At 39.8% G+C, this 288,358-nt stretch overlaps 3 protein-coding genes across 5 annotated transcripts; 2 read left to right on the plus strand and 1 right to left on the minus strand.

The window, feature by feature from the left end:
- Nucleotides 13,460–14,205, plus strand: C5H12orf74 (chromosome 5 C12orf74 homolog). The gene has a single exon (XM_005680073.2). It carries the CDS (start codon nucleotides 13,636–13,638, stop codon nucleotides 14,203–14,205), a length of 570 nt encoding a protein of 189 aa, XP_005680130.2. The 5' UTR covers nucleotides 13,460–13,635.
- On the plus strand, nucleotides 23,899–92,661 carry PLEKHG7 (pleckstrin homology and RhoGEF domain containing G7). The gene is made up of 13 exons (XM_018049016.1): nucleotides 23,899–24,029; nucleotides 46,503–46,629; nucleotides 48,659–48,754; nucleotides 54,451–54,546; nucleotides 55,397–55,498; nucleotides 58,790–58,903; nucleotides 74,319–74,493; nucleotides 76,066–76,181; nucleotides 76,530–76,623; nucleotides 81,247–81,326; nucleotides 83,672–83,825; nucleotides 91,101–91,198; nucleotides 92,130–92,661. The coding sequence occupies exons 1-13, from the start codon at nucleotides 23,899–23,901 to the stop codon at nucleotides 92,235–92,237; spliced, it is 1,491 nt and encodes a 496-aa protein (XP_017904505.1). The 3' UTR covers nucleotides 92,238–92,661.
- Nucleotides 96,778–221,304, minus strand: EEA1 (early endosome antigen 1). 3 transcript variants are annotated; one of them, XM_018047620.1, is made up of 31 exons: nucleotides 221,022–221,304; nucleotides 185,670–185,762; nucleotides 178,219–178,344; nucleotides 174,683–174,807; nucleotides 170,125–170,179; nucleotides 169,966–170,031; nucleotides 168,204–168,243; nucleotides 166,538–166,651; nucleotides 165,777–165,898; nucleotides 164,222–164,377; nucleotides 158,330–158,446; nucleotides 148,313–148,651; nucleotides 141,984–142,133; nucleotides 140,414–140,533; nucleotides 131,820–132,023; nucleotides 128,657–128,857; nucleotides 127,105–127,218; nucleotides 124,641–124,796; nucleotides 121,242–121,381; nucleotides 117,474–117,804; nucleotides 116,305–116,406; nucleotides 114,542–114,736; nucleotides 111,716–111,898; nucleotides 106,703–106,888; nucleotides 105,293–105,424; nucleotides 103,230–103,415; nucleotides 101,864–102,102; nucleotides 101,486–101,606; nucleotides 100,826–100,924; nucleotides 100,060–100,202; nucleotides 96,778–99,164 (listed from the first exon to the last, which is right to left on the minus strand). In XM_018047620.1, exons 1-30 carry the CDS (start codon nucleotides 221,043–221,045, stop codon nucleotides 100,080–100,082), a joined length of 4,359 nt encoding a protein of 1,452 aa, XP_017903109.1. In that variant the 5' UTR covers nucleotides 221,046–221,304; the 3' UTR covers nucleotides 96,778–99,164; nucleotides 100,060–100,079. The 3 variants fall into 3 exon arrangements, with proteins under 3 accessions (XP_017903109.1, XP_017903108.1, XP_017903110.1); XM_018047619.1 differs by having other exon boundaries at nucleotides 96,778–100,202; nucleotides 221,022–221,303; XM_018047621.1 differs by lacking the exons at nucleotides 96,778–99,164; nucleotides 178,219–178,344 and having other exon boundaries at nucleotides 99,638–100,202; nucleotides 221,022–221,291.

Below are 288,358 nucleotides of genomic sequence, written 5' to 3' on the forward strand. Positions count from 1 at the left end.
TGCTAAGTCCAGCCCCAGGACCCTCTCACCTCAGCTGATAATGAACAGCTGTGCACTGGGAGGCCTCAGACTTCCTTCCCAGGAAAGAGTCTCAGCAAGCGGAAGACTAAGCATGACGGGGTGCTGTTCTGCCCTGCATGTGTGCAATGGCACAGAAAGCTAGCTGTGACTGCAGCTGTGGCTCTAGATCCTTCTCCATGCCTCTTAGTCTTAAAAATCATTGAGCAAGCCATCTAATGATATAATTATATTTTTCTCATTTCTTCCTTCAAACAAATTCTATTTGAGATAGCTTGTCATAAATCCACACATTATCAGAACCCAAACCAATGCTTACTGGAGACCAAACAAGCAAATGCTTCCTTTTACAATAATAGTAAACAGAATACAGAGCCCATTAAAAGAGTCTACACAACATGGGAATAAAATAAAAGATTCTGAGATGGCTAGTAGAGCTGTCTTTCTTTGAAATCAAGTTATTTCAAGAAACACAAAAATCAAAAATAATCTGATTAATCTGATTCAGGATTCTTTGACTTCAATTTTTAGATCACAAGTGTATAGCAGAATGTAGCATATACCTCCATTTATAATACACTAAATAATTCATATTTGAACATGAGTCAAGAACCTAGAGTGTACCATCATGGAAAAGGACACATCTGCAATAAAAAGAAGAGTGACCATGGAATAGTCCTCTTTTATCTTAAAAGTAAAATGGATGTTAAAATCATTATGTTATTGTTGTTTAGGTGCTAAATCATGTACAACTCTTTTGCAACCCCATGGACACGCAGCTCCTCCATTCATGGGATTTCCCAAACAAAAAATACTGGAGTGGGTTGTCATTTCTTCCTGCAGGAGATCTTCCCTACTCAGGATCAAACCTACATCTCTTGCACTGGCAGACAAATTCTTGACCACTGAGACATCTGGGAAACAAAGTTATTACAGAAGCAGTTAAAATCCAGTTTGGACTGTGAAGAAAATGGAACAAGCAAAATAGTGAATGATGTCAGGAAATTATCCCCAACTACAAAGGAGAAGGTAAAACCAATAAAAATAACGTAGAGAAGACATAAAATATCAGAGTCAGGTGATAACAGCAGATGTCCCCCAAAGAAAGAGAACAAAAGAGAGAGCTGGAAGAAGCACAAGCTGGAATCAAGATGGCCGGGAGAAATATCAAGTGAAAGAAAGTGAAGAGGAACTAAAACACCTCTTGATGAAAGTAAAGAGGAGAGTGAAAAAGTTGGCTTAAAGCTCAACATTCAGAAAACTAAAATCATGGCATCTGGTCCCATCACTTCATGGCAAATAGATGGGGAAACAGTGGAAACAGTGTCAGACTTTATTTTGGGGGGCTGCAAAATCACTGCAGATGGTGACTGCAGCCATGAAATTAAAAGACGCTTACTCCTTGGAAGGAGAGTTATGATCAACCTAGATAGCATATTCAAAAGCAGAGACATTACTTTGCCAAGAAAGGCCTGTCTAGTCAGGGCTATGGTTTCTCCTGTGGTCATGTATGGATGTGAGAGTTGGACTGTGAAGAAAGCTGAGCGCCGAAGAATTGATGCTTTTGAACTGTGGTGTTGGAGAAGACTCTTGAGAGTCCCTTGGACTGCAAGGAGATCCAACCAGTCCATTCTAAAGGAGATCAGTCCTGGGTGTTCATTGGAAGGAATGATGCTATAGCTGAAACTCCAGTACTTTGGCCACCTCATGCAAAGAGTTGACTCATTGGAAAAGACTCTGATGCTGGGAGGGATTAGGGGCAGGAGGAGAAGGGGATGATAGAAGATGAGATGGCTGGATGGCATCACCAACTCGATGGACATGAGTTTGAGTAAACTCCAGGAGTTGGTGAGACAGGGAGGTCTGGGGTGCTGCAATTCATGGGGTCGCAAAGAGTCGGACACGACTGAGCAACTGAGCTGAACTGAACTGATAATTAAGTAATTGATAGTACACACCAAATCCTAGGCAAAATTAAACCCACTCTTACATATTAAACCCACTCTTACATATCCTGACTGAACACTTCTAATTTCATGTATAAAGAAACAATTTTTTTTTAAAGACAAAAATACAGGAACAAATTTAATAGTTAATATATACATCACAATGAAAAGTCTGTGAAGTTTAAAGTACCCACCGAAGAGCAACAAGTCTATTGACTTCCTATCATGAATACTTTTTTAATTTTTATTTTTACTTTATTTTACTTTACAATACTGTATTGGTTTTGCCATATATTGACATGAATCCACCACGGGTGTACATGCGTTCCCAAACATGAACCCCCCTCCCACCTCCCTCCCCATAACATCTCTCTGGATCATCCCTGTGCACCAGCCCCAAGCATGCTGTATCCTGCATTATCACGAATACTACTGACTGAAAATCTTATAAAAACATCTACAGATTTCTAGAAGAAAATATTTTAGTTCAAGAATTCTACATCCAGCATTCATATGCTATAGCAGATATGCAATGGCTCAGAATATGTACTGCCTAGAAAAACTTTCTTGAACAAACAACTCAAAGATGTTGAGATGTATCTGTAGACATTGAAATTAATCATTTTAAACATGGCTGCACTGGACTTTTATAACCCTAAAACCTAAAAAATAGCTCAAATAAAAATTATACCTCTTTTCAAGCAAAAATATACAATGGGGCAAAGACAGCCTCTTCAATAAGTGGTGCTGGGAAAGCTGGACAGCCACATGTGAAAAGAATGAAATTAGGACATTTCTAATAACAAATAAACAAAGGATAAAGACTAATGTAAGACAGAATAAACTCTGCCGCGGCCAGCACAAGCAAGAGTCACACCTGCACAGGGAGAGAACGGAGCGTCCCGCTAAGAAAATAAGAGAGAGACGAAAGATGGGTTGAGAGGATCAGACCAAAATGGCTGATGCCTTCCTTTATTGTGCTGCAGTATATATAGGATAAAGTACGTGACTTCTGACATTCACAAGATTGTTCTTAATCTCCAAATACAATCACAAGACCCTTACCGTTGTGTACATCACAAATAGATAATCTATCTTCTATCAATAAGCTAATCTATCTTCTATGAAATGTTGCAAGAACCAACGTCCTGGAGCCTTAAGGGTAATAAATTCTTCAGGGGGGCGGGACAGGGAGCTTAGGAACATGTCCTAGGCTCTGCATAACGCCGAGCAGCTCCCAAGACTTAACCTTCACGGCAGTCCCCGCACTTAGAGGAAAACATATGCAAAACACTCAATGACATAAATTTTAAAAAGCAAGATCCTCTGTGACCCACCTCCTAGAGTAATGCAAATAAAAACAAAACTAAACAAGTGGACTTAATTAAGCTTAAAATCTTTTGCACAGCAAAGGAAACTACAAAAAAGGGGAAAAGAAAACCCTCAGAACTGGAGAGAATAACAGCAAATGAAACAACTGACAAAGGATTAATTTCCAAAATGTACAAGCAGCTCATACAACTCAATAGCAGGAAAACAAACCACCCAATCAAAAAGTGGGGAAAAGACCTAAACAGACATTTCTCCAAAGAAGACATACAGATGGCTAACAAACACATGAAAAGATGCTCAGCATTGTTCATTATTAGACAAATGTATATCAAAACTACAATGAGATAACTCCTCACACCAGTCAGAATGGCCATAATCAAAAATTCTACAAACAATAAATGCTGGAGACGGTGTGGACAAAAGGGAAGCCTGTTGCACTTTTGGTGGGAATGTAAATTGACAGTCACTATGGAAGACAGTATGGAGATTCCTTAAAAAACTAGGAATAAAACAAGCATATGACCCAGCAATCCCACTCCTAGACATATATCCTGAGGAAAGCAAAATCGAAGAAGACACACGTACTCCACTGTTCACTGCAGCACTATCTACAATAGCTAGAACATGGAAGCAGCCAGGATGTCCACTGAGAGATGAAAGGCTAAAGAAGCAGTGGTACATACACACAACACTATCACTCAGCCATAAAAAGGAACGCATTTGAGTCAGTTCTAACGAGGCGGATGAACTAGCGCCTATTATACAGAGTGAAGTAAGTCAGAAAGAGAAAGATAAATATAGAATACTGATGCAGTACTCTTGCCTGGAGAATCCCATGGACGGAGAAGCCTGGCAGGCTGCAGTCCATGGGGTCGCTAAGAGTCGGACACAACTGAGCGACTTCACTTTCACTTTCATGCATTGGAGAAGGAAATGGCAACCCACTCCAGTATTCTTGCCTGGAGAGTCCCAGAGAGGGAGAAGCCTGGTGGGCTGCTGTCTATGGGGTTGCACAGAGTCAGCCACGACTGAAGCGACTCAGCAGCAGAGGCATATATGCGGAATCTAGAAAGATGGCACTGATGACTTTATTTACAGGGCAGCAATGGAGAAACAGACATAGAGAATAGACTTATGGACACAGGGAGAAGGGAGGAGACGGTCAGACGTATGGAGAGAGTAACATGGAAACTTACATTACCATATGTAAAATAGATAGCCAGTGGGAATTTGCTCTATGTCTCAGGGAACTCAAACGGAGGCTCTCTATCAACCTAGAGTGGTGGGATGGGCAGAGAGATGGGAGCAGGGTTCAAGAGAGAGGGGTCATATGTATACCTATGGCTGATTCATGTTGATGACTGACAGAAAACAACAAAATTCTGTAAAAATTATCCTTCAATTACAAAATATATTTTTTAATTTTTTAAATAGAAAAGAAATCATACCTCTTCTCAAACACTAGAAAACCAATCTTTTAAAGAAATTTTTCAATTGAAGACCCATACTGGCCTGGAAGTCAGTGTAAACAAGAAAGCAAACCAGGATACAATGTTAGCACAGACACGCTGTTTCACCTGTACTCAAGCAAAGCAAATGCAGACAGAGAAGTGCACACAGCGTAAGTGACCAGTGAATGAATTGCCACAAAGACAACATCCAGATGCCAGCACAGTCAGGAGACTGAACATATAGGGATCCCAGGAGTCCCACTCTTGACTCATAGTCACTGTCCCTTCCCAAGACAAAAATCTCAATTCCAACTTCTAATACTGTAGCTTAACTTGGCCCATTCTTGTTGTTATTATAAATACAAACATAGAGTCTGGCTTCTTTCTCTGAATTTCATGTTTGGGACTAGAGCAACTGTTCCTTCACCCTGAGAGTTTAATATACCAATGTATTTGTTGATGATGGACATTCTATTAAAATGGACATTGGGATTGTTTCCAGTCTAGGGCCACTCTCTGGTTTTGTTAGAAGAAATAAAACTCTATCAACACAAAGATCAATGAGAGCCAGCACCAGCCTGAGTCCGGGAGCCTGGGAGTACAGTGAACTGGACCCTGCTTGTCCTCCCTAAAACAGGGAGCCTGTTCTCAGGTCTAGTCCTTTTATACGGATACGAAGTGTGGGAATAGGAATGTGGTGTTGCCAGAATGGTTCATTGAAAAATAAAACTTGCGATCAAAACAAAAAAACAAACAAAAACTTGCAATCCAAACTTTTCTATAAAAATGTTTAACTTTTAATGCGGGATTTTTTTTTTTTAACTGGAAGGTCACACAGATATAGAAAACAAACTTATGGTTACTAAGGGGGAAAGGTGGGGAGGGATAAATTGATAGATTGGGATTGACACACATACACAGTAATATATATAAAACAGATAGCTAATAAGAAAGCTACTGTATAGCACAAGAAACTCTACTCAATACTCTAATGACTTCTATGAGAACCGGATCTAAGGAAGAGTGGATATATGTACATGTTTAACTGAATCACTTTGCTGTACAGTAAAAACTAACACAAAATCGTAAATCGACTATTCTCCAATTTTTTTTTGTAAAACTAATGAAAAAAAAAAAAAAAAGGCCAGTCAGAATTCTACAGCTTGAAGCCTCAGATCCAGGTATTCATGATACAAAAAGGGCTTATCAGGATTTAGACTTTGTAAAGGGGCTCATCCCAAGCGGCTTTCTCCCCAGTCAAGACTTATCCTGATCAAGCGAGGAGGAGGGAAAAGCATGAAGAGAGCTGCCCCCTCCACAGTGTTGTGTCACAATGAGAGATAAAGGCCCACCTTTGTTTCAAGAAGGTTGCCCCAGGTCCTGAGGGAGAAGCTGGCCCTCAGGAACCCCTCTGCACCATGGTAACCCTTCCCCAATCAAAACGCCTCCCTGTCCCTTTTATTCTTTAGAGGTTAAATTATCTTTTTTCCCCCTGATAATCCTTTGTGACCTTTCTGTAGACTCTTAGTTTTCTTATTTAAGATACAAGCAGAGGTTGAAAATTTCTGGATGGGTGTCAAATATCCCATTATCATCATCCCCCAGGAGACACAGTTTTACAATCAGGCTCACGTGACGGGACTTGCCGATGAAGTTCAACCTTCATTTCCACAAACCAAAAGCTAAAACACTTGATTCATTTCTCTTTCTTCCTCAACTGAAACAATTCATTGCTAGATAGCCCTGGCAGGAGCTCAGACTATTTATGCTGGCTCCACGCTGGCAAAATTAAAAAATGCCCTTGATACTGCATTTGGGGTTTGACAGTGGCAGTAGTAAAGTGAGAAGGTCAAGTCATTTTTAAAAGTTCTAAGTAAATGATGTTCTAAAGAGACCAATATGAAAGGATTAAGGAATAATGCAAAGGTTATCACAAGGCCAACATCTATAAATTAGATCTTTTTTCCCCCTAAGGCAGCAGCTCTCAAATCTTTAATCTGTAAAAAATCACTGGGAGACTGTGGGCCCCACCCCTAGATATTCTGACTCAGGAGGTGGGGAGGGGCAAGAATTCGCCCTTCAAACTAAGTCTCAAGTGATACTGATGCTTTTGACCCAGACAGCCCACTGTGAGAATCACTGACCTAAAGAAACCTTCACAGTAAGTATCTGTAATGATTCTGAACAATGAAAACCAGTAAATTAGACCGAATTAGAATTTGTTTGAATTTGCTTTTGTAAAGAGTCTGAAGAAATATTTTTTAAGATGGTGTACATTCCTAGGACTGTATGCCGTATCTCCATCTAGACACCAAAGTTTTTCTGGGGTACTCTCAAATGAGTAGATACAAATGTTTTCCATTTGCATTTTAATTACTTGAAAATTAACGCTTACAAATGTGTTCCCAAATACAATGATCGTCTCCTCTATTATTCAATGCTTATCCAAACATTCCACTGAAGTGAACTGAACTGCTAGTTGCTCAGTTGTGTCCAACTCTCTGCAACCCCGTGGACTATAGCCCACAAGGCTCCCCTGTCCATGAGATTTCCCAGGCAAGAATAATGGAGTGGGTTGCCATTTCCTTCTCCAGAGAATCTTCCCCATCCAGAGACCAAACCCAGGTCTCCTGCTTTGGAGGCAGATTCTTTACTATTTGAGCCATGAGGGAAGCCAATGCTTATTAAAACATTCCACTAAATAAATACAAAATGTTTTAGGATGCAAGCACTGTGAGGTTGAAAGGAATGTTTTCTCACAATTTTGGAAAAGCAAACAGATAAGATACCTAAAACTGTCTCACTAAGCTATCAATGGTGCTCACTGAGCACCGAAGGGGAAGTAAAAAGCCACATTTGCATCCTCCCTTTATTGGATCAGTCACTGTTCAGTAGAAACAAATCACCTGACCTGGGCGGTCTTAGATTCTGAACTTGCTTCCCCTTAGACCTTTTCATAAACAAATAACTAGAAATTTCTCTAAGAAGGGGAGAGGCCAGTTCCTCCTTTCAGCTCCTGTCAAGTGTGCCTATGCTCAGCCAGGAGGGTTCATTGTTAAGGAGTGGAACCTGTTCCGAAACCTCGCCTGGCAGCTTGCTCTGAGGTCTGCGGGCTCCCCTGTCAGGACCCACCTGGACAGTGTCACCTTCAGAGGCAGACCATCCCACAGGTATCAGAGGTGACGTTCAGCTGCTGCTGGGTTCCCTTCTCGCATTTTTCATTTGTTCAGATCCTGTTGCTACCAGCTTCTCTTGGTCCTGTCTTGCTGGTCTCGCAGGTTTAAGCATAATGGGTGAATCATTAATCTGTGCGGTTTAATTTCAAGTACACTGAGATTGCTTTCCCCAACAGTGTGGGTGGTAGTTGCTGGCTTCTTAAAGCTTGGGTGATCAAAGCCTGGTGAATTCACTTTATAATACAGTGATCATTTATTGATCCAGTCTTCTAGGGAAATGAAGGAGAAGAGATAGCCTGAACTTTTTGGTTAACTTTTGGCTTCTTATCAGATCCATGGGGATAATCACTTAGAGAGGGTCTCCCAGGAGCCTCACCTATTATCCCTGCAAGGAGCTTGTGAGGGAGGGACTTTATTATCCTTTCATAAATGCGGCCTGGAGGCTGACCCAGGCGGAGAGGCTTGTCCCAAGTCACAGGGCTAGCTGCTGCTTAGGCAGAGAGAGCAAGCAGATGGTTAACTCTAGAGCCTGGGCTCCTCTCCTCAGCAATCTTCCAAAGCTCTCCTGTAGCTAAAGTTTCTTCAGTTCTACAGTGAGGGATGTCAGCAGTTACTACTGTCTTGGTTCCAATATTTGAGACATGCTACATCGCTTCAGTCATGTCTGACTCTGTATGACTCCATGGACAGCAGCCCACCAGGCTCCTCCGTCCACAGGATTCTCCAGGCAAGAATACTGGAGTGGGGTGCCATTTCCTTCTTCATACTTACTATAGGGTTGGCCCCAAAGTTCATTTGGGTTTTTTGTAACATTTCATGAAAAAACCCCAACAAACTTTGGGGCCAACCAATATATTTCCAGGAAGTGACATGCTATTCACAAAATGACTTGAATCAGCTGGGAAGAATTCACCTTCTCTCATTGCCAGAGTTACTTTTCACAGGAGCTAAATACATCCCATTTAGCACCTCTTTCATACCATAGAGCAGTTTGCAGAAAGGAAGTCCTCACTCTTTTTCTCAGGAACCTGTCAGGTTGCATTAGCGACCATGTCCCTTACTATGACTGCCATCTGAATACATCCGATTGGCAGTTGAGCAGAGTCATTGGCTGAGTCTTCCTAGAGACTGCCTCCCAAACCAGCTTCCATCCCACCATGGAAAGCATCTCATCTTTGCTTAGTTCAAATACTGCAAATATTAAAGATGGGAGTAGATGTGCTGGAGAATATTTCACACTGGCCAGTAAATAATACTTAATGACCCTTGGAAACAATGGAAACATTGAGAGACTTTATTTTCCTGGGCTCCAAAATCACTGCAGATGGTGACTACAGCCAAGAAATTAAAAGACGCTTGCTCCTTGGAAGAAAAGCTATGACAAACTTAGACAGCCCATTAAAAAGCAGAGGCATTACTTTGCCAACAAAGGTCCGTCTAGTCAAATCCATGGTTTTTCCAGTAGTCATGAATGGATGTGAGAGTTGGACTATAAAGAAAGCTAAGCACTGAAGAAATGATGCTTTTGAATTGTGGTGCTTGAGAAGACTCTTGAGAGTCCCTTGGACAGCAGAGAGATCAAACCAGTCAATCCTAAAGGAAATCAGTCCTGAATATTCAAAGGAAGGACTGATGCTGAAGCTGAAGCTCCAATACTTTGGCCACCTGATGCAAAAATCTGACTCACTGGAAAAGACCTTAATGCTGGGAAAGATTGAAGGCAAGAGGAGATGACAGGATGAGATGGCTGGATGGCATTACTGACTCAAGGAACATGAGTTTGAGCAAGCTCCGGAAGTTGGTGATGGACAGGGAAGCCTGGCGTGCTGCAGTCCATGGGGTCGCAAAGAGTCAGACACGACTGAGCAACTGAACTGAACTGAATGACTCTTGGGTATAATAACCATGTACTAACTGCCACACCCTAAGTCAGGACAATTAGAAGGAAATCTGAAGCAATGTCCTAACCCCTCTAAGGAGAAGAAAGAAGGTACAAGAAACCCAAGGACTAAGAATTCTGAGAGAAATATTATGCAAGCACCTATGTAAACATTCTGAACTCCTATCGCCATGTTGCTTGCTGCCTGGAATTACAACAATGCTTTGCTGAGAAACACAATATAATCCCCCAGTTGTGTACCTGTAACTCCAGCCCTCAGCTCAGCCATTTGTCAGGAGAATGAGGAATGAGGTCCTCCAGTAAAGGACTTGAAAAGAGACCTAATATACCTGTTTTCATTAGTAATGATTCTTCTCCTGTGACGAAGATGGTATCAGCCAGAAATAACCTAAAATCTAAAATCAAAACCAGTTCAACCTCACCATAACTAAAATGTTAAGTTTCCTAGCAGGTATTACTCTCTCCCTTTGCCCCCCAGATAAGGGTACTGCGTGCATTTTTGTTCTATGTGTGAAGCTCTGTTAACATTTGAGACTTGGCTCAAAATATTAAAGCAAACCCAGCGCTGGTTAAGAATCTCAGGTTTCTTTTGTAGATAAGAGTCTGTTAATGAGAGTCAGTTGGTATCTAAGTAGTTCCTTAAACAACTCTCCAGTCTAAAATCCAGTATCTGGTAGTTTCACTTGGCTTTAAACCAGAGGAGAGCCAGGGAATAAATGTAAGAGAATAGAGTCCCCCTAAATCAATGTCACAGCACTATCATGACAATATCATGATGTCAGGCTCCTCCCGTTTACTGATAAGAGTAAATCTAAGAGCCTATTAATTCTCTTGACACAGGATTATTGGACTTCTATGCCTGAAACAGATTAGAAGAAACAAAGGAATGAAAGAACCTGCCATAGGCAAGTACAAAACTAGAATTAATGACGAAACATTTGGGAGTACATCAGTGAGAGGCCATTTCATATGCAGTACACAATCATCTGCTACAAAAACCTCATGAGTGACAATCCACATAGGACAGGTCATCAAGAATTTATGGGTGTCCAGTATTCTCTATTATCAAACGGAGGAGGTAAATATTACACAGTGGAAAAAGTTCTACTAAAAAGTATTGTCAATGCAATTAAAATTACACAGCACTAAAAGAACAAATTAGCTATCCTTAAAACTGGGCTGTCCATTCCTGAAGGGTTACAGATTGCTTTAGAATTATAGACTTGCTGGGAGATCCCTGATGGCCTAGTGGTTAGGATTCTGTGCTTTCACTGCCGTGACCTGGATTCAATCCTTGGTCTGGGAGCTGAGATACCACAAGCCACGTGGTGCAACCACAAGCCACATGGTGCAACCAACAAAATAAAGGATTATAGATTTGCTGAAGTTATTGTTGGAAATCTCAGAATATGTGGTCAACTACTGATGTTCCTCAACCAACAAGCCATGTATCATCTAAAACCATTTCCCACGTTGCCCAAGGCAAGAGAAGATGGTTACATTATCTGTTTCACAGTCCCACATCAGACGTGTAAATAATCAGGAGGTGACCCTTAAGTAATACTTGATAGATGGGTAAGGCTTGATGCTTTTCCACAGGAAACTACTTTCTTTATATGGAAAACTACAAAATAATGAAATAGCAGTAAATTATTTGCATGTCACCATGAATCAAGTTGGCAAATGAAAGAATAAGATTTGCTTGAACACAAAAACAGATAGGAGGTAATTTTGCATTAGTGAATCATAGAAAGCACCTCTAATCATGAGAAGCAGGGCATCTAAGTGACATCTGGGTTTTTCTTTTCAAATTGGCAAGTTATTTTTCCAAAACATGGGGATGGATAAAATCTAAAATGTGTTTTGCCAAATACTTTGCATCACTATCTTTGAAATCATGTCTCATTTTGTAGTTCAAACCTTGAGGGAAAGGGCCTTGTTTTTCTTATTCTTACATCCCCGATATTTGCCACAGCACATACATATATACATCATACATACATAAATGCAGAATGTAAGGAAAACTGAACATATATTTGATTCTCTTAAAATGGAAATAAAAGGTGATGAGCTTTGTAGCTTCCAAGAAATCTCTTAATCTTTTAGATCACCAAAGTTTTGAAAAGTTTTCTTGTTTCAATCTAGAAGGGATATTAAGTAAAACGTGCATGCATGCTAAGTCACCTCAGTCCTGTTCCACTCTTCATATCCCTATGGCCTATAGCCTGCCAGGCTCATGAGTTCATGGGATTCTCCAGGCAAGAGTACTGGAGTGGGTTGCCATGCCCTTCTCCAAGGATCTTCCTGACCCAGGGATAGTACCAGAGGCTCCTGAAGTTCCCGCACTGCAGGCGAATTCTTTACTGAAAAATAAATATTGCCAAAGCTGCTCCAAGTCTTTGCTCAAAACCCATGCCCAATAAATAAATAACAAAATTAAATAAATTAGGAGAGCCTGACATTATGACCCCCTAAACAACTGATAGGGGTTTCCCTGGTGGCTCACTGGTAACACCTGAAATGCAGGAGATTCAGGTTTGATCCCTGCATCTGGAAGATCCCTGGAGGAGGAAATGGCAACCCACTGCAGTATTCTTGCTTGGGAAATCCCATGGACAGAGAAGCCTGGTGGTATAGTCCATAGAGTCGCAAAGAGTTGGACACAACTTAGGGACTAAACCACTACCACCACCACATCAGTGGCCATTGTACAGCAAGAGTGTCCTTGCTCAAAGCCTGCCAAACTCACTCCACATCGCTTTTAGCAGGAGTGAACACACAGGTTTAAGTTAAAGGGTCCAGAGATAAGAAAGGAGGATACAAACGAGAAAGCAGATGGAACCAGCTGGGACTAAGATGACATGAATCTGACCTCCAACAGATCTTGAGTCTCATATGTTGATTTTACAATATTAGCATAGTATATGACACACCTACTGGCTGCTAGGACCAGACATTAAAGACCAAAAAAGGATAAAAATCAGGTGGCACCCCACTCCCTTGGAAAAAGGCCTGACCCTTCAGGGTAAACTAATGCATGCTGCTGCTGCTGCTGCTAAGTCACTTCAGTTGTGTCTGACTCTGTTGCTACTTAGGCAGCCCAGCAGGCTCCCCTGTCCCTGGGATTCTCCAGGCCAAGAATATTGGAGTGGGTTGCCATTTCCTTCTCCAAACTAATGCACAGGCGTCCCTTTTATTAGCTTCACTCCTCCTCCCTTTGTTTTTATTCTTTAAATCCCTGTCGGCCACCTCCAGGGCGAGAAATTGATTTGTGAACACAATTTCTGCTTAGTCATTCTTTGGCCACTGAGTAAAGCTTGCACTTTGTCCATCCCAGCTTGAGTTTCTTATTCACCTAGTGGAACCCCAATGGAAAAAAAAAAAAAAAAAAAGAACCCTCCCTTAAGGAGGCAGGGAGCAGGATCCAAACGACTTAATTTGGTAACAAATTTCAAAACATACACAATTTAGATTAGAAGGCTGGACTCACTTATCTTAATTACCTACAAAACAGACACTAATGTTAACTAGGCATTCGTCAGCTCCTCTGACTAACTAGAAGCTTCTGTGTGAAATTTCAGACACCTTTTTTCTCACCTGCATCTCCTTGTTTGCAACAGATTCCGCAGTCTGCTCTCTCTTAATGATCAGCCACTTGCTTGCAATTTTCCTCTGGAAAAGGATGGAAACACACTGAGGAACAGAGGCATCTGAAGAGGAAACGGAACCACCCCAGTGTGGTCAGAACAGCAACTCTGACGACATCGCCTGGAAGTTTCCAGCAACAGGGGCCTCTCAGTGGCGTGTAGAAGATGGAGCCATCCCGCCAAGAGGTGCAGCCTGCAGGCTGCGAGGCCTCTCTTCCGTACTCCCTGGAAAGCCTGTCGAAGAAGCACTGTCAGAACCAGGGGAATCTTCTCCACTTTGACCGGCAAGCCCCTGGCCGCTTGTCCACGTCGCCCACTTTGCGGAGGTTAAGAAGCCGCGGTTGCGGGAGTGTGCGCGGAGGTGCGCGCGGCACTGCCACTGCGCATGCGCCGCCTCAGCACGTGGCCTTGGAAGTGCGCGCCTGGGGCGGCTTGCCGGAGTCCCCTGGCTCCGCAAGTCCCCTTTCCGACAAGGTATGTGAAAGTACAGAGGAGTCTTCTCACTCCCTGTGGCCCCTGAGACTCCACTCAAGATTGCCTCTGGACTCGGAAAGGGCCCTCGACACAGCCGAGTCGGTTGAGCTACAAATGGGGCCAGATGAAGAGCGTGCCCTTCCCGGGCCTCAGCACCTGGAGGAGGGGTCGCTTCCTCAGGCCTCCTTTCCCCGGAGAGGAGACCACCCAGCACCCAGCCACACCCCAGGACCTCCCAGGCCTCAGGTAACACAGCTCTAAGCCTCTTGCCTCTCATTTGGTGAATGCAAAGCATAATAGGTCTTCAGGTTGTCAAGTTGGCGAGGATGGGGGGCAAGGCAGCGGCGCCTCCTTGAGGGAGCCAACGCAGGAAGTCACCGAGCTGGGGGAACACGTAGTCTTTAGGACAGCTGGCTGTCAAGTAAAAGGAGTGCAGCAGTTTGGGGAAGGAGAGGGAGGTCGAGCCCGCTTTCTTCTTCAGTATCCTTGAAGGCACTTTAAGGACGGACCCGAGTTAGAAGTGGTCTCTCAGGCATTAGAGAGTAAAGGTGGCTGTCTTGCAAATCCAGGCTGTGTGAAGACCACCAGGCATGGCTGCTTTAAAAGGGCAGAAAGAACAAATTATTCAAATGTCTAATGTTCTAACCTTCTTCCCAAAAAAGAAAACTCCAAAACGTTAATAACTGGGGAAGTTAATAACCTCTTCCTTCAAGATATCTGCTTTGGAATTTTGAATGGGTTTGAGCAAGACTAAAACGTGTATTTTTCCAATTTATTTCAGAGAGAAGAATTGCATCAGAACAGGTATGTCTTTACTTTCTCCAGTGCTATGAAAGCTGTTGACTTTTTGTATTTACATCTTCTGTTCTGACATAGCAGACCCAATAGTGTGTTAACCAGGGTACTTTGTTTTACAGCCCCCAAGTCACTTCATATTATGGGTGAAACTATTAATTTCCAGTCTCCTTTAAGAGCCCAGCATTTTACTATGGCTGGAGTATTTGTGGGTAGGGTATGACAGCCACAGGTGGCCATGGTTTTCATTTTGAATTGTCAATGACTTGGCCTTGTGGTGTAATTAACATCCACTTAGTTAAAGCTCTTGTCAGGTAGAGAAGATGTAAAGGCCAGAAACATTCAACAGTTTTTCAAAGAGAAATTCAGAGGACAGGGATAAAAGGAACAAGACGTGCTGTTTCAATCTAGGGCAACCTTTAATATGCCTGTAACAACAGACTATGCTTTTATCTAGAATGCAGGTAGGTTGTGTCGCTTCAGAAACCAACTCTGACTTTCAGCTTGGTCGCCCAGCTGTGCCAGTGGATTTGCCATTTCTTTCAGGGATGAAGAGCTTCTGTGGCAGAAAAGGAAAAATCCAAGCCCGGTTTCATCCACCCAATTTGTAGGATTGGTGGGAAAGCCTTCATTTCATTTAGAAAGTCACCCTCAGGAAATTAGCCATTGTTTTATTACTGGCCCTCAATCCTCAAGCAAGAGTTTGCTGTTAATAGCAGGAAGGATGAGAGCCATCTGTGCAATCTTTGTTAATTTTAACTCTTGTAGATTTTAACGCTAGTTGGCCTAAATGGTTCTTAGGTAGAGAATATTTACAAAGCCATAGGCAAATGCAAAGTATTATGTTAATGTCAACTAGTTATTGCTATGTAACAAACCAGCTGGAACTTCAGTGCCTTAAAACAGCAACTGGTTATTGTTTCTTATAAATCTATGTGTTAATATAGGGTCAGTTGATCTAGCCTAAGCTCAGCTGGGTAGTTCATATGTCCCTCATCAATTTGTCCTCGTCATGTGTCCCTTCGTCTTTTTCATGGGACCAAATTGCTGCCCTGGGCATGTTCTTACGTTGAAGGGAGAGGTTCAAGGGGATAAGTTTAAATATGCAAGGCCTCTTGGACCCTGAGCTCTGTACCTTGTCTAATTCTACTGATCAAAGCAAGTCACATGCCTGAACTCAAGGGCAAGAAATTGTGTCACCAGTATTATGTGGCAAACTATATGGATACAAGGGCTGGTGAAGAATGGGGCCATTAATGGAAATCTTCTACAGGTGCAGACCAGAATTAAGCTCTAAAATGATACGTAATTCAGACGTGTCAAAGAAAGTGAAAAGAGAATAGTTTCAGGGAAAGATGATGTTGATTAGAGTCAATCATGCAGAGTCTAATAGGGTATTTAGGGAATTTGTTCCTTACCCTAAGAACATTGTGATCAGATGGATATAGTAGACATGAGATTTAGATGAGAGTGGACTCTAGAAGAACAGTTAGAATATTCAGATATGAGAGGTTGGAGGGTTAGGCTTTGGTGAAGGCAGTAGAGTTAGAAAGAAATATCTCAGTTCCGGAGATTGTTAGGAGATACTACCACCTACCATTTGTGAACAGTAGACCACAAGGGGTGTGGAGATTGTTAGGAGATACCACCACCTACTGTTTGTGAATTCTGGACCACAAGGGGTGAGGGCGAGGAAGTTGTCAAGAATGACTTCCAAGCTTCTGGCTTGCACTGTTGGGTGGCAGATGGCTCCATTCACTGATATAGGCAACCTTGAAGGGGAGAAAGGGATGTGGGTAGGTGGGATGAAAGTTTGAACATGTTGAATTTGAGGACCTGCGGAACATCTGAGTAGAGACTGTGAGTGGGTAGTTAACTGGAAAAGACATTATGGATGGAGATCTATATCTGAGAGTCTTTAATCAAGGAATGCTTCCTAGACCATGTAAAGTCTGTCCAACTTTGCATGTAACACGGAGTTAGTAGACCCAAAGGCTAATTGCTGGGGTGCACCGAACCATTTGCAAAAGATGATGTGCAGGTAACTATTATTGACTAGCAGAATCTTTGTGAGGCAATAACAGGAATAGTCTTCAGTGATTCAAAGGGAAAACTTGGTCAGAGGGCTTGAGGCCTTATAAAGCTGGATAAGTTTCAGTATGTCACCATCGCATACAAAATAGTGAAAAGTTACAGAAAGTCACCACAGGGAATCAAAGATGAAGTATTTTGGACACCTTGGTATATGGTGATGACCCAGAATTATTCAACATTGTTTCTTCAGGACTTAGTACAGTACTTGGCATGTAGTAGGCAATGTTTGAATGAATAAATGAAAGAGTAAGTTACTATAAACTATTCATATGCTGAATAAATATTCAAGCATTACTACTAAAATAATTTTGCATCAGCCACAGACCACTCAATCAGTACCTTGTTAAACCAAAAAATTCACTGAAAGCATGAGTTTTTGGTAAATAGCTAGCCACTTTTGGCACAAAGATCCTCTGCCTGCCTGTCTTTTGTGCTCTCTCTCTCTCCTCTTCCTGTCATTTGTTCCAAGGGCTACTTCCCAGGCTATGCAGTCAGACAGTGTAAGGTAAAGGGCTCTTTACATGAGGCCCTGCTGTCCATTGAGGGAACTGAGGGGCCCTCACCTCTAAAAACTTATTAAAACTTTATTTAAAACATACTTGGGCTTTTACTATGCCTTTGAAATTATATAAACCAAGGTCTAGCAAACTATGGCAGAAATTCAACCCACCACCTGTTTTTGTAAATAAAGTTGTATTGGAGCACAGCCACATATATTCATTTAAATACTGTCCATGACTTCTTTCACACTGTAGCCACAGAATTGAGTAGCCACTACAGGGAACATATGGCTCACAAAACCTAAAATATTTACCATCTAGCACTTTATAATGGAGAAGGAAATGGCAGCCCACTCCAGGGTTTTTGCCTGGAGAATCCCAGGGACGGGGGAGCCTGGTGGGCTGCCGTCTATGGGGTCGCAGGGAGTCGGACACGACTGAAGCGACTTAGCAACAGCAGCAGCAGCACTTTATAAAGGTTTGCTGACCCTGGTATATTCAGTTAAAAAATGCTTGCTTCTGTGGCCATCAGGCAATCACAGCAATGTTTTCTTTCCTTGTAGCCCTTTTGAAAAACTGATTTTTCTTTTATTACAAATTCTTAACACATAGCCTGACAATTTGGCAGGCTATGTAAGTGAGAAGGGCCCGATCTACTGTCAGTTCTGAAATAAGCTCAATGTTAGGACTTGGATTCCAAGTTTTTCTTTATGGAATTTCTTTCTCACTGTTGTTTCCTCTGTGTGTAACATTCCAGTGAATTCACAATCACTTCAAATTCTTCCTCCTGTCACCAAAATACGCCTCCTGGAAAACAGTCTTTACAATGTATTCTTACTAAAGTGTGAGGGACTTCAAGCTTAAGGCATAGCTACACTCATCTTTCCAAGTAGAGCAGTATATTTATCCCCTTTTGGGTTTCCCTATACCTCATAAATGCCTCAATCATAGTATCTAAAACAAATGTGCTTCTCTGACATCCATCTCCTCTCAGAAACAAGACCTTTCTGAGGGCAGAGACCACTTACTTTATACTTCATCTCAACAGCCATTACTCAGCTAGAGTCTGTCTCCAAAATATTTATTGAAGAAAAGGATGGATGGAAAGATTACAGGCAGGGTGGCAGGCTGCTTGACTTAGAGTGTTACTTACCTGTCCCTGGTATATTTGAATTTTGACAGAGGACATGACTTGAAGCCAAGCAATAAAGCCATGTTACTGGAATTTTAAACATCATGAAACAAGGAGGGCACATTTTGTGGGCAGGCACACTTTCCTCATACCGCTTTTATTAAAATCAATCTTCCCAGAAAACTGTCTGTCCCACCTAATTTTTCAATGGGCCTTGAAACTGAGAAGGAAAATGAACATACTACATTTATGAGAACAGACTAACCTTCCAGTGCCCAAAAGTAATCAGAAAAAGCTAAATATAGCCGAAACATGAAAACCAAATGACAAGGAAGAGACCAGACAAAAACACTGATTGCCAGTAAATTATCTGGAGAGTCATCTAAAGCCAGTTTCATCTGGAATAGCCCTTAGCAGAGGCAGTACAACATAATATTAAGAGTTATTGGAATCAAACTCCCTGGGTTTGAATCCTGTATTTACTTCTCTCTGGCAGCATGACCTTGGACAAGGCTCTGAACAACTCAAAAACTCAAAAGTATTCATCTGTTGAAAGTTGCTCAGTAGTGTCCAACTTTTTGCGACCCCATGGACTGTAGCCCACCTGGCTCTTCCCAACCCAGGGATCCAACCCAGGTCTCCTGCATTGCAGGCAGATTTTTTTACCATCTGAGCCACCAGGGAAGCCTGTGTCTTCCCTTGTCTGTTGAGTGGAGATGCAAATACAACTGATGCTTCTAAGGGGTTCAGGACACTGTCCGAAATCCACATATAACTTTACAGTTAGCCCTCCTTATCTGAGGTTCAGTAGTCAGCAGATTCAACCAAGAACAGATGGTGTAAGTACTGTAGTATTTCATGAAAAAAAAATCTGCCTTTTAAGTGGACCTGCTCAGTTCAAACCTGTGTTGTTCAAGGGTTAACTATAGTACCCATCTAATAAGCTTTTGATACAATATAGCATAACTCAAATTTATCTTTTTTAAAAAGCTGGGTCATTCATTCATTCATTTGGCACTTCCTGTATGCAGATCACTGACTTACTCTTTCTGAAATATTCTGACCCCAGAGTGAAATGATAAATCACAGGAAGTTCATTTGATGTGTCTAAACATTAAATTCAATATAATGTTAAATCCTCCCCAGACTTTTACTTAAAACCTGTTGTATAGCTAGCACTGTCCCAGCCGTTAAGTGTGAAATCTTGGTAGAAAGTTAGTAACTACCAATGATTAGATGGCATGTTGGTTTTTCAATCACTGTTCACATTTGTTTGTTTTGTTTTGTTTACACGTACAGGCTGCTTTGTTTTTGGCTGCGCTGGGTGTTCGTTGCTGCGCACAGGCTTTCTCTAGTTGCAGTGTGCAGGTTTCTCATTGTGGTGGCTTCTTTTGTTGCGGAGCACAGGCTCCAGGTACGCAGGCTTTAGTAGTTGCTGTGAACCTCAGCCCTCCATAACATATTTTGTTGTTTTCTTTTTCCCTCCAATTATATTGCAGTATAATTGACATAGAACATTATATAAGTTTAAGCTGTATAGCATAATGATCTGAAATATGTACATGTTGCAAAATGATTACCACAGTATGTTTAGTTAACATCCATCACCACGTGTAGTTACATTTTTTTTTCCTCCTTGTGATGAGATATGTGAATACTGTTAATTAGTTAGAGGCCTCAGGGTATCATGGAGATCTTCTTGATCTGGGCCTGGCTGGAGGCTGGAGTGGGAACTGGAGGCTTCCTTTCACATCAGGAGCCTTGTGTCATTCTTGCACTGGCATCGGCTCCCCCAGAGTGTAAACTCCATCACAGCAGGAGTGGTGCCTATTGCTCATTGCTACATCCCTAGTGTCTCGAACACCACCTGGCACATAGTAGATGTTCAGTGAAACTTTAAGGAAGGAAAAAAGGAAGTGCGTTGGTTGATTAGTTAGGTTAGGTCAAGCCTGGTAGGGGGAATTGTATCATCCCTTTTTGGAAGTTTTCTCCTCTAGCAATGTATCTCCCTCTAGCTCCTTTCAACCTCCGCCACCTTCCTAATCAGTTCTGTGTTCATCTTTTGAGTGTTCACTGGATTATTGGGGATTTGTATGACTATGGTTTGATCATACTGGGTGGTATTTTTTTTAACAGACTAGTATTTTTTAAATTTAAGTATTTACTTATTTTTGGCTGTCCTTGTCTTCATTGCTGCACTGGGGCTTTCTCAAGTTGTAGAGGAGGGCTACTCTTCACCGTGGTGCACGGGCTTTTCGCTGTGCTGGCTTCTCTTGTTGCCGAGCACAGGCTCTTGAGTGAGCAGGCTCCAGCAGCTGAGCCATGTGGGCTTAGTTGTGTGCGTGGCATGTGGAATCTTCCTGCACCAGGGTTTGAACCCATGTCCCCTGCATTGGCAGATGGATTTCTGTCCACTGTACCATCAGGAAAATCCCATACTGGGAATTATTTTGACTCTTGTCCAGAAAAGGCAGTAGTCTCAAAAGACAGAGTTCTAGGCAGTTACCGATACCAGCAGCTACTCTTCTGCTATGAACACATGTGGATTTAATAACTGTCACTGATTGAGCCCAAGATGTCAGAGCATGGTGTGTTTTCCGTGCTGTTGGAGCTCCAAAGCTTGTCTTTGTTGGGTTCAAAGTGACATGTTGGGATGAGTCCCATTTGTTCACCCCACATTCATGGAGTGGCCACTCTGTGCCAGGCCCTGGAGAGTAAGCTAGAGGCTCCCCATACAGTCTCCCATCTCACATGGATTTTGGTAACGTTCTGGTAGAAAATGGAATGTTTTGGTGGAAAACTGGAAATTATGTAAAGAATTATGTCAAACATATAAAGAAAAGTTTCTAACAATCTTGACAGACTCATAATGGAAAAAAATATTTCGCAGACCTTAACCAAGAGAGCTATAGTTCCATAAGTGACAATTGAATTGTCATTTCTCTATTGATTATTTTTTAAAGGGATTTTTTAAAGATTGTTACTGATTCTAATTGGTTGTTCCTGTGTAATCAACTCACAATTATTAACAAGCATTCCAATTTGTACTATATGTCTTATATAAGGTAGAATACTGTGGTTCTTAAAATAGAACACTCCAAGGAGATCCAACCAGTCAATCCTAAAGGAAATTGGTCCTGAATATTCATTGGAAGGTCTGATGCTAAAGCTGAAGCTTCAATACTTTGGCCACCTGATGCGAAGAACTGACTCATTGGAAAAGACCCTGATGCTGGAGATGATTGAAGGCGGGGGAGGAGAAGGGGACAACAGAGGGTGAGAAGTTTGGATGGCATCACCATTGTGATGATCATGAGTCTGAGTAAGCTCCGGGAGTTGGTGATGGACAGGGAAGCCTGGCATGCTGCAGTCCATGGGGTCGTGAAGAGTCAGACATGACTGAGTGACTGAACTGAAACTTTTTCCAGTCACACAGTTGTTGGAAAACCACCTGCTGGAAAATGTACATTTATCATGAATTTTAGTATCAGACAAAACAAGGCCTAATAAACCTGCCTGATAAAAGAAAAGCAACAACAACATTGTATTATCTTACTAAACTTCAAAAGATTTTTATTCCATTAATACACACATATCACTATAGGACAGTTGCTACCCTCAGTTGCTACCCACTCATATTCTCTAGGGTCTTTTGTTTTTCTTTAAAATTGGCACCTGGCAATTAGAGGCCAGTAGTCCTTGGTTTAAGCCCACTGTACAGAAGGAATCTTTTTTTTTTTCACTGCAATTTAAAAAAAAATTACTGGAGTATACTTGACTTACAATGTTGTATTAGTTTCAGGTATACAGCGTAGTGATTCAGTTATACATACATTCATTCTTTCTCAGTTTCGTTTCTCATATAGATTATCACAAAATACTGAATATAGTTCCCTGGGCTGTACAGTAGGTTCTTCCTGTTATCTGTCTTATATACAGTGGTGTCTGTATGTTAATCCCATGGAATCTTTTCTTAAGAATGCCAAAGATGTCTTTGTCCTGTTTTTAAAGGAGGAGCTTTAATTAACTTTAAACATTTCTGCCAAGGTAAAGGTCATCACATAATTACTGCCCCACCCACTGGCCACTCGTGGGGAGAATAGCAAACCTAAACCCTTGGTTCACAGATCACGAGGAGTAGAAAGGGTCTCACTCACAGCTCCACATAAGGAAGCTGAGGCCTTGGGAAGCAACATGCCAGGGTCACACATAATGAACGTCAGGGTTAGGAATCGCAGTCCTGAGTCGGGTAATTTGCCGCTCAGCTGTATTGCCCCCTTCATTTGTCTCCTGTGGCTCATACTAAAGTACCACTAACTAGTGACTTAAATCAAAAGACATTTTACACTCCGAGTGTTCTGGGAGCCACAGTTCCAAAGCCAAGGTGTCAGCAGAGCCACACTTGCTTTGGAAGCTGTCGGGGAGGACTGTTCCTTGATTCCTCATGCAGGCAATTCCTTGGTTGTGGCTGTATCTCTTTAATCATCTGCCTCTGTTTTCACTTGGCCTTCTCTCTTCTCTGTCTTTTCTCTGGGTATCTCTTATAAGTACACATGTCATGGGATTTAGAGCCCATTCAGATAATCTAGAAAAATCTTATCTCAAAATCTTTTAATTATATCTGCAAAAACCCCTTTTACAAATAACACATTCACAGGTTCCAGGGCTGAAGAGATGGACATGTGTTTGGGGGGCAGGGGAGTTTCCATTAGTCGCTAAGTCATGTCCGACACTTTGTGACCCCCTGGACTGTGCAGTTCCATAAACAGAGTAACCCCAGGCTCCTCCTCCATGGAGTTTTCCAGGCAAAAATACTGGAGTGAGTTGCCATTTCCTTCTCAAGAGGATCTTCCCAACCCATGGATTGAACCTGCATCTCCCTTCATTGCAGGTGGGTTCTTATCTAAAATAGTAACCATCATTATATATCAATTAAAAAGAAAACAATATCTTAAATGGTTCATAGTACCGTTTTCTCTTCTTTGTATTTCCAAGTCTTTTTGGAGTCTGACTTAGGTATTTAAATTGAATTCTTGCTCTGTTGTTCACTAACAGTGAGACCTTAAGTGAATGCCTATCTGTCCTAAGCTTCAGTTTTCCTCAGCTCTATAATGAGAACAGTAATTTCCACTTCATTGAAAATTAATGTTAGTGCATGTAAAGCTCTTAACAAAGTGTCCAGTAAGAGCTGATGCTCAGGAAGTGCCCGCTGACTTTAAGTCAGAATAATATGCACCATGAACAATCCAGTCTTTACAAAATTTATGTATTTGAGGTCCACTAGGGGACACATTTCCACCAGCCAGAAACTTTTCTGGCACTGACATGTGATCACAGGCTCATTGCTGAATGTGATGCCTGGGTGTGTGGCTTGCTCAACTGTGGGAGAGAATTCTCTGGATTCTCTACATTGTTGCCACCCCAGCCCACACCATGGACCTTCAGATCTTCAGCAGAAGACAGAATAAGGAGAATTTCTGGTACCAGAAAGGAGACAAGATTATTCCAGCAACCATGGGACTAGTTCCTTCAGATCTGACCGGCCTGGGGCATCACAACTCAGGGTTAGTGAAAGTGTGGTTTTGTCTGGGTTCGGGCGCAGGGGAGGCGGGGTTCTGGCAAGCCAAAGAGGACTGTGAAGTCTGGGTCAGACACCCAATTAGTTTTACAACCTCCTGGGTCCAGAATTTTATCCTAAAACAAAGAACCAGAATAGCCAAGCATAGAACCAAAAAACCAAAAAAATAAAAATAAAAAAAGTGCTTCTCATAGTTGTTTGTTTAGTGTGCTTCTCCGCACTACTAAAGGGCAGCAAGAAAGTTTACAGCACCTCACCGTGACAGTGGCATGCCAGCCACACCCCAGACACTCTGCAGTTGCTCTCAGCTCATTCCTCAGTTTAATCTTCCTCTGAGGAAGTTCTCTTCCGCACCCTCTTCACACAGGATGCCATGACCCCCTGTACATACCATTTCATTCGGGGAAGGGAGGTCAGTCTGAATTTTTTACAGTGATTGCGTCCAGTGAATAATCCGTTTAGAACTGGACACAGTGACCCTGTGTGCATGCTATGTCTTAAAAGACGCAGTCCCATTTAGAATAGCAAAAATAAGACACACAATCCTGATATAGCTATCAGAATTACTTACAGAGATACTTTTAAAACATTCTAGGCCTGCCATTACACTTTCAGATTCTTATTCAGTTAGTCTGGGCTGCCTCTGTGGTCAGCCCCATTGCAGGGACAGCTATTATAAGGCCAGTGATGAGTTCTCTATCAGTTACTGAAAGCAGTAGGTGGGGCTTGCTTGGTGGCTCAGTTGTAAAGAATCTGCCTGCAGTGCAGGAGACCCAGGTTCGATCCTTGGGTCAGGAAGATCCCCTTGGGAAGGGAATGGCTACCCACTCCAATATTATTGCCTGGATAATTCCATGGGCTGAGGAGCCTGGTGGGCTGTAGTCCTTGGGGTCACAAGAGTTGGACATGACTAAGTGAGTAACACTCAGACTTTGGAACCCCCAGCACCTCTCCCCTCATGAGACCTAAATGCAAAGTCATTCTGAATTCATTGCAGCTGCATTAACATCACTAATCCAATAATCTGAGCATCTCTGGCTGATACGGGCATGGGTTCCTGTGCAGAGTGCCCAGAAATCTAGTCTGCTGTCAGGCACAGGTGATGCAGAGGCAGGTTTTCTGCACCAGGTCACGTCTCTTCATTTATTATGTGCAAATGTTCTTTCTTATTGTTTTCCTAGGTCTCCATATGGTTGCAGCTGTTTTTTATTAACCCATTCCTCTTCTGATGAACACAAGAGTGTCATCAGAGCTTCTGTTACACCATTCCATGGGCATGCCTACCTTTCTAGAATGAGCATCCCTGGGTTGTAGACATCAAGGCAACAAGGCCAAGGTCATGACTCGAGCCTAGTACAAGGCAGTTGTTTTCCCTCTGTTCCATGTGTGCACGCTGAGTGCCGAAACCTGCCCTGATGTGCTCCCTAAAGGATGCCTCATGTCAGCAGGTATCCCAGACAAGGAAGAAATGGATAGGGGTAACTGAATCACCTTTAAAGGTGGAAGAACTCAAATTGCACTCTGTGTATTGTGTATGCGTACAATTATTCTTTTGTGATCCAGAATGGAAGAGCAAATTCAACCTATCTGTGTATCATCCTATAGATCAACATGGCTGTTTAGTTTGTCGAGTTCTATACTTGGTGCTTAAATTCTATGATAATAAGACACAGCATGAGCCTTAAATGAAATCATTGTAGAGGCAAAATGGAAAGAAGTGGGAGGAAGTAGGGCAAGGTGGCTGGCTCTCTTTGGATAGATTAGAAAAGATTTCTGGAAGGAGACCATCTAAGCTAGAATTTAGAGATGCCTATGAGTGTGTGTGCCGGGCAAAGTGGAGATAGGCAGATGGGAACTACCTGAGCCAAGTCATGGAGGCGTGATGTGCAGGGTAAGTTTAAACAGTGAGTAGCTAGCTGTTACTGGAATACACATTCTGCAGAAGATTGTGTCAGAAGGGGAGAGCGATGACTCAGTGTGCATAGGTTTGATTATTATTCAGTTAGTCAAGAAATATTTATTGATCCCTTACTGAACACAGGGATTTAGACCAGGAGGTAGGAACTTAGGGTAAGAGGGGAGTTGATAAGACATGAATGTGTGTAACTACCTTGTAAAGACTTCCCTGGTGGCTCAGATGGTAAAGCGTCTCCCTACCATGTGGGAGACCTGGGTTCGATTCCTGGGTCAGGAAGATCTCCTGGAGAAGGAAATGGCAACCCACTCCAGTACTCTTGCCTGGAAAATCCAATGGACAGAGGAGCCTGGTAGGCTGCAGTCCATGGAGTCGCAAAGAGTCTGACACGACTGAGTGACTTCACTCACTCACCTTGTAAAGTAAGATACTTTCCATGAGGGAGGACAACCTCAGAAGAGTCTTTTATTCATTCATGTTCATCAGTAACCATGAATTCAGTACTAAAGGATCACCCACCGACACAAATGATAAGACATGTTTCTTAAATAGAAGGAGATGGCATTCTAGTAGGATAAACAGACACATAAATAGAACATGATGTTATAGTATATTCAACAACCAACGTAATCACATTACTGGCAGCTTACTAAGTTCCCGTCACGGATCTAAGTGCTGTATGTTGATCGGTTGATCTTCACACAAAAAGTAGGTATGCTTATTGTCTACGTTTCACAAATGGCGATCAGGACCAGAGAGGTTACTTAGTCAAGATCACTCAGCTAAGATTAAAATCCAGGCAATTTGGCTCCACATTCTTGCCCATTGTTGTAGAGAACTGTAGAAGCATGGAAGAGAAATCCATAAGCCAGCTTAAACGAGGCCAGGGAAGACTGATACTTCTATTCCGCCATTCATTATGTCCTCTCAAAGTCCCAAGGGAACATAAAGAGAGCTTATAGAATCTTTTGCCAAATTCATAGTACTTACCAGATTATATACCATCTAGAGTTTAAGCTAAAAAGAGTAAACTTTTCCCCAAAGTTTACATAGCTTACATTTCCTATTTAAATTACTGTATTTTTTCCAATCCCCTCTATTCCCATAAATACCAAACCTCATTATATGCTTCCAGGGCCTTTATCAGCAACAGTATCAAGTTTACAGGGAAGCTTCTAATGCTTGTTTTGGGGGTACCTCTTGGGGCTCCCAGAGGTTTATGCTACCTAATACCTTTTGGGCAGTACCGTGAAAATTCCTGACTGGATTTATGTACAGCTGCTAATTTGGAGGGACTGATGCTAAAGCTGAAACTCCAGTACTTTGGCCACCTCATGCGAAGAGTTGATTCATTGGAAAAAACCCTGATGCTGGGAGGGATTAGGGGCAGGAGGAGAAGGGGACAACCGAGGATGAGATGGCTGGATGGCATCACGGACTTGATGGACATGAGTCTGGGTGAACTCGGGGAGATGGTGATGGACAGGGAGGCCTGGCGTGCTGCGATTCATGGGGTCGCAAAGAGTCGGACATGACTGAGCAACTGAACTGAACTGAATTCATTATATATAAGTTCCAGTGTTCTGTTTGCAAAGTGAAGAAAGTAGAGTTGTATTTCTCATTCAAATTACTGTAAGTTTTCCAGCTTCCACTTAACTCAGACCCCTCCATCCTCATAACCATCATGGACATTAGATTGGCAAATAACAAAAATGGGAGAGTTGTGAAAAATTGTAACTCTAGTGATTTTGTTAAAAACCTTATCAAAAATAGGTGGTGAGAAAGTCAAATGAGAGTGCAGAATTCTTGGAGAAGGAAGTCCAGGATGAGGAGATGTGTGTCAGTTAAGACAGCCTTTGTCTGCCTGTCAGAACCCAACTAGAACAACATAAGCAAATAAAGGATATTCTCTTGTAACATAACCAGTCCTGTCAGGCTGCTCCTTTTCTCCTGTTCTGCTGTTCCACTTGCAAGATTACTGGTATGCTTGCAGGTATCAAGCCATGTTCATGACAACAATAAGGGAAAAGGGTGAATGTAGCCACCTCAGTACCCTTTGAAAATTTTTCCTGAGAGCCACACTCTGAAACTCCGGTTTAAATCTCATTGGCCAAATTTGTCTCGCATAGCCTCTGCTAGCTGCAAGGGAATCAGGGCTTGTCAGTGCATTAACTCAGCACATGGTACCCCTGACAAGCAGTGTTTTGACGAGGGCGTGCATATTGGCTTGATATGAAATTTTCCAGTTTAAAAAAAAGGAACAGAGACCAGTCAAAAGAAAATTTTAAACCCTAGGAAATACAGCTAATTGAACAAATCTGAGCCTGATTTTATCTAAGTAATTTCCTTTCAAGTCCCTTAGATAATCCATGGCCCTAAATCTCATGAGATGAATAGGAGTTAGACAGGTTTGGAGAGGGCAGAGAGAGTACAAAGCATTCCCAGTTAAGTCACTGACATGTGATACATTTTGTGTGGGAAATTAAAATCCATTCCCAGAGAATAAATGGCAAAGGAAAGAGTATTAGAAAGGTTACTGGGCCAATTCATGGAAGGCTTGTATGGATGCTTTAAAAACCTGTTCATCTGAGGCTAGGAGGGACTAGGGCCAGACTTACATTTTGGATAACTTATATTTAGTGACTGGGTGTGGGATGGGACCAAAATGATGGAGCAGAAGGTGAAGATAAAAGTGATGAGACAACTGTGTTAATACAGATGGAAGCCGTTGAGGACCTGGCCTAGGGGATACCAGACAGCACACAAATACGAAGAAATATTTCTTTGAGCGTCAGGTGAGACTTCTTAGGGGAAGCAGGTTTCTATAACTGACAGTTAGCTTTCTTTTATGCCTCTGTCATCTGTCTGCAGAGTCTGAGGCATTCTTACCTCATAGATTTTGTAGGAATTTATGAGACATAGGTTATTCACTAATTATGCATGCCCATACAACTTGTCCTACTGTTCGTATGTAAAATGATTTAAAATGTTTTTAGCAAAAGGCTGAAGATTTGAAATATATTTTAAAGGTAGGAAAGACCTCTGTCAAGGTACTTGCATTCTCAAAATCAGTTGTTCTCCAGCTCTGAGTGTCTAGGGAGCTGGGTGAAACCGCAGATGCGGAGGTCCACCTTCAGACCTACCAGATCAGAAGCCAGGAGTTAGGACTTGGGGATGGGTAAGGAAATAAATTCTGCCAGCTATTCTAATACCAGGCTTTGGTCAACAGCATGTTGGGCCTGATAGGACATGAGCAGTATCCCAGCAGCAGATGCACTGATAGGAAGAAGGGCATGAGAGCCAAGAATATTCAGTTATGAGACGAGAGACGAAAGCACAGGCAGAAAGGGCATCGATCCTGCAAAAAAAGTCAGCAGCATGGTACTTGGCTACAAGGCATGGAGGACTCATGCTGTAGGCAGGTGGGAAAGTGGAAGGGTCAGAGGAAGGACTGGCCCAGGGAGCCTCACAGGGCTCCAGGCAAGGCCTCTTTGTTGGAGGAGGAAAGCTACATGGCAGTGACCCAAATCATAATATCCAAAGGAAAATGACTCCAAACTTTCAAGGCAAATTCATAGCTAGACTTTTTGTTGGAAACAAGATTCCTCTGTATATAAGGTAAATGATATGCTAAGCTATTTGATTAAAAAGGGAATTTAGAGATTACATAGGTTGGTAAGTAGAGGGAATTGCATTCCCTCACCCTCAAAATAGACTAAAGGAATATCTGAACAGCTCTGATGGGGGAACTGTGAAAATCCCTGCAATTGAATGCTCTCATTCCTTACTCATTTTGTTTCTTAGAAATCACTGATCACATGCCTGTTGGTTTTGTGGCTACTCTGCACTGTGTCTGATCTCAACCATTTATTTTGTACACATCTGAGAGGAAGTTTCATGAAATAGGGTAGAAGAAAGAAGTTAGATAGGCCTGTTAGCTAAGCTTTTCCAACAGCAGTTGCCATTTTTCCCTGGGAAAAATAAAAGTGTTGCCTTTAAACAACCAGCCTCCGATTAGGGGTGTGTGTGGTGGCCGTGCACATGCGTCCTGTCCCCCCTGAGGCCATATGAGTAACTTGCAAAGACTCTTGTGTTTAAAGGCTTTCTCCTAGTGTCCTGAGTCAGAACACATCTAATATGTTTGTGTTGACACTTCCAGGTGAACTCTTCTGCTTTGGATTAGTCAAAAACCATAAATAGTCAATAAGGCTCAGAAAGGTGTCAAACATGGGGTGTGTGGGTCATCGCAGCCCTCCATGCCTGGAGTGGCCTCCTAAGAAAGCCAGCATTAATCGAGCTCCCAGCAGTCACTTCTGAGGACCCAGGGGTGGTCTGAGTGATACCCCTCCCTGCATGTCAGCTGTAAGGACTCTCCTTCCATCTCCTGAACACAGATTCTACGAGCACAGGAGGAGTTCTGTGGTGCTCAACTTACCTGGCCTTGAGGTGTTCCCCGGGGACCTTCTGGTATCAGCTGGAGCTGCGGACTACCTGTGCCATCCACTTCTGCTGCTGAATTCAGGTCCTGTCTGTTCAACTTTTATTACATGCCTGCTATGAGATGGATGTTACGATAAGCAGAGGATATTTACAGAACATTTAATGACTACGAGAACATGGGCACTACCAAGTTAGATATCTCAGCAACTAGGACAAGCATCAGCCGTGAATTATGGGAACCATCTGAATCAGGCATCCCACTTACAGAGATGGATAAGTTATGGACCTTCCTCAAAAGGTCCTCTTGTCAAATAATATACCCCATGTCCAGGACCTGGAACAGGTACACCAAGTGACGGTCAGCCTCCGGGAGCAAAGTGCCCTCTCTGGGCTGCTGGGCAGCGTCCCTGCCATTGCTGTAACCCACCCCCTGCTCCTGGCTGCCAGCCTCACACCAGTGTCTCCAACGAGGGTGGCACTATGTGGAGACAAAGGACCTGGTAACAGCAGATTACCGTTAGAGCAGATTAGAGAGAGGCGGCCTTAAGGGTGAATCTTCTGCATTTGAAGTCAGTTGTGGAAAAAAAAAACAGTTGCGGTGTTCAGGACACACTCCCATGGTCCCGATGGTAGCCATTCGGAGCTAAAAGGAGACTTGAAGATTATCGTTCACCCTGGTAGTTTTTAAACTGGCTTTGTTCTGAGCAGAACCCTTTTTTACAGAAGAATAATTCCTTGGAAATCCAGTCTGCAAAACAGACCCAGATGGAATTTCAGTGCTTGAAAATGGGGTGAGTTCCAAAGACTCACCTCCAAGGCATTCCCCTGAAGCCAGGGGCCACCTGTGGCAGCATACTTGGAAACCACCCAGCTCTTTCCTCATTCCCATGTGTGCCTAGTGAGACCCAGCAAGGAAAGGTGACCTAGTCGTGGTGTCTGCTGGTCTGTGTCAGGAATGGGATTCAGACTCCTAACTGAATGCCCTCTACTAGCCTGCACCAACCACCTATTGTACAGGCAGCCTTACGTGTGGAACTCAGCCATAAGTGAATAATGTACAAATAACATTCGTATAGCCCTTCAATCTTTATAGAGCCCTTTCACATCTACTGTCTTAGAAGACAACAATCCAAGTGACCATCTGTCTCATAGGATACGGCCACCCAAATGAACACACAAAAAGGGATTCAGTGGACCCAAGGGACTCAAGGCCAGGCCCCTTGACGTTAAAACTAGTTTTAACCATAGTGTAGCCTTAGGAGTTAGACCATGTTCTGTAATGCTTTGCAAATGCTCTAAACTGGGTAACAGCTAAAGCAGTACTGCCCAGATGAAGAGCTTCAGCGTTGTCTGAAAAATTCTGGGGTCCCATGTCAGACTTTCTGAACTAGAAACTCTGGGAATGGGGCCCAGCAGTATGCTTCTTAATAAGCCCCCCAGGTGATTCTTTTGCCAGCTAAAGGTTGAGATCCACTATGCTGAGGAACAAAGTCACAATTGCTGCCTGATATTCTTTGTTCTTTGCTAGGCAGGTGTGCCTAGCATCCCAGTAGATGCCACATAATGAAAGATACACAGCATTCTTCACCATATCCCTCCATGCCCTCATCTCCAGGAGTTTAGAATGGAGTCCTCATGTTCCCAAACCATGGTCTCATGTGGTGCTTCTCCAGAGACCCCAATTATCAAAGTTCAATTTGGACGTCATAATTTACCACCAGACGTTTGAAGGCTGAGAGTGGTAAAGCAGATTGGTTTCTAAGGGAGGTTCCACCTAATCTCCCCTCTAAAAAGATCGATAAGTCCTGGGTATTCTTTGGAAGGAGTGATGCTAAAGCTGAAACTCCAGTACTTTGGCCACCTCATGCGAAGAGTTGACTTATTGGAAAAGACTCTGATGCTGGGAGGGATTGGGAGCAGGAGGAAAAGGGGACGACAGAGGATGAGATGGCTGGATGGCATCACCGACTTGATGGACGTGAGTCTGAGTGAACTCCGGGAGTTGGTGATGGACAGGGAGGCCTGACGTGCTGCAATTCATGGGGTCGCAAAGAGTCGGACACGACTGAGCGACTGAACTGAAGGTAGTCAGAATGAGCAAAATAATTGGTTGGATTCCAGGGTTCCAGTGGGAAAAGTCCCTCAAGCACACTCTTGGTAAATGCTTTCATCTGATGGAAGTGTTAATATCATGCAGAATCTCCTGATGAATTAGTAGAAACAGAGACAAACCTTTCAGACATCCATTTTGTGTGTGGAATTATCAGAACATCTCACCTAAACTTGAGAGATGACTCCCAGCTTTTTCTGGGTTGCATTAAAAATTAATGAAAATGACATAAAAATCAAGAATCCACAATCTAATGTCTTTATTTCCTGATCATCAAAAGAATATATTACTGAATGACTTCTCAATTTGAGGCGACTCCTAAGGACTATGTGGATGATGTCCAGTAGAGACAGTAAGCCCCTGATCTAAAGATTGATAATATGTTGATGTCCCCCTATTTCAGGAGTCTGCATTCATCCACACCTGGGGATTATATGCTAGGGTGGTTTCCAGTGTTAAAATGAAGCCCTTTCAGCCCCAGAGTCGTATAACTCTGTCTAAAATTAAGTATGCAGCATTTTATTGCATTTTATAGATTTCTCCTTGAACAGTAGGGGGAAAAGAGGCTGAAATAGGACAGTATCACCAGAAGGTAGAACACCAGCCTTTCAGTTGTAGCATCATTTCATTCACTCAGCTGCATAAATATAAATATTCATTCTGTGCATTCTCAAGGAGAATTAAAGCAGGAAAAATTCTGTTTGGCTCCTTTGGAAAAGCAGGTTTTGTGAAGCACTGCCTTGATCTGTCACTAGTTCTTCAAAGTACTAACATATCTTCTCTAATTTCTTCACCCACCAGAATCCAAAAAGCCAAGATGGCCTTTCTCCAAGAGAGGAGTGGTGAGTATTGAGCAATTGTCAGTTTTGCTTTAATTAAGCCTCCAGTAGCTGGGAAATGAAGGAAAGTCTGAAAAGCCTCTTCATCATACTTTATCTTCTTGTGACAGCAGATGGCACATGAAGTTTAAATTATATCATCACATTTGTAGTAGTGGATACAAAACTTGCCAAATGATGCCACTTGGTGCAGTGATACAGTGCTAATTGCCAGTGGTTAATGAGCTCTGCAAGAAAACAAAGCAGTCCTAATATCGTGCGTGATGCCTTACAGCTCCAAATTTATAACTTGACACAGCGTAGGAAACAGCTCACTTGACGGAGAAAACTTGCACAAGCGTATGCCCCAGTTTGCAGTCAGTGTCGAGCATATTGGGAACATTGAAAAATTAATGAGATATTACAGAAACAGATTCTACAGACACATTCTATTTCTGGGAAAGCCAGTTGGATTAATCCTAGTGGGTTTTCTTTAATTCCTGGTGCCCTCAATTATTGAAGAGTTATAAATAGAGAATCAGCGGTGCCTGATTTTTTCCTGCCTAGGACGTGAGCTGGCCACAGTGAAACCTTCCCTGCCAACTTGCTAAGGGCAGAGGGAAGGAGGGTTCCTCACTCCTGGAGTGAGGAGGAGGGAAAGGAATTGACTGTGTTCACCCCACAACACCTACACACCACAGCCAGCAGCACCAGGAGGGCCTTACGAGTAGTTACTGCACCTCTTTGTGTTAAAAAGCAAAAAAACGTCTGCTCACGTGGCCTCTCCAGTCAGTTTGCCATCAGTTGCTGACATCTAACTTGGAGGTTCTATGGATGCATATACCTTGCTATTTTTTTTAAGTACCATAGCTAAGTTAAAGGCTCTCTGAGATTTCAATCCCAGCTGCTCCACTTACTGCTCTGTGACCTTGGCCAAATGAATTCATTTCCCTCAGCTCCAAGTCCTTCCCTGTTTAAGAAAGAAAAAAAAAAAAAGGCAGATGATAATAGTACCGGCCTCATAGGGTGGTTGTGACAAATAAATAATGCATCTGAAGTATATCCCGGCACTGGGTGCATCTGCAAAAAATGAGCATTGGCCATATTTTTGAGAGTATCATTTGTAACCAGGGTTTGGAACACTACTTGTTCTCATAATCAAGTATATGAGTGACTTTCACATTATTTTTTCAAGGGGAAAAAGTTTGTGTGAGGGTCCTAATCACTTTGGGCCGCTGTTAAATACCACAGGCCAGGTAGCTGAAACTGCTAATATTTCTTTCTCACATCTCTGGAGGCTGGGAAGTCCCAGATCGGAGTGCCACATGGTTAGGTTCTGGTGGGAGTTCTTTTCCCGGCTTCCAGATGGCCTGCTGCACTGTGTCTTCACATGTGGAGAGAGAGCTCTGGTGTCTCCTCCTCTTCTTATAAAGATACTAATGTCATCGTGAGGGCCCTACCCTCATGGCTTCATCTAAACCTAATTACCTCCCAACAGATACCTGCAGATACCCCTGAGGGATTTGGGCTTTAAATATATGAATATTAGGGGAACAGAAACATTCAGTCCATGGGGACACAGTTTAAACATCACAAGTTGAAAATCATAAACTATTAGTAAAACCGTAATTTGTCACCAGGGCTGTTGCTCACCAGTCATTCTCATTTTGCCCCTCTTTAGGGATGCGATATGACTGTTTTCCTGGCAGGTCTGAGGCAGGGCCTGTGGTGCTCCCTCTCCTGGGATCCTTGCTTCTTTAAATGAAAACAGAGTCAGTTGTCAGTCAGGTCTGGAGTCCCAGCATGCATGCATGCAGTCGTGTCTGACTCTTTGCGATCCCCTGGACTGGAGCCCACCAGACTCCTCTGTCTATAGGATTCTCTGGGCAAGGATTCTGGAGTGGGTTACCATTTCCTTCTCTAAGGTGAGAGGAAGGGCCATCTCCCATCAGCTCTCTTGAGGGCTCCTCCAGAGCAGGAAGCTAGATTGTGCTTTTAGAAGGAAAGACTTAACTAAGGAAGGGATATACCTACAAGTTTTTATGATACATCTGTTTTTTTCTCATAAAGTAATTTGTTCCACATGTACTGGATAGCTGTATGTGCCAAATGCTGGACTAGGTATATATGATGCCAAGATGCTCATTCTCAGCTTACAATTGAGAAGGTCAGACTGACATGTAAATTTGCAAAAAATTAGATAAATGGCTTGCACAGTGTTGGAGGTGGGTAGGCAGAGGTGGAGATACACGAAGAACAATCAGTGAAATGACAAAATGTTTCAGCAAATGTTCTCAGTCAGTAATGGACGGAAATTCATTTCTTAAAGGCCCACTTTTAAAGAGACACAATATCTGGTCTCCTTAAAAATTAGTGTTTACTCCTCCATCTTTTTAGCCTTTTTTATTGAGCAATTCATATCTATATAAATGATAATCCACATCAATATCACACGCTACCATATTGTAATGTATTTCCCCAATCTATCACAGGTATTTCCTTTCATTACCTTTCTTTCTTCTCTCCTTCCTTTCTTCCCAACCATCAGTAACAGCATTTGTAATAAAAGCAAGCACATATATAATTTTTACCATGTTATAAGGTAGTGTTTCTGTTTACATATTCCTGTTTAGGTGTTTCATAGTTTACATATGTTAGCTCATTAATTCTCACAACAAACCAACAAGGTAGATAACATTATCACCCCCATTTTGCAAATGGGGAAACTGAGATTCAGAGAGGTTTGAATAGCTTGCCTGAGATCACACAGCTCGTAAGTGACAGTGGGGATGTGTCTGAGCAGCCCCAGGCAGTATGCCTCTGAATCCGTTTTAGCCCCAGTACCAAACTGCTGCTCCAGCTGTGGGGTCCATGACCAGACCTGGGTACCCCTCCCTCCTCCTCCTCATCACAGCTCTCAAAGATCTCTTCTCTCCTCACCAATTCAAGTCAACGACTAAACAATCCACATATTCACATACAGTCACCCCTCTGTGTCTGTAGGTTCTGTATTCTTGAATTCAACCAACTGCAAATAAAAAATATTTGAAAAAAAAATACTCCAGAAATTTCCGAAAAGCAAAACTTGAATTTTCCATGCAGAAACAACAGTATACATACTATTTACATTGTGTTAGGTATAAGTAGTCTAGTGGGCTTCCCTTGTGGCTCAGTTGGTAAAGAATCTGCCTGCAATGAGGAAGATCTGGGTTCAATCCCTGGGCTGGGAAGATCCCCTGGAGAAGGGAAAGGCTACCCACTCCAGTATTCTGGCCTGGAGAATTCCATGGACTGTATAGTCCATGGGGTCAGAATGAGTCAGACACGACTGAGCAACTTTCACTTTAGAGATGATTTAAAGTATATGAGAGGATATGTGTAGACTGTATGAAAATACATTTTATATAAGGGACTTTAGCATCTGTGCATTTTGGTATCTGAAGAGGTCCTAGAACCATTCCCCCTAGGGACTGAGGGCTGATTGTATACCAGTTTATTCCAGTTCCATATCACCAGTGTTTACTACAAACTTTCATTCCACCTACCTCTTAGTTATTTTTTAACTGGAGGAAAATTGCTTTACGATGTTGTGATGGTTTCTGTAGTACAAGGCTAATCAGCTATAATTGTGCTTATACCTCCTCCCTCCTGAGCCTCCCTCCCCTCCCCTGGCCCCACCCCTCTAGATCACTGCAGACCGCCTGCCTGGGTTACCTGTGTTATGTGGCAGCCTCTCACCAGATACCGATTTTAAACATGGTAGTCTGTATGTGTCTGAGCTGCTTTCCCCATTTGTTCTGCTCTCTCCTTCCCCCACTGTGTCCGCAAGTCAATTATCTGTATCTGCATCTCCATTCTTGCCTGCCAGTAGGTTCATCAATACCATTTTTCTAGATTCCATGTATATGTGTTAATATACGATATTTTTTTCTTCTCTTTCTGACTTGACTCTGTATAACAGGCTCTAGGTTCATCCATCTCACTAAAACTGACCCAGATTTGTTTCCTTTTTATGACTGAGTAATACTCCATTGTGCATATGTACCGTATCTTCTTTATCCATCATCTGTCAGTGGACACCTAGGTTGCTTCTCTGCCCTACCTATTATAAATAGTGCTGCTGTGAACTTTGGGGTACATGTCTTTTTCAGTTATGGTTTTCTCAGAGTATATGCCCAGTAGTGGGATTGCTGGCTCATATAGTAGTTTTATTCCTAGTTTTTTAAGAAATTTCTATGCTGTTCTCCATACGTCAGTATGAAATCTCCCATACTGTTACATATAGTGGCTGTATCAATTTACTTTCCCACCAACAGTGCAAGAGGGTTCCTCTTCTTGCACATCCTTTCTAGCATTTACTGTTTGTAGATTTTTGGATGATGGCCGTTCTGATTGGTGTGAGGTAGTTTTTATTTGCATTTCTATAGTAATTAGTGATATTCAGTGTCTTCATGTGTCTATTGGCCATCTGTATGTCTTCTTTGGAGAGATGTCTGTTAAGGTCTTCTGCCTGTTTTTGATGGGGCTGGTTTTTTTTTTTTTTTTCTGATATTGCGCTTTATGAGCTGCTTATATATTTTGGAGATTAATCCTTTGTAAGTTGTTTCATATACCATTATTTTCTCCCATTCTGAATTCTCTAGCGCTCAGTCTTGTCCGAATCTTGGTGACCCCATTGATCGGAGCCTGCCAAGCTCTTCTGTCTGTGGAATTCCCCAAACAAGAATACTGGAGTGGATTGCCATTTCCTTCTTTCATCTTGAGGGTTGTCTTTTAATCTTGTCTATTGTTTCCCTTGCTGTGCAAAAGCTTTTAAGTTTCATTAGGTTCCATTTGTTTTTGTTTTTATTTCCGTTACTCAAGGAGGTAGGTCAAAGGGAATCTTCCTGTGATTTATGTCAAAGAGTGTACTGCCTGTGTTTTCCTCTAAGAGCATTATAGTTTCTGGCCTTACATTTAAGTCCTTAATCCATTTCCAGTTTATTTTTGTGTAAGGTGTTAGGAAGTGTTCTATTTTCATTCTTTTACATATATCTGTCCAGTCTTGCCAACACCACTTACTGAAGAGGCTGTCTTTCCCCCATTATATATTCTTACCTCTTTAGTCAAAGATAAGGTGCCCATAGGTGCATGGGTTTACCTCTGGGGTGTCTGTCTTGTTCCGTTGATCTATATTTATGTTTTTGTGCCAGTACCATACTGTCTTGATGACTGTAGCTTCATAGTATCATCTGAAGCCAGGAAGATTGATTCCTCTAGTTTTATTTTTTCTTAAGATTGCTTTAGCTATTCAGGGTCTTTCATGTTTCCTCACAGACTGAAATTTATTGTTCTAGTTCTGTGAAAAATACCATTGGTTGTTTGAAAACAATTGCATTGAATCTGTACATTGTTTTGGATAGTATAATCATTTTTGCAATATTGATTCTTCCAATCCAAGAGCACGATGTATCTCTCCATCTGTGTCATGTTTAATTTCTTTCATCAGTGTATTATAGTTCTCTGCGACAGAGGTCTTTTGTCTCTTTAGATAGGTTTATTCCTAGATATTTTACTCTTTTTGTTATAAAGTTGAATGGGATTGTTTCCTTAATTTCTCTTTCCGATTTTTCATCGTTAGTGTATAGGAATACAAAAGATTTCTGTGTATTAATTATATCCTGCAGCTTTAATGTATTCATTGATTAGCTCTAATAATTTTCTCATGGCATCTTTAGGGCTTTCTATGTATAGTATCATGTTATCTGAAAACAGTCAGAGTTTTACTTTTTCTTTTCCAGTCTACATTTCTTTTCTTTGGTTGCTGTGGCTAGGACTTCCAAAACTATGTTGAGTAGTAATGGTTAGAGTGGGCGCCCTTGTCTTGTTCCTGTTCTTAGAGTTAATGCTTTCAGTTTTTCACCACTGAGAATAATGTTTTCTGTGAGTTTGTTGTTCATGGCCTTTATTATGCTGAGGTATGTTCCTTCTGTGCCTACTTTCTGGAGAGTTTTTATGATAAATGATAAAATTTTGAATTTTGAATGATAAAAAGTGTTGAATTTTATCAAAAGCTTTCTCTGCATCTATTGAGATGATCATATGGTTTTTATCTTTCAGTTTGTTAATATGGTGTATCACATTGACTGATTTGCCTTTTTTTGTTTCCAGTTTTATTGATTTGAGTCTTTTTTTCTTGATGAGTCTGGCTAATAGTTTGTCGATTATTTTTGTCTTCGCAAAGAACCAGCTTTTAGTTTTATTGATCTTTGCTGTTATCTCTTTCTTTTTCACTTATTTCTGCTCTGATCTTTATGATGTCTTTCCTTCTACTACGTTTGGGAGCTTTGTTCTCTTTCTAGTTGCTTTAGCTGTAAGATTAGATTTTTTTTTTTTTTCGGTGTTTCTCTTGTTTCTTGAGGTAGGCTTGTATTGCTGTAAACTGCCCACTCAGCACTGCTTTTACTGCAACCCATAGGTTTTGAGCTGTCATGCTTTCCCTTTGTCATTCCTCTTTGATTTCTTCAGTGACCTCTTTGTTATTCAAAAGGGTATTGTTTAGCCTCCATGTGTTTGTGTTTTTTAGTTTGTTTGTTTTTCCCCCCTGTAGCTGATAAACACAGCCTCACAGCACTGTGGTCAGAAAAGATGCTTGAAATGATTCCAATTTTTTTTTTTTTTAATTTACCAAGGCTTTATTTATGACCCAAGATGTGATCTATCCTGGAGAATGTTCCATGTGCACTTGGGAAAAAAGTGAAATCTACTGTTTTGGATTGAAATGCCCTATAGATAGCAATTAGGTTCAACTGGTCCAATATATCATTTATAGCTTGTGTTTCCTTATTAATTTTCTCTCTGGATGATCTATTCATTTGGTGTGAGTGGGGTGTTAAAGTCCCCCACTACTATTGTGTTACTGTCGATTTTCCATAATTGTTAGCATTTGCCTTATGTATTGAGGTGCTCCTATGTTGGGTGCATATATATTTATAATTTTTATGTCTTATTCAATTGATCCCTTGATCATTATGTAGTATCCTTCTTATCTCTTGTAATGGTCTTTGTTTTGAAGTCTATTTTATCTGATATGAGTATTCCTACTCCCTCTTTCTTTCAATTTCTCTTTGCATGGAATACCTTTTTCCAGTCCCTCACTTTCAGTCTGTACATGTCCCTAGGTCTAAAGTGGGTCCCTTGTAGACAGAATATATAGGGGTCTAGTTTTTGTATCCGTTCAGCCAGTCTGTATGTTTTGGTTGAAGCATTTAGTCCATTTTCATTTAAGGTAATTATTGATATGTATGATCCTATTACCTTTTACTTTTCTGTTTTGGGTTTGTTTTTATAGACTTTTTGCTTCTCTTGTGTTTCCTGTCTAGAGAAGCTCCTTTAACATTTGTTGTAAAGCTAATTTGGTGGTGCTGAATTCTCTTAATTTTTGCTTATCTATGAAGCTTTTGATTTTTTCTTTAAAACTGAATGAGATCCTTGCTGGATACAGTAATCTTGGTTGTAAGTTTTTTCCTTTCATCATGTTCCAGTATATCCTGCCGTTCCCTTATGACCTGCAGAATTTCTGTTGCAAGATCAGCTGTTAGCCTTATGGGGATCCCCTTTTATATTATTTTTTGCTTTTACCTTGCTGCTTTTAATATTTTTTGTATTTAACTATCATTAGTTTGATTAATATGTCTTCAGTTCACTTCAGTCACTCAGTCGTGTCCGACTCTTTGCAACCCCATGAATTGCAGCACGCCAGACCTCCCTGTCCATCACCAGCTCCTGGAGTCTACCCAAACTCATGTCCATCAAGTCGGTGATGCCATCCAGCCATCTCATCCTCTGTCATCCCCTTCTCCTCCTGCCCCCAATCCCTCCCAGAATCAGGGTCTTTTCCAGTGAATCAACTCTTCACATGAGGTAGCCAAATATGTCTGAGCATATTTCTATTTGAATTCATTCTGTATGGGACTCTCTGGATTTACTGGACTTGGGTGGCTACTTCCTTTCCTGTGCTGGGGCAGTTTTCAACTATAGTCTCCTCAAATATTTTTTCAGACCCTTTGTTTTCCTCTTTTTCTTCTGTTGTTGTTGTTCATTTGCTCAGTCTTGTCTGACTCTCTGTGACCCCATGGACTGCAGCAGGCCAGGCTTCCCTGTCTTCCACCATCTCCCAGAGCTTGCTTAAACTCAATGTCCATTGAGTTAGTGGTGTCATCCAACCATCTCATCCTCTGTTGTTCCCTTCTCCTCCTGCCTTCAATCTTTCCCAGCATCAGGGTCTTTTCTAATGAGTCAGCTCTTCCCATCAGGTGGCAAAGTATTGGAACTTCAGCTTCAGCATTAGTCCTTCCAAGAACATTCAGGACTGAGTTCCTTTAGCATGGACTGGTTGGATCTCCTTGCAGTCTAAGGGACTCTGAAGAGTCTTCTGCAACACCACAATACAAAAGCATCAATTCTTCATCACTCAGCCTTCTTTATGGTCCAGCTCTCACATCCATACATGACTATTGGAAAAACCATAGCTTTGACCATACCAATCTTTGTTGGAAAAATAATGTCTCAGGTTTTTAATATGCTGTCTAGGAGTTCCTCTTCTCTTTTTACTTATTAGGGTAGTATCGTCTGCGTATCTGAGGTTGTTGATATTTCTCCCAGCAATCTTGGTTCCAACTTGAGCTTCATCCAGCTTGGCATTTTGCATGATGTACTCTGCATATAAGTTAAATAAGCAGGGTGACAGTATACAGCCTTGATGTACTCCTTTCCCAATTTGGAACCAGTCTGTTGTTCCATGTCCAGTTTTAATTGTTGCTTCTTGACCTGCATACAGATTTCTCAGGTGGCAGGTCAGGTGGTCTGGTAGTCTGATCTTTTGAAGAATTTCCACAGTTTGTTGTGATCCACATAGTCAAAGGCTATGATAGTTAATAAAGCAGAAGTATATGTTTTTCTGAAAGTCCCTTGCTTTTTCTGTAATCCAGTGGATGTTGGCAATTTGATACCTGATTCTTATGCCTTTTATAAATCCAGCCTGTGTATCTGGAAGTTCTCAGTTCACATACTATTGAAGCCTAGCTTGAAGGATTTTGAGCAGTACCTTACTAGTATGTGAAATAAGCACAATTGTGCAGTAGTTTGAATGTTCTTTGGCATTGTCCTTCTTTGGAATTGGAATGAACACTGACCTTTTCCAGCCCTATGGCCACTGCTGAGTTTTCCAAATTTGCTGGCGTATTGAGTGTAGCACTTTAATAGCATCATCATTTAGCATTTGAAATAACTCAGCTGGAATTCAGTTACCTCCACTAGTTTTGTTTCTAGTAAAGCTTCCTAAAGCCTACTTCACTTCACACTCTAGGATTGTGAGTGACCACACCGTCATGGTTATCTGGATCATTAAGACCTGTTTTGTATGGTTCTTCTGTGTATTCTTGGCCCTTCTTAATATCTTCTGCTTCTGTTAGTTCCATCCCGTTTCTGTCCTTTATTGTGCCCATCTTTGCATGAAATGTTCCCTTGGTATCTCTAATTTCTTGAGGAGATCTCTAGTCTTTCCCATTCTATTGTTTTCCTCTCTTTCTTTGCATTGTTCCCTTAAGAAGACTTTCTTGTTGTTCTTCTCATTGGAGGTCCTTGTTAAACATTTCTTATATCTTCTTGATCTGTGCCTTCATTCTATTTATCTGTGCCTCCATTTTATTTTCAAAATTTGGGGTCATCTTTACTATCATTACTCTGAATTCTTGTAGACTGCCTGTTTCCTCTTCATTTGTTTGGTCTTGTGGGTTTTTACCATGTCCCTTCATATGCTGCATCTTTCTCTGTCTTTTTATTTTGTGTAGTTTGCTGTGTTTGGAGTCTCCTTTCTGCAGGCTGGAAGGTCACAGTTCCTATTTGTGGAACCTGCCCCCAGTGGGTGGCATTGGACCAGGGCCTTGTGAAGGTTTCCTGATTGAGGGGACTTGTACCTGTGATCTGGTGGATGGAACTGAATCTTGTCTCTGAAGGGCAGTGTTTTGCCCAGCAGTGCGTTTGGGGTGTCTCTGGGCTTGGTGTGGCTTTTGGCAGCCTGTCTGCTAACGGGCAGGGTTATGTTCCTGTTTTGCTGAAGGGTTGGCTTGAGGCATCTGGCACTGAAGCTTACTGGCTTTTGGGTGGGACCTGGTCTTAGTGTTGAGATAAAGGCCTTTGGGAGAACTCTTGGCAAATAATGTCTCATGGAGTTGGGGATTCTCTGGTGGCCCAAAGTCCTGGACTCGGGTCTTCCAACTTGGAGATTCAAGCGTGACCCCTTACTGTAGCACGAAGACTTCACAGGCCACACAGAAGACAAAACTCCAAGACAGTTGGTGAAAGCAACACTCGCCAATCAAGAACACCCAAAGAAACTCACAGACTTATAAAGAGAAGAGAGAAAATAGAGAAAAAAGAATAAAAGCAGGAATCAAAAACAAAGAGAGCAGTCAAGCCAATAAAGAAATCTATAAATGAAAATGAATACTAAAAACTAGACTAGCAAAAAGACAAAATCAAAAATATGGGGGAAATGCAGTACAACTAAAGAGTCCTGTAAAAATAGGGGAAAAGTAAAGTAAGTTTATTTAAAAATAAGATGCTTTTTAAAAAGGAAAAGGTAAGTTAAAAAGTAAAAATTAATGGAATAATAAAGAACAACATTACCAAAGGAGAGAGTGGTATAGGAAGAATGTCCTCCGTTGTCCTCTCCACACAGTGTTTACCAGACAATCTGCCTACTCAGAAAGTCCTCCAGTATTTTTAGGAAAGTCTCTGAACCTGCTGTGGATGCTGTGAGGTCAGCTCAGATTCAGATCTGGCCTTATTCTCCCCTGTACTTGCTCCCCAAATCCACAATTGCCCCCAACGTCCAGAGTCTAAAGCTAATTGCAGAGATTTAATTTCCTGCACCTATGGCTACAGGAGGGAATCCCCCTCCTCTGTTTTATTCACACAGCCCCTGGTGCTCCACTTTGGTTTGGGGCCCACCTCTGTTTGTAGGCCACCCTCAAGTGTCTTCCCCACCTAGACCAGAGGGGACAGAAGTAGCAGCTCATTAAGACTCACTTGCTCAGTCGGGCTGGGAGGAAGAAGGCCTTTGGAAGCCTCAGACAGGGAGTGCCTACGGCAGCCTGTGGGAAGTTTCCACAGTCTGAGGTGGGCCGTGCCCTCTCCCAGAAGGATTGGCCCTGGGTCTCGTGTCTCTCCGCAGAGCTAAGTTGCATAGGCTCCCAGGAAGGTAGGGGTTGTAACCTGTGCAGGCTCACAGCCTGATGACAGCTGCTACCTCTAGCGTTGGGACCGCAGCAGCCGTATTTTGTCCCCTGCCTCAGGCCGCCTTCTTGGCTTTGGCAGTGGCCATTGGCTTGCCTTCCCCACTCTGGGATCATAAACTGCATTGCGTCTAGTTCTGCCGCTGGTGCTCACTGGCATAGGTGGTGGCTTTGGCCAGGCATATCTACCTCTTGTTCAGTCACTAAGTTGTGTCCGACTCTTTGCCACCCCATTAACTGCAGCACACAAGGCTTTCCTGTCCTTCACTGTCTCCCATAGTTTGCTCAAACTCATGTTCCTTGAGTCAGTAATGCCATCTAACCATCTCATCCTCTGTCACCCCCTTCTCCTCTTGGCCTCAATCTTTCCCAGCATCAGGGTCTTTTCCATTGAGACGGCTTTCCACATCAAGTAGCCAAAGTATTGGAGCTTCAGCATCAGTCCTTCCAATGAATATTCAGGGTTGGTTTTCTGTAGGATTGACTGGTTGGATCTCCTTGCTGTCCAAGGGACTCTCAAGTGTCTTCTCCAGCACCACAGTTCGAAAGCATCAGTTCTTGGGTGCTCAGCCTTCTTTATGGTCCAACTCTCACATCCATATATGAGTACTAGAAAAACCATAGCTTTGACCATATGGACTTGTGTCGGCCAAGTGATGTCTCTGCATTTGAATATGCTGTCTAGATTTGTCATAGCTTTTCTTCCAAGGAGCAACCATGTTTTAATTTCATGGTTGCAGTCACCATCTGCAATAATTTTGGAGCCCAAGCCCTGTCTGTCACTGTTTCCATTGTTTCCTCATCTATTTGCCATGAAGTGATGGGACCGGATGCCATTATCTTAGTTTTTTTGAATGTTAAATTTCAAGCCAGTTTTTCACTCTCCTCTTTAACCCTCATCAAGAGGTTCTTGAGTTCCTCTTCAGTTTCTGCCGTTAGAGTGGTATCATCTGCATATCTGAAGTTGTTGATTTTTCTCCCAGCAGTCTTTATACCAGTTTGAGCTTCATCCAGCCTGGCATTTTGCATGATGTACTCTGCGTATAAGCTAAATAACCATGTCCAATTCTAACTGTTGCTTCCTGTCCTGCATACAAGTTTCTCAGGAAGCAGATTAGATGGTCTGCTATTTCCATCTCTAAGACTTTTCCATGGTTTGTTGTAATCTACACAAGCAAAGGCTGTAGCATCGTCAATGAAGCGGAAGTAGATTTTTTTTTTTTTTTTGGAATTCCTTTGCTTTTTCTATGATCCAACAAATGTTGGTAAATTGATCTCTGATTCTTATGCCTTTTATAAATCCAGGTTGTACTTCAGGAAGGTCTTGGTTCATGTATTGTTGAAGTCTAGCCTGAAGGATTTTGAGCATTACTTTGCTAGCAAGTGAAATGAGTGCAATTGTATGGTAGTTTGAACATTCTTTGGTGTTGCCCTTCTTTGGGATTGGAATGAAGAGTGACCTTTTCCAGTCCTTTGGCCATTGCTGAGTTTCCCAAATTTGTGGCATACTGAGCACAGCACTTTAACAGCATCATCTTTTAGGATTTGAAACAGCCCAGTTGAAATTCCATCACCTCCACTGTCTTCGTTCGTAGTAATGCTTCCTAAGGCCCATTTGACTTCACACTCTAGGATATCTGGCTGTAGGGAAGTGATTATACCATCATGGTTATCTGGGTCATTAAGACCTTTTTTGCACAGTTCTTCTGTGTGTATCTCCCTCAGGGGTTGGGCATCTCACGGCTTTGCTCATCCCGCCTGTATCAGTTTTGAAGGTGGGTTCCTTCAGTCCACCAGCACACGGAGTTAGAGGCTCCCTGCCGCCACGATCTCTTGCCTCTCTTGAGAGTCGCAGTCTTTTACCTGGACTGCCTCAGCTGTGTCATACTGGCCTTCTCAGAATATCTTCAGAGCAGTCAACACTGGTGCTCTTCCTGGGGTCCTGCTCCTTAAGCCTGAGCACCCAGCCCCCACTAGCAGCAGTGGGCATGAGTGCAAGCTACTCCTCAGCTGGGAAGTGCTGTTTGGTAACGAACTCTGGTGAATTCTCTCTGTTTTGCCTTCTGAGCACCTGTTGCGTTATTCCCCTCTGAGGTTCCAAAACTCCCCCTTGTCCTCACCCATGAGGGGGTTTCTGAATGTGTTGGAACTTTTCCTCCTTCACAGCTCCCTCCCCAGGATGCTGGTCCCTGTCCCAAAATCCTTTTTTTTTTAATGTTTATCTTTTTCCCTACCTCATTCTGAGAAGATTGGCTTGCCTTTTTGGAAGTCAGGGATCTCCCGCCAGCATTCAGAATGTATTCTGTATGAGTTCATCTGCATGCAGATGTATTTTTGATGTATTTGTGGGGAGGAAGTTGATCTCCCTGTCCTATTCCTCCACCATCTTGAAAGTCCTCCCACCTCTTAGTTATTAAATTTGAGCCCTGAGAATTAGCCTTGACTTATTTTCTTTATCTTCTATATTCTCTCAAATCCCTTTGACATCTCATTGCCTCTCCACCAGAAGCCAGCGCCATCATAGAGGAAGGAGCACAGCTTCCAGCAGTGGATCAGTAACTCTGAATAGTTAATGTTTCCTTTGAGAGGACTGTCCCTTCCCTTCTCACTATCATATCCACCAAGCACTTTGGTCAGGAGGTTGGGCAGATCCTTGGAAAGCCACAGTGAGTGTTCTTCAAGGTAGACGGCTGGCGCCCACTTGCCCCATGTCTGATGCGTCTTCCATTGCCTCAGCTTCCTTATTTCCCAACTGACTGCTGATTTTTAATTTACACAACATCAGTCACTATGGTTTCAGACATCAACACAAGGCACATGTCCCAATTGCTGTAGGAGGTCCCCAACCAGCTCCAAGATTTCTCTGCTACTATGAAGTTAATAAGTCTCTAATAAGTTTCTTGTTTTGGTGCCATAACCCTAGCAGAGAATTAAGCCATGGTCCTTTAGCACTTTCTGAAATTATTTCAGGGCTGTCTTTCCGACACACAGGGAGCTGCATCCCCACAATAGCAGATAAGCTTTCCTTCTCTGGCTCCTTTACCTAAAGTTGAGTGATGTCCACCAAACTGCTTAGATCCACGCCAGCATCATGCACCCTGAAGCAATACAGCAAGTTAAAATGTTGTTTGTGATAAACATTTATCTAAAAGGCAGCCAAGTTGACGTTAGAGAGCCTCACATTGTTATTTGATAGCTTCTTCCTGGTGTAGTTGCTAAAATGAACTCTTAAAATGAGTAATTCATGATGTTGCAAGAGAATAGTGAATGAGTCAGAAAAATTAAAGTCACAATACAGTAAGTTTCAAAAGGATAGATGAATGTGATACCATTAAAAATTAATTATAAATACAATAAGAAAAGTGTTTTCAATAATTACCTGAGGGTAGGGGGAGCCAGTGGAGATTACAGGTAACTTTGCTTTTCTTTGTGGTTTTGTTTCTCAGGTTTTCTGCAACAAACACATATTACCTTTGAACCTGATTCTTTTAACTAATATTATTTAAAATAAAAATTATAACAAAAATAAGTAGGTGTTCCAATCTAAGGAAACTAGAGTTTCTAGCATATCCTAGTATTCTCCAGTTGAGAATTACTGTACTGAGAAGTTCCTTTAATACTCTGGACTTTACTTAGTCATCTGCTAAATGAGGGGTTGAACTAAGATCTCCAAGGCCGCTTCTGATGGTAAAGTCTATCAGAAAAGTTCGACTCTGAAGGACTAACTTTTGTAGGACGCACAGTAGACAGAAATCCATCTAATTGCTATATGGCAGTTCTGCTTATATGGCGCCAGCTTTTTTTTTTTAATTAGTAAAATGAGAGGTTTGAATCAGCCATGTTCACCAGCCTTTCTCCTCCATGTCTGATATTCTGAACTCCTGTGGGTCAGACTCTGGCTCAGAAATGGCTTTTCACCTGTTAGTGGTTCATAGACAAACTGCGCAGCCTGATCTCCTGCATGCGGGACCATGAAACAAAGATGCTGAGGCTACCAGAGGCGTATCACTAAACGAATTCAAATTTGAAAATCCTGTTCTTACAATCTCTTAGCAGGGCAAAGACAAGAACAAGCATATATCTGATCTGGAAGACTGCCTGTCCTCTTTGAAGATTACAGACTTCAGGGACTATGAGTTCCACACCCTGAAGGTATCTCCTGATTTGCTTTCTGTGTGGCTTCTTTTTTTATTTTTGTCAGTATTATAAGATATCAGATTATTGCATTGTTCATAATAATAGCAAAGTGCAGGAGAGAAGCCCAGACCGGGGTAGAAGGAGGTCTGCTCTCTGTAAAGCACATTGAAACCTCGGGGAAGTCATTTTATCTTAAATAAAGTAATGGACATGAGAGTCCTTTGTAGACCAAGAAGTCCTACACAAATGTTAATAGTTGTTACAGTTCTTCCCCTCACTGGGCCTTCATTTCCTCATTTGAAAAATAAGCTGGTTTTTATAAGACAATTTCTGATGGTCTCTTTAAACTCTCATTTCATGATTCTTCGGTAGTTAATTTCAGCAAGTGTTACTAGTGGAATCTGGATCAGATTTCCCAATTCTGGGTTTGGGATTCTTTTTAAACTGTAAATAACATGTCCATCCCATGCATGGGAGGAATTGATATCCCAAACTCGTGCAGAGAGGACTGTGGTTTGGGTAACTCTGCCCAGAGGGATGGGCTTCCTGGTGACTCAGACAGTAAAAAATCTGCCTGCAATGCAGGAGACCCGGGTTCAATCTCTGGGTCAGGAAGATCAATCCCTGAGTTGAAAAGATCGCCTGAGGAAGGGAATGTCTGCCCACTCCAATTGGAGAATTCCATGGTCCTAGGAACCTGGTAGACTGCAGTCCATGGGATCCCAAAAGGTCAGACAGGACTGAGCAACTAACACTTTCGCTTTTTCGCTTTCATCCAGAGGGGCGCTTGGGGCTTGAAATGGGAGATCATGATTTGGGAGATTGCTTGTTTCTGCTGCAGTACAAGTCCAAGAAAGGACAACAGGTCAGCCCATCAAGGTGGAAACGTTTGTTCTCTCTTTTTCCTCCCACATGCAGGATAAGACCTGGAGTGAAGTCATGGAAATGCATCAGAAACTTCCTACTAATCAATCAGACTTGAGAAAGCAGCAAGAGGCTGTGTGGGAACTCTTCACGAGTGAATGCACTTATTTTTTGGACCATTTATTAGTTCTTAAGATGGTAATGCTGGCTTTAATTTTTGTTAGATGGAAAACATTGGTTCTTTGGGGACTTGTTCCTTTTTTCCATGCTGAAGAAAGGTGGGTGGCTCCCCTCTTTCAGGGGATATTAAGGAAATTTTATTTATCTTTGGTTATCTGCAACTTGGGTTCTCTTCATTCTTTTCTTAAACATAGACTCTGAGGATTGGGTGAGACCTTCTCAGTAAACTAGTCCAGCTGCCCATGTGCTGTCTGAATCTCTTCTGCCTGATTCGCACCCTGTGTTTACACACTCGTCAAGTCAGGAAGCTCACAGCCACCCTCAAGGCAGCCATTCCATCTCTGGTCAGCTTGCTCTTCGGGCTCTTTTACTCCCTTATGATCGGTGCCAGGCATTTTGTCAGCTATGGAGCCACGGTCATAGATTTCCAGGACAACCATCCATATGTAACACAAGGGGCTTGGATTATACAGTGTGTTCATGATGTCTGTCATGAAAATGGTGCCCCTGAAGTTGTACAGTGCACTGGTCCTGATCTGGGGAGGCTCTAAGCAGAGAGCTCCTTGTAGAAGAACCACAGGGCAAGGGATAGGACGGGAGAAAATGCCTTCTAAGACCACAGGGGAGGATGGGCCACATTGCTCCCAAGGTTGCCTCTGCCCATCAGTTCAGTTCAGTTCAGTCGCTCAGTCGTGTCCGACTCTTTGCAACCCCATGAATCACAGCACACCAGGCCTCCCTGTCCATCACCATCTCCCGGAGTTCACTCAAACTCACCTCCATCGAGTCCAGATGCCATCCAACCATCTCATCCTCTGTCGTCCCCTTCTCCTCCTGCCCCCAGTCCCTCCCAGCATCAGAGTCTTTTCCAATGAGTCAACTCTTCGCATGAGGTGGCCAAAGTATTGGAGTTTCAGCTTTAGCATCATTCCTTCCAAAGAACACCCAAGGCTGATCTCCTTTATTATTATTTTTTCTTTTACTTTATTTTACAATACTGTATTGGTTTTGCCATACATCAACATGAATCCGCCACGGGTGTACATGAGTTCCCAATCCTGAACCCCTCTCCCACCTCCCTCCCCATACCATCTCTCTGGGTTATCCCAGTGCACCAGCCCCAAGCACCAGCCCTAGAATGGACTGGTTGGATCTCCTTGCAGTCCAAGTGACTCTCAAGAGTCTTCTCCAACACCACACTTCAAAAGCATCAATTCTTCAGCTCTCAGCTTTCTTCACAGTCCAACTCTCACATCCATACATAACCACTGGAAAAACCATAGCCTTGACTAGACGGACCTTTGTTGGCAAAGTAATGTCTCTGCTTTTCAATATGCTACCTAGGTTGGTCATAACTTTCCTTCCAAGGAGTAAGCATCTTTTAATTTCATGGCTGCAATCACCATCTGCAGTGATTTTGGAGCCCCCCAAAATAAAGTCTGACACTGTTTCTACTGTTTCCCCATCTATTTCCCATGACGTGATGGGGCCAGATGCCATGATCTTAGTTTTCTGAATGTTGAGCTTTAAGCCAACTTTTTCACTCTCCTCTTTCACTTTCATCAAGAGGCTTTTGAGTTCCTCTTCACTTTCTGCCATAAGGGTGGTATCATCTGCATATCTGAGGTTATTGATATTTCTCCTGGCCTCTGCCCATAAGCACTTTTAAATCCTGGCATCTCTCATACCCAGGAAAAGGCACTGTGTTGGGAGACATGAGTTCAAGTCGTAGGTCTGCCTCTGACTTGCCTTGTGCACTTAAGAAAGTCTAGTCTTCCATATCATAAAACTGAAGATTCTTTCTGTCAAGGTCCAGATAGTAAGTATTTGGGGCTTTGCCAACCTTGTGGTCTTTATTGCAACTACTCAGCTCTTCTGTTGCAGTACAAAAGAAGCTACAGATAATTTGTAAAGAAATGTGTGTGGCTGTGTTAAAATGATATCTTATTTACAAAAATGGGTAGCAGACCTGATTTATCCCACAGCATGTCTTTTGTTATTCCTGTTCTAAGCTACAAGAGGGATGACAGTGCCGTCAGATGTGATCACTGTGATGACCAGATTAATTTCCTTTGAGAAATCCCAAGTGCTATACAAATGATAGTTATTTACTGTAAGTAATGTTTATTGTGTCAGTCGTTGCTAAGCACTTTACCAGCAGAATATAAACAGCAAAGACACTTAGAAAGATAAAACTTGGAGATTGTTTCAGTTAGGATACAGAAAACTAGTTAAGTAAGACTGTATGTTATTGACCCATGTAACCATAAAGCCCAGAGTTGAGAGAGAATACAAGGTTGGCTTGATCAAGGGGCTCAAAATCAAGGACTCTTTTCGTCTCTCATCCCTGCCTTCCATGGTCTGAGCTTCATCCTATGGCCAGCTTCTGTTATAGTCACAGAGTGGCTGTTGTCCTTGAGGCTATGGAGAGAGTAAGAAATAGAAAGGGGAGGGAGGGGAGAGAAAGAGGCAGAAATCATTTCTTAACATTCACAGCCAGAGTCTTGATCTTCGTTCAGTTTAGACTGGTTTAAGTCACATGCACAGTGTTGAACCAGCTACCATGTTAAGGAGGGTGCTCATTGTCTTAAGGCGATCACATTCAAGGAGTGAGGAAGGGCAGATACTGAGGTGACAACTGGGATAATGTTAGGGAAAGGGGAGCACTGGGGCTGAGTGGGAACCAGTAGATGTTCACTGCAGAGCACTCACCTCATGAGCTCCACTGCCTTCCTCTGCCCTAGTAAACAAAACGGAACTTCCTGTCCCGCTGTCAACTACACAAGCTTTTTAAATTAGCATTTTATGTTGAAAAGAAGCTCAATTAGTGTTTATTTTCAACCCCTCTCCCTGGTATTTGGAGTTTATAAATACCTCCCTTTACACAATCCATATAAATTTCCCAAAGTTGCTTATAAATTGGAATTTTGTAACTCAAATTCACTGAAAGACTCAATATTTTTCTTAAATGGCAAAAAATTCTATAAAGCAAAGAATTTTTTAATTTATTTTAATTGGAGGCTAATTACTTTACAATATTGTGGTGGTTTTTGCCATACATTAACATGAATCAGCCATGGGTGTACATGTGTTCCCCATCCTGACCCTCCCTCCCCATCCCATCCCTCAGGGTCATCCCAGTGCACCAGCCTTGAGCACCCTGTCCCATGCATCAAACGTGGACTGGTGATCTATTTCACATATGATAATATACATGTTTCAGTGTTATTCTCTCAAATCATCCCGCCCTCGCCTTCTCCCAGAGTCCAAGAGTCTGTTCTTTACACCTGTGTCTCTGTTGCTGTCTTCCATATAGGGTCACCATTACCATCTTTCTAAATTCCATATATGTGCGTTAATATACTGTATTGGTATTTTTCTTTCTGACTTAATTCACTATGTATAATAGGCTCCAGTTTCATCCACCTCATTAGAACTGATTCAAAGGCATTCTTTTTAATAGCTGAGTAATATTCCATTGTGTATATGTATCACAGCTTTCTTACCCATTCGTCTGCCGATGGACATCTAGGTTGCTTCCATGTCTTGGCTGTGGTAAACAGTTAAAGCAAAGAATCTTATAGCACAAAGATGATTTCTTCTAAATGTCTCCAGTTTATCTGAAGTCATGGTTTCTGTTTCTTTCTGCTATGTTTTAAATGCTTAGATATTGACAGACTTCAGACAACTGGTGCTGCCTAGATTGTGGGAAGCTCTAAATCAGTGGTTCTCAAAACATAGTCCCTGAACCAGCAGCATCAGAATCACTTGGGAACTTGTTAGAAATCCATATTCTCATATCTCATCAGAGACCTACTGAATCAGAAAGGCTTAGCATAGGGCCTACTAATCTCTGGTTTAACAAGGCCTCTAAATGATTCTGATGCAAGTTCAAGAACCGTTTACTGCACTGATTAGGTAATATCGAAATAGGAATTGGAAAACGTTGGTGATCTAAAGCCCAGTCTTTTCATACCTGTAATTCTTAACTTATTTGGTCCCTCTGAATGCTTCATTATATTGATAGAGTATTCCTACTTCAATAAATTGATCTCTCTTGAGTTTATTGAATGAGGGACAGGTGATCTGTGAGGATTGTGGTTTTTTTCTTGATTTGCTATAGTTTTCCTATTGTAGGAAAACATCAAGTCAAGTAACAGTAACCTAAAGCCTCTCAATGTTTTCATTAATATTTAGTGGCTTTATACAAGTCTAAACATCTTACCAGTTATCAGGTATTCACTCATTAGTTCCCTTTTCAATTTCCTGAAAGTAAAGGACATTTAAGTATTTTGCAGAGAAAGGAATAAATAAAAACTGAGAATGAATGTTGTTTTGGTCTCAAGTAAGTGCTGCTGGCAAGAAGAGAACCTTGGAGATCTCTCTGGCGCTGGGAGGAGAGAAAGCCTGCTTGAACAAATTATGTTCTACAGGAATATTGGTAGGGCTCACGCAGCAACGACCACTTCATACAGAAAAGCACGTTTCCCATGTGTTCTGTGGAGCTTAAATGCCATCATTTGTGTTTAGCACAATTCCTAACCATTGAAAATACTGCTCTCTAAGTTGTTTAAAATTATACTCAGGAGGTTTATGTCTAATGTTCTTGCAAAGGGCAAATATCAAAATTGAAAAGCAGAAAGTGATGTGTGTTTTATTTCTTTAAGATCTTCATGAATACATTAAAATATCTGCAGACTCATGAATATCTCCTGGATGTGGATTTATGGAGACTTTTTGCAAACCTGGAGGAGCTAAGTCAGGTGAGCCAAAGTAGAAAGGTTCCAGTAGCCATGTTTTAAAAATCGCCAGAGGACTCTGAAAATTTATGCTTTTCTCTTTTTGTGGTTTGTATTCCATGTTGGCGTATGGAATATTGTTTCTTCCATATTCCTTCTCCATAATCTTACAGTCTGGAGTTCAGGTTAATAAGAAGGAAATCTTTCCAATAGATTGCAGCCATCAGTTAGTCTTCAATAACATTTCAAAAAATTCTTCTGTGGTTACTTAAGAAAATAATCATAATACTCAGTTCAGTAGCACATGTACTAAAATTGGAATGAGACAAAGATTAGCATGGATTCTGTCCAAGAATGACACACAAAGTCAGGAAATGTTCCATGTTTTTTCTAGAGTACAAGTTCTGGAACACCTTCTAGAAGTATATACTTTCTAGTGTGTACTCAGGAACCCATCTTGTTTACTGCTTTATCCAGAAGACCTCAGACAGTGCCTCGTGCATAGAAGGACTGAATAAGTAATGTTGGGTACATGAGTTTCCTCAGTAAATAATGTTGAATACAAAGAAAGAGAAAAACATATTCCTAAGTGCTCCATCATCATAAATGACTAGTCTCAAATGAATGTTCTTTAGCACATATATTATAAATAAAAGCTATCTTTCCTCTAAAAAGGAAGAGAAGAGAGATACTACAGGAATTCATTTGTAAGAAAATATATTAGAGAGTAGAGGAAAATAAATCTTTAAATTTTGCCAGGGAGATAACTTGGAAGTAGGAATCATCTGTAGGAACAAAATTCGAAGTTCACTGGATATTTATTTCTTAGCCCTGCAAGTGTGCCTACTGTGTTTTCCTTTCTCCCTGGCCCTAGACAAGCTTTGGTTTTGTGAACAGTCTTCTCCGTATCTTCAAGGACTACGTTGACATTTGTGAGACTTCACCATCGTTGGATTTTATTTCCGTGCTCACAAAGGTAAAATCCTCTTTGGGGTATCTCAGCTTCTGTGTGATAAATTCACCCACCTCTCAGGATGATTGTTTATATTTCCTCGACCATCATCATCATTGTTATTTCTGGGAAAGTTCTGCCAACACCCTCCCACAAGGGAAACATCCCTTTCTCCACCAATCAGCATTTTCAAAAATAAGTTGCAGATTCTGTTTTTCCATTGTTATCTCTCCTGTGTGAGCTTTATTAATACAAAATCTGCATGCATGGAAAAGCCATTTCCAAGTCTGTTTTTCAAATGACTTCGATTTAAAGCAATATTCACAGCAATAGTTTGTGCAGGCTAATTACATGGTTCAGTAGTCGTTCTAACAAAAGTGCCAGGCTTTCTGAAAGGAATAAAGTAAACCTTCAAATCCATCAGCACCCTTAATAAGACTTCTGTGTATTAGAGGAGGAGGAAGGAGGAAGACTTGTACCCCTGGTCTGATAAATGCTATTTTTTCCCTTGAGTAGATAATTTGAACTTTCTCCCCTGCTTTGAGCTTTTAATCCTGTTTCTATCTATCGTCATTTAGCAAGATTTAGGTTGTTATAATCCATTTTTTAAAATATAGAGTAAGATGCATTGACTTGTAAACATTATACTCAGGTTTATGTTTAATGTTCTTGCAAAGGGCAAGTACCAAATTGAAAAAGTAATGTGCATTACGAAGCACTTACGTGTGGGGCTGATAACGTGTACATGATAATGTGCAGAATTAGACACACCCCTTACTTTGGGGGAGTTTTCATTCTAGTGGGAAAGAAATTAATTGACTAATGACACCAATGATTATATAGTAAAATTGAGGTTAGTGCTGGGGAAAAAAGATACATAGATATTATGAAAGGAAACTTCTAGTTTGGGGCAGATGGTGAGGTAGCTACAGCTAGGAAATTCTTCCTGAGGCAGTGATGTTTGAAGTGAGATATGAACAAGGACTATTTAAGAAGGCAAAACAAGCAGAAAACTAGGCATAAGCTGGGGAAATCCTTCAGTGAATTTTGAAAGCACATCAGAATAAGAAAAGCTTTGAAAAACAGGAGAAAGAATATAAAGTGTTGGAAATAATTAGCTAAAATCTCAGGATCTCCCAATTCCTTTCGAGTCAGAAATTATTTCTTTAGGACCATTGCATGCTACACATTTTTTATTTTTGTTAAAGGGTAGAGCCCTTAGTAAGTTAGATAATGAGCATGATTGTTTGGATGTGTGTTGGTTCAGGGTCTGAAGTCCCCTTGGTTTTCTTGATAATTTCTGTACTCCATCAAGGGCTAGGACAACTGGCAGGCTCTCTCCACTTGGCTCCTTGGACTAACCTGGCCATCGTCCTCTAATGGTGATGGGAAGAAGCACAAAAGAGCATCAGCACCCATTATAGATCCAAGTATATCGTTCCTCTGCTGGTCTTGGAGAATCTCCAAGGGTGAGGGGTAGCTGTGGCTCTCTTGGGACATAGATGCTATGGCAGACATATCTGGAGTATTCATCTGAAGGCTGATGTTAGCAACAAGACCTGGCCCCCTAAAAATAATTTTTAATTCAGTTTTTAGTGAATAGTCTGAAGAAATAACAGCTTTTCATCAAAACACATAAGTAGTCTGCCTTAGTCTGCCCAGGCTCTGTGTAACAAAGTGCCACAAACTGGGTAGCTTGTAAACAACAGAAATCGATGTCTCACTGTTCTAGAGGGTGGACATCCAATACCAGGGTGGCAGCTGGGACATGTCAGGGCCCTCTTCTGATCACAGACTTCTCATTGTATTCTTCACATAGTGGAGAGGGCCGGAGAGCTCTCCAGAGTCTCTTGTGTAAGGGCATTCATTTCATTCATGGAGGCTTCACCTTTGGGACCTCATCGTCTCCGGAAGGGTCCACCCCCTCCAAAACCATCACCTTGGGGGTTAGGATTCAACATATGAGTTTGAGGGGGACACAGCTGTTCAGACCATAGCCTAGTAAAGCATGGACTCTTCACTGAAAGTCTATAATGATAGCCATATACGGATGCTTCCTGATATGTTACAGAGGCACAAAGGTGGGCTGCAGAAGTTTTTCCTAAATTTAAAAAGGCCTGCGTCAGGTTGGATTCGGTTGTGCCACGGAAAGAAACTCCAACTCTCGGTGGCTTGTTCACATCTCACTCACGCCGTGTTCCTGCTTTCTCATTGTTCTCACTGCGGGACCCCTGCTGAAGGAGCAGCCACCACCTGGAATGTCACCACCGCGCCTCCAGGGCAAGACGTAAAAGAGGCCGAACGCTCACTGACTCTTCACGTTTCTGGCATATCTGTTCACGTGCATCAGCCTCAGAAAGTCCCATGGCCAGGCCTACCCTCAGTGGTAATTTAGGTAGTGTAAATGTGTGTACTTGCACACTGGCCACCTGGCTTATTCTAATACAAATTTGATATGACTTAAGAATGTGTAGTCATTACAGCAAGTTTAAGACAGTACATAAGAATAGTGAAGAAAGGGAAAGGCAAGTGTCAGATAGGTAAAACAAGTACATAAAATGCTTGCTATGAAACAGTACATTTAAAGAGGTGCCCCAGATTTTACTGTTTTTTAGAAGCTGGCAGGGGAATTCAGTTTGTGGATATTTTTGTAGAAGATTTGATGAAAAGTTAGATGTTGTTACTTTAATCACATACTATGAGCACAGGCTTAGGCAGTGTCTGTTACCAGGTACCATGCAACCTGTGTGGGCCTCAACAAAGCATAAGTGCAAATAAAGGGTAAATTAAATCAAGATGTCCCAAATAGAATTTTTTTAAAAAATACAGGCAAGAAAAGGCAATTTATTGAGGATGAGGAGTTATTCAGTCACTAAGTTGTGTCCAACTCTTTGAGACCCCATGAACTGCAGCACACCAGGCTTCCCTGTCCTTCACTATGTTCTGAGTTTGCTCAAACTCATGTCTATTGAATCGGTGATGCCATCCAACCATGTCATCCTCTGTCACCCCCTTTCCTCCTGCCCTCAATCTTTCCCAGCATCAGGATCTTTCCCAGTGAGTTGGCTCTGTGCATCGGGTGGCCAGAGTATCGGAGCTTCGGCTCCAGCATCAAGCTTTCCAATATAGGAGTTAATGGTTTATTATGGGGATACCATTGTTTAATAGTGTTTGACGATCACCTGCTTCTCTCCATGCACACATGGTTGATAATGGTGTGTCCCCAGCTTCCCCTGCTTTGGTTACTGAAGTGAAGAGAAGGTCTCTCTGTACTTTTGCATCCTTTCACTCTCTCCTGCCCTTCTTCCCTTGCAGTATTTCCGGGGTAGCCTGTGTCAGAGCCACCAGACCTACTGCCTGAACTACTCGGCTGCTGTCTTTTATCTTGAGAGCCTGAAGCAGAGACATGACTTTGGAATATATTTAAAAGTAAAGTACCTTTTTCTTTTATATTTTTCCTGAGACTCTTTGGATATAACAGATACTAGGAACTATTAGACCCAAATTAAATGGAACAGGAGGAAAATAAATGATCAGGCATACATTTTAACTACAAACCTGCTTTCCTTAGGAACACATAATCCACTGTAGCATTAGGATTTTAAGTAGTGCTTATCTGGAAACATTGTATCACCTAATGTCCCTCCTGACATTTTAACTGGGGATTTAAAATGTTTTATTTGTCCACTGGTTTGTTTTTAGAAAAAATTGGTGAGAAAACTACAGTAAGGATTGAGGCTTTATTTGTGATACATGTCTGGCTCTTGTAGGATTTGGTCCCAGCAAGGTCCTACTGCGCAAAAGCTTGGTGTACCACCACCATTGTATTCTACTTGAGTGGCGCCTCCTAGAGAACATCATAGCCCACAGCGTAAAGGCTGCCCCTGAAGTTGTCCAGCATGGCGGCTGTGGCTCCCAAGCATTATTCAGTCGCTCAGTCGTGTCTGACTCTTTGCAACCCCTTAGACTGCAGCACGCTGGGCTTCCCTGTCCATCACCAACTCCCAGAGCTTACTCAAACTCATGTTCAACGCGTCAGTGGTGCCATCCAACCATCTCATCCTCTGTCGTCCCCCTCTCCTCCCGCCTTCAGTCTCTCCCAGCATCAGGGTCTTTTCCAATGAGTCGGTTCTTCGCATCAGGTGGCCAAAGTATTGGAGTTTCAACTGCAGCATCAGTCCTTCTAATGAATATTCAGGACTTATTTCCTTTAGGATTGACTGGTTGGATCTCCTTACAGTCCAAGGGACTCTCAAGAGTCTTCTCCAACACCACAGTTAAAGGCATCAATTCTTCAGCAGTCAGCTTTCTTTATAGTCCAACTCTCACATCCATACATGGCTACTGGAAAAACCATAGCCTTGACTAGACAGACCTAGTAATGTCTCTGCTTTTTAATATACTATCTAGGTTGGTCATAACTTTCCTTCCAAGGAGTAAGCGTCTTTTAATTTCATGGCTGCAGTCACCATCTGCAGTGATTTTGGAGCCCCTCCAAAATAATGTCTGTCACTGTTTCAACTGTTTCCCCATCTGTTTCCCATGAAGTGATGGGACAAAATGCCATGATCTTAGTTTTCTGAATGTTGAGCTGTAAGCCAACTTTTTCACTCTCCTCTTACTTGTATCAAGAAGCTTTTTAGTTCTTCTTTGCTTTCTGCCATGAGGGTGGTGTCATCTGCATATCTGAGGTTCTTGATATTTCTCCTGGCAGTCTTCATTCCAGCTTGTGCTTCTTCCAGCCCAGCATTTCTCATGATGTACTCTAAATATAAGTTAAATAAGCAGGTTGCCAATATACAGCCTTGACATATTCCTTTCCCGATTTGGAACCAGTCTGCTGTTCCATGTCCAGTTCTTTTTTTTTTTTAATTTTTTTAATTTTTTTTTTTATTTTTTTATTTTTTTAAATTTTAAAATCTTTAATTCTTACATGTGTTCCCAAACATCCATGTCCAGTTCTAACTGTTGCTTCCTGACCTGCATACAGATTTCTCAGGAGGCAGGTCAGGTGGTCTGGTATTCCCATCTCTTCCAGAATTTTCCACAGTTGGTTGTGATCCACACAGTCAAAGGCTTTGGCATAGTCAATAAAGCAGAAGGAGATGGTTTTCTGGAACTCTCTCACTTTTTCGATAATCCAGCGGATGTTGACAATTTGATCTCTGGTTCCTCTGCCTTTTCTAAAACCAGCTTGAACATCTGGAAGTTCATGGTTCAAGTACTGTTGAAGCCTGGCTTGGAGAATTTTGAGCATTACTTTACTAGTGTGTGAGATGAGTGCAATTGTGCAGTAGTTTGAGCATTCTTTGGATTGTCTTTCTTTGGGATTGGAATGAAAACTGACCTTTTTCAGTCCTATGGCCACTGCTGAGTTTTCCAAATTTGCTGGCATATTGAGTGCAGCATTTTCATAGCATCATCTTTTAGGATTTGAAATAGCTCAACTGGAATTCCATCACCTTCTCTAACTTTGTTTGTAGTGATGCTTCCTAAGGCCCGCTTGACTTTGCATTCCAGGATGCTCGTTTTGATTATCTGGGTCGTGAAGGTCTTTTTTGTACAGTTCTTCTGTGTATTCTTGCCACCTCTTCTTAATCTCTTCTGCTGCTGTTAGATCCAAACCATTTCTGTCCTTTATTGTACCCATCTTTGCATGAAATGTTCCCTTGGTATCTCTCATTTTCTTGAAGAGATCTCTAGTCTTTCCCATTCTGTTGTTTTCCTCTATTTCTTTGCATTGATCACTTATGAAGGCTTTCTTATCTCTCCTTCTATTCTTTAGAACTCTGCATTCAAATGGGTTTATCTTTCCTTTTCTCTTTTGCCTTTAGCTTCTCTTCTTTTCTCAGCTATTTGTAAGACCTCATCAGACAACCATTTTGCCTTTTTGCACTTTTTTCCCCCTTGGGGATGGTCTTGATCACTGCCTCCTGTACAGTGTCATGAACCTCTGTCCATGGTTCTTCAGGCACTCTGTCTATCAGATCTTATCACTTGAATTTATTTGTCACTTCCACTGTATAATTGTAAGGGATTTGATTTAGGTCATACTTGAATGGTATAGTGGTTTTCCCTGCTGCTGCTAAATTGCTTTAGTCATGTCTGACTCTGTGTGACCCCATAGACGGCAGCCCACCAGGCTCCCCAGTCCCTGGGATTCTCCAGGCAAGAACACTGGAGTGGGTTGCCATTTCCTTCTCCAAGTGGTTTCCCCTACTTTCTTGAATTTAAGTCTGAATTTGGCAGTAAGGAGTTCATGAACTGAGCCACAGTCAGCTACTAGTTTGTTTTTGCTGACTGTGTAGAGCTTCTCCATCTTTGGCTGCAAAGAATATAATCCGATTTCGGTATTGACCATTGGTGATGTCCATGTGTAGAATCTCCTCTTGTGTTGTTAGAAGAGGGTGTTTGCTATGACCAGTGTGTTCTCTTGGCAAAACTCTGTTAGCCTTTGCCCTGCTTCATTTTATACTCCAAGGCCAAATTTGCCTGTTACTCCAGGTGTTTCTTGACCCTACTTTTGCATTTCAGTCCCCTATAATGAAAAGGACATCTCTTTTGGATTTTAGTTCTGGAAGGTCTTGTAGGTCTTCACAGAACCATTCAACTTCAGCTTTTCAGCATTACTGGTCGGACATAGACTTGGATTACTGTGACACTGAATGGTTGGGCTTGGAAACGAACAGAAATCACTCTGTCATTTTTGAAATCGCATCCAGGTACTGCATTTTGGACTCTTTTGTTGACTATGATGGCTATTCCATTTCTTCTAAGGGATTCTTGCCCACAGTAGTAGACATAATGGTCATCTGAGTTAAATTCACCCATTTTGGAACAGGAGATTTGTGCTCAGGACCTTCAGTGTTTGCAAATAAGCAAAACTGGAAAAAAGTTTCCTTGACTTCTCTACTTCCTTTGACCACCACCCACTCCCCTGCCCCCGCCTGTTTTTGAGGGTTTTATTTTGACATATCTTTAGTCTGAAATGTACCTTTCAGTATTATGCCACAGCTCTTTTTATGACCCAAGAAAATGGTCCTTGCCTTTCTAGAAACCCATGCAGCTGCAAGAAGCACCTACCAGAGCATCACCTCAGAACCGTAGAAGGAACAGCCACCACACAGAGCTCCCAATAACTTTAAGCTGTGAATCAGAGCATCTTTGCCATGGCCAGAATGTGCCAGGAAACCTGGGCGTGACGTGAATGATGTTGGGAAGAGCCATGGCCCTATTTTAGTAGCTTTAGCCTTTCAGTGTTTCCTTTGCTACTCAAACCAAAACACGAAAGCTCATTAGATTTCATGAATAATCTTATTGCAGACCTTGTCCCTGGAAGCTGTTGGATGAGACTCCTTGGCAGAGTCTTCCAGACTCCTCCCCAGTCTGGGGAGAATCCAGGTTCATTCCTCTCCCTCCCAAGCTAGCACAAGGTTCAGACACCATTTTCAAATAACTGTGGAAAATCCCTTAACAATTGTGACACAGAAGTTTACATGTATGAGATATATATATGGCATCAAAAGATATTTAGGAAAAAGAATGGAGGATGCACTGTGGTACTGATAACATGTAATACTTTTATAAGCATCATGCTTTGCCAAGCACTTTCTCAAACATCCTTTTAAATCTTACCACAAATCTATGAAGTTGATTACATTGTGTCTCCACATGTCCCTGAGACTCAGAGAGGTTATGTGACCTTTGTAAGAGCACATGACCAATAGATGGCAATAAAAGAACCTGGATAAAGGTCTTCAGGCAAAATACTCCAATGCACTTTACACCCAGGACTATTTACAACTCCTCAGGGCTACTTCCTGTTGCAAAGGAACCGTTAGCATCATGAAACAAAGGTTGAAGGGTCAGGGAGAGGCTTTGGGAGGGCTTGGAGGTAAATCTGCCTTCCACAGCCCCAGCCCTTCCACAGCACAGAACAAAACTTCATCACAGATAATTAATAATAATAATGTATACTGATTATACATACAATAATAATGATACAAATACAAAAGTGATAATACTAAAAGTGACTGGTTCGCAAGCTTTGGCAATGGCCAGGCACTATGCTGCGTACTGATCATCTCTGATTTCTCGGTCTGCACAATAAACCCTGTAGGATTTGGTGTTATCCTCAGTTTTCAGGAGCTTAGAAGAATTCAGCAACTTGCTTAAAGTTTGTTCAGGGCACAAGCAGGATTCAAATCTGTCAAGCTGACAACCTTTCTCCTAAACTTTGACATAAACGTTGTTGGAAAACTTAATATCTTTGTGGTCTGGAGAAGGCGATGGCACCCCCACTCCAGTACTCTTGCCTGGAAAATCCCATGGATGGAGGAGCCTAGTAGGCTGCAGTCCATGGGGTCGCGAAGAGTCGGACACGACTGAGCGACTTCCCTTTCCCTTTTCACTTTCATGCATTGGAGAAGGAAATGGCAACCCATTCCAGTGTTCTTGCCTGGAGAATCCCAGGGACGGGAGAGCCCGGTGGGCTGCCGTCTATGGGGTCACACAGAGTCGGACACGACTGAAGTGACTTAGCAGTTAGCAGCTGGTGGCTCAGACAATAAAAAAATCTGCCTGCAGTGCAGGAGACCCAGGTTCATTCCCTGGGTCAGGAAGATCCTTGGAGAAGGGAATGGCCACTCACTCCAGTATTCTTGCCTGGAGAATTCCATGGACAGAGGAGCCTGGTGGGCTACAGTCCATCAGGTCACAGAGTCAGACACAATTGAGCAACTAACACACTTTCACTTAACATCTTTGTCATTTTATGGACTGCCTGGAATTGGGCTCTGATTGCACTGGGGTGAATTTACTCTCTACACCATGTGGGGCTGGTTTTTGTAAATACCTGTACATTATTTTTATGGGCATTGACAAGAGTAGAATTTCCCTCACTTTTTCAAAGTCAGTCAAAGTGATGCAGAGAAAGACACTGGGGGACTTCCCTGGTGGTCCAGCGGTTAAGAATCTGCCTGCCAATGCGGGGGACATAGGTTTGATTCCTGAAGTGGGAAGAGCCCACATGCCACAGGGCATCTAAGCCCAAGCTCCCTGGAGCCCGTGCTTCACAAGAGAAGCCACCCCAATGAGAAGCCCACACACAGCAACTAGGGACTGGCCCCTGCTTGCCGCAACCGGAGAAAGCCCACACAGTGTAAAGAAGACACCCAAAAAAGGCGCTCCAACACAGCCCCAAAAAGCCAGAAAGCAAGACCCTGGGAACTCGGTACCAGGGCTCTTAGTCTTTGCTTGGTTAGCAGTTGCTGACAAATCTGTGTGGACTGAATATTCAAGACATGTCAGGCATTGTTGTCAGCACTGTGTGGGATTATCTCCTTAAAATCTCTCATCACCCGGTTACGGCAACTCTTGTTATCCACATTTCACAGAAGAGGTTTAGAGGACCTAAGTAAATTTCCCAAGTTCCCAAGAATAATGGGTGTCCAAGACCGTGGTTGCATCCCACCAAGACAGGTTAATGAGGAGAACAAGGTTTTATTTGGGCCCCTCAATCCATTTCACTCTTCCCCTGAACACATTGGATTCTTGACAATTTATATATAAATCATATCAGTATAATTTTATAAATTATAAGATTTATGTGTAAATTTACTTTTTGCTTATTATATATAGTTAATTTGCAATGTATTTCTGGTGTGCAGCAGAGTGATTCAGTTTTACATATATATAATACTTTTTTATATTCTTTTCTATTATAATTTATTATGAGATATTGAATATAGTGTCCTGTGCTGCACAGTAGGACCTTGTTGGTTATCAGAGCTTATAAGTTTGATAAGGTCCCATTGGTTTATTTTTATTTTTATTTCTGTTGGTTTAGGAGACTTGTCCTAAGAAAACATTGTTACAGTTTATATCAGAGAATGTTTTTTCTGTGTTCCCTTTTAGGATTTTTATGGTGTCCTATCTTATATTTACTTTTTTTTTCTTATATTTAAGTCATTAAGCCATTTCAAGTTTATTTTTGTGTAGGGTGTAAGGGAGTGTGCTAACCTCATTGATTTACATGTAGCTGTCCAGCTTTCCCAACACCATTTGCTGAAGAGACTATATTTTCTCCATTGTATACTCTTGCCTCCTTTGTCAAAGAGTAATTGACCATAGTGCATGGGTTTATTTCTGCTTTCTATCATGCTCCATTAATCCGTGTATTTGTTTTTGTGCCAGCACCATACTGTTTTGATGACTGTAGCTTTGTAGTATAGTCTGCAGCCGGGGAGTCTGATTCTTCCAGTTTCATTTTTCTTTATCAAGATTGTTTTGGCCATTTGGGATCTTTTGTGTTCCATACAAATTATAAAATTTTTTGTTCTAGTTCTATAAAAAATGCCACTGGTAATTTGATAGTGATTGCACTCAATCTGTAGATTGCTTTGGGGTCATATAGTCATTTTGATAATATAGCTTCTTCCAGTCCAAGAACATACTGTATCTTTCCATCTGTTTATGTCATCTTTGATTTCTTATATCAGCATCTTATAGTTTTTAGAATACAGATCTTTTGGCTCTTTAGGTAGGTTTATTCCTAGGTATTTTATTCTTTTTGATGCAGTGGTAAATGAGATTGTTTCTCTAATTTGTCTTTCTGGTCTTTTGTTGTTAGTTTATAGAAATGCAACAGATTTCTGTGCGTAATTTTGTGTCCTGCAATTTTACCGAATTCATTGATAAACTCTAGCTTTTTTGTGGTAACATCTTTAGGATTTTCTATATATTGTATCCTGTCATCTGCAAACAGTGACATTTTTACTTCTTTTCCAATTTGAGTCCCTTTTTATTTCTGTTTCTTTTCTGATTACCATGGCTAGGACTTCTAAAACTAAAGTTGAATAAAAGTGACAAGAATGGACATCCTTGACTTGTTCCTAGTCTTAGAGGAAGTGTTTCAGCTTTCCACTTTTGCAAATGATGTTAGCTGTGGGTTTGTAATATATGGCCTTTACTATGTTGAGGTAGGTTTCCTCTGTGCCCACTTTCTAGAGAGTTTTTTTATATATAATAAGTGGATGTTACATTTTATCTAATGTTTTTTCTGCATCTGTTGAGATGATCATGGGGGTTTTTTGTCTTTTCTTTTGTTGATGTGGTGTATTGCTTGTGTTGAACTGTCCTTGTGACTCTAGGTTGAATCCAGCTTGATCATGTATTTTATTATCCTTTTTACTTGCTGTTGTGTTCGGTTTGCTGAATTTTGTTGAGAATTTTTATATGTGTATTCATCAAAGATAGTGACATATAATTTTCTTTTTTCGTAGTGTCTTTTTCTGGTTTTGGTATCAGAGTTACGGTAGCTTCATAGAATGACTTTGGGGTATCCCCTACTCTTCAGTCTTAAAGAAGACTTTGAAAAGGATTAGTATAAGTTCATTGTATGTTTGGCAGGATTCCCCAGCAAACTCATTGGATCCTACACTTTTGTTTGCAGGGGATTGTTTGTTTTTTTTTTTTTTTTAGTTTCAGCAAACACATGCTTGAGCTTAGTTGCCCTGAAGCATGTGGAATCTTCTCAGACCAGGTTTCAAATTCATGTCCCTACATTAGCAGGCAGATTGTTAACCACTGGACCATTAGGGAAGTCTGGGAGCTTTATTATTATTATTATTAGAGATTCTATTTCACTTCTGGTGATCAATCTGTTTAAATTATTTCTCTCTTCTTGATTCTGTTTCGGTGGGCTGTCTGTCCCTAAAAACTTATCCATTTCTTCTAGGTTGTCCAGTTTGTTGGCATATAATTCTTTGTAGTAGTCTCTCACAGATTTTTGTATTTCTGCAAAATCAGTTGTTATACTTCCTCTTTCATTTCTTGTTTTATTTGGGTCCTTTCATTTCTTCTTGGTGAACCTGGCCAGAGGTGTGTGAATTTTGCTTTGTTGCTGTTCTTTTAGTCATTAAACGTGTCTGACTCTTTTGTCACCCCATGGACTACAGCCTGCCAGGCTCCTCTGCCCATGGGATTTCCCAGGCAAGAAGACTGGAGTGGGTTGCCATTTCCTTCTCTAGGGGATTTTCCTGACCAGGGATCAGACCCACATCTTCTGCATTGCAGGCAGATTCTTTACCACTGAGCCTCCAGGGAAGCCCCAGTTTTGTTTCCCCTTTCAAAAAACCAGCTCTTGGTTTCACTGGTTTTGTTTTGTTTTCTATTTTTTGATCTCTATTCTATTTCTTCCTCTCTGACTTTTTATTATTTCCTTCCTTATGCTGACTTTAGGCTTTATTTGTTCTTTTTCTGTTTCTTTCCAGTGGTAGGTTAGATTGTAGATCAGCTCACTTTATATTATCCCATATCTCTCTCTTTTTTTTTTTTACTTTCTTTTTTTCTTTCATTTGACTTTCTTTCTACATTTCTGATTGATTTCCATTATTATTGTGTCTTCTAGATCAGTTATTTGACCTACATTGTTTCTTTAATACATTTATTTATTTGTTTACTTATGGCTGTGCTGAGTCTTTGTTGTTGCACAGGCTTTTGTCTAGTTGTGGTGACTGGGGGCTTCTCTCTAGTTGTGGTGCGCAGATTTCTCGTTGCCGTGGCTTCTCTCTTTGTGGAGCATGGGCTCTAGGGCATGCGGGCTTCCGTAGTAGAGGTGTGTGGGCTCAGCAGTTGTGATGTGCAGGCTCTAGAGCGCTGGCTCATTAGTTGTGGTACACAGGCTCGGCTGGTCCACAGCATGTGAAATCTTCCTGGATCAGGGATCAAACCCATGTCTCCTACATTAGCAGGCAGATTCTTTTACTGCTGAGCCATCAGGGAAACCCTGCAATGTTTAGTTTGTTATTTATTGCCTTTAGCTTGCCTTCATCTCAGCATATACATTTTCTCATTTAACTGGCTTCTCCTTATAGTTTCTATTAGTAGTTCCTTGCTAAAGTGATCTGCATTTCTCTCAGTGCCCTTTCTTAATTGTTAATTGTTACTTTCTTTTCATAATTTTACTGATTCTTGGCTCTGCTGAGCTCATTGCCATGACCAGAGGCTAGTGTCTAGTTGTGATGCGTGGGCTTCTCACTGTGGTGGCTTCTCTTGTTGCAGAACACAAGCTCTACCAAGGGCAAGTGGGTTTGGTAGTTGCAGCACAAGGGCTCGGCAGCATGTGGCACGTGGGCTCTGTAGTTGCTTCATGACTCCAGATCAGGGATCAAACCCATGTCTCCTGCATTGGCAGGTGAATTCTTCACCACTGAGCCACCCGGGAAGCCTTATCTTCTTCTTGAACTCAGAATCTGGTAGAGCATTCTGTTTTATTGGAGATTTCTCCTGTCCTGTTTTTGGAAATAGTTCCTCTGCTTCTTGGTTTCAGTTTTATTTCTTTGCCCCTGGATTTAGGAGAAACAGTAATTTCCTATGTTCTTGAAGAGTTGGTTTTATGTGGGAGCATCCTTGTGTAGTCTGAGTGAGTCTTAATATTTTGGGTGCAAGGGCTGCATCTAGAATGGGCACCTGCCGTTTCTTCCCTCCTTGTACGCTGGTTGTTATCCCCTTCATAGGGAGTGTGACTGTTTTTCTGGTGACTAGAACCTGCACTGGAAGTTGAGCAGAGCCTCCTATTTGGTCTGTGGTTGTCACAGCTTTGTTGGGAGCGCAGTCTGCTCCCCAGTTGGAGTAGAAGCCCCCCAGATTGTCTTGTTTCTAAGCTGCGGTGTGAGGTAGGCAGGCCTGGAGCTACTGGGGGAGGAGCCGTGAGTCTTCCTCATCAGAAGCCATCCACTGAAGTGCGCTCCATGGTGTCTGTCACGCACCGTGTGTGCTTCCAGAGTACACTGTTGTTGGCATGGGCCTCACCTCCTCCTCAGCCACGGGAATGCAGGCCGTTGACCTGGATGTCCCTCAGGTGCTGTGCTCGTAAAGCCACCAGCTTAGATCTGTAGGCACAGATTCCCTGAAGTCAAGCCCCAGGACCTTTCTTAGCTGCCCGAGGTCATGCTCCTCGACCCCCTCAGAGCTACGGGACGAGCACAGACCCTGGCCCCACCTCCACGTACGTGTACCCGTGTACCCGCAAAACTCGCAGCTGCTGACTCTGGACTTGCCCCAGCTATGGGAGCGTCAGTCCTCTGCTCGGATGTCCCACAGTCACTTAGCTTAGAAAGGCAGCGGCAGCGTAAATCCACTAAAGTCACAAGGTCTCCTGATACGGCTCAGATTTCAGCCCCACCTCTGTGTGGGGCAACAGCGGGCACTCAGGTGCTCGCAGAGCCCTGCCCGCTGTGAGCACTCTGTGGGGCTGCTCTGCTGGGGCCCCACCTCTCCCTTCAGGTGCTCCTTAACAAGAGGGCTTCTGAAGTAGACCCAAGTTTCATCCCGCACACAGCCCCAGTTGCCACCCAGTCTACACTCTGGCCCCTTCAGGCTCTCTCTGCATAGCCACCCCCAGTCCTCTCCCCAGAGCTGTGCGCTGAAACCCAAGATTCAGCACCCAGCCCCAACCTGTGCTCCCAGACACATGCATGGAGCTGGGGAGTGCAGCAAGGTGGCTGAGACCAGGCGTGCTGGTCTCTCTTTTCTACCTGCTTAAGCCAATCGCTGCATTCTTCTCTGAGCCTCTGAAGCTTCTGTTCTGTTCCGGCTGATCTAGGCAGCAAAGTTTGTTCCTAGGGCAAGGAATCTTTCCTCTTTCACAGCTCCCTCCCAGCAGTACAGGTCCCATCCCATCCTCCCTTGTTGCATGGTGATCTTCCTGGCAGTTTTGGTTGTATGAGCTCTTCTGCCAGCATTCAATAGGTATTCTGTGAGAACTGGTACACATGTAGATGTATTTTTTATGTACTTGTGGGAGTTGGTGAGGTCTATGTCCTTCTATTCCACTATCTTGATCTCCCAACTATATATAAATTTATTATCAAGCTGAAGCAGATTCCACTCATCTAGACCCATCCAGGAAAAGGACTTTTATATCCAGTTTCTCATGTCAGAGTTTCTTTTCTTTCCCTAATAGACATGAAAAGTAAAGCCAACAGATAAATGAAAGAAAAAGTTATAGTTTCACTTTTAGAATCATCAAATATCTTTTCTTTTTTTTTTTTTTTTCCTCTTCTGAGACCTTTCAAACACTATAAATATTTTGTGTATCTCTGCCTGGATCTTTGTCTAAATTATTTACCACTGGTATTTCTTTTCTGATTGGTGTCTAGGGGAGAGTCAGTGCTTTTATATTTACCCTGAACACCAGTGGATGCTGGCCTCCAGAGCTGTTGCCCACAGCATGGAAATTTGGAGCAGTGACCCAGGGCTGTGTGTTTTGAGGGAATCCCTCACTGCTGATAAGAAATGAATTACTGGAGCTCCCCAGCTTCCCATGAGGACCAGCAGGTAGCGCTGGAATGCTGCTGCCAGTGACTCAGCATGGAAATCAGCCACTAAATCTCTGGGAGTTGGTGATGGACAGGGAGGCCTGGCCTGCTGCAGTCAGTGGGGTCACAAAGAGTCGGACACAGTTGAGCGACTGAACTGACTGAACTAAACGGAAGGCCACAGAGCACGACGGCCTTCCCACACCTCTTCCCTCCACTCCTGCTCCTAGCCCTTTCATGGCTGCAGTCTCTGCTTCCCTTGGGGTTGCATCCCTTCAGCCCCAATGAGGATCACAACCATTTTGAGCTGGATGAGAACTAGGAAGTCATCTAATACCTGCTCCTATTTTATAGAAGAGGAGTCTGAGGTGCAGAGAGGGGAGGTGGTCCCTCAGCCTTAAAGCCTGGCCCCTAGAGCTCTATTCTCCATGCACCTCTGGGCTCACTTTTCTGACCTGCCGTCTGTAGGTGGGGAAGTGGGAAAGATCATGCATGGCAGAATTCCTATAAAGAAGAGTCCGGAAGTTTTTAGAAGAAATGTGATATAGCTGTTAGGGTAGGAGGGTATGGAAGACAAGGACAATTGCAAAGCTTGAGGCTAGGAGAGGAAAGGGGGAAAGCTGGAGAAGGGAAGAGAGGGGAAGAAAGAGAAGGAGCTCTCTTCTTCCAAAGAAGAGAATGGAGCCAGCAAAATGGGGTGGGTGGTGGCTGTGGCTTCCACGTGTATTCTTGTCACTAAGTTGTGTCCAGTTCTTCACAACCCCATGGACTGCAGCACGCCGGCTTCCCTGTCCTGCACTATCTCCCAGAGTTTGCTCAACTCGTGCATTGAGTCAATGATGCCATCCAACCATCTCATCCTCTGTCGCCTCCTCCTTCTCCTGCCTTCAGTCTTTCCCAGTATCAGGGTCTTTTTCAGTGAGTCAGCTCTTTGCATCAGGTGGCCAAAGTATTGGCGCTTCAGCATCAGCATCAGTCCTTCCAATGAATGTTCAGGGTTTATTTCTTTTAGGATTGACTGGTTGGATCCTCTTGGTGTCCAAGGGACTCTCAAGAGTCTTCTCCAACACCACAGCTCAAAAGCATCAGTTCTTGGGTGCTCAGCCTTCTGTATGGTCCAGCTCTCACATCTGTATGTGACTGCTGGAAAAACCACAGCTTTGACCATATGGACCTTTTTCAACAAAGTGATGTCTCTGCTTTTTAACACACTGTCTAGGTTTGTCATAGCTTTTTTCCCCTAGGAACAAGCATCTTTTAATTTCATGGCTGCAGTCACCATCACAATGACTTTGGAACCCAGGAAAATAAAGTCTGTCACTGTTTGCATTTTTTCCCCACCTGTTTGCCATGAAGTGATGGGACAGGATGCCATTGATCTTCGTTTTTTGAATGTTGAGTTTTAAGCCAACTTCTTCACTCTCCTCTTTCACTTTCACCAAAAAGCTCTTTAGTTCCTCTTCACTTTCTGCCATTAAGGTGGTGCCATCTGCATATCTGAGATTATTGATATTTCTCCTGGCAGTCTTGATTCCAGCTTGTGATTCATCCAGCCGAACATTTCTCATAATGTGCTCTGCATAAAAGTTAAACAAGCAGAGTGACAATATACAGCCTTGATGTACTCCTTTCCCAGTTTTGAACCAGTCCATTATTCCATGTCTGGTTCTGACTATTGCTTCTTGACCTGCATATAGCTTTCTCAGGAGGCAAGTAAGGTGGTCTGGTATTCCCATTTCTTTAAGAATTTTCCAGTTTGCTGTGATCAACACAGTCAAAGGCTTTAGTGTAGTCAATGAACCAGAAGTAGATGTTTTTCTGGAATTCCTTTGCTTTCTCTATGATCTAACAAATGTTGGCAATTTGATCTCCGGTTCCTCTGCCTTTTCTGAATCCAGCTTTAGCATCTGGAAGTTCTTGATTCATGTACTATTGAAGCCTAGCTAGAAGGATTTTGAGCATTACCTTATAGCATGTGAAATGAGTGCAATTGTGCAGTACTTTGAACATTCTTTGGCACTGCCTTTCTTTGGAATTGGAATAAAACACCTTTTCTAGTCATGCGGCCACTGCTGAGTTTTCCAAATTTGCTGTCATATTGAGTGCAGCACTTTAACAACATCATCTTTGGGGATTCTAAGTAGTTCAGCTGGAATTCTGTCACCTCCATGAGCTTTGTTCCTAGTAATGCTTCCTAAGGCCCACTTGACTTCACACTCCAGAATGTCTAGCTCTAGGTCAGTGATCACACCGTCTTGATTATTTGAGTCATTAAGACCTTTTTGGTACAGTTCTTCTGTGTATTCTTGCCACCTCTTACTATCTTCAGCTTCCATTAGGTCCCATACCATTTCTGTGCTTTATTGTTACCATCTTTGCATGAAATGTTCCCTTGGTATCTCTGGTTTTCTTGAAGAGATCTCTAGTCTGTTCCCATTTTGTTGTTTTCCTCTATTTCTTTTCACTGTTCACTTAGGAAGGCTTTGTTGTCTCTCCTTGCTGTTCTTTGGAACTCTGCATTCCTCTTCTCCTTTGCCTCACTTCTTGTCTCAGCCATTTGTAAGGCCTGACTTGTAGCAGTACTCACTAAAATTTCCTTTCATGTCTTCTCCATTGCATGTACACCTGGCAGCCGCCTTCTTGAACAAACTCTCCCTATTGACAACCGTCTGTGTCTTTTTTCTTCTCATCTCTCTTCTATATGATATAGCTCAGTTTAGCCTCTCCAACCTCATTTTCTCATTATCCTGATTCCCTCCAACAAAGGAGAGTTAAGGAACTCACCCAGCAAGCAAAACCCCTTCCTTTTCCCTTCTCCCCATCCGGTGTTGACTCTCAGTTTTCCTAACTGCACTGCAGCAAAGGAGGCAGCAGAGCTGGCAAACCCAGAAATCAACCCCGAGGGCCTGGGAGGAGGAGAAGGGAAAACTGCAGTCGGTCAGAAGGGTAAACAAGGCTGGAATATGGGCATAATACTTCTTAAGCATGTTGCCAAGAAAAAAAAAAACAACCCATTTGAGATCCTGATTTCAGTACTAGTAGATAAATGCTTGCTATGGAAGGAACGATGCTAAAGCTGAAGCTCCAGGACTTTGGCCACCTCATGCGAAGAGTTGACTCATTGGAAAAGACTCTGATGCTGGGAGGGATTGGGGGCAGGAGGAGAAGGGGACGACAGAGGATGAGATGGCTGGATGGCATCACTGACTCGATGGACGTTGAGTCTGAATGAACTGCGGGAGTTGGTGATGGAAAGGGAGGCCTGGCGTGCTGCGATTCATGGGGTCGCAAAGAGTTGGACACGACTGAGCGACTGAACTGAACTGAAGAGGATTTAATATGGGATTTTCAAAAGCAAGATCTAGTCCTTCCAATGAATATTCAGTCCTTATAATTTTTCCCAGCGGGCTCACAGGGGTATTATGTCATTACTGAGTGAGATCTCCTAAGGTTTTCTTGTGTCCAGATTCCTCAGTGCCCCGATAGAAGCAATGTTCTGATGGGCCTGGTTTTGCCTTCCCCAGTGGTGTGAGCAAAATGACCAGTGCAGACGCCTTCACCTACCTGAGCTGCTCGTGGCCCCGCTACACAGGCTGACTCGATACCCCTTGTTGCTGAAGAATATCTGGAAAAGGAGTACAGACTCTACGGAGAAAATCATGATCTACTCCATCAAGGAAAAGGTGGAAAAGTCAATTCGTAAGTCCCTGAGATGAGGGACCCAGAGCTCCAGTGTCAGCTTTAGTCAAAGAGTTGAGGGGCCCTGTGGCTCCTGGGAACTAGCTGGGCTTCCATCCTAGGAGGTAATTCCGTTGGCTTGAGGTCACTGACTCTCGGAAATGTGGATTTGACTTTGAGTTTGCAGTGTAATTCAGACACACTCAAGACAATGGGCTCCACTCACATCCTGGCCAACCCTGTGAGAACTCTTTTAACTCCTAAGGGTTCATGCAGGACGTGGCTCGTCTCCGAGGTTTTCAGATGTGAATTCAGGCAGGAAAACTTGTACTTCCCAGATGATGAAGGCACTTTGTTTTTAACATCCATACTGAACCCACACACAAAGCAAATGGAAGTAAACAGTATGAAAAGCCTTTCCGGAGGATAAATTACCACCGTCATTTTTTTTTAGGTCACTGAAATCAAGGGCCAATCTAAATACAATGCCAACTGCAATATTTAGAACTGGAATTAGGGGATAAAAGAACAAGCCCTGTAATAATTTAAGTCTGTTTGGGTAGCTATGTATAGTCAAATCCAAATAGAAGATATCCTAAGGAGCATCAAAAAGGAACAATTCAAATTGATAATTATCAGCTGTACAGAAATGATATTTTTTTCTTTTCATGGTTAAAAGTAAAATGACCACTCAATTAGTTTTTTCCCTTTTTTAAGTTTTTGTTCAAATTCTCTAATGACCGACACAAGGAACTAGAATTAAGCTTATCAAATTGATTGACAGAAAATTCAATTAAAGACAGATTTTTAAAATTTTAAAGTAATTTTGAAGATTATTACTCATTTTGATGGGTTTGTGAGGAAGATAATAACATCTCTTCCAGGAATTTCTCAATAAAATCTGAATTTTCATTGTTGAGGAAAGAGATCCCTGTGGCCTTCCTTTAAGTTTATGAGCTTAAAGATAGTGAATTTGCAAAGATTCCCCTAACCATCGATTCTGTGGGTCTATGACTTGCCCTCCACATTTTCAAAAATCATTTCAAAACCTCACTAGCAATATGTTATCAAAAATATTGGGAAACTAATATTTGAAGAACTTTAAAGAAAACTTTTCTTTGTTTTCAAAAGTTCTTTGAAGAGAACTTTTCTTCAAACTAAACTTTGAAGAAAAAATACGTTCTTACCAAAAGAAATAATCAACTTTATCATAAAGGAAATGTGTATTTTATGATTAAGACAAAAAGATATGCTTGTCCTTGTTAGTCTGATTTTTTTCCTTCCTGTAATACCCAGCTGTATGATGTAGGGAATATGAGAGAGCTACCAGGAGCATTATTAGTATTGTTGAAATAAAAATGCACGTTTACAATTTATTGAATTAGTTCAGCTTCATTTTCTCTGCAAGAGGCTGATTTCAAATTAGTGAGTTTTTCTAAGGTGTTCAAACAGCGAGAAATAATGTTAAATGAACCTCAGATATAGTCTGGCTCCAGGGGGTTCAGTGTCTGAATGAGATCTGTGGATCTTGGTTAAATTTTATGCTGTAATGTCTCATGCATTTAAAAATATTGGATGTGTCTTGTCTTTTAGGGGATCTTGAAGGAAAAGTGAAGTGGCTTGACAATTTTCAAAAGTTCAGACATCTACAGGAGATTGTAGTGTGGCCTCCACTTTGGGATCGAGATAAAAGGTTTTTCATTCCAGAGGTACAAAAGGGATCAGTTAGAACATACATCCCTTTCCAGAAGTTTGGCATTTGGGTGGAAATACACTAATCTTATTACATAGTGCCCAGCTGCCCACCAGAATTATAAATCTTGTAGATGTAAAGCCTTCATCCACGTGGCATTGTGTGTGGTGGGGCAGCTGGCCTCATCACGCTGTTCCTAGGCTGGTCCTCCTAAGAGGTTTGCGTATTCTTCCCCAGCCCCGTGTCCGCTTACTGGCATTTCCAAATGTCTCCAGCTTTGTAGACAGTTGCATTGCCCCAGCTCCTGGAACATGCTGTCTTCTAATCACTGACATCTCTTTGATTATCTCCCTTGTTTTCCCAGTGCCTGAAACACATTTTTAAAGAACACATGGCAGAAAACATCCTGTCACCAACCAACAGACACCTTCTCTATGAAGGAAAGCTAACTCTTGCAGGTAAATAACTGCTTCCTTTACAAACCCAACATCTTTGCTACCTTGTAACTTGTCCGACTGTGGCTAATAGAAGGGTGGCAGGAATTGCATTTGCTTGTGGCCAAGGTGACAGCAGATGTGAATCAGAGAGCATCCCGTGGAGTCACACAGACTCCAGCTTGATCAGACCACAGAGTGACTCTAAAATGGCATAACTATATGTATCTTATAAGACTGGACTCCAAGTGAAGAGCTTAGCTCAAGGTCTGGTGGCGGTGGTGGTGGTGGTGATTGCTAAGTTGTGTCCGACTCTTGCGACCCCATGGACTGTAGCCTGCCAGGCTCCTCTGTCAGTGGGATTTTCCAGGCAAGAACACTGGAGTGGACTGCCATTTCCTTCTCCAAGCTCAAGGTCTGGAATCTGGTAAACCCTCGACATCAGCTGTTCCCACCCTCACTGAGCTGGGCGGTCAGACTGTCAGTGTTGACTGAGAATCTGCTATGTAACACACTTTGTGCTGCACAGGACTGGAGGATAGAGAATCGCTATTCGAGATAAGCCTTTCCCTCGAGCTGAGAAGCTCCGCCACAGTAAGCAGACCTGCGGGCTGAATCCGAAAGTGAGCGCAGTGCTGGAGTATCCCGGAAGGGCTCCCTGTGGCCCGTGGCACTGGAGGGGGACTCTGGCGAATAGAAGGTTGTTAGGTCAGTGGAAGGACAGCCGGAGTGAAAAGCACAGCACGAGAAAAGGCCTGGAGGCAGAGGCTGCCTGGACGAGGAGGCTCCCCCATGGCTAGGAGGGTGTGCCCCCTTCCCCCTCCACCTCTGCCGCCTCTGCAACCTGGAGGCTTGGCCAGCAGTCTCCCCACGCTGCAGTTCCCCCTCTTTGTTGTGAGGAGTTCAGTGAGCTAATGGATGTTGGTAGCTCTTGAAAGAATAGTTGGTAGAGAGTCAGCGCTCAGTAAATATGATCAGAAAGGGCTGCCCAGCTGAAGTAAGATTTGCTTTCATTGCTTCACAAACCCTCACTTGAGCACCCACAGTGTGTGAAGCCCTGTGGGATGTGGGATTGCATGTTTATAGCCGTCTGAGATCTTGTCGGTAGGGGGTGCTGGGCAGTAAGTCCTTACTCAGTACACATCTGTTGAGAACCTGCTCTAGTTTCAAGATAGTGTTAGATGTCAGCTTGGGACATAACTCCTGCCCACTCAGGAAGATAGACACGCCTCATGTTTCACAGCAAAGGAGTTTTGCATGCATTTTCTCCTGCCAGTGAGTCGTGCGAGAAATTACATTTAATCCTGTATCACAGGACAAATACAGGGAAGTTCCATAACGCATTCAGGGCACTTGGTGAGTTAATGGCCGCATTCAGACCCAAGCCAACAGGCTGCCTCAGCCTAGCTGGCCTCCAGAATTTTAGCGACTGCCTTGGAAGCCAGAGGGACCCAGCCAGGAAACTGCAGAAAGCAGAAAGCCACTGAGTCCTCACGCAGGGACATAATAGGGTTGAAAGTTGTTGAAGAAGGAGGTCGGAAAAGCAGTGTGCAAAGTGGGTGGAGGAGACAAAGCAGAGAGACCAGCCTGAAGGCTCCGCAGCGAAGCAGGTGAGGTAGGAAGAGCCTGGGCCTTTGTTTTTCAACCATTCTCCACCTGCAGACGCCCCCTGCCCCCATTTGCCTCTGAGAAGATAACAGTTTTACACTTTCTTTAATGTTGTTTACAATTTCAGAAATAACATTGTGACAAAGCCAAATCCAACCAAAACCTAAAGTAAGGAGGCAAAACACAGTTCTGTGTACAGTCATATGACTTTCCCTCCAAAATTTGGCCTCCACCTGGAATTATCAGAGATTTTATTTCACCTCTTCCCTGTGTCCACCAACTTCCCCAACACAGTGAGTTGGACTAGCCTATCCTAAAATGTTAGAAATGGGTGTGGATCAAAAAGGAAGACCTGTGTAAATATTAGTAACACCAGGCTCCTGTCCAACAGTATATGCTGTTAGTCAGGTATCATCACAGGGAGAGGTGTCATCATACCAAGTTTAAAGTCACTGGGACTTTGACTCAGAGTTGGCATGGAAATGTGGTGGGGGTAATAATATTAGAAGAAATAGGATATTGTTTTGAATGGGAAAAGCACTGGACCAAGAATTAGGGGCTTTAGCACCAACGGTGGGCTTTGGGGAAATTGTTTAAATTTCCTTAATCTTTTCTGTAAATGTTGGTGATGACGATGGTAATAACAATGATAACAGTGATACCTACTACTAATGCGTTTCAGAATTTCTTCTAGCCTTAAAAATTGTGGTGTTAAGATTAAATAAGTGCATTTTCTCATTCCCAGAAGGTACAAGTTTTTATAACTTTGGAAGTTTAACCAGCTTCCCATCAGAATTCATGCTGGCACATAACCTTCACAAATGCACTGCTCCCCACAGATTGGTGTTTCTAAATAGAAAAATGAGTGAAGTTCAGGCCAGCGTGATGGCCAAGTAGCTAGCTGTGGCACCCAGAGAACAGCGTTCACGCTGCTGCAGAACTGGGCGAGCCAGTGGTGCTGCTCCGTCCCCTAGCGGTGCGAGGAAATGAAGTGAAAGCTGCTTGGTCGCTTCCGATTCTTTGCAACCCCATGGACTATACAGTCCATGGAATTCTCCAGACCAGAGCACTGGAGTGGTAGCCTTTACCTTCTCCCAGGTATCTTCCCAACCCAGGGATTGAACCCACGTCTCTCACATTGCAGGCGGATTCTTTACCAGCTGAGCCACCAGGGAAGGCGAGCAGTGCGATGAGAACCCCCAGTTCAGGCTCTGTGAGAGTTAGAACCGCACAAGTTAGTAAGCCTCAGAGCTAGTTGTGTGACCCATAGCTTCAGACTCCTGGGATAGTAAATATGAATACTCTAGCTTTAGGCCTACAGTGCCCCTCTTCAGTCATCCTTTTTCATAATCCCATATTTCCTTTAGCACTGTCAGTTCTTGAATTTATCTCAGATGTTGTCTGTGTTTATTATGTGTCTGCTTCTATTACAATTAAAGCTCTTAGAAGGCAAGATTCTGCCTTAATCATTGATGCATCGTGGTGCTCAACGTTTGTTGGCTGCTTGGAAATACAGGTGCCAGCTTTCCTTGTAGCTGAATGTGACCAAGTGACCAAATTCTGCCTGCATTCTAACTCATATCCCATTGGCCAGAATTTCGTCACTTGGTCACATTCAGCTACAAGGAAAGCTGGCACCTGTACTTGTTCACAAGTAAACAACTACCCACTAAAACTTGGAGATTTCATTACTACAAAATAACAATTGTTTTTGAGGGACCACCGGCAGTCTTTGCCGCAGCCCAGTTTGCCAAAAGGAGTTTCTAGTAGAGATGGAAAACACCTAAAAAATATTCAAGGATAATTCAAGATTAAATAATATATCTAATTTCTCTTCTGGGCAAATATAGGAAGTATCTTTCCTCTAAACTTAAAGAAGGGGAGTGTTAGATATTTTATCTATTAATTTAACCTTAGACATTGTATTTCCAGGGTATACAAGAAAGAACTTCTAGAATAATATAAACAAATAGAATAATAAAAAATATTTACTTGATTTTTCTTATATTTCCTTTAAGTGCCTATCACATCACCCTCTGAAAAGACTACCCTTTCCTCTAAAATCATTTAAATTTTAACCATTTCTTTTTCTAATTTCTAAGGGATAGAGTTAAATCCAGAAGGGGAGCGATCTCTCTAATACTTTTCCTTTCTACTGCTGTCTCCTTCTTAGGGAAAAGCAGAAAAGCCTATTTGCCTTCAGTTATCATCAAAAGTGATATTAAGAAAAGGTTGTAACTATAAAGCTACATGAAGACTTTAAACGTGTATAGGCACATTGGAAAACTTGGGAAAAAATTGCTTTAATGACTCTGTTCATCAGCTAGGGCTGCCATAAGAAAATGCAGCCAGCTGGGCGGCTTCAACAGGAGGCATTTATTTCTCACAGTGCTGGAGGCTGGAAGTCTAAGATCAGGTTGCCTACTGATGTGGTTCCTGGTGAGAGCTCTTTTTCCAGCTTTCTCAGCGTCATATGTGGCAGAGAGAGAGCGCGCATGCCTTGGTGTGTCTTGGATGATATTCACCCTGCCAGACCGGGATCCTCCCTTAAGCCTTCATCTAACCTTAATTACTTCCTTAGTCCATGTACACAATGGGGGTTGGGACTTCCACAAAGAATTGGGGGGCTATGCAGTTCAGTCCACGGCAATGACAAAGTGCCTTTTCTCTAGTAACGTATACCTTTGCCAGTGACACCCAGATGAGTCAGGAGGCAAAAATGCTGGTGTACTGTTGATCAACTGCTACAGATATCACCCAGGTTATCTCAGATCCACATGAAATGCGTCACTAATATCTTTAAAGTTGGAAGTGTGAGCTCACATCAGGTCTCTGCTTTAGGGAGAAATCAGCTCAGTTGTAATGCAGTTTTCTGACCCACATGATTGGAGCCCCCCGAGTCCTGAGCCTCCTGCACCCAGATACCTGTTCTGTGTTGTTTTCTAAAGGGTTTCTTTGATTTAAAAAGAAAAAAAAAAAAAAAAAAAAAACTTTTGCTTGCTACTTCCAGCCCCAATTTAATCTTCTTTCTTTCCTCAGAAAGCACAAGATTCCTAGATGTTTATCTGTTTCTCTTTGATGATTTCCTCTTAGTTACGAAAACTAAGCGCAACAAAAAGGTAAAAGTCTGTTGTTTCTAAATAAGTCTGTTGAATGAGTTTAGAGATATTTCTGAATAAGTTGTTAAAAAGAGAAAAAAATCATGTACTTCAAATCAGACTTTACCCTCCATAAAATGGAGGCATTTAAAAATATTGGCTTTTTCCATCATAGAGTTCTGAACTGAGAAACATCAGTAACAAAAGCGAGTCCCATTTCATAAGGATGCCAGAGGGTGTGTGTAGTTATAGAATGACTCAAGTCCATATACTTTTAGGTGAGTCCCAGAAGCCGCAGGACTTTATGCCTGGCCAGCCTTGACAAATGAAATGGAGATCCTTTTGTCCATGTCAGCCTTTTTCTCATCCACATTGTCCACCACAGTGAAAGCTGTCGGAGCCGGGCGCCTCTTGGAACCAAATGCTGCCAAATGCATTCTCGTTTGAAAGGGCACCTCCTTCCTGAGAAGTGATGATGTAGGGAGGTGCGGGTAGGGAGGGGCTCTGGTCTCTCAGAGTCTACCTGTAATTAACAACTGCAGATGCCAAATAGATGTACAGTTGGCATCACAGGAAAAAAGAGTCACCAAGGGCTAGAGCCACAAAATCTCTTCTAAGACTAGGGATTTTTCTCTTTAAGTATTAATTGTTAGTATTGTTGTCGTTACTCCCCATTAAGCCACGGGTCTCATGGTCCACCACTTTTCCCATTTCACGGTCTGTTCCCTGACTGATGCAAGGCTTTCAGGAAGGGGCCTTTTCTGCAGCCCTTAGAGGTGGGAAGAGCTGCAGTTTCTCCTTGGCCATCAGAGATACTTAATGTTCTAACCCACTCACTCTTTTACTCAATAGCTTGCCTGACACAGATGTTAAGATCATGAGACTAGATCTCTCGGTATTTTAATATTCTAAGCTTCTGGATGGCATGTTGGTTTCTGTTGTTTGTCGTCCTAGTCGATAAGTCATGTCCACCTCTTTTGCAACTCCATGGATTGTAGCCCACCAGGCTCCTCTGTCCCTGGGATTTCCCAAGCAAGAATACTGGAGTTGGGTTGCCATTTCCTTCTCCAGGGGATCTTCCTGACCCAGGGATCAAACCTGTGTCTCCTGCATTAGCAGGCAGATTCTTTACCACTGAGCCACCAGGAAAGTGGCCTGTTGGTTAGTTAAGCTAAATAATTTAAGGGCCTATATGCAATAAGAAAAAAATGGGCTTCCCACTTGGTGCTAGTGGTAAAGAACCTGCCTGCCAGTGTAGGAGACGTAAGAGATGCAGGTTCAAGGCCTGGGTCAGGAAGATCCCCTGGAGGAGGGCATGGCAACTCGCTCCAGTATCCTTGCCTGGAGAATCCTGTGGACAGAAGAGCGGTCCACAGGGTCATAGTCAGATACAACTGAAATGACTTAGCTCACAAGCAATAAAATAGATACCCATTAATCAATCTGTGAATAGTTGATTGGTTGGGGAGGGAGTGGCTGTTGGAGATACTAAGAGTCAGTTTCGAAACTTGGATGACCTCCTGTTTTTAGCTGCCAGACGAGCATGTCTGAACAGGTCAAGCCCTGAAAAAAAATCTCTGTCCCCTTCCAAAACCTGACATTAAGCACAGCTTACCTTCTCTTTACCTAATGGCACAGATCAGAGCCCGTGACTCATTACTGACCATGTTATAATATTCTGCTTCCATGCTTCACAACTTGATTCTAAAATAAGGAATGTTACCTGTTTTAAATTCCCCTTTAAATTATTCTGTCTGATAAATCTGAGAATTTTATTGACTTCACAGGAGCAGAAATAACCACCCAGAGAAGACATCAGGTGCCATTTATTTTTTTGGAAAAAGAAATAAAGAATGTTGTGTTTTCATTTCTCTTTGCTATTTAGTGCGCAAATTGCTTCATGTACATCACAATTTTTGACATCTGTTTTCTTTTAATTTAGCATATATATTCAAAACAATTTCAGTTATTTATAAATCATAGAGCATGCAATCTGTTTATTTAGATTTTAGTGTAAGATCCCATAGATAGAGTGGGCCCAGATGAGGCTCCTCTTTCTCATTCATTTAACTCAGTACTACAGAGGGATACTTGAAATAAAGATCTTTCTGGTGATGTGATGGTGATTTAATGTTTCCAAGTTATGGAATTGACCATTTATTTATTCAGGTGATTAAACTTGGGGCTCAGAAACACTGTGTTTTAAATCACTGTGTACTTTGGGAAATGCTTTTCAAGATCCTAAAAGAGTAGTAAGCTGGATTTCAAACAATTGTTTCTAAAAATCAGTTTGTTTAAGGATGTGCTGTAAGTATGTGTGTCAGTATTTATTTCCTGTTTTTGCATTATTTCCTCCTAAATTTCAGAAACTTGGAGGCTCAGACCCTGGTTTAATGTGCCCTTCACTTACTCCTGAGCTGCAAACAGTAATCAAAGAAGGTGGTTCGTGTACAGTAATTGATCAGCCCATTCCACTAGACAGATTGGTTGTCAGAGGTCTCGAGCCACTCCACGTGTCAGGTATGTGTCTTACATGCATCATTCAGCTCATCTCTTTGCCATCCCAGAGTTTTACGTTGGCCTTTTTTGATAGCAAGACATGAATCCAATTTAAATCTTCAACAAAGATAATACTGAGCTTCCATGTAGTTAAATATCACCCATTCTACAGGCTAGTTATGGAAGGAGTGCAGGACTTGCTTCCAACACTTGGATGACCCAGCTCTGCCCTTTGCTAACTGTGTGGTTCTGTGTGCAAGGTATTGGGTTGGCTAAAAAGTTCATTCTGGCTTTTCTGTAAGATCTTATGGGAAAACCTCTAAACATTTTGTCCAATTCAATATGTAAATTTTCTAAGCCACAGGTGTTGTTCAGTAGCTAAGTCATATCCAACTCTGCAATTCCATGGATGCAGCATGCCAGGGTTCCCTGTCCTTCACTATTCTGGAGTTTGCTCAAACTCATGTCTATTAAGTTGGTGATGCCATCCAACCATCTTATCCTCTGTTGCCCCCTTCTCCTCCTGCCCTCAGTCTTTCCCAGCATCAGGGTCTTTTCCAGTGAGTCAGCTCTTTGCATCAAATGGCCAAAATATTGGCGCTTCAACCTCAGTCCTTCCAATGAATATTCAGGGTTGATATCCTTTAGGATTGACTGGTTTGATCTCTCTGCTGTCCAAGGGACTCTCAAGAGTCTTCTCTAGCACTCCAGCCCTACAAATTGAAATTCTTCAGCACTCAGCTTTCTTTATGGTCCAACTCTCACATCCGTACATGACTACTGGAAAAACCATAGCTTTGACTGTATGGACCTTTGTTGGCAAAGTGATGTCTCTGCTTTTTAATACACTGTCTAGGTTTGTCATAGCTTTCCTTCCAAGGACCAAGTGTTTTAATTTCATGTTTGCAGTCACCAATCCATACTTATTTCTGAGCCCAAGAAAATAAAATCTAACCCTAACCCTAACCCCTAACCCTAATTTTTCCACTGTTTCCACTTTTTCCCCATCTGTTTGCCATGAAGTGATGGGACTGGATGCTATGATCTTAGTTGTTTGAATGTTGAGTTTTAAGCCAGCTTTTTCATTCTCCTCTTTCACCCTCATCTAGAAGCTCTTTAGTTCCTCTTCACTTTCTGCCATTAGAGTGGTTGTCATCTGCCTCTCTGAGGTTGTTGATACTTCTCCTGGCAATCTTGATTCCAGCTTGTGATTCATCCACCTGGCATTTTGCATGATGCACCCTGCATAGACATTAAGTAAACAGGGTGACAGTATACAGCCTTGTCATACTCCTTTCTGAAGTTTGAACCAGTCAGTTACTCCATGTCCAGTTCTAACTGTCGCTTCTTGACCTTCATACAGGTTTCTCAGGGGAAAGGTAAGGTGGTCTGGTATTCCCATCTCTTAAAGAATTTTCCACTGTTTGTTATGGTCCACACAGTCCAGGGCTTTAGTGTAGTCAATGAAGCAGAAGTAGGTGTGTTTCTGAAATTCCCTTGCTTTCTCTATGATCCAACGAATATTGGCAATTTGATCTCTAGTTCCTCTGCCTTTTTTAAACCCAGCTTGTACATCTAGAAGTTTCCCAGTTCACATACTGCTGAAGCCTAGTTTGAAAGATTTTGAGCATAACTTTGCTAGTGTGTGAAATGAGGGCAATTGTATGGTAGTTTGAGCATTCTTTGGCATTGCCCTTCTTTGGGACTGGAATGAAAACTGACCTTTTCCAGTCCTGCAGCCACTGCTGAGTTTTCCAAATTTGCTGTCATGTTGAGTGCAGCACTTTAACAGCATCCTCTTTTAGGATTTTTAATAGCTCAGCTGGAATTCCATCACCTCCACTAGCTTTGTTCATAATTCAGCTTGATAAAATCAAGATAATATCTTCCCCAGTTGGTTGTCATGAGAATTAAATAATGCAGGTAAAGCACTCAATAAATGATGGCTGATACTAGGTCTGTTAATCATTTTAGTACCAAAGCTATTGTTAAAGCGCTGGTAAACCAAGACATGCGAGGAAGGCCTGAGATATTTTACTGCAATTGCTCTATAGAAAAGTGCCAGAAATAAACATAAATATGTGTATGTACATACATACACACGTGTATAGATCAGAAATATATATTTTTGTTTTTCAAGCATTTCCTGAGAACCAGACACTCTGTAAGTGCCTTGGAGTCACAAAGATGGAGTCCTCAGAACAACGAAAGATCAATACATCCTATCAGGAAAGCCCTGGGTCTCCGAGGGACTTGAAGGATGTCTTGGCTGATGTAGTACTGTGTGGGAGGCAGCAGTGTTCGAAAGGAAGCAGGCCTCTTTCTGCCTTGGGTACAGGCTCATAGGAGACCAGCAAAGACAGCAGGAGGAGAGTGCCTTCTTGCCCCAAGGAGGGGAGGACAGGGAGGACAGGGCAAGCCCTGAAGCACCCAGCGCAGCAGCCCTGGGATGCGGCTGCTGCTGCTGCTGCTGCTGAGTCACTTCAGTCATGTCCGACTCTGTGCGACCCATAGACGGCAGCCCACCAGGCTCTCCCATCCCTGGGATTCTCCAGGCAAGAACACTGGAGTGGGTTTCCATTTCCTTCTCCAGTGCGTGAAAGTGAAAAGTGAAAGTGAAGTCGCTCAGTCGTGTCCAACCCTGCAGCCTTCCAGGCTCCTCCGTCCATGGGCTTTTCCAGGCAGGAGTACTGGAGTGGGGTGCCATTGCCTTCTCCGCAGCCCTGGGCTAGCTGGTCCCTACTCACTAGCAGGGGACCAGCCTATACATGGCACAGCAACACTGCACCCTGAAGACACCAACAGGTAATAATAATAGCCACCCTGTGCATCAGTATGTTATGTAACTAGGCTGTATATTTGAATGTTTAAATCCTGAATGTATCCAAACTCTCTCCAAGAGCAGCCGGGCTCCAGTGGGGTGGGAGGACCCTGCATCCAGACTAGAGCCTTCTGCTTCCCTTGTCTGTTCTACTTAGGAGAAATAGAGGCTTTGCTGAAAAACAACTAGGCGGGCCTTAAGGCCTCTTAGAGCAGAGGCCAAAATCTGCATAAACCAGAGAGCTTTCCTGAGCAAGCTTAGAAAGGGGCATCTCAGAGGGACACAGCCTTCTTACTGGAGTGGCCATAGTTAGAAGATTCTGCCGGGATGTATGGATGTGAGCGGAGGAAGATGTGTGATCCCCCAGCAGGAGAGGGAAGCAGCTTGGGCTCAAGTCAGCCGCAGCCACGCCAGACAGCTGGACTCTGGGAAACCTGGCATCCCAGGATTCCCTTGGGAGATGCATGTATTTTCTTTTGTATTCCTTTTTTTTTCTCCTTTCTTTTTTAAATAAAATCAATACCTTTTTAAAACCATACTTCACCATGTTTTGTTACTTTTTAATTTGTCACTACCATTTCGTTTTTAAATACTAACATTGGTCATTATTTTAACTGTCTGGATACAGTGCCTGAGTCAGAATAGCTGTAGGGTGAAACAGAATAAAGTCGGAAAAAAAAGGGACTGTGCTTTAAAGTGACAGAAACCTAGTTTCACATCCTGGCTATATCATTCACAAGCTGTGTGACTTTAGAAAAATACACCTAATCTGTGTCCTCATTTGGAATTAGTTGACTTTATTAATTGAAGTATAGTGGATTTACAGTGTTCCAAGTATACAGCAGTGATTCCATTTTATATACACACCTTTTTTTCAGATTCTTTTCCACTATAGGTTATTACAAGGTACCGAAGAATTTAGTTCCTGCACTGTGTAGTAGGTCCTGTTGCTTATGTCTTTTTAATTGTGTTTATCTTTGGCCGTGCTGGGTCTTCACTGTTGCGTGGCCTTTTCTCTAGCTGCAGCAAGTGAGCGCTGCTCTCTGCAGTGTGCAGGCTTCTCACTGCAGTGGCTGCTATTGTTGCGGAGCACAGGCCCTAGGGCAGCCGGCTTTGGCAGGCTGCAGCATGTGGGCTCTGGAGTTGCGGCTCCTGGACTCGAGGGCACAGGCCCACTCGGTGGCACTCAGGCTGAGCTGCCCGCAGCATGTGTGGTCTTCCTGGATCGGGATCGAACCCGGGTCTGCTGCACTGGCAGGTGGGTTCTTTACCACTGAGCCACCAGGGAAGGCCTCTTCATCTGTTTCATATGTTGATACAGTGGGGCTTCCCAGGTGGCACAAGGGTGACGGATTCACCTGTCAGTGCAGGAGACACAGGAGATGCAGGCTCCATCCCTGGGTCGGAAAGATCCCCTGGAGGAGGAAATGGCAACCCACTCCAGTGTTCTTGCTGGGAAAATTCCATGGACAGAGGAGCCTGGCAGGCTACAGATCATGGGGTTGCAGAGTCAGACACGATGTTGATATAGTAGTGTGTATCTGTTAATCTCAAATTCCTAATATATCCCTCCCTTACCTTTCCCCTTTGATAATTAAGATTTTTTTTTCTGAGTGTTTTGTAAATAAGCTCATTTGTATGCCTTTTTTAGATTCCATAAGAAACACTGTGTTTGTCTTTCTCTGTTAAGATGTCACTTTACACCTCTCTAGGTCCATCCATGTTGCTGGGAGTGACACTATTATTTTTTATGGCTGAGTAATATGTGTGTGTGGTCATCTGTTGATGGACATTTAGGATGTTTCCATGTCTTGGCTACTAGCATAGTGTTGCTATGAACATTAGGGTGCAGGTATCATTTCAAATTTTAGTTTTTGTCTTTCCAGATAGATACCCAGAAGCAGGAGTGCTGGGTCATAGGGTAGTTCTCAGTTTTTTGTAGAACCTCCATACTGTTTTCCGCAGGGGACGCAGCAGTTTACATTCCCACCAGTGGTGTAGGGGGGTTCCCATTTCTCTACACCCTCTGCAGCAGGTACTGTCTGTAGACTTTGATGCTGTCTGTAGACTTTGATGACGGACATTCCGCCCTTTGTGAGGTGGCACCTCATTGTAGCTGAGATCTGCATTTCTCTAATAATGAGTGATGTTGAGCATCTTGCCACGTGCCCGTAGGCCATCTGTATGTCTCCTTTGGAGAAATGCCTGTTTAGGTCTTTTGCCCATTTTTTATTAGGTTATTTGCTTTTTTGATGCTGAGTTGTATAAGCTGTTTATTTTGGAAATGAACCCCTTGTTAGCTGCATCATTTGCAAATATTTCCTCCTGTTCTGTAGGTTGTCTTTTTGTTTATGGTTTCCTTTGCTCTGCAAAAGCTTTTAAATTTAATTAGGTCCCGTTTGTTTGTTTTTCCTTTTGTTCCCATTATTCTAGGAGATAAATCCAAAGAAATACTGCTATTTTTGTCAAAGAGCATCCCACTTATGTTTTCCTCTAGGAGTTTTTTTTTTTTTTTTTCTTTTTTTGTAGTCGCTCAGTCGTGTCCGACTCTTTGCGACTCCATGGACTGTAGCCTACTAGGCTCCTCTGTCCATGGGATTTCCAGGCAATAGTACTGGAGTGGGCTGCCATTTCCTTCTCCTCCTCTAGGAGTTTTATAGTATCCAGTCTTACTTTTAAGTCTTTAACCCATTTTGAGATTGTGTTTTTTTGGTGTGTATATGGTGTTAGGTAGTGGTCTGATTTCATTCTTTTACAGATAGCTGTCCAGTTTTCCCAGCTCCTTTATTGGAGGGATTGTCTTTTCTCCATTATATATCTTTGCCTCTTTTGCTGCAGATTAAATGACCATAGGTGCATGGGTTTATTTCTGGGCTTTCGTCCTTTCATTGATCTTTGTGTCTGTTTTTGTGCTGGAACCATACATACTCTTTTGGTCACTGCAGTCTAGTCTGGGGTCGGGGAGCATTGATTCCTGCAGCACCAAGGTGGTTCTTCAAGATTGTTTTGGTGACTCGGGGTAAGTTGACCTCTTATAAAGTCGATCTGTGGTTTAAATGACAATAAGGAAAAAATACATAGCACTGTGCCTAGTGATAGTAAGTGCTTAATAAATGATGTCAGCTATTGTTAATCATTATATTAGAACATCAGGGAGAAAAGCGCTACTCCTTTTTTTATTTATTATCACCTTCTTTTATCTGATAAGCCTCACCATTCCAGGTACTTTTGCTTATGAAATCTTTAGTAGTCATATTACAAACCAAACAGATGAGGGATACTTTAAATAACTGAGAACTACAGATACAGTTATGAGGAAAATGGATTCTGAAATCCAGCCAAGAACCATCACCTGATCTTTAAAGCCTCACTTGCTGCAGGGAATTTATAAGGAGAAAAATCGGGCAGTTAAACAAACACAGCCAGATCTTTTTTCCAGAAAGTCATTTTAATAGGTTTAAGTTCTCTGACCCCAGAAAAGCTGGACAGAATTTCATGACCTTGTCAGGCTTTGTTGTGGTAGAATTTAGGAATTATGAGGGCTAGACTGTTATAGTTTGTAAGACTTAAGTAGTTCTTACAGTTAAAAAAATAAAAGTCTCGTATTTGCTTCAGTTCCGAAATGAGGCTCAACTTGCCTCAATGAGTATGAATTAAATCCACGAACTTCAAGGAATAGGAACAAGGACTGTGAACAAGCATCAGCTTAATAATGATCAGCCAGGAAGGGGCACCCTATCCTCCTCCTCTCTGTAGTACTTGGTATGACCTGGTTTGGCTTTGTTCCTAGACATAAATTGACTATAGAAAGAATATATAGGCTGCCGAACTGGTGCTGTATAAATAATTCAAGGACAAACTTTCATTTTAAGAGCTCCAGCTGTATTAATAAAAAGAAAGGAAATCTGCTTTCCCAGGGAAATCTGCTAGGAAACGACACAACAGACCATTTCTTTTCAAACACAGAAACCATGCCAACGTTTTTTTGTTTTTGCTTTACATTTCACGTAATTTTGGTGGATGTTGGATTTTATTTGAGTCCTTTTTTTTTGGGGGGGGGGCGCTTTTCTTGGACCATTGTGAAGCATTCAGGTGGTTTTCGTATGTTCGCCACATCTTAATTTGTTTAACCCTTCTCTTGATGTTTAACTTCCCTGTAAGTACAAGAAAAGGAGTGCCGGGGGTGGGGGTAGTGGTCAAAGAAACTGATTATTTTTCACAAAGTCTGTCTAATACGCTAAGCTTCTTCCTTCGGGAGGAACACATTTCCCATCACTTAAGCCACAAATGTATTTCATCAAGTCCCAGAAGTTGTTGGCTAAGGAAGAAAAGGTCTGCATAGTGAAGTGGGCTCTCTCATCGACATAGGACAGAAAACTCCCACACATTAATAAACAAAAATCCAGGTTCTTAGGCTGAGAAACTATGGATTTCATATTGAATGCTTTGTTGTTTTGTCCTTAATCTTTTTCTAGTCTTTGGGCTGAGAAATGCTTTCCTCATACAACATGAAAACAGATACCGACAATGTATAGCGGCATTCTTATTACAGGCCCAAACGGAAAACATCAAGGTATGTATTTCAGCTTTGTAGGTTATGATTCTTCAGACATAAGAGGGAAAAAAATCTCACTCCAAACTCACTAAGAAACAGTGAAAGGAAAGTTTTGTCAAGTTGGTAGGACAGGAAGGATATGACTGTCTAACCACATCAGGCTCAGAAACCTCAGCACTGACCGTTTTCTTACATCCCCAGTGTTGACACAGCCTCCCTTGTTTCTCCTGCAGCAGAAGCTGCCTCTGACTTCTGGGAGGTCTATAGGAAATGAGGGTAAAACTGCTTTGGATTGCATGCTTTTAAGTTGTAATCAATTTCAAAGCCCTGTATGCAAACAGTATGATGCCAGCTTAAGTGAGGGGCTCCTGCAGTAATGAACCACCGAGTCTCCTCTTTGAAAATAGGTCCCTGTTTTTACAGCTGTGGAGCTGCAGGGCAGCTGCCTACCTGGCTCTGGTGTCTCTGTCTTAGGAGTTTCCATTTTCGCCTCTCCCTGGTAGGCTTTCCTTAGGACAGCAGTGTGGCCAGTTCCTGGAATGCTGCATTGTGCTCAAGGACTCGACTTCTTCCCTCAGTCTGTTTTTCAAGTTATGCCAGTGGATTAAAAACTTCTATTTCCACACAAAGGGGACATTTAAGGAATTCAATTTTCAAACTACTTACATTCCCAGTACTCATCTTTGTAATGAGTCATCCTTAACTATTATGGTTTCTTGATTACTCACAACTGTTTATCCAAAATATCATACTCATCTAATCCATTTGCATTCATGTGAGTAGAGGTATTGATGATACATTCTAATCAAGACAGAAAATGGGAGACAGGCAAATGTTTCATCAGTCTTCAGTTTTAAAGAGCAAGTCAACGAATACAAAGGAAAATATTAATCCAAATATGTGAGAAATTGTTAGTTTAACATTCTTTTCTCACTATATTCTTTAACAGAGAACATGGATAGCACAAATAACAGCAGCAATCTCTTGCTTCACCAAGAGTCAAGAAACCAAGAAAATGTCCTCATTCACTTTGCCTGCAGAATCCTCGGAAATTTAGGGACCTAAATCAAGTGGCACACCTTTTTAGACATTAGGGATTAAGGTATTCTTTCATTCAAACTTGTAGCACTTAACCTAGGGATGATCTAGAATAAGCATTTTAAAGAAGTTTCAGAATTTGAGCTATAGGTACTCCTCAGGGTAGAGTAATAATGGCTTCAACAAATCTGAACCCTGAGGAATTTCTTCTTAAGTATGCACGTGTTGATATCCCAGAGCATCTCATAATGCTTCAGTCAGGCTTAAAAGTGGGGTGAGGGAAGTATGAGGCTGCTACAGTTCATAATGGATGACCAGGTGGATGCATGTCGTAAAACAATGCCCACTACTTGGGTCTGATATGAATTCTAGCATCTTATTTTATCTGTATCTGTAATGAAACCAAAATTCAGACTTAAATTGAAGAAAGTAGGGAAAACCACTAGACCATTCAGGTATGACCTAAATCAAATCCCTTATGATTATACAGTGGAAGTGAGAAATAGATTTAACGGACTAGACCTGATAGATAGAGTGCCTGATGAACTATGGACGGAGGTTCATGACATTGTACAGGAGACAGAGATCAAGACCATCCCCATGGAAAAGAAATGCAAAAAAGCAAAATGGCTGTCTGAGGAGGCCTTACAAATAGCTGTGAAAAGAAGAGAAGTGAAAGCCAAGGAGAAAAGGAAAGATACAAGCATCTGACTGCAGAGTCCCAAAGAATAGCAAGAAGAGATAAGAAAGCCTTCTTCAGCGATCAGTGCAAAGAAACAGAGGAAAACAATAGAATGAGAAAGACTATAGAGATCTCTTCAAGAAAATCAGAAATACCAAGGGAACATTTCATGCAAAGATGGGCTCAATAAAGGACAGAAATGGTATGGACCTAACAGAAGCAGAAGATATTAAGAAGAGGTGGCAAGAATACACAGAAGAACTGTACAAAAAAGATCTTCATGACCCAGATAATCAAAACGGTGTGATCACTCACCTAGAGCCAGACATCCTGGAATGTGAAGTCAAGTGGGCTTTAGAAAGCATCACTACTAACAAAGCTAGTGGAGGTGATGGAATTCCAGTTGAGCTATTTCAAATCCTGAAAGATGATGCCGTGAAAGTGCTGCACTCAATATGCCAGCAATTTTGGAAAACTCAGCAGTGGCCACAGGACTGGAAAAGATCAGTTTTCATTCCAATCCCAAAGAAAGGCAATGCCAAAGAATGCTCAAACTACCACATAATTGCACTCATCTCACACTCTAGTAAAGTAATGCTCAAAATTCTCCAAGCTAGGCTTCAGCAATATGTGACCTGTGAACTTCCAGATGTTCAAGTTGGATTTAGAAAGGCAGAGGAACCAGAAACCAAATTGCCAACATCCACAAAAGAGTTCCAGAAAAACATCTATTTCTGCTTTATTGACTATGCCAAAGCCTTCAACTGTGTGGATCACAATGAACTGTGGAAAATTCTGAAAGAGATGGGAATACCAGACCACTGGACCTGCCTCTTGAGAAATCTGTATGCAGGTCAGGAAGCAACAGTTAGAACTGGACATGGAACAACAACTGGTTCCAAATAGGAAAAGGAGTATATCAAGGTTGTATATTGTCACCGTGTTTATTTAACTTATATGCAGAGTACATCATGAGAAACTGGGCTGGAAGAAGCACAAGCTGGAATCAAGATTGCCGGGAGAAATATCAAGAACCTCAGATATGCAGATGACACCACCCTTATGGCAGAAAGTGAAGAGGAACTCAAAGCCTCTTGATGAAAGTGAAAGAGGAGAGTGAAAAAGTTGGCTTAAAGCTGAACATTCAGAAAACGAAAATCATGGCATCTGGTCCCATCACTTCATGGCAAATAGATGGGGAAACAGTGTCAGACTTTACTTTTGGGGCTCCAAAATCACTGCAGATGGTGAGTGCAGCCATGAAATTAAAAGACACCCCTTGGAAGGAAAGTTACAACCAACCTAGATAACATATTCAAAAGCCAGAGACATTACTTTGCCAACAAAGGTCCGTCTAGTCAAGGCTATGGTTTTTCCAGTGGTCACGTATGGATGTGAGAGTTGGACTGTGAAGAAAGCTGAGTGCCGAAGAATAGATGTTTTTGAACTGTGGTGTTGAAGATTCTTGAGAGTCCCTTGGACTGCAAGATCCAACCAGTCCATTCTAAAGGAGATAAGCCCTGAGTGTTCTTTGGAAGGACTGATGCTAAAGCTGAAACTCCAGTACTTTGGCCACCTCATGTAAAGAGTTGACTCATTGGAAAAGACTCTGATGCTGGGAGGGATTGGGGGCAGAAGGGGACGACAGAGGATGAGATGGCTGGATGGCATCACCAACTCTATGGATGCGAGTCTGAGTGAACTCCGGGAGTTGGTGATGGAAAGGGAGGCCTGGCGTGCTGTGATTCATGGGGTCGCAAAGAGTCGGGCATGACTGAGCGACTGTCTGAACTGAAACCAAGTCTCCTACCTGACTTATAAATCAGTTTTACTGCTCTACAATCCTACCTCATACAAAGTTGGATTGCTCTTTTAGCATATTAAGCAATGAATAATAATGATGTCTTCATCTTAGTAGCGGTTTTTAAATTCCTAGTCTCGAACAGTTTACTTATCTCAGGTATACTTTATAATACTCTTAACTTGGAGAAACTCCCAAAGACTAAATTCCATTGTTTTGAGAAAAAAGCAATTATCTGTTCTAATTTTACTTGTTTTACTTGGGAGGTTTCATAGAAATAGTAGCATATTCTCTAAATCTCACTTTTTGAATAATGGAGTTTGTCATAAAATTTTCTGGTTTTGAATATGTGTGAGTTAGCACAGTACTGCATCTTATTTGGCAGGACTTAAAACATCATTAGAATTCTTGCCAAGAAAGGCAGCTTGAATTATTATCATGGTGGAATATACTGTTAACTGCAGGTAAGGAATTAGTTCATATTCTCAGATTTAAATTTGTGATTTTCATTTTAGACAATTTCAGACATAGTACTTTTTGCAGTTTCCAGGATGGAAGTAGTATATTTATCAACTTGGACCACCAGACAAATGATACTTAAACTGATCTCTTTAAGCTGGAGAATGGGATAGAAGAGGATGACGCTTGAGGAAGTGTTGTGAACACTTAATTCTTTGAGAAGAATGCATGTTTCACCATGTAAACCAGGCAGTGTGGGCAAGTGTAGCATAACAGCGCTTTTAAAGGGCCAAGCACTATTAGAAGGGAGGGTCACAGCCTGTGTAATAATGTCATATTTATTAGGAGTAAGTAAAAATGAAAGAAAAACCAGTAACTACTGTCAGTGTCTAAGAAAGTACAGGAGAATTAAGTTCTTAGAGATGAAAACTAATTTATGTATTTTTTAGAAAAAAAACATCTTGCAAGGTTTTCTAGAGATTAGCCAACCTAGGGAAAGAGCAGGGGACTAGGACTAGGTGATCTCTCAAGATTCCTTTTCATTCCATGAGGCCAGTAAACACGTATGTATAAAAACTAATTTCTCCCTTAAATCTCATTAAACGGAGAAAAAAAGACTAACGTAAATTTAATTAGTTAAGATGTAAAACAGCTTTAGAATATACTATATACAAAGAAATATTAGCACTCCTGTGTTCATTGCAGCACTATTCACAATAGCCAAGATGCGGAAAACCCTCAATGTTCACCAGCAGATGAGTGGATGAAGAAACTGGTATGTACACACAGTGGAATTCTGCTCAGCCCTGAAAAAGAAGTAAATTCTGAAACAGGCAACAACATAGATGAAACCTAAGGACATTATGCTAAGGGAAATCAGTCAGTCGCAGAAAGACAAATACTGCATGATTCCACTTATATGAGGTTTCTAAAATACTCAAGTTCATAGAGTCAAAGAGTGGAGTGATAGTTGCCAAGGGGTAGAGGGAAACGGGGAGTTCCTAATCAATCAATGGGCATAAAGTCTCAGTTAAGCAATATGAGTGCGCTTGGGAGATCTGTTGTACTGTACACTTAAAAGAGGGTAGATCTCATATTAACTGTTCTTACCACAATAAAATTTAAATAAGATGCCATGTATTTGAAGTCGAATTCTATAAAGCTCACAAAAGAACACATCTAATAAGTGTTTGAGGATATATACGTTCACTTCAGACAATAACACATTAGTGTAAACTGAAAAATTGCTTCTAAAACTTTTCTTCCTGAGGGTGGGGGGACAGCAAAAAGCAACAGCACATTAAGCCATCAGAAAGTATCGTTAAGTGGTCGCCCAGCTATTAAAGGTACAGTGAAATGAGATTAATATTGTTTAATATTTAATATTGTTTAATATTTTTGTTTTGCTAATTCTCTGCAATAATGGAGTGAAAAGGTGATGTCTCAACCAAAATAGCACTAGTAATTTGTCTTGAAATTATGAACTTACTATTCTAAGTTGAACATTAAAGGACACCCACTGCCTAGCCTATATCCAACTGCAAAGTTCTAAGTCTGTAAATAAGATATCAGCCATTCTTTTAAAATTATTTGACAAAATAATTTAGTCACAGAATATACTAGAAAGAAATGATTTTTAATGTCTTTATCATTTTTTTTAAAAAGCAACAATTCAATAAAGGATCCTTCCATTGTTCTTTATACAGATTTAAATGTTATGTAATTTATCAGTTACATTTATAATCAATAATCTTCCACTCACTGAGTTTAGAAACCGCAGTATTTACTGAGCTAAACTCTCTCACAAATAAGGCACAACTACATGATCACAAATAGTAAACAATGCAATGAATCCAAAATCTAAAGGAGAAAATATTCATGCAAAAGTATCTACAGAAACTATGAATATGATCCAGTTCAGGAAGTACAGAATGTCATAGACATAACTGCATCATGTTACAATAAGTTCATTACTTCTACACAGAGAGAACCTAGCTATTTCCAATTCTATTTTATACAATTTTACATAAATTTAGTAAGTTTATACACAATATTCACATCTGCAACACTAACTGATCATTAAAATTCAGGCAAAGGGCAATTAAGACAATAATGTGTGGCACATTATATAATCACAGAATACCATTCATCAAGCTCATGTCTAGGCATACGAAATTGATGGCACATTTAAATCTTATGGATCAAATCATCCAGGGTTTCATAGCCAAAGTGCATTTAAAAAAAAACTAGTCAAATAGGTCATGAATAATATCAAAATATATGATCATAATTTGCTCTCCACTTAAAAGCTAAACATCTTTATGCAAATGCACAGTAAAAAAAAGAAGTGTCTTTAAAGATCTCCAAACTATAAAATAATCATAATTTTTTTCAACAGAGATGGGGAACTAACAAATTTGGCAGTTACTATTTAACATTACTGTGAGGAAACTATTAAACTAATTCCACATTAAGAGGTAGTTGAACAAAATTATACATTGCATTGAGGTTTTTGTGTTTGTTTCCCTCTTTTTTTCTTCAAAATAAATCCTATAACAGCAGCTTTGTCTTCTACTAAAAATTCCGTAGGTATAGTTTATTGTACACTAACCCAGCAAGACTTGATTATTAACTCACATTTCTGTGCTGGGGCTACGAATTTACTAACATGTGATGCCAATATGCTTTGCGTTAGAGCTGGGACTCCATATGTGCCAGCTCTAAATCACTGACAGTCCTAGCAGACATCTAAAATGTAGAACCAGTAAGCACTAAGAGGATGACTTTTTAATTAAAAAGAAAACCTTTTGTTTCCAAAACACCTTGTTGGTGAGACTAATGGCTAAATTTTAGGCTTCACTTAATATGCAGTCAAATTATTTGGGGCTTATAAAGTAAGATTAGCTAGATGAAAAGTAGAGAATACTCAAACACATATGTATTTGTTGTCCCCATAATTTTTTTATGAATATGTGGGCAGGGGGAACAAGGCAGGGAAAGGCCTTCAGTGTGCCCAATTAGGAGATGAAGTGAACAAATATTCCAGGAAATTTCTCATGAAGTTTCATTATCATTAAAAAGAACAACTGTGCTGTGAATGTTATTCCAACATGCTTATCAATTATAAGTATAGAATTAAAGAGTATTTGAATTGTAAATATATGAAAATGCATAATTTCTATTATCCAACTCATTTTTAATAAGGAACCATTATATTTCTTCAATATTTATGCTCAAGGATGTATGTTTATCTGAGTCCAGGGATTCAGTCAGGGTCCTTGATAGCTACTGACAACAGAGTTTACTTAAATCGATTTTTTAAATAATATATGGCAATCTCTTTTAGTTTGTGTACATTATAGGAAGAATATAACATGATCATTTCAGCATGATACTTGAAAGCACTTACTGCAAATGGATTACTAGGCCCCACCCTCCCCCATTACCAAATGACTGCACTGAGTGAATACGTAACTTTACATTTCTTCTTAGAGTAATAAATCAATATTAATGACTTTTCAGATGTTTTCCAATTTTCCAAATTAAGACTGTGATAAAGTTTAATTCCATTGTGTAGCATACAAATACACCAATTTTTAATTACCCTCAATTAGTCATTCTGTTTCAGTTCTGGTTTTAATATAGGGGTTGGTGATACTCTATTATCCAACTGTTATTTCAAGGTAATTTCATAGCAGTATTTTTGCAAAGTAAACAGATACAGAGTTGATATGAAACCCCAAATGTAGTTTAAAATGTAAGTCAAGTTCAAAACTTTAAAAAACTCTTCCCTGTTAGCTAAGTAGAAAATATAAAACAGGATATTTAATGTCTCCTTGCCATATTTGTTTTCACAGATAAGACTATAATACCAGTCACTAGCTTTAAGATGCAAAACTATAACACAATTACAGTGAAGCTGAGCTATACTTGAGAAGGTTAAACCAAATTACCTTCAAAAAAGAAGATCCATTAAAAAAAGCAAATTCAGATTCCTGAAGATGCTGGAGAGAGAAAATGAGAGGAAATGAGGATATAAAATGAAAGCTAATCTCAGAAGACTTCCTGCTTAAATAGTATAGGACCATTACACAATTTATGTTATTCACCTTCCAACTGGGGGTGAGGCTGGTAAGTTTTGTAGGATTTTTAATTAAGACTATGTGGGAGTTTAAAAATCAGTTAGACAAAAAAGAAAAATTAACCCTTATCTTTAAATACAACCCGAGAATAACCATAATACAGATAAAATATGGATAGTCATAAAATAAGCAAATTAATTTTAAAGAGATTGCCATAAAATTCACCCAAGAGAACTTAATATAATTAACATAAAAACCATGTTTGAATTCATGGTTAATACATATTTAAATACATAATCTGTATTTAGAACACTTGAGTAGTAAATTTGTAACAATGCAACTGAGCTATGGACCTATATATAAGAAAAAAAGAAAACTTTATAGTTCTGTGCATGACTTTATAATGAGAATATTTAATATAATCGATATGTTATTGTGCAATATATCTGATAGGGTAACATCACCCATGTATATTTCCATACACTAAATTTGGGAGAAAGAAGCAGCTATGGAAGTGTATTCATATCATTTCTGAACAATGAAATTATATTTAAAAAAATACATTGCTATTTTCCATCCAAAATTTATTTACATTTCATTGGCTACTTCTAAACTTGGCATGAAAGCTGTTCCAGGGTTAAATGGAGAAAGATGAACTCAAGTCTCACAAAAATAGAAGAATTTTACTTGATAACATTCCAAAATATACGAATTCTAATTTGGTTTAGTATTGCGACCACTGTCCAAATCAAATAGTAGTAGTCCAGGACCTCTATTAAGTGCATTTATTAAAAATCTAATGTTACTGTAATATTACTTTGAAGTTGTGATAACCCATTATCCTTGCAAGTCATTGAAACATCCATCACAGACACGAACAGGCTTCTTGGAAGAAGGAGTTAAGGCATTTTTGGCTGAACACTCAGCACAGAAGATATTTCCACATTGTCTGCAGTGATGCTGTAAATGACAAAAATTGAACATTTTCAAGCATAAAAACTATACCAAAAGTATTATGAGACCACAAGAAGAAAGCAAACTTCACTGTGAAAGTATATTAACTTTCAAGTGATTGATGTACTATTTAATAACATAAAATGTCAATATCGATTTAATCCCTTTCGTTAATTTGAATGCTTCCTATTCAGTCAAATACTAAACATTAAATATGGAATTTATCTTGGAATTCTCAGAAGAACCTTTGTAGGATTTTAATAAATGCCTTAATAAAGTACCTCTATCAAGTGAAAAACTATTCCTATTTGCAAAATGATTCAGGTGTAATTTCTTCTATAGGAATATAAATGTCTGACTAAAGCTTGAGTTGACCATGAATGCACTGGTTCAGAAAATGATTATTCCAGAGAGTCACTCAGTAGGAAGACAATGATTGAATATAAAACTAAAATTGAAACACATGGGCTAGAAAGAAATTAGAGTGCATGAAATTTAATTATTCTACGTAGTTATAAAGTTAATAAATGCCAAAACTTTAAAAGTCTGTCAAATGCAGGACAATTCTGATGGTTAAAACACCGTCACCAAGGAATAAAATCCAAAACTATAGTAATAAAACCATTTACCCGTCTCACTGTTACGGAAAAGCCTTTCCCACAGGCCATACAGTTTTGTACTTCACTGTCTTCAGCCCACTTTCTAGTCAACGCTTGTGTATGTTTGATCTATTAAAGAGAAAAAGTTTCAATAAATAGTACTCAAAACTATAAACAATGATTGATAATTTCTAACTTGGTGCCCAAGTTTTAGAACGGGTACATTTTTAAAAATCAGAAATACCTTGGTCAACTTCCATTATCAAAAGTTGCTACAAATGAATGACAATAAGTAAAGCAAATGTTATTTCTCAAAGGTGTTGGTAATTTCTAACCTTCGATGATTTCCAATGCATTCTAATCCTAAGGATCAAGCAATCCTTCCTTGGAACGCTGAGCATATAATGAGATCACTTCAACACACAGGGACTAGTTCGTTCCTTTGTGTTCTTGACTTTTCCCAGTAATGTCAATTCATGAATGACATGGCTCTCTAATTGTTGAGATCTCTCAGATAAATTCTTTAAATCTTATATTTAATGACCCATAACACCTACAGTACTGCTGCAACTCAGTAGCCATTTAAAAGTATTATTAAATATGAGGTTTTCTTTTTTAATGTGAAAAATATGCTTTTCACTAAGGGAAATTCTAGGCTAAACAACTGCCTCATATTAGCAGGTGACTTACCTGAAGGGACTGATTCTCTCTGCCTAGCTCCTGCACTGCTGCAGTTGTATTATCCAGCTTTCTTTGCAATTCTAGTACTTTGGTTTGAAGCTTTTCTATTTCACCTTCTCCTTTAAGACACCTAAAATGGAATGCAAAACATAATTTAAAAAGAAAAATCATTACAGACCTTCCCTGTATACAGATAACCACATCAGTGACTTTAAACATAATACATTACTTTTACCTATATGATTGTTGGAAGGGTTAGTTTTTAAACGGCTGCTTAAATAACCTGTAGGTGCACTTCTCTCAAAACTTCTATTTTTCTTTAATGTGAAATACAATCTTTTTATCACTTAGCATGGAAATAAGCTAATTTCACTAGACATCAACCACCTTTCCAGTAGTGCTCTCCTTTCATCTTGGTTATTCTGAACTGTTGCTTCCAGTACTGCAATTTCACCCCGTAAGTCGTCCGTCTGTTTCTCGAGTTCACTGACTCTCCGTTGACTGGACTGCCACTCTTTCTTTATGGTGCCCAAGTTCTCATTTAATGCTGTGATCTGCATGGTAAGTTTAGCCCCATTTTCTTCATGTTTCTTCATTCCTACTTCTTTTTCTTTTATTTCGGAATGCTGAGAAAAGGAACAACGGTAGGTAAAAAACCTACTACAAAGGTAGTGCAAAATAAACAAGTTGTTGAACTTTTAAACAGTGGCAGCATAAATAATATTCTAAAGGAAAGCAGGCACTAATAAAACTGATTCCACAAACATCTGCATAATTTGAACTGGTTTAAAAGTCTTAAGCCTGAAATGATAGGCAACAAGCCTCTTACAAAATCAAGCTAAAGTAAAGCAATTGGAGAGTTTCCTTTTTCCCACTAGAGCAGGGGAAGAACACATAGTTAGAGATATCAAGTGCCCTGGAGACAAAGCTGGCATTTTCTTATGTCTCAAATTCCAAATGTATCCTCCTGTCTCTCTCAAACTGCCAAAAACTAATAATAATACTTCAAATCACATGAACCTGAAACTGCAGTTCTTCAATGAAAGCATTTAGCAGTCCAATTATCTGGGGATATTTGGACTCAGTTCAACAGAGGAAAGCCAGATGCTTCCTATTTGGCACACACAAGTTAGGGAAGGAAAAGCAGACTCCAGTCAGCATGAGTCCAAGCTGCAGTTTCCGTTCGCCCATATGAACATTCACTTAACAAGTTTAACATGATTCGCACTCATGCCACCTACCTCAGTCTACATAGTTACAGGCTTGTTTTTCTGGCACTAAAAGTGTTTTTAAATTATGTTTTATTGAATTTTACTTATATAAACTAAAATATAATTACAGAATAAACATTTCCAATCACATGTCAGCGATTTAAATAAATCACATTTCCTATCTTAAATCAAAAATTAAAATGTAGTAGGAATGCCAGGTCATATGGTAGTTTTAGTCCTAGTTTTTAAGGACTCTCCATACTGTCTGTATCAGTTTACATTCCCACCAACAGTGTAAGAGGTTCCCTTTTCTCCACACCCTCTCCAGCATTGACTGTTTGTAGATTTTTTGATGATGGCCATTCTGACTCCTGTTGCTGTACTGGCAGAAGCCAACACAATACTGTAATTACCCTTCAATTAAAGATAAATTTTAAAAAAATGTTAGGTAAGCATTTGAATCAACTTTTATGTAGAAAAATCCTCTCAATGGATTAATTTACAAAATCAATTGCAAAACACACCTCCCACCATTAACTTACCAGTTTAGCTTCCTTTTCCATAAACTCTTTCTTCAGCTCATCTTCTTCCTTTTTCATCTGCTCTTTTATCATTTGCTGGGTTTTCTTCTCCTGTTCAAGGGTTGCCTTCAGGGAATCTACTTTCCCTTGAAGCTCTAATTTCTGCTGAATCAACAGCTGTTTGGCATCCTTGAGATCTGTTATTTCCTATGAAAAAGTAAGACCAAAATAAATAATCCTTTATGGTTAAAAAGCTGATATTTATACAGCTTATTACAATCAATCAGTTTTAGACTCTTATGAAATTCTTAAAGTTCAGTATTTCAAACAGTTAAAAAGGTGCAAGATTATGTATTTGCTGCTCAACAATCAAATTCAGCTGATGCGCTTGCAATGCATGTTTTGATTAAATGATATGAAAAATTTCTACCCCCTATTTTCTCTTTCTTCATTTCACAAGCATTTATTTGTCAACATTTAGGCATCACACACTGATAGGTTCTAGGGATATACATAAAAGATAAATTATATACCTTCCCTGATTTTAAGAAGTCAGTCTAGAAGAACATGATATAAAGAGATAATTATAAAGTAAAATGGCAAGTATATTGATAGACACAAGAGGTATTATGAGACACCTGAGAAAAATCTAACCCTTCTCTCTGAAAATGAGTAACATTTTAAAAGCAACTTATAAGCAATTCAGTTTCTTTAAGTGGCACGCCAGCCATGCTAATGCTAAGAAAAATGTTCTAAATAACAGATTAAAGGAGTTTAAGAAGAAAAACAATTTAAAAAACAGAATCCCTTAAAATCCTGATCCTGAACTCATATATTTTGAAGTTTTTATCTGTAGGCTTAAAGGATAGCTCTCTCGATTATCATCTCAACAAAATTTAAACTTTGGGGGTTACTTTGCTCTATTCAATAATCTGAAAGCAAAGTTAACACAGTTTCAACATGTGTATAGACACTACAACATAAAAACACTGAGAGCAGGAGTATTTGTCAAAAACAACATGTATGCCTGTGGCTGATTTATGTTGGTGTACGGCAGAAACCAGCACCATACCCTAGGGCAGTTATCTTCCAATTAAAAAAAAAACGTGCCTGGCACATATTATGTTCTACAAAAACATAAATATAGCCTGTATGTGTGTATATATGTATATAAGATATATTTCTACACACGTAAACACACACACACACACAAGTATCTCTTTAACAACACTCAGTTCAGTTCAGTCGCTCAGTCATGTCTCTTTGCGACCGCATTAACTGCAGCACACCAGGCCTCCCTGTCCATCACCAACTCCCAGAGTCCACCCAAACCCATGTCCATTGAGTCGGTGATGCCATCCAACCATCTCATCCTCTGTCGTCCCCTTCTCCTTCCGCCTTCAATCTTTCCCAGCATCAGGGTCTTTTCAAATGAGTCAGCCCTCCGCACCAGGTGGCCAAAGTATTGGAGTTTCAGCTTCAACATCACTCCCTCCAAAGAACACCAGGACTAATCTCCTTTAGGATGGACTGGTTGGATCTCCTTGCAGTCCAAGGGACTCTCAAGAGTATTCCCCAACACCACAGTTCAAAAGCATCAATTCTTCAGCGCTCAGCTTTCTTCACAGTCCCAACTCTGACATCCATACATGACCACTGGAAAAACCACAGCCTTAACTAGACGGACCTTTGTTGGTAAAGTAATGTCTCTGCTTTTTAATATATGCTGTCTAGGTTGGTCATAACTTTCCTTCCAAGGAGTAAGTGTCTTTTAATTTCCTGGCTGCAATCACTATCTGCAGTGATTTTGGAGCCCCCCAAAATAAAGTCTGACACTGTTTCCCCATCTATTTGCCAAGAAGTGATGGGACTGGATGCCATGATCTTAGTTTTCTGAATGCTGAGCTTTAGGCCAACTTTTTCACTCTCTTCTTTCACTTTCATCAAGAGGTTCTTTAGTTCTTCTTCATTTTCTGCCAAAAGGGTGGTGTCATCTGCACTTTATTAACAATACTAATATTAACATTAATTATTAACATTAACAACACTAATATAATACAAAAGGAAAAACAATCTTCACATACCTTTATGCTTTCCTGCTTGTGAGACTTGAGTTCTTCACTCAATTTAGCAATTTCTTTTTCTTGTCTACACTTAATTTCCTCTGTCTCTGCCAATTTAGATTTTTCATTTACTAGTTCTTTTTCTTTTAGTGACTATAGAAAAAATGATTTATAGAATTTTAAAGTAAATACTTAATGTAACAAAAATGATTGCTTCTATTTATGACTGTCATTGCCCCTTTCTACCTAAGTTGAGCAAATTACTTATGTCTCTGTGTCCTTATTTATACAACAATAAGACTGTTATAAAGGATTAAACAGTTAATACTGTAAGACTGTTTGGCTAAAGAGTAGCCAAAACTACCATCTTACCCTTATTATCTTTATATCACTGTCTTTATATAAGGCACCTAGGGAGGAATATTATACATCATCTAACTTAATCTCTATACCAGGTAGCTCTTTTTAATTCTCATTTTTTAGGCAAGGAACAAAGACTTAGAGAAGATATATAGAAGTAAAATAAAAAATTAAAACAAGATCTACCTGATTTAAAACGCTTGTAATTAAAGGCCTCTAAACTATACAGTTCTGTCAGAATTTTCTAACTTGAGGCATCAATTATAAATTTCATTCCAGCTTCAGCAGTGCCATCACCACAAAAATATTCCCCTATTTTTTCCCCTCCAATTTTTAAATTAAAGATAATTCAGAGGGAATTCCCTGGTGGCCCAGTGATTAGGACTCCACTCTCTCACTGTTGAGAGCCCAGGTTTTTTTTGGTATGGCCAAAAAAAAAAAAAAAAGGAACTGCATAATTAAGATATAGCAAGAACTTCAGGAATTGTACACTTCAGAATATATCAGTTGATGGAAATATATGATTTCAATTATGAAACCAAAAATAAAATGTTTCCTAGAATCTGAATTTCCCTTTCATATAAAATTTTAACTGCTCTTTAAATGTACTAGGTATATTACAGTCCTTTCAACTTCATAACCTAGCATCATTTATACAAAATACACCCCTACTTCCTCTTAGAAAAAATTGGTTCTTAATTTCAAGAATTTTTAACAAGCTTAAGAATTATTCCTAGACCTTTTATTACCTCTAATAAATCCAGAGGATAACATGTTACATGAGAAATAGTTGAGGGACTATAATATCTGTTGTTGAATAACCCAGGGCCTATCACGTAAGAAATCAGATTTGTTTGTAAAACTTAAAAAGCAGTAAGAAGATGGACAGAAATGACAAGGAACTTCCTAGCATTAGAATTCCAATCACCAAAGTCTTTTATAAGAAACTAGAAGTCCATCTGAGAGAGCTACTAAAAATAAAGGTGATGCCTCTATTGGGTGAGAGATGTGACTAGATCTCTATACCCACTGTAACTCTAAGATTCTAGGTTTAGTCAGAAAATAAAATACCTTTTCTTTTTGCATATCTTGGAGTGCTTTATTCTGTTCCTTCAACTGCTGTTCGTTCTTTGCTAAATCTTGCTCCAAAGCAGTCTTGGTGGTCTTCAGTTCTTGAATCAATTTATTTTGGTTTCCAATTTGATTTCTGTTTGATATCAAATCCTCCTGTGCTAGAGAAAGCTTCTCTTCTACAGACTTATAAAAACAATTTCACCAAATTATTATGTCATTTTTAGTAAATTTCAACAGAAACATAATGGTTAATATACATGACAGTTATACATAAACATAATGGAAAGAAATACTTTAAAAATGATATGTAAGTATTTACTGCCTAAGTGATACAAAGAATACCAAATAAGTAGGAACCATATCAAACACTCAGAGAACATAGTTAGATATATGGCGAGACATGAAAAAAAAAAAAAAGCTATTTAAAAAGAGTTACAAAGATTATATATACATACATATTTTGTAGGATCTATGATAACCCTTGGCATATTAAAAGCTTTATTTAATAGATAAGCTTTTTTATCTTGGGAGGAAAATGTATTTTAAATCGCCAATCTGATCAAGTGAACTAAAATAGGAAAGTCAACCAGACATCAGAGGCTCTACTTCTGACAAGGCCATCAGCCCATCCACTTAACTTCTCATCTGTGTGGTGTAAGTAGCACTGTCAGTTAACATAGTCCGTAGTTAGCAACTGTACAAAGGCCCAGATATTTCAAGAAGCTGAAGCTGGGGAAAAGAATAAGTTTTTTGACATCCTAGGTTTTGATTTGGGGGTAGTTGTGGTAACAGGTGGGGAATGGAAAATGGCAGGAACTTTGCCACTCTCAGCTGCTAAGGGTAATAATTCTAAGATGTTCTGCCATCTAGAAAAAACTTATCTTTCTTATCTTGGAGATATAGTTTCTTTGAAAAAAAGGCAGAAGATATTCAGGAGGAATCACTGTTGTCTAAGGTTGGCTATAGTAAGCATTCAATAGCCACCTGACGTGAAGAGTCGACTCACTAGAAAAGACCGTGATGCTGGGAAAGATTGAAGGCAGGAGGAGAAAGGGATGACAGAGGATGAGATGGTTGGATGGCATCACCGACTTGATGGACATGAGTTTGAACAAGCTCCGGGAGTTGGTGATGGACAGGGAGGCCTGACGTACTGCAGTCCATGGGGTCGCAAAGAGTCAGACACAACTGAACAACAATGGCTGGGTCACTTTGCTGTCCACCTGAAACTATCACGACATTATTAATTGGCTATTCTCCAAAACAAAATTAAAAGTTTTGGGAAAAAAGCATTCAATAAAGGATAGATGAAAAATGAATGAAAACCTTATTTAAAGGACTTAACCTTCCTGAAAGAGATTATTCCTTAGAAATAGTTCAGAAGTCTTTTCTAATTAAATTTCCATTTTCAATAGCTTCCAGTAGAACACTAAGAACCGTAACACTTCCTTTTGGGGAACGACCTAAAGTCACTAGTTCTTTACTAATCCAGCAGCTAAGCATTAATTGAATATACTACTAAGGTAGACAGGACAGTGAAAGATGGCCCTGAAAGAAGCTGACCATGTAGCCTGGAAAGCAGAGCCAGAGTGTAAAATCAAAGTTGTACAGGCATCTGCAGTGTGCCAGATGCACAGAAAAATGAATGTGAATGTTCTCTGTGGAATGTTTAAAGAAAGTTCCACGGGCATGTGGGCACTGACTTTAAGCATCACAAAGGGTAACAGTGTTTTCAGGGGAAAAAATAAAATTTGTCAAAGCCTAGCCAATAAAGTCTACACAATTATAATTAGGTCCTGATCTAGTGTTAAGGAATACCAATTCTTGCTAGAGCCTAAAAGCACAAGAATTCCAAAATGCCCGTGTTCTAAATAACAGCCTATAAAATTTGGAACTCACAGAATCCTAATGACTAAAGTCAAGCTAAAAATCTGCACTACTCTTTTCTGAGCCAAGACATACTGTTCTACTTGCCTCTGGATATTCATCTCTGACATTCAGCAGTATACTGCCATTTTAAACACTCCTTTTATCTCTTCTGCTGCAGACTACACTATTTTCATCTGCTTAGCCTCTCTTCCCTTGGAGAACTCCCTCTCACTATCATGGTTTACTGGGGTTATCTTTAACTCACCCACTGCCACTGGAAGAACCAAATCCCTAAGCAGATCAAGCACCACCCTGATCCTGAATACCCCCATTCAGTGCAGCAAAAAAACATTTTCTGCACTGTTCCATGGTAGGTGGTGTTTTTTCGGTCTGTTTAACAATTTTTCCCTTTTTTTCTTTCAACATAAACCTTTAAAAATTTTTAGTTATTACGTTTTCTTGACGCCTGGGTGAAATGACATGAGGAATAGTACTATGCTAAGAAGATTTATACTTAATTGTGAACTTTTTATCCTAGAGTTGTTCACTTCACTGAGGGTGCAAATTTTAGTTAAACTCCACTTCTACCTTTCCTGAACATCAAAGAATAGCACCCAGCAAAGCCAATTTAAAATATCCAGTCAACAAACTTTGGTACTTCATAAATAATCCAGCAGATGGGGCTAAAGGCATAGCTCAAGCCAGCTTGGCTTCCATTCTACTGGTGTCTTGGCGAACACCATCAGCCCACAGATGGCAGTCTTGATTAGGTGTCATGTTAGAAGGTTCTGACCCTCTCCCTTTCTCTCTTTTACACAAGATCATTTAATAATCACTGAAGCAAAAGAAAAAGAATGGTGGATCCCTTATTTTGGCCTGTAAATATCACTTGAACTTTCTGAGGATTTTTAATAGTTCAGATGTCATTTTGGAAGGATTAGCATAGAATCTGTCAATATCCTATCATATGAAAAAAATTTCTAGTGAAATGATGGTAAAAGAATAAAGGTCTGAAGAGCTGAGATCCAGTCACGGTTCTGTTACTGTGCAAACACTAGGCCTGTCACCAACCACGGGGGGACCTCAGTTTCATCTGCAAAAGACAGCTTTGGTACAGAGTGTCTATCCACAGCCTCTCAACAGTTGTTTAAACTCCACAGCAGCCTTACCCCTGTCTTTCTCTTACCCATGTTTACATTTGAAATTTTCTTTCATGTATAAAATTAGAACATGATTTTATAGCTTTCAAGCATAATAAAAATAATTGTTGGCTTAATGAAAAAATACTGATCTGAAAGATCTAAGTCTCTAAAGATTTTTAAATCAGTCATTAGGTTGCAACTTCTCTTTCACCTGAATGTCCATCCAATTCATTCACACTGTCCATCCTTACTCTACCAGCCCAAGCCAGCATCATCTGCACTTGGACTACTGCAGCCTCCTCTCTCATCCCCACATTCAGCCACACTGGCTTAAAATACAAATCCGAACAAATCTTTTCAGTGACTCCCTCCTGCCGACAGGATGAAGTCCAAACTTTTCAACAACCTTCCCTGACTTTCAATAGTATTGTAAAGGGAAAAAATAAATAAATAAATAAAGAGAATATAATAAGTAAGATGCTTTCTAAATGTCAGGTGGTATTAAAAAAAAACCTCTTTCTAATTTTGAACTTCATATAAAAATACAGACATATAAATATCTACTGTTTGGCCCTGTGGAAATTCTTCCCCCAATCTCCTGTTGCTTTGTAAGATCCTGCCTTGTGGCAAGTAGTTCAGATTCCTTCCCATAGAAATCAGACTGAGGCTTGCTACCACTGATTCCTCCACTCCCTTGCACTCTATATTATTCACCCCTTTTGTTTCATCTTCTCTCTCCAATTAATCTCTTCTGTTCCATCTTCTTTAACTCCAGTCCTAATCAGCTCACAGCTAGATTACTGGAGTTAGGAGGAAGAAAGGGAGACAGCCTCTTAATTAATCCTCCCAGCACTAGTTTACACCAGATCCAAACCAAGCTGTCTGTAAACCACTTCCAGGTTAAGTACATATCCACTTCCTTTTACTCCTCTGCTTAGACTCTTCATTCCCTGCTACCTCCAACCCAATATAAAGTCCAGTCAGCACCTTTGCTAGGCATCTAAGGTACCACACAATTTAATCCCAGTCCTTTTAATTTTAATTTCCAAACACAAGTCAATTATGGTGACTGCCTCCTGGCTTTGCTGGTTCCCCCCGCTACTCCCTTTCTCAGTGTCTCCGGAGTGAACTGGTCTTTCTCAGACCCTCTGTATTCAAGTTCTTATCTTTCAGGGTCAGGGCAAGTTCTCACTCCTTCATAAAGCCTTCCCTATAGTAGCCTATGAATAAAGTATCGACATCGTGTATTTATATATTATATATAAAAATATTCTGTGATTTTCAATAGAATTTTTCAATAAAGCATTTTAAATTAAGCAAAAAACAAAAATCCAGACACAGGAAAAGAATCAAAAGGCATACTAATTTCACTGTGGCAAAAAAAAGAGAACTGGTTAAACCTTCTGTGAGAGAATACAAATGTTCCATTTCCCTTAGACAACTGATAATGCTACATAAAAATTATTTACCCTTTTTGTATATCCGTCATTTTAGTAAAAATGATACTTCATCTAATCCAACAGTACTGCCAAGGCCAAAGTATCCATATATGTTTAGATAATTTATTTTGAGCTATAATCTCCTAATTTTAATATTATGCATTACAATAGTCTTGGGAAGTTGACAAAGTCAATATTGAATCTGCTTGCATTTTCACAAGTGGTTTACATTTAAAACTCAGATTTTCTAACAGCAGTTCATTTTGTTTTTGTTTTTATTTTAAATAAAGGCAGCAAAGTCCTTAGATAAGCTAATGTAGCAACCATATTTCCAAATTATTTCACTATTAAAGATGTTATTTTTAAAATCTATATATACTATAGATTTTATCATATAAAATAATTTTTTAAAAGCATGTTTCTCCAAAAATAATAATAATAAACAAGCATGATATTTCACAAATACTAAGACTTTTAATGCCCATTTGTGTTCAAATCAATCCTTTAATGAATGTGTCTATAAACAAGTTTATTGGTTTTTATGACATAATTCACTATACCTTAAGATCCTGCCTTGTGGCAAGTAGTTCAGATTCCTTCCCATAGAAATCAGACTGAAGCTGTTTCAGATCTTCCTGACTTTTCTCACAGGTGTTCTGTAACACTGATATTTTTTGTTTCTCTGCTGCAAGTTCCTGTGCCGCTTGCACTGACTGGTGCTGTAGTTTATTCTCAAGTTCTGTCTGAAACATACAACAGTTACTTAAACTAGTATGCGCGCCAAGAACAGGTTACAAAGACAGAATGGCTTCATCCAAGTCTACAGCCTTCTCTCCTCACTTCTCCACTTACCGTGTATTCCAACAGCAAATCTTCTATCATGACATTTAAGCTTTGTAAACTTTGCTAATATTGTTTACTCTCCTTTTAAATATCTAATTCCCTCCTTTTTTAACCTTTCAGCATTATAATAATCTTCAAAGACACAGTTCAAATGCTAGCTCCTCTAGAAAACAAGTCAAAATTCCCACGGAGTTCTAATTTTTCCTCACTCTCCTTTTTATTACAGTTTTCTTTAGGTATCTGCTTCCTCATTAAATTATATAGGCTGTGAGAACAGGGGCCATAGCCTATTCATGTGTTCCCACATCAGGTTTCCTAGCACAGGAACTGATGACTTACAGCCTTGCTGAATCCTTTATTTGCGACTCAATCACATTAAAAAATGTATGTATATGTATTCTTTTTCCTATTTCACTGTGGCCCGGGAAAAATTTCTATAGACCATCACTGCACAGTCAACCATGCACACTGACACTCCTCAATCAGAGTCAGCTATACTTATATGTAACACCAACAATTACTTAGCTTCTACCTGGCACTGGGCACACTACTGGGTACTTTAAATACATTGTCTCAGTCTTTACAACTCCATGACCTCGTTTTCTTTAAGCTCAAAAGATGGATCCCTTTCCTGTGACTATAAACCTGATGTGTGTTACATAGAATTTGAATTCAGATTTACCTGGCTCTAAAATGTATCTTCTTTCCCCACTACTCCTCAATAAAACCAAATTATTATTGCCTTTCAATGATTCTCTAGGTACTCCAAATTCCAAGTCTAATTTACAGAGACTGGCTATCCACTCAATACTCCCCCAAAATGCCTTCCCTGAGTTAAAGGTGTTCCTTTTTCTAGCATCTATATACTAATACAAAGTAACTACTGCTATGAATATTTGTGACTCCCCAAAATTCAAGCTGAAGCCTAGATCAAATGTGATGGCATTTGCATGTAGGGGTCTTTGGCAGTCATTAAGGTAGAGCCCTCATGAATGGGATTAGTGGGCTTACAAGAAGAAATACAATCTCTCAGTCATATAAGGATACAACAAGAAGACAGCTGTCCACAAGCCAGAAAGTGGGCCCTCACCAGACACTCAATATGCCAGGTGCCTTGATCTTCAACTTTCCAGTCTCCAGAACTATGAGAAATAGATGCTTATTATTTAAGCCATCTAGTCCATGGTATTTTCATTATAACAGTCCCACACAAGACAACTACCAATAAAAGCATTTCCTCTAAATCTCAAAATCCTTAAGATGTTATTTAATGTGCTGTCGCTCAGTTGTGTCCGACTTTGCGACCCCACTGACTGCAGCCCACCAGGCTCCTCCATCCACGAGGATTCTCCAGACAAGAATACTGGAGTGGGTTGCCATGTCCTCCCCTCCAGGGGATCTTTCCACCCACACTGCAGTTGCATTCTTTACTGACTGAACCACCATTTAATAAAGCCATGCACAGTATTGGCAAAATACATTAATTATAAATCTGGAAGCAATCTTACTATAATAATTAAATAAAAAAGAAAATGTACTAAAAATAGTTGTTGGCTTTTTTTTAATTTACTAAATCATGATAAAAAAATGAAGATCTAAGGAAAACTTGAATATGAGGCTACTAGATTTGGGGGGAAAAATGACCTCAAGATGTCAAATCATAGAACAAAATACACACTGTGATAATTACGTCCTGATGTATGATTATATATATGATAACACACATAAAAAAAGGGTAGACAAATTTGTCTACTCTTGTTTGTGTTATAAGAAAATTACTCTTTTGTAAAGTGGCCATAATAATCGTTATAAAAAGTGATCAACATAAAATATGTATTTGTGGGTTTCTTTTTTCCCTCTAGTAATGTGATAAGCCAACTGTTAATATCATGATATACTTTGTTTCACATGCTAGGGATATTATATCTTTCTTCTCCCTAGATGAATTAATATGCACATATCAACACTGGGAAAAACCTCCTTTTGTTCAAATATTAAGCTCAATCCACTTTTATCAACTCTTGTTCTGGACAAGTATTAAAACATACTTAAGAATGAAAGACAGATGTTTAATAATAAATTAGCATAGGTTTGGAAACAAACCATTATGATACAAGTTAAAAAAACTATATGAAACCTATACTACTGAATATTTAAGTATCTTTGTGATTTTTATTCTTGGTTATTTCCATTAATAAGAATAACATTTTTCAATTCCTTAAAACTTTCTAATACACTATAAATGGTGTATAAATTATTCTCAACGTTGTTAGTTACATGTTATTTTACAAAAAGGCAGTTTTAGGTCTATCAGACAAATGATTAGTGCTAAGATTTTAAATAAGTGTCTAACAACATGGTTATAGGGAATGGCAATCTAGACAGATATTTAATCATATAATTAAGTGCATTAAACTTTTAAAGAAAATTTGGGCATATATGTAAAATTTTCTTTGTTACAACTCATTTGTGTTAACTATCATATGGTTATTTTAGCTTCAAAGTTTTTCTTCCCATAAAATAAACAAATATCATATCATTACCTTCTGTGAAACAGCAATTTTAACTTCTCCTTGGAGTGTTTCAATTTGCTTTCTCTTCTGTTCAGTCAATTGCTTTAGCTCATTTATGTTACTCTGAAGCTGCTGTTCTTCTTTTTCCTTTTGTTTTAAGCTATTCTGGGCCTGTATGACTTGTCCCTGCATGGAACTGAGCTCCAACTTCAACTGATGAGAAGTCTAAAAGAAGATACAATCTGTTCAGCATTCATTTCTCCATTCAGCACACATTTATTGAGTATCTATTAAGCATTACTCTAAGCAGAAACTACTGAGTCTGTTGACACACATATTCAGTAGTAAACCAAAAAGAAAAATCCCTGCCCTCATGGAGCTTCCATAACTGACACTATTCACTACTGGATCAGACTATGGACTGATCGCTATTTGTTTAATCTTGCCTTCCTTTTCAACTTATACATTGAGATACAGCTTGCAAATGCACAGGACTGGTATTCTCATATCACAGAAAAGGGAAAATCAACAATCTTTAGATTGCTGAAATGTCTACTGTCTTGAATATTCTCAAAATGCTAACTGAATTCCCTTGTGGTCCAGTGGTCAGGACTCAGCACTTTCACTGCCAGGCCTGGGTTCAAGATCCCTGCAAGCAGCACACTGGGGCCAAAAAAGTAAAATAAAAATTTAAAAATGCTAACTGAGTCTGCTAGTCAAAGTGAATCAGAAAGGACAGCTTCATATTAACTATGATAAAACCAAAATAACTTTGGCAAACATCTTTAGTATCTGTCTAAACCACACAATCATGTCCTCATTTAGAGATCTGAGGCATATTTTGCTACCACCTGTTTTCGTAATTTATGAGGATACATTTCTGTTCAAAATTAATTATCATATAGAAGTCACACTGAGGTCCTTCTGTGGCCAAGGTGAACTAAACTACGTCTCATCCTTCCAACCAAAGTCATATTTTCATGACACAGATTCTACTATCAGCCCCATCTTACCGCTGAGGAAACTGGAGCACAGAGAGATGAGTCATCTGCCTGAGAGAAGTCAAGACAGCATAGCTAATAACTGGCACAGTTAGGATATAAATTTGGACAATCTGGATTTACAGCCTGGGCACTAAATCACCATAATTTTGCCACTGTGACTGGCATATAAAGCACAGATGTCTTCTTTCAATCAACAGCCAGAACATAAACCACACTGAAGACTTGCTGGGATGATGCTGTGCTGCTTTATCAAATCAGACCTCTAGAAAGCTACATGCCTAGACTCTAGCTGCTAGAGGTTATGTCTTCAGAGAATAATAATAACAATAATATATATTATATCCATTTATTTACTCATTTGTTTTGATAGAGAACAATAGAAGCATTAACCACAGAACAATCACTTGTGATTATTATATAACAATATAAACTTAATTGTGATTATATAATAATCACTTGTTATATAGCCATTATCAAATATTCCATTAACATAAATGTCAAATAAAGAGCACTTAAATGTCATTTCTATGGAAAATCTATGAAGACTGTTTTTTATCCATACTAATGCTCCTTAACTTTGATAATTAAATAACTCTAGTTATTTATTAAGTATAATTATTTTATTATTATAATCCTTTATTTGGGGCCTTTTATTATAATTTAGCTTAAATCTTTTTAGCAGTTGGTAGAACACAAAGGAAATAAACCCTTTAAGAATCTACTGTGAAAATATTTTGAAAATATAAAACCTTATTATGCTTTACATATTTCTGTTATAGAAAATCTTACCTCCTTTTCTTTTTCAAGTGACTTTTTCATTTCATTCTGTTCCTTATGCAGGCTTTCTGTCTGTACTTGAAGCTGATGTTTTAATTCTTTGCAAGTTTTCTCCTAAAAAAATGGAAACTACATTATGCAGAAAATATTTGTAGTAAATTTAAGAATTTAGGTTTATAAGCTTAGTAAGATCCACAAAAGGAAATAAACTAGAATCATTGATGATTTAAGATGGGATAGAATCATCATGTCAGCAATAAAAACAGGCAAATATTATAGCAGTAAATGGGGAGAGAGGCTAAGAGTTTCTATTATCAACCAAGTCACAATAAATACTTTCAATAATATTTAGACAAGATTTTAGAATACTTTTGGAAACCACATTTTTATGTTACACAATTAACTAACTTATGCTATTTTAAAAGTAGAATAATGGGCTTCAAAAAAATGGAGGGAAATTTTCTAAAGTATGGAAACAATAAAATAATCCCATATAACTTAAGAGGGAAGATATACAGATATTTTTTCCAAACAGAACATAAAAGTAACATATGAAAATCATGCTTTTTATGCTCAACACTTTCACTGACCTTCATACTAAGAACAAAAGAATTTTACTTTTGCTGTTATTCCATGTTATTCGGGGTTAAAATATTTCTGAAGATACATTGCCCTGTAAGTATTTCCTGAGACTCAAGATGTTTTTCTCTATAGTTTAAATATTGCTTACAATATCTCTAAGACATGGTATTATCTAGAGTTTTAGAAAATTGAATAAAGAATCAGAAAGTTTATAGCACCAGAGTTAGAAGTCATTAAGATCTTTCTGGTCTTCTTTCTTTTTTTTACAGTCAGGTGAAAAACATTTCAATTAGCAACTATATTCTCTGCAGACGTGTCCCAAAGGACAAACGTGCTGCAGTCCTCCCCAAATCTAGCATCGGGTCCTCAACAGAGAAAGAATATAGATTCAACTGAAAACTTTCTGGGCCACTGGAAAATTATACACACAAGCACCAATACCTTTTTCTCAGGTTAAGTAATCTCCACTCCTTTTCTCATAACAACACTTAAGATCATTTAAACGCAAGGTGACAAATCAACAGTGAATTAAGCAGAAAAGGCAGCATGTTTTAAATAAAAATCATTTCTACCTAAGAAAATAAACATAAACAACTAACCAAATCTAATATAACAGCTTTTCCCTTCTGATTTTCTTTTTCAAATTCACTTTTGGAGTTCTTCAAAGAATCAGAAACTTTTGATAATTTCTCCTTTGTTGCAGAAAGCTCTGCTACTAGAGATTCTTTCTCCATCTTCACTTGTTGTAGTTCTGTTACGGCTGTTTGAATCCTGTCATTCAGTTCCTTGTGCTGCATCTTTGCATCTTGATTTAAATTTTCAATTTCTTGTTTAAGGATTGTTTTTTCTTCTTCTTGCTTGGTAAGCATTTGCTTAGTATTTTCAAGCGCTTCAGATTTCTTCTGTAGATCCAACTTTGTATTATATACTCTAAATATTTAAGAAATAATTTCTTTAATAATGCATAATGTCATTTCTAATCTACCATTCACATTAATAAATTGAGTTTTAAAACTTTCTTCTGTAGCTAAGAAGTACAACTAATAATTTAATGTCATAAAGCCACACAAACAAAAAATGCCTTAGAACATCTGATCTGGTCATTTAAGAGATGAGGATGGTTTTCTTCAAGTCAAATAAATTAGTGGTAAAGCCAAGACCATCCAAACCCATGACTTAATCCAGTCTTGTCTAACCACAGTGTATCCCCAAAGAAATCTGGGCATACAGCAAACCATCTAGTCTTTGACAGCCGGAAATACTGTTCCATGTATCCTAAAGAACTGACTTATTATGTTGCCCCCAAGGACAAAGAAATTTGCCTCTTTACTTGAAAAAATAAAACACATTGGGTGTTTGACAGGTCCTAAACTTCAAAACACATAAGATAACCAGGAAAAATGAAAAGTGTCAGTCACTCAGTTCTGTCTGAGTCCTTGCAACCCCACGGACTGTAGCCTGCCAGGCTCCTCTGTCCATAGGATTTGCCAGACAAGAATTCTGGAATAGGTTGCCATTTTCTTCTCCAGGGGATCTTCCTGACCCAGGGATCGAATTTAGGTCTCCTGTATTGCAGGCAGATTTTTTTACTGTCTGAGCCTCCAAGGAAGCTCAATCAGGAAAATCTTTCCAACCCATTTCCTCAACTTTTCCATTTTTTTTTAAAAATTGAAGTATAGTTGATTTATAGTATCATGTTAGTTTCAGATTCTTAAAATTTCTTAATTCATTCAGGTGTAGAAAAATTATTTTAGGGAACAAATGATAACAAGTTTAAGCAAACATGGATGAAAGACAAAAGATTTACTTTAATCCTAGAGCCTAGCAGATTATGTTAAGAGACTTATCATTTGTCCTCTAACATAAATTTTCTACACCTGAATGAATTAAGAAGTTTCAAAAACCTGAAACTAACATGACACTACTATACTTCAATTTTTTATAAAACAGAAAAGTTGTAAGAATGAGGAAATGGGGGGAATGGATACATGTATATGTACAGCTGAGTCCCTTCACATTTTTTTGTTAATCCAGCTATACCCCAATATAAAATAAAAGGTTTTTAAAAAAACTAAAAAAAATAAAGAAATGAAGATATTGCTTAAGAAAGTTAGACTTTGTTTTCATAAAATGATAAAATTATGCATATTATATAGCAAAAGAAAAGCACACATTAGAGATTAATCATTTTTTAAAATGAAAATAAAACCAGGTACAAAGTAATATTTCTAGAATGTATACTATTTCCAATGTACTTTATTATAAATTCAATATATTAAGGAAAGGTTATTAAAAGATGTACCAGCCACATAACTGAAGTTGGGTATTAATATCAAAACTGCATATAAACCTTGAAATTTTCTAACTTTTAGCCCCAGAAACTTACTTTTACTTTCAAAAAAAGTAGCTAAAACATATGAAGTACATTCACAGGATCCTGTACCTCACTGATATTTAAAGGTCTAGACAGAAAAGCTGTTGTATGAATATTACTTGACCATTTTAATATAGTTAAAATCCCTGTCAAACAAGCCTAAAATTGGAACTTGATATATTTACTATGCTACTTAACTTTCCTGTAAATAATTATTATAAAATCATAAGACTATGAATCAAAGAAGGCCTAAAGAAATAAAGGTTTGCATAGTGATGGTAAAACAGTTTGTTTTTTTAAAAGGTCACTAAAGGAAATAATAAATTAATCCATAACCTGAAAAATCTTAACACTCCTTTCTCAAAAACTGATAGAAACAACCAGAGAAAACAGTGGCATAGATACAGAGGATCAGAACAATATCAACCACCTTAACCTAACTGATATTTACAGAACACTTTACCCAACAAAACACAGATGTGCACAAGGAAACTTAACCAAGATAAACCATACGCTGTGCCATAAATAAGAGAATTTGAAATGTCAGAATTTTACTGAGTATGTTCTATAACCACAATGGAATTAAATTAGAAACCAGTATCTAGAAAAACCCTGAATAGTTGAAAAGTAAACAGTATACTTCTAAGTAACCCACAGATCCAAAAAAAAAAAATCACAAAGGATATTTGAAAACACAAACTGCAGAGTAATGAAAATATATTATAAGATGGAAACTGGAGAGAAAGAGCTGCATGCAGTATAGGTGGTCCTTGGGAAAGGGGAGCCCTGTACCCCATTATCTGGGCTGAGTCCTGTGACCAGGGGTGGGGTGTAGTCAAACCTCAGATATGTTTGCCCAGTCCTCCTTTCTTAGTACTCTAAAAGTGCAGGACCCCGTATAAAAGATGTCTGCATAAAAGGTAAAGGCAAAATTTAAAAAAAAAAAAATCCTTACTAGAAACGGAAAGTTCCCACTGTAAAGAACTACTGGTCCCAAAGGGGCCTCAGAAAAGAGAACAAGTACCACCACCTCAAAGGTCATCTTTACAGTCACATGACTGGGTTTTTAGAGGTGACGAATCACTTAGTAGGTGATACAAAGGATCAGATGTGGCTTCCGTGGTAGCTCAGTGGTTAAAGAATCCGCCTGCTCGATTCTTGATCCAGGAAGATCCCACGTGCCCCTGAGCAGCTAAGCCTGTGTGCCACAAATGTTGCGCCAGTGCTCCAGAGCCCAGGAGCTGCAACCGCCAACTAACAAACCTGCGTGCAGCCTACAGTCCATGCTCCGCAACAAGACAAGCCACCGCAATTAGAAACTCGAGTACTGCAGCTAGAGAGTAACTCCCGCTCGCCGCTCGCCACAGCTAGAGAAAGCCCATGCAGCAATGAACACCCAACAGAGCCAAAATAAATGAATAAAATAAAATTATTTTTAAAGAAAAAAGCATCAGATGTACTCCCAAATACTTAGGCACTGGAAATTACATATGTTACAAGTCACAAGAAATGCCATTTGAGGCACAAAATGCATCTGGACATTCACAGTATCAGGACCCAATTTACTAGACATGAAAATAAAAATGTGTTGTCACCACTCCCAAAATAAAGATGAAACCATGAAGGTGCAAAACAACTTAATTATCATCAACTTTGATGGATTTTAATTTCATTTCCCTGAAAGGCACCTTTCCCAGGGTATCAACCTCCATCTTTACTACTGACAGTCAAAAACCCTCACCCTCTTGACAGAGATCTAGTCTGTCAACTCCATATTTGGCCTTTAAAGACAAAGTCTACTGAAATGTGACTGGATACAAGCCATCCAAATAGGATGGTTAAATAAACCAAACTGTGATGGCTTTATTTTTCATTCACATTAATATCAGCAATTTACAAGGTAAATCTTTAAGCACTGTAATAGAAAAATTGAAATCTTGTGAAAATTTTAATACTTAGTTTATAATCCTCTCCCATAAGTAGTTTAGCTTACGTTTCTTTCTCCATTTCAAGTTGTTTACTCAATTCTGTGGCTCGAAGCTCTAAATCTGTGTTCAGCTGTCTCTGTTGTTGTAGACCCTGCAAAGCTTGCTCCTTGCTTGCTTTAACTTCAAGCATATCAGCTTCTAGTTTCTATGTCAGAAATATAATATAAAACCATTTTAATGTCAACAATTATCTATTAAACATTATAACAGTTTATACTCAAACTAATGTTAACAAAGATACTTGTGTTAATAACAAAAAACACATTCTAAACTCATTGTTGAATAAAGGAGCCATTTACCTTGAAATCTTTCAGAAGATCTAGCAGCAGACTTTATGTATGAGAGACAGTCACTAAGTTTTAACTTTTAAAATGAACTGAATAAGAGAATAAACTTAATTATATTTATTACTTGAATAAGTTATTAACTCAAGTATGGAAAAACAAAGGCCCAATTAAACTTTATAATCTTTTATATTCAGTTAACAACACTGATATAACTATAAATATTCAAAACTAAAATGGAGTTGTCATGTCGTCCTTCTCATTAATACCTCTTGACCGTAAATATAAAGCCAATTAAACTCGGATTTGGCATCTATAACCTCTTTGTTTAGAGATTGTTATTCTTCACAGTGTGGCTTCTATCTCATATATATACATATAATTGTATTTTTATAAATTTACAAAATCAAATTCTTGAATATATACTTTGAACGTCTATAAGCAATGCATTTTCTTAATAACTATAACTGGGAAAGGAGTACCACAGGTTGTATATTGTCACTCTGTTTATTTAACTTATTTGCAGAATACATCATACAAAATGCCAGGCTAGATGAATCACAAGCTGCAATCAAGATTGCTGGGAGAAATATCAACAACCTCAGATATGAGGATGGTATCAGTCTAATTGCAGAAAGTGAAGAGGAACTAAATAGCCTCTTGATGAAGGTAAAAGAGAAGAGTGAAAAAGCTGGCTTAAAACTCAACATTCAAAAAATGAAGATCATGGCATCCAATCAGTCACTTCATGCAAACAGAAGGGGAAAAAGTAGAAACAGAGACAGACTTTATTTTCTTGGGCTCCAAAATCACTATGGACAGTGACTGCAGACACGAAATTCAAAGATGCGTGCCCCTTAGAAGGAAAGCTATGACAAACCTAGACACCATATTAAAAAACAGAGACATCACTTTGCTGACAAAGGTCTGTAGTCCATAAGTCCAAAGGTCCAGGACTGCAAAAGGCCAGTTTTCATTCCAATCCCAGAGAAGGGCAATGCCAAGGAATGTTCAAACTGCCATATAATTGTGCTCATTCACATGCTAGGAAGGTTATGCTCAAAATCCTTCAAGCTAGGCTTCAGTAGTTCATGAAACAAGAACTTCCAGATATTCAACCTGGGTTTAGAAAAGGCAAAGGAACCAGTCATCAAACTGCCAACATTTGTTGGATCTTAGAGAAAGCAAGGGAGGAGTTCCAGAAAAACATTATTACTGCTTCATTGACTATGCTAAAACCTTTGTGTGGACCACAACTGTGGAAAATTCTTAAAGAGATGGGAATACCGGACCACCTAACCTATCTCCTGAGAAACCTGTAAGTAGGTCAAGAAGCAACAGTAGGAACCTTATGTGGAACAACTGACAGTTCAAAATTGGGAAAGGAGTATACAAGGCTGTACGCTGTCACCCTGTTTGTTTAACGTATATGGAGAGCACATCATAAAAAATGCCAGGATGGATGAATCACAAGCTGGAATCAAGATTGCCAAAAGAAATATCAACAACCACAGATATGCAGATGATACCACTCTAATGGCAGAAAGTGAAGAGGAACTAAAGAGCCTCTTGATGAGGTGAAAGAGGAGTGAAAAAGCTGGCTTAAAACTCAACATTCAGAAAACCAAGATCGTGACATCTAGTTCCATCACTGCATGGCAAATAGAAGGGGTAAAAGTGGAAGCAGTGATAGATTTTATTTTCTTGGGCTCCAAAATCACTACAGACAAGGACTGCAGCCATGAAATTCAAAGATGCTTGCTCGTTGGAAGGAAAGCTATGACAAACCTAGACAGTGTAAAAAGCAGAGAAATCATTTGCTGACAAAGGTCCATATAGTCAAAGCTATGGTTTTTCCAGCAGTCACGTATGTATGTGAAAAGCTGGATGATGAAGAAGGCTGAGTGCCAGAGAATTGATGCTTTCAAATTATGGTGCTAGAGAAGACTCTTCAGAGCCCCTTGGACTGCAAGGAGATCAAACCAGGCAATCCTAAAGTAAATCAACCCTGAATATTCATTGGAAGGACTGATGCTGAAGTTCCAATACTTTAGCCACCTGATATGTAAAGCTGACTCACTGGAAAAGACCCTCATGCTGGAAAAGACTGTAGGCAAAAGGAGAAGGGGCAGCAGAGGATGAGATGGATAGATAGCACCAGATATCAATTTGAACAAACTCCAGGAGATAAGTGAAGGACAGAGGAGCCAGGTATGTTGCAGTCCCTGGGGTTGCAGAGAGTTGGACATGACTTAGCGACTAAACGACAACAACAAAAAGATACTCCAACAGAATTCTCATTACATGCCCTTCAACTAAAAACAAATAGACAAAAAAATCTTTCTGTTCTTTTCAACCATTACACCATGTAATTTGTCATACTATTATTACTGACCATAAAGAAAAGGGAACCCATAAACAGAACTGTAAATGTAATTTTCTTCTTCTATGCACATGTATACATACACACAGCCCATGATTCTACAATTGTACAGAAGTGCTTCATCTAACTGTGACGGTGCAAATTTCACATACAGTAACTTGAGAAGTTTGTTTAACTTATAGTAGTTCTAATTCAGAGAGCAAAGGACTCAGGTCAAATCCTTCTCTAATATATGTAGTTATTTAATTTCTTTAATATAAATCAACACTTTCACTTGAAGTTGAGTTAAAGAAAAACAGTTTACCATAGTGAAAATTTTAATAACATTAATCAGAAATAAAATCCAAAGGGTATAAATGTACCCTTTTGGAAGAAATATACCATAACTGAGTATTATACTGGTATAAGAAAGGAAGGAGATAGGAATTATAAGGTAGAAGAGACTTCACAACAACAAAAATAAGTTTCCTGTAATTACAGAGTAGATACGGCTGTCTCTCTGAAACATTTACACATTACAGTGGAACCAGTATGTGCTAAATGCTATTTGCAAAGCCATCCATTAATGAAGAAATTAAAAGTAAAGGTGGAATTCAAAATTTAGACATGAAAAATTACAAACAATTTCTATATCACAACCTGACCTTCACCTGCAGATTTAAAACCTTGGATTCCTTCTAGATCCTCGACTTTCATTGCTATAGCAATAGAGAATATGGCTAGTTTTTCATACAAACCTTGATTTGACCTTCCAATTCTTCAGTTTTCTGCTCTAAAGACAGATTCTTCTCTTTATATGCTTTAAGATGACTCTCCAGCTGACTGCAATGCTCTTGCTTCTCCTGCAACTTTGCAGTGACCTGATCCAACTGAGTAGTGATCTTATTTAACTCCTACAGAAAGTACAATTAAAGACAAGTTTGGTAAGGTTTACTTTGCTGTAGTGCCCAAATGTTTGCTCAAAGTAAAGCAGAAACTCTTTAAGTTTAATGAAGTATTTTGAGAAAGACCATAAATAAGCCTAATAATACATATGAGATTATATTTACCCATCAACATAAAGGACCTGAACTGAAATTGTACACACTCTGAGATACTACATTTATACACATAATAGCTCAATAACTTTTTCTAGGAAGACTTATTTTAGAAGCCAAAAGATACAACAGGATATTAAGTAGGCTAATAACAAAGTAACGCTTTTATACTGTAAATATTTTCAATGTTCAAGATACCATTTTTTTTTATATTTTTAATTACATTGATTACATTATAATACTTGTTCAACTGATTTGGAATATCTAATTGCAGAGCAAAAAAAAATAAAGATTATTAGGAAATCCACTGCCCATAGATACTATTAATGTTTTGATAACTTTGCTTCTAGACTTTTCTGTATGTTAGGTTCTATTTCTTTATTTCTATTTTTCAGATAAAGGATATCAGTTTACATACAGTGTTACTGTAACTTCCTTTGTTTTATAACAAAGCATCATAAAACTGTGACATTATCTTCCAAACTATCATTATACATGACTGCATAAATTTCTATTGTATTCATATAGATCATTATTTAGCCGAATAGCCTCGGCTGTATTCTTGGATTGCTATAAATCTTTCCAACAGATATGCAAACACCATCCTTAAAACTATGATTATTTCCCTAGGGTAAAGGACTAAAAGTGAGATTAAGAATATGAAAAATCTTAAAGGTCTTAAATATACTGCCAACCAGCTTTCCCTATTACCATCAAAAGGTTGAACTGCAAGCAACGCGTGGAAGTGACTTGTTCTTCTATACCATCTCTAGCCTTTCCAGTGTTAAACTCATGCACACAAACATTTTACCTTAATAAGGGTATATTACTGTCTTAATTTGCAATTAATTCTTAATGAATATGAAGATTTCCTAATATAGTTTTGATCTTTTACTTCTTTTGGTAGATTCATTTATTTCTTATGTAAAAATGTTTTAAACAAAAATATCAATCTTTCATCAGACATATTTCAGAAAATGTTCTATTATTTTGCTACTTACTTTAGAATTTTGCTAGTAATATTTTGGGCAAATAGAAATTTCAACTTTTATGTGGTTACTCTTATACATACTTTTTCCATTATACTTTCTGGCACTGACCTAGTACTTAGAAAATACATTATAGATGTGTTTAGCAATAATGTAAAGTAAAAACCTAGTTGTAGAACAACATACATAGTGATACCATCTGTACAAAAAGACCTGTATGTGTACACACACACACACATATTTTTTCTTCAATGTTTACAGAAGTCTGGAAGGATATACACCAAACATAAAAGCAAAATTTCCATGTAAGGAGAAAAATGGATTGCAATTAAAGGTAAATATAGAGAAAGGTTTTATTAACTTGATATATAATACTATATTATTAATAAAACTTTTTGGATCAACAACCAGTATTGCTTCTCAAGTAAAAAGTAAATTTTTAAAATTCCTACCTGGTCAAAGGTAAGAAAAATCTACCAGCATTTTCACCTTGGATTCTGAAGTAGGAAGCTTTTTCCTATCAGAAGTGTTGAGAAGAGTAACTCTGGTATTCTTCCTAGCCCCACTTTTACTCCTACCCCCAGGAAAAGAGTAGTAACTCTTACAATTGAAATGGAATACATGCTGCTCTTTTCCTGCCAAGAGGCAAGTATACCTGGGTCACCGCCTGACTGTCCACTTAAAACAGGTGTGAAGTCTCTCTTTCCCAGTCATTGCCACTTAATAGGATGAAGAAACAATTCAAAAATTAGGAGTAAATATTTCATCACACCAAGGTCTCTATTATGGGAGAAAGACAGTATTAAGAAGCTCAACCACAACTGCACAAGTTGAACTTTATCAAGAACATAAATAACATACTTCTCTTTTTTTGGCTGCACCTCACAGTTTGCAGGATTATGAGTTCCCCAAGCAGGGACTGAACCCAGGCCACCATAACGAAAGCACCAAGTCTTAACCACTCACTGCCAGGGAACTCCCAAAGATTATATTTTATCTCCATCTGTCTAACTCCTGCATATTCCACTCACTGGTTCTGAACTCAAGGAGAAATTAAGGAGAATAAGCAAGTCAATCACAATATTATATCAAAGTATAATTTTCACATATTTTTCCAGTTAATTTATCTACCAAAGCATTAGGTTATGACAGGAAACTGCATCAAGTTCTCCTACCTGCTGTTTATCTTGTAATGCATTTTGGGCTGTGTCCAAATGATTCTGAAGATCTGCTCTTTGAGCAGTTTTTGCTGCTTCTGCTGATAGCAATAATTCAGTTTTGGCTTTAACCTGTAACAAAATTTACAACTCATTTAATTTGTATTTAGTTCTTGGTTTCTGCTTGATGAGTGTAAAATACTTTTCTCATTAATTTTAAAATTTAAATATTTCAGCAGAAAACAAAAATTTAAACATTAAAAAATAAGTACGTGATAATCCCCCAAACAGGAATAAATAGGGGAGAATACTCCTAATAATGTTCTGCTGCTGCTAAGTCTCATCAGTCGTGCCCGACTCTGTGTGACCCCATAGACGGCACCCAACAGGCTCCTCTGTCCCTGGGATTCTCCAGGCAAGAACACTGGAGTGGGTTGCTAGTTCCTTCTCCAATGCATGAAAGTGAAAAGTGAAAGTGAAGTCGCTCAGTCGTGTCCGACTCTTAGCGACCCCATGGACTGCAGCCGACCAGGCTCCTCCGTCCCTGGGATTCTCCAGGCAAGAACACTGGAGTGGGCTGCCATTTCCTTCTCCAATGCATGAAAGTGAAAAGTGAAGTTGCTCAGTCGTGTCCGACTTTTAGCAACCCCATGCACCGCAGCCTACCATGCTCCTCCATCCATAGGATTCTCCAGGCAAGAGTACTGGAGTGGGTTGCCATTGCCTTCTCCAGTGTAAAAAAATGTCCCTATAGAACACCAAAACACTTTCTCTCTTAAATTGGACATCCACATATTGAATTATCTGTAACTCATCTAATAAGTTTTAAAAATAAAGGTGTATCCTCTTTTTTCCAAATTCTTATACTTGTTATTGTATTATTTCTGGTTTTAATGGAATTATTCTCCCAAAATAAAGAAAATTAAGGCTTAGAAATGTTTCTAAAACTTTCTCTACTATAGTCTAGAATAAAAAAACAATGACGAGAATGGAGAAAGAAATATATCTTAATTCCCACCCCGTGACTGACTCGCTGAGTAAGGCTTCCATATTGGCCTCTGAAAGAAGACATATTAAAATACATAATTGTACTATATATTTTTTGGCTGCACATGCAGCTTGAGGGATTTTAGTTTCCCAACTAGGGATTGAATATGGGCCTCAACAGTGAAAGCCAAGTCCTAACCACTGGACCACCAGAGAATCCCCTAAAGTTTTGAGTGTGTGTTTTTTTTTTTTTAATTAAATCAAGCATTTAAAGTAAAATTCAAAAATCAAATTCAAAATCAAACATCTGTAACAGAAATCTAATGGTATAATAACAAACTACTTTAAACTTCAAAAACAGTAGTAAGGGCCTCATGGAAAAAGAGAAAAGTAAAAAACTGGTAGGGAGAAAGGCAAACAGGAAAGCTCAACAAAGTGTCCGCATACAACTTTAATTCCTGTTTCTATTTTTCAGTTAATAAGTAAGGCAGGGGATGGAGAGGCAGAGAGAAAAACAATTTAAATGTGATAGCTTAAAACTGGTGTTTTATTCATACAAACAAGTTGCACAATGCAATATTACCTGTATATCAAGCTGGGAAACCTTCTCCTTGCTTTCATTTAACTGACTATTTAATTCACTGATGCTGGATTCTAGGGAAAGGACACGGTCTTGTGCAGCTCTAAGATGTGCCTTCTGCTCCTGCACCTGGTCATGCAAATTCTCCTGGGCTTGTTTATGGCTTTCTGACTGATTCTTCAGCTTCTCTGTTAGCTGAGTTACCTATCATACAAGCAAGGCTCTAATTATGAAGGTCACAAATGATACAACAAGAATGAAGAAGAAACCCAAATGTAAGCACCATAAGATGTTAAAATACTCTAGGATAAATTATCTCAACTTTTTTTTCCAAGAAAAATTATTCACATTTTTCCAAAAATAAGTAAATATAACCTCTCAGAATCATAACAACATCAGATTCAGAGATTCTTACCATTTTTAAAACCAACTCTACTGAACTATAATTTAAATACAATTTATGCAATTCAATTATACAGTTTGAGGGGAGTTGATCAATACATGCATTCATTTAACCATCACCACAAACAAGCAAGAAAACCTTATGACTACCCCCAAAAGCGTCTTCATGCACTCAATACCCTCCACTCATCTCCGGCCCCAGACAATCACTGAGCTAACTATTAAGAGTTCTTTATATATTCTGGATGTTTCTCAATTGTCAGATACATGTTCTATACCTGTTTTCTCCCAGTCTGTGTCTTAGCTTTTATTTTTGTAATGGTGCCTTTTGAAGAGCATCTGTTTTTAATTTAGGTGAAATCCAACTCATCTGATGTTTCTTTGGGGTCCTCTGGTTGAAATTTATGAGTTTCTTGAATCTGTGCTTTCATATATTTAATCAACTTTACAATTTTTCAGTCATTATTTCTATAAACATTTTTCTTTGACACAAATTATACACACACACACACGTATACACCATACACACACAAACATACCTATATCCTAGACTACATGTTGCTATCCTACAGGTCACTAAGGCACTCTTCATTTTTTACCCCAGTTTTTCTGTCTCTCTGGGCTTCATTGTGGACAGTTTCAATTACCTTGTCTTAATGGTCACTGATATTGTTTTTTCCACTTAATATATTCATTCAGTGAAATTTTCATTTTAGGTATTTTTTAACCTCTAAAAAGTTCTATTTTTTTGTTTCCACTTCTATTTGTTTTTTCTTTATATCTATATATTTTAAAAGCCATGTTAAAGTACTTATCTGATGACTCTATCCTCTATTTCAGGTTTTATTTCCATTGAATCGCTTTTCTCTTACTTATAGTTCGTATGTTTTCCACTTTGTGTTATCAAGTAATTTTTTTATATTTGTTATGACAAGTCTGAAATTTGTTGTCTTCTTTCAAAGAATATTGAATTTTGCTCCAGTAGGAAATTAATATACTTGTGGTTCAGCTGGATCCTTTTCAGGCTCATTCCCATGCTTATGTACACTAGCTTTTAATCTAGGGCTAATTCGGCTTTAATTCTAAAGTGTGACATGACTGGAGTTTCTACTGAATGCCCCCAAGCGTCCTTCTTCTCTTGACTGGTTAAGACCTGAATGTTTCCCAGCTCTCTGCTGCTGCTACTGTCGCTTCAGTCGTGTCCGACTCTGTGCGACCCCACAGACGGCAGCCCACCAGGCTCCCCCGTCCCTGGGATTCTCTAGGCAAGAACACTGGAGTGGGTTGCCATTTCCTTCTCCAATGCATGAAAGTGAAAAGTGAAAGTAAAGTCGCTTAGTCGTATCCAACTCTTGGTGACCCCATGAACTGCAGCCTTCCAGTCTCCTCCATCCATGAGATTTTCCAGGCAAGAGTACTGGAGTAGGGTGCCATTGCCTTCTCTGAAGCTCTCTAAGTTCTGATCATTTTTAAGTTGCAGCTCCTAACAACTGTTCATTGTCTGGCCCCATGGAATCTCTCCTTAAGAGTGTAAAGCTTAGCATTCAGCTAAAGGTTCAAGCAAATCCCTATGCAGATTTCTGGACCTTTATCTCTACATTGTTCCTTCCTCTCTGACATTCTGTCTGCAAATTTGAGTTCAATCTCCCTGAATTTCAAATCTCTTATGCTTTAGTTCAGTGAGACCACTGTGCTTTCCTTGGATTCCCTCACCCTGCACCAGTCTGAAAACTGTCTCCAGGTCAAAAGTTGGAATGGTCAAAAGGCTCACTTCACTTGCTTCTCTTCTCTCAGGGATGAAAACCCTGTGCATTTGCTGTACAATGTCTGAAAACTAGTTTTACACAGTTTTTTCCACTTTTCCAGTTGTTTATAGTGGGAGGACTAAAGAGTTATCAGTTACTCCAACGTGGCCAGAAGCAGAAGTACATTATTTATTCTTTCTTCAAAATTGTGTACATTTTTCTGATCATGTTTGTATAATAAGCAATGTTAATTTGTATGCAACTTTCAACCAAAAACTAAACTGGTAACTAAGGCTAACTTTGAAACCTGGAGGAAAAAACTTGTGCTATATTCTAATACTCGAATTAGAAAACTGAAATGACTTATTCTTTAATACTTTCTCATTTAGATAATTACAATTCCCTTATTGGACAATTCTTTCCAAAAAGTAACTATTTGGTAAGCGACTATTCTTTACAGCCTGAAAATGTATTAAGCTAAATTTTATAAGCTTCATTTAAACTAACATACAGATATTAGAATAAGGCAACTAGTTACCAAAATTATTATTAGCTATATATTCCAAAAACATACATCATTAAAATATAGGTAACCACTAAGCCTAGATATTAACCAGTAACACAGTAACAACTAACACTTGATTAGTAGTTCAGTTTATATTTTGTTACTCACCTTTTTCCAAAACATCACAAAATGCCATGAGATAACATATTATTAATAACTTTTCAATATGAGCTAACTATACTTTTCAAAGGGGCCAACAAAGTGAAATGATTTGCTCGTGGTCACACAGGTAATAAATTACATCCTGGGACATGAACTGAGAATTCTCATCAAATCATGCTAACTTAGTTTCACTATAATAGCAACCCACCTCGGAGGTAAAAGAAGTATTTGTCAGAAATACAAAATAAATTTCAAAGTACTAAAAATAATAGAATTATTTAGATAAAGCACTTAGTAAGATTTAGAGAGATAAAAGTAAATTTTAGAAACAGAATACACTTGACAAGCTTACTTGTTCTTGTAATGTATGGTTTTTTTCTTGTAATTGGTTAAGAACAGCAGTCTCTCCCTCACCAGCCTGAATTTTTGCATAAAGATCTTCTCTCTCCTTTTCTAGTAAAGAAATATTTTCTTTGCTCTTCTGTAATAAGGCTTCAAGGTTCTGGATCTTCTGGTCCTTATCACCAATTTGACGTAGTACTTGTTCCAAATCATTCTGTAAAGAATTAAAAACTACTGCCTTAAGGATAGAGAACTTAAAAGTTATTCCTCAAACAAAATGACTGATAATAAATTTGAAGACTCAAACTCTCAGTGTTACATTTTTTTTTTTTACTAATCATTACATTTTAACATGGCAAACTTACATAACTAGAACTACATATTTAACAATAAAACCTACATTACTGATAATAAACTAGAATTTAATAACCAATAAAAACCTTCTTACTACACATTTTTACTCTAATACTCTGGCTTCACCATCTACTACAATTCTTGTTTAATCCATTTTGAGACACATGGGACTCCTCATTATTCCTAATCACACCAAGCACACTTTCACCTTGGAACCTTTGCACTGATCATCTCTTCTACCTGGCACACTTCCCCCAGAAGTCAAATGGCTCATTCCCTCTTCTTCAATTGTTTGCTCAAATGCCACCTTCTCAATCATACCTACCATGATCATTACATTTTAAACTGCAGCCTTTCTCAATATTCCCTCTGGAGAAGGAAATGGCAACCCACTCCAGTATTCTTGCCTGGAGAATCCCATGGGCAGAGGAGCCTGGCGGGTTATAGACCATGGGGTCACAAGAGTCAGACACGACTTAGTGACTAAACCAACCAACCAACCAACACTCCCTCTAGTAAACAGTTTTTCTTTCCATAGCACTTATCTTATAACACACTAAATAATTCACTTATTTTTCGTGTTTATCTGCCTCTACCTTGTCACAAGAATGCAGACTCCAAGAGGGTGAAGATTTTTGTCTGTTTTATCATCAATGTATCCAAGACACACATATTCTAAGATATTTATGGCGTGAACAGGAAAATAAGTGATTGAATTTTAATGCATATACACTCATGAAGGCTCATTTCAACACCCAATTGGACTCTTCTATAGCTACATTAAGGGATCCCTCTTTTTCACTTTACCAAGGGCCTCCATGTTGTACCTACAGTAGCCCACCACACCCAGAACAACACTCATTCATGTTGAGAGCTATCTGAGTCACAGCCTTTGCCTCTGCCTTAATCATTCTAAGAGAGCCGAACGAGAGCCAGAGAGCCTCTACTCAGAAAAGGCCCTAATGAACCCTTCTGCAAACTTCACAGCAGCCCACACTACCTTGCTGACACAGAGCCAGCAGCCAGCTGGTACCCTCAACAATGTGTGCCAGCCAACAGTAAAACAGGTGAGATCAGTCACTCTCAAACACGCTTCTCATCCTCAAAGTTTCAATCACAAAACAATGAAAAGCAACCTCATCTCTGCTCTCATCCTCTGTTCCTGCCACTAAGACCCCTCTCTGCACAATCCACTAATCTTCTGGAACCGCAGCTCCAGGCCTAAGCTTTTTCTAGAACTAACTATTTCCAAACTGAAATTTGGTTCCCCCTGTACAGGTGCCAATTCCCTATCAGCCCTCTCTGATATGTAAGGACTGTTCTACTGGGCAAGCAGAAGAGGTTGACTTTTTCTAGATTTTTTTTTCCTCACTGCCATTAATCTCTCCCTCAAATAAAAATTTTAAGCTGCTCTAGGAATTATGTATTCATTTTCTATGTCTATGCTGTGTTGCCATCATCTAAAAATCCCTACCTCATTCACTGAAGACTTGAGACCTGATTTAGTCTTTTTCTCAATCCCAGTTTCTGCCAATTTCCTGGGAAATACAAAATACATAGAGAATTAAGAATACAGCTTCAACATTCACAGCATCTTAATTCCTGGACCTTTACTCATTCTACTCAAACACCCAAATGCAGGATCTTCTAAATCACCTGAAATTGTTCTAAATAAAAATATGTCAACTCTCCTACTCAGTGAGCACAACTTCCTGTCTTCCAGTTTCATGAACTCATTTTTGCTCTTCAAAGAGACATTAACCTCAATTTTCTTCTAGCTTATTTAGTATATACAGAGTTTTTCTTCCTGAACCTCACATATGGATATGAACTACCTTAACTATTCTTTCACCTACATTCTCCATTTCCTTTTACCCACAAATTGCCAAAACAGCCACCCCAAAAAAGCCCAATCCTTAGATCAGTGTTGCAATCTGCTTTCTTCATGCCTACATTTCTAAGTAGTATTAGAGCAAAATCACAAAGCTATATAGATTGATGCCACCACAGATTTCTAGACTCCAACCTCTATTACATACTCAGAATCATTTTTTCACTCCTGTCACTGAGTGGAATTTTCGTCCTCAATATACCCCTGAACATCAACTTAAAAGTTTAATCTCTAAAAATCTCAGCCTACCTGAAGTTCAACTATTAGCATTCCAACTTTATCCAAGGAGGGGAGGGATTATCTTCAGGAATGGTCTACCATGATTTTTCTTTCACCTATGAAATTACATATATAATATAATGAAATAATATATAATGCCAAAACGTGGTCCACTGGAGGGGGGATGGCAAACCACTCCAGTATTCTTGCCATGATAACCCCATGAACTGTATAAAAAAGCAAAAAGATATGATACCAAAAGATGAGTCTCCCTGGTCAGAAGGTGTCAAATATGCTACTGGGGAAGAGCAGAAGACAACTACTAATAGCTCCAGGAGAAAATGAAGCAGCTGGGCCAAAGCAGACATGATGCTCAGCTGCAGAGGTGTCTGGTGATGAAAGTAAAATGTGATGCTGCAAAGAACACTATTGCATAGGAAACTGGAATGTTAGGTCCATGAATCAAGGTAAATCGGACATGGACAAGGAGATGGGGAGATGGCAATAGAGTAAACATCAACATCTTAGGAGTAAGTGAACTAAAATGGATGGGAATGGGCAGATTTAATTCAGATGACCATTATTATCTACTACTGTGGGCAAGAATCCCATAGAAGAAATGGGGTAGTGTAGAAGAGTCAGACATGACTGAGCGACTTCACTTTCATTTTTCACTTTCATGCATTGGAGAAGGAAATGGCAATCACTCTAGTATTCTTGCCTGGAGAATCCCAGGGACAGAGGAACCTGCTGGGTACCATCTATGGGGTCACACAGAGTCAGACACGACTGACGTGACTTAGCAGTAGCAGCAGCAGCAGCAAAGGTCCATTAATGGACTGGAACTTGGCAGATCAGAGTTGACGATGAGAAAGAAAAATATATAGAGAGAAAGAGACCAGTATTCCCTGGGTTACGTGGAACTCCAATGAAGCCCTAGAACAGGGCTTGTGCCACTCATGAAGGAACAGGGCGCCCTCTTAGGGAGGTCTTGAAAGCCCGGGCAGGAAAGTGAGCTCGACAGGCTTCCACACTCCAGAGAACTAGCCAGAGAGAAAGACAGACACGGGGACCCAGGTTCTGGTGGAACAAGGGTGCTTTAATCATGTTTGTGTGAGTATATATACAGTTCTACAAAGACTCAAAAAAATAAAGAACAAAAACCAGATGTATATCAACCATCGCCAAGGTAACAACAAGGAACAACAATCGTCGTAAGGCCAGAAGACAATCCATATCTTGAGTAAGGGGGTCGTGACTAAAGCTTTTCCTTAGGGTGATAGGTTACTGAAGGAAATCCATGCATGCGTTCCATCCCATGACCTCAGTCCTAGGAACAGCATGCCGCTCTACTCATTCCTGTCTACCAGGAACTGATAAGGACAGAGGGTTCATGAGAAACAGAAAACAACATACAGGAATCCTAAAGTTAAACGTTCCCCAACAGGGTAGCCCTCATAATCAACAAGAGTCTGAAATGCAATACCTGGATGAAAACTCAAAAACAACAGAATGATCTCAGTTCATTTCCAAGGCAAATAATTCAACATCACAGTAATCTAGGTCTATGCCCCAACCACTGATGCCAAAGAAGCTGATCAGGTCTATGAAAACCTACAAGACAGCCTAGAACTACCACCAAAAGATGATGTCCTATTCATCATAGGGGACTGGAATGCAAAAGTAGAAATCAAGAGATACCTGGAGTAACAGGCAAGTTTGGCTTGGAGTACAAAATGAAGCAGGGCAAAGGCTAACAGAATTCTGCCAAGAGAACGTACTGGTGATACCAAATACCCTTTTTCAACAACACAAGAGATGAGTCTACGCATGGACATCACCAGATGGTCAATACCAAAATCAGACTGATTATATTCTTTGCTGCTGAAGATGAAGAAGCTCTATATAGTCAGCAAAAACAAGACCTGGAGCTGACTGTGGCTCAGATCATGAACTTCTTCTAGCAAAATTCAGTCTTAAACTAAAGAAAGCAGAGAAAACTACTAGGCACTAGGCCAGTCAGGGAAATCATCCCAAAGGAAAAGAAATGCAAGAAGTAAAGTGGTAGTCTGAGGAAGCTTTACAAATAGCTGAGGAAAGAAGAGAAGTGAAAAGCAAGTGAGAAAGGGAAAAGTATATCCAAATGAATGCAGAGTTCCAGAGAAAAGCAAGGAGAGACAAGGTGCCCTTCTTCAGTAAACAATGCTAAGAAATAGAGGAAAACAACAGAAGGCCAAAGACTGCAGATCTCTTCAAGAAAACTGGAGATATCAAAGCGACATTGCATGCAAAGATGGGTACCATAAAGGACAGGAACAGTAAAAACCAACAGAAGCAGAAGAGATCAAGAACAGATGGCAAGAATACACAGAAGAACTGTACAAAGAAGATTTAATGACCTGGATAACCAAGATGGTGTAAGAACTCACCTAGAGCCTGGAGTGTGAAGTCAAATGGGCCTTGGAAAGCAATACTGCCAATAAAGCTAGTGGAGGTGATGAAATGCTAGTAGGGCCATTTAAAATCCTAAAAGATGATATTATTAAAGTGTTGCACTCAATATGTCAGCAAATTTGGAAAACCCAGCAGTGGCCACAGGAATGGAAAAGGTCAATCTTCATCCTGATTCTCAAGTAGGGCAGTACTAAAAATGTTAAAAATACCAGGCAATTGTGCTCACTTGCCATGCTAGTAAAATTATGCTCAAAATCCTTCAAGCTAGGCTTCAGCAGTATGTAAACCAAGAACTTCCACATGTACAAGCTGGGTTCAGAAAAGGCAGAGGAATCAGAAATCAAACTGCCAACATTTGCTGGATCATAGAGAAAGCAAAGGAATTCCAAAAAATTACCATCTACTTCTGTTTCATTGACTATGCTATAAAGCCTGTGACTGTATGGATTATAACAAACTGTGGAAAACTCTTAAAGAGATGAGAATACCAGACCATCTTGCCTGTCTCCTGAGAAACCTGTACGTGGGTCAAGAAGCAAAAGGGGAAAAGGTGGAAGCAGTGACAAGTTTCCTCTTGTTGGGCTCTAAAAGTACTGTGGAGGTTGACTGCAGCCATAAAATTAAGAAGCTTCTTGGAAGGAGAGCTGTGACACACCTAGACAGCATATTAAATTTGCCAATAAAGGTCTGCATAATCAGGGCTACAGTCTTTCCAGTAGTCATGTATGGATGTGAGAGTTAAGACCATAAGTATGGTGCTGGAGAACACTCTTGAGAAGCCCTTGGACACCAAGGAGATCAAACCAGTCAATCCTAAAGGAAATCAATCCTGAATACTATTTGGAAAGACTGATGCTGAAGCTCCAATACTTTGGCCACCTGATGTGGACAGCTGACTCACTGGAAAAGACTCTACTGCTGGTTAAGATTGGAGGTAGAAGGAGAAGAGGGAGACAGAGGATGGATGGATGGCATCACCAATTCAACAGACATGAACTTGGGCAGATTCTGGGAGATGACAAGGGACAGAGAGGCCTGGCATGCTGAAATCCAATGGGTTGCTTGGCGACTGAACAACAACATAAATGAAACAGATAACCAACAAGAACCTACTTATAGCACAGGCAACTATACTCAACATTATGCAATAATCTATAAAGGAAAAGACCTTGATAAACCATATGTGTACATATATATAAACTATATGTGAAATCTATTATATGTTATAGATTTTATATATATGTATCTGTGTGTATATATACAGAGAGAGGGAGAGAGAAGGAGAGAACTGAATCACTTTGCTGTACATGTGAAACTAACACTAAGTCAATTATACTCAATAAATAAATGAATAAAACACACACACACGGGCTTCCCAGATAGCTCAGCAGGTAAAGAATCCACCTGCAATGCAGGAGACCCCAGTTCCATTCCTGGGTTGGGAAGATCCCCTCGAGGGCATGACAACCCACTCCGGTATTCTTGCCTGGAGAATCCCCCATGGACAGAGGAGCCTGGTGGGCTACAGTCATGGGGTTACAAAGAGTTGAACACAACTGAGTGCCCAAGCACAGCACATATATATGCACACACATATATACACACACACATATATACACCTTTCCTCAGTCTTCCCAAGATATCCTTTAGAGGCTAAGTGTGAATTTACCACCACCCACGGTTATCGGTGACATCACAATGTGTGAATGCCTTATTCCTTTAGTCACCTTCCATTCTCCAGTATCCTCAACTACCCCCAGTCTACTAGCCCCTTTGTCCTAGACTATAAACATATAAGTATCTCTGGTTTTTAAGGAAGAAACACTTCCTAGATGAAGTTCTACTCCAGTTTCTGCCCAGTCTTTATGTAACTCACATTTAAATTTCCTTCCTTCTTTTTACAAATTTCTCTTTATCAGCGTCACCAATGACCTCATGTTGCCAAATCCAAAGGATTCCCAGTCTTCATCTTGTTTGACCTCCCTCCTGCCAGCCAGCCAAGCCAAAATCCCTAGAATCCTCTTTGGTTTCTCTGTTGGTGCCCCGTATCAATCTATCAGTAAATCTGTCAGCCTCACCTTTAAAAGTATATCTAGAATCTGACTAATTTTCACTACTTACACTCTGTTCCAAGCCACACCATTTCTTAATTTTTAAAGTAGTCTTTTAGCTCATTTATTTGTTCCACTCATGTGTCCCTATGGTCTACTCTCAATACAGTAGTCAGAGTAATCCTGTGAAATTGTAAGTATCATCATGCTATTCCACTGCTCAGAACCCTCCAATGACTTCTCATCTCACTCATAATAAAATCCTTAAAATTACTAATGAAGCTCGACATGTTCTGATCCTTTATGATCTCTACGACTGTGCCCCCTTTATCTCTCTCATCACTCACACCACTCTACTCACTGGCTTCTTGACGTGCCTAAGAACAACTCCTGCCTCGGGGTCTTTTAAAGTATTGATGCTCTTCTCTCAGATATCCGCATGGCTCACACCCTCCCTTCCTTTAGATATTTCATCTTTCACAGAGGCCTTCCCTAGCAACCCTATGTAACCGCGCAGTTCACCTCCAGCTCCCCAGATATCTCCTACTCCGTATCCCTTTTTTCCATACCACTTACCCTTATCTCCATACCACTTACCACATCTAACACACTATATATATTTTGCCTATTTACCTTGGTTACTGTTTGTCTTCCTCACTAAGCTCCACAAGAACAGACATTTTTGTCTGTTTTCTCTGCCACCATATGCACAAAATCACTTCCATGGCTCAGAGGAGACATTAATATATATTTGTTGACTGAATGAATGAAAGAACAAATAAATGAATATAATATTTGGATCTCTATCCACCCAACTCCTTGCCACTATCCAAAGACAGACAAGAAAGACAGGCATATTACCTCCTGCCTCCTTTCAACTCCAGCATTATCTTGCATATCGTTAGATTGCCATTTCCCAGAAAGCAGGTACTGTGTCTGACTCTGCACTCTAATTTTAGCGCTTACCACCGTGCCTGACACATAGCACTCCATAATATTCAAGGAATTAATGAAGACTACAGAATAAATCAATGTCAAATTCACTTCAGACATTTGGGTACCATCTTCCTCTCCCCATATCAAAACAAAAATTTAATTATTTTAATTTTTTGAGCTATACTATAGAATCTGTACAAATTTAACTCAATCACTTACATTCCTATAACTACAATTCTAATGTTCATATGATAGTGCTGAAACAGGGAAAGACATGGCCAATAAATAGTAAGTTCCATCACAGGAAATACAGAATGTTATATTTTACTGAATTAATTAAACTAAGAAATTTATTTGTCATTTTTTAATTTTTCAGAAGTCATTTTTAATAAATAATAATGTATTATGCATAAATAATCTAAATAATATCTTAAATTTAGTGTCAGTTTCTTTTTTAAAAGAATTTTAGTAAATTTTAATTTTATATAAAATTTAATATATTTATAGTAAATTTTTTATATTTAGAGAATTTTTTCAACATAGCAATCAAAGGAAAAGAATTTTCCAATTATCCAGATACTAAAAATCATCAAAACTCTATATAATCAAGTGCTTTGCATTATCCAGCTTCACCACAACAAAAGAATAATGACTTGGTTCATCTTTGTTTAAAAGGCTAAAAATTCAAATACTGTTTACCTGAGCTTCTCGAAGTTTTGCCGTAGTACTTTGTTGAAGAGCTTGTTGTTCTTGATGCTGTTGCTTTGTTTTATCTAACTGATGCTGCAATTCTGTGGAATTGGTTACTTTTTCCTTCAACTTAAAAAAAAATTGTAGACTGTCAATTAAAATTTTAAGGGCATAATGCTATCATATAAACATCTGGTATTACTTCAAATCTCACAATTCTCAAGTTTGAATAGAAAATTAAATTATAACTTTAAAAGCAGTATCTCATTACTTACAGAATTTTAACCTCAAAATTTAAGAAACTGTTCCTTAAGAATAGATTCTTTTTTTTTTTTTTTTTAAGAATAGATTCTCATCCTGAAAAAAATAAAATTCCTTCTCCAGGTTGGCATTTAGTTTATTATTGTTTTCATATGCTAATATGATCAAGGAATTATATACAAATTTTTGTAATAATCTAAGTAACAGTATTAGCATCTGTTTTACTTTTTTTCATAATCATGCTGCTGCTGCTACTGCTGCTAAGTCACCTCAGTCGTGTCTGACTCTGTGCGACCCCACAGACGGCAGCCCACTAGGCTTCCCCTTCCCTGGGATTCTCCAGACAAGAACACTGGAGTGGGTTGCCATTTCCTTCTCCAATGCATGAAAGTGAAAAGTGAAAGTGAAGTCGCTCAGTTGTGTCCAACTCTTAGCGACCCCATGGACTGCAGCCTACCATGCTCCTCCATCCATGGGATTTTCATCATAATTGTCACTTATTAGGAAACAACAGCAAAATCTACACATTAATATTTGGGTCTAGAAGAAAATATTTTGATGCAGCTATAGATTTTAACTCTCAGTGTTTATTCAACTCTAATAAAAGACACGGTTTAATGATAACTTTTACTTGAACCAAATAATAGTTACCATTTTTGGCAACCACAGATTAAAATTAGGATAGCATTCAATGTTATGCTTAATTTTTAAAAGAAAATCCTTAAGTACAAACTCAGTTTATATGCACCAACTATGTGTCAATAATGCTATCAGCAGCTGTTCATTTTTCAGTTTCATTAGGAAATGGTCCTTCCTGGGTAGAAAGACTCCTCTTGAGCAGCCTGACAGGTTCCCCCCAAGGATTTAACCTGCCTAAAGCTGAAGATAGCCTTCTTTGTGCATTTTTGTTGAGAACTTTAGGGAATACAACCACAACAAAAATGACTTAATGTAGTTAATAATAGGATATTTTTACTGGAGATGTTTTAACTTTATCAAACTAAAAAAAAAATTCAATTAAAGCTCATGACCATAAAAAGGTTAAACACAACAACATTTAACATCCCTGGTGACTCAGAGGGTAAAGCGTCTGCCTGCAAAGCAGGAGACCTGGGTTCGATCCCTGGGTCAGGAAGATCCCCTGGAGAAGGAAATGGCAACCCACTCCAGTACTCTTGCCCGGAAAATCCCATGGACAGAGAAGCCTGGTAGACTACAGTCCATGGGATCACAAAAAGTCGGACAGGACTGAGCGACTTCACTCACTTCAAATCTATCAATAAAGGTTCTAAGAAACTCATCTGAAATGTGAGCTTACCTCTTCTTCTAAACGAGAAAGTTTGAGTTGTAGATCAGCCACTTGTTGTTCTTTATCCATCAGTTTTTCACTTGAAAGCTGTCTCTGTTCCTTCAGCCTTCCATGAGCTTCTCCTAGTTGGTGCTCTGTCTCCAGAAGTTTGCTATGTAACTTCAGAAAAGGAAAAAAAGTCCATATATATGTATAAACACATTGATCATCATTATCACTACCACCTACTTTCCAAACAATGTTTTATTTTTCACCAATATATTAATTTTCATGATACTTTAGAGGAACCTAATCACATAAATTATGATGACTCACATAAAACTGTAATCATATCAAAGGTTTCAGGTTTTTTACACTTTTAAAAACCGTACACACACACACACACAGTGAACCTAAGGCTCTTATTTAAAGATAACTCTTGCAATCACTTGAGGAGCTTGAAACAAAACTTAAAATTAAGACACTTGAGACACACTCAGACCTATTCCACTAGTATTTTAAAAATCCAAAATGATTCTTGTTGCTTTTCCATAGTCATGAACCACCACAATTGACTTCTTACATTTGGGTACTGAATAGAGCACACAGCATTCTCAAGTCCTCAAACTGGCATACAATCTCTAAATAAAACAGAGGAATGAACATTTATTAAAATATCAGGTGATTTCACTAACTTTAAAATTGCCACCTAGCTAAAACTAAAGAAGAAACTTGTCTGGGGGCTAAGAGCTGTCACTTTCTTGGATTCCTTATTTTCTCTAATTTTACCAGAAAGAATAGCTGGTTTCTCTTATAGGATTGGCTGGTGGGGTAGGTCCAGTTTAAAAAAAAAGGTTTGTATTAATTTTAGAAGAATTACTGCACAAGTGCTAGGCATGCAGAACAAAAAAAGAGTACCACGGAGATAAGGAAGCAAGACATTTGGCAAGGCTTACCCTGTAAGCGTACACCCCAGCTTCATAACACATCAAGTCAAACTGCAGCATGTGCCTCAGTAACGCTGAAGACTAATAACAAGCATTCTATACAACTGTTTTCAATCAAACCTGTTCACGTTGTATCTGAAAATATTAAAATCTATAGCCTTTATGTCAAATATACATTTATATGCTTTATACTTTCATATTTCTCCATAAAAAATTCATAGCTGCCAAAGAAAAAATAAAGTTCTATCAGAAAAGTGGACACCCACTATTTTCCTATGCTATGAAACAACGTGTGGCTGTCAAAACATATTCTACACTCAATAAAGAAAACTAAAGTTTCAGGTCCACCCAGGGACGCCAAAAAAATAGAAAACTGAAGTGAATTTCTAAAGTAAAACATATATTCCATTCCTATTTTAGTTATAAAACAGGAATCAGTAGCAGACATTTATCATATTCTTATCCTTAGGCTGACATTTTCTTCTTCCTCTGTCTCTTCTTAAAATGCAGTGAATTAGCACTGTAGTAACTACCCAAACCCTCTCCTTCTCACTACAAGAAGTAGGTCCAATCCCCGTAAGTGATCTCTTATGTATGATCTCTCCCCTACATCGAGTTTCTAACTTGCTGGATAAGAATTTTCCAATGTCATTATTAACACAGAGATAATGAGACTTCTCCCCTAAAATTTAGCTTTGGTACACTTGAGCTGAAGCCCAGAAATCTGTTTCCTAACAAAAGAATTAGAGAGTATTGAGTTTCAGGAAAGTTTAGGAATCATTTGCCAAAAAGCAACACTTTAAAAAGCAGCGGTTTTCAATCTCAACTACACAGTACAATAACAGGGAAAACCAATACCCGGGCCTATGCCAGAGATGATCATTTAACTGAGCCAAGGGTGAGGCTTTGATAATTTCTTAAATTTCCCCAGGTGATTTTGATGTGCAGAGTGAAGCGCCAAATTAAAGACAACTGTTGCTCTGAAGTGAAGATTTACTAAAGTGGTGAAAAAAAGAGATACTGTATATTATAATTAACAGTCATTCACTGCTTTACAATCTCTGATAGATCCCTGATCTTTAATAAAGAAATGAGTCACAAATCAAAGCTGCACAAGAGTGGAAGCAGGCCCAAATCCCTTAACCAATAATGCCTATATCATTTTAGAGTTAATATGTTACAGAGAAGAATAAGTTTAGAGTAAAAATAATACATGTTGGAATCATTAATAGAATGGTCTATCCTAAAGTTACATTTTGAGATATACATATATGTATATGTTTCTTAGAGAATATACATATACATATGTTCTCTAAGAAACTCAGTTTTGTAAACGCATATAAATAATTCTTTACTCATTATGCTCGTAAAGTTTATCAAGTGCCAGGCCTCATTTTAAAAGGTTCACAAATACTAACTCAATCCTTATAATAATCCTGTGAAGACGATTCTATCCTTATTCTTATTTGACAGATGAGCAAACTAAGGTACAATAAATAACTTGCCCAGGCTCACACAGTTTGTAGACCACAGAACTAGAACTCAGAGAGCCAGTTCTTAAATCCACACTCATAAACCACTGTGCTATTTGAGATGGCATATTCAATTAAAGGTGAAGTTGGATATACGGGTGGGGAAGTGGGAGACACAAACTGCTGGGTGTCACACAGGCTTAGGGTATTTCGCAGTAACTGTTAATGAAAAGGAACCTTTAAAAATTGTATAAAAATTTTTTTAATTAAAAAAAGTGAACTGATTATGTCCAATCTTTTAATTATGTAACATTATCTGTACTATTGGCTATTTTAAAAGTGCTCAAGATACAAATATAAAGAATGTGGGGTTCTTTGTTTTTAAGTCCTTTGTTGACAACTGCCAGCTATCTATTTTTGTCCACACTGAAAGGGGAGCTGAGGATGCAGAGGAGAGCAAAACAGAGCCAGTTCATCCCTACACTCTTTTAAGGACAATGAAAGAAGGCTTAAAGTGAGGTTCATTCCCATTCTTCCAACAAATATTTACTAAAAACTCTAAGCATAGAGACAGATGGAGTATAAAATAAACAAATTTCTCAAATTAAGGAGCTAACTGTACAAAGGGAATGGTATACGATATGCAAGGAAACAAAAAATTATACAATAAACAGTATTATTAAAAAGCAGCTTGCTGAAATAAAGGGTCCAGAATAAATGGAAAACCTCTGAGCCACCAAGGAAGCCCCAAAAGGAAAACAATCTATTTAAATAGAGAGGTCCTGTGTGCATGCACACTCAGTCCAACTCTTCACGACCCCATGGACTGCAGTCCGCCAGGCTCCTCTCTCCATGGGATTTCCCAGGCAAGAAGACTGGGGTGGGTTGCCACTGCCTTCTCTATGGGACCTTCCCAATCCAAGGATTGAACCTGCATTTTCTGCATCTCCTACATTGGCTGGTGGCTTCTTTACCACTGCACCACCTGAGAAATCTTTTAGAGAGGTCCAGAAAGGCTTTATTGAAGAAACAATGCTTAAGCAAGTCTTGTGAAAAGCTGAAATAAAGAACACTCTAAGGAAAAAACATGGGCAAAGGACCTAAGGCAGGAAAGCTCTCTGTTGAAGTGCTGGTGTGCTTGAGGAACTAAAAGGAGACCAGCATGGCTTCACTTGGTAGAAGATGAGCCTGAAGACATAGTGTGGACCATACTACACTCATATGCTTACATGACCAAGAGGACATCTGGATTCAAAATCTAATCAAAACCACTCAAGGTGGTTAAGAGAAATAGTTACATCCTACATACTTTAAAACAATGTCTCTGGCTTCTGGGTGGGGAATGGGCTATGGGCTTCCCTGGTAGCTCAGCTGGTAAAGAATCCACCTATAATGCAGGAGACTCCAGTTGGATTCCCGAGTCAGGAAGATCCGCTGGAAAAGGGAACTCTAGTATTCTGGCCTGGAGAATTCCATGGACTTGTATAGTCCATAGGGTCACGAACAGTCGGACATGACTGAGCAACTCACTTCCAGTTTTCACTTTTTCTGTATGGAGAATAGACAAAGAAGGTCCTCTGGAAGAAAGAAACTTATAAAAAGGCTAATACAGTAGACCAGGTGAGCAATGGCAGCAGCTGGGATTAGGGTAGTAGCAGTATAGATGAAGAGAATTAGACAGATTTGAGTCAGGCTTTGAGCTCCCCAGCGGCTCAGACGGTAAAGCATCTGTCTACAATGAGGGAGACCTGGGTTTGATCCCTGGATGGGGAAGATCCCCTGGAAAAGGAAATGGCAACCCACTCCAGTACTCTTGCCTAGAAAATCCCATGGACGGAGGAGCTTAGTGCAGGGACTGTCCATGGGGTCACAAAGAGTCGAGCACAACTGAGCGACTTCACTTTCTTTCACTTCTTCCTTTTGAAGGCAGGGACTTCCCTGGTGGCTCAGAGGGTAAAGAATCCACCTGCAATGAAGGAGACCTGAGTTCGATCCCTGGGTTAGGAAGATCCCCTTAAGAAGGGAATGACTACCGACTCCAGTATTCTGCCCTGGAGAATTCCTTGGATTTTATAGTCCATGGGGTCATAAAGAATTGGACATGACTGAGCAACTTTCACTTTCACTCTGAAGGTAGAATCCAGACAGCATACTGAAGGGAAGAAGATAAATCCTATCACTTCAAGGTCTTCAGCATGACCTCCTCATTTTGTACAGAAATGTGACTACTACTATCCACCATATCCTCAGAGCAAACGTCTGTTCACTGGTTCTTATAACACAGCCCTGCCTCTAGTCTGGGGCTTCCCAGGCCGTGCTAGTGGTAAAGAACCCGCCTGCCAATGCAGGAGATGTAAGAGATGTGGGTTCAACCCCTGGGTGGGAAGATCCCCTGGAGGAGGAAATGGCACCCACTCCAGTATTCTTGCCTGGAGAAGCCCATGGACAGAGGAGCCTGGCGGGCTATGGTCCATGGGCTCTCCCAGAGTCGGGCACAAATGGAGCAGCTTAGCGTACACACCTCTAGTTTATTTTTCTTCCTGGAAGACCCTCCTGCCTTCCAACTGCTACTTGTCAAAACCTATCCAATATTCACAATTTCAAGCACCACCTCTTTCTCACAACAAGCTTTTCTTGCTCACATTAACAGTTAAACAATTATACCATATTAAGTACTATAGGGGAAAGAAAGCAGGAGAAGAACTCTTCCTAATTCCCATTGTACATGGAATCATTTTAATTTTCACATTCACTGCAATAGGATAGTACTTGCCTTATACTTCAATGAGATTTACAAAATCATTTAAGGTAGGTCTGATTTCCTTTTCCATCTTTATATCTTCTAATAAACAAGGTATTATATCTTTTAGAAACCATAAATGCCCAATCTGTATATTTGAACTGAAAGGCAAATATCTAAGTCATATTTAATTTATTCATCGATATCCCCAAGCCTCTGTTTCCTTCTATTATGAATGCCTGCATTTATTCATTCACTTACTTGCTCATTAAACATCTGTTGATAAGCAATATGTCAGGTAGCTGGGATAAAAAATAAATAAAACATGGTCTTTGCACCCAAACAGTTTGAGAGTCTAGTGAAGATACCTGTTATGATAATATGCTACACTATGACAAGTAAAGTAATCGAGATATGTAGATGTTTAAGCCATCTCTGCAGTGGGGTGGTGGTGAGCAGTGGCAATATGTAGAAAAAGATTTATGAAAACATGACAAGTGAAGTAGTATTTATCAAGGAGAAGAGAAACAGGAAGAGTATCTCAGGCTAAGAAGACAAGATTAATGCCACAGAAGCAAATATCTCTGCCTTTTAAGTAAAAATCATTGAAAATTTTCAAAAAAGTGGCTGAGGACTTTAATCTCCCTCAAATATCCATTTGCCTACTAATTTTTAATGGTATCTGTAAGAAATAATTAGAATACAAAATTCATAAATTAATAGCAAAGTCAAAACTTCCATTAAATTTCATCTGATAGAGATTTTTTATATAAAAAAGTTAATAAGAATAGTTGTTGGAACTAATTTCTTTTAAAATATCTAATTTTTATATTATTGGCTCAACAGTGAGTATATTCTGAAAATTAGTAACAAGACAAAAAGACAAAAATTTTTTAATTTTTAATTTTAATTTTATGATCAACAATATGAATTATTACAATAACATACCTGCTGAGTACCTACCATGTGATAGGTACCATCTTAAGCAATTTGTTTGTATTAACCAATAAACAAGGCACAACAATACTTTATGATAGATACTATCGTTTTAGGGGAAACTGAAATAATCTGACTCAATATGACAGGACGTAAAAATTGAGATAATTTTTTAAATGACAATTTTTAAATGAACTATATTATGATCAAACACAAGAAGAAACCATAGGAGGAAGTACAGTAAATAAAAGTAACAGCTCTTACTTGATTGATTTCACTTTGCAGTTGTAACCCATGCTGATCCTTTTCTTCTCTCTGTTGTTGTAGCTGTTTAAACTCTGCCTTAAGATGCTGGTACTTGGTCTCCACTTCTGATAATTCTTCTTTGAGCTTTTGAGTAGCTTCTCCCTTTTCACCTAGTTCTGCCTGTATTCTCTGCAGTGAGGTTTCAGATGCAGATAACCTTGACTGAAGCTGTTGACAATCCAGGTCTTTTTGATGAAGGCTTGCTTGTATATTCTTTTTACTCAAACATTCTTCATTATGTTTCTCTTCTAACTGAGTATAGTCCATTTCTTTCTTCTGCAACTTTTCAGTCAAGTTCTGAAATATCAATTTAACATTTTTTTTCCTTTCCTAATATTTTTAATTGTTCCAATTATTCAATCTTCAGAGCAATATCATTCCCTACTAAATGTTTTAGTCAATAGTATAATATCAAAACAGTGAAAATATTTTAAACAAGAAGAATTAAATTGCTATATACTAACTTATGGTCTTACCATTGGTCCACTGCACTAAGCTCTACTAATATAAGAGTTACCAACAAAATTTTGGCACAAAATGAAAACACTAAAACCTACTAACTAGATTCTTTAGGGTATGTAACATATTTATAATCTCCCATTTGAGTTAAAAACTAAAACTATCCCTCTGCTATTAAAAATTATTTTAAATAACAGTATGGCAATTCTGATTTTTGGCTTTGCAATTTCATAGCTGGTAAGAGCTTTATCATAACAATACCATTTACTGCTCTAGTATTCTTAATTCTACTGATCTCTCATTTTTGTTCTTCTTGATGAACACCATTCTTAAGACGCACAAGTTCAAGACTTATTCAAATTTCTTTCCAGGTGTGTAAAAAACAGTGATCTAAAAAACATCACTTACTTACCTACCTTATATTTTGTTATTTTACTCAATACTATCAAGTATAAAATATACCTCCAATCAAAGATCTGGGTCAGTCAGCCTAATCAAATGTCAAAGCCTAGTCAAAGTGGAGTTTTTAGAATTAAAATATTGAGCATTTTTAGCTACGATATTTACACATGAGGCATGGATCAGAATTCTGACTCAATTCTATAAGAAAGACAACCAGGATAAGAAGCCACTATAAACGCCTGATGAGTCAGAGTCATTTGTGAACACTTATTATACTCACTTTTTATATGCAGAAGGGGATAATACAGAAATAGTAGAGGAAAAACACACATTTAAAAACCATTTTCTAAAAAAGTCGAAACATAATGCACAAGCAAACACAGATTAGTTACAAAAGCTGCATTAAATTTCTTGAGTGCACAATTTTTTTAAAAAAAATCAAGAAAGCAAAGTCAGGTGAGGCTAACTAGTTAAGTTACAGTCATCTGAAAACAAAGTCTGAACTTGGTAAAGTGGCAAAAGGAGTTAATAATAAGTATTCATGACTCGTGTACAAAAAGACAAAAAGAACAGACAAAGAAGTTGTGCAAGGGGACAGAGCAAATGTTATTACCTCGAGGGGAGTGGTAAGTTTAGGCACCAGAGTGAGAAAGACAGCAGGCATGGTTCTTGAACACTTGTCTAAGAAAAAGTTCATTATGTAAATTATCAAATAGAAATACAGTATAGAAAACAGTGTCAGAAAGGTGATGAAAGTATATGTAAGAAAAATAAGATGGGAGATAAAGTAAAAAGACCACCCAGAGGTTACAGCAATTAGCAGAGATGTGTCTTGACCAACCAATTGAAACAAACAAAAGGGTAAAGCCAAAAGACTAGCAAAAGAATAATAATAATTTTGAGTCAAACTGCTGGTTAGGAAAATTCTCTTTTTATAAGCATTTTTTGGTCTTACTCACTAGTAACTCCACATCTTTCTTAATTTTACACATTTTCTTTTAAGAAAATAATATTTTCAAATTCATAAGCTAAATTAAGCCTATTTGTTGATCATTACGAATGTCTTACACCTTTTTAAAGAAAATTCTAAGTTACTAAATTTTATGAAAGTAACCATACTCACAAATAAGAACCTGGAGAGGATATAACTATAAAACATGCTACAAAAATTAAGGTCAGTAATGAGGTAGTGTGTCTTCTTCCTCATCAGTTCAGTTCAGTCACTCAGTCGTGTCCGACTCTTTGCGACCCCATGAATCGCAGCACACCAGGCCTCCCTGTCCATCAACAACTCCTGGAGTTCACTCAAACTCATGTCCATTAAGTCGGTGATGCCATCCAGCCATCTCATCCTCTGTCGTCCCCTTCTCCTCCTGCCCCCAACCCCTCCCAGAGTCAAAGTCTTTTCCAATGAGTCAACTGTTCGCATGAGGTGGCCAAAGTACTGGAGTTTAAGTGATCAAGTAATCCTACCAGTTCTAATAACTAAATGACCCCTTAGACAGTTTCAATTTTTAAGAAGCAAAAATACTTAATCATTGTCTGTTTAAAATTCACTTATCCTAAAAAAGTAATCTTTCTGTTTAACTGCACAGAAAGATAATTGAACCTTATTTAAAAGGACCTAAACCACTGTCCTTTAAAAAGAACCCAATCCACTCATATTATATATTTTTATATATAAATTAAAAAGAGCACCCAGAGGTTATGGATGAGAGGTAGATTATAAAGAAAGCTGAGCACCAAAGAATTGATGCTTTTGAACTGTGGCGTTGGAGAAGACTCTGGAGAGTCCCTTGGACTGCAAGGAGATCCAACCAGTCCATTCTAAAGATCAGCCCTGGGTGTTCATTGGAAGGACTGATGTTGAAGCTGAAACTCCAATACTTTGACCACCTGATGCACAGAGCTGACTTATTTGAAACAGCTGACTCAATTGATGCTGGGAAAGATTGAGGGCGGGAAGAGAAGGGGACAACAGAGGATGAGATGGTTGGATGGCATCACCAACTCAATGAACATGGGTTTGGGTGGACTCCAGGAGTTGGTGATGGACAGGGAGGCCTGGCATGCTGCAATTCATGGGGTTGCAGAGTCGGACACAACTGAGAGACTGAACTGAACTGAGAGGTTATGGTACATTACATAACTATATTTAGTATCACAAACTTTTCATTCTTACTATGGCCTTCTCACAGAATCTGAGGCGGAGTCTAGTGAATACAAGGTTTTTGAAGATTGAGTTTTATAAGTACAGCAGAATCCCATTAAAGAAAATATAATTGCACATTCCCTATTAACCTTACAACAAAAGATGAAATAGATATTATCATCCCTATTCTGTGAATGAAGAAGTTAACATTAAAAGAATCTGATATGACTTGGCCAGGTGGCAGAGTCACACGTTATGATTAAGTCAAATATTTTTCACAACACAATTCAGACACACAGTGAATCAATTTGTGCTCCCCAAAACATACTATTCAAGTTTAAGTTATAAAACAAATGTTACGCTTAACTTAATTATTTGAGTACCCAAAATTCTTTCCATCTGAATGTCCAGTTCTCTTTTCACTTCCTCATCAACTACTCTTTCAACATGTTTTCTTGCGGGGCAATTTCCCTGTATTAGGCTGTGTTATTCACTTGTTCAGCTTCCCTGGTGGCTCAGCAGTAAGGAATCCACCTGCAATGCAGGCAATGCGGGTTCAATCCCTGGGATGGGAAGATCCTTTGGAGGAGGAAGAACTAGCAACCCATTCCAGCATTCTTGCCTGTAAAATCCCATGGACAGAGGAACCCAGCAGTCTGCATTTTGGGGGCGGTCACAAAAGAGTCAGACATGACTGAGCAACTAAACAATAACAATTCACATGTTTCTAACCCAGGGAACAAGAAGAAATGCAAAAAGAATGGCATTTTTAACTGCTTGATACCTTACAAAGTGGTTTCAAGGGCCTCCTCTGTTACTCAAAACAGCTTTGTGAGAAAGAACAAACTGATCCACCTGTAGCTCTCCAACATCTTGTATCTTGTGCTTCTGCATGTCCCCATACCTTCAGTATATGTAGCTCTCAAAATGAAATACTATTAACCCTCTGCCATGTGATATACTCCTAAGCGTTCTTAAAGACTAGGCTAAAAAGTTATTTCTATCTTCAACAGTCTTTCCTGATTTACTAGGCAATAAGTTAGGAAAACATCCACCTTGGTCTTGACTCAACTCTGCATCACAAAACTTACACGATAAATAAAAACAGTAACAACAAATATTCACTGAGGTGCTTACTGAAAGCCAGGCAGTGATCTAAGCACTTTAACAGAGATTAAGGTTTTTTTTTCAGTGCTCATATCACCCTAAGAGGCAAATAAGTATGACAGTACTTCTTAGCAAAAGAGGAATCGGACATTGGAGGCTGTGTGTCACAGCCAGTCAGTGGCATGCCTTTGACCACTGCATTATACTGTTTGTATCAATATACCACTTAGCAATACAGTGGTAATACAGAGCAATACAACCACTTGCCATAACTGACTTCTGCTTTGGCCTATGAGCACCTTAAACCTGAGACTATCAGGAAGCGGAGAAGGAGAGAAACAAAGGATGGAAAATGGGTAAGAGATAAGACCCAAAATACAACTCAGTCTCCGACACTTACCTATATTAATCATATTAGTAGCTTTAAATAAGCTATGATTTTGTTCAGAATTTATCTGGAAACAGTTAAACTGGGCTGCAGAATTTTGTTTAAATGTCAGATTACAATTCTTACTAGAAACCAAAAAGGAAATGTCTTCAAGATTTATGTCTTATTTTTTAAGGTTTCAAAGCCAGTAATTTAAAAACAAAGGTTTAATGCTAAAAATCTTGACATTAACTCAAAAGCAACTATTTTTCAATTCATTATATTTTATAATGTCATCTATCCACCTTGATGTTGCCTATGACCCACAAAACACATCCAAGGCATTTTATTAATAGCCTTCAAGAGACCAGGCACAAGATTCCAAATTCATAACACTTGGATATTACCCTTGTCAACAATTATGGTTTGCCAAAGACAAGGGTGAGGAGAGGTGGGGGAGACAATTAGCAAAGACAATAGAAAAAAAAATCAGATGCACCTCTGAACTTGCTGGTGAAAAAATTCTAAACAGGAAAACAACTCTGAAAAGAAAAAAATTGTGAAATCTCACTTATGTAAAGATTAGGAAGAGCAGCAGAAAATTCTTATTCCCTGATCAAAACTATTCCCATTTTATCATAGTAAATCATCTCAATTCCATGTATTATTCATAAGACACAGTACTTCCTTTAATACTGTGTATGTATGTATTTGTGAATATATATATATATACACATACACACAATCTGTGCCTCATTATCCTTTACTAACAGCTTAATGCTTCGGAAATACAAAATAAATTACACTGATCATAGACATCTATTGCGTGCACAACTCTGGCCAGTTTCCAAGAGGTAGAAGGTCAACTCTGATCTCAAAGAAATTAAAATCAAACTGAGAGATAAACATAAAATTAAAGTCTATGTGGATATTTTCTACACTTAGACAGGAGGAAAAAAAGGAAGTAGGAAAGGAGAGGGCAGGATGGATACAGAGAGTAGCATGGAAACACATACATCGCCATATGTAAACTAGATAGTCAATGGGAATTTGCTGTGTGCCACAGGGAGCTCAATCCAGTGCTCTGAGACAACCTAGCGGGGTGGATGGGGAGGGAGATGGGAGGGAGGTTCAAGAGGGAGGGGACATATATATACCTGTGGCTGATTCATGTTGACATATGGCAGAAACCAGCACAATGTTATAAAGCAATTATCCTCCAACAGAAAACATGTTTTTTAAAAAGAGGGAGGCAATGAGGCTTTTATAAGCCATAAAAAAGATTAAATTTTAAAAATCAGTCAGCACCAAGAGATGATGGAGAAATGGACAATGGCAGACTTGTATAGTTACTTTGGAAAACAGTTTGGGATAGCCTAGTAAATTTGAGCACATATATAGCTCATAGCCCAGCAATTTCACATGAAGGTATAAAACAGAAATTCTTACACAGATGCATGAGATTTTTATGTGAATGTTGTACCTGTAGTACTTGAAACAGCAAGAAAAAAGAAAAAACTGTGTGAATAAATAGCAAGTATAAATGCATCACTTCTGCTGCATACCAAATAATATATCTGTCAACATAGCTAGTTGCTTTTGTCTATGAAACACCATTTTTAATGCAAAGAATGTAACAACAAGAATGACCAACAAACTATGAGAAGGACAGAACTGACAGTGTTGGCTGCCAATGATAAAAGTCAAGCTTTCAAAGGAAGTTTAGAATTTTAGGAAACCTGCATCCATCACCACGAGCCTGACACTTCTTATACTTAGAGCATATTTTGAGATTCACGGTGATACTAACGAACGTGATTTGTTTTATATTATACAATGACATGGGCTTCCCTGGTGGCTCAGTTGGTAAAGAATCTGCCTGCCATGCAAGAGACCACCTGCAACACGAGAGACATACGTGTGCTTTCTGGGCCAGGAAGATCCCTGGGGAAGGAAACAGCTCCCCACTCCAGCATTCCTGCCTGGGAAATCCCACGGCCAGAGCAGTCGGGGGCTGCAGTCCATGGGGTTCCTAGAGTTGGACACGACCGAGCAACTACACCACCACGATACAATGAAATGTGTTAGTATTTGGAAAAAATTTGCATTATTCAGTGAACCAATATTTTCCACATGACTAATGCATATTACAAAATCATGCCCAGGAAAGATCCACTCAAAAGTCAAGACCGGGGAAAAAAAAAAAAAAAAAAGTCAAGACAGAAGAAAAAATTTTAATGCTACAAAGTACAAAAACTGCACTGATATGGTTTCAGATTCTACATTGAAATTAACTTTTGAGAAACTATACTTTATCTGGTTTCAGTGTATTATCAAACAATTACAGCTACAATTATCTGAAAAGGCTATTAAGATAGCCTTTTCCAACTATACTACATATCAGTTAAGACTAAATTTTAACACACTTCAAATATATCACAACAGATTAAATGTAAAAGAAGATATGAGAATCCATCTGTCCTGTTATTTAATTAAGCTGTTAAAGCAAAGCTAACAAATTTACAATACTTAAAATAAAAAGATTTAATAACTCCCCATTCCTCTGCCATCAAAAAGTAGAGACATGGGGGAAATAAATTAATACCAATACTTGCCCTACCTCAAAAACTATTATCTGTTGCTCATCTTTAAAGAAACAAGGTGGAAAATATTAACATTACAGAATACAGACTAAGAACAAAGATGGAGGTCTCAGCTCCTGACTTCAAAACTTACTGAAAAATATAGTAGTCAAAACAATGTGGTATTGACATAAAGAAAGATATATAGACCAAAAGAACAAAAATAAAGAGCCCAGAAATAAATATTCACATACATGGTCAAACAATTTTCAACGAGCTTGCCAAGACCATTCAGTAAGGGAAGGATACTTACTCCTTTCACTAAATGGTGCTAGGAAAACTGGATTTTCATATGCAAAAGAATAAAACTGGACCCTTTAAAAAAATAATTCAAAATAGATCAAAGACCTAAACCTAAGTTAAAACTATAAAACTATTAGAAGAAAACAGGTGAAAAGCTTCAAGACACTGAGTTTAGGAATGACTTCTTGGATATGAAACCAAAAGCTCAGCAATGAAAGTGAAAACAGATAAACTAGATTATATAAAATTTAAAACTTCTGTGTATCAAATGTGTGATATCATAAAACAGTCCTTTGGTCTTGGTCCCCATTTCTGGATCCAGGCTCTTAAACCTCAGGAATTCCCTATGATGTAAGAGCAAGAAAGGTATCCTTTGTTAGTCATAAGAACCCCCTTACAACCACCTCTGAGTTTGTATTAATGAGATTTTTTTTAGAAATCCCAAAGGACAGGGATTGGTTGGCAGGGGAACCAACCTTCAAGAAAGAGTTGGAAAAAAAAAAAAAAAAGTTGGAACTTTCAGTTCCACCCTGACCTCCAGGGAAGGAAGAGGGTCAAAAGGCTGAATTAATCACCAGTGGTCAAAGATTCCATCAATCACAGCCGCAAAGGGAAAGAAAGAGTTTTGAGACATTCCAAGTTGGTGAACACACGAAGAGCACCCAAAGAGAGCACGGAAGCTTCAAACACTTTCTCACATATCTTGCCCTACCCATCTCTTCCATCTCACTATTCTTAAGTTATAGTCAATTTATAATAAGCCAGTACTCTAGTAAGTAGCTCAGTAAGTACCATGGGAGCTCAGCTGGTAAAGAATCCACCTGCAATGCAGGAGACCCCGGTTCAATTTCTGGGTTGGGAAGATTCCCTGGAGAACGGATAGGCTATCCACTCTGGTATTCATGGGCTTCCCTGGTGGCTCAGACGTTAAAGAATCCGCATGCAACGCACAAGACCTGGGTTCAATCCCTGGGTTTGGAAGATCCCCTGGAGAAGGGCATGGCAACCCACTCCAGTCTTCTTGCCTGGAGAATCCCCATGAGCAGAGGAGCCTGGCAGCCTCCAGGCCATGGGATTGCAAAGAGTCAGACATGACTGAGGAACTAAGCACAGCACAGCACTAGTAAGTAAAATGTAAAAACTTTTCCCAAGTTTTGGGAGCTACTCTAGCAAATTAACTGAACAGGAGGCTGAGAATTGGGAACCTTCCATTTACAGCCAGTTGGTTAGAAGTACAAGTAACAAGCTGGACCTCAATTGGTGTCTGAACTGGGATGTGTTGGGGAGGGAGGTTTGGGGTGCTCAAGCACAATTCTGCAGGACTTCTCCCTTACTTTATCCATAGAATGTGATGCTAGCTCCAGGTAAACAGTGTAAGAATTGAGTTAAATGGTAGGACACACAGCTGGTGTTACAGAACTGTTGAAATACGGAACATCTAAACATCTGATGTCAGAAGTGAAGCTGTATGTAGTACCGTACTGAGAGTAGAGGAGACAAACAGGAGCGTTTTTTTGTAAAAAAACACAATCAACAGAGTGAAAAGGCAACGTAAAGAATGAGAAAATATTTGCAAATCATGTATCTGATTAAAGTGAGTGAAGTCGCTCAGTCGCGTCTGACTCTTTGCGACTCCATAGACTGTAGCCTACCAGGCTCCTCTGTCCATGGGATTTTCCAGGCAAGAGTACTGGAGTGGGTTGCCATTTCCTTCTCCAGAATCTGATTAAAGGGTTAATATCAAAAACATAAAAAAAAAACTCTTACAACTCAACATCAAGAACATGAACAACTCAATTAAAATCATATGAAAAGATGCTCAAGCATCCTAATCATTAGGGAAATGCAAATCAATCATGAAGAATATCACCTTAACACTCTGTCGATGGCTACTATTTAAAAAAAAAAAAGATAATAACAAATGTTGGCAAGGATGTGAAGAAACTGTTTAATTCTTGTGCACTGTTGATGGGAATTTAAAAGGATACAGCCACTATGGCAAACAGTATGATGATTTCTTCAAAAAATTGAAAACAGAATTACTAGTATGATCCAGCAATTCCACTTCTGGGTATCTACCCAAAAGAACTGAAAGCAGGATCTCAAATAGATATTTGTATACCCATGTTCAAAACAGCACTATCCACAAAAGAAAGAGCACAAAGAAGGAAGCAACAGATGGACAATATGATATATACATACAATGTAAGATAACCTTAAGAAGGTAGGAAATTCTGACACATGTTGTAACATGAATGAACCTTGAGAACAATATCCTACATGAAACAAGCCAAGCACAAAAAGACAAACACTGTATGATTTCACTCATATGAGTTATTCAGTATAGTAAATTCATATAGAAAGCAGAAGGGGTTTGGGGCAGAAGATTCAGTAAGTGGGGAGTTGTTCAATAATAACTGAGTTTAGTTTCAGAAGATGGAAAAAGTTGGTTGCATAACAATGTGAATGTAAATAATACAAAAAAATGAACAACACAAAATAAGCCATACTGTACTGTGCCAATATATAAATAACATACACAACATTAGAACTTAAAATTTATAAAATCAATTCACCATTATGTGTAGTTTTTAAATTCTCACCTGATTTTTTTGTGTTAATTCATTAACTGAACTTTTAAGTTTTTGTAGTTCCTGCACATACACAGCAACTTCCTGGGGGCCTTTGGCAAGTTCACTCCTCAGCTGGCTTATTATGGCCTAGAAAGGAAAAAAAAATTGAGAAAACTAAAATAAAAAAGGAAACAGAAGTATTCAAAGGTTTTAAGATTACATAGATTTTTGTCACTGTTGTCATTAAACTTTAATAGTTCTTAGAAATTTCAACTTGATTCTTTTTTTATTTTACTACCCCTACTGCTTCCCCACGTCTTTTTTGGGCTGAAAATTAGTTTTCAAAATGTATCCAAAACTTTACAACTTCATTATTTAATAATACATGAAATGAAAAGTTGGCATCCTATTTTATGCATCTGAAACAGCAAACTGCAAACTTGAACTTACTGGCTTTAAATTCTATAATTTAATCCTTCTGAATTTAAAAAGGATATGCAAGATACACCTACATTTTCTCTCAACTTCTATAGGACATTTCAAAATCATGTTAAATGCAAACAACCAACACAGACTTACCTTTAAAGATGACTGATCATTTTTTTACTTTTACTGTAATAGAAAGTATTTGGCCAAAAGGCTATCAAACAGAAGTTATATATAGTTTCATTAACCTAGATCTCTCTACAATCATGGATAATAGCTGGGCAATTTGCTTTAATGTGTTTAACATTTTTTAAATGAAAATTAATGTCTATTATTAAAACAATGGGTTAATCATCTAATAAGTAAGGTAAGAGAAAGATAACCTAAGAACCTGGAAATACAAACTTATTATATATGAAAGCTTCAACCACTAGAGAGCACACGACTTGGTTTCCTGAAAGAGATGTTAATAAGAGACCTCTGTATTTCTAATATAGCTTATCAGGTTTGCTTTTTACATTCCTAATGTTACAATGATCTTGTCTATATTCTTCATTAGTAAATACATTTTCTAATATGAATACAATAAATTTCATTTTTTTTAATAAACACATCAGCATTACCTATATTGTATATTACAAACGAGTACTTCTCAAGGAAAAAAATCTAAGAAAGCCACTAACTAATGTCAGGTGATCTTTTGCTCTAGAATTTGAGGCATATTTTTGTTGTTGTTTCAAGGATTCTCACTGTAATAAGATCAAATCCACTGTAAATGGGTGAAGGTATAAAGTTTTAGAAACAAAATTAGTAGACAAGGTAACCTAACTGAACAATCAAACATTTGGGCTTATTTTAATAACCATAAACAACTGAAATCAGTGTTTTGAGTGTTTTCCAAACTGGTTTGAGGTCAACAAAAAGATTTCAAAAATATTTTTGGTAATGGCAACACGTCTGAGATAAGTTCATGGACTGACCTTTTAAGGAAAACATGTATATAAAACATATTTCAAAGAAGGAAATGTTTAAATATTCATGTATTTTCAACTGTGTTCAACTTGAAGTGTATCTTAATGCTCTATCTTAAACTGGTTGTGTAACCCTGAAATGTATTAGCAGTTTACTTCAAATTGCTATGACTAACAACTTTGAATCTTATTCTCTATTAACTTCTTGGAAGGAAAGTTATGACCAACCTAGACAGAATATTAAAAAGCAGAGACATTACTTTGTCAACAAAGGTCCGTCTAGTCTATAGTTTTTCCAGTGGTCATGTATGGATGTGAGCTGGACTGTGAAGAAAGCTGAGCGCCAAAGAATTGATGCTTTTGAACTGTGGTGTTGGAGAAGACTCTTGAGAGTCCCTTGGACTGCAAGGAGATGCAACCAGTCCATCCTAAAGGAGATCAGTCCTGGGTGTTCATTGGAAGGACTGATGCTAAAGCTGAAATGCCAATACTTTGGCCACCTGATGCAAAGAGCTGACTCATTTGAAAAGACCCTGATGCTGGGAAAGATTGAGGGCAGGAGGAGAAGGGGACGACAGAGGATGAGATGGTTGAATGGCATCACCGACTCAACGGACATGGGTTTGGGTGAACCCCAGGAGTTGGTGATGGACAGGGAGGCCTGGCATGCTGCGGTTCATGGGGTCACGAACAGTTGGACACAACTGAGCAGCTGAACTGAACAACATTATGGATGTTAATTAAAATAACACGAACAATCCAGCTACTTTAAATTACTATGCTTTAATCATTTATCACAAGAAAAATTATATTTAAATCTCTCTTATCAAAGGAATTACTAGAGTTTTTTATACATAAGTATGCACTAAAATGCAAATTTTGAGTATATTTCATTAAAATACCATGAATCCACATTAAAGATTATAAGATTAACCATGTATAACATGTATCCAGTATCTATTCTGCTGATGAAGTCCAACATGCAAAAGAAACAAAGCAAATGTATCCACAATTATTTGTTATATCTTATAATGTATCTGTTGTACGCTAAATACGTATTTTTTTACTTGAATTTTTAAAAACATAAAAGCAAGCACTTAAAACTTTTTAGTTTACTCAAGGGAATAAAGATGTAGGAAGAGTATACACCTAAAGATAAATTTTAGTTACGGGGAAGAGGAGAAAGAGGAATGAATTACGGGAAGCTTTCCCTCTCTACTGTACATTGAGTCACTTTAACTTTTTGCAATGGTCATGTATTATAGCTCTATTTTTAAAAAATTAAGATTGAAGAAAGACAAAATTTCTAAGGAAATACACTCACTATCGAGATACCACTTTAGGTGAAATTCAAAAGGAAGGTTCTGCAAGCCACAGACAATCCTCACTAGCTAAAAGGACAAGCTCATCTGAGCCCAGAGGGCTTCTGCACTTGCCCTCCTCCCTGCTGGGAATGCTGCTCCCAGGTCTTTGCTCTTCTTGCTTACTTCATTCTCCCCTGTGTCCTCTTTGAGGATACCCTTCCATGATCATCCTATCTAAAATTGATCCACATTACTGCCAGCCCCACTACTGCCCACATCCTGCTTTGTTTCTCCTCACAGCACTTAGGATTAGCTGACGTCCTATTGTGAGTTGGTTTATTTCACATTGTTTGGCTTCCAAAAGGAATATAAGCTTTATGACAGCATGCACTGTATCTTATTCACTGTTCTATTCCCCACATATAAACTAGGTGCTTTCACTCAGGCATTCGAAAAATACTCACTTTAGAGAGGAATGATTCTCCTATTCTGCACATGGAAACAGATATATAAGCCCCTATAAAATAATGTGCATTTCAGAATTTCAAATTATAAAATAATTAAGGAAAGATATTTCAAACTTCCTGCTAGTGCTTTAGGATTATAATTATTGTCCTAATGGCCAAATACTTTTAGTAAATAATCATGTTAAAGATGGTTAAAATTTGGCTTGATTAATAAAACAAAAAGGAGCACATATTTGAAGTTTGAGATTGTCTTAAAACACAAAATTGCCATATGTTGCTAGAAGGTACTCTATTAAAAACAGTACTAATATTAAAAGCCTTCCAAAAAGACATTACCTCAAATTTAAGCATCTCCATTAGAAAGCAGAAAAAATAAAATAAAATGATGGATGAAACATGGAAAACAAAACTGACAAAAGTACACACTGAACATATAATAAAAAGTACAGACACACCTCTGAATCTAACCTCTTACACTAGCAAATCTTTAAAAGATATGTAAATGCTCTCCTTAAAAATTAGGATTCAAATGAAGATATTTGGAATATATATAAAATTCATCAAAAATCACTTCCATTAAAGACAACACCAAATATAAGTTAGTTACAGCTCTGACATTTCTCAATAATGCAGATTTATAGGAATAATACTTTTATTAACCTTAATTTCTGATCTAAAGAAAATTATTTAAAAATACTTTTAAATGTTTTAGAATGAGTTATTTTTCCATATGCTTTTAAAAACAGATTTTTTAAATGACAAGTTCATAGGTTATATTTTTAATGAAAGGAATGGAACATACTTAACAATGTATATCAGATTATGTATCTTGAACCTTGACTAGAAATACAAAACAAATCACTGCATTTTTAGCTTAATTCCTTTTACTGTCTTATTTCTGATGTCAATGTTTAGGTTCAGAAAAGCAGTAATGCATAAAATATTTTTTTATTATAGTTCTTTAGGTTATATAATTCACTAACACACATAACTGAGAATAAATAAAACTGAATTTCAATAAAATACACACCATATACTAAGGAGTAAGTAGAAGCTAAAAATACAGTAAAAAACAAATGAGATGGAATATTTAGACAGTCATTTTTTCATATGGAAATGGTATGGGACACCACTCAAAAGTATTTTAAGTTATACTCAACACAAATATACAATATGTCAAAATGCAAAAAGTAATAACAGTATTAGGTTATGATTAATAACACAAATTTACTTCTAACACAATCATCAGACCACCAAAAATGGGAAATGACATGATACAGAAAGACCTGAGCTTCAAGACAGATTTGAGTTCTAATCCTAACTTCTTTACATTAGGTGCATGAACTTGAACAAGTTATTTAATCTCACTGAAGCCCAGATTCCTTAAATATAAAACCACCTTAATGCTTAACTTACAGGGTTAAAAGAAATTTCTAACCTAGCATTTGAATGGGATTTTTTCCCATGAAACTTCTTTGATTCAGCCTCTCCTAGATTACACATTAGCAGATTTTTATTGGCTTTGATAATTTCATGAACTCCCTAAAATTACTTGAAAATCTATGGGACTTTTATTACTGGGCTACAAAGATCATGTCTGGGAAATCTGCCCCTGAAGTTCATCAACTTAAAAGTCTGAAATATTAACCATTACAAAGACTCACATGCCTATGTGTGTTATAACAAACTTTCACCAATCCTCCACTGATAAGACACAGGAGAAAGTAATAAAAGGAAGATATGGGTTATCTATAATATTTGTACTCCATAGTTCATTAATAATTAGGAATAGTGGCTTTTAGATAATCAGCTGAAAAAATCTGAGATGCAAGTTGAAATGTCACTATAACTTAGCTTTTTAAACCGGTAACATGAAAAACTCAGGTCTATATCATAAGGGAGCTTAAGAACTACACACAGTAGTAGTTATAATAAAAATACCTATGATACAGTAAGAAAGACAAATGCTAGCATTTTTAAGCAAATAGATTTACTACATATCCTAGAACTTGTCATATGCTGACCATTATATAAGGGATTGACAGACAAAAGTCTTGTAATAAACAGAAGAACTGAGAATGTTTATCCAAGAAGAAAATTCAGAGTAAATATGAATAGTCATCAAATATTTCATGTGGAAAAGAACAATTTATTCTGTGTCTGGAACCAGTACATGTAAATTATAGGGAAACAAATGCCAACTCAATGGAATGGCTGACTTAGGAAGAAATATACAACCCCTGCAGCACATAGCAAGAGTTACAGATCACTTATAAAGGGATTCCTGGATGGAGGGTTAGACTAGAAGATTTTTAAGACTTCCTTCAACCACATAACTTAATAATTGATAAGTGAAAACCAAGTCTAATAGATAATAAGTCTTAAATATTTTTTCTAAGCAACATAAGTAATCCAAATGAACAAAACGAAATCATACTTCCTTTACCCCTACCAAATTGAAATAAATTACTACTTATTAATCTGGAGCAAATTTAAATATAATTTTTCTACAGTATACATTATTTATTAACAGAGGAATACTCCTCTATGCAAACATTCTTCTCTAAGTGTCCAACTTCATTAAGCAAAGATAAAATACTATCAGCCCATATTGACAATATATAGATATTATTGAGACCAGATGAAAGAAAGGCAAGTAGTGTTTGAGTCACTCAGAAAAATGCTGGCTTCACTCAACAATGCACATTAAACAAGTTAACATCAGTCTTATTTAAGTACACTAAACTTCATTACCTCTGAGTTAGTATATTCTGTTTGTAACTTTTTGCACTCATCTTTGAGTTTTTCAGATTCTCTCTCACGTTCCAAGGTCATGTTATCCATTAGTGTTTGAACTTGGACCAGTTCTTTCTTTAACACAGCAACATCTTCTATTCCAGGTCTCTGAAGCTGTGAAGCAACATATTTTAATTTAAAAAAAAAACAAAAAACAAAAACAGTGAAACTATTTAGTGAACACACATTTTAAAATAACACATATTTTTAAAACAGTTTAACTACTAAGAAATAAAAACAATCTTTTAACATCAATTACTAGATTCCAAACATTGAACACAGAAGTTTTCCCCCAACAATCTTTATCCTTTTTTCATAGAGCTAAATGAGAGCTTTCTCTCATATTTAACAGTGTTACCACTCAAGGTACAAAATAGCAAATACACAATTATTCTTAGTGCTTTAATTACTTTCCTTTCCTTCACAAACTACACCCACTTATAATAACAATCTCTTGTTAATGCTAAATCCCTTCATTTTTTTATCCTATGAAACTGGTAATAAAATGAAGGAGCAGATATAAGCATAATTAGGGTTTGTTGCAGATTGAATCTAATTGATTCACATATTCATATGTTTACTGAGTGGTAAATAAAGGACAGAAAGTAAGCAAGGAGAGATCCAAGATTGTTAAGCCTGGGGAGAGGGTTAAAAACATATGGTATCAAAGACAGAAATATGACGACTTGATGCTATACTTGTTGAATTTGAAATGAAAGCTGGAAATGCAATTAGGAGTGTCCTTCTTGCTGTTGTTCAGTCAGTAAGTTGTGTTCAATTCTTTATGACCCCATGGGCAGCAGCCCGCCAGGTTTCCCTGTCCTTCACTATTTCCCAGAGTTTGCTCAGATTCATATCCAGTGAGTCGGTAATGCTACCTAACCATCTCACCCTCTGCTGCCCTCTTCTCCTTTTAAAAGTGTCCTAGATAGATTTACCGCAGAAGGCAATGGCACCCCACTCCAGTACTCTTGCCTAGAAAATCCCATGGATGGAGGAGCCTGGTGGGCTGCAGTCCACGGGGTCACGACTGAGTGACTTTACTTTCACTTTTCATTTTCATGCATTGGAGAAGGAAATGGCAACCCACTCCAGTGTTTTTGCCTGGAGAATCCCAGGGACGGGGGAGCCTGGTGGGCTGCCGTCTGTGGGGGTCGCACAGAGTCGGACACAACTGAAGCGACTTAGCACCAGCTGGATTTACAAAACTAAAGTTCAAGGAATGGTAAGATCAGAGATGCAGACATGGAAACTACCAAAAATGACAGGTGATACTAAAACAAAAACAATAAAAATGTTCATGCCATAAATAATGTATCACAAAATTCCATTCTTATTTTAAAAATCATAGTGTACACACACACATACATATATGTATGTAGGTGGTAAAACTACAGGGAATTTTTATTTCCTCCACTGTATTCAAAGTCTACTTTTAAAAATTTCATCAGCATATGTATTTCATTTATCAATTTCAACTAAGGTACACTCTAATAAATGGCTTCTACTTTACCAGTTCAGTCTTTAGATCTTGAATCACACCTGCTTCTTTGTTTAATTCTTCTGTTAGATGTGTCACTTGCTGTTCAGCAGCTGCTCTAAGACTCCTTTCTTCATCATATTTTGCCTTTATATCTAATTAAGAACAGTTACATAGATGACATGACATTAACTCAAGAGAAGATAAGTTATACATTCTTATATATCCAGTGCCTAATTAAATACCACTCTAATTCAAATTCACATTCCTTTGATAAGCATAAATGTACACAATAAAATTATACTTCTGATGATATTCAATGATAAACTTAAATGATCAAATATCTACATAAAATCCACTCGATTACTAAATTAGCATTTTAATGTATACTCAATCACATATGTTTACCTAAATTTTACCTAAAAGCATGTATGTAGTTGAAAAAAATTACATGCAATTGCTAGCATAACCAAATGTTAAATCTATACCACATTATTTAACTTCTTCAAAATGTTACTTGTCAATCATTAACCATACCTCAAAAGAAAATTCAACTTCTCTAAAATTCAAGAAGAATTTTACAGTGAAAATCAGTTCTTCAAAGGGAGGAGGTGGGAGAACAAATAAAATAACTTACACAGCAACTCTGTTATCATTAAATGTCAGCAATCACCACAACAGTCTGCAACAAATGCTTTATCACACTAAAATACACTGTTTCTCTATAGAATATACAATGGCAAAAAGGTAAAGAGACTGACTTATTGGATAAGAATAATCCTGATTTAATTTACCTGCAATTTCAGTGGCAAGTTGGGCTGCTTTCTGTTCAAACAAATCTTTCATTTGCTTAATATTAAAATTTTCTGTATGGGCTTCTTCTAATTGTTGTTCCAAAGACTGTAGTTCTACAGAAAAGTAGTTATTCAAATACAATGTGAATTACATTTCCTAAACTGTTATTACTTATAATCACTGTAGTAGTTAAAAACAATCAACATGATCTACTAGCCAATTACAAGCAGAGTATCTTCACATTTTAAGAATTAATCATATCTCAAAAAAAAAAAATTAATCACAGCCAACACATTTAAGGCCCAAATCAAAGTTAACGTACATGTAAAACAAATGAATATTTTGCAGTCATAGCTAAAATATTTATAAATATTTGTTTAAAGATTATTCTAATTTCACATTTCACAGTTATTTTTCTGTATCTGTCAACTGACCAAAAAAACAATATATTTTGTGCCTCTGATGAAATGTTTTGAAATTAGAAATGTTTTAAGAATAATCAAGGTCTTAAATAAAATAATCAATTAAAATATGCAGTCAATTCTTACTACTTCATTCTCATAAAGAAACTTCAAAGAGACATTAAATATAACAGCTAATCTCAAAATATAATTTTTATTATTCATTGAGCATTCCTCCAGTTAAAGTCCATTCAGTTCAGTTCACTTCAGTCGCTCAGTCGTGTCTGACTCTTTGCGACCCCATGAATTGCAGCACTCCAGGCCTCCCTGTCCATGACCAACTGCCGGAGTTCACTCAAACTCACATCCATCGAGTCGGTGATGCCATCCAGCCATCTCATCCTCTGTCGTCCCCTTTTCCTCCTGCCTCCAGTTCCTCCCAGCATCAGAGTCTTTTCCAATGAGTCAACTCTTTGCATGAGGTGGCCAAAGTACTGGAGTTTCAGCTTTAGCATCATTCCTTCCAAAGAAATCCCAGGGCTGATCTCCTTCAGAATGGACTGGTTGGATCTCCTTGCAGTCCAAGGGACTCTCAAGAGTCTTCTCCAACACCACAGTTCAAAAGCATCAATTCTTCGGCGCTCAGCTTTCTTCACAGTCCAACTCTCACATCCATACATGACCACTGGAAAAACCATAGCCTTGACTAGATGGACCTTTGTTGGCAAAGGAATGTCTCTGCTTTTGAATATGCTGTCTAGGTTGGTCATAACTTTCCTTCCAAGGAGTAAGCGTCTTTTAATTTCATGGCTGCAGTCACCATCTGCAGTGATTTTGGAGCCCCCCAAAATAAAGTCTGACACTGTTTCCACTGTTTCCCCATGTATTTCCCACGAAGTGATGGGACCAGATTACAAAGATGCTAATCTCATTTTTTAATTTCAAGAGGAAACAAAGTACATCACTATATTAATATAGATCTAAACTTTCATTAACCACCATATTAATGTATTATTTCAAAAGTGTGTAACTTCAGAATATAATGAACTATAATAAGATTAAGATTTCAATAACTGATTAAATTATAAAGTTCACAGGTAATAAACACTCTCAACCTAGAATATGACTGTTAACTTCACTGTTTCAGTGCCACGAAGTAAAACCATAAAACAAAATCCATGTAGCAGGCATCAGAGGAAAAGAAAAAAGAAAAAAAAAAGGGATAAGAAAGAAGGAAAATGAAAAAATAAAAGCTTTAAGTTACCTGCTGATGAATCAGCCACTAATCCATCAGGTTTGGACTCCTCAATGAAAACAAAAAACATAAACAAATGTATTAAAAGGAAAAGACTATATTATTACAATTGTCAACATGAAAAACAATCTCTGAAATAGATTCTGTCAGGTAAGTGGCAAGATTTCTATGAAAATCAAATCTTGGCCTGCTCACATCCTTCTAGATCTCTAAGATACCACTAGGCTGTCTGGCATAATGATTTAACTGTAGCTCACTGCCTCTAAGAATTTGTTCACATATTAAATTTTCATGAACTCTGCCAAAATGGCATCTTAAATTCCATAAATTCAGTAATAACATAAGTTAATATAATGCAATGGGTTGCCATGCCCTCTTACTGGGATCTTACCAACCCACATCTCTTATGTATCCTGCATATCCTCTACCACTGGTGCCATCTGGGAAGTCCCTATTATAAAGTTCAAATAGTCATCTCAAATGTAGTAAACAACTTCCTGTGTTTTCAAGTACAGAAAATAATATTAATAGAGCACATGTTTGACTGTTAATGGCATCTACCTAAAACATGAGTAAGTGAACTCTAAGTATTTTAGATTACTAAAACCCTCTTTAATGCATCCTCAATTATAGAAGCTGAGTAGTAATAAGACTGATATCTTGTTATCCATTTATTTTTCTTTTCTAGTCCAAGTGACAACTTTTGGGAAAAAGACAAAAAGGCGAAAACAACTGGGAGTCATGTGCTAAGATGTCACGTGCTATCTTAATGTGCTGAGATAATGTGCAGAGGGATCACTAATTATTTTATTAAAGTATTAAAGCTATTGCTAAAGGATGTCATTTTTATTCACAGAAATGAAAACCATATATATATTTGGTAAAATCATCATTCTATGATTTTTTATGTATATTCATATAAAAGTCAAAATAACTTTAGTATAAAAATCATAATTTGTTAAAATTTTTTTTAGAAAATACATTAAAGAACATTATATATAATGAATCTGAGATATCAAATGAAATCACTCAAAATAACCACTTTGGATACTACAGTGATTTTCTTGTTCTTTTCTGTATAATTTTTATGAAGTTAAAGTTGTATGGTAGGTATGCATCTGTGTACAAAGACACAATATTTGTTTTTTAAAATCTAACATGAATACAACAGTTTTTCCATGCTTTCAAACAATCACCACTAATATAAACTATAAGCAGTTAATAATAGTTCTTTCCCTACTAATAGACATTTTAGTGATTTCCAATTTGTCACAAACACAAGTGCTTTGAAGTGCTTCAGGATTGTTTGAACCTATATTTTTTAACCACTTACATATATTGTCAGAAAATAAGAATAATGTGGCCTGGTGTTGGAAAAAAAAAAAAATCCATAGGTAAATGACCCTTTTGGCCGCACTGGAGCAAGTGGGATCTTAGTTCCCTGACCACAAATCTAACCTGCGCCCTCTGCAGTGGAACCACAGAGTTTTTAATCACCGCAGAGTTTTTAATCACTTCGGGGAAGTCCCATAGGTAAATGATTCTTAATGGAGCACTTTTAAGGAGTTATATCTGAGCTTTCCATATACTGGTTATATTGGTTTGTATTCATTAGAATTTCAAAGGATACATATGTAGGCTAACAAGCACAGAGAAACAATTAGGAAGCTATTCATATCATGCCACTTGTTTACAAAAAAGTATTATACTTAATTTAAAACAATGAAAATGAACATCTATTAACACATTTTAAGTATTTAAAAGCAATTACTTGTTGCTGCAGCCCTTGAAATTTTTCTAATTCTTTCTTTAATTCTTCTGAGTACCATTTTTCTTCCTAAGGAAAGAAAAGGTTTTAATCAGAAAATTTTAAAAGGTTTTATTTATCGGATACACTGAAAATAAACAAGTAAAATCATTTTTATTTTACCTTAAGTGAAGCCTGTAGGTCTTGGACCTCTTGTCTGAGTAGTGTTATATCATCTCTAAACATAAATTGGAAAAAAGGAATTAATGGTTAATTGCTTTAACAAATCATGGCTAGTGAATATATATTAATATTCTAGTTTTCCCAATTCTTAAAAAAATTCTATAGATTTTATATATAGTGGCATATATACAGTCCTTGGGGAAATAATTTTATCCCTAAGAATACTGTCTGTCAATGGAAGAACACTTTTATCATGGAAAGAGTAAAACTGACTGTCAAGTACTGAGACAAAAGCAAAAGGTCTCTCATTAAGTTAACCAGCAATAAGCATCAACAGCTTCCTACTGCAGTTAGCATAAAATCTAAACTCATTAACAAGGACTACAAAAATCTGCACAATCTAGTTCCTACCTTACCACTCTCACCCTCATTCACTTGGCTGTAGCAATGCTGGCTCCTTGCTGTTTCCTGAGTCTGAAATGCTCTTTCCTGTCAAAACCTCACCTCTGTTCCCCTCATCTAATAGTCTGACAAACAATGGTTGAGCAGACAACTCGAAGCCCTTATGCAGAAGACATGCCATGAGAAAACACATTTGCAATTATTCTTCTAGATAGGAAGAACATATCTTATCCTCTTGGATTATAAACAGCAGGAAAAAGGACTCCCCTTGCTCCATGCCACTCCAATGACTGCCACGGTAGAAGACTGAAACGAGCTGACTGGGAATATTCATGCGCACTGATTCCAGTACAGAAGGAAAAGAACAGGATCAGCTCTACTGAAGCAGAAGACCAAGTCCACACCAGCACAAGCACATCAGAAAGTAAAACATAATGGGACATACTGGTAAGAAAATTATTCTCTAGGATGGGAGTGAAGATAGAGTCAAGGAACAAAGTCAGCTTCATCTGTGAAACATGGTTAACAGTAGAAAAGCCATTCATACATAAAGAATTCATTATTCAACAGAACTTGTCTATGCCAGACTCTCAAGTCATTCAGTTTAATGGGGGAAGAAAACACATAAAGAGTAACAGGCCATTGGTTCTATAGTAGAAACAAAAACAGAAGCATAAAGATAGTGATCACTTCTACCTAAAAGAAGCACTTCATGATGGAGATAAACTTAAAGGTGTCATCTTTAATCTCTGAATACAAAAGTAAAACTAGATAATATATTCCTGCTTATTTCTTGTCTCTTAAAATTTGCCTTTTTATGACACTTTCATTAGTTTTCATTTCTCTATTTTGTGTGTGTGTTCCCATCCTTACCTCTCCCCCCGCCATGTGGTCCTATGAACTTATCTGATTCGGAGAAACCACAGGCTAACTGGAGAAACCTTGGTCTTAATATGTGTATAAAAATGTGTGTATAGGTTTTAAGTTTTCCCTACTCTTTATTAATATTCCAACTCCATGCACAAAACAAAACAATGAAGAGATGAATTAATAACAATATATAGGAATGGCTCATATTAAATTGAATGAAACTGCAAGGAAGATAATTTTAATTCAACTTCTAATTGGGTGCACTCAGTTACTCCAATTAATCTTTCAAAAAGTGCCACTTAATAAATTTTTGAAAGTAACCTGTCTAGCAAAGAAAATCTTCTGAAACATTTAACTGATTGAACAGTCTAGGATATTGACAAAAGAAAATTAGGAAGCATCTATCAAAATTTTAAAGGGAAACTTTATCCAGAAATCCCATTTCTAGAAATATATCTTCCAGATATATTTCAACACATGCAAACAATATGTCCACAAAGACATATACCACCACAACATTTATATGTACAGAACACTGGAAATAGCCTGAATGCTTGTCAACAGGAGAATGGTAAAATTCCATGTGGTTATTAAAAAGAGTAAGATAACTATCTTCAATGATAAGAAACAATCCACAGATACAGACAGAAACAAAAGGTATAGGATAGTGTAGAACTCTTTTATGTAATTATATACATTTATACATTTCTCTATATGTACACAGATATAAGCATATTGTATATATGCAGAGACTATCTTTCTGCATAATTCTATACAAAATAGGTCTTAATGACCCAGATAACCATGATGGTGTGATCACTCACCTAGAGCCAGATACCCTGGAGTATGAAGTAAAGTGGGCCTTAGGAAGCATTACTATAAACAAAACTAGTGGAGGTGATGGAATTCCAGCTGAGCTATTTTAAATCCTAAAAGCTGATCATGTTAAAGCACTGTACTCAATATGCCAGCAAATTTGGAAAACTCAGCAGTGGCCACAGGACTGGAAAAGGTCAGTTATCACTCCAATCGAAAAGAAGGGCAATGCCAAAGATTGTTCAAACTATTGGTCAATTGCACTCATTTCACACGTCAGCAAAGAAATGCTCAAAATTCTCCAAGCTAGGCTTCAAAAGCATGTGAACCAAGAACTTCCAGATGTACAAGCTGGATTCAGATAAGGCAGAGGAATCAGAGTTCGTACTGCCAACATTCATTGGATCATGAGAAAGCAAGAGAATTTCAGAAAAACATCTGCCTCACTGACGATGCTAAAGCCTTTGTGCAAATCACAATAAACTGGCAAATTCTTAAGGAGATGGGAATACCAGACCACCTTACCCACCTGCTGAGAAACCTGTATGCAGGTCATGAAGCAACAGTTAGAACCAGACATGGGAAAAGGACTGGTTCAAAACTGAGAAAAGAGTATGTCAAGGTTGTACACTGTCACCCTGCTTACTTGACTTATATGCAGAGTACATCACGTATAATGCCAGGCAGGATCAACACAAGCTGGAATCAAGACTGCCAGGAGAAACATCAACAACCTCAGATATGCAGATGACACCACCCTAATGGCAGAAAGAGAAGAGAAACTAAACAGCCTCCTAATGAGGGCAAAAGAGGAGAGTGAAAAGGATGGCTTAAAACTGAACATTCAAAAAACAAAGATCACAGTATCTGGTCCCATCACTTTATGACAAATAGATGGGGAAAAAGTGGAAACACTGACACATTTTATTTTTGCGGGCTCCAAATCACTATGGACAGTAACTGCAGCCATGAAATTAAAAGACACTTGCTCCTTGGAAACAAAACCATGACAAACCTAGACAGCATATTTAAAAGCAGAGATATCACTTTGCTGACAAAGGTCCATGTAGACAAAGCTATGGTTTTTCCAGTAGTCATGTACAGATATGAGAGTTGGACCATAAAGAGGGCTGAGAGCTGAAGAATTGATGCTTTCTAATTGTAGTGCTGGAGATGACTCTTGAGAGTCCCTTGGACTGCAAGGAGATACAACCAGTCAATTCTAAAGTAATCAAACCTGAATATTCATTAGAAGGACTGATGCTAAAGCTCCAATACTTTGGCCACCTGATGCAACAAAGAGCCAACTCACTGGAAAAGACCCTGATACTAGGAAAGATGGGGCAGGAGGCTTGAAGGCAGAGGATGAGATGGTTAGACAGCATCACCAACTCAATAGACATGAGAATCTGGGAGATAGTGAGGTCCGTCTAGTCAAGGCGATGGTTTTTCCAGTAGTCATGTATGGATGTGAGAGGTGGACGGTGAAGAAGGCTGAGTGCCAAAGAAATGATGCTTTTGAACTGTGGTGTTGGAGAAGACTCTTGAGAGTCCCTTGGACTGCAAGGAGATCCAACCAGTCCTCTGAAGGAGATCAGCCCTGGGATTTCTTTGGAAGGAATGATGCTAAAGCTGAAACTCCAGTACTTTGGCCACCTCATGAGAAGAGTTGATTCATTGGAAAAGACTCTGATGCTGGGAGGGATTGGGAGCAGGAGGAGAAGGGGACAACCGAGGATGAGATGGCTGGATGGCATCACGGACTCGATGGACGTGAGTCTGAGTGAACTCCGGGAGTTGGTGATGGACAGGGGGACCTGGCGTGCTGTGATTCATGGGGTCGCGAAGAGTCGGACACGACTAAGCGACTGAACTGGACTGAACTGAAGGATAGGAAAGCCTAGAATGCTGCAGTCCACGCACTGGCAAAGTCAGGACACAACTCAGCGACAAATCAGCAACAGAACAGCAACAGAATAAAATCCAGCTTTCTTCCTTAGTGGGAATTTAAGACAAAAGCTCTCACCAACAGAAGAAAAGCAAAGTTAACTGTTGAATCCTATTCTAAGTAATTATATTTTAGTTTAATTGTTAAAATGGTTAGGTAAAATTGCTAAGAGGCAGAATATGTTTTGTTTGCTGTTGGTGAATACAAAAGACAAATTTTTAAAGAAAGCATATCATTCTTTAATAAGCAGAATATGCTAAATATACTCTAACCTTTTAAAAAAATCACAATCTTTATTAAAAATATAACCTCTGAAACATGCTATAGATGTTGGTATAGCTGGTTATTGATCAAGGATTGAATAAATTATAACAATAAAAGATCAAAACTATGCTAAATGAAGGTAGATTTAAATAAAAAAATATAAAAACAGTACTCTTCAAGAACTAAGTATTCATGATTAAAGAGTGATATCATACGCATTCATCTGTTACATTACATCTTAAAGCTATGATACTGTACCGCTTCAGAGCCAAAGCTTCTCCTCCGTGACTTGAGTCATTACCAGCATCATGGACTGCCTCATAGTGTTTGAAAAGTTCATCAGCAGATCCAAGAGATTTCATACACTGTGGACATATGAAACCCTACACAAAGAGGTAGAAAAAGGTTTCAAAATAGTATCTTGTATTGCAAAATAACCATTCCTATGTTATGAAAAATAGTCAAATGTAACATTCATACCAATAATGCCATTAAGTAAGTTGTAATTTATAGTGCAAAGCCTAAATTCTGGTATTGTACAAGGACACATCACTGCCTATCCTAGTTGCAGCTTACAAAATATTTTTTTTAAGACCCTTATAACCATCTTTTTGGTTGAATAAATTAATGGCTACAGTACAGAATTCTAATCTGAGAAGTTAGTTCTAATCTAGAAGTCTAGCTGAGAAGACGGCATGCCATTAGATCCTCCATCTCTCTAAATATCCCCCAGAGTAAAACAATATCTGCTACAATCTACTGCACAGGAATGATAAGCAAAAAACTAAGAACACGAAGCATTCTGATCATTGAGGAAAAAAGATAATATAAATTACCTGTAATTACCACAGAGTATGTGCAACAGTTGAGAAGTATTCTAATCAGTAAATCCCTTACTAACCCTAATTAACACTAAAAAAGCTTCAAGTTAATAAACAGTCCTATAAAATCTTAAAAACTTATTATATGGTTATGGCATACAAGGTCCTGCATTTGTAGTCCCCAGTGACCCATCCAGTGTAATCTCAGGACACTTTTACTCTATACAACATGCTTCAGCTATACTAAAGTACCTATGTTTCCCTGCACACACCATGGTGTCTCACGCTTTCACACCTCTGCATATATTGCTTTTTTTCCTCCAGCATTACCATCAGGCCTCCCACGTGACTGGCTCAATGATAAAGAATCTGAATGCTAATGCAGGAGATGCGGCTTTGACCCCTGTGTCAGGAAGATCCCTCTGGAGAAGGAAATGGCAACTCACTCCAGAATTCTTGCCTAGGAAATCCTATGGACAAAGGAGCCCAGCAGGCTGCAAACCATGGAGTTGCAAAACAGTGGGACACGACTTAAGAGACTAAACAACAACAACAAATAATATAACACAACAAAGCTAATCTATGTTTTCCTAGTGACTAGTACAGTACTTTGAACATAACCATATACTTTCTACTCTGTGTATCTATTTAATGAAATACAAATGAACCTGGCAGGGCATAACTTAGCAGGAAAGAAAACAAACAGAAAAGCTTAACAGCTTGCAGATTATAAAACCTTCCAAGGGATAGACTGAGCTAAGTAATAAATATTCCGGACACACAGAAACTAAAAATAAACATATTACTTCTGCTCCTTTGTGGGTGCTGTACAAATAACATACCCTCACATCACTTACTCACATTATATGGCAGATTCAAGGCTCAGTAAGGATGACATTATCAGGCAATGGTATAACAGACGTATATATAAAGAACTATAGGAATACAAGGTAAGTATCCAAATCTGCCTATTAAGCAGTTAATACTGCCCCCAAAATCCACAGACACACATACATATGTGTGTATGTGTATATGTTGACATATGTCTATATGAGTCGCTAGAAATAGATCTAAACAGGAATTTACTTGTCAGAAAATAAAGGCAAATAGAGAAGCATGAACAAAGGTACAGAAGAGGTATAAAACAGCCATGCTGTATTTGGAAAACAAAGGTATGTTCTGCTCACAAAGCCAGACTAGTAATCCTAGCCTGACATGGATGGGAAGGCTAGATTAAGAGGGAAAAGTTTATTAAAACCACATCACTCACTTTAAAGTACATAAAATAAACTCAGAATGAGTATCTGAAAGATGTCCTGTGAATAAAGTACATGATCTTTAGTTCATGGACTTTGTGATACTAATTCTGGATATTAAGAAACTCCTCTATTTATTTTTCCTAAACTTCATGGGAATTGAGGTTGCTAGATAACTTACAAACACTAAAACAGCAACAATAAAAAACTGAAATAGCCAGCTATATTTATTTCCCTTAATCATTCCAAACATCTCGCCAACTCTCTCCCTGTCTCTCTCCCTCACACACACACACACACACACACACACACACACACACACACACACACAGCTGACTTAAGATTAAAAGCATTAAATTCCTTACTCTTAGTTTCAGTTATCTCTAAATCCTTTCTCAAATCTACTGTAGCAAAGAACTTAGCTTAACTTGACATTTATGATACCCTATTGAATTAAGTATTCTTTCAGTTAAAAGGAAAGTTCTTATTTAAGTGACACATAGGTAAACAGTCACTTCTGATTCTGGCTAACCCATGAAGAAAAATTAACCCGTATGCTCTGGAAGAAAGACAACTGGTAAAATACTAGGCAGAGTTCCAAGAATCCTCCATGCCTCTCTGGCCGCTTTGCTTCTGCAGTTTAGCTGGTGTCTGCCTACGTGTACTCATTTTCCTACCACACTAGAGAGCGTCTGGCTCAGCTGCTCCCCCCTCAAGTTTTCCTGCGGTTCCCCTCAAGCTGAATCATACATTACACTCTTTTTGCAAATATCTACAATAAAAACTCTCTGGCATAGAGATCATATCTTCTTTACCTTTTTATCTCCTTTATCTACCAAAATACCTGGCACATTAGAGGTACCCCATTAATATGTTAAGTGAAGGTTTGGTGAGATCATTTTCTTATACATCACTACTTCATAGCAAAAAATCTTGATTTTTTTATCTTTCATGATAAATAAAGATTCCTTCTAAGATTTGTAAAAGAAATTTTTTAAAAGCTATGTTTCTTTGTTTTTAGAATACTGTCATGCTTTTCAAAGGAAGTACATCAAGGTCATCTGAAAAACTTTTTCCAGCCTAAAAATGGGCAACACTTCCCATCACTGGCTCCCACTCCCAGCCTTCGATTCGCACCAGCCTCACGCACTACAGGGAAACATCTGAGTGAGCCACTATTGATGACAAGCGTATACCATTCTGTAACTTCCAACAGGTCTGGGGAAAAGACTGAAACAGAGGTAGACCCAGAGTCTGGATCTGCTGTATATAATGCTGTGTATTTTCCCAAGTAAAGACAGTAACAGTTCACATGCAAGGTCCTCTTTTTCTTTAAGAGTAAAGCATCTTAACTGAAAGCACTTTAATACATTCATTAAGAAAACATTAACTATACAATAAAGATATAACTTACAAAAGTTGAAATAAAAAACATTCACTTTATATTTCAAATTTCACGGCAAAATTTATGCAAAAATAAGCTTAAACTTTTATGTATTTTACGGATTCACAGAAAGACAGCTGCAAACAGTCAGAACAGCCAAGCCAACTCCCCAAGAGCATCTTTTCCTTATTGAACCTTCTCAGAGCATGCATAATGAAAGCAATCCATACTCCCATGTAGCACAAAAAGTTAAGCAACACCGAGGCAAGGAAAAACAAAGCTGTTTTGAGCAACCCATAACCAAGCTGCTAAAACAAAATATTCAGGACCCACAGTAACACTGGAGTCATTAAGAAGTTCCTGTCCTCTTGTCTCATTTTCAGCGTGCACTTTCTGGTAATGCTCCGACAAATCAATAGCAGTTATACATCTTTTCATACATAACGGACAGATGAAACCCTGTGAAATAACAACTTTTAGGACGATATACACAAAAAGTTATTTATGAAACAAAACAGAGACAATGAAAATAGACAACCAGGAAAATAATTAGTATATCTCTTTTTAGTATATGGAAGGGAAACCTTCAAGTAGTAACTGTACAAAGGGTGAAAGACTGCTATCCAAAGTAGGACTCTGAAATTAGTTTCCATCCTTAATGCTATAAATTCCCATTGGTCAACTTTATTGTAGTAAACAGTTGCTTTTGTTGGAATCTTATTATTCATTTTGTTTATGATACTTTGTCCTTATTTATGTGAGAGAGCTAGTATTGGCAAACTAGCTGTTATTTGGATCAAGAAATGATTGGCATTTTTAACAAATATTTTTATGTAAGATAATGTTCTCAACAAAAAGTTCTTATAATGAAAGCAATTTTCAGTCTTGACCATATTCTACAAGCTAAAGATCCCATTCTTGCCCACACCCACAATTCCTAGCAGGTGACCCCCTCTTCTAATTTTATGAGCTAAGTAAAATCGTTTTAAAACACTCTCCCAAACTCCCCATACCTAACAATATCTGTCTTTTAAAATATGGGCTGTTACACTGATCTATGGTTTGCAGTTTTGTCAGAGAGGAACAATAAAAGGATAAGAGAATAAAGAATTTGAGAGCGTCAGGGAGAAAGTAAATTAAATGAAGACAGTGGTGAAGGACAACAGGCTACAAAAGTTATGTCATGAATTTTGGTGTCAAAACCAGATATGGGTTTCAGTCTCAACCAATACTGACTATGTGACTTTTTAAAAATCACTTTACTTTGCTAAATGTCAGTTTCCTCACCTATAAAATGGAGCTAATATTAGCATCTATTCATCTAGAGTGTATTCTACAGTGTATTCCTTGCCTGAGAAATTATACTGCTGCTGCTGCTGCTGCTGCTAAGTCACTTCAGTCGTGTCCAACTCTGTGAGACCCCATAGACGGCAGCCCACCAGGCTCCGCCGTCCCTGGGATTCTCCAGGCAAGAACACTGGAGTGGGTTGCCATTTCCTTCTCCAATGCAGGAAAATGAAAAGTGAAAGCGAGGTCGCTCAGTCGTGTCCGACTCTTCGCGACCCCATGGACTGTAGCCTACCAGGCTTTTCCGTCCATGAGATTCTCCAGGCAAAAACACTGGAGTGGGTTGCCATTTCCTTCTCTAGTGCATGAAAGTGAAAAGTGAAAGTGAAGTCGCTCCATCGTCTCCAACCCTCAGCGACCCCATGGACTGCAGCCCACCAGGCTCCTCCGCCCACAGGATTTAGTGCTCAACAAATATTAACTGTCGTTAGATGTATGGTTAGAGAGTAAATGAAATGAAGACAAGAAAGGATAATAGACTATAAGAAAAAAATAGAAATTAAAAATCTAAAATAATCAACAAGACCAGAGAAGTTAAGAAGTATGACTATGAGAAAGTTTTTGATAGGACAGGCAGTTGATGTAAGGTATGCAGAGATAGGATTTCAACATGCCAGATAAAACTGTTCTGTCTGATAAGAAAATTGGAGTCACTGCCATGGCCTTGAGGAACCAGAAAAGTAATAAATATCACTGGCATTGATAACATTAAGAACTGAGAGGCTAAGGTGTTCCCTGAGTCCTTAATGTCACTTAGGATCACAGCAAGGAAGAAAGACTACAAACAAGATTCCAAAGTGAGACACAAGACAGGTTAGCAGTTAAGAGCTGGTTTTGGGCTTGAATCCTTGAATCCTAAGCTACTACTCATAGTAGTTTATATGACCTTCAATTTCCTCATCCATTAAATGAGATAAATATAACACCTACTTCATATGGGAAATGTCAGGAGAATTAATAAGGTAATATATGCTAAGTCCTTATCACAGCATCTGATACAAAGAAAACCTTCAATGAATGATAGCTATTATTTAATATCATTGTTCCTTTTGTTGACAACCCTTAAAGGAGATCAGCCAGCAGATGAAAATAAGTAACATGAATTCACTTTTTTTTCTTTTTACTGATGAAAGGGATGTCTTCCTGGAAATCACCGTCCCAGGTACTAAAACTACAGAACAATCCTTTTTTTTAAAGAACAATGCAATGTGGGGATTTTTTAACCATAGTATCTTTATGCTGCCTGCCACACTTTACTTATTTCTTCACTGTAAGTTTCCACATATTGTCATTCAATCATTCATTCAAAAAGTATTTACTGGATGTGGTTACTACATCATTATGCTATGGTAGTGAGAACACAATGGTAAAATAAAGCAAAGACCTCATCCTTAATAAGCTTATAGACTTCTTAAAAAAGTTGCAAAAGAAAATACACTTCATACCTCACTAATCAGAAAATCCTATTAGAACTATTGGATTGGCTAAAAAGCTCATTCAGTTCTTATGGAAAACCTGAATGAACTTTTTGGCCAACACAATTCCTTCAAAATATATTGAGAACCTGAGGATCTCTCTCCATCGTTACTGCCCTGATCCAAACCACCCTCAAAGTGTATATGGATCACTGCAGAAGCCTTCCAACAGTCTCTGCTTCTATCCTTACCCCTGTGAAAATGTAGGTAACTTTTGTCATTTCCCTGATCCAAACCTTCCAACGACTTCTATTTCAGCAAGAGTAAAACACTAAAGTCTGTACAAAAGCCTCTATGGCCTAACATCAAGTGGGCCTCATTAACTCGCTAACCCAACCTCCCTCCACTCACTGTGCTGGAGCCACTAGCCTCTCGGCTGTTTTTCAGCATGGCAGGCATGCCCTCACCTCAAAAACCTGTTCCACATGCCTGCAACATGCTTGCTCCAGAAAGCCACATGATTCATCTCCTCACTTCATCCAGTTCTTTCTGAGCTATCCCCTTCTCAGAGATGTCTTCCCTGACAATTCTATTTGAAATTGCATCCACCCAAAACACTTTCTATTCCCTTTTCCTTGCTTTATTTTTCTCAGTAACACCAACTGTCTCCCTCTGTATGTTTTAGGTTTTGCCTGTTTCCACCCAGTGGAATCTAAATTCCATCAGGATAAAGGTTTTTTCACTCACACCATACTCCAGCATCAAGAACAGTGTCTGGCTTCGATAAATATTCGACAAATGAATCTCACAATAATAGTCATTACCAAAAGGATGGGTAGAGGACTTCCCTGGTGGCTCAGATGGTAAAGTGTCTGTCTACAATGCAGGAGAACCCAGGTTCGAGCCCTGGGTTGGGAAGAGCCCCTGGAGAAGGAAAAGACAATCCACTCCAGTACTCTTGCCTGGAAAATCCCATGGACAGAGGAGCCTGGCAGGCTACAGTGTATGGGGTCGTGAAGAGTCAGACACAACTGAGACTTCACTTTCACCAAAAGGATAGGCAATATTTTTCCACAAAAGCACATGGAAGAAGCATCTGTCTCACATCAGAGTCAAGGAAAGTTGACAGGAAAAAGCAATTATCTGCAATGAGACTTGAAGGATAATCAGATGTTAACCAAGAAAAAGCAAGACCAGTAAGGCATAGAGATTAGTACACACAAAAGTTCAAAGATAAGAAATAACTTGGCATACCTCAAAATCAGTTCATTATGCCTGGATCAGAGAGAATAACATAACCACACATATAAGGTCAACAGATTTTCCACAAAAGTGAAAATTCAATTCAAGTGGAAAAAGTAACATTTTCAGCAAATGGTTACTACAACAAGGATATAGAAACATGTGGTTTCCATATCCACATGGAAGGAATGAAGCTCAACCACAATTCAGACCATACACAATAATTTAAAATAAGTCAAAGACTGAAATGTACAAGCTAAAAGATTTTTTAATCTTTCAGTCTTTTTTAAAATGAAATGTAGTTGATATATAATATTGTAAGTTATAGGTTACAACATAGTGATTCACAATTTTTAAAAGTTATAGTCCATGTATAGTTATTATAAAATATTGACTATATTCCCTGTCTTGTACAATATCTCCAAGTAGCTTGATTTCTTTTTAACCAGAAGCCAGCACAGGATAGTTTTGCAACCTTGAAGTAGGCCAAAAATTCTGTAGTACCCAAAAAGCAAAAGCCATAAAAGAAAAGGCTGACAAAACTATTTCTCTTTGACAGACACCATTAACAAAATGAAAAACAAGCCACAGACTGAGAAGAAAATATACACATCACATATTTCTGATTGTGGTGTAAGGCCTAAAATTAAGGCCCAATGCACACTGCTTTGACAACTAGTCAAGCTAGAAGGGCTTCAGATGCCCTAAACTGCAAGTTCCCTCGCCACTCTGTTCCCACAGATAAGGTCCTCTATCCAAACAGCTTCTCCTCTTCACAAGGCCTGCTTATCCCTAAGCAGCAGGTTTCAGCTCCCTGCCAGCCCCTGGAATTACTCAAATAAGCCAATCACATCTCCTGGAGGAATGGGATGGGGTGGAGGGGCCTTACCTCCCTGATACCATACCATACACCTGACACCAGAATGCCTGCCTGTCCCAGCCCCTGATTATTGATTTTGTTCCCAAACGCAATTCCCATGTGGCCCTGCATGGCACGCAGTGTCCTCTTCCCCTGGGCTGTGAGTATATATACCAATCTACGCTGATCTCATTTGTCTGATTATGTGCTGAGCCATCCCCATAGGTCTAGAACAGGAATCCTTCCCTCACCAATGGAACGAGTAGGAGGCAATCAAAACATTGATAAAAGGATAAAGAACTCTTACAATTCATTAAAATATAAAGATAAATACTCCAATTCTCAAAATGGTTGGATTTTCAGTTCCAGACAAAATGAAACAGCTACATTTCTTTATTCTTCCTGCCAAGTACAGCTGAACTCTCTAGGCATTATATAAAACACAAGAAAAATAAAAAGCTGAAAGGTAAAGAGAAGAAGGCAGACCAGTTAAGGTCTCAGGGGCCAAGGATTGAGACAGTGGTGAGAACTCTGAGTTTTCTTTTCACTTCATATATTCTGGACTGTGTGCTGGCAAAGCCAGCAATCTGAACACTTCAGTGGACACTTACTAAAAAAGCCCTAAGAAAAGTCTTCTCTAGCCACTTGAGCAGGAAACTGAAAATCTGATGTGTTATTTGCTGGTCATTACCAAGTGCCTTCAGCATGTACTAAGGATGGAAGTCAGATTAGAAAGAGATAAAGAGTAAACAAAGAATATGCTTTGGCAATGTGATATACGAAATAGCCTAAACAATTGTCCTAATGAGAACAAATGATATAAGATATCACATTATATTATGTATTATCCATAATGTATATCTATTACAGACTGAATGTCTGTATACCCTAAAAATTCTTATGTTGAAATCTTAACCTCCAATGTGATAAGATTAAGTCATGAGGGTGGACTCCTAATGAATGGAATAGGTATCCTTATAAAAGAGACCCCAGAGAGTTCTCTTGCCCCTTCTACCATGTGAGGATGGCCTTCTTTATCCAGGAAGCAAACCCCATCAGACCTAGAATCTGCCAGACCTTTGAACATCCCAGCCTCCAGAACTGTGAGAAATGTTTATTGTTTAAGCCTCTCAGTACTTTTGTTATAATAGCCTGTATGTAGATACTATTTTATATATCATGATGTATAATAATATATAAAATATGATATAAGTGAGTACCAAACCAGGGCACTGTTTTATTTCTGACTATTTCTTTAAAATCCTGGAGACCATGGTATTTCAAATTCCATTTAGATGGTCGCTAAGGGCACAATGTTAAAACCTAGAATTTGTTCAAAGTGGGAAGCCAACCTCAGGGTAAAATGGAAAAATTAAGAGAAAAAGAGAAATTGAGAGACACAGTGAGAGATTTCAACTGAAACCTTAACCAGTTAACACCTGAGCACTGGGCAAATGGGAAAAATAACCTGAGAATTCATAATCACTAATAGCTCTCAATTAGGTTAGTACATGGAATTTACACTTGTTGGTAATATGAAAAATTTCAAGTACGGAACTTAGTAACAGAGTTCCAGGTTAGAGCCACCTCTAGAACAGTATTTGGATGTTGATGGGAAAAATTTAAGTCACAGGTAAAAACCAAAGTTGCAGGAAAAGAGATAAGCTGAGAATGTGAGAAAGAATGGAATCCAAAGCACAAGAGAAAGGACTGAAATTTGACAGGAAGAGACCTGTCTTCCATATACTGAAGAAATAAAGAGACTAGAGACTAAAGCATAGTTTTAGTGACAAAATGAGAACACTCTTCTAATGATTCCTTTTCTCTCAGAGGGATAGAAGGTGACTGAGAGAAGGCGGGAAGAAGTTGAGACACACGAAAGGTTTGGGGACGAAAGAGAGTACAACTATCACAGTAGAAAAGGAACACTAACACGAAAATACAGCGGCATCACCAGGCACTGCTCATTACCACTGCAGACTTTTTGCGTCTGGTCTGAATGGGGTCAGCAATTATTACTAAATTCGTTTCCAGGGTTACAGCTGAGCTTTTTGAGCTTATCAAAAACACAGTTTGGAATGTTTTCCTCAAACTTGCTCTTTATACAGTTCAACTGATCCCTTTCTTCTCACTCAGTCTTGTTAGATCTTATGGTTAATAAACACATACGTGAAAGACAGATGGGCAAAAAGAGATAAAATAGAGAGATGAATGGTAAAAGACATACACAGAAACATACACACAGAAGACTCACCAACCAAGAGATGGGGAAGAGCAGGGAACAGGGAGCTGGCTAGGTGGCACAGCTGGGCCCAGAAAAAGGCAACTGACAAAAACTGTCAGATCAGAAACGTGAGTGTGTTCGTCTCTCAGGGGCAGAGTTATGGACGGTTTTTATGTTCTTCTCTCACCTAACCTTTTTCTATAATGAGCGTATATTATTCGTTAAAAATAATGATAGTAATAAAGTAACTTCTATGGCTGACTTCTCAAAAAATGAGTTATTTTTTTAGACTTTCTCCATTAATTTTTAAGAAGCTATCAAACATAAACATTCTTAAAAATTATAAATGAAGACAAATAATGTATAAGTATCATAGCTTATCTAATTTTTCATTAGCTTAGTTGTTCATGACAGTACAAACACATAAGTACTTACTAATTGGTAATTCTTTACAAACAGATTTTTAAATCTTCACTAAGTTGAGATGACTTTAATATTAAATATAAACTGTCAATATTATTTTTTAGTCTTAATATACACTTTTGCAGTCTCACAACAAAGCACTATTATCTACCTACAGTGTAGATCCAATTCGTAAGTAAGATTTATGAGATCTTTTGCTACAAAAGTTTAAATTACCAAATGTTACTCCAAACATTTGCTGTTTTTCCTTAAATAATACTTAATCTTCTCATACCTCTGAAGAGCTTTCATGATTGACATCCACTGTGTTTACAGGAGCTGCTGATGAATCTAAGTCTGAACCTTGAGAGCCAACTCTCCCAGGAGTCTGAAACACAAGCAGAAAGAGGGGGAAAATCAAAGGAAATGTCAACAATATACTCATAAGCTATATAATAACTAAATAGTAATCAGGGCTAGCCTTACACAGAAAAGGACATGTCCTCTCGATAACAACAACAAACTGCACTAGAAGCTATCCTTTATTGAAGACTGAACCTAATACTGTATCAGTATCTCTGTCTGCATTCTCTCAGGTTTAGTCTTTTTAAATTAATAAAAAGTTCACCTTTATAAACCTTCTATTTTAATTGTGCTTTATCATCTTCACCTCACTTTCACAGAGTATCTTAATTAATCATAATGACATCTCTGAGAGATGCAGGGAAAATGTTTTATCTATAGATGAGAAAACAGATTCAAAGCAACTAAGGGACTTCTCAAAATTGTACTGTTAATAAAAATCAGAAAGAAATAGAACCAAAACACTGTAATTCTAATTTCTCTTGCATTGCTCTCCACTATATCAACTGAACTACAATGATTTGAGAGGAGCTAAAAAGAGCAACATGGGTCACATTATCTAGTCACCCACCTACCTACCACCATGCCAACCATTACCAGTCTGTCTCCAATATTTAACATTCCACCATCAAAGATACAGTTTGGAGGGTTAAAGGTCTTTTTTCCTCCTGCAACATTATTACTCATTATACTTAGGTATGACCTTAAGGGAACTGGAAACCTCCTAAAACATCAGGCAAAAGACAGGAAAACTACAGGACTACAGGGAATAGAAAACCTGCTCTGAAAGGACTTGCATACCGATTGACTTGACCTGAAAACCAGGGCAAAAACACCAGACTGAAAAGTGCATGGACCACACAGATTCAAAGGGAAAAGAAAAAAAAGCCACAGCTAACTGAAGAGGTAAATAAAACCACTAACATGGAAAAAAGAAAAGTGTACGGACCATAGGTGAGGGAACTCACCTACTCACCTGGAAACATCTGCTATAGAGAAAGGAACTAGCTGGAACACTCCACAGGGTCTGAGTCACTGGAAGGAGCCATTTATGTGATCTCAGGCTGCCTTGCTACACGAACACTGGCAGGCACCATACGGGAATCCTCCACCCAGCCTATCGGCACCAGTGGGAGAACACTGCACCTCGGCTGGGTCTCACAGCTGGCCGAGCAACCGCTCCGCCCACCAGCACCCTCACTGCAACTGTGGCCCCACCAGCTGCATGCATAGGAGACTCCCCTTAAGCACCCGGCTCTGGTGGCCAGGCAGGATTGTGCTTCTGAGACCCATAGGACATCTCCTAAATAAGGCCACTCCCTCTAGACTAGGAGAGACCACTGATATACCTAATATACAACAGTCAAAATAACCCTGAAAAAGAAGAAAAAAGCTGGAGGTATCATGCTCCCTGGTTTCAAACTGTACTCTAAAGCTACCAAGTCTCCCTTGGTGGCTCATTTGAGGTCTTTTGGGAAATCAGAAATGTGGTGTGGAGATACAGGGTGTTAAATTAAGTTTCTTTAATAGTCCAGGAAAGAGATGATGACATCCTGAACTGAGTTAATGACAAAGATGAAAAAAGGATAGATTAAAATTTGTGTAGGTGATTGAATTAACTTAGTGATTGGCTGTTAAGGTTAGGGAAGAGAGGAACTAAGTAGTATCTCTGCTTTTGAATATGCTATTTAGGTTGGTCATAACTTTCCTTCCAAGGAGTAAGTGTCTTTTAATTTCATGGCTGCAATCACCATCTGCAGTGATTTTGGAGCCCCAGAAAATAAAGTCAGCCACTGTTTCCACTGTTTCCCCATCTATTTGCCATGAAGTGATGGGACCAGATGCCATGATCTTAGTTTTCTGAATGTTGAGCTTTTAGCAGGAAGCATTAGGCTAAATGAAATAAGCCAGAAATAAAAGGACCAATATGTATGACTCTACTAATATGAGTACCTAGAATAATCAAATTCACAGAGACAGAAAGTAAAATAATGAGTACCAGAGGCTAGGGTAGTGGGAATAATGGTAGAGAGTTTCAGTTTGGGAATGGTAAAAGCAATTCTGGAGATAGGTGTAATGGTTGCACAACAATATGACTGCACTTAATTCCACTAAACTGTACACTTTAAAATGATAAAAGTGCTAAACTTTATGTTGCCACAATTTTTAAATTTTAAAACTAACTGAATCTCAAGCTAATGGTATAGTCACACAGAGAACTATTTCAAGTGTTTTAAGAACAGTGTTTTGACTATATAGCCTTAGTGAGCTATAGTACAATAACAAAAAGAACTGTAAGTTTATTAATAGCAATGATAGTATTATTAAAATTATCAGACATATATTTTAGATAAAAATAATTATGTCAAGGTTAAGAGCCAAGACATTCAGTATAAAATTTTAAAATATAAACTCAAAGAAGGGAAAATATTTTATAATATTTAATTTGACCTCATGTTGTTTTGCTTTTTATTTTTTTCCTCTCTCTTTTTGCTTTTTAAATATCTCTCTGTGTATGCATGTATATCCTAGTTCTTATCTTCAACGCTTAAAAGCAATGACAACACAGAAGCAATAAGTACCCTAAGTGCCCAGACAGTGGTACTTAAATAGCATTTCCCATTAAAAGGAAGCAGGACTCTAGAGAAATGGATGAGTCCAGCCTGGAGGAGAAATCTTATTAGATGAATCTGGGACACATTGTGCTATAAAGGAAGTAAGTTATCAAATACTTAACAGGGTCCTGTCAAAATGACAAAGCCAACTTAAATGCACTTCCACTAGGTAAAGCTGGGACAAGGTGCACGTCAAAAAATCACAATGGCTTCAAGTAACTGAAACCCACTAAATATATATAAATTCTTGAGTTCACGAGGATTCGTATTAAAAAATCCATGAGTTCAAACTAAAAAGACACTCAGTGATCACTATTAGAGTATCAACTCTTATTCTGAAAATTCATAATTAAAGAAAAATAATTAAGCATGTATCCTGACCATCTAGTATACACTGATGTTCCTGGCAACCAAACAGTCCGGGTTTAAACTGAAAAGTTCTTTACAGAAAAATATCAGCTATTATATGTAGAAGAAATAAATATCTAGACAATCAAGTTTGCAACTATTGATGAAATCAGTCTTTCCAACTTGTGATATCATAAAGCTTTTCCCTAGATAAGAAATTCTTCTGTCCTTTAAACTATTATAGTTCTTATTGATACTTCTGTAACACTCATAATACAAGGAAGAAGAAAGTGGGGGTAAACCAGTACAGTTAATGACCGTCAATAAATCACACCTACTTTTTAATGCCCTTGTAATTCTCATGCATAATCCTCTCCCACACGGGCTCTGGCCATGAGATTTGCCTTGCCTCATGGCAGTCTAGCAAATAAGGCACAAGTAGAGTGCACAGTGGGATTTGTTCACTCATTGCTGGAAACTCCTCTATCACCACATAAGCCCAGGCTAACTTTGGACGCATGTGACCCAATGAATACTACTGGCAATCTGACACAGACTATGTTAGAGTATCATCCTAATCAAAGCTGTATTAGTAAGAGATGGGAATACCAGACCAGCTGACCTGCCTCTTGAGAAGCCTATATGCAGGTCAGGAAGCAACAGTTAGAACTGAACATGGAGCAACAAACTGGTTCCAAATAGGAAAAGGGAATACATCAAGGCTGTATATTGTCACCCTGCTTATTTAACTTATATGCAGAATACATCATGAGAAACACTGGGCTGGAAGAAACACAAGCTGGAATCAAGAATGCCAGGAGAAATATCAATAACCTCAAATACGCAGATGACACCACCCTTATGGCAGAAAGTGAAAAGGAACTAAAAAGCCTCTTGATGAAAGTGAAAGAGGAGAGTGAAAAAGTTGGCTTAAAGCTCAACATTCAGAAAACGAAGATCATGGCATCTGGTGCCATCATTTCATGGGAAATAGATGGGGAAACAGTAGAAACTGTATCAGACTTTATTTTGGGGGTCTCCAAAATTACTGCAGATGGTGACTGCAGCCATGAAATTAAAGGACGCTTACTCCTTGGAAGGAAAGTTATGACCAACCTAGACAGCATATTCAAAAGCAGAGACATTACTTTGCCAACAAAGGTCCGTCTAGTCAAGGCTATGGTTTTTCCAGTGGTCATGTATGGATGTGAGACTTGGACTGTGAAGAAAGCTGAGCGCCGAAGAATTGATGCTTTTGAACTGTGGTGTTGGAGAAGACTCTTGAGAGTCCCTTGGACTGCAAGCAGATGCAACTAGTCCATTCTAAAGGAGATCAGCCCTGGGATTTCTTTGGAAGGAATGATGCTAAATTACTCCAGTACTTTGGCCACCTCATGCGAAGTGTTGACTCATTGGAAAAGACTCTGATGCTGGGAGGCATTGGGGGCAAGAGGAGAACGGGACGACAGAGTATGAGATGGCTGAATGGCATCACTGACTCGATGGACATGAGTCTGAGTGAACTCCAGGAGTTGGTGATGGACTGGGAGTCCTGGAGTGCTGCAATTCATGGGGTTGCTAAGAGTCGGACACGACTGAGTGACTGAACTGAACTGAACTGAAGAGGGACCAGCAGAAGGATCATTCTGCTTAACCTAGCCCCAACTGTTGATCTACAGAATATAGAGCAAATAAAATGTGTTGGGTGCCGGGAGCCAGCGTGAGGAATCCCACCCATGACAAGGTCATGCGGCAGAGGCCTTGACGGGCAAGGCGAATCAGGCCTCAGGTTTTCCCCCTGGTATTTCCAGAGCATGTACCCCCCGAAAAATAAGAATATGCCTGCCTTATTGTATCGTACTTTTCTACTTTTCTGACACTCTCTGGAAAAAGTTAATTCAGGGCTTCAGTCTCCTGCAAAAGAATGGCTCGGCTTAAAACCCCCTCTGATAACTCTCTAGCTTGCCTAACAGGTTCCCCCAACCTCTTACAGCTTGTGAATTGCTTGCAGCCCCCCAACCGCGAGAGGCACAAAGCTTAAAAACATCTTAAAGATACAGAGCCTTTTCTAAAGAGCCAAAAATCATACTGGTGACAGATTTCACTGTTGACTCAATGATTGCTGCCAGGCCTCCATATTCTTCATCTTTTAGGCACCTGGGAGGATGTTAATCAACATAAACAGGATATGGAAAAAGATATATAATACTTTTGATGTTAGCAACACTAGACTTTTGAGTTAATTACTTATCTTTTGTTATAAATCACTGTACTCCTTTTACTTGTTATAAATTGCTGTATCTTTGCTATGTAAGAATGTAACTTTATTTAGTGTCTTCTGAGAGTGGCACCAGACTTTGAGAAGAACAACACAAATAAGTCTTCTGGTTGACAAACTCTTATGAGAAAAAAAGTCTGTAAAACATTAATTGGCCCTTTTGGCCGGAAGATGATGTAAATCACCTAAGACTTGTGTATACAACTAGGTATGTGGAGAGAAAAGCCTGGTTTTGATAAGAGTCTGGGCTGCTAACGCTGCATAATTTTGTATTACCCATTGATCTCTATGTACAATCAAAAAGGTATAAAAGGCCTTTCTAGACAACAGTGGCTGGGCCAGTCATTGGAAGGACTGGTTTCCCCCATGTCTCCTCTTTACTCTAATTTCAGGCTGAATTCCCATCTAGGGCGTGGAGGCTCACCATGTCTACTTACTTGCCCCGGCTTCTAAGATCTGTAAGAGAGAGAGCCGAAGGCGGGGCACCCTCCGATATTCAAACAGACGCCGGTGGCCTAACGTAGATGGTGCAAGCTCCTTGTCTGGAACATTATTGGCTTTCCACGTAAACCAAGTTATTCAGCCTCTTTTCTCCACTAAAATTTCCTACTATACTATTTCCTCTTAATCTCTTTATATTTCTAATTAAATAAACAAGTTTTTCCTCGCCAACACCGTCCCCACTTCGAATTCCCTGGATCCACTGGGGCTGGACCCCGGCAGTTGGGTTTAAGCCAAAGCTTGGAGATGGTTTATTGTGCAGCAACAGATAGAATTTGGAAAAGGGCATGGCAACCTACTCCAGTATTCTTGCCTGGAAAATCCCATGGACAGAGGAGCCTGGTGGGTTACAGTTCATGAGGTCGAGAAGAATCAGACACACTTCACAACTAAAGAGCATCACAACAGATACAATTAGACACAACAGATATAGTGCTGTATCGTCTCCACAAAAGAAAAGGAATCTTTTTGAGGATGAGAGCCCTGTAAGACTGAGGTATTTATCAAATTTCCTAGTAAGGACACAATAAAAGCATCCACCTGAGTTTACTACACAATACTTCTCGTACATTAGAAATAATTAACATAACTCCTCCAAGATTTACATTATTCTCTTTTCCATAGATTCTTTTTTTAACTTTCTAAGTTAAACAAAACTCTTGAGATTCTCTTGGACTGCAAGGAGATCCAATCAGTCCATCCTAAAGGAAACCAGTCCTGAGTGTTCACTGGAAGGACTGATGTTGAAGCTGAAACTCCAATACCTTGGCCACCTGATGCGAAGAGCTGACTCACTTGAAAAGACCCTGATGCTGGGAAAGTTTAAAGGCAGAAGGAGAAGGGGACATCAGAGGATGAGATGTTTGGATAGCATCACTGACTCAATGGAGATGAGTTTGAGTAAACTCTGGGAGGACAGGGAGGCCTGGCGTGCTGTGGTCCACGGGGTCGCAAAGAGTCGGACACGACTGAGCAACTGAACTGAACTGAATTTAAACAAAAGACTAGAACTAAACTGCTACTCTAGTTTTCAGGGCATCTGGGTAAAAATCAAGATTTTTTTTTTCTCTTTGACAATACTCTTTTGTGGAGTGTTGGAAAACCATCACTCTCAAATACTGCTTGTGTTGGGAGTGTTGCTGTTTAGTCATAAAGTCATGTCCAACTCTTTTGAGACCTCATCCTCTGTCCATGGGATTTCCCAGGCAGAGTGGGTTGGAGTGGGTTGCATTTACTTCTCCAGGGGTCTTTCCAACCCAGGGATCAAGCCTATGTCTGCTGCACAGCAGGCAGAATTTTTTTACCACTCAGCCACTGGGGAAGTGTAACTAAATCCAAAACTGTATATACTCTTTGACTCACCGCTAGGAAATTACCTAGTCGACAATTTCATTGAATGATCTTGTATACAAGCATGTACGTATACAAGCATGTCTACTGCAGTGTTACGTGTCAGCAAAACTGGAAACAAACTAAATGTCCTTCAACAGAGAAATGATTAAACTTTAGTAAGCCATATAATAAAATATAATGTATTTATTAAAAATAAATAATAAAAGAGGCAGTTCTGAAAGTGCTGATACTGAAAGCTCTCCAAAATATATTAACTGGACAAAAAGAAATCAAACTCTTAGAAGAGTATGATCATACTGCATAACGTTAACGTATAAATGCACTAAAACTTTGTGGAAAAATATACAAGAAGCTACTAGGAATGATTACTGGAAGGACCTTCTACTTCTCACTTTATAGCTTCTATGCTACTAATCCTTAACTCCTGTTTGCCTCAAGCTTCCCATTAAATTTGTCTCTTAAGTCCTTTCCTGCTTGCTCTCAAACTTCAGCCTTGAAAATGATCACTACTACTCTTTGCTCTCATCTCCACTGTAACTCTAATGCCTTTAAACTTGTCTTACAACTCATCTTTGTAATTACTTTACTTTTCATCCTCTGAGTTCCTTCTCATTTCTATACCTTCTTCTTAAAATTGAATATATCCTGATCTGTACCAAATCCTGATGTAGAAGGACTTTTGCAATATGGCCTTGACCCGCCATATGACTCCACTGATACTGTTCTATCCATCATAAATCCATGTACAATAGGAAGCTTCTTTACATATATACCACATTTAATCCTAATTCATTTATACCAGCTTTCAACTGAAAACAAGTCCTATTCTTTTAAATGTAAGCAATTCCACCTAACCTAGAGTCATCAACAACTTTAATAAGCATGCAAATAGTCATCTATGTTATTCAGTTATTAATGCTGAATTGAGAGCAATCCCAATTCAATGTTTGTAAGTGGTCTCTAAGAGGCTTTATCTCCCTTGTTGCACCTTATTCCAGCCCACTCCAAAATTTCTAGAGTGCCAGCACACAATACACTTCTGCATCCTAAGTCCCCCTGTCTAACCTAGTGCTATAGAACTTTAAAACAATAAATACAGTGTGCCAGAAAGCAGGGTGACAATCATGACAGTAGCGAGCATCCACTGTGCAGCCGCGCCCGACTGTGTGGCCCCACGGATAGCCCGCCAGCTCCTCTGGCCATGGGGTTCTCCAGGCAAGAGTTCTGGAGCGGGAGGCCACTCCCTTCTCCAGGGGACCTTCCCGATCCAGGATCCACTCACAGTGTCCTGCATGGCAGGTAGACTCGTTACCATCTGAGCCGCCAGGGAAGCCCTGTCTAAATACAATTGGCTCTTGCTTTCAGCATAGCATGTCAAGTGTTCCAAAAACAAAACTGCATCTAAATCTAGGAATACTGATTCAGAATATAGTAGTTAGAGTCACACAGACGTACATGCAACTTCCAGTTTACCTACTTGGAAGCTCTGTAAAGTCCCAAATTCCCACTTGCAAAGTAGAACTAATAATGTCAGCCTTGTGGAACTGTTGTGAGGATTAAATGAAATAGCACATGGAAGATGTGTAAATCAGCACCTGGCATTTGTCAGATCTACTGTTAACAGTAGATACTTCAGTTCTGTCATCAATCTTATCTGACTCTTTGCGACCCCATGGACTGCAGCACGCCAGGTTTCCCTGTCCATCACCAACTCCCAGAGCTTGCTCAAACTCATGTCCAACGACTCAGTGATGCCATCCAACCATCTCATCCTCTGCCTACAATCTTTCCCAGCATCAGGATCTTTTCCAATGAGTCAGTTCTTTGCATCAGGTAGCCAAAGTATTGGAGTTTCAGCTTCAAGCATCAGCCCTTCCAGGGAACATTCAGGACTGATTTCCTTTAGGATGGACTGGTTTGAACTCCTTGCTTTCCAAGGGACTCTCAAGAGTCTTCCCCAACACCACAGTTCAAAAGCATCAATTATTCCACGCTCAGCTTTCTTTATAGTCCAACTCTCACATCCATACATGACTACTGGAAAAACCACAGCTTTGACTAGATGGACCTTTGTAGGCAAAGTAATGTCTCTGCTTTTTAATATGCTGTCTAGGTTGGTCATAGCTTTTCTTCCAAGGAGCAAGTGTCTTTTAATTTCACGGCTACAGTCATCATCAAACTGATCACATGGACCACAGCCTTGTCTAACTCAATGAAACTACAAGCGTAGGGCCACTCAAGACAGATGGGTCATGGTAGAGAACTCTGACAAAATGTGGTCTACTGGAGATGGGAACAGCAAACCATTTCAGTATTCATACCTTGAGAATTCCATGAACTGTATGAAAAATAGACACTTACATTAGAGCACTGCTCCTAAAAAAAAAAGACCTAGAATCAAGATTTAAAAGCTATAAAACATCTCAGAAATCACATTCCAACTGTAACACTCTGTAGATGAGGAAACAAAGTTCCAGAAAGTAACTAGAGCTGGCTTACCTGAAATCACTACACTATCTAATGACAGAGTTACAATTAAACCTTAGGTTTCCAAGTCCTAACTTGGATACCCTTACTATTGCAAATATTTCTTGGCCATCTCTCTTGAGATTAAGTATCCATCAAGACACTTAATTTCTCTAATCTCAACTTCTTCAATGACAAATTATAGGTATAGGACAAGATTATGGGTCCTTCTAGCTCCAAAATTCTCATTCCATGGTTCACATGGGCCCTAAACTGGCTAACTTAAAAGCATGCCCATAGAAACAAGGTCAAATATATTTCCAATCTTTATATATACTTTAGCTTTCTTGTAGATACTTTCAAAACTCTAACATTTAGTTACTAGTTATTAATAGTTACATGAAAGCAGTCAAGTCAGGAAAAAAAGTAGCCAAGTCAATAAGAGAGAATATCAAAACTAATTACAAATTAAGTTACTTGTAACTAAATTGGGTTTACAAACATCAAACAATTAACTTGATACTAAGTGAAATGAAAGACTTTAATATCAAACAGTTTTTAAATATCTAACATATAATTAAAACTGATCTACATATTTTAAGCAAGTTTAGACTTGCTTGATTCAATAAATATGGTCTTGATTCAATAAATATGGACAGACCAAAAAATATATCAAAATAAGAATTCATAGTCTAGTTCTAAAAAGAGACCTTTTTTTTTTTTTTTTTAGGCATTTGCTACCTATCCGTGAAAGGTTGTTGCTGAACCACAAAAAGGCGCCGGGATTCTTGGCCTCTGGAGAAGAATTCAATCCGGGGCCAGAGACAAGGCTTGATCGCTCAGAGCTTTTGTGTAATAAAGTTTTATTAAAGTATAAAGAAGAGAGTGGTCATGTATGGATGTGAGAGCTGGACTGTGAAGAAAGCTGAGTGCCAAAGAATTGATGCTTTTGAACTGTGGTGTTGGAGAAGACTCTTGAGAGTCCCTTGGACTGCAAGGAGATCCAACAAGTCCATTCTGAAGGAGATCAACCCTGGAATTTCTTTGGAAGGAATGATGCTAAAGCTGAAACTCCAGTACTTTGGCCACCTCATGCGAAGAGTTGACTCACTGGAAAAGACTCGGATGCTGGAAGGGATTGAGGGCAGGAGGAGAACGGGACAACAGAGGATGAGATGACTGGATGGCATCACTGACTCGATGGATGTGAGTCTGAGTGAACTCCGGGAGCTGGTGATGGACAGGGAGGCCTGGCGTGCTGCGATTCATGGGGTCGCAAAGAGTCAGACGTGACTGAGTGACTGAACTGAACTAAAAGGAGAGAGAGAAAGCTTCTGACATAGGCATCAGAAAGGGGCAGAAAGAGTATCCTCTTGCTAATGTTAGCAAGTGGAGTTATATACTCTCCAATGAATCAAAAGAACGTCTGAAGGTTGTAAAGACCTCACCACACCTACTCCCATAATTTACATTTTAAAATAACAGGATTAGCCAGAAAGTTTCATCCAGAGACTGTCCTCCAGCAGGATACATTGTTGTTATATAATCTTAAGGAATGTAGAGGGGGAAAAAAAGTTTGTCCTTTCTTCCTCCTTGAGAATTCCAGACCCTTCTCTCCTTAGGGACCCCTAGACTTCTTCTCAACCTGCCTAGGAAATGACTCTCTCATTCCCCCCTTTTCTTTTAGGAGAATTATGTTGCCAAGGGAAAGGGGCGTCATTTTCATTCCATAAATACTTCCTGCTGTTTAGGGGCGTGGTCCCTAAATTGTTGAGCAACATAGTCTCCTAATCCTCATATTGAGGGTCTCTGATCCAGGGGCCCCAAGTAATAGTTGGAGGAGGCTGTGGCACTCGTAGGAGCTTCGACAACCATTTGTAACTTAAAAGCTTTCATGTGACAAGAAACAAATCCAATTACACAGTTACAGATGCAGGGAGCAAACAGCAAAAATAGAACAATCAGAATTATTGTAATTAAGATAGTTTTCCACCATGGGGAACTAGTTAACATCTCCCAAAGTGAGGCAACTGAAGCTTCAGGAGTATCCACAGCCTCAATCATCTTGTTCATATGTTTAGCAAAATGAGTAACATTAGTGCTTGTATCAGGTATATATGTACAGCATTGGGTTTGAATAATGGCACAAGTTCCTCCTCGTGCAGCTGTCAGAATATCTAAAGCCAATCTGTTTTGTAAGACCACCTTTCTAATTTGTCCTTGTTTAGCATTAAGAGCTGAAATAGCTTTTTGAGAATCTTGTAATGCCTGTTGAGTAAAATCAGCCAAAGCATCCACTCGTACCATAACTCATAACATCCACTCATAGCATAACTACTCCTGTCTGGAGTTCCCAGAGGGGGAACAAACACTGCGGCCAAATAATCATACCAGTGAAATACAGACCTTGCCCACTGAGTTTTAAGGTGAGGTAAATTAGCAGGCTTTTTTGGAAGCTCTGAAAATATAAAGCCATGAGTAAAAGACGTGCACCTGCAGCAGCTCCACCAGGGCACACACGCGGGGCGTCAAGGGTCCACACAGGCCCCCTCCTTGTCTCTTGGGACTCCTGGGGTGCTGGGGCCACAGTGCTGCCTCCACCCCAATCACAGCCCACACTCCCACTGCCTTCCTACCACCCATCGCGAACCACTTTCATTGTTTAAGTCTAAAACACTCCTGAGAGAACTAGGAAAGGGAAATAATAAAATTTCCTAAAGAACCTGTTGGCCATCTTAAAAATTCCAGAATGTGCTGAAGAACTACTATGTAAAATTCCAGAATCTAATAAAAATTCTAATCTACTGGCTATGAATTCTTGTTATAGAAGATACCTAGAATGTCAGTTTCAAAGAAGTAGAACACAAAATTCATAAAATTAAAATCCATCCTGAGTAGTATCATCTGTTATAATGCAAAACTCCCTGAGAAAGACTATCCAGATAGCAGATGACTTGTAATTCAGGTTCCCAAGGAAACAGCCTGAGATGGAAATCTGCAAGCGGGTTTATCGGAACGAGCTCTCAGGAACACTTGTGCGGGCAGAGGCAGCGCGACTGGCCCAAGCGAGAAGCTGAACAGCGCTGCTGTAACACAGTGGTAAGCAGTCTCAGTAACCCTACTATGAGTCCTACAGCTGGAATGACCCTTCACACTAGTCTCCAACAAAGACAAGAGGATGATTCTTTGCATCCTTTCATCTACCAGGGATGAAATGTAGGCTGCTTCCAGGAAGGGGACAGAAACTTGGATGAGGAGGCCATGATTCCAAGCAATTAAAAGAATGTGCCTCTATCCTGATAGGGGATCTATGTCCCACACCAAAGTGTCCACTGCAATAAATGTACCTTACTTGTATCTGCTGCTGCTGCTAAATCACTTCGGTCATGTCCAACTGTGCAACCCCATAGACGGCAGCCCACCAGGCTCCCCCGTCCCTGGGATTCTCCAGGCAAGAACACTGGAGCGGGTTGCCATTTCCTTCTCCAATGCATGAAAGTGAAAAGTGAACATGAAGTCGCTCAGCGTATAAAGGGCTACACACTGGGGAAAGAGTGGGGGCAGGGGGACTCAGTAGAAAGAAAACACCTTATATCTGGCAGCTGTGGACACTGGAGGCAAGAACATGCAGAAGCAGGGCCAGATTAGTCTGAGCTGTCCCCAGAGGAGGTCTACAGACCAGCCCTGCCCTAGTATCAGAGGGCCTGCTAGCTAGGTGGAGAGAGGCACGCTGAGTTCACGGGGCGGGGGCGGGGAACGACGCTAACAGCTGACACCTGAAAAACCTTTACTATTATTCTTAGGTTTTTATTTATTCTGTAGCTTGTTCTGGATTTTTCTCCTCTCTGTTGCTCTGGTTGTTTTTATTATTATCTCTAAACATTTGAGAACTTTATTCTTAGTCACACTTTTATTTCCTTTACATACTTCTATGCTGGCTTTCTGCGGTTCTGTGGGGGTTTTCGTTTTTTCTTTTTTGTTGTTAATTATATGAACCTTTTTTATAGACTTCTATTGAACTTTCTGCTTTCTGTCTTCTTATGTTTTCCACTACACCTGTTAGTTTGTCTTCTTTGCTTTATTCCACAGTTAGCACTCTGTTCTGGTCTTGTTTGCTGTTTTGTGTTTTAGTTGGTTTTGTTTTTAATTGGTTGATATTTTTGGTTTCACTTGCTCACCAGGTCACTCTTACATTTTGTCTTTGGATTGTTTTGGTTTTGTTGCTGTGTATGTACGTCTGTGTGTATGTCTGTCTGTGGCGGGGTGTGGGGGGGTGGGTATGTTCCTTTGGTTTTATTTTTATTTGTCTGATTTTGCATTTACCATTTGTCTGGGGTACATTTTTTATTTCCTAGTTTTTTGTTTCTTTTTTGTTTGTTTTATTCCCTCTTATTGCCATTGCAGGAAGAATGAAGGGGCTGTCACAAAGAGTTGGACACAACTTAGCAACAACAAACTGCCATAACAAACAACCTGTGGGATCTTGGTTCCATGGCCAGAGATCAAGCCTTTGCCTCTGGGGTTACATTTAAAACCAAAAATTTAAGACCTAAATCTAAGACTAGAAACTATAAAACTCTCAGAGGAAAACACAGGCAGAATACTCTTTGTCATAATTCACAGCAAGATCCTTTATGACCCGCCTCCTACAGTAATGGAAATAAAAACAAAAGTTAACAAATGAGACCTAATTAAAACTTAAAAGCTTTTGCATAGCAAAGGAAACCATAAACAAGATGAAAACACAACCCTCAGAATAGGAGAAAATAGTTGTAAATGAAGCAACTGACAAAGGATTAAATCTCCAAAATATACAAGCAATTCATGCCATTCAATATCAGAAAAACAAACAACCCAATCAAAAAATGGGCAGAAGACTTAAATAAACATTTCACCAAAGATACACAGATAAAGACATATAGCTCATAAACATCGCTTATTAAAAGAGAAAAGCAAATCAAAACTACAACAAGGTATCACCTCACACCAGTCAGAATGGCCAGCATCAAAAAATCTACAAACAATAACCACTTGGAGAGGATATGTAGAAAAGGGAACCCTCTTGCCCAGTTGGTGGGAATGTAAATTGATACAGCCACTACGGAGAAAAGAATGGAGATTTCTTAAACTACTAGGAATAAAACTACCATATGACTCAGCAATCTCATCCCTGGGCATAGGCCCTGAGAAAACCACAATTCTAAAAGACACATGTACTCCAATGTTCATTGCAACACTATTTACAATAGCCAGAACAGGAAAGCAACCTAGATGTCCATCAACATGACTGGATAAAGAAGTTGTGGTACATATAATATACAATGGAATTACTCAGCCATAAAAAGAAACACATCTGAGTCAGTTCTAGTAAGGTGGATGAAACTAGAGCCTGTTGTACAGAGCGAAGAAAAAGAAAAACAAATATTGTATATTAACGCACATAAAAGGAATCTAGAAAAATGGTTCTGATGAAACCCATTTGCAGGGCAGCAACAGAGGCACAGACGTAGAGAACTGACTTGTGGACAAGGATAGGGTGCGACAAACTGAGAGTGCAGCACTGAAACCTACACGTCGCCGCATGTGAAACAGAGGGCCAGCGGGAATTGGCTGTACGGTGCCAGCTCCACCTGGTGCTCTGTGACAGTCTAGAGGGTGGGAAGAGTGGGAGGAAGGTTCAAGAGGGAGGGGACATCCGTATGCCTATGGCTGATTCATGTAGATGTATAGCAGAAATCAACACAACATTGTAAAACAATTATCCTCCAATTAAAAATAGTTTTTTTTAATTACAAATGTAATAATGCACAGAGAAGGGATTTCACCAGAGAGGGGATTTCACTTCAAAATGCTGTTAAACAGTCCACTATGCTACAAGCCCTAGGCTTCTTCTCAATTTCCCTTTTCTGAACTTCTCAGGTTTCCGTGACGGACATGATTTATATTTGTAACCAGAAAATATGTTCTTTTATTATTTCTAAATATTTTAAAACTAAATCATTGCTTTAAATATTTAGAAGTTGAAAACAGATATAATAAGATCATATCAGAAAACTTAATGCCGTACAGAACAAAATAAATATATACTTCCTTACCAGAAATCTAACTAAATATGATCTCTTAATCGACCCCCACAACAGTGCCTTTTGGCATGGCACTATACAAAGACAGAAATTCTTAAAACAATATCCAAATATTACTCAGTTAATAAAGTCCAAATAAAGTATCACTGAGACTCTAGAAAAATTTTTATATTAGCATACATATGTAAAACTTAACCACAGTCTAATATTAAAAATTAAAATGAGAGGGAAAATGTGTTTTTAAATCCCATCTGCTGGTATGAGCCATGCAATACTTAAACAGAGGTCTATGCAACTAGCTTATTCATGTTACTGTATTAAATATATCAATCATAGTGCATGCAATGGCCAGGGACCTATCCTAATGTAAAATACCCTGTCCTCAATACCATAGCTTATACTGAGAACACAGTCCAAGACAATCAGGTTATATGACCCCATATCTACTGCCAAGTGACCAAATGTGATCACCTGGACCCAACAGCAGCCACCCACAAGCTAGCTAGCAACCAATAAAAATGGCTCAGTGGCAAAGTGAAGTGCCTAAGCTACTCTGCCTTGTAAAAGAGCTCCATTTTGCAAAGGTACCAGGCAAACAGACTTAGACTTTGGATATTGCCTAAACTTGCGCCACTGTGCACGAGCCAATCAGCCCTTAGGTTAAACCTCCTGACTTTAAGTTCAAGAATTTGTGATTTACCTTGGAAGTAATGAGTTACATTTGTGATTTACCTTGGAAGTAATGATTTACCGTGGAAGTAAAAAGACCAATTAGAAATCCACACACAACCCTATAGAGGAGGGTAACCAATCAGTAGTCCTTCAGCCTGAACACCCGCTTTGTTACCCTTTCACCTGAATATTCCCTATATAAGCAGTGTAACCCAAAACTCGGGGCTCCTCTCCTTAGCCGCTGCGTCAGTAACGGCGGGAGCCCCAGCTCGAGCTTGGTAATAAAAACTCTCTGCTTTTGCATTGGATATCAGCTCCGTGGTGGTCACTGGGAGATTTCGCCACTTGGGCATAACATTTGGGGGCTCGTCCGGGATCTCCCATCGGCTCCACGGGAAGACGGATCCGGAGAGTTACCTGTAACCGGTAAGTTTTTTCTGCTTCCCTGTTTGTCTCTGATAAGGCCTATTTTCTGAGACCGGTATATGACTCAGGCGGACGCACCAACGGGCCACCGGTGGGGGTCATTGGGAGACATCCTCGACCCTCTCAAAGGGGACGGAGAGCCCCTGATCTCTGTTGACAAAGGGGACGGAGTGCCCCTGTACTCTGTTGACAACAGCAGGTCGCTCCTGCTGAACAGCCGGAGGCTGCTGTCCTACTTTCAGTTTTGCCTCTGGACTCCTGAAGTTTGTTTCTTCTGTCTCTCTGTATGTCTGTGTGGCTGTCTGTGTTGTCTGTGTTAATTTACCAACGCCTGACTGATTCAGGGACGATGGGGCAACGTCAATCTAGCCCTACTCCTCTATCCCTGATGACTGAGTATTTTAAAGAGGTCAAGAAGCGCGCCTGTGACCTCAGTGTTGAAATTAAGAAAGATAAACTAATTACTTTTTGCAGCGCAGAATGGACGTCGTTCCATGTGGGCTGGCCTTCGGAAGGCACATTTGACTTGGAAACTGCACACCGAGTCTGAGATATCATCCTCCAACCGCAGGCCGAACACCCTGACCAAGTCCCCTATATCATAGTGTGGGAAAATATCATAGTACAACCCCTCCTTGGGTAACATCTTTTTTGCCTCAACAGGAACTTTCTACCACTCGGGTGTTGGTGACACGGGTGGGAGAGAATCTGTAGAAACCTAGGAAAACTGAACCAACAGTGCCACTATACCCCATCTTGCAGGGAGGAATTGTTAGGGGAAGCACACTGATTGAAACCGCCCACCCTGGCCAGGCACCATAGTAACTATTTGCATGAGTTGTTTTATGACAGGAGATCCTGATAAGATCCTGAACTAATAAGCCTCCTCCCCCTTCCTTTTTCAACCTGGCTTCCTTTCCTCCCTTGAAATCTTTGATGTTAGTACTTAGATCTGAAGTTCTGTGTCTCTATAGGAGGTTTTCTGAGGGACTGTATTCTTGTATTTAAGGGCTTCCCTGGTGGAGGCGAGGTTAAAGCGTCTGCCTGCAATATGGGAGACCTGGGTTCGACCATCTCTAACTCCTGACACTAAGAAAAAGAAAAGACTTGAAGCTAGATCTTGCACTGTGTCTGTCTAAATATGTCTTGGTATGTCTCTGTCTCTGGGTAATATTTTTGAGGTTAATTTGTATATGAGCTCTATTTATTTGGCTTAAAAAACATAAGCGCTTACAAATTAAGTAATTCTAAATTAAACAATAAATTCCAGGTTCATGTGAACTGGGAAATATTCAATATTAAATACCTGATATTAATGTTTGTTGTCCTATTTAATATAGACATGTCAGAGTAATTAACGTTAAGTAGAATATTTTCATTGTACCTAGGTTTAATATAAGTTAAATATTACATCTGTTATAAGTTTGTCAACAAGGAAATTACCTCAAGTGATACACCCATCAACATTGACTAAATCTGACCAAATGTTCTAAACCCTTTTAATTGATCTTTTTGATAAAGCTTCCTAAATAAAACTCTTTTGAAGTTCTTTTGATCTCTAGCTAACTTTGGGATGCTTCAGAGGGCCCCTGGAACATCCCAAAGAGAAATATTAAACTGTGTTTATTTGGTTGGTTAAATTACATGGAAAAGATTATCAAATGAGTAATAAATCCATTCATGTTATAATGTATGGTAAAATTACTAATACAGATATCCTAGAAATTATATGGAGTTTTTAACATTCTGATATGTCCTGGTATTTTAATGGAAAACCTGATGACTTCACAAAAGTTAACAAAAGGACTGAATGAACCAGCGAATATGCTTATAACTTTTATGGTTTCTATCTGAAAAATTATGGGTTTGAATCTTATGTTTTTAGGGAGAAGGGAAAATCTTCCTCTCAAACTAATTATGACAATACTTTGGTAAAATTAAGCGTTATAAACAAAACAGTTATATTTTCTATCTGACTCCTCCAAAAATTGAAAGTTCTTAGGTTTCCAGTAAGTTTATCAAATGAGTTAGGAAGGTTATCTCATGGGTACAAAAATCTCAAGAAATTTTTGAGACCTTAAAAAGGGAAGAATTCACCTAGATTTGTTAGGCAAAATCTGTGATAAGCCTTTGGTGTGAGTTTCCCAGCCCTGTTTTATTTTAAAAGTTCAGTCTGAGAGTCTATAAATGTTATGGTTATAAAAATCATCAGACCAAAATTAGTGAGAATAGACCTATTTTGCAAACAAACTAGCCTTAATTTGGTTATATTTAATAAAAATAAGGGTAACTTTAAGGAGAAAAAGAGATTTCAAAATGTTAAATACCAGTTTGTTAATGGAGGTCTGCATCTAGTAAGACTCATCTCTTAGATAGTTCTTTGCTGTTATGTGATATTAATGTAAAATTTAATTGAATTCTTGAAGAACACCCTAAGTTTGTTTCTGAAGCTTATCTCAGTAATCTATCCTTGGATGAAGATCAGATGCCTCATGACCTGTGACCAGGACTGGAAAAAAAAAAAAAAAAACATAATTTAAGGGACTGTCTCCAACATGGATAGAAGGACTTTTTATCAGGAAAACTACCCTACACCAGGATGAGAAGACGACGACATCAGAGGGAGACAGCTTCCCCAAGATGCTGGACCTGATTCGTATGATCATTTATGTTTTCTTGACTTCTCAGACCTTTGCATTTAACTCAAATGCTTTTCTATCATAGGCCTGATCCTATGTTAGTTTTAAAAATCAATCCAATTGTTGGGTTTGTGGCCAATTACCTGTGTCTAGTTCTCGGTTACCTTGGTAAATTTCTGTACTACCAGACTCTAACTGGTTGGCCCTGAGAAAATTTACTTAAAAAATTAGTCATATTCAGGCCACTGTGATATTACTATATAGGATCCCCTCACCAGGCCAATTAATAATGCCTGCTCTGACTCTGGCTATAAATTTGAGCTTTTTTCTATTCAATCAGAACAAGAAAAGTTTCCGCAAAGGAGGGGAAAATTTCCTACAATTATGGGATGGATTTATATAGATAACACCAGGCTACAGTAATTTAGGTTTAAAGTCTCCTCTGTGTTGAAAAAAAAAAATTTTTTTTAAATCATACTAAAGATAATCAGTCTAGTAACACTAGAAAACTGGGCCATGTGCCTTATAGATGGTGCCAATATATAATTTCCCTGGAAGATAAAGATTCTACAGGGCACACTAAGTCAGATGACCTGAAGATATACTGGGCTACATCTAATGGAAGCTCTTAACATAAGTCTTACTTGTGACTTTACTAATACTGCTGGCTATGTTATTTGTATTTCACCTGTTTTACAAAATTGCTATTTCTTACACTGTCAAATATGTGTGTGAGGCCTCTAATAGAATAATATATAGTCCCATATGAGATCGATGATAGTAATGGTGTGACTCTAGACATGGGAAGAAGCAACAAGAGGGAATATTTTCCTGGACCAAGAGGCTAGTAAGACAGGTGGTCCAGAGAATTTTGGATACTGTTTTATGGCCTAGTCCAGTAACAGCACACTGAGTGGCCTGTCAACAGAATCTTTGCCAAACCTGAGACTGGACACTCTGAGCACCATGGGATAAAATGGTCATCAAATGCCCCCCTCAAAATCATGGTCAAGTTTATGAGCAAAAAGGGGCTCTGACAACTGAAGACTGACACTCGCCATCTGCATCTACAAAGATTAACTCATGGCCGCTGCAACTGCTGACTTTGAACGCCCCTGAAAGGAGTTCAGGGTGAAAATCAGGAATGAGGCACTCTGTGCTCTGGGAAAAACAGGCAAAATGGGCCTTCAGATAGTTAGATCTTTTCAGGAGAAGATTTTATGAGTCCCAATTCTTGCATCTTCTCATAGCTAGAGAAACACTGACGTCATTAACAGTGAAATCTGCTTTGGCTATTAAGGAAAAGTTTACAATTAAAAGTCAAAATAGAGTAGCTATGGTTCAGATATCCTGGGAAATAACTAGGTGATGCTATGGGTGTACTTTCAGATTAGACCTTGTATTGCTAAACACTTGAGTTTTCTGAGTCGTGTCAGGCTTGGATGCCACCATTTTCAAAACAATGTCTGCTGGAAGCTAGTAACCTTACTCTTTATAAAACTAGGCAACTGGCTACATGGCTACAAGTCTCCCTGAAGTGCCAGGTCCAGACTAGGTTTCAGGCCTATTCTTCTAAAAAGAGATGATTTATTTTGTCTACTAAATTCCAGTTATCACTCCTCCAACTACTTTTAATTGGGTCTGTTACACCAAAATGGCAGACCAAGGGATTAGGATTTTAATCATACAAGACCCAAATCTAGAACTTGGAACTCAGAAATACTTCCAAATTCAGTGTCTATACTCCAAGCTGTGGCAGTCCTATGCCCCATTTTGACAGGAAGTTATCACAGTCATAGTTGCCTAGTTCCCTAAAATTAAAACTGAGCGGGACTCTGTGGGGCTCTGGAGTACATATCTGTTCTGTGTTCTCCATTTCTTATCTGTAGGATATAGACTTTGCTCAGCCTCCTTGACCTTCTCTAAATTCCAAAGCGTAGATTCAAACAATTGCTAATCAGGGAAGGGAGGGGATACAAAAACAGAAACAATCAAAGGTTGGTACAGCCTCCAGACAGAGTCCTGGATCCTACTCAAAGAAATATGCATAACCATGTCTTTGAGCCCCCCACCCAGGTGAAAGATGGTAACTTCAGACTGAACACAAGATTCCTGGAGCACAGCCCTGTTGCCTCACCACCAACCAATCAGAAGGGGTCACAAACCCTGCAACCCTCACCCCAAATGTTTCCTTCTGTTTCTGGGGATCAGAGATGACCATCCTGTTAGGTCTCCTGTTTGGCCCTTGTCTATTTCATCTCTGAGAGGGGCCAACTAAATTGCCGTTACTACAAGGGTAGAAGCTGGTTTCAGATGTGGAAAACCCCAACTTAGATCAGGTAGAGAGAGACTTTTGCTCTGCTAGGCAGGCCTATGCCCATGCACAGCAGGAAGAAGTTACAGAAGAAAGAGACCTCTGCCCCAATTCCCAAGAAGTATCTTGAGTATGAAGTCTCTCAGGGGGCCTATGTGCTGCGTTAGGGGAAGAACGTTTTTATGTGAATCACTCGGGGGTAATCAGGGAGTCCCTGGCCAAGATAAGAGAAGGGCTGAGTCAGAGAAAAAGAGAAAGAGAAATGTCTCAAAATTGGTTTGAATCCTGGTTCAGTTCATCTCCCGGGCTCACGACCCTCAGATCTTCTCTGGCTGGGCCCCTGATCATTTTATTCTTGCTATTCACCTTCAGACCATGTCTACTAAACAAGTTGATAAACTTTATCAAAGGCCGCATCAACATGGTGCAGCTTAGGGTGCTTAGGTCCCAATATGCAGCCCTACCAAACCCACCCCTGGTAAAAGACAATATAAAGCTAACCACAGACCCATGATTAGGTCTGTCTTGGGTCCTTGAGAAGGGGGGAATGAAGAGCCTAAGCTACTCCATCTTGTAAAAGAGCTCCATTTTGCAAAGGTACCAGGCAAACAGACTTAGACTTTGGATATTGCCTAAACTTGCCCCACTGTGCACGAGCCAATCAGCCCTTAGGTTAAACCTCCTGACTTTAAGTTCAAGAATTTGTGATTTACCTTGGAAGTAATGATTTACCATGGAAGTAAAAAAACCAATTAGAAATCCACACACAACCCTATACAAGAGGGTAACCAATCAGTAGTCCTTCCGCTGCGTCAGTAACGGTGGGAGCCCCAGCTCGAGCTTGGTAATAGAAACTCTCTTGCTTTAACATCGGATATCAGCTCCCTGGTGGTCATTGGGAGATTTCGCGACTTGGCCATAACAAAAGCAAACAAACAAACCCCAGTGTGAAGAATGAACTACTGTTGAACTTCAAGCATAGGCCTTTAAATTGCAGACCATGAAGAAAAATGACTAATTAGTCACACAAACTGGCACTTAACAGATATAATGGTACAGCCATGAGGTAAATAAGAGTATAATCCAGCCAAAATACTATTGCTTCTTGAGAGTACAGAAGCTCTTAAAGAAAAAACTAGAGTTAAGAAAATGAGCTAGCACCAAATGAACCTAACCAGAACTATAATCACTGTTTCCAAGCCAGAGTAAAGCTTATGTCTAGAATGATCTGTAAAATATGCGTTTCAAGGTATCACAATTCCTAGAAGGAAGAATCTTAAGAATCAAATGACCTCACTCCACTCCCAACCTCAGTTGACTAAACCAGCAGTGAACATCTGACCCAGAGGAAGCAACTCTACTATTGGCCAACCAGAGACTTTTACACATTATCCAATAAGAAAAGATAAGGAGGACATTTTAGATTCTTCTCTTGGGGTATGGAAGTTGAGACGTCTGGCCAGTTGGCTATGCAAAGGTAAGGTGAAAAGCAAGTAGAATCATGTGGCCAGATGCTCGCTTGAGCATACTAAGCAAGCAACAGCAAGGAAGATGGACACAGAGATGCAGAGACCAGACGCCACTGGTCCGTGAGACTGTGCGAGATAAAAGAGAGGCCTCTCCTCCTGACACCATTCTAGGTTCCACTGTCTAGAGACCCAACTGTACAGCAATTCTTGTTCTTAGATCACTTTGAAAACTTACAATAAACCCTTTCAATTTAGACTGATTTGAGGAAGTTTATAATCCTTGAAAATAAAAGGCATTTATTAGAATACTGTCCAAGGATGACAGGTTACATTCATGCATTTAAAATTTAATTAACTACTGTTTCCTCTCCTCCATATATCATGGAAAAGTAAGTCTGTGCTCCTGTTTCTGTGCCCTTACTTCCCAGCCAATCATTTCTCCCTATGACCCTCCTGAAACTGAGACTAGGTATGACCTAACTATTCAGGTTCAGTCTGGCTCCAGAGTTCTTTACCATTCCAATCAGTGGACACGACTCAATCCTTATCTGACTTCATGTCTCTTCAATATGCACACACATCTAATACTTGCCTCCACTTGCCTCCTGAGTGCTGGACCTAGTGAGTATCTATTGGGATGTCCAAACCTCTAGTTCACACTCATCTTCTCCCCAAAGCTGTTCTTCCTCCTCCTCTATTCTTCATCTGAGTCCATTCTACCCAGACTACTCACAAGTCGATAAGTCCTATTAATTCTCTTAACTTTCCTGAAAATCTATCCTTTCTCTATTCCCAAAGCCATTATCTGATTCAAGCTTTTGACAACCCCTGGGATGTGGAAATTCTGATTCAATGGAGGGACATGGTTACCTTTTTTTCTTTTTTTTTTAAAAAGGATTCCCAATGATTCCAATGTGCAACAATTTTAGGAACTAAAAAGTTACTACCTTCTAGCCAGCCTCTCCCTTTATGGCGACATCCTCTCTACACAGCTACCAAGTCAACACACGTCATTAAAAATATTGGGTTGGCCAAAATGTTTGTTCAGGTTTCAACGTAGGATGCTACAGGAAAAAAACAAACAATGTTTTGTTCAACTCAATACACCAAGTATCAAATATTAACAGAGGTTTTCAGTTCAGTTCAGTGGCTCAGTCATGTCCACCTCTTTGCGACCCCATGGACTGCAGCATGCCAGGTTTCCTTGTCCATCACCAACTTCCAGAGTTTGTGCAAACTCATGTCCATTAAGTCAATGATGCCATCCAACCACCTCATCCTCTATCATCCCCTTCTCCTCCTGCCTTTAATCTTTCCCAGCATCAGAGTCTTACATACTAAGGAAAAAAAAACAAAAAATATCCCCACCCTAAGGGAACTCAGTCTACCAGTGAAGTCCGGTACCACAAAAACAATGTAATCAGTTTTGCAGAGATCTATATACTAAGTGTTTTAGTATTCTAAGCTACTATATGGGTTGTTGGTTGGCTTACATGCTAAGTCACGTCCAACTCTTTTTGACCCCATAGACTGTAGCCCACCAGGCTCCTCTGTCCATGGGATTTCCCAGGCAAGAATTCTGGAGTGGGTTGCCATTTTCTTCTCCAGGGGATCTTCCCAACCCAGGGATAGAATCCACGTCTCCTGCTTGGCAGGTAGATTCTTCATCACTGAGCCACCTGGGAAGGCCAAACCACTGTATGTTAAGTGTTTACTGAATGCTGGTTCTATGGGGAGTGCTTCATGAACATTATTTCATTTAATCCTTCTACAGTACTATAAAGTACCTATTTGGCTCAATTTACAAATAAAGCAGTGGGTACCAGAGAGCTTGAAATCTTGGTCTAATTTCAAAAACCTATTCTTTTAATCAGTATGGGATGCTTTGGGAGAATAATAAAAAAAGCAAGCAACTTTTTTTCTTAGGTGATACTAACTCTAAATATCACCTAAACTGAGCAATGTGGACAAGCAATGGTAGGACAATCGGAGCAGAATAAAGTGCTTATGTAGAGATGTGAAGGGATGGGAGAAGAGAGAAAGTTGTGGGAAACCCAGTAAATAGATGCCGTGGGCAATGAATGTACAGAGAGGTAGATGGAGATGAGCATGAAATGGAATCTTTGTTTCCCGAGGAACCAGAGTAACATGGGCGTTGCATGCCAACACAGAGAGTCCAGACATCTCCTGTGGGCACTGAGGTGTCACTAACAAATTTTAGAGGACTGATTCGCCTTATTTACTCTTTATGAAGACTACCTGGGAAAAATATTTTTGAAGAGTCTTCATTATTACAAATTTGATTAAGAACTTTCTGTGGTTCTATATTGTCTATTGTATAATATCCAAAATATTCTCTTGTCTCATTTCTTATAACTATGTCCATTAACATTTAGAAATAGTCACAGTTTCCCTAAGATGTCCTAGGTTGCTTCAGGTTTTTGCATCTGCATGATCCCCGACTCTAAAAATGCCTTCTGTCCCTTGTTCATCCTTGCCTGAGGTAGTCAGGCTTCTGCAAGGCGTTCAACATCTCCACTCCTTATCTCCCTCCCTCCCGCTTCAGTTCACTAGGGTGGTGTCATCTGCACATCTGAGGTTCTTGATATTTCTCCCGGCAGTCTTGATCCCAGCTTGCGCTTCATCCAGCTCAGCGTTTCTCGTGATGTACTCAACATATAAGTTAAATAAGCAGGGTGACAATATACAGCCTTGACGTACTCCTTTACCGATTTGGAGCCAGTCTGTTGTTCCATGTCCAGTTCTAACTGTTGCTTCCTGACCTGCATACAGATTTCTCAAGAGGCAGGTCAGGTGGTCTGGTATTCCCATCTCTCTCAGAATTTTCCAGTTTGTTGTGATCCACACAGTCAAAGGCTTTGGCATAGTCAGTAAAGCAGAAATAGATGTTTTTCTGGAACTCTCTTAATTTTTCGATGATCCGACAGATGTTGGCAATTTGATTTCTGGTTCCTCTGCCTTTTCTAAATCCAGCTTGAACATCTGGAAGTTCACAGTTCACATACTGTTCAAGCCTAGCTTGGAAAATTTTGAGCATTACTTTGCTAGCGTGAGATGAGTGCAATTGTGCGGTAGTTTGAGCATTCTTTGGCATTGCCTTTCTTTGGAATTAGAATGAAAACCGACCTTTTCCAGTCCTACGGCCACCGCTGAGTTTTCCACATTTGCTGGCATATTGAGTGCAGCACTTTCACAGCATCATCTTTTAGGATTTGAAATAGCTCAACTGGAATTCCATTGCCTCCACTAGCTTTGTTCATAGTGATGATTCCTAAAGTCTACTTGACTTCGCATTCCAGGATGTCTGGCTTTAGGTGAGTGATCGCACCATCGTGGTTGTCTGGGTCATGAAGATCTTTTTTGTATAGTTTTTCTGTGTATTCTTGCTCTCCTCCTCACACCACATTCTTCCTCTGGGTATCTATTGACACATCACGTTGCTTTGTAATTATTTAAATTTAAGTATCTGTCTCACTCCATTAAAACTCTGCAAGAGTTCTAATATCCCAAAGTCTAGCCAGTAATTAGTACAGAATAGATGTTCAACACTGTGACAAATGACTACACACACACACACACAAAGTATAAAAAATAAATAACAAGGGAGTGATAAGAAGAGCATTCCTTGAATAAAGCTGGAGTACGTAATAATAGAAAAACATTAACAGCAGCTAACATTTATAGAGAACTTACTCTGAGCCAGATACTGTAGTAAAAGTGTCACATGTATTAATTCACTTAATCCTCACAGTTCTATTAGAAGGGTACTATTATCATGACCATTTTAATGAGACACAGAGAACTCAAAGAAACTTGCCCAAAGCTACCCAGCTAGTAAATGGGGTGCAAATGCCACTCCAGGCAGTTTGGCTACAGAGTTCAGGTTCTTGACCAACTATACTATCTCTTCAGCTCCAGCAAAGACCACCCACGTAAGAAAACAGTTCTAGCCCTGGTTCTTCCATACCTTAATTTTATTCTTAACACACTAAAAATAAATCTACACAGTGAGAAACAACTCCACTTCTCAAAATTTGCTTCAGTAAATGAGTAATAATTTCATCAAACTTAAATGTGTAACTAGTCTGGGAGGACTTCCGGAACATCTTAGTTGGATCAGAGCCCTCCTGCTGTTTGCTTCTAGGGCTCTCTGTGCTTTTCCTTCCGATCACTCACCCAAGGATGTGACCACATAACTATGACTGTTTGAACAGCTCCACAGTTCACCTCTGGTTACTCAGCTCCACGGGGGTTCACATCTATTTTACTCATAAGTGCATCCATATCACACAGCAGACACAAATATGCATGAGGAGATATGCTCAGATCTTTCCTATTCATCTCTTTCTTCTGCTCACACTGCCATCATCATAGGGCAAATCGTAATTGCTTTGGTTTTAATATCAAGCTCCTCTGATCTCTGCCTATACTCTCCTACGGTTCTATAATATGCATCACATGCAACACTGACAAATTAATTTCTTCTTAAAACATTCTTTTAGACACTCATCCAGCAAACATTAACTCCTACTATGCACCTGAGGAAACCAAAATATGTAGCCTTAAAATATGTCACTTTGGTACATTGATTATTTTTAATTAAAAGCGCTTAAACAGCAGGTCCAAGAAGAACACTCTGACCCTCCTTTTGAGTAAAAATTACTAGGCAGTACGACTCTGACACCTTGGTCTTGTTTTCAGTAAGCAACCCGCTCCATTATCCTGCTCCTGGAATGTGTCTTTAGTCTGATAAATTATCAGATTCAGGGAAGGGTAGTAATTAAATTATGTTCCATATGCTAAACACCTACTGATCACCCAGTGATCATCACCTTATTGCCAAATTCAGACTTAAATTGAAGAAAAGTAGGGAAAACCAATAGACTATTCAGGTATGACCTAAATCAAATTGCTTACGATTATACAGTGGAAATGAGAAATAGATTTAAGGGATTAGATCTGATTGACAGAGTGCCTGATGAACTATGGATGGAGGTTCATAACACTTTAAAAGAGACAGAGATCAAGACCATCCCCAAGAAAAAGAAATGAAAAAAAGCAAAATGGCTGTCTGAGGAGGTCTTACAAATAGCTGTGAAAAGAAGAAAAGAGAAAAGCAAAGGAGAAAAGGAAAGAAATAGCCATTTGAATGCAGAGTTCCAAAGAAAAGCAAGGAGGGATAAGAAAGCATTGCTCAGTGATCAGTGCAAAGAAATAGAGGAAAGCAACAGAATGGGAAAGACTAGAGATCTCTTCAAGAAAATGAGAGGTACCAAGGAAACATTTCATGCAAAGATGGGCTCAATAAAAGACAGAAATGGTATGGACCTTACAGAAGCAGATGATATTAAGAAGAGGTGGCAAGAATAATATACAAAAGAACTATACAAAAAAAGATCTTCATGACCCAGACAAGCACGATAGTATGATCACTTACCTAGAGCCAGACATCCTGGAATGCGAAGTCAAGTAGACTTTAGGAATCATCACTATGAACAAAGCTAGTGGAGGTGATGGAATTCCAGTTGAGCTATTTCAAATCCTAAAAGATGACGCTATGAAAGTGCTGCATTCAATATGCCAGCAAATGTGGAAAACTCAGCAGTGGCCGCAGGACTGGAAAAGGCCGGTTTTCACTCCAATCCCAAAGAAAGGCAATGGCAAAGAATGCTCAAACCGCACAATTGCACTCATCTCACACGCTAGCAAAGTAATGCTCAAAGTTCTCCAAGCGAGGTTTGAACAGTACGTGAACCGTGAACTTCCAGATGTTCAAGCTGGATTTAGAAAAGGCAGAGGAACCAGAGATCAAATTGCCAACATCTGCTGGATCATCGAAAAAGCAAGAGAGTTCCAGAAAAACATCTATTTCTGCTTTACTGACTATGCCAAAGCCTTTGACTGTGTGGATCACAACAAACTGTGGAAAATTCTGAGAGAGATGGGAATACCAGACCACCTGACCTGCCTCTTGAGAAATCTGTATGCAGGTCAGGAAGCAACAGTTAGAACTGGACATGGAACAACAGACTGGCTCCAAATCGGTAAAGGAGTACATCAAGGCTGTATGTTGTCACCCTGCTTACTTAATTTATATGCCGAGTACATCATGAGAAACACTGGACTGGAAGAAGCACAAGCTGGAATCAAGATTGCCGGGGGAAATATCAAGAACCTCAGATATGCAGATGACACCACCCTTATGGCAGAAAGTGAAGAACTAAATAGCCTCTTGATGAAAGTGAAAGAGGAGAGTGAAAAAGTTGGCTTAAAACTCAACATTCAGAAAACGAAGATTGTGGCATCTGGTCCCATCACTTCATGGCAAATAGACGGGGAAACAGTGTCAGACTTTATTTTGGGGGGCTCCAAAATCACTGCAGATGGTGACTGCAGCCATGAAATTAAAAGACTCTTGCTGCTTGGAAGAAAAGTTATGACCAACCTAGACAGTGTATTAAAAAGCAGAGACATAACTTTGCTGACAAAGGTCCATCTAGTCAAAGCTATGGTTTTTCCAGTAGTTACATATGGATGTGAGAGTTGGACTATAGAGAAAGCTGTGCGCTGAAGAATTGATGCTTTTGAACTGTGGTGTTGGAGATCTCCCTGGAGTTCAAGGAGATCCAACCAGTCCATCCTAAAGCAAACCAGTCCTGAATATTCACTGGAAGGGGTGATGCTGAAGCTGAAGCTCCAATACTTTGGCCACCTGATGTTACTCACAATGGCAACACAACATAAGGTACACTATAGCCGTGGGAGGCGGGGGCGGGGGGAGAAGCAAGAGGGGCTCTGTATTCTTCAAAAATATCATAAATTACAAAGAAATGCTATGGTAATGTTTCAGATTAATAGAAGCTAACAACTACACATAATGTCTAAACCTAACTGTGACTTCCCTGGTGGTACAGTGGATAGGAATCCGACTGCCGATGCAGGGGACAAGGGTTTAATCTCTGGTCCAAGAAGACACCATGTGTTTTGTTTCACAACTATTCAGCCCACTCACCTAGGGCCCATGGTCGACAACAAGAGAAGCCACCCCACCCACAAAGACAGAAAGGCCTTGTACAGCAAAAAAGACCTTGGGCTACCAAAAATAAACAAATTATTATTATTTTTAATAAATAAACAAACTGGACCCTACACTAGTAAGGGGGAAATACTACAAAGGACATTATCAGGTCAATTGAAAAAAATGGAATTATGAATAGTAAATAGAATCAATGTAAATTTATGAAGCTGGCAACTATACTGTAGTTATGTAAAAGAACATCCCTGTTCTTCATTGAAGCTTTCAGAGGTGAAAAGCAGTAACTGGTCCTCAAGTGATTCAAGAAAAAAAAAATTACACATATACAGAGAGAGAAGCATACAAGCAATAAGGCAAACAGGATAAAATGTGAACACTAAGTAAATTCAGATAAAGAGTATACAGCTGTCTCTTGTACTATTTTATTCTTATAACTTTTTGTAAGCTTGAAATTAGTTCCAAATAAAAGTTTAAAAGTATATATGTATTCAACTAGAATTGCACTGCCAATACAGTAGCCACCAACCATATAAGGCTGCTGAACAGGTAAAATATGGCCTGTCCAAAGTTAGATGTGCTGTTGTTAGTGCAAAATACAAACCAGATTTCAAAAAGTTAGTATAAAAAAATCTCATCAGTAATTTTTATGTTGACTATATGTTGAAACATTTTAGATATACTGTTATACTGGCTATATATTGTGTCAGAAGAAATCTATTTTAAAAATTAATTTCACATCTTCACTTTTTAAAGAATGTCTCCTTGACGGTGATTATCTTCATTCACTTACTTGGCTGCGCAGAGTCTTAGTGGTGGCTCTCTGGCTCAGCAGCTGTAGCACACAGGCTTAGTTACTACTCGGCATGTGAGATCTTAGTTCCCCGACCACGGTCAAACCTACATACCCTGCACTGCAAGGCGGATTCTCAACCACTGGATCACCAGGGAAGTCCCTCTTCACTTACTTTAAATGTGGCTACTAGAAGCTTTAAATCACGTCTGTGATTCATATTTGCATTGGACAGGGCTGAGCTAGATGGTCAAGAATCTCTACGATGAGGTGTCATACAATCTTTGTAAGTTTCTGTCAATTTCTTTCTGCTGTAAACAGACCTCTATCTCTTGGTTTTAAGCTACTTAAGGGTAAGAATCAGTTTTATTCACAGCTGTACCTCCAGTATCTAGCACATATGCAGTGTTATTTAATATTAAACACTTGTTTATTGAAAGGCAATATGCAAAGAATGGAGGGATAGCAGGAAGAATGAAATCATTCTTGTCTCTGAGTCTGTTTATACCGTAAACTCCTTCCTAGAATGAAAGTAACTCTCTTCCTCTGCTAAGCATCTTCGAACCCCATCCCTCCAAGGAGACTCTCCACTCACACAGGTTCATTCTGATGAGTTCTCCTCTGTACTACTACAGCCTTCATTTTCTATATAATTCACTTTGGCACTTAATCATATAAGTTCCCTGAGAGAGAATTTAGATCTCATATTTTTCCCATATTTTCGACAATGACTGGCACAGTGCTAACCATATCACTTGAGGAGCAGAGGAAAGGGGGGAGGGGATGGACTGAGAAAATTTGGCTTTAGTCTCAGTTCTGACACCTACTGTGTTGCTTTAGATAAAACACTTAATCTCTCCCTTTCTACTTTCTCACTTTTAAAATCAGAGACCCATTAACCATAAAAGAAGACTTCTGTTTCCACAATTCTAGAATTAAATGCATTTTTTCTTTAGCAGTATTACCAATAAAAACAAATCTAATACACTTAAAGATCTCCGTTAAATCAGAGTAAAATCCCTAAGAATGAAATGGCAACAAAGTTTATAAACTGCCTTAAGTACTAAATGCTGCTGTCTTTCCAGCCATGAAGCTCTTTAAATCCACATTTCTCTTCAAAGCCTATTAAGCAAAACAATCAATACAAACATATTAGAGCTACCTCAATGTTTTTTTTTTCAGACTTTGACAAGCCTCAAAGAAGCACCTTTTAATAGCTAATGGAAGAAAGAAAAAACAAACTAAATTTTCTATAAAGTACCCTAAATTTTCTATAAACATCACCCTTATTGGTGATGTTCAAAGATCCTGAGTTACAATTGACTATATGCACACTGTTTCTTTTTTCAAAAATGCTATTTAAAGTACACTATTCAGAGGAAAATTACAAGAGTTAAAATGAAAAGGTCATGTAAAAAACAGAATGTTAAAAAAAGTATGCAATTTAATTTCAAAGCATGAACACCATTTCAAACAAATCTCTAAATAAGCCACCTTCAGTCAGTTCAGTTGCTCAGCCATATCCAACTCTTTTAGACCCCATGGACTGCAGCAGGCCAGGATTCCCTGTCCATCACTAACTCCCGGAACTTACTCAAACTCATGTCCATTGAGTCAGTGATGCCATCCAACCATCTCATCCTCTGTCGTCCCCTTCTCCTCCGAGTCACCTTAGTTTTAATCTTATATCTCATAACCTCTTCTGAGAAATAAGATCATCAAGGTGGGAGAAAATAAAATGGTTGCCATGGTACATAAAGATTCAAGTTGTACTTGTCAGTAAACACCACCTGTGGAGTTTAAACTAGTAATATGAATTACAAGGTTTCTTTAAGGATTTATCCAAATGCTCCTACTAAATGCTGAGCATTAACACTGACCCATCTGTAAGATTAGAGCCGAATTCCACCAGGGGACTCTAGGTCCTCCTGCTACAGCTGGACCTACCTTGGCAGCCTCACCTCCTACCAATCCCTGCACATCATCTGCCTACCTAAACTTAACTGTTTACACTCCCCTTAATACTACACGCCCATTTTTGACTTCTGGTCTAGGCAGCCACAGTTCCCTCAGCCCAACCTGCCCTCCCCTCTTTTGAGCTGCAAATATACCCTCCTCCCAGAAGCTTTCCCAGATCGCCCCAATACCCTCCCAGGAAGTGGCCTGCAGGCACTATTCATTCTTCCATTACAAAGCACTTCCATTACTTTTAAATGGTCATTCCCTCAACTAGCTGTGAATTCTAAAAGGAGGGCCCATATCTTATTTAACTGGTTCCTAGGCCCCTAACAGATACTTTGCTTTTACTGCCACTCTAGGATACTGAAGGGAAAAAAAGTAGTAAGCTATGAGATACAATTCAAACTTTCCTATAAAAGAATATATAAATTTCAGACAGTGGTTTTCAGCCAGGGCAATTTTGCCCCCAGGTGACATTTGGTAAAGTCTTAAGATATTTCTGGTTGTCACAAAAGTGGGTAGGGCATTGGGGGGGGGGGTGCTATGGCATCGAGTGGGCAGAAGCCAGGGATGCTGCTAAACATCCTGCAATGCAAACTACAGCCCACTACAACAAAGACTTATCCGCTCACAAATGTCAATAATGCTATGTTGCCAAGTGACTTATAACACCTCAGCAATACCAGAATAAATTCCCATCTTGTAGTTTCACCTGAAACTTCTGTAGCCATTGATGTGTATGCACCAACACTCAAAATGACCTTTATACAACTGTAACGCTTAAGAACACTAAACCAAGAGTACCTGAAAGCTGCTGTATTTCTGAAAACTAACCTAAAACTACCAAAAGCTATTCTTAAGTCAGTAAACACTTTGTTTCATTTATAAACTTCAAAGCAAACCACAGGCAAACTATTGATAATCTTTAGCTGTGGAACTACATTACAAAAAAATCTGAGGCATGAGGAAATGAGTTCCTTCAGGTGTGAAAAAAGAAACTCTAATCAGTGCGGGTAAACCACGCACAGATGCCTTTAATGTTGAGCTGAGGGCCAGAGTAAAGCGCATGCCCTTGCTACTGACAAAAACAGCACTTATCAAGATTTCAAAAAACTGACAAAAACATTGCAAAAAACCGTCTAATGTCAATACATGGTGGCAGATACAGAAATTAACTATTTCTCCCCCTGATATACGACCAAGTTTCACGTGACTTGAACGTTTCACAAAGCTCTGCAGGCGCAAGGACACTCCCTTTCTATACAGGGGATGACTCAACTCTCTTTAGCACCTTCCTGGACGGCATACTACAAGTTCAATAAACTCCTTTTGTGCTTGGAACTAGTTATCCTACTCCCTCAGGAACCAACTAGTGGGTTCGACACCACATTTTCAACCATTTACCTTTTTGTTGCACTCCCATTAGTCTCAAAAAGAGATTTTTAAAAAGGTAACCAAAACAAAAACTTAACAGTAACTCTTATAGAAAACATTTTAATTCTTATTCTAGGAACTGATTCCTAAACAAAACACCTCCAGCCTTCCTACTCAATCTTTACATCGTAAGGTTTTTCCAGATCTGAAATGGACATACACCGGCAGAAAGTAAAGGAGCATTCCGTTAGGTAAAGCGTACAACTAATTTATTCTTGGATAACTCGGAAAAGGTACTAGGCTGGCAGAGGAAAACGCATTTTTAATTGGAGGAGGAAAAAGTTGCCAACTGTGAGTAGTATCTTCCTTCGCAGCTGACTTTGCCAGTTAGGTGTCGGTACCGCCACTGGGCCGATGCTAGGCCTGGCTTCACCACATCACCCTGCGGGGTCGCCCAGCTGAGGTACCGAAGCCGCGTGTGGCAGGTGCGCGTCGTGGAAAGTTGGGGGGCACGCTGGGCGCGGCGAGCCTCCTCCGAGCTCCCACCGCGCGTTCTCCGGCCTGGCGCGCGGATGGCGGGCCGGACCCGCAGGCACTAACTCTCCATTTTCACAGCCACTCCAGGTTCTGGAAGGAGCGTGCGGGCACCACACCCTCCCGCGCGCACTGACAGCCCGCGCGAGAGCCGGGCCGGGGCCTGGGCGTGCGGAGCCGCGGGGGACCAGACGCCCGGCCCCGGCCTGCTGCCCAGCCGCCGCCCCGCCCGCCCGCCCGCCCTCCCTGCCCCCGCGGCCCGCCCCCGGAGCAGACGACCGAGGCCTAATCGCCGCCCGGGCTGCGGGGCCTAAAGAAGGAAGGAGCCCGCGCTCAGGAGGGGGCGGCTTCCGCGTCCCCGGCTCTCCGCTCACGTGCTCCTGGAAAGACGGTTTCTCTCTCTTACCCTCTGCAGAATCCTCCTTAACATGGTTTTAAACACCACCGGCGCCGCCGCGGTGACTCTCCGAACCTTCCGCGGGGGCCACTGACTACTCAGGGGTGCGCGGGCTGGAGGGACTGAGCCGGGAGAGGACTGGGAGGAGGACGGGGCGAGGCGGTGGTGGTGGCCGCTCGGGCTGCCCCGACTTCCCCGCAAGCTGCGAGAGGGAGCGCGCCCGAGAGAGCGACGAGGTAGCCAGCGAGCGCCGCCCGCCTGCCAGGTCTTCCCCCTAACTGACAGCGGGGCGGACCCACCCGCCGCCGCGCCGCCCTCTCGGCCTGTCCATCCACGGGAGGCGGGGCTAGAAGGGGCCTGGCCCGCGTCTGCGACCAATCGAAAGAGGCGGCGGCGTGGGTGGTTGCGTGACGGACAGGCGGCAGGACGTGGGCGCCGCCGCCGCTCCTTCCGGCGGGTTGGGGGACGCCACGGCCGCCGAGCGCATGCCCGCGCTCCGTCGGAGGACGCTCCCGCGCTCAGACCGCGTACCCGCTAGGGGAACCGGTGGGGGTCAGTGACCGCGACACCAAGAGGGATCTCGGGGCAGGTACCTAGACTGCACCTCAGACTACACTGTAAAATTTGTCAGTGTGAGCCTGGCCTTGGCCGTTCCTGAACGGGACCGTCATTTCTGCTAGAAGCGCTTAGTCCCTGGGTGGAAGCAAAGGAGAGAATCACAGACACGATTCACCGGTCTGATAGGCTTCTCTCCCCTGGTCCAATCCTGGCTCCTTTCCCTTCTCCCTTCCTGCTCCTAATTTCAGCCGAAGGGAAAGTAAGAACCGGAAAAAAATGGTAGGAAGAAACTGGAATTTGAATTAGCAAGAGAAGTTTGAGGTTGTCTGTTTTGGACTATAACAACAATATTTAATGGGGTGATGTCGTTAACATGTTGCACTATCTAAAGCCCATGCTTGGTCCATTCTCCTAAGGAATTTTAAATCCTCTTCTGATAACAGATGTATATGAAGTGACGACCTTAATGCATCTGTTTCATAGATTAAGAAAAAATAATGAGGTCACAGATAAACAGTTTGCCAAAACAAGGACGTGGACTTGGAAGTCGACCTGGAACTGACTTCCAGGCACGACATCATTATTTACACTCAAAAATCACAGCTGCGAAATCCTACCATTCTGCCAGCATTCACAAGCTAAGAGGTTCCACTTTAGGGTGGGGGTGGGGGAACTTTAATAGTGTTTAAATAAGGAAAGTGAAAGAAAGGGAAAGTGTAGTCGCTCAGTCCTGTCAGACTCTTTGCGACCCCATGGACTGTAGCCCTCCAGGCTCCTCTGTCCATGGGGATTTCCTAGGCAAGAATACTGGAGTGGGTTGCCATTCCCTCCTCCAGAGAATCTTCCTGACCCAGGGATTGAGCCCAGGTCTCCGTCATTCCAGGCAGATTCTTTACCATCTGAGGCACCAGAGAAGCCCTTAAATAGGGAAGGGGAGAAGAAGAATGCAATTAACTTGCTGGGGGTGCCGATCTGAAGTCTACCAAGCCATGAATGGAGTGCTTATTAGAAAATACAGATCTTTTGAAAAAACGCAGCAAATATTATTTTCCAATTAAGGTTAAAAAATGTTTTGTAAAATCTAAATAAAGCATTATATGATGTAATATGTTGTTTCTATCCAAACATGTCTGTTTTTTAATGTGTGTGTGTCAATAATGCAGCAAAACAGACGTGCCTACAACTGATATATTATTAATCACCATCGATGACAGTGCACTTAAATACTTCCAGGCAAACAGAGCAAAGCAATGGTACTTTATTGTCAGACAATATGGGAATAAAACTGTGATGTAATAAGTATATATTTGGTCCCTGCCCCTGAGTAATATGCTGAGTGATAGGGTAATAAGAGCATGTTTTGTTGTAATGTTTGATTTTTTACCCTGGTTCCAGACACCAGAGCTTCTAAGACCCTTGGAATTCCAGAGTCTTGAGTGTCTTTTTGCATGCTAGTGAATGGTTGGGTGTCCCTAGCTTTAGGATGGGCACTAACCAAATCATGATTATAAGGCTGGAATTTTCGAGCCCACATTCCCCCTCCACCTTCTGCAGGGAAGAACTGAAAGACAATCACCATTGGCCAATGATATAATCAATTATACCTATATAATGAAACCTTCATAAAAACCCTCAATAATGAGGTTTAGAGAACTGAGCATCAAGGTGCTAGAGGATTACCTGTCTGGAAGGTATGGGAAAGCTTTGCACCCCTTTCCCCATACCTTGCCCTATACTTCTCTTCCATTTGGCTGTTATGGAGTGGTAACCTTTGTAATAAACCAGTAAGAGTAAAATCCCATGTGTGGAGGAGCCTGGAAGGCTGCAGTCCATGGAGTCGCTGAGGATTGGACACGACTGAGAGACTTCACTTTCACTTTTCACTTTCATGCATTGGAGAAGGAAATGGCAACCCACTCCAGTGTTCTTGCCTGGAGAATCCCAGGGACGGGGGAGCCTGGTGGGCTACCGTCTATGGGGTCACACAGAGTCGGACACGACTGAAGCGACATAGCAGCAGCAGCAGCAGTAAGAGTAAGTATTTCTGTGAGTTCTGTTAGCAATTATATGTGTATGTGTGTTTAGTTGTTTCAATCCTATGGACTGTAGCCCACCAGGCTCCTTGGTCTATGAGATTTCCCAGGCAAGAATACTGGAGTGCATTGCCATGCCCTCCTCCAGAGGATCTTCCCACCCCAGGGATCGAACTTGCATCTCATATCTCCTGCATTTGCAGGGGAGGTTTTTACCAATAGCAACACCTGGGAAGTCCTGTTAGTTCAGTTCAGTCGCTCAGTCGTGTCCAACTCTTTGCGACCCCATGAATTGCAGCACGCCAGGCCTCCCTGTCCCTCACCATCTCCCGGAGTTCACTCAAACTCACATCCATCAGGGATTACAGCAAATTGTATAAGCTGGGGAGAGTGTTGTGGGAACCCCCAATATATAACCAGTTGGCCCAAAGTACAAGTGACAACCTGGAACTTCCAAGTGGTATCTCAAGTAAGGAGCATTTTTGGTGGGACTGAGTCTTTAGCCTTTGGGGTCTGTGCTGACTGGCTTGTTAGTAGCAAAACTGAATTAAATTGTAGGATACCTGGGTGGTGTCTGGAGAACTGGAGAATTGCTTGGTATGGAAAAAAACACATTTGACATCACAAGTGTTGTAAGCAAAGAAAGGAAACAGCTTTTTACATTTAAAGTGACATTTTTTCAAAAATTAGTTTAAAGCTGCTTTTTGATGTCACATGCTAAGGCCTTCTCCACTGAAATTCTCCAGTAGAATCTTTTGACTAATATAATAGATTCTCATCTACTGCTTAGCAAGATGGGTTATTAAAAAAAATCTGTATTCTTCCCCGCAGCTTATGATAACTCCATCACTGGAATAATATACTAGAGAACTTAATTACTCCAAAGGAAAATAAGCAGTGGTTGAAACTTCATCATGTAAGAATATCCTTCATTATAATCTAGCAGCTTCCCACACAAAACAGTCCAATTTAACGTAGCAAGCAAATAGCAAGTGCATGCATGCTCAGTCGTGTCCGACTCTTTGCTTCCCAATGGACTGCAGCCCACCAGGCTCCTCTATCCATGAGACTTCCCAGGCAAGAATACTGGAGTTGGTTGCCATTCCCTTCTCCACAGCATCTTCCCAACCCAGGGATCAAACCCTGAACTCAGGCATCTCCCGCATTGGCAGGCAGATTCTTTACCATTAGCGCCACCTGGGAAGCCCTCTGGCTGCTAAATTTCTATCCATTTAACTCTTTTACATCCATATTTCACAAGTTCTTTGACTCCATCAAGACCTCCAGTTCATTGGCCCTTCTTACTAACTATCAGCCATTTCCCTTCTTCTTCTTGTTCAATCGCTCAGTTATGTCCAACTCTTTGTGACCTCATGGACTGTAGATGGCAGGCTTCTCTGTTCTTCACTGTCTCACAAAATTTGCCATTTCCCTAGCATCCTTATTTCTATCAAAACCCAACCTAAAGCCTATGATCCAACTTTATAGCACCGCTACCCTTTGCAAATATGCTTAACTTCAGCTCTCTCTTCCTCCATTGTTTTCAGCTAGCAGAACCCAAACATGACTACCCAACTACTCGATGCTGTACAGGAGCAACTGAATATCACTAGAGGTACAAATATATAGCGGGGGCTATTGGACTTATTTTACATTAAAAGTCACAGAGCTCAAATAGGCACCCAACATTGCCCAGCAGACTCCTGTCTTCTTTCTCTGGAGGCCCCGTGGTGGCTTTCATACCTATAGTTCCTTCAGTTTATTCATTTTCTTCTTAACCCACTCCAATCAAGCTGCCTTCTCATCTACTCTGATGGGACTGTTCATATTAAGATCACTAACAACATACATGTTGCCTAATCCAGTGACAACTTTATTTTTTTTCTTTTACTTTGACTCTTATTCACACTGAGAACACTAGATGGTTCTCTCCTTGTTTTATTCTTGACTTCCTTGACAGCTTACTTTCTAGTTTTTCTTCTCAGTGACCATTCCTCCAAATACTTGTTTGAAGATTTCTCTATTGCATATCTTACCGTGCCTCTTTAATGTTCTAAGACCCCTCATTTCATCTATCCCACATGGCCTAGAAGTGATCTCAACTAGTCTCCTGACTTTAAATTTCATCCATTTGCCCGAGTCTACATCTCCAGTGCTGAATCTCCCCAGGTTTCAGACTTGGATAAAAAACCAGCTACTTTGTTTTTCTTCTTGGATGTCTAACCAGCACCTCAAACTTAACATGGCCCACCAAAAACTGTTTCATTTTTATCTTCAAAAGTGCTCCTTCATCAGTTTTCCTGTCTCATTACATCCTACCCCCCAACTACTTAGTTGGAAAGTGAAAGTGAAGTCGCTCAGTTGCGTCCGACTCTTTGAGACCCCATGGACTGTAGCCTACCAGGCTCCTCTGTCCATGGGATTTTCCAGGCAGTAGTACTGGAGTGAATTGCCATTTCCTTCTCCAGTGGATCTTCCCGACCCAGGGATGGAACCCAGGTCTCCCGCATTGTAGACAGACGCTTTACCGTCTGAGCCACCAGGGAAGTCTGCAAACCAGAAATCTTGGCATTATCTTCTTTTTGTCTATCTCATCACTTCTCCTCTCTACATCCAGTCCAGCAGGTCTACCTCCAAAACATATACCAGACCTGCCACTTCTTTCCACAGCACCTTTATCTCCTGTCCAAACTACTGGAAGAGTTTCCTGGTTGATCTCCCTGCTTTTCCTTTGGCTTCCCAATAATCTGTTCACTATACAGCAGCTAGAAACAACTTTTTAAAAATGCAAATTAGGTAGCAGCACTGTCCTCCTTGACTGTAGCTTCCCATCACACTCACAATAAAGTCCAAATACCTTATCCTGGCTCACACAACCTGTTGATCTGGTCCCTCCTGCTTCTCTGCCTTCTACTTACAACACTTAGCTTACTTTGCTTCAGCCTCCTTGAACTGGTTTTTCGTCAGTTGCAAAAAACTTATTCCTGCCTTTGCTCAAACAGTTTCTATTTAGGAAATGCTTTGTGATTAATTTCTTGGCATTTATATTGTACTTTAAAAGTCACCTCCTCAGAGAGATCTCCAAGGATCACCTCATCCAAAGTATTGATGGGGTCTGCAATCTATCAGATTACCCATTCTAATTCTCTGCATAGCAGAGAAAACTGAATACAAGAATCTTGTCTCTTGTTCCCTGCTGTAACCCCAATAATTAAAACAATGCTCAATCCATGATTAGCAATAAATAAATATTTCTTGATGAATGAGGAAAGGAAGATTTAAATGTTTTTGACCCCGCTAAAATTCATGCCTAACAGAAACAGATGAGATTGAAGAGGTGGCAAAAATACACAGAAGAACTATACAAAAAAGGTCTTAATGACCATGATCACCATGATGGTGTGGTCACTCACCCAGAGCCAGATACCCTAGAGTGTGAAGTCAAGTGGGACTTAGGAAGCATCACTATGAACAAAGCTAGTGGAGGTGATGGAATTCCAGCTGAGCTATTGCAAATCCTGAAAGATGATGCTATTAAAGTGCTGTACTCAATATGCCAGCAAATATGGAAAAGTCAGCAGTGGCCACAGGAATGGAAAAGGTCAGTTTTCATTCCAATCCCAAAGAAGGGCAATGTCAAAGAATGTTCAAACTACCGCACAATTGTACTCATTTTACATACTGGCAAGGTACTGCTCAAAATCCTTCAAGCTGGGCTCTAGCAGTAGGTGGTCTCAGAACTTCAGATGTACAAGCTGGATTTAGAAGAAGAACTAAGAAATTCCAACATCCATTGGATCATAGAAAAAACAAGGGAATTCCAGAAAAACATCTGCTTCTGCTTCATTGGCTGCACTAAAGCCTTTGACTGTGTGGATCACAACAAACTGTGGAATATTCTTAAAGAGATGGGAATACCAGACCATCTTACCTGTCTCCTGAGAAATCTGTATGCAGGACAAGAAGCAACAGTTAGAACTGGACATGGAACAATGGACTGGTTCAAAACTGGTAAGGAGTACATCGAAGCTGTATATTGTTGCCCTGATTATTTAACTTCTATGCAGAGTACAGCATGCAAAATGCTGGGCTAGATGACTCACAAGCTGCAATCAAGATTGCTGGGAGAAATATCAACAACCTCAGATATGCAGATGATACTACTTTAATGGCAGAAAGCAAAGAGGAACTAAAGAGCCTCTTGATGAAAGTGAAAGAGGAGAGTGAAAAGGCTGGCTTAAAAATCACCATTCAAAAAACTAAGATCATGACATCCAGTCCCATAACATTATGGCAAATAGATAGGGGAAAGTGGAAACAGTGACAGATTTTATTTTCCTGGGCTCCAAAATCACTGTGGATAGTGATTGTAGCCACGAAATTAAAAGACACTTCCTCCTTGGAAGAAAAGCTGTGATCCAACCTAGGCAGCATATTAAAAAGCAGAGACATCACTTTACTGACAAAAGTCCGTATAGTCAAAGCTATGGTTTATCCAGCAGTCATGTATGGATGTGAGAGCTGGACCATAAAGAAGGCTGAGCACTGAAGTATTGATGCTTTTAAACTGTGGTTTTAGAAAAGACTCTTGAGAGTCCCTTAGACAGCAAGGAGATCCAAACAGTTCATTCTAAAGGAAATCAACCCTGAATATTCATTGGAAGGACTGATGCTGAAACTGAAGCTCCAGTACTTTGGCCACCTGATGCGAAGAGCTGACTCACTGGAAAAGACCCTGATGCTGGGAAAGATTGAGGTCAAGAAGAGAAGGGGGTGACAGAAGATGACATGGTATGGCATCACCGACTCAACGGACATGAGTTTGAGTAAACTCTGGGAGTTGATGATGGACAGGGAAGCCTGGTTTGCTGCAGTTCGTGGGTTCACAAAGAATCAAACACAATTTAAAGAGTGAACAGAACAGAAACCTCGTATACTGAAATTCTAACCCCCAAAACTAACAGTTATTACTAGGTTGCACCTTTGGGAGATGAGTAGGTCATGAGGGTGGAGCCCTCAAGAATGGGATTAGTATTCTTATAAAAGAAACCATAAAGAACTCTCTGGTCTCTTCCTTCATGTGAGGATACAAGAAATCAGTGACCCAGATGTGGCCCCTCACCCAACCATGCTGGCACCCTATCTCAGCCTTCCAGCCTTCATGACTATGAGCAATCGATTTCTGCCACCCAGTCTGTGGAATTTTGTTAAAGCAGCCTAAACTAAGACAGAAGGGTACATGATCATTTCCATAACAATTGCTTTAAAAACTAATATCTTTGTATTTAAACTAATATCTTCCTACTTGGGAGGATGTGGTTCAAAGCCAACAGTACTGAGAGCAATCCAACATCTTTGTTCCCACTCCGCAGTCTTTTTTCTTTTGGTTTAATATATATGTATGTATGTTTCTTAACCCTGGAGAAAGGAAATGGCAATCCACTCCAGTATTCTGGCCTGGAAACTTCCACAGACAGAGGAGCCTGGCAGGCTACAGTAGTCCATGGGGTCGCAAAGAGTTGCCCATGACTGAATGACTGAGCACATGATTCCTAACTGTTCAAAATTTCTCAATATTGATGAGAAACAACCTATTCTCTGCCTTCTCTAAATCAGAACATTTTTTTCTCCTGGTTAATTTCATGTGTGACCACCAAATGATTCATTTCCAAGTAGAAGCAAATGCATAAAAAATTACAACAGGATAAGTAAAGTGCAGATGGTGACTGTATAAATAAGGCAGAGACAGTTTAAGGATTCTAAGGAATGCACACAGGACTACTCACCAGGTATTTGGCAGTGATTAGTCTTTATTTTTTCAACTGAACTGTTCAGTTTTAACAAATTACATTAGCATCATTGAACCAACTAATTGAAGTCTGGTATCAGTTTGTGTTTCTTTCAACCCTTGAGGGATGGATGAAGAGAGAGACAAAGGCAAGAACTTCAAAGCAGTGGGAAGATACAGGAATCCTCCTGAAGTCTCTACTGATTTTCTCCATACTCTAGTTGACTTAACTCTAGGAAAAGTACCAGGTCTCCACTGAGTTTCTCTGGAAGCAGGTTTAGGAAATTATGTTTTAAAATTTATTAAAAATCATATGTGTATGTATATATATATGCATGTATATACATATATGGTCATGGTCAAGTCTACTGCATTTAAACCTCACATAAAGGCAGTAGGGGCTTCCCCGGCTCAGTGGGAAAGAATCTGCCTGCCAATATAGGAGATGCGGGTTCAGTCCCTGGTTGAGGAAGATCCCCTGGAGAACAAAATGGCAACCCACTTCAGTATTCTTGAGCTTAGGACAGGGAGCCTGGTGGGCTACAGTCCACGGGGTTGCAAAGAGTCAGACACAACTTAGCAACTAAACAACAGCAAGAGTTGATAAAGTACAAAATAGACCACAAAATCATGTGGAAGTGGCCCAACAAAAATTCCTGTCTTCCTTTCTGGCTCAGCTGGTAAAAAAATCTGTCTGCAATGCTGAAGACCTGGGTTCAAACCCTGGGTTGGGAGGATCCCCTGGAGAAGGGAAAGGCTACCTGTTGGGACCTAACAAACGCCATGATAAGCTTCAGGGACTAAGGTAGGACTCACGGGAAAAGCTGAGTCATTGCCCAGTGAGGTCATCCCCGCGGATGCCAGGACTTGTCTAATCAGCATATTCCCCGTAACCTGGTTTGAGTTTATCAGGACGTAAAAGAGATCCCCCTGCAGCCAATAAAGATTAGCCAATTAGTAAATACTAGGAAACTCCTGCAGCCAATCAGCCCTTGCCAACACTCTGTTCTAAAACCTATAAATACTGCTGTAAATCTGGGCTCGGGGCTCCTTGCTCCACTCCGCTGCATTGGATGTGGCGGGAGCCCTAGCTCAAGCTAGAAATAAAACCCCTTCATGCTTTTGCATTGCTGTGGACGTCTTATTCTCTCAGTTTTGGGGACTCGGACTCTGGGCATAACATTCCCACTCTAGTTTTCTGGCCTGGAGAATTCCATGGACTGTATAGTCCATGGGGTCACAAAGAGTCGGACATGGCTGAGCAACAACGTAAGTTGGTGCAGCTATACTTACTTTCCATACTATGGAAAACAGTATGGAGGTTGCTCAGAAAATTAAAGATAGAATGACCATATGATCCAGCAACACCTGGGCATATATCCAAACAAAATTCCAATCCAAAAAGATACATGCATCCCTATGTTCGTAACAGCATTATTCACAATAGCCAAGACATGGAAGCAACAGAAATGCCCATCAACAAATGGATAAAGGAGATACGGTGTTCATCTATTAATATATATGACATTCATATATACCATTCATACATATATGTGTGTATATAGGTATATAGTACTCAGCCATAAAGAAAGAATGAAATAATGCCATTTGCCGCAACATGACTGTAACTAGAGATTATCATATTAAGCGAAGTCAGCCAGAGAGAGACAAATACCAGGACTTCCCTGGCAGTCCAGTGATTAAGACTGTGTTTCCGCTGCTGAGGCACAGAATCCTCTAGCTCACTTCAAAATGTCTGAACTCTAAACTGACTCATCACACCCCTCTTTAGCCCACCCTTCACTCACTTCCTTATGACCTCCTGGGTTCCCATACCATTGCTGGCACCACCATACCCAAGCTAGAAATCTGCCATCTTTGCCTGTTCTCCTTTTATTTCTGCCCACATTTAATTAATCACCCTGTTCACATCATCTCGGTTTTCAAGTCACTCCTTTCTGACCTAGGAGCAACTCCTTTCTGATCTTGTTCTTGCATCCATCTAATTCATTCTCTACCCCGCACATGCGTGATGTTACTAAAGCACAGACCTGATCTTCATTACTCCCCAGCTTAAAATTCCTCACTAGTCCCCAACATTTGAGGACAAAACCCCCAAAACTGTGATTTGCAAAACCTTCCATGTCGCTTGACGTTACTTTCTTTTTGCGCTGTATGCTTCAGGCATGCTGAACTACTGCAGTTTTTTTGCTCAGCACAGTCTCTCCCTGATTTCTGGGCCACGACACTTGGCTGAATGTTTGCTACCTTCATCCTCCTTTTGTCTGTCTAATTCCTACTCTTTCGGAACTCTCGCCCTGCCCCCAGTTAAGCTACGGGGCCTATACATATCTCCATATTGTACTCAACCCTTTTAAGGATGAGAAGGGAATATCACAGACTCAAAAAATACTTTAAGCTACCTGAAATTCTATCCCTGAGGAGCATCATTCAGCTACCTCCTCTTGTTCTGAATAAAGACCCTGCAAATTTTCAATTATAATTGGCTTCGCAGGTAGTTTTGTCTTTAAAGAGTAAATGCACTTATCCTGTTGAGGCAAGCAGAACAATCCACATGAATATTTTATTGCCCATTGTAAATTAATAAAATGACATTTCAGTCACTGTAAGCATGAGTAAAATGAGTCTGCCAAGAGAAGACTTTACTTTCAACGTGCTTGACAAAAAATCAAGTTTTGAGTCTGCAAAGCAGATTCAGAGCCTGTACCACAGTGAATTTACCAGTGTAAATACACTTCCTGAGGTCTCTTGACAGCTAGCCAGCTGGCCTCCCTAGGCAGTATAATTAGAAAGATGAGTCGTATAGAATTGAGACTGACTGCACTTCCATCTTCTCTTATGATTTGATAGAAACTCATTGATAGAAGATTTCACAGACCACCTAATTCACTGTGTTGCTCAAGTCCATAGATGGCTTGCTAAGTTGCTAAGTTACTTCCGTCGTGTCTGACTCTGTGCAACCCCATAGACGGCAGCCCACCAGGCTCCCCCATCCCTGGGATTCTCCAGGCAAGAATACTGGAGTGGGTTGCCATTTCCTTCTCCAGTGCATGAAAGCAAAGGGTGAAAGTGAAGTCATTCAGTCATGTCCGACTTAGCGACCCCATGGACTGGAGCCTACCAGGCTCCTCCATCCATGGGATTTTCCAGGCAAGAGTACTGGAGTGGGGTGCCATTGCCTTCTCTGATGGATGGCTTAGAATAGTCTGAAAATCTAAAGTAGAGTATTACAGTCAGGGCTCAAATAAATGGTCCTTTGTAAAATACTATCTGAAAATGTCTTGCCACCACAGGTAGCATGAATGAAAAGTGGGAGATGATAAAGTACTTTACATAACATAATTATTATTGACAGTTAAATTATTATTGTGTAAAAAATATTCTGGGTGGAAGACTGTCTCTTTCTCTCTCCCCTTCTCTCTCCCTTATATCCATCTATAAGAAAATTAAGGGAGAAAAAAATCTATCTGATAACTCAGGGCAATCACTTAATCATGTTATCACTTCTAAATGATATTACAATAGTATACTTGATGTCAGCATTGCAAGATTACATAAAAAATAACGCACTGTACACTTTTTAAAAGTGTTTTAAGAACCATGCTTGTTACAGGTTAGTTGGCTAAAAGTGGGATCCAAAAAATATATTTCACTTGACAGATTTTGGCTAATATATAAAATGTATACTTAGTTGACAAAAAACAAGCAAACAAATTAGTCTGCAAAGAAAATTAAGAACAATTTTTGGAAAATACCAGCTCCTTCTTCTCCCTTTTACCTTGTACGGAAAGAAAACCTTTCCCTCTACCCTCTTAGCTCAAGTACGTGCAGAGGTACAAATTAAACTAATAAAATACAGATTAACAGGAAAAAAGGCATACAAGTTTTATTAATGTTAGTATTTACATGTGTTGACAACTTCACCCCCTCTCCCCCTAAAAAAAGAAGTGAAAAATCCAAAGAAGTAGTTAGATTTAGGGGCTTATGTATCATTTTAACAAATGGTGATATATTGTAGAGAAGTTACTAGACAAAGCAAAGGGAGTTTGGGCTTCTAGGACAGATGAATTGTGGGGAAAGGGACAAGAAAATATATGAGTAGAAGGAATGGAGGATAAGTGTTATTTGAGTGTCTTATTTACGCAAACTCATCTCAGTGCCAGCTTTCCATCTCCAAGATCGTAAGTTAATTAAAAAGCAGACCATTAATAAATTAATTAAACAGCAGGCAATAACTAGTAGTCCACATAAGCAAACCAAAACCTAAGCCTGGACCTCCCTGGTGGTGCAGTGGATAAGAATCTGCCTGTCAATGCAGTGGACACGGTTTTGATCCCTGGTCTGGGAAGGTCCCACATGCCGCAGAGCAGCTAGACCTGTGAGCCGCAATTACCGGGCCCAAGTTCTAAAGCCTCTGAGCTGCAGAACCAAGCCCACATGTTGCAATTACTAAAGCCTGCGTGCCTAGAGCCCATGCTTCACAAGAGAAGCCACTGCAATGAGAAGCCCGAGCGCTGCAACCAGAGAAAGCCCGTGCATAGCAACAGAGACCCGGCACAAGCAAATAAATAAATTAAAATTTAAAAACAAACCAAAACACTAAATCTAAGACTGAAGTGCCTTAAGGCTAAGAAATCAAAAGCTAAGGACAACCTGTCACAAACAGCCAACCAGGCTTTCTCAATCGGTGCAACTGCTCAAGCTATGAAGTGAAGTGAAAGCGAAGTTGCTCAGTCATGCCCGACTCTTTGCAACCCCATGGACTATAGCCTATGAGGTTCCTCCATCCATGGAATTTTCCAGGCAAGAGTACTGGAGTGGGGTTGCCATTTCCTTCTCCAGGGGATCTTCCCAACCCAGGGCTTGAACTTGGGTCTCAAGCTATAGCTAATCAAATAATATCCTTGCTTTGCTTCTTCCTCCACTCTGTAAAAGTGTCTTCCCTGGCTCGTGTTGGTGAAATGTTTTTAACTACTTCCAATTAGGCATTGCCAATTCAAATCAAGTTTTGCTCAAATACACCCTTAAAAATTTAATATGGCTCAGTTTATCTTTGAACAAGCAATATGGATTGCTCTCTTCTTACTGAGTGACTTCACTTTCTTTTTTCTTGCTGGTACCATAGAGGGGAAAAATGTATGCCCTGCTTTTAAACAAAAAGATAGAGGGTAGACAGCACTGTTTAAAAAAAAAAAAATCAAAGAAGACAATTTAGGTGATACAAACAAATTTTAATGCTTCACAGATTCACGGTCTCCTTTGGAGGACTGCAAAATGAGGTGGAAGGCAAAAAGTTCTTATAGGATAAGGAATATCTGATGAACTTGTGCCATATTGTTGAACTTGTGCCACATTGTCGAACTTGTGCCATATTGTCAAACTTATTTGGGTGAGAAGGCCAGGAGTTGGCTTGGCATTCAGGGTTTGTTGAATAAATATTCAATTAGCCCTCTGTATTCATGGTTCCACATCTGCAGATTCAACCAACTGTGGATTGAGAATATTCAAAAAAAGAAATTCCAGAAGGTTCCAAAAAGCAAAATTTAAATTTACCATACTAGCAAATTCATTGTTTGAGACCATCATCACCCTGATAACAAAACCAGACAAAGTTACAAGAACAAAAGAAAATTGCTGACCAATATCACTGATATGAACATAGATGCAAAAATCTTCAACATAATATTAGCAAACCAAATTCAACAATATGTTAAAAGAATTAGATGCTATGATCAAGGGGAATTTAGCCCAGGGATGCAAGGATGATTCAATATCTGCAAATCAATCAATATGATACACCTTGTTAACAAATTGAATGACTAAATTACGAAAGTATCTTATCAATGGAGAAGATACCTACTTAAATGTGCATGAGAAATTTTACCTTCATTACCAGGCTTTTTCTGGTAACCTCCCTGCTTACATCTTTGAAACAGTTTCTCAGAGCTATCTGAGAGTCTATCTCTGGGGTTTTAGTTCTCAGTAAGAAACTCAACATTCAGAAAACTAAGATCATGGCATCTGGTCCCATCACTTCATGGCAAATAGACGGGGAAACAGTAGAAACAGTGACAGACTTTATTTTGGGGGGCTCCAAAATCACTGCAGATGGTGACTGCAGCCATGAAATTAAAAGACGCTTGCTCCTTGAAAGAAAAGTTATGACCAACCTAGACAGCATATTCAAAAGCAGAGACATTACTTTGCCGACTAAGGCCCGTCTAGTCAAGGCTTTGGTTTTTCCAGTAGTCATGTATGGATGTGAGAGTTGGACTATAAAGAAAGCTGAGCGCCGAAGAATTGATGCTTTTGAACTGTGGTGTTGGAGAAGACTCTTGAGAGTCCCTTGGACTGCAAGGAGATCCAACCAGTCCATCCTAAAGGAAATCAGTCCTGAATATTCATTAGAAGGACGATGCTGAAGCTGAAACTCCAGTACTTTGGCCACCTGATGTGAAGAACTGACTCACTGGAAAAATCCCTGATGTGGGGAAAGACTGAAGGCAGGGGGAGAAGGGGATGACAGAGGATGAGATGGCTGGATGGTGTCACCGACTCAGTGAACATGAATCTGAGTAAACTCCAGGAGTCGGCGATAGACAGGGAGGCCTGGAGTCCATGGGGTCACAGAGTTGGACACGACTGAGCGACTGAACTGAACTGAAGATACTGAATAAATCTGACCCACAGCTTTTACATTGTGCTTTTAAAGTCAGTAGTTCTAGTCTTAATCTTCTGAGATACCGCCATAGTGGCTGCACCAACTTATATTCTTAACAACAGTGCAGGAGGCTTTCCTTTTCTCCACATTCTCAACAACACTTGAAATTGTCTTTTTGATGCTAACCATTCCACAGGTGTGAGGTGATAGCTCAGTGTGGTTTTGACTTGCATTTCCCCAATAATTAGTGATGCTGAACATTATGTGCTTGTTGATCGTCTATATGTCTTTTTTGGACAAACGTTCAGATCCTCTGCTCATTTAAAAAATTTGTTAATTATTTTTTTGGCTGTGCTGGGTCTTCGTTTCTGCATGCGGGCTTTCTCTAGTTGGGGGTGGACGGGGCGGCTACTCTTCATCGTGGTGCACCCGCTTCTCACTGCTGTGGCTTCTTTCATTGCAGAGCACAGGCTCTAGGCCTGGGGCCTTCAGTAGCTGCGGCACATGGGCTTAGTTGCTCCACAGCGTGTGAGATCTTCCTCGACCAGGCATTGCACGCATGCCCCCTGCACTGGCAGGAAGACTCTCAATCTCTGAACCACCAAGGAGGTCCCCGCTGCCCATTTTTAAACTGCGGTGTTTGTTGTTGTTGTTGAACCCGTGTATGTGCCCTGTGCCTAGTTAGGCTAGACAAACCAAAAAGTCAGAGTTTGGAGCAGAGAAAGGTTTATTGAAGGGTCGAACAAGGAGCGTGGGAAGCTTTTGCTCAAAATACCCAACTCCCTGATGGATTTCTGGAAAGAGTTTTTTGGTTTGGTTTGGTTCTGGTTTTGGGGGGTTTTTGGCCGCACTGTATAGCTTGTGGGATCTTACTTCCCTAACCACCAATCAAACCTGGGCCCTCGGCAGGGAAAGCAAGGGGTCCTAAACATGGAACTGCCAAGGAAGTCCACAGGCAAGGCTTTTAAAGGCAACGTTTGGGGTGAGGGCTGCAGGGGACATGACTTCTGACTGATGTGTGGTGACATAACAGGGTGATGTTCCAGGAATCTCAGTCATCAACCTTTGGTCTCAGGATGCAGTTACCATTTTCCACCTGGGTGGGCCCTACTTCCTGCAGAACATCTCAAAGATATATTGTTGTCGCTCACTGGTGTCTGACTCTTTGAGACCCCATGGACTGCAGCACGCCAGGCTTCCCTGTCCTTCACTATCTCCAGGAATTTGCTCAAACTCATGTCCATTGAGTCAATGATGCCATCCAACCATTTCACCCTCTGTCTCCTGCTTCTCCTCCAGCCTTCAATCTTTCCCAGCATCAGAGTCTTTTCCAATAAGTTAGATCTTTGCATCAAGTGGCCAAAGTATTGGATTTTCAGCTTCAGCATCAGTCCTTCTGATGAATATTCAGGGTTGATTTTCTTTAGGATGGACTGGTTGGATCTCCCTGCTGTCCCAGGGACTCTCAAGAGTCTTCTCCAACACCACACTTCAAAAGCATCAATTCTTCAGCACTGAACCTTCTTTATGGCCCAACTCTCACATCCATACATGACTACTGGAAAAAAACATAGCTTTGACTATATAGACCTTTGTTGACAAAGTGATGTCTCTGCTTTTTAATATACTGTCTAGGTTAGTCATAGTTTTTATTCCAAGGAGCAAGCATCTTTTAATTTCATGACTGCTGTCACTGTCCACCATGATTTTGGAGTTCAAGCAAATAAAGTCTGTCACTATTTCCATTTTACCTCCATCTATTTGCCATGAAGTGATGGGACTAGATGCCATGATCTTAGTTTTTTGAATGTTGAGTTTTATGCCAGCTTTTCACTCTCTTCTTTCACCTTCATCAAGAGGCTCTTTATATGTATCAGATTCTTATGTATATCCCTCAAGGAGGAACTAGGACTGATTTATCATCAAAGTACTGTTTCTTGACTATTTTCCTTTATTTCTGCTTTCCCTCAGTTCCTTAACTAGTAACTGCTTAAATCGGCTCTTTAGAACTCAAGACCCTGTTGCTGGGAAAGATCAAAGCAAAAGGAGATGTGGGCAGCAGAGGATGGGGTAGATAGCATCACTGACTCAGTGGATATGAATTTGAACAAACTCCAGGAAATAATGAAGGACAGGGAAGCCTGGCGTGCTGCAGTCCACGGGGTCACAAAGAGTTGGACATGACTTACCGACTGAACAACAACGGAACTCAGGGAAGGCCTCCTAGAGACCAAAGGCTTTTTCTACAGGCAGGAAAGGGGCGCTCTGGAAAGGCTTCTGTACTGGGGAGAGCTGCACAGGCCCCTGCTCGTTTCCAATGTCCCCTTTTCTGATAGTCCTCTGTCCTGCAAGGAATAAGTACAGGACAAGAAAGGGAATACAGTTCTGGGTAGAGAGTTTAATCATAAACTCAGCAGAGGAACTTTGTTTCTGGAGGAGTCAGTTTCAGTATTATCTGGGTTCTTTCTATATATTTTGGATATTGACCCTTTATCAGATACATGATTCGCAAATTTTTCTCCCATTCAGTAGGCTGTCATTTCATTTTGTTGATGCTTTCCTTTGGTGTGCAGAAACTTTATTTTTATTTTTGTTTCCCTTGCCTGAGGAGACATATCCAAAAAAATATTGTCAAGACTGATGTCAAAAAGTGTACTGCCTATTTTCTAGGTTTTTTTGTATTTTTTTTTTTGACCATGAAGCTTGTGGGATTCTGGTTTCCCAACCAGGGATTGAACCCAAGTACCCTACAGTGGATGCACAGAGCCAACCACTCTGGGAAGTCCCAATGTACTATGTACTGCCTGTTTTCTCCAGAGAATTTTACGGTTTGCCATTTTACATTCAAGGCTTTAGTCCATTTTGAGTTAATTTTTTATATGATGTAAGATTGGGATCTAGTTTTAATCTTTTGCATATGGCTGTCCAGTTTTTCCAACACCATTTACTGAAGAGACTTTCTTTTTTCCCTTGTATGTTCTTGGCTCCTTTGTCATAAATTAGTTGCCTGTGTATGTGTGTGTCTGTGTGTGTTTCCTCTCAGTCTCAGAAATGTAATCTTAGTCAACCAGTTTGGAATTTCCTGGTCATCACCAGTGAGGTCATCTGTCATGTGAGCCCTCTAGCCCCTAGAGGAAGAAGCAGCAATCTGCATGATAAAAGCTATTGCAATTCTCCTCCCCCTAAAAAGAGGTGCTGGCCCCAAATAATTCTTTTTCTTTTGGAAATAACTTCTTTGCCCCACCCTCCTTTCTATAAAAGCCTTCCTTTTGTATCACTCCCTGGAGTGCTCTTCTAGATACTAAACAGCCTGCTTCCTGATTAATTCAATCACTGAATAAAGCCAATTAGAATCTTCAAGTTTACTTGGTTGAATTTTGTTTTTTTAACACATACAACCAATTTAGTGGAGTAATTTACAATTGAAAAGTTGTAGGTATTCTTAGATAAATTAGTACTCCTGTCCCTCGATTTTGAGAATGTTGGTGACTTTAAAATACTGTGGGGTAGAATAGAATAAAGAATCCATTGTATCATTTGCTCTGACTTGGGAAGTTGAAGACATATAGAAAGACCAAGCCATTTTTCAAGCCTTAGGACATTTGGAAAGGCCAACTCATTTTTTAAGCCTGCATAGTATTTGCTGTCCCTAATTAGGATGTTGGCTTGACTAACTGTGCCAACAGTTTAAAAAGAACTACAATTATTTTTGGTTTGTTCCATTTTGTTGTATTTAAATTTTTTTGGTTCATTTCTTTTATTTGGAAAATTAATAACTACTAAAGTTTGGGAGAAATGGTTTTACTCAAATCCTCTAAACAAATGTTTGCAAGATCTTTTCTTTGTATTGTCAGTTGTTTACTCAAACAACAGGTTTTTTTTCATGTAAAAGAAATACTAATTGTTGAGACATAGGTTTGACAAGAAAACAAAATTTACCTGGGGTTATAAAATGTTCTACAAAATGTTCAATAAAATAAAGGCAAAATACAGGACTCTCTTGGTAGATAAGAATTAGCCCAATTTTATTTGTAAGGAGCCCACTAGTAAGTAAACCTTTTCTACATTGAAAAACATTCTATTAAATATTGCAAGCACTGTATGTTGTTTTTAAAGTGTTTTACACAACAATACAAAGTTGCAATTGTGCTAAGACGCATCTGACTCTTTTGCAGCCCCTTGGACTGGCGCCTGCCATGCTTCTCTGTCCATGGGATTTCCCAGGCGAGAATACTGGAGGGTGTCCTACTCTAGGAGATCTTCCTGGATCAGGGGTTGAACCCATGTTTCTTGCATTGGCAGATGGATTCTTTACCCTTGAACCACCAGGGAATTACTTTGCAAGTTTTCATTGCAGACAGAAAGCTTGTAGCTTACAGGTATTGAGCTGTTAGTTACCAGTGCTTTTCTGCACTTCTTGCTTACATTATAATAGTTCACTTATCTTCACTGATGCGATAAAGAGTACTGAGGCTTAAACAATTTGCCCAGACCAAGAAGTGGTTGATCCAGCATGTAGATCCAGGTAGTCTTACTCCAAAGCCTGTTCTCTTCGTGATTTTAAATATTTGAATATTTACTGGACTGGCAGAAAAATGCCAGTAAAATAGGCAATCATTATAGGAGTTTAAGTATTTTATTTATTTACATATTCTGAAAATAATTATTTAAATAAGGAATCCATTAGACTGAGGTGGTTCTATTCTTAGCAGCCTACCTAACCAAACCAAAACTTAAGCCTGACATGCTTCAAGGTTAAGAAATCAAAATCAAAATCGTAAACATCTAACTATGGTTTTCCAAGTAAGGTAAACACTTAAGCTACGGCTAATGAAATAATTTTTTGCTTGGCTTCTGCTTCTTGCTTAAAAAAATCTTTCCACGAGCTTCTGCTGGTAGAGTGCACCTAATCACTTCTAGTTTGGCACTGCATGATTAAAATCGATTTTTGTTCAAATAAACTTAAAAATGTTAATATGTCTTAGTTTATCTTTTAACACTAAATATGTATTTGTAAAACATTCTCATAAACTTTGATCTCCTAAAACTGTATGGTCTTCATAATTTTCATTTCTAATGTCTAAATCAACATTAGAATGTTAAAAACCAACCCAAAGGACCTCCCTGGTGGTCCAGTAGTTAAGAGACCACCTGCTAACACAGGAGACAGGGGTTAAATCCCTGGTAAGGGGAGATTTCATGTGCCACAGGGCAACTAAGCCCGTATGCCACAACCCTCAACGCCCTAGAGCCCGAGCTCGGCAGTAAGAGAAGCCACCACCATGAGGAGCCCTTGCACGGGTACGCCCCCCCCCTCCCCCCCGCCCCAACTGCAACTAGAGAAAGCCCACACACAGCAGTGAAGACCCAGCACAGCCAAAAATAAACAGATTAAAAAATAAACCAGCCCACGAGTTTAAAAAACACTACTATATATTTATATCAGTTTTTTGTTTGCTCACTAAAGGTTTTAGTAAATCAGAACTACATAAATCACATTCTATATGTTAATATATAATTTCTAAAAGGTAAAAATCATGACTCTCCTAGCTGCTTACCTCATTAATGACAGAACCAGCAGAATAATAAACCTGGTTCAAATGGAGCATAGAACGACAGAGGTATTTATAGTTACCGAGAGGGGAAAGAACGCTGGAATAAGATTACTAAATTACATTAAAATTGGGCAATAAAACTAATCTTTCAGTTTCAACCCAAGCTCTTCTACTGGATACAAATCATTTGTGTCTCTATGAGACAAAGTTATCTGCATTGCTTAAAAAAACACTATTTGTGTCAAACACTGTCTGGTTTTCTTCGATTTAAAATCCACCCTTACAGTCATTTTTACCATTTATCATGATCACATTACATATTTTACACATTTACCTTGTTTATGGTCTGTTCCTACCATTTAGAATATCAAGGCAGATTTTTTTCCTCTTTTGTGCATTGCAGTATGCCCAAAATATGCAGTATGCCCATAACACCTAAAATAATGTCTGATCCTTGGTAGGTACCCAAAATATGTGTTGAATGAATAAATGAGTGGAAAAGAAAAAAGAATGATATGGTTGACTTTAAAAACATTAGCCATATTAATAGGAAAAGTGTAAAAAACCAAGTCCAGAGTAAATTAGCACCCAGTCCCATCACTTCGTGGCAAATAGATGGGGAAAAAGTGGAAACAGTGACAGATTTTATTTTCTTGAGTTCCAAAATAACTGCAGATGAAGACAGCAATCATGAAATTAAACGATGCTTGCTCCTTGGAAGAAAAGCTATGACAAACCTAGACAGCATACTAAAAAACAGAGATATCACTTTGTCAACAAAGGTCTGTATAGTCAAAGCTATAGTTTTACCAGTAGTCATGGATGGATGTTTGAGAGTTGCACCCTAAAAAATGCTGAGTTGCCAAAGAATTAATGCTTTCGAAGTACGGTGCTGGAGAAGACTTTTGTGAGTCCCTTGGACAGCAAGGAGATCAAACCAGTCAATCCTAAAGGAAATCAACCTTGAATATACTTTGGCACCTGATGTAAAGACCCAACTCATTGGAAAAGACCCTGATGTTGGGAAAGATAAGGCAAAAAAAGGGGATGACAGAGGATGAGATGGTTGGATGGCATTGCTGACTCAATGGACATGAGTTTGAGCAAACTCCTGGAGATCATGAAGGACAGGGAAGCCCAGCGTGCTGCAGTCCATGGGGTCACAAAGAGTCAGACATGATTTAGTGACTGAACAACAATGAACAAACTAAATTGCTTGAAGGACAGCCAAACCCTCATATTGGTGCTTTGACAGAGGAAATCTTCCAGCCCAACTTTCTGCAGAAATATTAATAGAAATGGCATATGATGAGATGGAGAAGCAAGCAGCAAAGCAGCATCTGTAGAAAATCTGTTAGCTTCACATTCTCAAGGTGAAAGTAGAGAGGAAACAACCACGTCTTCTCTGAAGAGAGCTGGGGTTGGGGAAGAACCAGACCCGGATTGTAAAATTTAGCAAAATAAATTCCACCTCAGGAAGCCATTTTTTTACTGAAGGGACCAAAATATGCCACTTTGGCACAAGGATTATTTTGAGCTGATGGCAGTTAAGAAACAGCAAGCATTGAAGAAAAAAACTCTTGCCCTCCCCACATCTGGCCAAGAGCAAAATATACATCTTCATTTGTAAAAGGTTTCCCTCACCTGTACAAGAAGAGAAATCTATCATTCCCTAGGGACTCTTAATCACTGAAGATGGTTCTAGACTCCTACCTTCCCAGAGACTGATACCAAGTGCAATCTAAATGACAAACCTCACAAGTACCCTTATCTTCCATGTTCCCAGGAACTCAAACTCCTTCCCCTTTGTCTTATCCTTCACAAATGTATTGCTCTTTGCTGAAATGACATATAAGCCTTTGGGTCTGATCAGTCCTTCGGTGTGCTCACTTCATTTCTGGTAGACCTCTGACATGCACATTTGATAAATCTTCTTTTCCTGTTAATCTATCTTTTGCCAGTTCAATTTGCATGGCCCCAGCCACTGAACCTAAGAAGGGAGGAGGAAGAGATTTTTCCTCCTATTTTCCAGCCACTTGACCTCCCTTGTTGGCATCTACTCTGAAAATTTGGTCATATTTTTAACGTGACATCTTTAAGGCTATCACCTAAATAATCTTTAATCACTTTAACAGTAATATATTAATTCAGTTCAAAACATTTGATAACTGGATGAAAATAAGGACTTTATTGAGATAAATCCAAGTTGACAATCTTTTTAAAGTGCATTCTGCTGTCTCAATCAGAGGCTTATTTCATACCACACTAGAGAAAATTTAGCTCTTAAATTGTTCCTTGCATCCTCAAAAATACCATACATATAGGGTATTTTATTTGGTCTTTAGCCTAGAAGCTTGTTACTATAGATTCAAATCTTGTCTAGAGGCATCTGCTAAAGTAAAATAGTAATTCAAATAACTTTTAAAATGTTAATATGTTTATATATGAACTTATTTTTAATTGTGATAAGACACTTATGAACTACACAGCAGGAATTGGAAGAACTTCCTCTCTCAAGGACCAGATAGTATACATTTTAGACTTTGTAGGTCATATGGTTTCTGTAGCAACTACTCAACTCAGCTACTGTGCTGTGAAACAGCCATAGACCATAACTGAACAAATGGACATGCTTACCTTCTTTTTTTAAAAATAATGATTTATTTGGCTGTGCCAGGTCTTAGGCGCGGCTTGCAGGATTTCTGATCTTCATTTAGGCATGTGGCATCTTTACCTGCAGCATGTGGGATCTATAAATTACATTTCTTACACTGAAATTGCTTGGTTTTAATATCTCCATTATACCTGTTGACCTGAAGGAAGTAGAATGCTGGATATTCCTCCAGCAAATACGGGTTTATACTTGATCAGCAGAGAACTGCAGTTCAGGTTCTGAAACCATGGCAAGATAGGTACAAGTCCTGGCAGAGCAGGGGAGGAGAATGCTTTTAAAGAGAGGAAAAGGAAGTTGGGAGGGCTATGGTGAAAGAGTCCATGACGTTTCATTGGCTGAGTCCTTGCTAGAAAAGCGGTGCTTCTCCTCTCCTCTGCTGCTGCTGCTGCTGCTGCTAAGTCGCTTCAGTCGTGTCTGACTCTGTGTGACCCCATGACGGCAGCCCACCAGGCTCCCCCGTCCCTGGGATTCTCCAGGCAAGAACACTGGAGTGGGTTGCCATTTCCTTCTCAAATGCAGGGCTCTGCTATAGTGGCAGGGTGTGGGAGCTCCCCCTTCTGGTCTCCTCACTCGTTGATTAATTTTACATACCCAACTTCTGAAAATGAGAGTGTTTCTTCTCTCCTATCCCCTTTCTTATATTCCTTGAAAGTGTGTTAGAACTCACCTATAAAAGTATCTGGGCCTGGTGATTTTCTTTGCAGGCATGAGAAGATTTTTAAATGCTGATTACATTTTAACAATTTTTCCTAAATGTTCATTTGTGTGTTCTCTCCTTTTAATTTCTGTTTATCATGATAATTTCCCTTTCTGCCACAATCTCTGGTTTTATTCTTTTGTTTTCCCTTCTAGTCTCTTAGATTGGAAGCTTAGCTTATTAACTTTCAGGCATTACTTTTCTTTCTAATATAAGCATTGAAAACATGCATTTTCCTCTCCAGGAAGTATTTTTTTTTTATTTTCAAACATACACTATTAAAAGAAAAAAAAATCTTTTAAAACGCATTTCTAACTCAATTGCATTGTTTGTAAAGAATATGGTCTGTATACACCAGTTTTTAAAAAACTTATTCAAACTTGTCTAAACAGTTTGGCCATATATTTCACATAAATGCTTTAGGGGCACTTAACAGGAACGTATGGAATCCAGCTCTTAGGTACAGGGGTCTATATGTAACCAATAGATGAAGTTGTTACTGCATTTTCCAAATCATCTATATTCCTACTGATGCCTTTTATGATTGCTTGATTAAATATTGATATGATATATCTCCCACTGTGCTGGTGGATTTGTTGATTTTCCTTATAGTTCTGGCAACTTTTACATTATTATTATTAGTTTTTTTTTTTGGCTGTTCCGGGTCCTACTTACAGCACACGAGATCTTCACTGCAGCGTGTGGGATCTAGCCCCCTGACCAGGGATAAAACCTCGGCCCCCCTGCGTCAGAAGCACAGAGTTTTAACCACTGGGGCCACAAGGGAAGTTTCTGCTTTATGTATTTTAAAGTTGTGCTATGAGGCCTTTACAACTTTAGAATTATCACATTTTGAGGATGTGAATCATCTATCAATGTTTTTACCATTATTTCAGTAGTATTTTTAAAATTTTAAGGTCTAAAGTGAATATAGTCATACCATCTTTATTTTAGGCCCCTTCCCTGGTGGCTCAGATGAAGAATCCACCTGCAATAAGGAAGATCTGGGTTTGATCCCTGGGATGGGGAGATCCCCTGGAGAAGGGAATGGCTACCCATTCCAGTATTCTGGCCTGGAGAATTTCATAGACAGAGGCGCCTGGCAGGCTACAGTCCATGTGGTCGCAAACAGTTGGACATGACTGAGCAACTTTCACTTCACTTCACTTTTATTTTGGTTATTGTTTTAGTACATTTTGTTTTTTACATCCTTTGAATTTTAGTCTCTTTTTTAATGGTTTAGACAGTGGTGTGCTGGCAAGTGCATAACAACCAGCTCTCTGGGAAGGCAAGGTAGAATCTGATTTGTAGAATTTATTGATTTCTTTTGTATCAATACTCCCACCTGAGATTGCTAGATAAAGTTTAGGCTGCCCAGTTAAATCTGAATTGCAGATAAATAATTAATTATTTTTAATATAAGTGTATCTCAAATATTGCATGGAACACACATTTAAAACATATTTGTGGTATTCACTTTCACTTTTCACTTTCATGCATTGGAGAAGGAAATGGCAACCCACTCCAGTGTTCTTGCCTGGAGAATCCTGGGGACAGGGGAGCCTGGTGGGCTGCGGTCTATGGGGTCGCACAGAGTCGGACATGACTGAAGCGACTTAGCAGGAGCAGTGGTATCAGTGCCAAAATGGGGACCTCCTGGGGAGATCACGCCAAGGAATATTCCCTGGGCCCTCTGCCTAGTGTCCTTATCTCTACAGTGAGCCACAGCCTACCCTCACACCCCAGGAGATACTTCAAGACCTGCAGAGGTAGTTGACACCTCCTAAAGCACTGAAATATACTTGCAAACCAGACAACACTAGGACAGGATGACCAAGGCTGATACCATTCATAACTGGAGATTTCACAGCCATATTTCTAGCCAGGAGTCTCATGGTACATGGTTGCTAAATACAATCAGGCTTAACACAGAGCAATGGAAGACACAGTCCAGACACCATGATAGGACAAGGCGGCTTCTTTCAAGGTGTGGAATGTGAGTCTAGTAACACTGCATTCTCAAAGACTTTTTTAATGGAAACATCCTAACATACATAGAAGTTAGAAAGACTGGTATAATGAACTCCTAGGTATCAAACACCCAGCTTCTGCTATTGTCAGCATGGGTCAATTGTACTTCCACTCTCCCTGTCCCACATTTTTCCTGAGGCTGGAGTGCTTAAAGCAAATCTCAGATGCACCATCATGTCACTAGCAATTGCTTCATCCAGCCACAAAACGGATGACAACTTTTTACATAACTGCAATGCTCTCATCACCCCTAACAAAAATAACCCTTAAATAACCTAATATTTAGTCCATATTCAAGTCGTCCAGATTGCATCAAAGATGCCTATTTGCAATTACAGCAGTTTGTTACAAGAGTGTTTGCAAAATTCATTTGGCTCCAAACTCCATAATGCTGGCACTTCACACATTTGCTTTTTGGACGGGCTATAAGGAGCACAGTGACAGGAAACACCTCTTCTTAAAAGCTCCAGAGGTGAGCTGGACACAAACTAGCTCACAGCAGGCCCTCAAGATGAGCACAGTTCCCTGCTAATCTCTGTACTGGGTCCAGTAGCCCTGGGTGGGATGGGCCCTAGCTGAACATTATGGAGTATTGCTCAGCAATGAAAAGGAACAGGCTGCTGATACTTATCATAGCAGGTATATAATTCTACAGAGAATTATGCTGAGTGAAAAAAATCCAATCCCCAAAGGTTACAAACTGTATGGTTCCCTTTATATAACTTTTTTGAAATAAAAGTATAGAAATTTTAAAAAAAGTATTGAAATATTATGGGAAAAAAACACATTTGCTGTTTATCTGAAATTCAAATTTAAGCATTGCCAGTATTTTTACTTGCTAAATCTGGCAACCCTACTCTCACCAACATATCACTGAATGCAAAGTTGGGAGGAGATGTCCACAACAACTTGCTTTTTAAAAAGAACTTATTGAGATAAAACTCACATACCATACTATAGTCAAAGCTATGGTTTTTCCAGTAATCATGTATGGATATGGACCATAAAGAAGGCTAAGAGCCAAGAAACTGATGCTTTAGAACTGTGGTGCTGGAGAAGACTCTTGAGAGTCCCTTAAGACAGCAAGGAGAACAAACCAGTCAATCCTAAAGGAAATCAACACTGAATATTCATCAGACGCTCTGATGCCGAAGCTGAAGCTCCAATACTTTGGCCACCTGATGCAAAGAGCCGACTCATTTGAGAAGACCCTGATGCTGGGAAAGATGCAAAAGGAGAAGGGGGCAACAGAGGATGAGATGGCTGGATGGTATCACTAACTCAATGGACATGAGTTTGAGCAAACTCCAAGAGATAGTGAAGGACAAAGAAGCTTGGCATGCTGCAGTTCATGGGGTCACAAAGAGTCAGACACGACTTAGTGAGTGAACAACAACCACCATGCAATTCACCCATTTAAATATAAGATTAAATGGTTTTAAAATTGTTACATATTATGCAACCACCACAACTAATTTTAAAACATTTTCACCATGCCAAAAAGACTCATTCAGTTCAGTTCAGTTCAGTTCAGTTCAGTTGCTCAGTCGTGTCCGACTCTTTGTGACCCCATGAATCCCAGCACACCAGGCCTTCCTGTCCATCACCATCTCCCGGAGTTCACTCAAACTCACATCCATTGAGTCAGTGATGCCATCCAGCCATCTCATCCTCTGTCGGCCCCTTCTCCTCCTGCCCCTAATCCCTCCCAGCATCAGAGTCTTTTCCAGTGAGTCAACTCTTTGCATGAGGTGGCCAAAGTACTGGAGTTTCAGCTTCAGCATCATTCCTTCCAAAGAACACCCAGGGCTGATCTCCTTCAGAATGGACTGGTTGGCTCTCCTTGCAGTCCAAGGGACTCTCAAGAGTCTTCTCCAACACCACAGTTCAAAAGCATCAATTCTTTGGCGCTCAGCCTTCTTCACAGTCCAACTCTCACATCCATACATGACCACAGGAAAAATCATAGCTTTGACTAGACGGACTATCATTAGAGATATCCAATTCCTCTTCCTATTTCAACCAAGGAATGGCATATGACCCAGACTGAGCCAGACACTCTCTGAAATGGAAATCTTAAGCAAAGTGACAGAGAAATTTCAAAGTTTAATTCAGTTCAGTCACTCAGTCGTGTCCGACTCTTTGCGACCCCATGGATCACAGCACACCAGGCCTCCCTGTCCATCACCAGCTCCCGGAGTTCACTCTAATTCATCTCCATTGAGTCAGTCATGCCATCTAACCATCTCATCCTCTGTCATCCCCTTCTCCTCCTGCCCTCAATCTTTCCCAGCAGCAGGGTCTTTCAAATGAGTCAGTTCTTCGCATCAGGTGGCCAAAGTATTGGAGTTTCAACTTCAACATTAGTCCTTCCAATGAACACTCAGGACTGATCTCCCTTAGGATGGACTGGCTGGATCTCCTTGCAGTCCAAGGGACTCTCAAAAGTCTTCTCCAACACCACAAGTTCGAAAGTATCAATTCTTCGGCGCTCAGCTTTCTTTATAGTCCAAATTGCACATCCATACATGACTACTGGAAAAACCATAGCCTTGATGAGACAGACCTTTGTTGGTAAAGTAATATCTCTGTTTTTTAATATGCTGTCTAGGTTGGTCATAACTTTCCTTACAAGGAGTAAGCATCTTTTAATTTCATGACTGCAATCACCATCTGCAGTGATTTTGGAGCCCCCCAAAATAAAGTCTGACACTGTTTCCACTGTTTCTCCATCATTTGCCATGAAGTGAAGGGACCGGATGCAATGATCTTTGTTTTCTGAATGTTGAGCTTTAAGCCAACTTTTTCACTCTCCTCTTTCACTTTCATCAAGGGGCTCTTTAGTTCTTCTTCACTTTCTGCCATAAGGGTGGTGTCATCTGCATACCTGAGGTTATTAATATTTCTCCCAGCAATCTTGATTCCAGCTTGTGCTTCATCCAGCCCAGCGTTTCTCATGATGTACTCTGCATATAAGCTAAATAAGCAGGGTGACAATATATAGCCTTGATGTACTCCTTTTCCTATTTGGAACCAGTCTGTTGTTTCAAGTCTACTTCTGTTGCTTCCTGACCTGCATACAGGTTTCTCAAGAGGCAGGTCAGGTGGTCTGGTATTCCCATCTCTTTCAGAATTTTCTACAGTTTATTGTGATCCACACAGTCAAAGGCTTTGGCATAGTCAATAAAGCAGAAATAGATGTTTTTCTAGAACTCTCACGCTTTTTTGATGATCCGACGGATGTTGGCAATTTGATCTCTGGTTCCTCTGCCTTTTCTAAAACCACCTTGAACATCAGGAAGTTCATGGTTCATGTATTGCTGAAGCCTGGCTTGGAGAATTTTAAGCATCACTTTACTAGTGTGTGAGATGAGTGCAATTGTGCGGTAGTTTGAGCATTCTTTGGCATTGCCCTTCTTTGGGATTGGGATGAAAACTGACCTTTTCCAGTCCTGTGGCCACTGCTGAGTTTTACAAATTTCCTGGCATATTGAGTGCAGCACTTTCACAGCATCATCTTTCAGGATTTGAAATAGCTCAACTGGAATTCCATCACCTCCACTAGCTTTGTTCATAGTGTTGCTTCCTAAGCCCCACTTGACTTCACATTCCAGGATGTCTGGCTCTAGGTGAGTGATCAGACCATCATGATTATCTGGGTCATGAAGATATCTTTTGTACAGTTCTTCTGTGTATTCTTGCCACCTCTTCTTAATATCTTCTGCTTCTGTCAGGTCCATACCATTTCTGTCCTTTATTGAGCCCATCTTTGCATGAAATATTCCCTTGGTATCCCTAATATTCTTGAAGAGATCTCTAGTCTTTCCCATTCTATTGTTTTCCTCTATTTCTTTGCACCGATCATTGAGGAAGGCTTTCTTATCTCTTCTTGCTATTTGTTGGAACTCTGCATTCAAATGGGTATATCTTTCCCTTTCTCCTTTGCTTTTCACATCTCTTCTTTTCACAGCTATTTGTAAGGCCTCCTCAGACAGCCATTTTGCTTTTTTGCACTTCTTTTTCTTAGGGATGGTCTTGATCTCTGTCTCCTGTATAATATCACGGACCTCTGTTCATAGTTCATCAGGCACTCTGTCTATGAGATCTAGTCCTTTAAATCTATTTCTCACTTCCACTGTATAATTGTAAGGGATTTTATTTAGGTCATACCTGAATGGTCTAATGGTTTTCCCTGCTTATTCAATTTCAGTCTGTTGTTGGCAATAAGAAGTTCATGATCTGAGCCACAGCCAGCTCCAGGTCTTGTTTTTGCTGACTGTATGGAGCTTCTCCATCTGTGGCTGCAAAGAATATAATCAATCTGATATCGGTGTTGACCATCTGGTGATGTCTATGTGTAGAGTCTTCTGTTGTGTTTTTGGAAGAGGGTGTTTGCTATGACCAGCGCATTCTCTTGGCAAAACTCTATTAGTCTTTGCCCAGCTTCATTCTGTACTGCAAGGCCAAATTTGCCTGTTACTCCAGGTGTTTCTTGACTTTCTATTTTGCATTCCAGGCCCCTATAATGAAAAGGACATCTTTTTTGGGTGTTAGTTCTGAAAGGTCTTGTAGGTCTTCATAGAACCATTCAACTTTAGCTTCTTCAGCATTACTGGTAGGGGCACAGACTTGGATTACTGTGATATTGAATGGTTTGCCTTGAAAATGAACAGAGGTCATTCTATCGTTTCTGAGATTGCATCCAAGTATTGCATTTTGGACTCTTGTTGACTATCATGGCTACTCCATTTCTTCTAAGGGATTCCTGCCCAATGTAGTAGATATAATGGTCATCTGAGTTAAATTCACCCATTCCAGTCCATTTTAGTTCACTGATTCTTAAAAGGTCGACGTTCACTCTTGTCATCTCGTTTGACCACTTCCAATTTGCCTTGATTCATGGACCTAACATTCCAGGTTCCTATGTAATATTGCTCTTTATAGCATCGGACCTTGCTTCTATCACCACTCACATCCACAAATGGGTGTTGTTTTTGCTTTGGCTTCGTCTTTTCATTCCTTCTGGAGTTATTTCTCCACTGAAATCCAGTAGCATATTGGGCAACTACTGACCTGGGGAGTTTATCTTTCAGTGTCCTATCTTTTTGCCTTTTCATACTGTTCACAGTCACAGAACTAACCAATCTGATCACATGGACCACAGCCTTCAAAGTCCATTCATCCCGATTGCGGTGACCTGAAGACACTGAACATTTGGCTTCACTCTACTTAGATCTCTTGAGTTTTCTGGTTCCTGAATTTGCCCTAAGTCTGCTTTCACAGATTTAGATTTTCCTTCGATTCTCTAAGATATCCTTTCCCCCAGCAGCTTAAGTTGTTTAGACTTGGTTTGTGCAACTAGCAGTTATAAAACTTTAACTGATCAAAGAGGGCTTCCCTCATGGAACAGTTGGTAAAGACTCCACCTGCAATGCAGGAGACCTCGGTTCGATTCCTGGGTCAGGAAGATCCCCTGGAGCAGGGATACGATACCCACTCCAGTATTCTTGGGTTCCCTTGTGGCTCAGCTGGTAAAGAATTTGCCCACAATGTGGGAGACCTGGGTTTGATCCATGGGTTGGAAGATCCCTGGAGAATGGAAAGGCTACCCACTCCAGTATTTTGATCTGGAGAATTCCATGGATGGTATAGTCTATGGGGTCGCAAACAGTTGCACAGGACTGAGTGCCTTTCACTTTCACTTTCAAGTGATCAAAGGTCAATTCTGGATGCATTCCAAGGTAAGGAGATAAAAAACCAGTTCCCAACCCCTGAGGATCTCTGTCTAAGAAATTTTCACTTCTGCCTTATAGTCTTTCAGACTTAAGGTAACAAGACAACTACAGCATCAAAAATAGCATTTTAAAGTGGAAACAGACAGACTTCCTTGATGGTCCAGTGGTTAGGGCGCATGGGTTCAGTCCCTGGTTAGGGAACTAATATGCTGAATGTCTCATGATGTGGTAGAAAAAAGAAAAAGATACAGAGAATGAAGTGAAAATTAAATTTGACTATGCTAACAGTCACACTTACTTTGTGCTTACTAGCAGAGATTAATGATTAATAGCTGCAACAACTCTGTTGTTAATATTTTATATATATCATCTTGTTAAATCCTTGTAGCAACAGTAAGAGGCATTATTAGTATTCCCATCTTGCAGATGGGGAAAATGGGGTTTATCAAGGGTTTATAAAGTTAAGTGACTTTCTGAAGGTCAATGGTTACAGCCAGCCTTCAAAACTAAGTTGAATCTGAGCACTTGAAGTCTTAACCATTATACTGTACCAGACCTTAATAAAAATATTTATGATTTGAACAGATTTTTTAATCTAATTTTTATATTTTAAACATTTATTATCAATTTACCTGAGGCTGTATCTTATTAGAAAGTCTCACACAAAATATCTTTCTATACAAAAATAGAAAGAATGGTACAGTAAAGCCTTATGGTACTGTTGCAGGAAGAGGGACCCCTCCCAGGGCCCGAAACTGGGCTCTTGTCTAACACTCGGAAATGAATTGTCCGAGGAGACACATGTGCTGACAAAGCAAGAGATTTTATGGGGAAAGGGCACCCGGGTGGAGAGCAGTAGGGTAAGGGAACCCAGGAGAAGAGCTCTGCCGCATGGCTCACAGTCTCGGGTTTTATGGTGATGGAGTTAGTTTCTGGGCAGTCTTTGGCCAATCATTCTAATTCAGTCTTTCCTGGTGGTGCACACATCGCTCAGCCAAGACAGATGCTAGTGAGAGGGATTCTGGGAAGCGGATGGACACACGGTGTCTCCTTTAGACCTTTCCCGAACTCTTTCGGTTGGTGATGGCTTATTAGTTCCATATTCCTTATCAGGATCGCCTGTCTTAAAACAACTCATGCAGATGGTTACTATGGTGCCTGGCCAGGGTGGGCAGTTTCAATCAGTGTGCTTCCCCTAACAGTACTGTTGACTAAAAAAGATGTACAACTTGAGAGTTGTGAGTTAAGTTTTATTTGGGGCAAAACGAGGACTGCAGCCTGGATGGCAGCATCTCAGATAGGTCTGAGAGACTGCTCCAAAGTGGCAGTGAAAGTGAAGTTGCTCAGTCGTGTCCGACTCTTTGCGACCCCATGGACTGTAGCCTATCAGGCTTCTCCGTCCATGGGATTTTCCAGGCAAGAGTGCTGGAGTGGATTGCCATTTCCTTCTCCAGGGGATCTTCCCAATCCAGGAATCGAACCCAGGTCTCCCGCATTGCAGGCAGACGCTTTACCGTCTGAGCCACCAGGGAAGCCCCAAAAATGTGGCAGTGGGGGAAGCCAATTATATCAGGTTTTGGTGAAGTGGGAGTTCAATACTATGAGATACTCAATTTACAAAAGGTTTTTTGTTAGTCATGAGGATCTGATGTCACCATGAAGGGATTTAGTGCTTCTCTAGATATGAGGAGATGCAAGGATTGGGATCATAAAATCTGTTCCTAAAAACATCCAAGTATCTAAAGACCTGTCTTACCAGATTCCCTGGAGCACAGAGTGCCTCCCTCCACCCTGAACTCCCTCAGGGGTTGATGAAGGTCAGCAGCTGCAGCAGCATGGTGTTCGGTCTCCAGAGAGGCAGATGGCAAATGCCTTTTTTGTTCAGTCACTGGCAATGCTCTTGGTAAGTGCCAATTTGTAGTTGACAGTACCCATCACCTAAATTCAACAACTATTCCCATTCCATTATTCTTTTCTCATCAATCTTCTCTCCAAACTCGCTTTATTGTCTTTTATCCTGGAGTATATTTTATTTCATTTACTTGTTCTTTTTAAGAAATCTACATTTGTTTGTTTTTTTAAACTATTTTTATCCTGGAGTGTTTTAAAACAAATCTTCCTTCACTCTAATACTATGTTTTTCTAGTTCATCAAAACTTAAAAGAAAAAAAATCATAATATTATCATGTCCCCAAATTAATAACAGTTCTTTAATACTTTTAAAAATTTTATCTATTTTTTAATTGAAGGATAATTGCTTTACAGAATGTTTTTGGTTTCTGCCAAACATCAACATGAATCAGCCATAAGTATACATTTGTCCCCTCCCTCTTGAACCTCCTTTCTTAATACTTTCAATACCCAGTCCCAGTTCAGACTTTTCTTGACTGTCTCAAAAACATCTTTACAGTTCAAATAAAAATTCAGACACAGCACACACGTTACATATATCAGATATTCTTAAGTTTCTTTCAGCTTATGACAGTTCCCCTTCTCTTTCTTCCTCTGTGCCATGTGCTTGTTGAAGAAAAAGTGGGCTCTTGTCCTGTGGAATGTCTAACCTTTTGGATTTGGCTGATGGTACCCTCCTAGTGACAGTCCCTGGTGGCTCAGAGGTTAAAGCGCCTGCCTCCAATGCGGGAGACCTGGGTTCGATTCCTGGGTTGGGAAGATCCCCCGGAGAAGGAAATGGTAACCCACTCCAGTATTCTTGCCTGGAGAATCCCATGGACAGAGGAGCCTGGCAGGCTACAGTCCACTGGGTCACAAAGAGTCGGACACGACTGAGCAACTTCACTTCACTTCACCCTCCTAGTGACATTAACATGTTCTTGCATCTCCTGTCTTGGAAGCTGTTAGTTAATTCAAGAGATTTGATTAAATTAGGCTAAAAAGTGTGTGTGCGTTTTTTTAAACTTTGGCAAGAATACTCCATAGGACTTATAATAGCTGACTTTTCAAACAAATTGTGTAACTGATTTATTAAGTGTGCTGGATCAGTGATTATAATCAGTAAACTGCTTTGTCTTCTCTTTCCGTTGCCTCCAAACAAACAGAGCTCCCTTCTGTGCTCTTAGGGACCTTTCAGGCAGATCCCTGACCTTTGTGGCCACTCTCAGATGTGAGGAGAGCCTCACTTTCACCTACGGAAAACTCTAGCCCAGTGTAAATTAAACTTTAATTTCTCATTCATTTCAAATCTCCCTCCTCCCCGCTGTCACCTAGTACAGCTGCCAAGCATGGCCTTTCCTTCCACTCTACTCGGTAGATAATCTCCACTGCGATGCTTCAGTCCCTATGAAGCACTGTGCATCCCTGCCCAGCCAAATGCTTGAAGTGTAACCTACAACCCTCCATCGTCACCCAGCCACTAGGGGCAGCTCCAGCCAGATTCCAGTGTGCAGATTTCTCTATATCCCTCAAAATCCAAAGGACCCTTGTCAGCTTCTTCTCAAAACTTGCTTGTCTCGCACTCCTCACATTCCTCCAGCCAGGCAATCATTTGGTTAGGGATTAAAAGTCCCACATCCCTTTCTTGCCTGCACTCCAGTGCTGAGTGAAGGGGTCTCTCACTGCCTCTCTTCCCTTGGCTCTGGTGGGGGCAACAATGGCCCACTCAGACCAGAGAAGAGATGCCATCATGCTCCTACTCTTGGGAAGTCACCCGAAAGATGTACCTGCCTATCCTTTCTCTGCTAAAGGCTAAGGGAGGGATTGTTGCTGAACCAGAATGTCCATGTCATAGTAAGACCCACACACATGTCTTGAGGACCCTTCTTTAAAATAAGGGACTGCTTCTTACCTATTGTTTATACCAGTGAGGCTGAATCTTATTCTAATCAACAGGAAAGTCCCAGACTACATCCATATAGCTCTACTAAGATTTACCCTCAATTTAACTTTAGAAAGTAATTCTGCTAAATACATAGAATTTCCTAGCTTATTTGAAAATGAATTATTTAGAGAAACTCAAACTTAAATAATATTCTCCAGGACATCTTTTCATGTATCACTGTGAAGTCAGGGAACACTGTGTACAAAGAAAGTGAAGTTGCTCAGTTGTGTCCGACTCTTTGCAATCCCCATGGACTATAGCCTACCATGCTCCTCCATCCATGGGATTTTCCAGGCAAGAGTACTGGAAGGGTTGCCATTTCCTTCTCCAGGGGATCTTCCAGACCCAGGGATCGAACCTGGGTCTCCTGAATTGTAAGCAAATGCTTTACCATCTACGCCACCAGGGGGATCTACTGTGCACAAAGCAAACACATTATCATCTGTCCTTACTTAAGAAGACCTGTGTGGTCTACTAAATACCAGTAACAGCAAAGCAAGAAACGGAAAACATTTCCCAAAACAGCAGAGGACAAGGAAGCAGGTCCACAGGGATTTATCAGCCAAATTAAATGCACCCAGTCGATGTCATATGTAGAGCTATGTGCTTGTTTGATTGCCATGTTACATTAGAGACAACCTTTAACCATTTTAATTGATATGTTAAGGTCTCTGTGTATTTTTAAAGTAAATATGTTTAATTACAATTGCTGGGAAGAGAATTGCTTATTCCAGCCTTAACTAGAACTCAAATTAGGAAATAAGAAGGAGGCTTACTGACTCACTGAAGAGTCAGCTGCGTGCATTTTTATTTTGCTCTCTGCTGAAGTTGGAGTAAACAATAAACTAATCAAGAACTGTCCGGCGGTGAATCAATGGATGGATCTGCGATTGTGAGGGGTGCAAGGGGAGGCCAACGCTCTTACATCAAATTGGGCTGAAATAAGGAATTTTTAAATGTACGAGATGTTTCTGGAGATGTGCTATCATAGGCTGATAGAACCATGTTAAACTCACTCTGGTTGTATCTGGTTAAAAGTGCCTAAATCCTAGTGTTATATATTCAAATTGTGTGCACCCAGCAGAAGTCCAGGCTCACATTAGGATCTTAATAAATTCCTGCAGAAGGAAGAAGGCAGAGAGAGAAGCGAGGGAGGAAATGAAACAGGAAAGAGGGAGGAAGGAAGGGGGAAGAAGAGCAGGAGGGTAGATCAGCCCGGGAAACTGGTTTTATTAACCAGTTTATTAAACTTGGTTGTAACAACCGAGTGAGCATAAATTGGCTCATAGTCTTTTCATGGTGTGGTCAGAACACTGAATTCAGGCCTAATTGCGCAAATGAAAGAAAAGTGAGAGTTTAATAAAAAATCATGTTATGGTAAATAATTGAAAAGTCGACAGCGGATGAGTTTGAAAAAGGAGTGCTAAGCTTGATTTTTATGTTGTTTTTTTTTTTGACCGTCATGAATTAACTTTGTAGCATAGTTAACATTCCAAAATATCAAGTCATTGACTTGTTCTTTTAGAAACCCCATTTTCCAAGTCATTCGAATTAAATTGCAAATATACTTAAACACAAAGACACTTCCAGTTAATAGGAAGCAAATGTTCCATTAAGGAATGCAGCATAGAATGCATGTTTGAAGCCAACCTGACGAAACAGAAATTCAGGGGAAGGCGACACACGTTTCCCAGTTCTGTGTCACGTGCAGATTTCATAACTGTTCTGTGTTCATCCAAGCCTTGGGTACAAATGCTGCCCAGAGGGTCGGAGTCCAGGTCCTGCGGCACTCGCCTCAAGGTGCGCCCCTCAACCTTCTCTCCCCCTTCTCTCTCCCTCTGTGCATTTCCCACCTGGTGTGATCAACCAGCCTCATACCCCCTCTTGGACAAATCTCCAAGGACACCAGTGAGACCTTGTGAAACTGTCTCACGGCCAAAGTAACCCTTCCTTTTCAGGGTGCTCCTCTGGTACCTTCTGCAACCCTCTAGTACTGAGCTTACCACAGTGATGATCATAATTTCTTGTCTCTAGAATACAGATTCCCTATAAACAGCGTTCATATTCATTCTGAATCCTCATCAAACATTGGTTTTTGTGTGTGTGCCAGCAGTGGTCAAGGTCTGTATTAGATGCTGCATTTAGAATTGAGCAAAACAGATGCAGTCCTTGGATTTGGGAAGTGTGTCATCTACTGAGGAAGAGAGTCATTACGTAAGTCAGCAAGCAGAATAGGAGACCACAGATTGTGTCATGAATCTATATGACAGGGGAGGCAGGAGCCAGAACAAAAGGAGAGACAGAGAGAGAGAGACAGTTTAGCAAAACTTCTCTGAGGAACCAACACTTCAGGCCTACTATGACTAGCAGTTATTCAGCTTTTTCAGGGTTGAGTAGAAAAAGTGTGCCCAGCAGATGCAACAGTGTGTGGGAAGCCTGGGGCACTGGGGCTCGAAGGACAGGACAAGGGGAGAGAGATGCGACAGAGTCAGGGGTCCAGACACTGTGGGGCCATGGGATTTTGTGTTCTATACTAAGTTGTAAACCACTGAAGGCTCTAAGTAGGGGGCTAATATGACTTGTAAACCATGGTGCCTTATGTTTACTTGCTGGGTATTGAAGATTTACAAATAAATGGATGAATTAAACATAATGAATAGCATTCTTCTATGTCATTCTGGAGTTTTACCACACTCAGGCAATTAGATTAATTTGATATAGCTGGTTCTTAGGAAACATGTAACGGAACTTTGTTAATTTTCAGGCACTCATCATTTATTTTCCCTTCCTACCACCCCCCCTTTTATTTATTTTTTTTTTTTACTGGAGCATAGCGGTTTACAACATTGTGCTAGTTTCAGAGGTGCAGCAAAGTGAATCAGTTACACACCTACACCCACCGCCTCCCCTCCCCATTTAATTTTAGGTAATACGTCTTCCCATTGTGTATATGCGCGGTGCCCAGCTCGCCCTTGGCCAAGGGACTGGCATGAGAAAAAACTATTTCAACCTGACTCTCTCTCTTCTGGAACTTCAAATCTTTAGTAACTGATAGAGAAGAAATGCTTGAAGGAGCTCGCTTCAGCCATGGCAGCTAAGGCTCCAGCGCGCATGGCTTCCCCGGTTCCTGCCCTGTTTTCAAGCCCGAGTCTCTAGTCTCTCTTCTTCCCTCCAAGCAAAAGTCCTGCCAGCGCACTCACTTTTTCCTTAAAATAGTCAGCAGTAGTTCGTCACTTGCAATAGAAGGATCATAGTGGAGTGAAAATCTATTTTCGCTCTAAATGGGGATCACATTTTGGTCTCAAGTTTTAAAAACATTTCTTTGGAAATATTACTGTTTATTTCCAATCTGATGGAACCTTAACATTTTCCTTTATTTCTCAAAACTGATTTTAGTCATTGGAATGTACTTTCTGGGCTGAAAGCTTTGAAATCTTTGAAACAGCTAAATATGAACCAGACATGACTTAGCAACAAAAGTCTCTCTTGGCACATGCTACTGTTTGGATTTATTCCAGATACATCTTATGGTAAAGGCCCATCAAAATGCTTTGAGAATGCTCTGTGTGTTCTCAAAATTCAGGATAATATGGTAGAGGGAAAGCTCAACATTCAGTCCTTGCTGGTCTTTTATACACACACATGTGAGAACACACACATATACAGAAACAGACATCAGAGAAAAAAAATGGTCTATTCGCCAGGTTACCTCAAAGGCACCTGATTGTCTTTGGGAGTGGTCACAAGCTGTCCAAGTTGAGACCGTAAAGTGTGGATAGAAAGTGAGCTATGGCGATAGATCATCTCTTTCCCAGCTTCCCTGACTGGTCCAACAAATGTGAAGAGAGGGAAGGACAGGGGTTCCGGAAAAACACCAGACTGGAAGGAGGAGCAGGGGCCAAGGAATAGCAATGATGGCTTTGATCTTGGTCTAAACAATGACAGTTAAGCAACTGACACAATTGTGTCTCTTAAGTCTTCAGTCATTTACTGACTAATTTATTCAACTAACATTATTATTTTTCATTGGTTTATAACATTATAAAAGTTTCATGTGCACAATCTATGTTATATTTCAATCTCTGTCTATGCTATAGCATCCTTATCGGCAAAGGTTTAGCTTCTATCTGTCACCCGACAGTTGGCCCCCTTTACCCACTTTGCCCTGCCCTCACCCCCCTTTGCCTCTGGTAACCACAACTCTGTTCTCTGTATCTATGTGTTCATTTTGTTTGGCTTGGTTTATTAATTTAAAAAAGTTTAAAAATACTCCACATAGGAGTGAAATCATACAGTGTTTGTATGATTTATCCATCTGGCTTAGTTCACTTAGCATAATACCCTCCAGGTCTACCCATGTTGTTGCAAATGGCAAGATTTCATTCAACTAACATTACTGAGCACCTACTCTGTTATCGGAGCTTCACTTGTAGCTCAGTTGGTAAAGAATCTGCCTGCAATGCAGGAGACCTGGGTTTGATTCCTGGGAAGGGAAGATCCTCTGGAGAAGGAAATGGCAACCCACTCCAGTATTCTTGCCTGGGGAATCCCATAGACAGAGGAGCCTGGCAGGCTACAGCCCATGGGGTCACAAGAGTTGGACACGACTGAGCGATTAAACCACCACCACCTCTCTGTTATGGGAATCTGCTTCATTCCAGCCTTCAAAGAACTGTCATACTGGGTGACGGGGCACCTAAATAAAAATTTCCAACTAGAACCTAGAGAGTGTTATGTTAGAAGCAGTACAAAGTGCTTTTATGTATTAATTTAGGTATTTGGATATGCCCTATAACTTAAGCTTGCGCTGCTCCAGAAATACATTACTGAGTATTCATGGATGTGCCTTCAGTTTTCTTTACTAGCTCATGTTCACTCATGTTCTCTGTTTTATAGCATTTTTATAGCATTCCATTGCAAAATAAAATACAAAATTTATTATAATAAATACATTACTAAATCAAATATCAGTTCTATTGACGAATGTTTAGGTAATTGTAGTTTTTCACTATGCTTCAGTAACAATCTTAAACATACTTGATGGGTGAGAAATGGTTCCAGTTGTGGTTTTAGCTTGTATTTCCCTGATTGCCACTGAGGTTGGGTGTCTTTCATTGGCCACTTGGGATTCTATACATGCTTTTACAGTTCCTGTCCATGAAACGTAGCCCAGGGTTATCATCAAGCTCACGCCCAGTGAACACTGCTGATCCCCCTTGCCATAACAAAGCCGCTTGGTTTTCTAACAATATCAGTTTCTGCCTTCAAAGCTGGCACCACTGAGGCCCACCTTTGCAAGTGGGTAGGTTCTGGACATAGTTGACTTTCTGTCCACCTGGTGCCTGCAATGCCTGTGGTGGGTTCACTGAGTTATAATACTTTCCTAAATCTCATAGTAGTAAGTCTGGTTTGTGTGATTAGACTTCTGCCTCAATTTCTCTGATGAATAGAGCCTGGTTCTACTCTGTTGAGCACTGACAAATCTCACCACTCCCCTTTCTGAGGTACTGCAGTCATTTCACTGACCCTCAAGTTGCTGACTGCAGCTATATGCTAAAAAGATGGACCATTCATAAACATGGTATTAGTTTCCTGCTCACATGAAGCATCACCTGCTCATGGAGACCTTTGCTAACATGCTTCATCTGTAAACTGGACGCCCTGAGATACGAGCATCTATTCTTCTATGAACATCAACTTGGATTATCACCCAGTGTCTTTGGGTCAGAGTCACAGCCATATTACGATTTCTGAGCTTGGGTCCAGCCTCTATCTCCTCTCCAGCAGTCACTCACCAAGGTCCTACACACACTAAGGCTGACTTGCTAGGGTATGATAATCTGTCTTTTTTCCTCAGTTATGTTCCAAGTAAATATAATTGTTATTATTTTGAACTTTTTAAGCAAATAGAACTTAATTTGCTTCTCTGAAAGCTCCTTCTTATGGACTTCCCTGGTAGCACAGTGAATAAGAATTCTGCCAGCCAGAGCAGAGGACACAGGTTCAGACCCTGGTCTGGGAAGATTCCACATGCTGCAGAGCAGCTGAAACTTGTGTGCCAAAACCACCGAGCCCACGGTCTAGAGCCTGTGAGCTGCAACCTCTGAAGCCTGCACATTCTAGGGCCTGCATGCCACAACAAGAGAAGCCACCACAATGAAGAAGAGCCCCTGCTCACCACATCTAGAGGAAGCCTGTGCACAGCAACAAAGACGCGGTGCAGACAAAAACATAAATAAATTAAATTAAAAAGAAAGCTCCTTCTTAAGGAGCCAGAAAGTGGTAATGGGGGAGTCACACATCTTTCTTAAGAGAGGAAGTGGTATTTATTCAATCTCTTATCTTGATTTATTTTTTAAAATTAATTTTGGTTGCGTTGGGTCTTAGTTGCAGTGCGTGGGATCTTTCGTTGTGGCACCCAAACTCTCCAGTTGTGGCGTGGGGGCTCAGAAGTTATGACACAGGCTTAGGTGTGCTGAGGCACGTGGGATCTTAGTTTTCCAACGCGGGATTGAACCCACATCCCCTGCACTGCAAGGTGGATTCTTAACCATTGGACCATGAGGTAAATCCCCTCCTGTGACTTTTAATTTTTTCCTTGCCTGGGACTCAAAGACTTGAATTCAAGATAGATACTAATTTAAAATCATTTGGGGGGTACCAGGCAAGTATCTCTTTTGAAATTTAAACAAGGATAGAGTTGTCTGACATCTCAATGGATTTTCATATTTCAAGTCAATCTATTTCTTCTCATTTAGATATATGAACTATTGTGGCATTTTATAAAGTAGGCCATTTACCAAGACAGTAATCTGGACAAAAAGTCCTGTGGAACCTAACAGCATGAGGATGCAAGTGATTTTCTGCCAAGCTCACTTCAGGCACCTAAACATGACCCATTTCTGCACTGGAGGAGAAATAATCACAATTTTCTAAGTCGGTATTTTCTTTTATTCTTATGAACGAAACTGCACCCCCAGCTGCTTCCCTGTGCCTCCTCTTCCCCCACCTCTGCACTTCCGGGCCGTGACTTTACTGCCTGACCCCACGTATTCACAAACGGATCAGGCAGAGGCCAACATTCTGAGAAGGGAAAATACTGCTCCTTTAGAAAATGTTATTCTCTGCTGTCACTTGGAACAAATAATTTATGAGCTTAAAGTGTTTTTCATACTATATCTTAGAAAAAATATTAATTTGCATGTTAGGAAGCATTTCAGAGAGAACTTTATCTCTGCAGTCATTAGCCATACTTTATTGCTTGGACAGAACAAATGAATAGGAAATATTTGTTTCCCTAAAAGCATAACCCATATTGCAAAAATTCTGAAATTTTATATGGTTGCTAGTGGAAGGGTTCTACCTTTGACCTCAAGTAACGACTTTTTTAATACTTTAGCGTTGAGGCTGTAAGTCTAAAGTGGGAGGATTAGGGACAGTTTTGAATTTCAGAAGTCTGGATAGGGCGATCAAAAGCATTAAAAGATGAATGATGATTTTTAAAAAACAAGTTTTGGTGATCCAAAAATCTGCAAGCAATAAATGCTGGAGAGGGTGTGGAGAAAAGGGAACCCTCCTACACTGTTGGTGGGAATGCAAACTAGTACAGCCACTTTGGAGAACAGTGTGGAGATTCCTTAAAAAATTGCAAATAGAACTACCTTATGACCCAGCAATTCCACTGCTGGGCATACACACCAAGGAAACCAGAATTGAAAGAGACACATGTACCCCAGTGTTCATCGCAGCACTGTTTATAATAGCCAGGACATGGAAACAACCTAGATGTCCATCAGCAGATGAATGGATAAGAAAGCTGTGGTACATATACACAATGGAGTACTACTCAGCCGTTAAAAAGAATACATTTGACTCAGTTCTGATGAGATGGATGAAACTGGAGCCGATTATACAGAGTGAAGTAAGCCAGAAAGAAAAATACCAATACAATATACTAACACATATATATGGAATTTAGAAAGATGGCAATGACGACCCTGTATGCAAGACAGCAAAAAAGACACAGATGTGTATAGCGGACTTTTGGACTCAGAGGGAGAGGGAGAGGGTGGGATGATTTGGGAGAGAATGGCATTGTAACATGTATACTATCATGTAAGAATCGAATCACCAGTCTATGTCTGATGCAGGATACAGCATGCTTGGGGCTGGTGCATGGTGATGACCCAGAGAGATGTTATGGGGAGGGAGGTGGGATGGGGGTTCATGTTTGGGAACGCATGTACACCCGTGGTGGATTCATGTCAATGTATGGCAAAACCAATACAGTATTGTAAAGTAAAAAAAAAAAAAACTAGTCAAGGTAGTTTGGAGGGAAGTTTTTTATTTTTTCTTGATTTACTCATTATCTGAATAATTCTGGGCTATTATTTAGGTCCAATAGGCAGCATTTACCCAATTCCCTGGGCTATTAAACACAATTTTATATTATTTGCTCATTTAGCTTGGTTAATAAACTTCTAATTATGTAGACGAAAAAATAAATAAATAAAAAACAAGTTTTGGAAAATTGAAAAGTCTTTCTAGACTTATTTTACTGCTTACTGGGTCATCCTTTATCACCATGGAGCCTTTGGGTAATTAGAGATCTGACAAGTGTTCCAATTCACTGCTCTCATGGAGAGGTGATACTTCTTAAGTATGGAGAGTGGAATACGCATAGACCAACTGACTCTGTTAGTCTCCCATCACATATACGAAAAATATGCATCCTCGGCTGGGGGTGGAAATCAGTTTTACATACTGAACAAAATCTGGTAATACACAATGAAAATCCATGGAACATCACTATGCAGAACTACTGCCTTAAGTTTGACTTAAAATAACAACAATAACAACAACAGAACAGCTTTCACTGTTTACAACAGCTAACACATGGAAGCGATCTAAAAGTGCACTGGCAGATGAGTGCATAAAGAGGTGGAGTCTTCTCACAATAAAATACTACTCAGTCATAAAAAAGATTGAGATAATGCCATTTGCAGCAGCGTGGATGGACCTAGAGACTATCACACTAAGTGAGCAAGTCAGACAGAGAAAGATAAATATCATATGATATTACTTACGTACGGAATCTAAAATATGACACAAATTAACTTATTTACAAAACAGAAGCAGACTCACAGACATAGAAAACAAACTTATAATTATCAAAAGGAAAAGTGGCAGGGGGGGAATAAATTAGGAATCTGAGACTGGCAGATGCCAGCTAACGTGCATAAATAAACAAGATCCTATTGTACAGTACAGGGAACTATATTCAGTATCTTGTAATAACCTATAATGGAAAAGAATATTAAAAATATGTAGCTGAATCACTTTGTTCTACACCAGGAACTAATATAATATTGTAAAGTAACTATACTTCAATAAAAAAAGGAAAAAAAAGCAAAAACAGCTTTCTCTGAGTGCTGACCCAAACTTGTGGCTTAAGGTCTTAGCTGTTTAGTGTAGTGTTCTCAAAGAGCTTCATGAATAAGAGATGAATTTTAGTCATATGCGAACAACAGCAGTAACTAAAATAGAATTGTATGATTCCTTTTTAAATTCTCTTTAATCCTTCAGGTCGCATCAAAGAGAAAAACTCATTTTAGTACTATGTTTTTATCACCTCTCTTCTGAAGAGTGACACAGAGGAAGCAAGGAGATTCTAGATTTAGAACTTTCAAAGGACAATCTTGTTTTGTTAGGATTTAACAGCATTGTTTTGTTTTCTTGTGATTGTACTTAAAATTATCTTTTTTTTTTTTTGGCCATGTTACATGGCTTGTGGCATCTTAGTTTTCCCTACCAGGGATCTAACCTGCGCCTGCTGCAGGGGAAATGCAGAGTCCTAACCGCAAGGCTATGGTTTTTCCTGAGGTCATGTATGGATGTGAGAGTTGGACGGTGAAGAATGCTGAGTACCGAAGAATTGATGCTTTTGAACTGTGGTGTTGGAGAAGACTCTTGAGAGTCCCTTGGACTGCAAGGAGATCCAACCAGTCCATCCTAAAGCAGATCAGCCCTGGGATTTCTTTGGAAGGAATGATGCTAAAGCTGAAACTCCAGTACTTCAGCGAAGAGTTGACTCATTGGAAAAGACTCTGATGCTGGGAGAGACTGGGGGCAGGAGGAGAAGGGGACGACAGAGGATGAGATGGCTGGATGGCATCCCTGATTCGACTGACTTGAGTCTGAGTGAACTCTGGGAGTTGGTGATGGATAGGGAGGCCTGGAGTGCTGCGATTCATGGGGTCGCAAAGAGTCGGACACGACTGAGCGACTGAACTGAACTGAACCGCTCGACTGTCAGGGAATTACCTACAATTACCATCTATTTCTGACAAACAACATTGATGTTGTAGCACAATGGTGAAGTACATGGCAGCCTGCTTCCCCCAGAGCCAGAGGAGAGAAAACGGGGAGTGACGGTGGAGGGGGTAAACCATGGTCAGAGCCAGAGCTTTTTTTTTTTGAGGCCAAATGGATCTCTAATAGTTGCTGGGGGGCTATTGTTCTGGGACTGAAGGAAGAAGCCAAAGCCTTTTAAATACCTAATCTCAGAAGTGACATCCCATCGCTCTGGCATATTCTATTTGTTAGAAGCAACTTGCTAAGTCCAGTCAACACTCAGAAGAGAGGATTACATAGAGCATGAATACCAGCAAGCAGGGATCATGAGATATCTTAGAGATTCCTGTCTCAGGGATACACTGCAATCACTTCTTTTCCTTCTTTTCTCCGGTGGATACACAGAATGTTCAATGGGAGCAGAGAAAGTATTTTGGTCATTGTGGTATTCCCAGTGCTGGGCACAGTGCCTGAAACTTAAAACTGTTCATGAAATGTTTCTTTCAAGGGACCAAGAAGGAAGGATAGATGAAGGAGGAAGGGAGGAAGGAAATGGAAGGGAAAGAGGAAGGAAGAAGAAAGAAAGAGGGAAGGAAGGAAATAAAGAAAGGAGGAGAGCAGGAGGGAGAAAGGAAGGAAGAAAGAAAGAAAAAGAAAAATCCAAGTGAGAAGATCAGGGTGCTCTGCTAATCCCTGGAGAGCACGGTAGATCTTCAGAAAAGGAAAACTCAGCCATAAGGACTCTGAGAATGGAGTCAGGTCTTCCATCAAGTCCTGAGCGTAAATGAGCCTCCAGGGAAGTGGAGGCCACTCTGTGCGCAGACTGCACCACCATCCTGCTCCAAGCATAGCTTCTGTGGATGCTGAACATTTGAGCGCAGCCTAAGAGTCACCCATGGAAGGACAACCTCACTTGAGGTCTCTAATAGGAAATATATGGGTTCTGCTGAAGGAGCTGTAATTGTTGGCAGATACATCAGGGAGAACTCTGAGGTGCTTTCCTTCCACTTGCAGAGAGTAATGAGAAGTTCTACTGAAAGTGTAGAGGCTGTTTTGTCATTTAACATTATAAAGTCTGTCAGTTCGGTCGCTCAATTGTGTCCAATTCTTTGCGACCCCATGGACTGCAGCACACCAGGCTTCCCTGTTCATCACCAACTCCTGGAGCTTGCTCAAACTCATGTCCATCGAGTCGTTGATGCCATCCAACCACCTCATCCTGTGTTGTCCCCTTCTCCTCCTGCCTTCAATCTGTCCCAGTATCAGGGTCTTTTCCAGTGGGTCAGTTCTTCTCATCATGTGGCCAAGGTATTGGAGCTTCAGCATCAGTCCTTCCAATGAACACCCAGGACTGATCTCCTTGCAGTCCAAGGGACTCTCAAGAGTCTTCCCCCAACACCACAGTTCAAAAGCATCAATTCCCTATCATTCAGCTGTCTTTATTATAAAGCAAAAGGGAAGTTGCTCAGGGGTGTCTGACTCTTTGTGACTCCATGGACTGTAGCCCACTAGGCTCCTTCATCCATGGGATTCTCCAGGCAAGAGTACTGGAGTGGGTTGCCAAAAGATATTACTTAATTACAAATTCTTTGTGAGCATAATTTTAATGGATCCACAATATTTAATCAAACAATTGTAATGTGAGCTGTTCAGCCATAGCTCTGACCTTGCATTTACCAGTTGTTTCCATTTCTCACTGTTATACAATGCTTTAATGAATGTTTTTATAAACCTGTCTTTTTGCAATTTTGACTATCTGGTTAGGCTGAATGATGTATAAATTCAGCCTACTAGTCTCTTCCTAGTAGTGAGACTGTAGGGTAGAGAAAAAAAATATATATATATATGCACACTATGTGTGTGTGTGTGAGCATACACATAAGTGTAGCTGTACACTCCCCCCGGAAATGATGTATAAATTCTCATTCCTGATATACAAAACTGCCTATTTTTACACACCAGCTGAGACAAGGTTTTATTATCTTTACAAAGTTGCCAGTCTTAAGGGTTGAAAAATAATAACTTATTATTGTTTTAATTACATGATGCCGACTCATTGGAAAAGACTCTGATGCTGGGAAAGATTGAAAGCAAAAGGAAAAGGGGCGGCAGAGGATGAGATGTTTTAGATAGCATCACTAATTCAACCAACATGAATTTGAGCAAACTCCGGGAGAGAGTGGAGGACAGAGGAGCCAGGCATGCTGCAGTCCATGGGGTTGCAGATAGTCGGACACAACCTAACGACTGAATAACAACAGTCATTAATACTGTCCACCAAATATTTCTGACATCACCTTCTGAGCATATAGTAGGATTGAATTTCATGGCATTTGATGTTAGGTAAGGGCTATGTGACTTGTTCTAGTCATTGAATTGTGACTAGAAATAACATGCATCACTCTGGGCTGAGTATTTCATTGGCAGTACAAGATCCTACAGAACTCTTTCACTTTGGCTAACAGCTGCCAGCAATATTCCCGAAGGTGGTCTGGGTCCCATGGCCCAGGAACATACCATTTTAATTCCATGAATAAAGCTTTCAGCTAGGCCACGCCAGATATGAGCAAAAAATATAAACCTTTGTTGTTTTAAGCCACTGAGATCTGGTGTTGAGTTACTACAGCATTACCTAGACCATCCTGACTGATGCCTTAAACATCCTGGATCTTAAAGGGATTGAACGTATTTTCCTATGCTAAATGACATATGTGTGCCCTTTTTTGTGAATTTTCTATTCCTATCCTTGCACACTGACTTCTTACACTTAAGGTACTTAACTACTCATTTGTCAAGGCTGAATCTGACCCCCACTGAGGTATCAGGGAGAATAATAAAGTCTGTGAAATACAGCATAAAGTACAGTCTACCACAGCAGACTTCTTCAAGCTTTTTAAATAATGTGCTTTCATCTCCATGATAACGTCAAAAAATACTATAGATATATTCTGGATCATTTAAATGGTCACTTTATAAACGAGAGGTGTTATTTATTTTTACGACTCAAATCGTTTCTTATAGTGTCAAGTACCACTACTTGACATAGACCAATAAGAAAAGGACATACGTGGACTTAAAGCATAATGTTTTTGCACCAAGTAAGGGACAAATGATGTCTCAAGATATTGTCCACTCTTAAGATCAGAGGTTTCGCAGCAGAATAAGTAGAGAAAATTGTAGGACACTGAGTCATCACACAGCCCACACTGACACAAGCAGGCTCAGCTCAGAAGAATCTGGAACAGACCTCAGTATCGTTTCTATGTTGCCATTTGTCTCTGTTGTGGGCCTTTGCTTGCAAACAACAGACACTGATTCTGGCTAGCTCAAGCAGTCATTGAACTAAGTGATTGAAATGATACAAGAAAATGCAGAATTGAAGCGGAAAACCAGTCTCAGAGAGAACCAGACTAGGGCAGCTCCAGGGATCTCAGTACCATGAATTCCTGGAACAGTGCATTTTGGAGACTGCCAGCAAAATGACTCAGCTCCAGTCATCTTCCATCTGTGTGTCTGTTTGCCCTAGATTCAAATTCCTGGGTCCATCTCAGTCAGGGCCTCATCGTTTGACGGAGGGGGAGGGGTGAGAGTGGATGGAGGGGTGAGAGGAGGCTATATCGGATAGATAATGCTCAAGTCATCCAGATGCCTAATGAAAATACAAGATTGTATATTCTCACAGTAAGTGTGAGATGTCCAGGGTCACTCCTAGAAGGTCTGGGGGATTTAATCCTTCCCAGGCAGGGAAGTACATAGGGTTTCTTTCTTACGGAGGCTTTTCCTTGTTGTTGTTTTTTAAAGGAAGCTAAAGAGGATATCCACAAAGATGCTCAGGAAGAACATAAGCTATAAAAGAACACCTGCAGCCTAAGGAGAATGTGAAAGAAGGGAGGGCTAAAATGGATGAAGGAGAGAAGGGATTAACAGGGCTATCTCGGGCTCTACTGGTTTTCACGTTATTCTGTTTTAGATTCACAGTCAAAGAAACAGCTGTCTCCCAAAAACTAAAATCAAAAGAAATTTAGATCTTTGCTCAGTCTTCTGATAAAATATTGAAATTGGGGTATATATTTTTTAATATGCAGCCAAACTCTTTGAAATATTCTTTAGAGTTTACACACCTTTCTCATCATCAAGTTTTCTTACAGGCTTTGCAGTAGCTTCCCCCAAAATCATGTTCTCCGCTGTTTACCTCTATTTCAGAAAATTCTACTTGACACCTTCTTTAATTTGTCCTCAGTTCACTTGTGTGGATATCAACTGAGACTCTGAATTTTTAAGCTTTCTCTTTCCTTTACCCTATTACCTTGATTCTACATAACAAAGAAGAACCTAGCAAATGACCTAAAAACCAATGGAAGGGCCTTGATAATGGATGACATCCATAATTTAATCATTTCCCAATGACAATGATTGTATGTCTCCTATATTTCTCATTTTCACTTAATTAAGATTTTTTTTTCTAATTTCCCTTGTGACTTCCTTTTTTGGTCCATGGGTTATTTAACAGAGGGCTGTTTAATTTCCAAATATTTAAGGATTTTCCAGACATCTTTCTGATTATGAACATCTAGCTTATTTATGCTGTGGCTCAAAAGCATATTTTTGCCTTCTTTTTTTGGGGGGTGGAGCATTCTACAAATGTCACTTAGGTCAAGCTGGTTGATCTTTAGTTAATTATGGCCTACCTTCAAATAATATTATGCCTTCAACAGTATACTTCCAAATCCTGCCCACCCATCTTTCGTGCCACTCTTGTGCTGTATTTCATTTTACATGTGCTAAATACTCACACTGGAAATGGCACCCCACTCCAGTGTTCTTGCCTGGAGAATCCCAGGGACGAGGGAGCCTGGTAGGCTGCCGTCTACGGGGTCACACAGAGTTGGACACGCCTGAAGTGACTTAGCAGCAGTGACACTATTTTTGTTTTGGCAAATCATCAATCTTCCTGGAAAATAAACCTTTAAAATATTTTGTTTTACCTTCATTTTTGCCAGTTCTAGCACTCTTTATTTTACTGCACAGATCCAAGTTTCTGTCTGATAGAATATTGTTTTTGTCTAAAGAAATTTCTTTAACATTTCTAAGAGTGCAGGATTGCTTTACAACTCATTCTCTCGGTTTTTGTTTGCTGGGAAAAGTATTGATGTTTCATTTCTAAGAAGATATTTCTGACAGCTCTTTCCTTTCGGTGCCTTAGAGATGTCTATCTCCTGTGTTCTGACTGGCATGGCTTTTGACAGGAAGACTGCTGTAACGCTCATCTTTGTTCATCTCTAATGGGTCTTGTTTTCTCTGGCTGCCTTAGAGATTTCTCTTTATCCTTGAGTTTCAGTAGTTTGACAGTGATGTGTCTAGGTTCTGAGTTTGTTTTGTTTGTGGATCAGCTGTGTCTCAGAGCAACGCTTTTCAAACCTTAGTGTGCAAATGACTCTCCCAGGGAGCCTGTTAAAATTCAGATTTGATTCAATTGGTCTGTGGTTTGGCTTGAGTTTCTGCATTTCTAATAAGCTACCAGGTCAAGGCACTGTAGCTAAGGTCTTAAAACAGTCTGTCAGGTAGGAAAGGCAAGCAACTTACCTGGCAGCAGTTTCTGCTTTTTTGTCTCTCACTGGTCAAGTTCATCTCGTGGAGTGTTAACCCTCCTCTGGATTTCTGAGTTGAATACTGCCTCCTCAGGCAACCACAAAAGACACCTAAGCCTTTTTGGATCTGGGTGCTAAGGATGCTCCTAACGCTATGGAGACCACAGAGCCTGGGAGGCTGAAGCAACCACTGATCTTAGAAAATGATCACAGGGACAGCCAAAGGAGTGAAACATATCAGAAGTAGGGTAAACAAGCAAGGTCTAGAGGAGGAGGGGAGGTGAATCTGCTTAATTGTGTAAACCGAATCCGGTCACAAGGGGATACCCTTTAAGGGGTGATCTGGAAATGACATATAACACCTATTCACATCCCATTAGCAAGAAACTCGCCACATGGCTATGTGCAAGAGAGCCACAGCCATCTGCAAGAGAGAGTAAGAAGTGTTCACTTTAGCTGGGAAGCCTGTCATCATTCATATCTGTCATACATTCATAAATTATATTTAAGATAGCCTACTTATAAATAATCAAGGCTCTTAATCTGTGAACACAGACTTACTCTGTTTTGCTCTGCTCCTGAAATACTACCAATACTGAACAAATATGCTCATGGATGTCCTCCAGAAAACCAGAACATCCAGATTAGGAAAACAAGTCATTTAGCAGAATTATAGATAGATATAGGTATAGATGGATGAATTTAGGTAATTAAGTGGCAAGCAACAGCCTATTCCATAATATGAAATTTATTTATTTATTAAAACAATCAATTACCAAACTGACCCAAACTAGGTAATTTGGAATATAGTCATCACCAGGAATGTCAGGTGCTCAAAACAGGATAATTCATACATACTGTGTGTATTCAAGAATGAGGGGGAAAAACAACAACAAAAGCACTCCCACCTTACAGACATAATTAAGGCCTTGAGAAATCTCACAGGCAACTTTTTGCTCTAGTCACATACAATTTCAAACCACTGCAAACCTCTCACTTGATCATTCAAAAAGCTATTTCAAAGGACCCTTAAGAAAGTGTGACCTATGACATGCCATAATTCAGACACTCTTTCTAACCCCAAATTCTTTCCATATTTCTTCATTAACCAGTTACTGATCACTTATCACATGATATCTATCATCACATCTTCCCAGAAGCCATTTCTCCTTTGGGAATCAGTCAATCATTTTGCCTCATGACTACAATGAGCAACTCTGAACCTGGAAATAGCCCTTGAAGAGACCAATTTGATCTGCCAAATGTTTTAGTTCTCATTCCTCCCACCCTACCCTTTGTCCTCCATGATCTCTTCTTTTATGGGATTCATGTGGCATAGCTAAACATATAACACGGAGGAGGCAGTAGGCGTAGAGACTAGGAGTTGAAATTTAGGGGCTAGCCTGCTTGTAGTCATATCCCAGCTCAGTAAAGGTTGTAGCTGTGTATTCTTGGGCAAATTACTTAACCTCTCCATGCTCCAAATTTCTTCATATGTTAAAAAGAAAATAATAATATTTAACTTAAGGCTGTAAGGATTGAATGGCTTAATTTATGTAGAGTACTTAAAGTACTTAGTATGTAGACCATACTATGTTCTCAGAAAATCATAATTATTAATATTTTGCTGGGACATGTTTGCCTTTTATAGGCATTTATTGAATACCCTTGTTGTTGTTGTTCAGCCACTAAGTTGTGTCCAACTATTTGCAGTCCCATTAACTGCAGCACTCTAGGCTTCCCTGTCCTTCCCTATCTCCTGGAGTTTGTGCAAACTCATGTCCATTGAGTCCGTGATGCCATCCAGCCATCTCATCCTCTGTTATCTATCAAATATTTACTGGGCTTATTTCTTATTGCTCCTATAACAAATTATCACAAATTTAGTGACTTAAATGAACAAAACTTAATTTGTTAAATTTCTGGAGTTCAGAAATCTGAAATCAGTTACATTAGGCTAAAGTCGATTCAGGCAGAGCTGGTTCCTTCTACAAACTCTAGGGGAAAGTCTATTTTCTTGCCTTTTCTAGCTTCTATAGCTATATTCCGAAGAATTGATGCTTTTGAATTGTGGTGTTGGAGAAGACTCTTGAGAGTCCCTTGGACTGCAAGGAGATCCAACCAGTCAATCCCAAAGGAAATCAGTCCTGAATTTTCATTGGAAGGACTGATGCTGAAGCTCCAATATTTTGGCCACTTGATGTGAAGAACTGACTCATTAGAAAAGACCCTGATGCTGTAAAAGATTGAAGGCAGGAGGAAAAGGGGACGACAGAGGCTGAGATGGTTGGATGGCATCAACGACTCGATGGACATGAGTTTGAGCAAGCTCCAGGAGTTGGCAATGGACAGGGAAGCCTGGTGTGCTGTAGTCCATGGGGTCCAAAGAGTTGCATACGACTGAGTGATTGAACTGAACTAACTGATAGTTGTATTCTATGCACTCACTGGTTTACAACCCCTTCCTCTGTCTTCAAAATTAGTAGTATATTATTTGCAAATCTCTCAGTGCTTCTATCATTGATTGCCTTCTATCTGACAATTTTGTAGTCAAATCTCCCTCTGTTTTCCTCATATAGGGATAGTTATAGCTACATTTAAGATACCACTAGATAATCCAAGATAATCTCCCCATCTCAAGAGGACACAATCACATCTGCAGAATGCTTTTGCCATACAAGGTAACATTCATAGGTTAAGGAATTAAGACCTGGATATCTTTGGGAATCATTATTAAGGCTACCTGACTGGGGCAGGAGGAAAAGGGGACAACAGAGGATGAGATGGCTGGATGGCATCACCGACTCAATGGACCTGAGTTTGAGTGAACTCCAGGAGTTGGTGATGGACAGGGAGGCCTGGCGTACTGCAATTCATGGGGTCGCAAAGAGTCGGACACGACTGAGCGACTGAACTGAACTGAACTGACTCACTCTGGGCCAAATAATTGGTTCAGCCTTGTACATAATTAGTTCATTTAGTCTGCATGAAAACTCTATGAAGAAATTGTTATTAATCCTCAGTGTTGAGAAGAGAGCACTAAGGTGTGGAAAGTCGTGTGAAGTGTCCAGTAAGTGGCAAAGTCAGAAATTGAACCCAGGACCCTTGGATTCCAATGCCCATCCTTTCAATCATTACTCTGCTCTCTGCCAGTGTTTGGTGGAAGAAGGTAGACTAGGAAGAGGTGTCTAAGGCAAGGTACATTAAGCTAGAAGAGCCCCGAGCAGTCTAACAGCAGCCTTAGGGGCAGGGAACAGGAGCTTGAGGATTGTACCGTCACAGAAGACCTCTTGATGGTCTTGACAGTGTTTTGCACGCAGTTTCTGAATCTTTGATTCGGGACTAAGTCTCGTTCACTGTAATATCCCCGGTAATATCACAGTGCTTGGCAAGTGTTCAGTAGATATTTGCTAAATGAACGAATGAAGTAGCATCCTACTTCCTTTTAGGCTTGATTCTCATTCTGATGGCTTTATTTCTACCTGCCCTCCCAAACACTTTCTCTTCTTTTGCCACTTCTCTCTTTGGGGCTAGAGTTTCATTCTCAGTCTGCTGGGGGCTTCTCTATTCTTCCCTGTTGGAGAGACACAGTTTGGAACAGATCTGCAAATGGCCACCGTCAATAACTTTTCCTGTTCCCTAGGTTCTACAAGATCAGACAGTGTTGTTACTTTGTCCTAGAAGAGCCTCCTCAGACAAGAATGGCAAAGGCAGGGCATTACCCTGGAGAAGTGCTCCTGGGATGGAGGACAGTGATGAAGGAGGACTTGCTGTTTCATCCCGAAGGTTGAAATCCCATGTGTATCCTGAAATGACTTGCTCATCCTGTTTCTTAACGCCCATGCCTCACTTCCTGCAGATAAGAACAGCTCAGAATCATTAGCTGCATCCTATAATTTAAAATAAATATGAACAATCTGTTTATTGTTACCAGCAATGTGTTAAGCTAAATGAAAAGCTGTACAACAAACTTGAAGAAGATATTCAATAAACAAACAAACTCAAACCACCAAGTTCAGAGACAAGGCAGCTAAAGTGCCTGAAGGACAGTTTCAACTCCTCTCTCCATAGTGTGCAAAGTCACAGAGCTTATAGACCTGCTTCTTCATCCAAATCTCTGCTTAAAGTCACCTCCTCTAGAAGCTCGGGGTAACTATTTAAAATTGGCTGCCTTCATCACTCTCTAAGTCATGCTCCTGTTTTATTATCCTCAGAGTACTTCTCACTCTCAGAAAAAAAAAAAAAGTATGTCTTTTCAAAATCTAGACCTCATTTTTTTTTTAAATCTCCTCTTTAGAATATAAGTTCCATGAGAGCAGGGATCTCTAGGTGTTAGAACCTGTAACGGTGGTTGACACCCAGGAGATAGTCAATAAATGTTGCTAAATGAATATGCTGTCTGAACTTCTCAAAGTAAGTGGCGAGGAGGAGAGATTTAAAAAGAGGGGTTGAAAAAGAAACTATCTCTTTATTCATCTAATCTTTCTGCCTCTTCAAAAGGGAGGCAAACATTAAAAAATAAACAAAAGAAGCTAATTGGTGGCTTTTATGCTGCTTTATAAATTCAGGGATTTTCACGGGTAATTTTGACAGTTGTGTGTTTTTTGCCTTACGCACTGACATTAGAAACAACACTGTGAGATGCGGTTTCTTATACTTATAAAATGGTTGGCCTACAGAGGGTGCTAGTTCACTTCAGAAAACTAACATAAATGATTAAACTTTCTTTGTCAGACGGCATCATCGACTCGATGGACATGAGTTTGAGTAAGCTCCAGGAGTTAGTGATGGACAGGGAAGCCTGGTGTGCTGCAGTCCATGGGGTCGCAAAGAGCCAGACATGACTGAGCGACTGAACCAAAACTTTCTTTGGGTAAAGAGTTTACAAAGCAAGCATGGAAGCAGCTTAGTAACAGCTAATAAAATGCTTAAATTTGCCACATTTGGCTTCATAACCAAAGTTTAAATTAAAAAAAGAAGAAAACAGTCTGTGAAAATGCCAGAAGGAGTCAAAGACCTCCCCTGGAGAAAAGAAGTGACATTATTTTTCAAATGCAAAGAAGAGAAGCCAGGCTAAGAGAAGTATCCAAAAGTAGAGAATATTGTGTATATTGTGAAAGAGAATATTGAGGCTGGGAGAAGTTGCAAGTCTTGGAGGAGAGGTTGGCAGGCCTCTGCTAAATTCTACCCCACCCTTCATGCTGAGAAATGAGGACTTTAAAGGCCTGGTGTTAGATGCCTTTAGACTCTCAAGATAGGAGTAGTCTTCCTTCGGCTGCTTAACTGAGCACATCATTCGTGAAACTGATCCTGGGTTTAGGATTCAGCAAGGCCTGTGGGGAAGAAGAATTACTTGAGAGTTTTGAAATATGTGCTTGGTCACAGTAGGCTTTGTGGGAACAACAGAGGAGCCTGGTAAGAAGGAGAAGCCTCTGCAAGGTTTGGATCTGCTGAAAAATCTTCAGGAGAGGAAGTGAAACCAGCCAGTTAGATCTCAGTGAAGACTTTAGAACCCTCTAGAGTGAACAAACACTTGAGGCAGCTCTGATAGTCCAGAACCTCAAGGCAGAGATTCATAATCCTAGTACTGTAGCCTTCAGTGATCAGATACTAATTTTCAAGGAAATTTGGACTCAAAAACCTACAAGAGCTGTGACACAGCTTATTAATACTGTCCTTGCCTTTGTCGGTTCAAGGTAGATTAATTACTTTACTATAATGTTCAATGGTTAAATTTTAAAACAATAAAGGACAAGGGATGAGTTTGTAAAAACAATCAGCCACCTCCTTCAATTTATCCGTGAAATCAATTAAATCAGCTTTTTGGGCACAGTGTAGGGAAAATATCTATTTTCCCAGTGAACTATCTCACTGATTAAATGTTTCATTTAGAAGACATAGCTACAGTCTTAAGATTTTAATCTTAAAAAAGAATGTCTGTCTTTTAAAATTTTCAAGATTGTGAAGTCTGCTGCTTTTTACCTAAAAATCTGCTTCATCTCAAACTCACTTCTAACTTCTCTTTTGTAGTTATTTTTAACCATTGGCCATGTTCTCAAAGCAGAAAATCTATTTAAATACTTGAGAGTCAGTGTAAGCCCACAAGCCTAAACACCAATAGGTAAGGATGCAGAAATAGCAATTATTGAGGTCTTATGGGGCGGGGGGTGGGGAGCACAGCACTTTGCACTTTATTTTGACATCAAAACAGCCAAATGATGAAAGTAGCATTTGCTCCTTGTCATGGTCGGGGTTAATAATGTAAGGCCACAGGCCAGAAAGTCATGTTCACAAGCAAAGCAGGCCAGTTATGAGGGCTTGTTCTCTTCAGGGAGGTACAAAACAATGTTTCTGAGTCCCATTTCTTTGAGAAAAGTCAGTAGATTTATATGAAATCTCCTGCTTTTTAAAAGTTATGCTAAATAATTCAATGTTTTCAATATGGTGTGGACCACATGAAGGAAATCTGGGGTTGAACCTGGCTCAGGTACTGCCACTGAGCAATCCCGATGGTGGGGGGAATATGAGGCTCAGGAAGGTGACATCACCTGCTGCACAGCTGGCAGGTGACACTCAGACAGGCATGTGCTTCCTAGAGCCCAGGGCTTCCTGACTGCACTGTTCTTAAGATACTGACACTCTGCTGATGGGTCACAGCTTTGAAGTCCTTTTGATATATGCAAACACAGCAAAATCTTTCTTTAAAATCACAGTGTGTGCATGCGTCCTCAGTCACTTCAGTCGAGTCCAACTCTTTGCGACCCCGTGGACTGTAGCCGCCAGATTCCTCTGTCCATGGGATTCTCCAAGCAAAAATACTGGAATGGGTTGCCATGACCTCCTCCAAGGGATCTCCCCAACTCAGGGATTGAACCTGCGACTCCTGCGTCTCCTGCATTGCAGGCAGATTCTTTACCCACTGAGCCATGTAGGAAGCCCAAAATCACAGCACCTACATTCTTAGGATCTCAGAGAGTTCAGCTGTGCCTGACTCTTTTCAGCCCTACAGTCTGTAACTTGCCATAGTCCTCTGTTCATGGGATTTTCCAGGCAAGAATACTGGAGCAGGTTGCCATTTCCTCCTCCAGGGGGTCGTCCCAACCCAGGGGCTGAACCCAGGTCTCTTGCATCTCCTGCATTGGCAGGTGGGTTCCCCATCACTGCTCTACCTTGGCACATTCTCTATAGGGATGCAGGCCACCAAGGGAGGCCCTCAGTTAACATTTCATCAGATCCTTGTCCTGTGTAACATGATCTCACCCCTACCGTTTACCTCAGGCTTTATTGCCCTTGTCGTACAGTCTAAGGAGCTGAGGGCTGACTTTGAAGTGGACATGAAAAGTGTCACCCCAAATAGACTGCCCATATATCACTGAAAGTCCAAACCATGACCACAGTAACACAAATGCTCCACTGTTTTGAGCATCCCAGGAGGCTTTCCCATTGTTTAAGTCATTTTTGAGTTTAAACTGTTGTCATTCTAGTAAATTAGCTAACATCTGCTGTGCATCTGGCAATGAAGGCCACTCTTTTGAAAACCAAATATACCCTCAACTTGAGTAATTTATTTAATGTCCAGAACAACACTGTCTCACAGTAATGCAAGCCGCATGCCACTGTAGATGTTGTAGTAGACATATTTTTAAAAAGAGAGACAGAAACAGATGAAATTAATCAATAATACATTTCATTTAGCCCAATATATCAAAAATACTATCATTTCAGCTTGTAATCAACATAAAAAATTATCAGTGAGATATTTTACATTCTTATTTTCTTTATACTAAGTATTCAAAATCTTGTGTGCATTTTATATTTAAGCCACGTCTCAGTTCAGACTTTCTGCTGAAGAGGGTTGAGGTATACCATTCCAAAATATGGGCTTCCCTGGTGGCTCAGTGCTAAAGGATTCGCCTGCAATGCAGGAGACGTGGGTTGGATCCCTGGGTCGGGAAGATCCCCTGGAGAAGGAAATGGCAAGGAAGATCCCCTGGAAAAGGAAATCCACTCCAGTATTCTTGCCTGGGAAACCCATGGTCAGAAAAGCCTGGCAGGCTATAGTCCATGGGGTCCCAAAAGAGTAGAACATGACTTAACGACTGAACAGTTCAACTCATTCCAAAATATGCCACTTCAGCACAAAAATGACTTTGAACTGAAGGCAGCTGAGATTAAGGGAGGGCAGGGTGAATTCTCTGCCCCCGCTTTATCTGCCTAAAAGCAGAGCATACTATCTTTCGTGAAGGTGCTCTCCTCCCTGCACCAGGAAGAGAAGAGCAACTCTTTATCACTGGGCACTTGGAGAAGACTTTGTACCAAGAGGCCTTACTAGATAACCCTTATCTTCCATTAGTTCCCCAAGTATTTCCTAGTCATTTCCCCATGACTTATTTTCGATTGAAATCCAAATGCCCTTTCCTTTGTTTAAATGGTATATAAGCCCCCAAATCTAACCATGTCTTTGAATTTCACTTCCTTTTTGTGAACTTCTGTACACATCAATAGTAGTAAAATTATGTACCTCTTTTCTTGTTAATCTGTCTTCTATTAATTTATTTTCCAGGTCCCCAGTGACTGAACCTAAAAGGATAGAGGTAGTTTTTCCTTCCTCATACTATAGTTCAAGTGCTCAATAACCACATATGGCTAGTGGCTACAGTATCAGACAGGGCAGGTCTCAGAGAATGATAGGTAGTATTGTTCTAATGTACACATCATTTTTTTAAATGAAAATTTTAAATTAATTTTTATTGGAATACAGTTGCTTTACGATGTTTATTAGTTTCTTACTGTATAGCAAAGCGAATCGGTCGTGTGTATACATATACCAATTCGTTAACATACACATCAATTCTAATCTCTTTTTCTTATATAAAATTTTTTTTTGTCAGTACTTTTCATGATTGAAGAAGTTCAATAAAAAGAGTATGATGCTGTTAAAAATGACAGCAAATTTAGAAAACTCAGCAGTGGCTACAATACTGAAAAAAACCTGAAAAGTCAGTTTTCATTCCAGTCCCAAAGAAAGGCAATGCCAAAGAATGTTCAAACTACCGCACAATTGCACTCTTTTCACATGCTTGCAAAGTAATGCTCAAAATCCTTCAAGCTAGGCAACAGTACATGAACTGGGAACTTCCACACGTACAAACTGAATTTAGAAAAGGCAGAGGAACCAGAGATCAAATTGCCAACATCTGTTGGATCATAGAGAAAGCAAGAGAATTCCAGAAAAACATCTACTTCTGCTTGATTGATTATGCTAAAGCCTTTAACTGTGTGGATCACAACAAATTGTGGAAAATTTTTAAAGAGATGGGAATATCAGACCACCTTACCTGCCTCCTGAGAAACCTGTATGCAGGTCAAGAAGCAACAGTTAGAATCAGGCATGGAACAACAAACCAGTTCAAAAACAGTATGACATTTTAGCAACTGGTAGAATTAACAGCTTATGTGAGGATGGAATATCTCAGTTTTATATCCTTGAAGGTTCTAGAGCAAGAAAAAACATATCAGATCTTTCTAAAATTCCTCCAAACTTTAGTCCTGAAAAAGCTTTTACTAATAGCTTTCCAAAATGGGGAAAAAGGCTACTCTCAATTAAAAAGTTAAATGTAATTTTAATAAATCACATACAAATTAAATCACAAAACTAAATCAAAGCAAGAATCAGATTTGAACCTCAAGGGATTTTCTAGCATGTAATCAGTGGTGGTTTCTAGCACTGGTTTTATTCTTGTTCCTGGGTAGGAAAACTCTTCAGAACCCAAATAAAATAACTACATGTTCTGAAGTTAATTAAAAGTATAAATCATTAGGTTATAAATAGTAGGGTATCTTATTCAATGGTTTAAATTTTTTCAGATCTTTGAAACAACAAATGAATTTAATTTAAGGGTATCTTGATTTATTAAAATCTAATTGAGGGCATATGCTTTGGCCCTTCTATTATTTCTCCAAAAATTTTAAAGACTGTGCATTTCTCCCTTGGAATATTTTTTGACTTCGTTTAAAATTTATGCAAGTGTTTAATATCTAAAATCTAAGGCTAGGATTAAGTGTAAATTCACTTTATCACTGTTACTTTGCTCTTCCCACCACAACATGTCAGGCATAAAAAATGAATTGCAGACTTTTCATCTTACTTTACTTCCACACCCTGCTCTGCTGCAGTACTTGTCTGCTTCTCTGAAGACTCTGGCTGTGGCAGTTAAATGAAAATAATATTCCTTTCTCTTTAGCCTATTTTCGCCCCAAAGGGTATTTTTTTTTCATTGTACACTTCCTGGCAAAGGAGAAGATGAAAATTCACCATTAATAGGCCTACTTGGATTTATGGTGATACCGATTAAATATTTGATAAATGAATGACGATATGAGTCAGCATATGAATGAAGATGGCCATAACCCAGGATATGACAAATGACTGGAAAACTGGTGTTAGAATCAATGCCCAGTTCTGGGAAGGCTGAATGTCATCCACAGTTTTTGTCCGGTCTTCCAGGAGTAATCCATGACTATTGTGTGGAAGCTTGTGCAAAAGTAAATCTGCAAAAAGTTATGGATGATTTTGGCTCTTAGCACTATTCCTCAAAGTGCCTGAGGGCCTGATAAGATTTTGTGCAACTCTGCACTCCTTACACCCTGTGTACTTAGTTACTCAGTTGTGTCGGATTCTTTGTGACCCCACGGGCAATAGCCCAGCAGGCTCCTCTGTCCGTGGGATTCTCCAGGCGAGAATACTAGAGTGGGTTGCCATTCCCTTCTCCAGGGGATCTTCCCAACCCAGGGATCTGAGCAGGGTCTCCTGCATTGCCGGTGGATTCTTTTCTGTCTAAGCCACCAGAGAAGACTTTCTTACATCCTGCCACATCCCAAATGCAAACTCCAAGACAAGCTGCTGTTCAGTTTAGCTGAACTATTCACCTAAAATATTAGAACTGTCAAGAAAATAAACATATTCTTTGAGTGGTTCCTCTGAAACTAAAAGTTGACCCCACTGCTCCCAGCCTTTTTACTAATCTGGCTCTATCTCAGGGGTTTGATTTATACCCCGCAGACCCCTACTCAGATCATGACTGAAATGACAACTGTGGACTTCCAGAAATAATGTGCTTTTCTTTTCTTCTTTTTCTTTTTCATTTTTCTGGAAGAGCTTCCAGTAGCTTCTTGAAAAATTGAGATCCCGTGCTCAAAGCAGACACTCAGTGACTGGGAAGGGAGGAACAACACTGTTACAATCAGTCAACAGATAAGAATCCACCTATGATTTATTAGAAACCATGATAAAAAAAAAAAAAAGAATCCACTGATGCCTGACTGCCAAGGATCTTGTTCAGCTACCTTGCATCAAAAGAACAGACAGCCCTGGCCTGGTATGTTACACAGAAGCAATGGGGTGGCCTCAGTCCACTCTATGCTTAACTGTAAACATACTGGACTTTATTTATCAGTTTCAGCCACAGAAAAAGATCTTGTTGGAGCAGTGTATCAAGGGGTTGCATTTTGGGTCTTGCATGCCACACCTATACAGAGATGGTATTTGAAGTTAACAGCATCATCTTTTGAAACAAAGAGCAAAGGAGGAGCTTGAGCACAAGGTTAATTACCTTGTCATACCATGGAAAGAGCAGCACGTGAGAGCACTCATCTCCATGAATCAATCTCCAAGTTTATCTAGATTACTGAGCCAAAAAACCATGGGGAAAAGACAGCAATTATATTCATTCCTTTGTTCCTAATATTTATCGAGGTCACAAACGAGTAATTTATTTCCCTGAGAAGTTTTATGTGTCTGTATTGGCCTATGTTCTTTTGATTAAAGAGACAGAGAATAAGAACAAATTATGTTTTCAGTCAGGAAAATTAAGTTCAGTTGTACTTTAACTCCTATAATTTAATTAATATGAAGAACAACATGCTTTATTCTACATTATCTAATAAAGAGAGTAAGGCTGAATTATAACAGTATATGATTTATTCCAGGAATGTAAGGATAGTTCAAAGGCAGAAATTACAGCAGTGTAATTCATGTTAATGGACCAAAGGACAAAAATCACAAGATTTTCTCTTATATATGCAGAAAATAAAGTTTAAGTCAATTTTGAACTTTTGAAAAAGCTGTTTAGAAAACAAGGAATAGAGATAAGGTGATAAGGCTATATACTAAAACTTAACAGCAAATTTAATATTTATTGAAGAAATATTAGAAACATTTCCTTTAAGGCTGAGAATAAAACTAGGGTGCCTTTTCTCACCCTTATTGTCCTCAGGATATTGGAAGATTTGGCAGCTAAAATAAATCAAGAGAAAGAAAGAAGCATAAATATGGGAAGGAAAAGAGAGTCAAAAGGCTCAGCTGTCATTATTTCAGGTGATATAAATATTCACAGAAAACTCAAAAGAGATTGAATAGAAAAGCTGTGTAGAACTATTGGTATCTTTAACCTAGGAATTACCCTAACAAATATGCACAAAATCTCTTGGATAAATCTATAAAATTCTACTAAATAGTATTTTTTTTAACTTTAATTACATACAAAGCACCAGAGGATCTTGTTTAAAAAGAAGATTTTTATTTCGTAGTTATTGGGTAGAGCGTAAGAGTGAGCATTTCAAAATCTCTCAGCTGAGGTTCAGGCGGCTAGTCCATGAACCACACTTTGAGTATCACAGAACGGAAGTAGTTAGAGAATAAATGGAAATATCAAACATGTTTAAGCGGAGAAACCTAACCATGATAAAAAAATTTTAATTTTCTCCAAACTAACCTATGATTTTAATGTAATTCCCACCAAAATCCCAATAAAATTTGGGCGCTGCAGTATTTGCTCAGTTTGCATGAAAAAAATTAAAGTTTTTTCCTCCAGAAAAAAAGAACAAAATATGTGTGGAAGCAAATTCCCCCCCATATATTAAGGCACATTCCAAACCATGGTAATTAAAACACACCATCTACTAGTGGTATAGAAAGAGGCAATAAATAGGACAACAGACCATAGAGTCCAGAAACAGACCTCTAGATCTCGATCCATGAAGGAGGTGGCACCAAAACTTAGGGGGGAAAAGATACGTTGTTCTGGTAAATAGTATATAGAAAAATGACTCACCAATGGCAGGATAAAAGTTATAAGTCTAACACACACACACACACACACACACACACACACGCAGAGCAAAAGACCTGCAATGGACTGTGTTTCTGGTTGAACTGATCTTGGGCTTCTTATTCCGAGACAAACACAGATAGAGCCCCTTTCCATCAGGATGGCTGCCCCCATGAGTACATGGGATCCACCACTTCCCTCCTTCAGTTGCTTTCTCTTCGTCTTGTAATTCATGGAAATCCCTCTGAGTTTCTTACAATGAACCAGTCCTTGGACATGGTCCCAGCACATCGCATTATGAGCTTTCAAAATTTTTCCACCATTGTAAGTATTTAATGGTAAAATCGGTAAGAGCCACATAACAGCTCCCAACCAAATGCAAATTCAACTCCATTCAACTTCTTGATTACTGACTCAAATTTTTGATTACTGACTCCAACATATTAGCAGTTTTTTTCCAGTTTTGTGTTGTCCACAAATCTGATTTTCATATCTTCCCTGTTTTTATTCAGGTTCATAATAAAAATATTTGAGTAGGTCAGTGTCATGGACAAAGGTCTCAGACAAATAATTAAGAGATTTTCCACAAAGCTGATATGGATCCATTAATTAATCAGCACTGGGTAAGGCCCTTCCTGATTCCATCCCTGTGTATATCTACTCTATAGCCGAGGCTATAGCGATTTTCATTTATGAGCTTGGCCTTCCCATATATCTAGGAACAATCCTACAAATTTGAAGGTCTTCAGACTTAAACTCTAGAACTCAGAGGTGGGTCATGTTTCCTCCTAGTATGTATTGGCTTTTATCCAAGGTGTATCAGCTAGCCTTCTGCATGTGGCTTATTCCTAAATCACTGTCTTGATGAGCTGCTTTTTAACCCCTGTTATTCTATGATTAGAGCACTTCCATTTTTCAAAAATAGTTAAACTTGGGTTCTTTTTATCCATGTCCCCCAAGTCCCCATATAAGAAGTTTTTTCTACTAAAACCCAACACAGAAATTGGAAGCCTGCCATCTGTCAGTTTTTCTGTGATCTCAGCTCTAGCCTATCTAGGTTTCCAGGGACTACTTCCACCCTATTCCCAGTACACTGTCCACCTTTCAGTATGTTCCACCATTTGTATTAGACACTTGTCGGCCTCCTCTTGATGCCAAGCAAGGCCCTGCGAGGCTTCAGGCTTGGAGGCCCTTTGGTCCCCCATTTCTTGTGGGCAAAACTCCAACCTCCTTGATCTTCCCTGAGTTCTAAAAGGCAGTTGAGTTCAGTTCAGTTGCTCAGTCGTGTCCGACTCTTTGTGACCCTATGAATCGCAGCACACCAGGCCTCCCTGTCCATCACCAACTCTCGGAGTTCACTCAGACTCATGTCCATCGAGTCAGTGATGCCATCTAGCCATCTCATCCTCCGTCGTCCCCTTCTCCTCCTGCCTCCAATCCCTCCCAGCATCAGAGTCTTTTCCAATGAGTCAACTCTTCGCATGAGGTGGCCAAAGTACTGGAGTTTCAGCTTTAGCATCATTCCTTCCAAAGAAATCCCAGGGCTGATCTCCTTCAGAATGGACTGGTTGCATCTCCTTGCAGTCCAAGCGACTCTCAAGAGTCTTCTCCAACACCACAGTTCAAAAGCATCAATTCTTCAGTGCTCAGCCTTCTTCACAGTCCAACTCTCACATTCATACATGACTACTGGAAAATCCATAGCCTTGACTAGATGGACCTGAGTCAGCAAAGTAATGTCTCTGCTTTTGAATATACTATCTAGGTTGGTCATAACTTTTCTTCCAAGGAGTAAGCGTCTTTTAATTTCATGGCTGCAGTCACCATCTGCAGTGATTTTGGAGCCTCCCAAAATAAAGTCTGACACTGTTTCCACTGTTTCCCCATCTATTTCCCATGAAGTGATGGGACCGGATGCCATGATCTTTGTTTTCTGAATGTTGAGCTTTAAGCCAACTTTTTCGCTCTCCTCTTTCACTTTCATCAAGAGGCTTTTTAGTTCCTCTTCACTTTCTGCCATAAGGGTGGTGTCATCTGCATATCTGAGCTTATTGATATTTCTCCCAGCAATCTTGATTCCAGCTTGTGCTTCATGCAGCCCAGCATTTCTCATGATGTACTTGGCATATAAATTAAATAAGCAGGGTGACAACATACAGCCTTGATGTACTCCTTTACCGATTTGGAGTCAGTCTGTTGTTCCATGTCCAGTTCTAACTGTTGCTTCCTGACCTGCATACAGATTTCTCAAGAGGCAGGTCAGTGGCCTGGTACTCCCATCTCTTTCAGAATTTTTCCACATTTTGTTGTGATCCACACAGTCAAAGGCTTTGGAATAGTCAATGAAGCAGAAGTAGATGTTTTTCTGGAACTCTCTTGCTTTCTCCATGACCCAGCGGATGTTGGCAATTTGATCTCTGGTTCCTCTGCCTTTTCTAAAACCAGCTTGAACATCAGGGAGTTCACGGTTCACGTACTGTTGAAGCATAGCTTGGAGAATTTTGAGCATTACTTTACTAGCATGTGAGATGAGTGCAATTGTGCGGTAGTTTGAGCATTCATGGGCATTGCCTTTCTTTGGGATTGGAATGAAAACGGACCTTTTCCAGTCCTGTGGCCACTGCTGAGTTTTCCACATTTGCTGGCATATTGAATGCAGCACTTTCACAGCATCATTTTTAGGATTTGAAATAGCTCAACTGGAATTC

This window comes from Capra hircus, chromosome 5 (genome assembly GCF_001704415.2).
Source record: "Capra hircus breed San Clemente chromosome 5, ASM170441v1, whole genome shotgun sequence".
NCBI classification, from domain to species: domain Eukaryota; kingdom Metazoa; phylum Chordata; class Mammalia; order Artiodactyla; family Bovidae; genus Capra; species Capra hircus.

Coding starts and splice junctions, on each gene's coding strand:
- C5H12orf74 (XM_005680073.2), top strand. CDS start 13,636: ATGGAGCCATCCCGCCAAGAGGTGCAGCCTGCAGGCTGCGAGGCCTCT.
- PLEKHG7 (XM_018049016.1), top strand. CDS start 23,899: ATGGACCTTCAGATCTTCAGCAGAAGACAGAATAAGGAGAATTTCTGG. Junction 46,630..48,658: donor CAGCTGGGAAGTGCTGTTTG/GTAACGAACTCT, acceptor ATCTCTTAGCAG/GGCAAAGACAAGAACAAGCA. Junction 74,494..76,065: donor AAAGGTGGAAAAGTCAATTC/GTAAGTCCCTGA, acceptor CTTGTCTTTTAG/GGGATCTTGAAGGAAAAGTG.
- EEA1 (XM_018047620.1), bottom strand. CDS start 221,045: ATGTTAAGGAGGATTCTGCAGAGG. Junction 164,378..165,776: donor AAGATCTAAAGACTGAACTG/GTAAAGTAGAAG, acceptor GTTGCTTCACAG/CTTCAGAGACCTGGAATAGA. Junction 114,737..116,304: donor CACTTGAAAAAGAAAAGGAG/GTAAGATTTTCT, acceptor ATCTTCTTTTAG/ACTTCTCATCAGTTGAAGTT.